This window comes from Hippopotamus amphibius, chromosome X (genome assembly GCF_030028045.1).
Source record: "Hippopotamus amphibius kiboko isolate mHipAmp2 chromosome X, mHipAmp2.hap2, whole genome shotgun sequence".
Lineage (NCBI taxonomy): Eukaryota > Metazoa > Chordata > Mammalia > Artiodactyla > Hippopotamidae > Hippopotamus > Hippopotamus amphibius.
The window spans coordinates 129,856,417-130,105,575 of NC_080203.1; the positions used below are offsets into that span (position 1 = coordinate 129,856,417).

Here is a 249,159-nt window from a genome sequence, read left to right on the forward strand (position 1 = left end):
CTGTTTTCTCTCTTGCTCTAAGTGAAAAATGTTGCAGTGAACATCCTATATGTAATCTTGGTGAAATCACGTAAATATTTCTACAATGTAGTTTCAACCAGGGTCTTGCTCCGTGGCTCCATGCGTGTGTTTACTTTTGAATTTCAGTTATGTATGTATGTAAGTATGTATGTATGTATGTATTTAAATTCATGGGCTACGTTGGGCCTTCATTGCTTCTCAGGGGCTTTCTGTAGTTGCGGAGAGCAGGGGCTATTGCTTATTGCAACGCGCAGGCTTCTTATTGCGGTGGCGTCTGTTGTGGCAGAGTCCTGTCTCTAGGCACATGGGATTCCGTAGCTGTGGCCCACGGGCTCAGTTGCCCTGTGGCATGTGGGATCGTCCTGAACCCGTGTCCCCTGCATTGGCAGGCGGATTCTTAACCACTGCGCCACCAGGGACGTCCCTCTCTGTATATGTTATACATGGGAAATGTTGTATACTTTAAAGGCCGTTAATACCACATTAATGACCAATTGAAATCAGGGAAGCAAGAAACAACGAGTCCACAGGTTGGAACACCACTCAGCCTTTAAAAACCACCCTGTCAGAGAACTTAGGGAAACTGGTAAGGCTCAAGAGACATTTGAGGTGAAATGTAGATTAGGAGACAGTTGTATGGGGAGGGGTGGCACACGTCTCAAACATCTGTAGCTTCCTTTTTCTGTTTGTGTTGCTTTGATAGGTAAGGAGTGTATTTATGTAGAGAGACACACACACTCCACAGATCGAGTGTGGGACATCTCAGGAGCTGAGAAAGGCCTGTAGCTTCCTCTTTTCATCACACAGAGAACCATGAAGGTAAAGGCCAGATAGTCCCTGACGATAGGTGACTTGCCTTTCCTCCTAGATCTCAGTTTCTGCTGATCAGAAAAATAAACAATCTCATGATTAATGTGTACAAGCAGCCTGTCCAATAAACAACTGAGCAGCAGCATTCCATCTCAGACCAAACACCTTGAAATTGTTTTCGCTGTTTCCTGTGCTTATGCTGCCCTCCCGTGGAGAAATAGAAGAATGCTGATGAATATAGAGTCATCGGTAAAATCCACACGTGTTCTTTACACGTTGCTGAAGATACTCTATAACTCTATTAAAAATTAATACACGCTCATTATAGAGCAGTTAAAATGCCCGGGATACTACAAGACAGAAAATATCCCTTGTGATCTCACTTTACCATTAGCTCAGGATTCTGAGTTCTGGGGAAGGGAGATCAAAAGATGAGGCTGTAGGACTTCTCTCAGTATAAAGTCAACTTTTCTGCTATTGGAGTGCTAAGCTAGAACTCGGTTTTGATACTTGATTCCTGCTTTGTTTCCCTATCTTCAAGCCTCTACTTTTACAAATACCTAGTAATTGGACCCCTATTCAGGGAGGTTTGCGTCAAGTTCTTTCTTTCCTTTTCTGTTTTCTCTCTTGCTCTAAGTGAAAAATGTTGCAGTGAACATCCTATATGTAATCTTGGTGAAATCACGTAAATATTTCTACAATGTAGTTTCAACCAGGGTCTTGCTCCGTGGCTCCATGCGTGTGTTTACTTTTGAATTTCAGTTATGTATGTATGTAAGTATGTATGTATGTATGTATTTAAATTCATGGGCTACGTTGGGCCTTCATTGCTTCTCAGGGGCTTTCTGTAGTTGCGGAGAGCAGGGGCTATTGCTTATTGCAACGCGCAGGCTTCTTATTGCGGTGGCGTCTGTTGTGGCAGAGTCCTGTCTCTAGGCACATGGGATTCCGTAGCTGTGGCCCACGGGCTCAGTTGCCCTGTGGCATGTGGGATCGTCCTGAACCCGTGTCCCCTGCATTGGCAGGCGGATTCTTAACCACTGCGCCACCAGGGACGTCCCTCTCTGTATATGTTATACATGGGAAATGTTGTATACTTTAAAGGCCGTTAATACCACATTAATGACCAATTTAAATCAGGGAAGCAAGAAACAACGAGTCCACAGGTTGGAACACCACTCAGCCTTTAAAAACCACCCTGTCAGAGAACTTAGGGAAACTGGTAAGGCTCAAGAGACATTTGAGGTGAAATGTAGATTAGGAGACAGTTGTATGGGGAGGGGTGGCACACGTCTCAAACATCTGTAGCTTCCTTTTTCTGTTTGTGTTGCTTTGATAGGTAAGGAGTGTATTTATGTAGAGAGACACACACACTCCACAGATCGAGTGTGGGACATCTCAGGAGCTGAGAAAGGCCTGTAGCTTCCTCTTTTCATCACACAGAGAACCATGAAGGTAAAGGCCAGATAGTCCCTGACGATAGGTGACTTGCCTTTCCTCCTAGATCTCAGTTTCTGCTGATCAGAAAAATAAACAATCTCATGATTAATGTGTACAAGCAGCGTGTCCAATAAACAACTGAGCAGCAGCATTCCATCTCAGACCAAACACCTTGAAATTGTTTTCGCTGTTTCCTGTGCTTATGCTGCCCTCCCGTGGAGAAATAGAAGAATGCTGATGAATATAGAGTCATCGGTAAAATCCACACGTGTTCTTTACACGTTGCTGAAGATACTGTATAACTCTATTAAAAATTAATACACGCTCATTATAGAGCAGTTAAAATGCCCGGAATACTACAAGACAGAAAATATCCCTTGTGATCTCACTTTACCATTAGCTCAGGATTCTGAGTTCTGGGGAAGGGAGATCAAAAGATGAGGCTGTAGGACTTCTCTCAGTATAAAGTCAACTTTTCTGCTATTGGAGGGCTACGCTAGAACTCGGTTTTGATACTTGATTCCTGCTTTGTTTCCCTATCTTCAAGCCTCTACTTTTACAAATACCTAGTAATTGGACCCCTATTCAGAGAGGTTTGCGTCAAGTTCTTTCTTTCCTTTTCTGTTTTCTCTCTTGCTCTAAGTGAAAAATGTTGCAGTGAACATCATATATGTAATCTTGGTGAAATCACGTAAATATTTCTACAATATAGTTTCAACCAGGGTCTTGCTCCGTGGCTCCATGCGTGTGTTTACTTTTGAATTTCAGTTATGTATGTATGTAAGTATGTATGTATGTATGTATTTAAATTCATGGGCTACGTTGGGCCTTCATTGCTTCTCAGGGGCTTTCTGTAGTTGCGGAGAGCAGGGGCTATTGCTTATTGCAACGCGCAGGCTTCTTATTGCGGTGGCGTCTGTTGTGGCAGAGTCCTGTCTCTAGGCACATGGGATTCCGTAGCTGTGGCCCACGGGCTCAGTTGCCCTGTGGCATGTGGGATCGTCCTGAACCCGTGTCCCCTGCATTGGCAGGCGGATTCTTAACCACTGCGCCACCAGGGACGTCCCTCTCTGTATATGTTATACATGGGAAATGTTGTATACTTTAAAGGCCGTTAATACCACATTAATGACCAATTGAAATCAGGGAAGCAAGAAACAACGAGTCCACAGGTTGGAACACCACTCAGCCTTTAAAAACCACCCTGTCAGAGAACTTAGGGAAACTGGTAAGGCTCAAGAGACATTTGAGGTGAAATGTAGATTAGGAGACAGTTGTATGGGGAGGGGTGGCACACGTCTCAAACATCTGTAGCTTCCTTTTTCTGTTTGTGTTGCTTTGATAGGTAAGGAGTGTATTTATGTAGAGAGACACACACACTCCACAGATCGAGTGTGGGACATCTCAGGAGCTGAGAAAGGCCTGTAGCTTCCTCTTTTCATCACACAGAGAACCATGAAGGTAAAGGCCAGATAGTCCCTGACGATAGGTGACTTGCCTTTCCTCCTAGATCTCAGTTTCTGCTGATCAGAAAAATAAACAATCTCATGATTAATGTGTACAAGCAGCCTGTCCAATAAACAACTGAGCAGCAGCATTCCATCTCAGACCAAACACCTTGAAATTGTTTTCACTGTTTCCTGTGCTTATGCTGCCCTCCCGTGGAGAAATAGAAGAATGCTGATGAATATAGAGTCATCGGTAAAATCCACACGTGTTCTTTACACGTTGCTGAAGATACTCTATAACTCTATTAAAAATTAATACACGCTCATTATAGAGCAGTTAAAATGCCCGGAATACTACAAGACAGAAAATATCCCTTGTGATCTCACTTTACCATTAGCTCAGGATTCTGAGTTCTGGGGAAGGGAGATCAAAAGATGAGGCTGTAGGACTTCTCTCAGTATAAAGTCAACTTTTCTGCTATTGGAGTGCTAAGCTAGAACTCGGTTTTGATACTTGATTCCTGCTTTGTTTCCCTATCTTCAAGCCTCTACTTTTACAAATACCTAGTAATTGGACCCCTATTCAGGGAGGTTTGCGTCAAGTTCTTTCTTTCCTTTTCTGTTTTCTCTCTTGCTCTAAGTGAAAAATGTTGCAGTGAACATCCTATATGTAATCTTGGTGAAATCACGTAAATATTTCTACAATGTAGTTTCAACCAGGGTCTTGCTCCGTGGCTCCATGCGTGTGTTTACTTTTGAATTTCAGTTATGTATGTATGTAAGTATGTATGTATGTATGTATTTAAATTCATGGGCTACGTTGGGCCTTCATTGCTTCTCAGGGGCTTTCTGTAGTTGCGGAGAGCAGGGGCTATTGCTTATTGCAACGCGCAGGCTTCTTATTGCGGTGGCGTCTGTTGTGGCAGAGTCCTGTCTCTAGGCACATGGGATTCCGTAGCTGTGGCCCACGGGCTCAGTTGCCCTGTGGCATGTGGGATCGTCCTGAACCCGTGTCCCCTGCATTGGCAGGCGGATTCTTAACCACTGCGCCACCAGGGACGTCCCTCTCTGTATATGTTATACATGGGAAATGTTGTATACTTTAAAGGCCGTTAATACCACATTAATGACCAATTGAAATCAGGGAAGCAAGAAACAACGAGTCCACAGGTTGGAACACCACTCAGCCTTTAAAAACCACCCTGTCAGAGAACTTAGGGAAACTGGTAAGGCTCAAGAGACATTTGAGGTGAAATGTAGATTAGGAGACAGTTGTATGGGGAGGGGTGGCACACGTCTCAAACATCTGTAGCTTCCTTTTTCTGTTTGTGTTGCTTTGATAGGTAAGGAGTGTATTTATGTAGAGAGACACACACACTCCACAGATCGAGTGTGGGACATCTCAGGAGCTGAGAAAGGCCTGTAGCTTCCTCTTTTCATCACACAGAGAACCATGAAGGTAAAGGCCAGATAGTCCCTGACGATAGGTGACTTGCCTTTCCTCCTAGATCTCAGTTTCTGCTGATCAGAAAAATAAACAATCTCATGATTAATGTGTACAAGCAGCCTGTCCAATAAACAACTGAGCAGCAGCATTCCATCTCAGACCAAACACCTTGAAATTGTTTTCGCTGTTTCCTGTGCCTATGCTGCCCTCCCGTGGAGAAATAGAAGAATGCTGATGAATATAGAGTCATCGGTAAAATCCACACGTGTTCTTTACACGTTGCTGAAGATACTCTATAACTCTATTAAAAATTAATACACGCTCATTATAGAGCACTTAAAATGCCCGGAATACTACAAGACAGAAAATATCCCTTGTGATCTCACTTTACCATTAGCTCAGGATTCTGAGTTCTGGGGAAGGGAGATCAAAAGATGAGGCTGTAGGACTTCTCTCAGTATAAAGTCAACTTTTCTGCTATTGGAGTGCTAAGCTAGAACTCGGTTTTGATACTTGATTCCTGCTTTGTTTCCCTATCTTCAAGCCTCTACTTTTACAAATACCTAGTAATTGGACCCCTATTCAGGGAGGTTTGCGTCAAGTTCTTTCTTTCCTTTTCTGTTTTCTCTCTTGCTCTAAGTGAAAAATGTTGCAGTGAACATCCTATATGTAATCTTGGTGAAATCACGTAAATATTTCTACAATGTAGTTTCAACCAGGGTCTTGCTCCGTGGCTCCATGCGTGTGTTTACTTTTGAATTTCAGTTATGTATGTATGTAAGTATGTATGTATGTATGTATTTAAATTCATGGGCTACGTTGGGCCTTCATTGCTTCTCAGGGGCTTTCTGTAGTTGCGGAGAGCAGGGGCTATTGCTTATTGCAACGCGCAGGCTTCTTATTGCGGTGGCGTCTGTTGTGGCAGAGTCCTGTCTCTAGGCACATGGGATTCCGTAGCTGTGGCCCACGGGCTCAGTTGCCCTGTGGCATGTGGGATCGTCCTGAACCCGTGTCCCCTGCATTGGCAGGCGGATTCTTAACCACTGCGCCACCAGGGACGTCCCTCTCTGTATATGTTATACATGGGAAATGTTGTATACTTTAAAGGCCGTTAATACCACATTAATGACCAATTGAAATCAGGGAAGCAAGAAACAACGAGTCCACAGGTTGGAACACCACTCAGCCTTTAAAAACCACCCTGTCAGAGAACTTAGGGAAACTGGTAAGGCTCAAGAGACATTTGAGGTGAAATGTAGATTAGGAGACAGTTGTATGGGGAGGGGTGGCACACGTCTCAAACATCTGTAGCTTCCTTTTTCTGTTTGTGTTGCTTTGATAGGTAAGGAGTGTATTTATGTAGAGAGACACACACACTCCACAGATCGAGTGTGGGACATCTCAGGAGCTGAGAAAGGCCTGTAGCTTCCTCTTTTCATCACACAGAGAACCATGAAGGTAAAGGCCAGATAGTCCCTGACGATAGGTGACTTGCCTTTCCTCCTAGATCTCAGTTTCTGCTGATCAGAAAAATAAACAATCTCATGATTAATGTGTACAAGCAGCCTGTCCAATAAACAACTGAGCAGCAGCATTCCATCTCAGACCAAACACCTTGAAATTGTTTTCGCTGTTTCCTGTGCTTATGCTGCCCTCCCGTGGAGAAATAGAAGAATGCTGATGAATATAGAGTCATCGGTAAAATCCACACGTGTTCTTTACACGTTGCTGAAGATACTGTATAACTCTATTAAAAATTAATACACGCTCATTATAGAGCAGTTAAAATGCCCGGAATACTACAAGACAGAAAATATCCCTTGTGATCTCACTTTACCATTAGCTCAGGATTCTGAGTTCTGGGGAAGGGAGATCAAAAGATGAGGCTGTAGGACTTCTCTCAGTATAAAGTCAACTTTTCTGCTATTGGAGTGCTAAGCTAGAACTCGGTTTTGATACTTGATTCCTGCTTTGTTTCCCTATCTTCAAGCCTCTACTTTTACAAATACCTAGTAATTGGACCCCTATTCAGGGAGGTTTGCGTCAAGTTCTTTCTTTCCTTTTCTGTTTTCTCTCTTGCTCTAAGTGAAAAATGTTGCAGTGAACATCCTATATGTAATCTTGGTGAAATCACGTAAATATTTCTACAATGTAGTTTCAACCAGGGTCTTGCTCCGTGGCTCCATGCGTGTGTTTACTTTTGAATTTCAGTTATGTATGTATGTAAGTATGTATGTATGTATGTATTTAAATTCATGGGCTACGTTGGGCCTTCATTGCTTCTCAGGGGCTTTCTGTAGTTGCGGAGAGCAGGGGCTATTGCTTATTGCAACGCGCAGGCTTCTTATTGCGGTGGCGTCTGTTGTGGCAGAGTCCTGTCTCTAGGCACATGGGATTCCGTAGCTGTGGCCCACGGGCTCAGTTGCCCTGTGGCATGTGGGATCGTCCTGAACCCGTGTCCCCTGCATTGGCAGGCGGATTCTTAACCACTGCGCCACCAGGGACGTCCCTCTCTGTATATGTTATACATGGGAAATGTTGTATACTTTAAAGGCCGTTAATACCACATTAATGACCAATTGAAATCAGGGAAGCAAGAAACAACGAGTCCACAGGTTGGAACACCACTCAGCCTTTAAAAACCACCCTGTCAGAGAACTTAGGGAAACTGGTAAGGCTCAAGAGACATTTGAGGTGAAATGTAGATTAGGAGACAGTTGTATGGGGAGGGGTGGCACACGTCTCAAACATCTGTAGCTTCCTTTTTCTGTTTGTGTTGCTTTGATAGGTAAGGAGTGTATTTATGTAGAGAGACACACACACTCCACAGATCGAGTGTGGGACATCTCAGGAGCTGAGAAAGGCCTGTAGCTTCCTCTTTTCATCACACAGAGAACCATGAAGGTAAAGACCAGATAGTCCCTGACGATAGGTGACTTGCCTTTCCTCCTAGATCTCAGTTTCTGCTGATCAGAAAAATAAACAATCTCATGATTAATGTGTACAAGCAGCCTGTCCAATAAACAACTGAGCAGCAGCATTCCATCTCAGACCAAACACCTTGAAATTGTTTTCACTGTTTCCTGTGCTTATGCTGCCCTCCCGTGGAGAAATAGAAGAATGCTGATGAATATAGAGTCATCGGTAAAATCCACACGTGTTCTTTACACGTTGCTGAAGATACTGTATAACTCTATTAAAAATTAATACACGCTCATTATAGAGCAGTTAAAATGCCCGGGATACTACAAGACAGAAAATATCCCTTGTGATCTCACTTTACCATTAGCTCAGGATTCTGAGTTCTGGGGAAGGGAGATCAAAAGATGAGGCTGTAGGACTTCTCTCAGTATAAAGTCAACTTTTCTGCTATTGGAGGGCTACGCTAGAACTCGGTTTTGATACTTGATTCCTGCTTTGTTTCCCTATCTTCAAGCCTCTACTTTTACAAATACCTAGTAATTGGACCCCTATTCAGAGAGGTTTGCGTCAAGTTCTTTCTTTCCTTTTCTGTTTTCTCTCTTGCTCTAAGTGAAAAATGTTGCAGTGAACATCATATATGTAATCTTGGTGAAATCACGTAAATATTTCTACAATATAGTTTCAACCAGGGTCTTGCTCCGTGGCTCCATGCGTGTGTTTACTTTTGAATTTCAGTTATGTATGTATGTAAGTATGTATGTATGTATGTATTTAAATTCATGGGCTACGTTGGGCCTTCATTGCTTCTCAGGGGCTTTCTGTAGTTGCGGAGAGCAGGGGCTATTGCTTATTGCAACGCGCAGGCTTCTTATTGCGGTGGCGTCTGTTGTGGCAGAGTCCTGTCTCTAGGCACATGGGATTCCGTAGCTGTGGCCCACGGGCTCAGTTGCCCTGTGGCATGTGGGATCGTCCTGAACCCGTGTCCCCTGCATTGGCAGGCGGATTCTTAACCACTGCGCCACCAGGGACGTCCCTCTCTGTATATGTTATACATGGGAAATGTTGTATACTTTAAAGGCCGTTAATACCACATTAATGACCAATTGAAATCAGGGAAGCAAGAAACAACGAGTCCACAGGTTGGAACACCACTCAGCCTTTAAAAACCACCCTGTCAGAGAACTTAGGGAAACTGGTAAGGCTCAAGAGACATTTGAGGTGAAATGTAGATTAGGAGACAGTTGTATGGGGAGGGGTGGCACACGTCTCAAACATCTGTAGCTTCCTTTTTCTGTTTGTGTTGCTTTGATAGGTAAGGAGTGTATTTATGTAGAGAGACACACACACTCCACAGATCGAGTGTGGGACATCTCAGGAGCTGAGAAAGGCCTGTAGCTTCCTCTTTTCATCACACAGAGAACCATGAAGGTAAAGGCCAGATAGTCCCTGACGATAGGTGACTTGCCTTTCCTCCTAGATCTCAGTTTCTGCTGATCAGAAAAATAAACAATCTCATGATTAATGTGTACAAGCAGCCTGTCCAATAAACAACTGAGCAGCAGCATTCCATCTCAGACCAAACACCTTGAAATTGTTTTCACTGTTTCCTGTGCTTATGCTGCCCTCCCGTGGAGAAATAGAAGAATGCTGATGAATATAGAGTCATCGGTAAAATCCACACGTGTTCTTTACACGTTGCTGAAGATACTGTATAACTCTATTAAAAATTAATACACGCTCATTATAGAGCAGTTAAAATGCCCGGGATACTACAAGACAGAAAATATCCCTTGTGATCTCACTTTACCATTAGCTCAGGATTCTGAGTTCTGGGGAAGGGAGATCAAAAGATGAGGCTGTAGGACTTCTCTCAGTATAAAGTCAACTTTTCTGCTATTGGAGGGCTACGCTAGAACTCGGTTTTGATACTTGATTCCTGCTTTGTTTCCCTATCTTCAAGCCTCTACTTTTACAAATACCTAGTAATTGGACCCCTATTCAGAGAGGTTTGCGTCAAGTTCTTTCTTTCCTTTTCTGTTTTCTCTCTTGCTCTAAGTGAAAAATGTTGCAGTGAACATCATATATGTAATCTTGGTGAAATCACGTAAATATTTCTACAATATAGTTTCAACCAGGGTCTTGCTCAGTGGCTCCATGCGTGTGTTTACTTTTGAATTTCAGTTATGTATGTATGTAAGTATGTATGTATGTATGTATTTAAATTCATGGGCTACGTTGGGCCTTCATTGCTTCTCAGGGGCTTTCTGTAGTTGCGGAGAGCAGGGGCTATTGCTTATTGCAACGCGCAGGCTTCTTATTGCGGTGGCGTCTGTTGTGGCAGAGTCCTGTCTCTAGGCACATGGGATTCCGTAGCTGTGGCCCACGGGCTCAGTTGCCCTGTGGCATGTGGGATCGTCCTGAACCCGTGTCCCCTGCATTGGCAGGCAGATTCTTAACCACTGCGCCACCAGGGACGTCCCTCTCTGTATATGTTATACATGGGAAATGTTGTATACTTTAAAGGCCGTTAATACCACATTAATGACCAATTGAAATCAGGGAAGCAAGAAACAACGAGTCCACAGGTTGGAACACCACTCAGCCTTTAAAAACCACCCTGTCAGAGAACTTAGGGAAACTGGTAAGGCTCAAGAGACATTTGAGGTGAAATGTAGATTAGGAGACAGTTGTATGGGGAGGGGTGGCACACGTCTCAAACATCTGTAGCTTCCTTTTTCTGTTTGTGTTGCTTTGATAGGTAAGGAGTGTATTTATGTAGAGAGACACACACACTCCACAGATCGAGTGTGGGACATCTCAGGAGCTGAGAAAGGCCTGTAGCTTCCTCTTTTCATCACACAGAGAACCATGAAGGTAAAGGCCAGATAGTCCCTGACGATAGGTGACTTGCCTTTCCTCCTAGATCTCAGTTTCTGCTGATCAGAAAAATAAACAATCTCATGATTAATGTGTACAAGCAGCCTGTCCAATAAACAACTGAGCAGCAGCATTCCATCTCAGACCAAACACCTTGAAATTGTTTTCACTGTTTCCTGTGCTTATGCTGCCCTCCCGTGGAGAAATAGAAGAATGCTGATGAATATAGAGTCATCGGTAAAATCCACACGTGTTCTTTACACGTTGCTGAAGATACTCTATAACTCTATTAAAAATTAATACACGCTCATTATAGAGCAGTTAAAATGCCCGGAATACTACAAGACAGAAAATATCCCTTGTGATCTCACTTTACCATTAGCTCAGGATTCTGAGTTCTGGGGAAGGGAGATCAAAAGATGAGGCTGTAGGACTTCTCTCAGTATAAAGTCAACTTTTCTGCTATTGGAGTGCTAAGCTAGAACTCGGTTTTGATACTTGATTCCTGCTTTGTTTCCCTATCTTCAAGCCTCTACTTTTACAAATACCTAGTAATTGGACCCCTATTCAGGGAGGTTTGCGTCAAGTTCTTTCTTTCCTTTTCTGTTTTCTCTCTTGCTCTAAGTGAAAAATGTTGCAGTGAACATCCTATATGTAATCTTGGTGAAATCACGTAAATATTTCTACAATGTAGTTTCAACCAGGGTCTTGCTCCGTGGCTCCATGCGTGTGTTTACTTTTGAATTTCAGTTATGTATGTATGTAAGTATGTATGTATGTATGTATTTAAATTCATGGGCTACGTTGGGCCTTCATTGCTTCTCAGGGGCTTTCTGTAGTTGCGGAGAGCAGGGGCTATTGCTTATTGCAACGCGCAGGCTTCTTATTGCGGTGGCGTCTGTTGTGGCAGAGTCCTGTCTCTAGGCACATGGGATTCCGTAGCTGTGGCCCACGGGCTCAGTTGCCCTGTGGCATGTGGGATCGTCCTGAACCCGTGTCCCCTGCATTGGCAGGCGGATTCTTAACCACTGCGCCACCAGGGACGTCCCTCTCTGTATATGTTATACATGGGAAATGTTGTATACTTTAAAGGCCGTTAATACCACATTAATGACCAATTGAAATCAGGGAAGCAAGAAACAACGAGTCCACAGGTTCGAACACCACTCAGCCTTTAAAAACCACCCTGTCAGAGAACTTAGGGAAACTGGTAAGGCTCAAGAGACATTTGAGGTGAAATGTAGATTAGGAGACAGTTGTATGGGGAGGGGTGGCACACGTCTCAAACATCTGTAGCTTCCTTTTTCTGTTTGTGTTGCTTTGATAGGTAAGGAGTGTATTTATGTAGAGAGACACACACACTCCACAGATCGAGTGTGGGACATCTCAGGAGCTGAGAAAGGCCTGTAGCTTCCTCTTTTCATCACACAGAGAACCATGAAGGTAAAGGCCAGATAGTCCCTGACGATAGGTGACTTGCCTTTCCTCCTAGATCTCAGTTTCTGCTGATCAGAAAAATAAACAATCTCATGATTAATGTGTACAAGCAGCGTGTCCAATAAACAACTGAGCAGCAGCATTCCATCTCAGACCAAACACCTTGAAATTGTTTTCGCTGTTTCCTGTGCTTATGCTGCCCTCCCGTGGAGAAATAGAAGAATGCTGATGAATATAGAGTCATCGGTAAAATCCACACGTGTTCTTTACACGTTGCTGAAGATACTCTATAACTCTATTAAAAATTAATACACGCTCATTATAGAGCACTTAAAATGCCCGGAATACTACAAGACAGAAAATATCCCTTGTGATCTCACTTTACCATTAGCTCAGGATTCTGAGTTCTGGGGAAGGGAGATCAAAAGATGAGGCTGTAGGACTTCTCTCAGTATAAAGTCAACTTTTCTGCTATTGGAGTGCTAAGCTAGAACTCGGTTTTGATACTTGATTCCTGCTTTGTTTCCCTATCTTCAAGCCTCTACTTTTACAAATACCTAGTAATTGGACCCCTATTCAGGGAGGTTTGCGTCAAGTTCTTTCTTTCCTTTTCTGTTTTCTCTCTTGCTCTAAGTGAAAAATGTTGCAGTGAACATCCTATATGTAATCTTGGTGAAATCACGTAAATATTTCTACAATGTAGTTTCAACCAGGGTCTTGCTCCGTGGCTCCATGCGTGTGTTTACTTTTGAATTTCAGTTATGTATGTATGTAAGTATGTATGTATGTATGTATTTAAATTCATGGGCTACGTTGGGCCTTCATTGCTTCTCAGGGGCTTTCTGTAGTTGCGGAGAGCAGGGGCTATTGCTTATTGCAACGCGCAGGCTTCTTATTGCGGTGGCGTCTGTTGTGGCAGAGTCCTGTCTCTAGGCACATGGGATTCCGTAGCTGTGGCCCACGGGCTCAGTTGCCCTGTGGCATGTGGGATCGTCCTGAACCCGTGTCCCCTGCATTGGCAGGCGGATTCTTAACCACTGCGCCACCAGGGACGTCCCTCTCTGTATATGTTATACATGGGAAATGTTGTATACTTTAAAGGCCGTTAATACCACATTAATGACCAATTGAAATCAGGGAAGCAAGAAACAACGAGTCCACAGGTTGGAACACCACTCAGCCTTTAAAAACCACCCTGTCAGAGAACTTAGGGAAACTGGTAAGGCTCAAGAGACATTTGAGGTGAAATGTAGATTAGGAGACAGTTGTATGGGGAGGGGTGGCACACGTCTCAAACATCTGTAGCTTCCTTTTTCTGTTTGTGTTGCTTTGATAGGTAAGGAGTGTATTTATGTAGAGAGACACACACACTCCACAGATCGAGTGTGGGACATCTCAGGAGCTGAGAAAGGCCTGTAGCTTCCTCTTTTCATCACACAGAGAACCATGAAGGTAAAGGCCAGATAGTCCCTGACGATAGGTGACTTGCCTTTCCTCCTAGATCTCAGTTTCTGCTGATCAGAAAAATAAACAATCTCATGATTAATGTGTACAAGCAGCCTGTCCAATAAACAACTGAGCAGCAGCATTCCATCTCAGACCAAACACCTTGAAATTGTTTTCGCTGTTTCCTGTGCTTATGCTGCCCTCCCGTGGAGAAATAGAAGAATGCTGATGAATATAGAGTCATCGGTAAAATCCACACGTGTTCTTTACACGTTGCTGAAGATACTCTATAACTCTATTAAAAATTAATACACGCTCATTATAGAGCAGTTAAAATGCCCGGGATACTACAAGACAGAAAATATCCCTTGTGATCTCACTTTACCATTAGCTCAGGATTCTGAGTTCTGGGGAAGGGAGATCAAAAGATGAGGCTGTAGGACTTCTCTCAGTATAAAGTCAACTTTTCTGCTATTGGAGGGCTACGCTAGAACTCGGTTTTGATACTTGATTCCTGCTTTGTTTCCCTATCTTCAAGCCTCTACTTTTACAAATACCTAGTAATTGGACCCCTATTCAGAGAGGTTTGCGTCAAGTTCTTTCTTTCCTTTTCTGTTTTCTCTCTTGCTCTAAGTGAAAAATGTTGCAGTGAACATCATATATGTAATCTTGGTGAAATCACGTAAATATTTCTACAATATAGTTTCAACCAGGGTCTTGCTCAGTGGCTCCATGCGTGTGTTTACTTTTGAATTTCAGTTATGTATGTATGTAAGTATGTATGTATGTATGTATTTAAATTCATGGGCTACGTTGGGCCTTCATTGCTTCTCAGGGGCTCTCTGTAGTTGCGGAGAGCAGGGGCTATTGCTTATTGCAACGCGCAGGCTTCTTATTGCGGTGGCGTCTGTTGTGGCAGAGTCCTGTCTCTAGGCACATGGGATTCCGTAGCTGTGGCCCACGGGCTCAGTTGCCCTGTGGCATGTGGGATCGTCCTGAACCCGTGTCCCCTGCATTGGCAGGCGGATTCTTAACCACTGCGCCACCAGGGACGTCCCTCTCTGTATATGTTATACATGGGAAATGTTGTATACTTTAAAGGCCGTTAATACCACATTAATGACCAATTTAAATCAGGGAAGCAAGAAACAACGAGTCCACAGGTTGGAACACCACTCAGCCTTTAAAAACCACCCTGTCAGAGAACTTAGGGAAACTGGTAAGGCTCAAGAGACATTTGAGGTGAAATGTAGATTAGGAGACAGTTGTATGGGGAGGGGTGGCACACGTCTCAAACATCTGTAGCTTCCTTTTTCTGTTTGTGTTGCTTTGATAGGTAAGGAGTGTATTTATGTAGAGAGACACACACACTCCACAGATCGAGTGTGGGACATCTCAGGAGCTGAGAAAGGCCTGTAGCTTCCTCTTTTCATCACACAGAGAACCATGAAGGTAAAGGCCAGATAGTCCCTGACGATAGGTGACTTGCCTTTCCTCCTAGATCTCAGTTTCTGCTGATCAGAAAAATAAACAATCTCATGATTAATGTGTACAAGCAGCCTGTCCAATAAACAACTGAGCAGCAGCATTCCATCTCAGACCAAACACCTTGAAATTGTTTTCACTGTTTCCTGTGCTTATGCTGCCCTCCCGTGGAGAAATAGAAGAATGCTGATGAATATAGAGTCATCGGTAAAATCCACACGTGTTCTTTACACGTTGCTGAAGATACTCTATAACTCTATTAAAAATTAATACACGCTCATTATAGAGCAGTTAAAATGCCCGGAATACTACAAGACAGAAAATATCCCTTGTGATCTCACTTTACCATTAGCTCAGGATTCTGAGTTCTGGGGAAGGGAGATCAAAAGATGAGGCTGTAGGACTTCTCTCAGTATAAAGTCAACTTTTCTGCTATTGGAGTGCTAAGCTAGAACTCGGTTTTGATACTTGATTCCTGCTTTGTTTCCCTATCTTCAAGCCTCTACTTTTACAAATACCTAGTAATTGGACCCCTATTCAGGGAGGTTTGCGTCAAGTTCTTTCTTTCCTTTTCTGTTTTCTCTCTTGCTCTAAGTGAAAAATGTTGCAGTGAACATCCTATATGTAATCTTGGTGAAATCACGTAAATATTTCTACAATGTAGTTTCAACCAGGGTCTTGCTCCGTGGCTCCATGCGTGTGTTTACTTTTGAATTTCAGTTATGTATGTATGTAAGTATGTATGTATGTATGTATTTAAATTCATGGGCTACGTTGGGCCTTCATTGCTTCTCAGGGGCTTTCTGTAGTTGCGGAGAGCAGGGGCTATTGCTTATTGCAACGCGCAGGCTTCTTATTGCGGTGGCGTCTGTTGTGGCAGAGTCCTGTCTCTAGGCACATGGGATTCCGTAGCTGTGGCCCACGGGCTCAGTTGCCCTGTGGCATGTGGGATCGTCCTGAACCCGTGTCCCCTGCATTGGCAGGCGGATTCTTAACCACTGCGCCACCAGGGACGTCCCTCTCTGTATATGTTATACATGGGAAATGTTGTATACTTTAAAGGCCGTTAATACCACATTAATGACCAATTGAAATCAGGGAAGCAAGAAACAACGAGTCCACAGGTTGGAACACCACTCAGCCTTTAAAAACCACCCTGTCAGAGAACTTAGGGAAACTGGTAAGGCTCAAGAGACATTTGAGGTGAAATGTAGATTAGGAGACAGTTGTATGGGGAGGGGTGGCACACGTCTCAAACATCTGTAGCTTCCTTTTTCTGTTTGTGTTGCTTTGATAGGTAAGGAGTGTATTTATGTAGAGAGACACACACACTCCACAGATCGAGTGTGGGACATCTCAGGAGCTGAGAAAGGCCTGTAGCTTCCTCTTTTCATCACACAGAGAACCATGAAGGTAAAGGCCAGATAGTCCCTGACGATAGGTGACTTGCCTTTCCTCCTAGATCTCAGTTTCTGCTGATCAGAAAAATAAACAATCTCATGATTAATGTGTACAAGCAGCCTGTCCAATAAACAACTGAGCAGCAGCATTCCATCTCAGACCAAACACCTTGAAATTGTTTTCGCTGTTTCCTGTGCTTATGCTGCCCTCCCGTGGAGAAATAGAAGAATGCTGATGAATATAGAGTCATCGGTAAAATCCACACGTGTTCTTTACACGTTGCTGAAGATACTCTATAACTCTATTAAAAATTAATACACGCTCATTATAGAGCACTTAAAATGCCCGGAATACTACAAGACAGAAAATATCCCTTGTGATCTCACTTTACCATTAGCTCAGGATTCTGAGTTCTGGGGAAGGGAGATCAAAAGATGAGGCTGTAGGACTTCTCTCAGTATAAAGTCAACTTTTCTGCTATTGGAGTGCTAAGCTAGAACTCGGTTTTGATACTTGATTCCTGCTTTGTTTCCCTATCTTCAAGCCTCTACTTTTACAAATACCTAGTAATTGGACCCCTATTCAGGGAGGTTTGCGTCAAGTTCTTTCTTTCCTTTTCTGTTTTCTCTCTTGCTCTAAGTGAAAAATGTTGCAGTGAACATCCTATATGTAATCTTGGTGAAATCACGTAAATATTTCTACAATGTAGTTTCAACCAGGGTCTTGCTCCGTGGCTCCATGCGTGTGTTTACTTTTGAATTTCAGTTATGTATGTATGTAAGTATGTATGTATGTATGTATTTAAATTCATGGGCTACGTTGGGCCTTCATTGCTTCTCAGGGGCTTTCTGTAGTTGCGGAGAGCAGGGGCTATTGCTTATTGCAACGCGCAGGCTTCTTATTGCGGTGGCGTCTGTTGTGGCAGAGTCCTGTCTCTAGGCACATGGGATTCCGTAGCTGTGGCCCACGGGCTCAGTTGCCCTGTGGCATGTGGGATCGTCCTGAACCCGTGTCCCCTGCATTGGCAGGCGGATTCTTAACCACTGCGCCACCAGGGACGTCCCTCTCTGTATATGTTATACATGGGAAATGTTGTATACTTTAAAGGCCGTTAATACCACATTAATGACCAATTGAAATCAGGGAAGCAAGAAACAACGAGTCCACAGGTTGGAACACCACTCAGCCTTTAAAAACCACCCTGTCAGAGAACTTAGGGAAACTGGTAAGGCTCAAGAGACATTTGAGGTGAAATGTAGATTAGGAGACAGTTGTATGGGGAGGGGTGGCACACGTCTCAAACATCTGTAGCTTCCTTTTTCTGTTTGTGTTGCTTTGATAGGTAAGGAGTGTATTTATGTAGAGAGACACACACACTCCACAGATCGAGTGTGGGACATCTCAGGAGCTGAGAAAGGCCTGTAGCTTCCTCTTTTCATCACACAGAGAACCATGAAGGTAAAGGCCAGATAGTCCCTGACGATAGGTGACTTGCCTTTCCTCCTAGATCTCAGTTTCTGCTGATCAGAAAAATAAACAATCTCATGATTAATGTGTACAAGCAGCCTGTCCAATAAACAACTGAGCAGCAGCATTCCATCTCAGACCAAACACCTTGAAATTGTTTTCGCTGTTTCCTGTGCTTATGCTGCCCTCCCGTGGAGAAATAGAAGAATGCTGATGAATATAGAGTCATCGGTAAAATCCACACGTGTTCTTTACACGTTGCTGAAGATACTCTATAACTCTATTAAAAATTAATACACGCTCATTATAGAGCACTTAAAATGCCCGGAATACTACAAGACAGAAAATATCCCTTGTGATCTCACTTTACCATTAGCTCAGGATTCTGAGTTCTGGGGAAGGGAGATCAAAAGATGAGGCTGTAGGACTTCTCTCAGTATAAAGTCAACTTTTCTGCTATTGGAGGGCTACGCTAGAACTCGGTTTTGATACTTGATTCCTGCTTTGTTTCCCTATCTTCAAGCCTCTACTTTTACAAATACCTAGTAATTGGACCCCTATTCAGGGAGGTTTGCGTCAAGTTCTTTCTTTCCTTTTCTGTTTTCTCTCTTGCTCTAAGTGAAAAATGTTGCAGTGAACATCCTATATGTAATCTTGGTGAAATCACGTAAATATTTCTACAATGTAGTTTCAACCAGGGTCTTGCTCAGTGGCTCCATGCGTGTGTTTACTTTTGAATTTCAGTTATGTATGTATGTAAGTATGTATGTATTTAAATTCATGGGCTACGTTGGGCCTTCATTGCTTCTCAGGGGCTTTCTGTAGTTGCGGAGAGCAGGGGCTATTGCTTATTGCAACGCGCAGGCTTCTTATTGCGGTGGCGTCTGTTGTGGCAGAGTCCTGTCTCTAGGCACATGGGATTCCGTAGCTGTGGCCCACGGGCTCAGTTGCCCTGTGGCATGTGGGATCGTCCTGAACCCGTGTCCCCTGCATTGGCAGGCGGATTCTTAACCACTGCGCCACCAGGGACGTCCCTCTCTGTATATGTTATACATGGGAAATGTTGTATACTTTAAAGGCCGTTAATACCACATTAATGACCAATTTAAATCAGGGAAGCAAGAAACAACGAGTCCACAGGTTGGAACACCACTCAGCCTTTAAAAACCACCCTGTCAGAGAACTTAGGGAAACTGGTAAGGCTCAAGAGACATTTGAGGTGAAATGTAGATTAGGAGACAGTTGTATGGGGAGGGGTGGCACACGTCTCAAACATCTGTAGCTTCCTTTTTCTGTTTGTGTTTCTTTAATAGGTAAGGAGTGTATTTATGAGAGAGACACACACACTCCACAGATCGAGTGTGGGACATCTCAGGAGCTGAGAAAGGCCTGTAGCTTCCTCTTTTCATCACACAGAGAACCATGAAGGTAAAGGCCAGATAGTCCCTGACGATAGGTGACTTGCCTTTCCTCCTAGATCTCAGTTTCTGCTGATCAGAAAAATAAACAATCTCATGATTAATGTGTACAAGCAGCCTGTCCAATAAACAACTGAGCAGCAGCATTCCATCTCAGACCAAACACCTTGAAATTGTTTTCACTGTTTCCTGTGCTTATGCTGCCCTCCCGTGGAGAAATAGAAGAATGCTGATGAATATAGAGTCATCGGTAAAATCCACACGTGTTCTTCACACGTTGCTGAAGATACTCTATAACTCTATTAAAAATTAATACACGCTCATTATAGAGCACTTAAAATGCCCGGGATACTACAAGACAGAAAATATCCCTTGTGATCTCACTTTACCATTAGCTCAGGATTCTGAGTTCTGGGGAAGGGAGATCAAAAGATGAGGCTGTAGGACTTCTCTCAGTATAAAGTCAACTTTTCTGCTATTGGAGGGCTACGCTAGAACTCGGTTTTGATACTTGATTCCTGCTTTGTTTCCCTATCTTCAAGCCTCTACTTTTACAAATACCTAGTAACTGGACCCCTTGTCAGAGAGGTTTGCGTCAAGTTCTTTCTTTCCTTTTCTGTTTTCTCTCTTGCTCTAAGTGAAAAATGTTGCAGTGCACATCCTATATGTAATCTTGGTGAAATCACATAAATATTTCTACAATATAGTTTCAACCAGGGTCTTGCTCAGTGGCTCCATGCGTGTGTTTACTTTTGAATTTCAGTTATGTATGTATGTAAGTATGTATGTATGTATGTATTTAAATCCATGGGCTACGTTGGGCCTTCATTGCTTCTCAGGGGCTTTCTGTAGTTGCGGAGAGCAGGGGCTATTGCTTATTGCAACGCGCAGGCTTCTTATTGCGGTGGCGTCTGTTGTGGCAGAGTCCTGTCTCTAGGCACATGGGATTCCGTAGCTGTGGCCCACGGGCTCAGTTGCCCTGTGGCATGTGGGATCGTCCTGAACCCGTGTCCCCTGCATTGGCAGGCGGATTCTTAACCACTGCGCCACCAGGGACGTCCCTCTCTGTATATGTTATACATGGGAAATGTTGTATACGTTAAAGGCCGTTAGTACCACATTAATGACCAATTGAAATCAGGGAAGCAAGAAACAACGAGTCCACAGGTTGGAACACCACTCAGCCTTTAAAAACCACCCTGTCAGAGAACTTAGGGAAACTGGTAAGGCTCAAGAGACATTTGAGGTGAAATGTAGATTAGGAGACAGTTGTATGGGGAGGGGTGGCACACGTCTCAAACATCTGTAGCTTCCTTTTTCTGTTTGTGTTGCTTTGATAGGTAAGGAGTGTATTTATGTAGAGAGACACACACTCCACAGATCGAGTGTGGGACATCTCAGGAGCTGAGAAAGGCCTGTAGCTTCCTCTTTTCATCACACAGAGAACCATGAAGGTAAAGGCCAGATAGTCCCTGACGATAGGTGACTTGCCTTTCCTCCTAGATCTCAGTTTCTGCTGATCAGAAAAATAAACAATCTCATGATTAATGTGTCCAAGCAGCCTGTCCAATAAACAACTGAGCAGCAGCATTCCATCTCAGACCAAACACCTTGAAATTGTTTTCACTGTTTCCTGTGCTTATGCTGCCCTCCCGTGGAGAAATAGAAGAATGCTGATGAATATAGAGTCATCGGTAAAATCCACACGTGTTCTTTACACGTTGCTGAAGATACTCTATAACTCTATTAAAAATTAATACACGCTCATTATAGAGCACTTAAAATGCCCGGGATACTACAAGACAGAAAATATCCCTTGTGATCTCACTTTACCATTAGCTCAGGATTCTGAGTTCTGGGGAAGGGAGATCAAAAGATGAGGCTGTAGGACTTCTCTCAGTATAAAGTCAACTTTTCTGCTATTGGAGGGCTACGCTAGAACTCGGTTTTGATACTTGATTCCTGCTTTGTTTCCCTATCTTCAAGCCTCTACTTTTACAAATACCTAGTAATTGGACCCCTATTCAGGGAGGTTTGCGTCAAGTTCTTTCTTTCCTTTTCTGTTTTCTCTCTTGCTCTAAGTGAAAAATGTTGCAGTGAACATCATATATGTAATCTTGGTGAAATCACGTAAATATTTCTACAATATAGTTTCAACCAGGGTCTTGCTCAGTGGCTCCATGCGTGTGTTTACTTTTGAATTTCAGTTATGTATGTATGTAAGTATGTATGTATTTAAATTCATGGGCTACGTTGGGCCTTCATTGCTTCTCAGGGGCTTTCTGTAGTTGCGGAGAGCAGGGGCTATTGCTTATTGCAACGCGCAGGCTTCTTATTGCGGTGGCGTCTGTTGTGGCAGAGTCCTGTCTCTAGGCACATGGGATTCCGTAGCTGTGGCCCACGGGCTCAGTTGCCCTGTGGCATGTGGGATCGTCCTGAACCCGTGTCCCCTGCATTGGCAGGCGGATTCTTAACCACTGCGCCACCAGGGACGTCCCTCTCTGTATATGTTATACATGGGAAATGTTGTATACTTTAAAGGCCGTTAATACCACATTAATGACCAATTGAAATCAGGGAAGCAAGAAACAACGAGTCCACAGGTTGGAACACCACTCAGCCTTTAAAAACCACCCTGTCAGAGAACTTAGGGAAACTGGTAAGGCTCAAGAGACATTTGAGGTGAAATGTAGATTAGGAGACAGTTGTATGGGGAGGGGTGGCACACGTCTCAAACATCTGTAGCTTCCTTTTTCTGTTTGTGTTGCTTTGATAGGTAAGGAGTGTATTTATGAGAGAGACACACACACTCCACAGATCGAGTGTGGGACATCTCAGGAGCTGAGAAAGGCCTGTAGCTTCCTCTTTTCATCACACAGAGAACCATGAAGGTAAAGGCCAGATAGTCCCTGACGATAGGTGACTTGCCTTTCCTCCTAGATCTCAGTTTCTGCTGATCAGAAAAATAAACAATCTCATGATTAATGTGTACAAGCAGCCTGTCCAATAAACAACTGAGCAGCAGCATTCCATCTCAGACCAAACACCTTGAAATTGTTTTCACTGTTTCCTGTGCTTATGCTGCCCTCCCGTGGAGAAATAGAAGAATGCTGATGAATATAGAGTCATCGGTAAAATCCACACGTGTTCTTTACACGTTGCTGAAGATACTCTATAACTCTATTAAAAATTAATACACGCTCATTATAGAGCACTTAAAATGCCCGGGATACTACAAGACAGAAAATATCCCTTGTGATCTCACTTTACCATTAGCTCAGGATTCTGAGTTCTGGGGAAGGGAGATCAAAAGATGAGGCTGTAGGACTTCTCTCAGTATAAAGTCAACTTTTCTGCTATTGGAGGGCTACGCTAGAACTCGGTTTTGATACTTGATTCCTGCTTTGTTTCCCTATCTTCAAGCCTCTACTTTTACAAATACCTAGTAATTGGACCCCTATTCAGGGAGGTTTGCGTCAAGTTCTTTCTTTCCTTTTCTGTTTTCTCTCTTGCTCTAAGTGAAAAATGTTGCAGTGTACATCCTATATGTAATCTTGGTGAAATCACGTAAATATTTCTACAATATAGTTTCAACCAGGGTCTTGCTCAGTGGCTCCATGCGTGTGTTTACTTTTGAATTTCAGTTATGTATGTATGTAAGTATGTATGTATTTAAATTCATGGGCTACGTTGGGCCTTCATTGCTTCTCAGGGGCTTTCTGTAGTTGCGGAGAGCAGGGGCTATTGCTTATTGCAACGCGCAGGCTTCTTATTGCGGTGGCGTCTGTTGTGGCAGAGTCCTGTCTCTAGGCACATGGGATTCCGTAGCTGTGGCCCACGGGCTCAGTTGCCCTGTGGCATGTGGGATCGTCCTGAACCCGTGTCCCCTGCATTGGCAGGCGGATTCTTAACCACTGCGCCACCAGGGACGTCCCTCTCTGTATATGTTATACATGGGAAATGTTGTATACTTTAAAGGCCGTTAATACCACATTAATGACCAATTGAAATCAGGGAAGCAAGAAACAACGAGTCCACAGGTTGGAACACCACTCAGCCTTTAAAAACCACCCTGTCAGAGAACTTAGGGAAACTGGTAAGGCTCAAGAGACATTTGAGGTGAAATGTAGATTAGGAGACAGTTGTATGGGGAGGGGTGGCACACGTCTCAAACATCTGTAGCTTCCTTTTTCTGTTTGTGTTGCTTTGATAGGTAAGGAGTGTATTTATGAGAGAGACACACACACTCCACAGATCGAGTGTGGGACATCTCAGGAGCTGAGAAAGGCCTGTAGCTTCCTCTTTTCATCACACAGAGAACCATGAAGGTAAAGGCCAGATAGTCCCTGACGATAGGTGACTTGCCTTTCCTCCTAGATCTCAGTTTCTGCTGATCAGAAAAATAAACAATCTCATGATTAATGTGTACAAGCAGCCTGTCCAATAAACAACTGAGCAGCAGCATTCCATCTCAGACCAAACACCTTGAAATTGTTTTCACTGTTTCCTGTGCTTATGCTGCCCTCCCGTGGAGAAATAGAAGAATGCTGATGAATATAGAGTCATCGGTAAAATCCACACGTGTTCTTTACACGTTGCTGAAGATACTCTATAACTCTATTAAAAATTAATACACGCTCATTATAGAGCACTTAAAATGCCCGGGATACTACAAGACAGAAAATATCCCTTGTGATCTCACTTTACCATTAGCTCAGGATTCTGAGTTCTGGGGAAGGGAGATCAAAAGATGAGGCTGTAGGACTTCTCTCAGTATAAAGTCAACTTTTCTGCTATTGGAGGGCTACGCTAGAACTCGGTTTTGATACTTGATTCCTGCTTTGTTTCCCTATCTTCAAGCCTCTACTTTTACAAATACCTAGTAATTGGACCCCTATTCAGGGAGGTTTGCGTCAAGTTCTTTCTTTCCTTTTCTGTTTTCTCTCTTGCTCTAAGTGAAAAATGTTGCAGTGTACATCCTATATGTAATCTTGGTGAAATCACGTAAATATTTCTACAATATAGTTTCAACCAGGGTCTTGCTCAGTGGCTCCATGCGTGTGTTTACTTTTGAATTTCAGTTATGTATGTATGTAAGTATGTATGTATTTAAATTCATGGGCTACGTTGGGCCTTCATTGCTTCTCAGGGGCTTTCTGTAGTTGCGGAGAGCAGGGGCTATTGCTTATTGCAACGCGCAGGCTTCTTATTGCGGTGGCGTCTGTTGTGGCAGAGTCCTGTCTCTAGGCACATGGGATTCCGTAGCTGTGGCCCACGGGCTCAGTTGCCCTGTGGCATGTGGGATCGTCCTGAACCCGTGTCCCCTGCATTGGCAGGCGGATTCTTAACCACTGCGCCACCAGGGACGTCCCTCTCTGTATATGTTATACATGGGAAATGTTGTATACTTTAAAGGCCGTTAATACCACATTAATGACCAATTGAAATCAGGGAAGCAAGAAACAACGAGTCCACAGGTTGGAACACCACTCAGCCTTTAAAAACCACCCTGTCAGAGAACTTAGGGAAACTGGTAAGGCTCAAGAGACATTTGAGGTGAAATGTAGATTAGGAGACAGTTGTATGGGGAGGGGTGGCACACGTCTCAAACATCTGTAGCTTCCTTTTTCTGTTTGTGTTGCTTTGATAGGTAAGGAGTGTATTTATGAGAGAGACACACACACTCCACAGATCGAGTGTGGGACATCTCAGGAGCTGAGAAAGGCCTGTAGCTTCCTCTTTTCATCACACAGAGAACCATGAAGGTAAAGGCCAGATAGTCCCTGACGATAGGTGACTTGCCTTTCCTCCTAGATCTCAGTTTCTGCTGATCAGAAAAATAAACAATCTCATGATTAATGTGTACAAGCAGCCTGTCCAATAAACAACTGAGCAGCAGCATTCCATCTCAGACCAAACACCTTGAAATTGTTTTCACTGTTTCCTGTGCTTATGCTGCCCTCCCGTGGAGAAATAGAAGAATGCTGATGAATATAGAGTCATCGGTAAAATCCACACGTGTTCTTTACACGTTGCTGAAGATACTCTATAACTCTATTAAAAATTAATACACGCTCATTATAGAGCACTTAAAATGCCCGGGATACTACAAGACAGAAAATATCCCTTGTGATCTCACTTTACCATTAGCTCAGGATTCTGAGTTCTGGGGAAGGGAGATCAAAAGATGAGGCTGTAGGACTTCTCTCAGTATAAAGTCAACTTTTCTGCTATTGGAGGGCTACGCTAGAACTCGGTTTTGATACTTGATTCCTGCTTTGTTTCCCTATCTTCAAGCCTCTACTTTTACAAATACCTAGTAATTGGACCCCTATTCAGGGAGGTTTGCGTCAAGTTCTTTCTTTCCTTTTCTGTTTTCTCTCTTGCTCTAAGTGAAAAATGTTGCAGTGAACATCATATATGTAATCTTGGTGAAATCACGTAAATATTTCTACAATATAGTTTCAACCAGGGTCTTGCTCAGTGGCTCCATGCGTGTGTTTACTTTTGAATTTCAGTTATGTATGTATGTAAGTATGTATGTATTTAAATTCATGGGCTACGTTGGGCCTTCATTGCTTCTCAGGGGCTTTCTGTAGTTGCGGAGAGCAGGGGCTATTGCTTATTGCAACGCGCAGGCTTCTTATTGCGGTGGCGTCTGTTGTGGCAGAGTCCTGTCTCTAGGCACATGGGATTCCGTAGCTGTGGCCCACGGGCTCAGTTGCCCTGTGGCATGTGGGATCGTCCTGAACCCGTGTCCCCTGCATTGGCAGGCGGATTCTTAACCACTGCGCCACCAGGGACGTCCCTCTCTGTATATGTTATACATGGGAAATGTTGTATACTTTAAAGGCCGTTAATACCACATTAATGACCAATTGAAATCAGGGAAGCAAGAAACAACGAGTCCACAGGTTGGAACACCACTCAGCCTTTAAAAACCACCCTGTCAGAGAACTTAGGGAAACTGGTAAGGCTCAAGAGACATTTGAGGTGAAATGTAGATTAGGAGACAGTTGTATGGGGAGGGGTGGCACACGTCTCAAACATCTGTAGCTTCCTTTTTCTGTTTGTGTTGCTTTGATAGGTAAGGAGTGTATTTATGAGAGAGACACACACACTCCACAGATCGAGTGTGGGACATCTCAGGAGCTGAGAAAGGCCTGTAGCTTCCTCTTTTCATCACACAGAGAACCATGAAGGTAAAGGCCAGATAGTCCCTGACGATAGGTGACTTGCCTTTCCTCCTAGATCTCAGTTTCTGCTGATCAGAAAAATAAACAATCTCATGATTAATGTGTACAAGCAGCCTGTCCAATAAACAACTGAGCAGCAGCATTCCATCTCAGACCAAACACCTTGAAATTGTTTTCACTGTTTCCTGTGCTTATGCTGCCCTCCCGTGGAGAAATAGAAGAATGCTGATGAATATAGAGTCATCGGTAAAATCCACACGTGTTCTTCACACGTTGCTGAAGATACTCTATAACTCTATTAAAAATTAATACACGCTCATTATAGAGCACTTAAAATGCCCGGGATACTACAAGACAGAAAATATCCCTTGTGATCTCACTTTACCATTAGCTCAGGATTCTGAGTTCTGGGGAAGGGAGATCAAAAGATGAGGCTGTAGGACTTCTCTCAGTATAAAGTCAACTTTTCTGCTATTGGAGGGCTACGCTAGAACTCGGTTTTGATACTTGATTCCTGCTTTGTTTCCCTATCTTCAAGCCTCTACTTTTACAAATACCTAGTAACTGGACCCCTTGTCAGAGAGGTTTGCGTCAAGTTCTTTCTTTCCTTTTCTGTTTTCTCTCTTGCTCTAAGTGAAAAATGTTGCAGTGCACATCCTATATGTAATCTTGGTGAAATCACGTAAATATTTCTACAATATAGTTTCAACCAGGGTCTTGCTCAGTGGCTCCATGCGTGTGTTTACTTTTGAATTTCAGTTATGTATGTATGTAAGTATGTATGTATGTATGTATTTAAATCCATGGGCTACGTTGGGCCTTCATTGCTTCTCAGGGGCTTTCTGTAGTTGCGGAGAGCAGGGGCTATTGCTTATTGCAACGCGCAGGCTTCTTATTGCGGTGGCGTCTGTTGTGGCAGAGTCCTGTCTCTAGGCACATGGGATTCCGTAGCTGTGGCCCACGGGCTCAGTTGCCCTGTGGCATGTGGGATCGTCCTGAACCCGTGTCCCCTGCATTGGCAGGCGGATTCTTAACCACTGCGCCACCAGGGACGTCCCTCTCTGTATATGTTATACATGGGAAATGTTGTATACTTTAAAGGCCGTTAATACCACATTAATGACCAATTGAAATCAGGGAAGCAAGAAACAACGAGTCCACAGGTTGGAACACCACTCAGCCTTTAAAAACCACCCTGTCAGAGAACTTAGGGAAACTGGTAAGGCTCAAGAGACATTTGAGGTGAAATGTAGATTAGGAGACAGTTGTATGGGGAGGGGTGGCACACGTCTCAAACATCTGTAGCTTCCTTTTTCTGTTTGTGTTGCTTTGATAGGTAAGGAGTGTATTTATGAGAGAGACACACACACTCCACAGATCGAGTGTGGGACATCTCAGGAGCTGAGAAAGGCCTGTAGCTTCCTCTTTTCATCACACAGAGAACCATGAAGGTAAAGGCCAGATAGTCCCTGACGATAGGTGACTTGCCTTTCCTCCTAGATCTCAGTTTCTGCTGATCAGAAAAATAAACAATCTCATGATTAATGTGTACAAGCAGCCTGTCCAATAAACAACTGAGCAGCAGCATTCCATCTCAGACCAAACACCTTGAAATTGTTTTCACTGTTTCCTGTGCTTATGCTGCCCTCCCGTGGAGAAATAGAAGAATGCTGATGAATATAGAGTCATCGGTAAAATCCACACGTGTTCTTTACACGTTGCTGAAGATACTCTATAACTCTATTAAAAATTAATACACGCTCATTATAGAGCACTTAAAATGCCCGGGATACTACAAGACAGAAAATATCCCTTGTGATCTCACTTTACCATTAGCTCAGGATTCTGAGTTCTGGGGAAGGGAGATCAAAAGATGAGGCTGTAGGACTTCTCTCAGTATAAAGTCAACTTTTCTGCTATTGGAGGGCTACGCTAGAACTCGGTTTTGATACTTGATTCCTGCTTTGTTTCCCTATCTTCAAGCCTCTACTTTTACAAATACCTAGTAATTGGACCCCTATTCAGGGAGGTTTGCGTCAAGTTCTTTCTTTCCTTTTCTGTTTTCTCTCTTGCTCTAAGTGAAAAATGTTGCAGTGTACATCCTATATGTAATCTTGGTGAAATCACGTAAATATTTCTACAATATAGTTTCAACCAGGGTCTTGCTCAGTGGCTCCATGCGTGTGTTTACTTTTGAATTTCAGTTATGTATGTATGTAAGTATGTATGTATTTAAATTCATGGGCTACGTTGGGCCTTCATTGCTTCTCAGGGGCTTTCTGTAGTTGCGGAGAGCAGGGGCTATTGCTTATTGCAACGCGCAGGCTTCTTATTGCGGTGGCGTCTGTTGTGGCAGAGTCCTGTCTCTAGGCACATGGGATTCCGTAGCTGTGGCCCACGGGCTCAGTTGCCCTGTGGCATGTGGGATCGTCCTGAACCCGTGTCCCCTGCATTGGCAGGCGGATTCTTAACCACTGCGCCACCAGGGACGTCCCTCTCTGTATATGTTATACATGGGAAATGTTGTATACTTTAAAGGCCGTTAATACCACATTAATGACCAATTGAAATCAGGGAAGCAAGAAACAACGAGTCCACAGGTTGGAACACCACTCAGCCTTTAAAAACCACCCTGTCAGAGAACTTAGGGAAACTGGTAAGGCTCAAGAGACATTTGAGGTGAAATGTAGATTAGGAGACAGTTGTATGGGGAGGGGTGGCACACGTCTCAAACATCTGTAGCTTCCTTTTTCTGTTTGTGTTGCTTTGATAGGTAAGGAGTGTATTTATGAGAGAGACACACACACTCCACAGATCGAGTGTGGGACATCTCAGGAGCTGAGAAAGGCCTGTAGCTTCCTCTTTTCATCACACAGAGAACCATGAAGGTAAAGGCCAGATAGTCCCTGACGATAGGTGACTTGCCTTTCCTCCTAGATCTCAGTTTCTGCTGATCAGAAAAATAAACAATCTCATGATTAATGTGTACAAGCAGCCTGTCCAATAAACAACTGAGCAGCAGCATTCCATCTCAGACCAAACACCTTGAAATTGTTTTCACTGTTTCCTGTGCTTATGCTGCCCTCCCGTGGAGAAATAGAAGAATGCTGATGAATATAGAGTCATCGGTAAAATCCACACGTGTTCTTTACACGTTGCTGAAGATACTCTATAACTCTATTAAAAATTAATACACGCTCATTATAGAGCACTTAAAATGCCCGGGATACTACAAGACAGAAAATATCCCTTGTGATCTCACTTTACCATTAGCTCAGGATTCTGAGTTCTGGGGAAGGGAGATCAAAAGATGAGGCTGTAGGACTTCTCTCAGTATAAAGTCAACTTTTCTGCTATTGGAGGGCTACGCTAGAACTCGGTTTTGATACTTGATTCCTGCTTTGTTTCCCTATCTTCAAGCCTCTACTTTTACAAATACCTAGTAATTGGACCCCTATTCAGGGAGGTTTGCGTCAAGTTCTTTCTTTCCTTTTCTGTTTTCTCTCTTGCTCTAAGTGAAAAATGTTGCAGTGAACATCCTATATGTAATCTTGGTGAAATCACGTAAATATTTCTACAATATAGTTTCAACCAGGGTCTTGCTCAGTGGCTCCATGCGTGTGTTTACTTTTGAATTTCAGTTATGTATGTATGTAAGTATGTATGTATTTAAATTCATGGGCTACGTTGGGCCTTCATTGCTTCTCAGGGGCTTTCTGTAGTTGCGGAGAGCAGGGGCTATTGCTTATTGCAACGCGCAGGCTTCTTATTGCGGTGGCGTCTGTTGTGGCAGAGTCCTGTCTCTAGGCACATGGGATTCCGTAGCTGTGGCCCACGGGCTCAGTTGCCCTGTGGCATGTGGGATCGTCCTGAACCCGTGTCCCCTGCATTGGCAGGCGGATTCTTAACCACTGCGCCACCAGGGACGTCCCTCTCTGTATATGTTATACATGGGAAATGTTGTATACTTTAAAGGCCGTTAATACCACATTAATGACCAATTGAAATCAGGGAAGCAAGAAACAACGAGTCCACAGGTTGGAACACCACTCAGCCTTTAAAAACCACCCTGTCAGAGAACTTAGGGAAACTGGTAAGGCTCAAGAGACATTTGAGGTGAAATGTAGATTAGGAGACAGTTGTATGGGGAGGGGTGGCACACGTCTCAAACATCTGTAGCTTCCTTTTTCTGTTTGTGTTGCTTTGATAGGTAAGGAGTGTATTTATGAGAGAGACACACACACTCCACAGATCGAGTGTGGGACATCTCAGGAGCTGAGAAAGGCCTGTAGCTTCCTCTTTTCATCACACAGAGAACCATGAAGGTAAAGGCCAGATAGTCCCTGACGATAGGTGACTTGCCTTTCCTCCTAGATCTCAGTTTCTGCTGATCAGAAAAATAAACAATCTCATGATTAATGTGTACAAGCAGCCTGTCCAATAAACAACTGAGCAGCAGCATTCCATCTCAGACCAAACACCTTGAAATTGTTTTCACTGTTTCCTGTGCTTATGCTGCCCTCCCGTGGAGAAATAGAAGAATGCTGATGAATATAGAGTCATCGGTAAAATCCACACGTGTTCTTTACACGTTGCTGAAGATACTCTATAACTCTATTAAAAATTAATACACGCTCATTATAGAGCACTTAAAATGCCCGGGATACTACAAGACAGAAAATATCCCTTGTGATCTCACTTTACCATTAGCTCAGGATTCTGAGTTCTGGGGAAGGGAGATCAAAAGATGAGGCTGTAGGACTTCTCTCAGTATAAAGTCAACTTTTCTGCTATTGGAGGGCTACGCTAGAACTCGGTTTTGATACTTGATTCCTGCTTTGTTTCCCTATCTTCAAGCCTCTACTTTTACAAATACCTAGTAATTGGACCCCTATTCAGGGAGGTTTGCGTCAAGTTCTTTCTTTCCTTTTCTGTTTTCTCTCTTGCTCTAAGTGAAAAATGTTGCAGTGAACATCATATATGTAATCTTGGTGAAATCACGTAAATATTTCTACAATATAGTTTCAACCAGGGTCTTGCTCAGTGGCTCCATGCGTGTGTTTACTTTTGAATTTCAGTTATGTATGTATGTAAGTATGTAAGTATGTATGTATTTAAATTCATGGGCTACGTTGGGCCTTCATTGCTTCTCAGGGGCTTTCTGTAGTTGCGGAGAGCAGGGGCTATTGCTTATTGCAACGCGCAGGCTTCTTATTGCGGTGGCGTCTGTTGTGGCAGAGTCCTGTCTCTAGGCACATGGGATTCCGTAGCTGTGGCCCACGGGCTCAGTTGCCCTGTGGCATGTGGGATCGTCCTGAACCCGTGTCCCCTGCATTGGCAGGCGGATTCTTAACCACTGCGCCACCAGGGACGTCCCTCTCTGTATATGTTATACGTGGGAAATGTTGTATACGTTAAAGGCCGTTAGTACCACATTAATGACCAATTTAAATCAGGGAAGCAAGAAACAACGAGTCCACAGGTTGGAACACCACTCAGCCTTTAAAAACCACCCTGTCAGAGAACTTAGGGAAACTGGTAAGGCTCAAGAGACATTTGAGGTGAAATGTAGATTAGGAGGCCGTTGTATGGGGAGGGGTGGCACACGTCTCAAACATCTGTAGCTTCCTTTTTCTGTTTGTGTTGCTTTGATAGGTAAGGAGTGTATTTATGTAGAGAGACACACACACTCCACAGATCGAGTGTGGGACATCTCAGAAGCTGAGAAAGGCCTGTAGCTTCCTCTTTTCATCACACAGGGAAACATGAAGGTAAAGGCCAGATAGACCCTGACGATAGGTGACTTGCCTTTCCTCCTAGATCTCAGTTTCTGCTGATCAGAAAAATAAACAATCTCATGATTAGTGTGTCCAAGCAGCCTGTCCAATAAACAACTGAGCAGCAGCATTCCATCTCAGACCAAACACCTTGGAATTGTTTTCGCTGTTTCCTGTGCTTATGCTGCCCTCCCGTGGAGAAATAGAAGAATGCTGATGAATATAGAGTCATCGGTAAAATCCACACGTGTTCTTTACACGTTGCTGAAGATACTCTATAACTCTATTAAAAATTAATACACGCTCATTATAGAGCACTTAAAATGCCCGGGATACTACAAGACAGAAAATATCCCTTGTGATCTCACTTTACCATTAGCTCAGGATTCTGAGTTCTGGGGAAGGGAGATCAAAAGATGAGGCTGTAGGACTTCTCTCAGTATAAAGTCAACTTTTCTGCTATTGGAGGGCTACGCTAGAACGCGGTTTTGATACTTGATTCCTGCTTTGTTTCCCTATCTTCAAGCCTCTACTTTTACAAATACCTAGTAACTGGACCCCTAGTCACAGAGGTTTGCGTCAAGTTCTTTCTTTCCTTTTCTGTTTTCTCTCTTGCTCTAAGTGAAAAATGTTGCAGTGCACATCCTATATGTAATCTTGGTGAAATCACATAAATGTTTCTACAATATAGTTTCAACCAGGGTCTTGCTCAGTGGCTCCATGCGTGTGTTTACTTTTGAATTTCAGTTATGTATGTATGTAAGTACGTATGTATGTATGTATTTAAATACATGGGCTACGTTGGGCCTTCATTGCTTCTCAGGGGCTTTCTGTAGTTGCGGAGAGCAGGGGCTATTGTTTATTGCAACGCGCAGGCTTCTTATTGCGGTGGCGTCTGTTGTGGCAGAGTCCTGTCTCTAGGCACATGGGATTCCGTAGCTGTGGCCCACGGGCTCAGTTGCCCTGTGGCATGTGGGATCGTCCTGAACCCGTGTCCCCTGCATTGGCAGGCGGATTCTTAACCACTGCGCCACCAGGGACGTCCCTCTCTGTAGATGTTATACGTGGGAAATGTTGTATACGTTAAAGGCCGTTAGTACCACATTAATGAGCAATTTAAATCAGGGGAGCAAGAAACAACGAGTCGACAGGTTGGAACAGCACTCAGCCTTTAAAAACCACCCTGTGAGAGAACTTGGGGAAACTGGTAAGGCTCAAGAGACATTTGAGGTGAAATGTAGATTAGGAGGCCGTTGTATGGGGAGGGGTGGCACACGTCTCAAACATCTGTAGCTTCCTTTTTCTGTTTGTGTTTCTTTGATAGGTAAGGAGTGTATTTATGTAGAGAGACACACACTCCACAGATCGAGTGTGGGACATCTCAGAAGCTGAGAAAGGCCTGTAGCTTCCTCGTTTCATCACACAGGGAAACATGAAGGTAAAGGCCAGATAGACCCTGACGATAGGAGACTTGCCTTTCCTCCTAGATCTCAGTTTCTGCTGATCAGAAAAATAAACAATCTCATGATTAATGTGTCCAAGCAGCCTGTCCAATAAACAACTGAGCAGCAGCATTCCATCTCAGACCAAACACCTTGAAATTGTTTTCGCTGTTTCCTGTGCTTATGCTGCCCTCCCGTGGAGAAATAGAAGAATGCTGATGAATATAGAGTCATCGGTAAAATCCACACGTGTTCTTTACACGTTGCTGAAGATACTGTATAACTCTATTAAAAATTAATACACGCTCATTATAGAGCACTTAAAATGCCCGGGATACTACAAGACAGAAAATATCCCTTGTGATCTCACTTTACCATTAGCTCAGGATTCTGAGTTCTGGGGAAGGGAGATCAAAAGATGAGGCTGTAGGACTTCTCTCAGTATAAAGTCAACTTTTCTGCTATTGGAGGGCTACGCTAGAACTCGGTTTTGATACTTGATTCCTGCTTTGTTTCCCTATCTTCAAGCCTCTACTTTTACAAATACCTAGTAACTGGACCCCTAGTCAGAGAGGTTTGCGTCAAGTTCTTTCTTTCCTTTTCTGTTTTCTCTCTTGCTCTAAGTGAAAAATGTTGCAGTGCACATCCTATATGTAATCTTGGTGAAATCACATAAATATTTCTACAATATAGTTTCAACCAGGGTCTTGCTCAGTGGCTCCATGCGTGTGTTTACTTTTGAATTTCAGTTATGTATGTATGTTAGTACGTATGTATGTATGTATTTAAATCCATGGGCTACGTTGGGCCTTCATTGCTTCTCAGGGGCTTTCTGTAGTTGCGGAGAGCAGGGGCTATTGTTTATTGCAACGCGCAGGCTTCTTATTGCTGTGGCGTCTGTTGTGGCAGAGTCCTGTCTCTAGGCACATGGGATTCCGTAGCTGTGGCCCACGGGCTCAGTTGCCCTGTGGCATGTGGGATCGTCCTGAACCCGTGTCCCCTGCATTGGCAGGCGGATTCTTAACCACTGCGCCACCAGGGACGTCCCTCTCTGTAGATGTTATACGTGGGAAATGTTGTATACGTTAAAGGCCGTTAGTACCACATTAATGACCAATTGAAATCAGGGAAGCAAGAAACAACGAGTCCACAGGTTGGAACACCACTCAGCCTTTAAAAACCACCCTGTCAGAGAACTTAGGGAAACTGGTAAGGCTCAAGAGACATTTGAGGTGAAATGTAGATTAGGAGACTGTTGTATGGGGAGGGGTGGCACACGTCTCAAACATCTGTAGCTTCCTTTTTCTGTTTGTGTTGCTTTGATAGGTAAGGAGTGTATTTATGTAGAGAGACACACACTCCACAGATCGAGTGTGGGACATCTCAGAAGCTGAGAAAGGCCTGTAGCTTCCTCTTTTCATCACACAGGGAAACATGAAGGTAAAGGCCAGATAGACCCTGACGATAGGTGACTTGCCTTTCCTCCTAGATCTCAGTTTTGCTTATCAGATTGAAATTAGAATACTCCCTAACACCATACAGAAAAATAAACTCTAAATGGATTAAAGATCTAAGTATAAGATTGGACACTGAAACTCTTGGACAAAAACATAGGAAGAACATTCTTTGACATAAATCACATCAAGATTACCTCCTAGAGTAATGGAAATAAAAACAAAAATAAATAAATGGGACCTAAGGAAATTTAAAACCTTTTGCACACGAAAGGAAATTATATATAGGACAAAAGACCACCATCAGAATGGGAGGAAATATTTGCAAATGAATCAACAGACAAAGGACTAATCTCCAAAATACATAAACAGCTGAAGCACCTCAATATAATAAACAAAAAACAAACAAACAAACAAAAAACAAAACCAAACAACCCCATTCAAAAATGGGTGGAAGAACTTAATAGACATTTCTTCAAAGAAGACATACCGATGGCCAACAAACATATGAAAAGATGTTCAACATCCCTAATCATTAGAGAAATGCAAATCAAAACTACAATGAGGTATCACCTCATACCTGTTAGAATGGGCATTATCAGAAAATCGACAAACAATAAATGCTGGAAAGGGTGTAGAGAAAAGGGAGGCCTCTTGCACTGCTGGTGGGAATGTAAATTGATACAGCCACTACAGAGAACAGTATAGAGGTTTCTTAAAAACTAAAAATATAAATACCATATGATCCAGCAACTCCACTACTGGGCATATACCCTGAGAAAACTATAATTCAAAAAGACACATGCAGTCCAGTGTTAACTGCAGCAGTATTTACAACAGCCAAGACATGGAAGCAACCTAAATGTCCATTGACAGATAAATGGATGAAGTAGATGTGATGCATGTATAAAATGGAATATTACTCAGCCAGAAAAAGGAATGAAATAGGTCATTTGTAGAGACATGCATGGAGCTATAGGCTGTAATACAGAGTGAAGTAACTCAGAAAAACAAATATTGTATATTAATTCATATATGTGGAATTGAGAAAAATGGCACAGATAAACTTCTTTGCAAGGCAGAAACAGAGATACAGATGTAGAGAACAAACATATGGACACCATGTAGGGAAGGCAGGGGTGGGGGGAGGATGAGTTGGGAGACTGGGGTTGACATATATATGCTAATATGTATAAAATAGACAATAAATAAAATTTTTACTTAAAAAAAGATAAACCAATTGTGTTTATCCAGTCTGAGAAGAAAAAATTGAAAAAAAAAATGAAGATAGCCTACAAAACTTTTGAGATATGACCAAGCTGACCAGTATATCATTATGGGAGTCACAGAGTCACAGAAGGCATAAAGGAGAGAAAAAGGCAGAAAGAATATTTGGAGAAATAACACTTGAACATTTCCCAAATTTGATAAAAGACATGAAGCTACATATTTAAGATTAATTTGCTGCAAATAGAATATATCCAGAAAGATTCACACAGATACATGATAACTAAATTGTTGAAACCCAAAGACAAAGGGAAAATATTGAAAGTAGCAGAAGAGAAGCAAATAGTCACCAAGTATTCCTCAATAATATTAACAGTTAGTTGCTCATCACACTCCAGGAGTGCTAAAAGGCCATGGAATGATAAATCCAAAGTGCAGGAAAACAAACAACAAAACCTCTCAACTACAATTTCTAATTAGCAAAACATGAAAGAAAGAAAGAACGAAAGAGAGAAAGAAAGAGAGAAAGAAAGAAAGAAAGAAAGAAAGAAAGAGGAAGGGAGGCAGGAAGGAAGGAAGGAAGGAAGAGGGAGAGAAAGAAGGAAAGAAAGAAAGAAAAAAAGAGAAAGAGAGAAAGGGAGGAAGGGAGGGAGGATGGGAGGGTAGGAGGGAGGAAGGAAGAGAGAAAGAGAGAAAAAAGAAAAAAGAAAACAAAGGAGAGAGAAAGAAAGAGAGAGGAAGACATTTCCAGATAAACAAATTGATTAATTTTATTACTGATAGAGTTGCACTACAAGAAAGGCTAAAAAAAAAATGAAATAAAAGGACATAACATAGACAACTTGAAACTATATGAATAAAGAACACTGGTAAAGGTTCCAGAGAAGTAAATATAAAAGCTAGTATTAGTAGAGTTTTGGTTTGTAGCTTCTTTTTTTTTTTTTATATGATTTCAAAGAAAAACATATGAAACAACCATAAATTTGTCTTGATGGACATATAATTTATAAAGATATAATCTGTGATAACACACTATAAAGGGGAAGAAGTGAGTTATGGGAGCAGTTTTTGTACAGTAATGAATCTAAGTTTTGATATGTTTAAAATAATTGTAATCTCCAAGGTAACCATTAAAAATATAGAGAAAAGAAATAAGTGGTTCAAAATAATACATTAAAGTTAATTAAAGAAGAGAGAGGGCAGCAGTGGACAAATTAAGGAACAAAAAAGATATGACATAGAAGCAAAGAGCAAAATGACAGAAATCTTCCTGAACAGAGCGATAAATAGTGAGCAATAAGTAGTTTCAGGAAACTGAAGCATTAAACAAAAATCTTCCAATAAAGAAAAGACCAGGACCATATAGTTTTACACCAAAACCAAAGCCACTGCGAGAAAACTGTAGACCAATTTTTCTGATGAATACAGATGTAAACTCCTCAGAAAACTAAATTCAACAGCACATTAAAAGGTTTATACAGCAAGATAAATTAGTTATTTCCTGGAATGCAAAAATGCTCAACAAATGAAAATCAAGTTGTTACATATTAGCAGAAAGAATGACAGAAACATATGACCATCTCAACTGATAAAAAGCATTTGAACTCCACACCCTTTCATGATAAAAACACTCCAAGAAGGAATGGAAGGAAAGGGCCTCAACATAATTAAAAGCCATATGTGAAAAGTGCACTCCTAGCATAATATTCAATTACTGCTGCTATCAAAAGAGCAGAAAATGAGTGTTCACAAATCTAGCTCAAACTTTCACAAGTGAAATTCAAATCCTAGGGTACTGTTGGTGGCAATATAAAATAGTGCAACTGATAAGCAAACAGAATGGACCTTCCTCAAAAAAGTAAAAAATAGAACTACCATGTAATCCAGTAATCCCATTTCTGTGTATAAATATGAAAGAGTTGAAAGGCTGGTCTCAAAGAGACATTTGCATATTCATATTTATAGAAGCACTATTCTCCATAGCCAGAGGTGGAAGCATTCCAAATGTCCATCATTGGATGAATGAATAAACAAATTCATTCACTAAAAAATTAGTAGACAAAATATTACATATACATAGAATGGAATATCACTCAGCATTAAAAAGAAAAGAAATACCACCATTTGTGATAATGTGGATGAATCTTGAAGATTTTATGCCAAATAAAATAAGCCAGTCACACTAAGGAAAATAATATATGGTTTCACTTAATTGAGTATCATAGTCATCAAATTCATAGAAACAGAAAGTAGAGTGGTTGTTAACCAGGGTCTGGGGATGGGGTAATGGGAAGCAGGTTTTAAGGGGTAAACAGTTTCAGTTTTGCAAGATGAAACATTTCTTCAGATCTGTTTCACAACAATGCGAATATACTTAACACTACTATACACTTACAAATGATTAAAATGGTAATATTATATTTTGCACTTTAACACAATTTTGTTTTAAGGGCATGGTTTGTCAAGATAGACAAAAATGTTTGATCTAATCATGCCTGATCCAACTATATCTTACTGTCTGTAAGAGAATGATTCAAGACACAAACCAAATTTAAAGAGAAAGGATAGAAAACATTATCCCATGCAAACAGTAACAAAGACAGCTGAGGTGGGGAGACTAACATCTACAGAATATACATAAAAGGAAATGAGTGGGAGTCAAAACAGTACACTATAAAAACGCATTAAATACAGAATGTGGCAGTGGTGAAGAAACCGAAGAACAAAAAAGTAATTATAGAAGATAAGTAGCAAACAACACATGTCCATTCTTATCAGTGATTCCTGTATGTGAAAATAAGTCAAAGTCTAAAATTTAAAAGCAGAGATTGGAAGAACTGGTTTTAAACTGTGATCCAACCACATGCTGATTTCAAGTGACTCACCTGAGATCCAAAGACAAATGTTGAAAGTAAATGAATAGAAAAAGACATTCCATGCAAACAGCAAAAAAAATAAAAATAAAAAAAATAAAAGAAGCTGGGAAGGCTGTACTGAAATCAGACAAGATAGAATTTAAAGTTGGCACTACATATTGATTGCTTTCAAAATAATCTCGGGTAGGACTGATTGGACTATAGATAAAAAAACTGCTCGTAAATGAATAATTTCAGTACATGAGTAAAGAGTATTAAGGAATCAACACATACTCTGTACAGAGATACATTTGTGTACATCCAATTTTTCATATATTAAAAAACCTAGCAAATTTGAATGTAAAATGCATTTGATTTTTGAAAATTAGGTTTTGTATAATAGGTTTCTGTGATTTCTATGTAAAATTTAGGAAGGTTTATTACAGACCTAGTAAATATTGGCAGGGCCCTCTGTAATTATTTGCCTTTGAAAAATTACCTATCTGTGACATATGATAACAAAACAAAATTTCTTAGCTTTTGGTAAAGAAGTTATTGAAATAAAAAAAAATTAGCTCATAAAATATTCTAGCTTGCATGTAAATTCTACTTATACACACTAACAATCTTAAAATTAAAGTACACTTAATACTCACCCAGACTCTAACATTGTTAGATGTTCTAATATCATAAAAGTTGGCAAACTTTCTAACTGGAGCTAGATAAACATTTTAGGCATTGTAGGGCATATGATGTTTATTATATCCTCTTTTTTTCATCACTTTAAAAACATAAAAAATAATTTTAGCTCATGGATTGTCCAAAAACAAGTATTTGGCATGTGGGCCACATTTTGTTGTCTCTGTTCTAACACAGAAACAGAAATGAAATGGAACATTAGGTTTGTGAGACAGCAAATTTCAGTCCCAAAATACATAAATGTTGGATTATTTTTATATTTTGAACTATTTCTAACCACAAAGAAAAGATGCAGAAATCATATTTTCTTATAATTTATTAATGCATTGAGAATTCTTGACTCCAAATATGTATTGTCTGGAAGAACAATGCATACACAGCTTTTAAAAATGCCTTTATACAGTTTTACCTCAAAATAATTTGTTTCATGGCATACACAGAAGTCTGAGATATATGGTATTTACAAGATCTTGTAAATTTTCCCATTTTAATGAGGAAACTGATCAGTTCTTTAACAGTAGGAAAATGGGGCATTAGGTGTTGCTATAAATAAACATTTAGAATTGTTCAATCTCCAAGTAACTTTTTGAACATGGCTTTAGATATCATTTTTTCTTTTTTTTGGACATCATTGCATTACCATTCTATTTACCTCTGAATGTCTAAGCCATACAGAAGTTTGTGGTGTATAAATATTTGGAGATGTAAGTGACATATTAAAGGATATGTGGCTGGTGAATGTGGAAACATTATCAGAATTAAAATTTATAATAGGAAAATCAGAACAGATTGTGCTCTGGTATAACACAGGACCCATTTATTTAATTTTTGAAAGGAACATTTCACATGCAATTTTTTCTTATACAGTTATACAGATACATACTGTTGCAGACTACATCACTGTCTGAACACTGGTAAAATATTTAGATAAATCAGTTTGATTATAATAATAATATAATTATATAGAATATTCAGGATACTCATATTCCAGGATATGTAACATATTTTTAATGGCCAAGTTTTTAATATCTATCACTTAGGTTTTTCACTTATGATTACAACAAAATTCTAAAACTTACATAAAATTGAGTCACAACAGAAGTTGGATATGAACCAACAAAGCAATGACAAAGCAATAAGGAAAAACTGATTTATTTTAATAAGAAGTACTAATTGAGACCAGTTTCTTAAATGTGATCAAACTACACATCTGCTTTCCACTTCCTTTATAGAAATAAACAAATTAGTAATGTTTTTGCCACCATTTGTAATCTGTTCCAACACAACAGTTTGCCAAAGTCTTCCATTTGTTTCTGTCAAACTTCCTGCCTCTAATTCCTAATTTAGGTCCAATCCATATCAATTCAAAACACTTTACAACTTGTAGAGAGATTCTTGTTCCTTTCTTTGCTGTGGAAAGCCTTTAGGAGCTTCTGAAGGCACAATATACAATAACATAAAGATGAAACTATCTTCTAAAAACACAGTGTACAAAAATAGTGAAACAATGTAAGTGGTAAAATCAAGTCAGTATCTTACCAGATGCATCAAACTAATTGTGTTTCAAAATAAAACTCTTACTAGAAAGAAGAGATAAGAAAAACAGGCTAGCACTTGATATCATCTTATCACTTGTATGCCAAATGTCTGTACACACCAATTCTGACTGCCTACATTTTTGAAAGACACCCAGAAGGTGAATTCTTAAACTGTTCAAAGGCAAGAAGTGGTTTATTTATTGGATAGTGGTAAAGATACCAAATTCTCAATGTCAAATAATTTGACATATTAAAAAAAAAAAAACTGAGTACAATCTATATAGATATTTGAAACTGTATATAATCAGAAATTAACACATACAAAACTTCCTTAGAATTAATCTCTGATGTCTCATATTCTCATATGCCAGATACCAAATATACTGGCAGGTGAAAGCAGCAATTGATTTGATAAATTGCCAGACAAACAATGCATCTGCTGTATGATGACAGCTTATTAATTCTGATGTATTTCCATGTATTACCTTTTTTTTCAGTTTTTTATTTTTTATTTTTTACAATAAACTGCATATATTTAGAGTGTACAATGGTATCCCAACCTCCCAATTCATTCTCCCCCCAACCCTCCCCACTTTCCCCACTTGGTGTCCATATGTTTGTTCTCTACATCTGTGTCTCTATTTCTGCCTTGCAAACCAGTTGATTGGTACCATTTTTCTGTACTCCACATGTATGTGTTAATATATGATATTTGTTTTTCTCTTTCTGACTCACTTCACTCTGTATAACAGTCTCTAGGTCCATCTGTGTCTCTAAAAATGTCCCAGTTTCACTGCTTTTTACAGCTGAGTAATATTCTGTTGTATATATGTATCACATCTTCTTTATCCATTCATCTGTTGATGGACATTTAGGTTGCTTCCATGTCCTGGCTATTGTAAATAGTGCTGCAATGAACATTGGAGTGCATGTGTCTTTTTGAATGATGGTGTTCTCTGGGTATATGCCCAGTAGTGAGATTGCTGGGTCATATGGTAGTTCTATTTTTAGTTTTGCAAGGAACCTCCATACTGTTCTCCATAATGGCTGTATCAATTTACATTCCCACCAACAGTGCAAGAGTGTTCCCTTTTCTCCACACCCTCTCCAGCATTTACTGTTTGTCGATTTTCTGATGATGCCCATTCTAACCGGTGTGAGGTGATACCTCATTGTCGTTTTGATTTGCATTTCTCTAATAATTAGTGATGTTGAGCAGCTTTTCCTGTGCCTCTTGGCCATCCGTATGTCTTCTTTGAAGAAATGCCTATTTAGGTCTTCTGCCCATTTTTTGATTGGGTTGTTTGGTTTTTTGATATTGAGCTGGATAAACTGTTTATATATTTTGGAGATTAATCCTTTGTTGATTCATTTGCAAATATTTTCTCCCATTCTGAGGATTGTTTTTTGTCTTGCTTATAGTTTCCTTTGCTGTGCAGAAGCTTTGAAGTTTCATTAGGTCCCACTTATTTATTTTTGTTTATATTTCCATTACTCTAGGAGGTGGGTCAAAAAAGATCTTTCTGTTATTTATATCAGAGAGTGTTCTTCCTATGTTTTCCTCTAGGAGTTTTATAGCATCTGGCCTTATATTTAGGTCTTTAATCCATTTTGAGTTTATTTTTGTGTATGGTGTTAGGAGGTGTTCTAATTTCATTTTCTTCCATGTAGCTGTCCAGTTTTCCCAGCACCACTTATTGAAGAGGCTGTCTTTTCTCCATTGTATATCCTTGGCTCCTTTGTCATAGATTAGTTGACCATAGTTTATCTCTGGGCTTTCTATTCTGTTCCCTTGATGTATATTTCTGTTTTTGTGCCAGTACCATACTGTCTTGATCACTGTAGCCTTGTAGTATAGCCTGAAGTCAGGAAGCCTGATTCCACCAACTCCGTCTTTCTTTCTCAAGATTGCTTTGGCTATTCGGGGTCTTTTGCATTTCCATACAAATCATAAAATTTCTTATTCCAGTTCTGTGAAAAATGCCATTGGTAATTTGATCAGGATTGCATTGAATCTGTAAATTGCTTTCAGTAATATAGTCAACATTGCTTTCGGTAATATAGTCATTTTCACAACGTTGATTCTTCCAATCGAAGAACATGATATGTCCCTCCATCTGTTTGTGTCATCTTTGATTTCTTTCATTAGTGTCTTATAGTTTTCTGAGTACAGGTCTTTTACCTCCTTGGTTAGGTTTATTCCTAGGTAGTTTATTCTTTTTCCTGCAATGGTGAATGGGATTGTTTCCTTAATTTCTCTTTCTGATCTTTCATTATTAGGGTATAGAAATGCAAGAGGGGACTTCCTAGGTGGCGCAGTCGTAAAGAATCCGCCTGCCAATGCAGGGGACACGGGTTCGAGCCCTGCCCTGGGAAGATTCCACATGCCACGGAGCAACTAAGCCCGTGCGCCACAAAAAAAAAAAAAAAAAGAAAAGAAATGCAAGAGATTTCTGTGTGTTAATTTTGTACCCTGCAACTTTACCAAATTCATTGATTAGCTCAAGTAGTTTTCTGCGGGCATTTTTAGGATTTTTTATGTACAGTATCATGTCATATGCAAACAGTGACAGCTTTACTTCTTCTTTTCCAATTTGGATTCCTTTCATTTCTTTTTCTTCTCTGATTGTTGCGGCAAGGACTTCCAAAACTATATTGAATAGTAGTGGCGAGAGTGGAGAGCCTTGTCTTGTTCCTGATCTTAGAGAGAATGCTTTCAGTTTTTCACCATTGAGAATGATGTTTGCTGTGGGTTTGTCATATATGGCCTTGATTATGTTGAGGTAGGTTCCCTCTATGCCCACCTTCTGGAGAGATTTTATCATAAATGGGTGTTGAATTTTGTGAAAAGCTTTTTCTGCATCTATTGAGATGATCATGTGGTTTTTATCCTTCAATTTCTTAATATGATGTGTCACATCGATTGATTTGTATATATTGAAGAATCCTTGCATTCCAGGGATAAACTCCACTTGATCAGGGTGCATGATCCTTTGAATGTGTTGTTGGATTCTGTTCGCTAGTATTTTGTTGAGGATTTTTGCATCTAAATTCATCAGTGATATTGGTCTATAATTTTCTTTTTTTGTAGTATCTTTGTCTGATTTTGGTATCAGGGTGATGGTGGCCTCATAAAATGAGTTTGGGAGTGTTCCTTCCTCTGCAATTCTTTGGAAGAGTTTGAGAAGGGTGGGTGTTAGCTCTTCTCTAAATGTTTGATAAAATTCACCTGTGAATCCATCTGGCCCTGGACTTTTGTTTGTTGGGAGATTTTAAATCACAGTTTCAATTTCATTACATGTGATTGGTCTGTTCATATTTTCTATGTCTTCCTGATTCAGTCTTGGAAGGTATACCTTTCTAAGAATCTGTCCATTTCATCCAGATTGTCCATTTTTTTTGGCATATAGCTGCTTGTGGTAATCTCTTATGGTGCTTTTTATTTCTGTGGTGTCCATTGTAACTTCTCCTTTTCACTTCTAATTTTATTGATTTGAGTTCTCTCCCTCTTTTTCTTGATGAGTCTTGCTAGAGGTTTATCAATTTTATTTATCTTGTCAAATAACCAGTTTTTAGTTTTATTGATTTTTGCTATTGTTTTCTTTGTTTCTATTTCATGTATTTCTGCTCTGATCTTTATGATTTCTCTGCGTCTGCTAACTTTGGGTTTTGTTTGCTCTTCTTTCTCTAGTTTCTTGAGGTGTAAGGTTAGATTGTTTATTTGGGATTTTTCTTGTTTCTTGAGGTAGGATTGTATTGCTATAAACTTCCCTCTTATAACTGCCTTTGCTGCATCCCATAGGTTTTGGATTATTGTGTTTTCATTGTCATTTGTCTCTAGGCATTTTTTGATTTCCTCTTTGATTTCTTCAGTCATCCATTGGTTATTTAGTAGCATACTGTTTAGCCTCCATGTGTTTGCATTTTTAATCTTTTTTTCCTGTAATTGATTTCTAATCTCATAGCACTGTGGTCAGAAAAGATGCTTGATATGATTTCAGTTTTCTTGAATTTACCAAGGCTTAATTTGTGACCCAAAATGTGTTCTATCCTGGAGAATGTTCCATGTGCACTTGAGAAGAACGTGTAATCTGCTGTTTTTGGATGTAATGTCCTATAGATATCTATTAAATCAAACTGATTTATTGTGTCATTTAAAGCTTGTGTTTCCTTATTAATTTTCTGTGTGGATGATCTGTCCATTGGTGTAAGTGGGGTGTTAAAATCCCCCACTATAATTGTGTTACTGTCAATTTCCTCTTTCAGAGTTGTTAGCATTTGCCTTATGTTTTGAGGTGCTTCTATATTTGGTGCATACATATTTATAATTGTTATCTCCTTTTCTTGGATTGATCCCTTGATCTTTATGTAGTGTCCTTTCTTGTCCCTTGTAACATATTGTATTTTAAAATCTATTTTATCTGATATAAGTATCACTACTCCAGCTTTCTTTTGATTTCCATTTGCATGGAATATCTTTTCCCATCCCCTCACTTTCCATCTGTATGTGTCCCTAGGTCTGAAGTGGGTGTCTTCTAGACAGCATGTATATGGGTCTTGTTTTTGTATCCATTCAGCAAGTCTATGTCTTTTGGTTGGTGCATTTAGTCTATTTACATTCAAGGTAATAATCGATATGTATGTTCCTATTACCATTTCCCTAGTTGTCTTGTTTTTGTTTCTGTAGGTCCTTTTCTTTTCTTCTGTTTCCTGCTTAGAGAAGTTCCTTTATCATTTATTGTAGGGCTGGTTTGGTAGTGCTGAATTCTCTTAGCTGTTGCTTGTCTGTAAAGCTTTTGATTTCTCCATTGAATCTGAATGAGATCCTTCCTGGGTAGAGTATTCTTGGTTGTAGGTTCTTCCCTGTCATCACTTTAAGTATATCATGCCACTCCCTTCTGGCTTGCAGAGTTTCTGCTGAGAAATCAGCTGTTTACCTGATGGGAGTTCCCTTGTATGTTATTTGTCATTTTTCCCTTGTTGCTTTAATAACTTTTCTGTCTTTAATTCTTGTCAATTTGACTACTATATGTCTTGGCATGTTTCTCCTTGGGTTTATCCTGCCTGGGAGTCTCTGTGCTTTCTGGACTTGGGTAGCTATTTCCTTTCCCATGTTAGGGAAGTTTTCCACTGTAATCTCTTCCAGTATTTTCTCGGGTCCTTGCTCTCTCTCTTGTCCTTCTGGGACCCTTATAATGTGAATATTGGTGCATTTAACATTGTCCCAGAGATCTCTTAGGCTGTCTGCAGTTCTTTTCATTCTTCTTTCTTTATTCTTTTCTGCATCAGTGATTATCACCATTCTGTCTTGCAGGTCACTTATTCTCCCTTCTGCCTCAGTTAATCTGCTATTGGTTCCTTCTAGTATATTTTTCATTTCACTTATTGTGTTGCATATCTCTGTTTGTTTGCTCTTTAATTCTTCTAGTTCTTTGTTAAACTTTTCTTGCAGCTTTTTGATCTTTGCATCCAATCTTTTTTCAAAGTCCTGGATCATATTCACCATCATTATTCTGAATTCTTTTTCTGGAAGAGTGCCTTTCTCCTCTTCATTTAGTTGTCTTTCTGGTGTTTTATCTTGTCCCTTCATCTGGTACAAAGTCTTTTGCCTTTTCATTTTCTCTGTCTTTCTGTGGCTGTGATTTTCAGTTCCACAGGATGAAATACTGCTGATACTGCTTGATTCTGCTGTCTGCCGTCTTGTGGAGGAAGCTGTCTAGGAGGCTTATGGGTGCTTCCTGATGGGAGGGACTGATGGTGGGCTGGGCTGGGTGGGTGGAGCTCAGTAAAACTTTAACCTGATTTGGTGGGTGGAGCTCAGTGACACTTTAATCTGCTTGTCTGCCAATGGGTGTGGCTGTGTTCTCACCCTGGTGGTCATTTGGCCTGAGGTGACCCAGCACTGGAGCCTACAGGCTCTTTAGTGGGGCTAATGGTGGACTGTGGGAGGGCTCATACCAATCAGCACTTCTTAGAACCCCTGCTGCCAGTGCCCCTGTGTCCTCAGTGAGCCACAGCTGCCCCCCACCTCTGCAGGCAACCCTCCAAAACCAGCAGGTAGGTCTGGTTCAGTCTCCTATGGGGTCACTGCTCCTTCCCCCTGGGTCCTGGTGATCACACTTTTTTGTGTGCCCTCCAAGAGTGGAGTCTCAGTTTCCCCCAGTCCTATGGAGATCCTGCAATCAAATCCCACTGGCTTTCAAAGTCTGATTCTCTGGGGATTCCTCCTCCCATTGCTGGTGCGCCAGGTTAGGAAGCCTGACATGGGGCTCAGAACCCTCAGGACTTTTGAGGTATAACTGCTCTCCAGCTTGTGAGTCACCCACCCAGCATTTATGGGATTTGATTTTAACGCGATTGTGCCCCTCCTACCGTCTCAATATGGCTTCTTCTTTGTCTCTGGATGTGGGGTGGTTTTTTTGGGTGAGTTCCAGTGTCTTTCTGTCAGATGGTTGTTCAGCAGTTAGTGGTAATTCTGGTGCTCTTGCAAGAGGGAGTGAGTGCACATCCTCCTACTCCACCAACTTGATTCTGTCTCTCCTGCTGGAAGATTTTAAATCACAGTTTCAATTTCATTACTTGTGATTGGTCTGTTCATATTTTCTATTTTTCCTGCTTCAGTTTGGAAGGTTATACTTTTCTAAAAATTTGTCCACATCTTCCATGTTGTCCATTTTATTGGCATAAAGTTGCTTGTAATAGTCTCTTATGATGCTTTTTATTTCTGTGGTGTCCATTTTAACTTCTCTTGTTTCATTTCTAATTTTGTTGATTTGATCCGCTCCCTTTTTTCTTGATAAGTCTTGCTAAAGGTTTATCAATATTATCTTCTCAAAGAAGCAGCTTTTAGTTTTACTGATCTTTGCTTTTGTTTTCTTTGTTTCTATTACATTTTTTTCTGCTCTGATCTTTGTGATTTCTTTCCTTCTACTAACTTTGAGTTTTGTTTATTTTTCTTTCTCTAGTTTCTTGAGGTGTGAGGTTAGATTGTTTATTTGGGATTTTTCTTGTTTCTTGAGGTAGAATTTTATTGCTATAAACTTCCCTCTTAGAACTGTTTTTGTGGCGCCCCCATAGGATTTGGATCATGATGGTTTCATTGTCATTTGTTTCTAGGTATTTTTTTATTTCCTCTTTGATTTTCCCAGTGATCTCTTGGTTATTTAGTAGCATATTGTTTAGCTTCCATGTGTTTGTGTTTATGGGTTTTTTTCTGTAATTTATTTCTAATCTCATAGTGTTGTTTTCAGGAAAGATGCTTGATATGATTACAATTTTCTTAAATATACCGAGGCCGATTTGTGACCCAAGATGTGATCTACCCTGGAGAATGTTCCATGTGCACATGAAAAGAAAGTGCATTTTGTTGTTTTTGGATGGAATGTCCTATAAATATCAATTAAGTCCACCTGGTCTTATGCATCATTTAAAGCTTGCGTTTCCTTATTTATTTTCTGTTTAGATCATTTGTCCATTGGTGTAAGTGGGGAATTAAACAGCCCTGCTATTGTTGTGTTACTGTTGATTTCCCCTTTTATGGCTGTTAACATTTGCCTTATATATTGAGCTGCTCCTATATTGGGTGCATAAATATTTACAATTGTTATATCTTCTTGGATTGATCCTTTGATCATTATGTAGTGTCCCTTCCTTGTCTCTTGTAATAGTCTATACTTTAAAGTCTATTTTATCTAATATGAATATTTCTACTCCAGATTTCTTTGGATTTCCATTTCTGTAGAGTACCTTTTTCCATCCCCTTACTTTTAGCATCTATGTGTCCCTAGGTCTGAAGTGTGTCTCTTTAGGCACCATATATATGGCCTTGTTTTTGTATCCATTCATCCAGTCTGCATCTTTTGGTTGGAGCATCTAGTCCATTCACATTTAAGGTAATTATTGATATGTATGTTCCTCTTACCATTTTCTTAATTGTTTTGGATTTGTTTTTGTGGGTCCTTTTTTTCTCTTGTGTTTCCCACTTAGAGAAGTTCCTTTAGCATCTGTTGGTTTTGGTTGTCTGAATTCTCTTAGCTTCTGCTTATCTGTAAAGCTTTTCTTTCGGTCAAATTTCTTCATGAATCTGAATGAGACCCTTGCTGGGTAGAGTATTCTTGGTTGTAGTTTCTTCCCTTTAATCACTTTAAATATATCATGCCACTCCCTCTTGGCTTGCAGGGTTTCTGCTGAGAGATTAGCTGTTAATCTTTTGGGAGTTCCATTATATATTATTTGTCATTTTTCTCTTGTTGCTTTTAATAATCTTTCTTTCTCTTTAATTTTTGTCAATTTGATTACTATGTGTTTCAGCATTTTTCTCCTTGGGTTTACCCTGCCTGCGACTCTGTGCACTTCCAGGTCTTGGGTGGCTATTTCCCTTCCCAGGTGAGGGAAGTTTTTGACTACAATCTCTTCAGATATTTTCTCAGGTCCTTTCACCCTCCTTCTGGGACCCATATAATGTGAATGTGGTGTTTTAAAATTGTCCCAGAGGTTTCTTAGACTGTCTTCATTTCTCTTCAATATTTTTTCTTTATTCTGTTCCACAACAGTGATTTCTACCATTTTGTCTTCCAGGTAACTTATCTGTTCTTCTGCCTCAGTTATTCTGCTATTGATTCCTTTTAGTGTATTTTTCTATTTTTAGTTTCTTAAGGAACCTCTGTATTGCTCTCCAGTGGCTGCACCAATTTACATTCCTGTCAACAGTGTAGGAATGTTCCCTTTTCTCAACACCCTCTCCAGTATTTATTGTTTGTAGATTTTTGATGATGGCCATTCTGATGGATGTGAGGTTATCCCTCGTTGTAGTTTTGATTTGCATTTCTCTAATAATTAGTGATGTTGAGCATATTTTCATGTGTCTATCTGTATGTCATCTTTGGAGAAATGTCTATTTAGGTCTTCTGCTCATTTTCTTATTGGATTTTTTTTAATTGAGTTGTATGTGCTGTTTGTATATTTTGGAAATTATTCCCTGTTGGTCACATCATTTGCAAATATTTTCTCCCATTCCATAGGCAGTCTTTTTGTTTTGTTTATGACCTCCTATTGGTTTTGAGATCACATGTGTACTATACCCCAATAGAGTTCCAAGGTTGGAGAGATAAAGGAAAGCCCTTTGTGGCAGTCCATTGGAGAGACACCCACCAGATCAAAACAGAAGAATACATTCCCTTGGAACTAAGTTTACTCCACTCCCTCTGGAACCAGGTATCTACACCAGGAATGTGGGTAGCCGTGCCATGTTATGGATAGAAGTGGTGTTAAGTTAAGGCACCATACTAATTTCCTGCAAGGTTGTAGTGGCTTTTCTCTTTGCTCAGCTTTTGTTTTTCTTTCTCTAAAACTTTTATTGTTTTCCAGAGTTGCGATAGTAATTCTAATAGTTTTCCCAAGTTTTTCAGTATTTCTGGGGAGGGACAGACCATGCAGAGTATGTTACTCTGGCTTTTTAGCTTTATATTTAACAGACCTTTACTTCAAATTTGTTTTGGTGTTACCATGATGGTGTTGTGTTTATTTTCATAGGCAGGTTAGAACAAAATTTCTAATTATTCTAAATGTAAAGTGATTTCTCTTTAAGTATTGATCAACTCATTTTCCACACATAAGTCTTATTTTCCATACTCTGGTATCTGGAAATATCAGTGTTTCTTTCCTACTTCCATTATTCCATACAGTTCCTGATTTGCATTTTATCTTGGTTTTATTCCAGGAAAAGTTTTGCAAACTACAGCCTGGAGGTGAAATCTACCCCATGACTGTTTTTGTATGGGCCATGAGTGAATAATTGTTTTGTTTGAAAATAATAAGAATAATTAGGAAAAATTTCTGATAATAATGATTTATGTGATAATTGAAAATTAAGTGAAATTTAGATTTATTGTTTATAAATAAAGCTGTATTGAAAATCAGAAAAACTCATTTGCATATTACTGTCTAAAGCTGCTTTTCCTTCATTATAGTAGTGACAACAGACTCTGTGGTCTGCAAATTGTAAAATTCTTTTTTAAATGTTTGCCAAACTGCTATTATATGACATTGATTAGGTAATGTTTCATAATGAGGGTGTCAAAGGTTTTTATTTTTTAATTTTTTTCAGATCTTTATTGGAGTATAATTGCTTTATACTCTTTTGCCAATTTCGCTGTAAAACAAAGTGAATCAGCTGTATTTACACACATAACCCCCATGCCCTCCTTCTTGAGCCTCCCTCCCACACTTCCTATCCCACCCCTCTAGGTCATCACCCATCATCGAGTTGATCTCCCTATGTTATGCAGCAGTTTCCCACTAGCTATCTGTTTTACATTTGGTAGTGTATGTATGTCAATGCTCCTCTCTCACTTCATCCCAGCTTCCCCCAACCCCCTTCCCTGTGTCCTCAAGTATGTTCTCTACATCTGCATCTTTATTCTTGCCCTGCCACTGGGTTCACCAGTACTTTTTTAGATTCCATATATATGCGTTAGCATATGGTGTTTGTTTTTCTCTTTCTGGCTTACTTTACTTTGTATGACAGTCTCTAGGTCCATCCACCTCACTAAAAATAATTCATTTTCCTTCCTTTTTATGGCTAAGTAATATTCCATTGTATATGTGTGCCACATCCTCTTTTTCCATTCAAATGTCCATCTGTTAATGGACATTTAGGTTGCTTACATGTCTTGGCTATTGTAAACAGCACTGCAGTAAACACCGTGGTTCATGTATCTTTTTTTTTTTTTTTTTTTTTTTTTTCACTTTTATAGCTTTTTTTATTTTGTACCTTGATCATTGAGTGGTAAAATTGTCTAAAATAGTTTTTAAAAATCTCTTTTTTCCATCCGGGAACTGAACAGAGTCTATAAGACAGAATTCAAAAAGACCCTGGAGGTCTCTCAGGGAAACCGGGATGAAAGCACAAATGTGGACATGACGCTCGTCCAGAGAGATGTGCAGGAGCTCTACGCAGCTGGAGAGAACCGCCTAGAAACAGATGAGTCCAAGTTCAATGCAGTTCTGTGCTCCGGGAGCCGGGCCCACCTGGTGGCAGTTTTCAGTGAGTATCAGCGAATGACAAGCCGTGACATTGAGAAGAGCATCTGCCGGGAGATGTCCGGGGACCTGGAGCAGGGCATGCTGGCCGTGGTGAAATGTCTTAAGAATACACCAGCTTTCTTTGCTGAAAGGTTCAACAAGGCCATGAGGGGAGCAGGAACCAAGGACCGGACCCTGATCCGCATCATGGTGTCTCGCAGCGAGGTCGACCTCCTGGACATCAGAGCGGAGTATAAGCGGCTGTATGGCAAGTCGCTGTACCACGACATCACGGGAGACACTTCAGGGGACTACCGGAAGATTCTGCTGAAGATCTGTGGTGGCAACCACTGAGCGGTGACTGGTGGGTCACTTCCGTTCACCTGCTGGCAACAGCGATGCCAGGAAAAGGCCAAAAGAATGTTTGTCTGTTTCTAACAAATCCACAAAATAACCCCCCGGTGTCCCAGTGAGGACCATCCATAGAACCTTGGCCTCGTCCCCCACCCACCCTCCTGATCCGTGTATTGTGCTTGTGCTGAAGGACCTGGGTTGGTCTTGAACTCTGTCAGGATGCCTCCTCCCCTCCCCCACTCCTCACAGCCTCTTGCAGCTAAAGTAGATGTTTTGTTTCCTGACTCATGCATTCAGTCCCTTTTGCTTGTGGCTGAAACTCTTAGTTTCGTTTTAGTCGTATAATTTTGTGTGTTTATTTGGAGGTTTTTTTTTTTTTAATATATAGTCATTGCAGACAGATGCACACACGTCTTTGCTGCGTACACAGTTTGGGTGAGACAGGTGGGGGTTGGGGGTGCCATGTCCTCAATGAGGAGTAAAAGGGAAAACCTTCAAGGGTACTCTTTGCATCTGGTGAGAATGTGTCATGAGCTTCGTTTTTGCCAAACTCACTCCTTTTTAGAAAAGAAAAAAAAAAAAAAAGGCCAGAAAGTCATCTATTCCTTCTTTCATGCAAAACCACAAGAATAAAGCCAGCTCCCTGCCAGTGACAGGGTTTCTTGTAATTGAGAATGTGCCTTAAACTTGAATGTCGATGGCCAAAAGCTGTTTCCAAATTAAAGTCAGCCAGCTAATTTTGGATGTCAGAAATTGAAAATCAGTAGCATGGGGATAAAGGGCATGCTGTCAGAAGATCTGGTTCCTTCTAGTCTCTAGGGGACAATCCATTTCCTTTCTTTCCTAGCTTCCAGAGGCTACCTTGGTTCCTTAAGACATCTCTCCTTCCTTCTCAAAGCCAGTAGTGCTGCACCTTGAAAGCTCTCTCTGCTTCCATAGTCACATTTACTTTTTTCATGTATCTTTTTGAATTATGGTTTTCTCAGGGTATATGCCCAGTACTTGGATTGCTGGGTCATATGGTAGTTCTAATTTTAGTTTTTTAAGGAAACGCCATACCATTTTTCCATAGTAGGTGTACCAATTTACATTCCCACCAACAGGGCAGGGGGGTTCCCTTTTCTCCACACCCTCTCCAGCATTTATTGTTTCTAGATTTTTTTGATGATGGCCATTCTGAATGGTATGAGGTGACACCTACATTTCTCTAATGATTAGTGATGTTGAGCACCTTTTCACATGTTAGGTTTAGTTTCCTTTTGTTGCCAGCTCAGGATCTCAGCAATCTAAACCATCATACTTGTTTTGCATTTTGAAAACTTGTCAATATGATTTCAAATCCTTTTCTTTAAAAACGACCTTAATGTTGAGAAATATGTCATGAGATAAGAGCCAAATGGTGCAGCTTAGCTTCCTAGAGCTCTGAATTATGGTTTGGGAACAAAATTTTAGTTATTACTGTTTTGATTGTTTTCTTTTGCTTTTTATTAAAGTGTGATTTTTTAACTCCTGGAAGTCTATAAGACACTTCAAAGAGGCATGAGGTCAAAGCTATTTCCCTAATAAACCTAAGATGTTGATTTGTTCACCATGTTCACATTTCACTGATGACAAAAAACATTTCTGGGTGAAATTTATACCTTTGCATCAATTAAAGAATTGCCACCAGGACTTCCATGGTGTTCCAGTGGTTAAGAATCTGCCTTCCACTATGGGGGACGTGGGTTTGATCTCTGGTTGGGGAAATAAAATCCCACATGCCACAGGGCAACCAAGCCTGTGCCACAACTAGAGTACCCACATGCAGAAACTATAGAGCCCAAGCATGCAGTCTGGAGCCCATGAACCACAACTAGAGAGAAGCCCTCACACTGCAACAAAGAGCCCTCATGCCACAATGAAAGATCCCTCATGCTGTTACTAAGACCCAATGCAGCCAAAAATAAATATATATTTAAGAAGAAGGAAAAGGAGAAGGAGAAGAAGGAGAAGGAGAAGAAGAATAATTGGCATCAAACTATTGTAATAGTCTTTGTTTCATGCCCCTACAGGTGCATGAGTGTCACCATTTCTTTTCAATATGTCTTTGTTAAAGCAGCGTATATTTATGATGTCTTTTAACCTCACCTTTGAACACAAATCTTTTAATATTCCATGCAAAATACTTAGACATATGCATAAAGCAGTTGTACTGCATAGAGAAGTAAATGATTCTCTCAAGAAAAAGTACTTGTAAGATTGTTTTAGTTTCTAAGTTGAATTTTCAGGGTTTTATTTAAAATTGGTTTATAATTTTATATCTGAAAGAGTAATAAACTAAGTTGTCATTTAGACCAGGATATTTGGCTGAATATTTCAGACAATATTCAGATATTAGTCTGAAAATGAACTAAGTACCCTATCATTTCAAGGCAAACAGCTGACAATATTTGTTGCCAATGATTAAAATTAGTTTGAGATTTCAAACTATAAATTAGAATTTTGAAACTGTACCTGAGCTTGATAGCTTTTCAATACATACTTTTTTTTAAGCTCTTTATTGGAATTGCTTTACACTCTTGTACCAGGTTTTGAGGTACACCAAAGTGAATCAGCTGTATTCATACATATATCCCCATATATCCCCTCCCTCCCATGACTCCCTCCCACCCTCCTTGTCCTGGCACCCTACAGCATCACTCATCGTTGACTTGATCTCCCTTTGTTGTACAGCAACTTCCCACTAGCTATCTATTATACATTTGGTAGTATATCTATGTCTATGCTACTCTCTCACTTTGTCTCAGCTTCCCCTTCACCCTCCCACCCCAGCCCTGTGTCCTCAAGTCCATTCTCTACATCTGCATCTCCACTCTTGCTCTGTCACTGGGTTCATCAGTACCATTTTTTCAGATTCCACGTATATGAGTTAGCATACTGTACTAGTTTTTCTCTTTCTGGCTTACTTTGCTCTGTATGACAGACTCTAGGTCCATCCACCTCATTACCTATAGTTCAGTTTCATTCCTTTTTATGGCTGAGTAATAGTCCATTGTATATATGTGCCACATCTTCTTTATCCATTCATCTGTCAATGGGCATTTAGATCGCTTCCATGTCCGGGCTGTTGTAAATAGTGCTGTAATGAATATTGTGGTACATGTGTATTTTTGAATTATGGTTTTCTCTGGGTATATGCCCAGTAGCAGGATTACCGGGTCATAAAAATGGTAGTTCCATTTTTTGGTTTTTAAGAAACCTCTAAACTGTTTTCCATAGTGGCTGTACTAGCTTACATTCTCACCAACAGTGCAGGAGAGTTCCCTTTTCTCCACACCCTCTCCAACATTTATTGTTTCTAGATTTTGTGATGATAACCATTCTGACCAGTGTGAGGTGATAACTCATTGTGGCTTTGACTTGCATTTCTCTAATGATTAGTGATATTGAGCATCTTTTCATGTGTTTCTTGGCCATCTGTACATCCTCTTTTGTTTTTTGTTTTTTGTTGTTGTTGTTTTCAGATTATTTATTTTTATTTTTTTGAGGTACACCAAGGTCAATCATCTGTATTTATACACATATCCCTGTATTGCCTCCCTCCCTCAACTCCCTCCCACCCTCCCTGTCCCAGTCCTCCAAGGTCTCATGCATCATCGAGCAGAATTTCCTTTGTTATACAGAAACTTCCCACTGGCTATCTAGTTTACAGTTGGTAGTATATATATGTCTATGCTACTCTCTCATTTTGTCTCAGCTTCTCCTTCACCCCCCACAACCCCAAACCTCGAATTCTTCAGTCCATTCTCTGCATCTGTGTACTTATTCTATCTTGTCACTGAGTTCATCAGTACCATTTTTTAGATCCCTTATGTATGAGATAGGATACAATATTTGTCTTTCTCTTTCTGACTTACTTCACTCCATATAACAGACTCTAGGTCTATCCACTTCATTACATATAGCTCTATCTCATTGTTTTTATGGCTGAGTAATATTCCATTGTGTATATATGCCACAACTTCTTTATCCATTCATTTGTTCATGGGCATATAGGTTGCTTCCATGTCGTGGCTATTGTAAACAGTGCTGCAATAAACATTATGGTACATGTTTCTTTTGGGATTATGGCTTTCTCTGGGTATATGCCCAGGAGTGGGATTACTGGGTCATATGGTAGTTCTATTTGTAGTTTTTTAAGGAACCTCCAAACTGTTTTCCATAGTGGCTGTACCAACTTACAGTCCCACCAACAGTGCAGGAGAGTTCCCTTTTCTCCACACCCTCTCCAACATTTGTTGTTTCCAGATTTTGTGATGATGGCCATTCTGCTTGGTGTGAGGTGATACCTCATTGTGGCTTTGACTTGCATTTCTCTGATAATTAGTGATGTTGAACATCTTTTCATGTGTTTGTTGGCCATCTGTATGTCTTCATTAGAGAAATGTCTATTTAGGTCCTCTGCCTATTTGTGGATTGGGTTATTTGCTTTTTTGGTATTAAGCTGCATGAGCTGCTTGTATATTTTGGAGGTTAAGCCTTTGTCTGTTGTTTCATTGGCAACTATTTTTTCCCATTCTGAGGATTGCCTTCTTGTCTTGTTTATGGTTTCTTTCTCTGTGCAAAAGCTTTTAAGTTTCATGAGGTCCCATTTACTTATGCTTGATTTTATTTCCATGATTCTAGGAGGTGGGTCAAAAAGGATCTTGCTTTGATGGATGTCATAGAGTGTTCTGCCTATGTTTTCCTCTAGGAGTTTTATAGTGTCTGGCCTTACATGTAGATCTTTAATCCATTTTGAGTTTCTTTTTGTGTATCATGTTAGGAAGTGTTCTATTTTCATTCTTTTACATATAGCTGTCCAATTTTCCCAGCATCATTTATTGAAGAGGCTGTCTTTTTTCCATTGTATATTCCTGCCTCCTTTGTCAAAGATAATGTGTTTGGGCTTACTTCTGAGTTCTCTATTCTATTCCATTGATTTTCCTTTCTATTTTTGTGCCAGTACCATACTGTCTTGATCACTATGGCCTTGTAGTATAGTTTGAAGTCAGGAAGTCTAATTCCACCAACTCCATTTTTCCTTCTCAAGGTTGCTTTGACTATTCGGGGTCTTTTCCATTTCCATACAAATTGTAGGATTTCTTGCTCTAGTTCTGTGAAAAATGCCATTGGTAATTTGATCGGGATTGCATTGAATCTGTAAATTGCTGTGGGAAGTACACCATTTTCACTAGGTTGATTTTTTCCAATCCAGGAACATGGTATGTCCCTCCATCTGTTTGTGTCATCTTTGATTTCTTTCATCAGTGCCTTATACTTTTCTGCATACAGATCTTTTGCCTCCTTAGGCAGGTTTATTCCTAGGTATTTTATTCTTTTTGTTGCAATGGTAAATGGGAGAGTTTCCTTAATTTCTGTTTCTGCTCTTCCATTGTTATGTATAGGAATGCAAAAGATTTCTGTGCATTAATTTTGTATCCTGCTACTTTACTAAATTCATCAAGTAGTGCTAGCAGTTTTCTGGTAGAGTCTTTCGGGTTTTCTATGTATAATATCATGTCATCTGCAAAGAGTGACAATTTTACTTCTTCTTTTCCAATTTGGACTCCTTTTATTTCTTTTCCTTCTCTGATTGCTATGGCTAAAACTTCCAAAACTATTTTGAATAATAATGGTGAGAGTGGACACCCTTGTCTTGTTCCTGTTCTAAGAGGGAATGCTTTCAGGTTTTCCTCATTTAGAACAATGTTGGCTTTTGGTTTCTTATACATGGCTTTTATTCTGTTGAGGTAATTTCCTTCTATGCCCATTTTCTGGAGAGCTTTAATCATAAATGGATGTTGAATTTTGTCTAAAGCTTCTTCCGCCTCTATTGAGATTATCACATGGTTTTTATCCTTCAATTTATTAATATAGTGTATCACATTGATTGATTTGCATATATTGAAGAATCCTTGCATCCCAGGGATAAACCCCACTTGATCATGGTGTATGATCTTTTTAATGTGTTGTTGGATTCTGTTAGCTAGTATTTTGTTGAGGATTTTTGCATCTATATTCATCAGGGATATTATATTGGTCTGTAATTTTCTTTTTTTGTGACATTTTTGCCTGGTTTTGGTATCAGGGTGATGGTGGCCTCATAGAATGAGTTTGGGAGGGTTCCTCCTTCTGCTATATTTTGGAAGAGTTTGAGAAGGGGGGTGTTAGCTCTTCTCTAAATGTTTGAAAGAATTTGCCCGTGAATCCATCTGGCCCTGGGCTTTTGTCTTTTGGGAGATTTTTAATCGCTGCCTCAATTTCCATACTTGTGATTGGTCTGTTCATAGTTTCTATTTCTTCCTGCTTCAGTCTTGGAAGATTGTATTTTTTCTAAGACTTTATCCATTTCTTCCAGGTTATGCAATTTATTGGCATGCAGTTGCTTGTAGTAGTCTCTCATGATATTTTGTATTTCTCTGGTGTCTGTTGTTACTTCTCCTTTTTCATTTCTCATTCTGTTGATTTGCATCTTCTCCTTTTTTTCTTGATGAGTCTAGCTAATGGTTTATCAAATTTGTTTATTTTCTCAAAGAACCAGCTTTTAGTTTTATTAATTTTTGCTATTGCTTCCTTCCTTTCTTTTTTATTTATTTCTGCTCTGATCTTTATGATTTATTTCCTTCTGCTCACTTTTGGGTTTCTTTGTTCTTTTTCTAATTGTTTCAGGTGTAAGACTAGGTTGTTTTTTCAACATTTTTCTTGTTTCTTAAGGTAGGACTGTATTGCTATAAACTTCCCTCTTAGAATTGCTCTTGCTGCATCCCATAGATTTTGGGTTGTTGTGTTTTCATTGTAATTTGTTTCTAGATTTTTTTTATTTCCTCTTTGATTTCTTTAGTGGTTTCTTGGTTGTTTAATAGCGTATTGTTTAGCCTCCATGTGTTTGTATTTTCTACAGTTTTTTTTTCCTGTAATATATATCTAGTCTCATGGCTTTGCAGTCAGAGAAGATGCTTGATATGATTTCAATTTTCTTGAATTTACCAAGGCTTAATTTGTGACCCAAAATGTGATCTATCCTGGAAAATGTTCTGTGTGCACTTGAGAAGAAATTGTATTCTGTAGTTTTTGGATGGAATGTCCTATAAATATCAACGAAAGTGAGATGGTCTAATGTGTCATTTAAAACTTGTGTGTCCTTATTTATTTTCTGTTTGGATGATCTGTCCATTGATGTAAGTGGGGTGTTCAAGTCTCCCACTATTATTGTGTTCCTGTCAATGTCCCCTTTTATGGCTGTTACCATTTGCCTTATGTATTGAGGTATTCCTATGTTGGGTGCATAGATATTTACCATTGTGATATGTTCTTCTTGGATGGATCCCTTGATCATTATGTAGTGTCCTTCCTTGTCTCTTGCAATACTCTTTACTTTAAAGTCTAATTTGTCTGATATGAGTATTGCTACTCCAGTTTTCTTTTGACTTCCATTTGCATGGAATATCTTTTTCCATTCCTTTACTTTCAATCTATATGTATTCTTTGGTCTGAAGTGGGTTTCTTGTAGGCAGCATATAGAAGGGTCTTGTTTTTGTATCCATTCAGCCCATCTGTGTCTTTTGGTTGGAGAATTTAATTCATTTACATTTAAGATGATTATTGACAATATGTTCCTATTACCATTTTCTTAATTGTTTTGGGTTCGTTTTTGTAGGTCCGTTCCTTCTCTTGTGTTTCCTGCTTAGAAAGTTCCTTTAGCAATTGTTGTAAGGCTGGTTTGGTGGTGCTGAATTCTCTTAACTTTTCCTTGTCTGTAAAGCTTTTGATTTCACCGTCAAAACTGAATGAGGGGCTCCCTAGGTGGTGCAGTGGTTGAGAATCTGCCTGCCAATGCAGGGGACACGGGTTCAATCCCTGCTCCAGGAAGATCCCACATGCCGCGGAGCAACTAAGCCCATGTACTACAACTACTGAGCCTGTGCTTTAGAGCCTGTGAGCCACAACTATTGAGCCCATGTGCTGCAACTATTGAAGCCCACGTGCCTAGAGCCCGCAACAGGAGAAGCCAAGGCAATGAGGAGCCTGCGCACCAAAATGAAGGGTAGCCCCCACTCACTGCAACTAAAAAGAAAGCCCGCGCACAGCAAAAAAGACCCAACACAGCCAATAAAATAAATAAATAAATAAATAAATTTATTAAAAAAAACTGAATGAGATTCTTGCTGGGTAGAGTATTCTTGGCTGTGGGTTTTTCTCTCTTAGGACTTTCAGTATATCCTGCCACTCCCTTCTGGCTTGCAGAGTTTCTGTAGAAAGATCAGCTGTTATTCTTATGGGTTTTCCCTTACATGTTATTTGTTGCTTTTCTCTTGCTGCTTTTCATATTTTTTTGTGTGTTTCATTGTCATTAGTTTGTTTAATATGTACCTCGGTGTATTTCTCCTTGGGTTTATTCTGTATAGGACTCTCTGCACTTCTTGGACTTGATTATTTCCTTTTCCATGTTGAGGAAATTTTCCAGTATAACCTCTTGAAATATTTTCTCAGACCTTTTCTTTTTTCTTCTTCTTCTGGGATGCCTATGATTCAAATGTTGCTGCACCTAATGTTGTCACCATGGTCTCTGAGACTTTCTTCCATTCTTTTTATTCTTTTTTCTTTTTCCTGCTCTGTGGCAATTATTTCCCCCATTCTATCTTCCAACTCACTTATTCTTTCTTCTGCCTCAGTTATTCTGCTGTTTATACCATCTAGAGTATTTTTAATTTCAGTTATTTTGTTGTCCATTGCTGTTTGTTTACTCTTTAGTTCTTCTGAGTCCTTATTAACTGTTTTTTGTATTTTCTCTATTTTTTTAATTGAGATTTGGAATCATCTTTACTATCATTACTCTGAATTCTTTTTCAGGCAATTTTCCTATTTCCTCTTCATTTATTTGGTCTTGTGTAATTTTACCTTGTTCCTTCATCTGTGACTTTTTTTGTTTCTCATTTTCTCCCCACTTTGGATGGGAGGGATTGTGTTCCTGTCCCACTGGGTGTTTGGCCTGAGCTTTCAAGCGCTGGAGTTTGTAGGCTGTTGAGTATAGTTGGGTCTTGGTGTTGAGGTGAGAGAAGTGAGAACCTCTGGGAGACCTCACTTGATGAATATTCACTGGAGACTGGATTTCCATGTTATTCCCATGTTTTGGACTAAGAGCTACCACCTCAGGAGCTCAGGCCTGACCCTGGGCTTGTGAATCAAGATCCCACAAGCCATGTGGAGCAGGAAAACGAAAAAAAAAAAAAAAAAAAACAAAAAAAAAAAAAAAAAAAAAAACACAGAACAGCAAAACAATAGCAAAATAAAAAATACTATGATAGGAAACTAACAAATGTGTTAGAAAAAAATTTTTTAAAAAGATGGAGCAACAACTAGAAGGTAAACAACTGCAATAGCCTAAGTGAGGAGGTGGGAAGGAAAAAAAAGAAAAAGAAAAAAAAAGCCAGAAAATGCCTTGGCTGTGGGGGGTGAGGCTTAGACAAGGGTGGGGGTGGAGGCTTGGTGGGGGAGGTTAGGCAATGGGCAGAGCCTATGCTTAAAAAAGGACCTGGGGGTTGTGGGGAATGGGGCTTAGGCCCAATAAGCCAGAGGGGCCCAGGATTGCCTCTGTTCCTGGGGGCAAAGGACCAGGTCAAGGTACCCAGCAGGCTCCCTGGGCCTGAGTTGGTGGGAGAAATGCTAGGCACTTCCCCTAGTCCTACAGTCTTGGAGGGTCCCTCCCCCTTTGGTTCTCTTCTTCCTCACCCCCTCTCTCCTATTCCCCTAGGACCCTCACAGCTGCAGGGGGTACTGGAAGGCAGGAGACCAGACTCTGACACCCAACAGGCTTCCCAGGGCCAAATGGGCTAGGGTAACGCCTGGGGCACTTCCCCAGATCTCCCAGTCTCTTAGGGTCTCTGTCTGCCTCTCTTCCTCTCCCCTGCGCCCACTCTCCTAGGTCCCAAGCAGCTGGAAGGGGCCCTGGAGTGTGAAAGACCAGGTCCATGAGCCTAGCAGGCTTCCCAGAGCTAGTAGGCAGGGGAAATAATTTCTCTGCCTCCCTTGATCCTCCAATCCCTGAAGGTCCCCTCCCCTGCCCACCTGTCCTCTTCTCCCCTGCTTTCCTTCTACAACCCTAGAAACAGTGAGACCTAGAGGGGTCCCTGGAGGACTGAAGACCAGTCCTGGGGGTGCAACAGGCTTCCCAGTGCCAAGTGGGTAGGAAGATTTCCTGCAGCATCTGCCCTGATCCTCCAGTCCTGCAAGGTCTTCCTCATGGCTGTCTGCCTCTCTTCCTCTTCTCTCCTCCCTCCCTCCCATGCCTGTATGACCCACTCAGCTGGAGAGACTTGAGGGACCAGATTCGGGAGACCAGCAGGCCCACTGGGCCTAAGTGGGCAGGGGAAAGGCCCTCTGCACCTCCCCTGGTCCTCTCCTCTGGAATGTCCCACCACCAGTCTGCCTCTCTTCCTCTTCCCCTGCCATGCTGCAATGTCCTTGGGACCAGCATGCCTGGGAGGGGACCCTGGAGAGTTGGAGACCAGGCCTGTGAAGCCTGGGCTCCTAGGCCAGTGAGCAGCAGAAATGCCTCCCACTCCTCCCCTCATCTGATCCCAAAGGGTGCCTCCCCCCCTTCCACCTCTCTTCTTTTCCCCCCACCGCTTCCCTCCTATACTTCTAGGACCAATGGCCAGGAGGAGCCTTGGACAGTGGAGGACCGCCCAGAAGAAATACCTGGTGGCACCTCCCCTATTCTTCTGACCTGGAGAGATCCCTTCCCATCCCCACTGTCTGCCTCTCTCCCTCCCCTCCAAGCTCCCAGGACCCTTGTGTTGGAGGGGGGCCTGGAGAGTGAAGGACCAGGCCTGGGAGCCCAGTCAGCCTCCCTGGCCAAGAGGACAGGCAAAATGCCCTCTTGCCTCCCCATTCCCCAATCTCAAGGCCCCCACGCCCACCTGTCTGCCTCTCCACCTCCTCACCCCTCCTTCTTCCTTCCCACACTCCCAGGGCCCAGGCAGCCCAGAGGGGGCCTTGGAGGGTGGAGCACTCTCCTGGGGAGCCCAGCAGGCCCCCAGACCAGGCAGCCCAGCAGGCCTCCTGGGTGGGACAAACCCAGTTGTGGTTTCCTGATCTCCCCAGCCCCCAGTGGTCCCTCCAGGTGGGAACCTCCGCTTTCACCCATCCATCCCCCAGGGGTGCCGGTCCCATCTGGCTTCCCCTTCCCCACCCCCTGACTTCCCCCAGGTCCTACCTGGTTGCTCCAGGGTTCCTGCAGTCTGCTTGGCCTCAGATCCCCTGCTGGCCTCCGGCAACTGATCTGTGGGGAGACACAGTCTCAGCATCTTCCCATGCCACCATCTTGACTCCGCCCTCCTCATAAATACTTTTTAGTAACAATTGTGATGGTTCAATTTTTGTTATTGAATGATGAAATTTGGAAGGTTTGCATTGAGCCATTATTTCCCAAATGACCAATGCCACATAAAGATCCATTCAAAATGCAAGATAGAGCAGATGGAGTTCAATTAACAGATTATGAAAAAAGTGATATTGACATAATTTTTTCTTTCTTTTTTAAAAAATATGGATAAGAGAAAATTTATTATAGGAATCGACTCACACAGTTATGGAGGCTGAGACGTACCACAGTCTGCCCTCCGCAAGCTGGAAACAGGAAAGCAGGTGGTGTCGGTCTAAGTTTAAAGGCCTAAGAATTACTGGCAAGTGGTTTAAGTCCCAGTGTGAATCTGAAAGCCCAAGAACCATAAGTGCCAGTACCCAAAGGCAAAAGATGATGTCTCAGCTCACGCAGAGAGAGAGCTAATTTCCCCTTCCTTCTTTTTCCTCTTTTAGACCTTCAATGGATTTGATGATGCCCACCCACAGAGGAGGGGGCAACCTGCCTTACACAGTCTATTGATTCAAATGTTTATCTCTTCCAGAAACAACGTACAAATATACCTAGAAAGAATGTGCAGAGTTTGTGTGTGTGTGTATGTGTGTGTGTGTGTGATTCAATGTCTTCATACTGCAATTAAAGTTATTATAAAATACTGGCTCTCTTCCCTGTGCTATACTATATATCCTTGTAGCTTATTTTATACATAGTAGTTTGTGTGTCTTACTTGCCTAATACTATCTTGCCATTCCCTTTCCCCACTGGTAACCACTAGTTTGTTCTCTATACCTGTGATTCTGTTTCTGATTTGTTATATTCATTTGTTTGTCTTATATTTTAGATCCTATGTATAAGTGATAATACAAAGTATTTGTCTTTGTCTGACTTATTTCACTCAGCATAATACCCTCTAGGTCCATCCATATTGTTGAAAGTGGCATTATTTCATTCTTTTTATAGCTGAGTAGTATTCCATTGTACATATATGTACCACATCTTCTTTATCCATTTATCTGTCGATGTACACTTAGGTTGCTTCCATATTTGGCAGTTCTCAATAATGCTGCTATGAACATTGGGGTGCATTTGTCTTTTTGAATTAGAGGTTTCATCTTTTCTGGACATGTGCCCAGGAGTGGGATTATGGGATCATGTATTTGTTCCATTTTTGAATTTTTTAGGAACTTCCATACTATATTCCTTAGTGGCTGCACCAATTTTCACACCCACTGACACTACACTACAGTTCCCTTTATACGACACTCTTGCCAGCATTTCTTATTTGTATTTTTTGATGATAGCTATTTTGACAGGTGTGAGGTGGTATCTCATTGTGGTTTTGATTCGCATTTCTCTCTTGATTAGTAATGTTGAACATCTTTTATGTGCCTATTGGCCATCTGTATATCTTCTTTGGGAAAATGTCAGTTCTTCTCCCCATTTTTTAATTGAGCTGTTTGGTTTTTGATGTTGAATTGTATGAGTTGTTTATGTATTTTATATATGAACTGCTTATCAGTGGTATCATTTGCAAATATTTTCTCTCATTCATTAGATTATCTTTTGTTTGTCAATGGTTTCCTTTGCTGTGCAAAAGCTTTTAAGTTTTAAGTCCTTTTAAGTTTTAGGACTTATTTGTTTATTTTGCTTTGTTTCCTTTGTCCATGTCTTCTTCTAAGAATTTTATGGTTTCTGGTCTTACATTTTGTCTTTAATCCACTTTGAGTTTATTTTTGTGTATGGTATTAGGAAGTGTTCTAATTTCATTATTTTACTTGTAGCTGTCCAATTTTCCCAACACCACTTATTCAAGAGGCTATCTTTTCTCCAGTGTATATTCTTGCCTCCTTTGTCATAGATTGGGTGACCATAAATGCATGGGCTTAATCTCTGGACTTTCTATCCCATTCCATTGTTTTATTTGTCTGGGTTTTTTTTTGTTTGTGTCAGTACTATGCTGTCTTGTTTGTTTATTTGGGAGGAGTTGAGAATTATGTTTTACTTGGCAGAAATTTTTAGGACTTAATTCCAGGAGCCATCACCTCAAGTAACTCTAAGAGGAGGCAAGAATTGGGCCTAGGATATTTAAGAGTTTTGCAACAATGGTTAGGTAGTCTGACTGTGAAAAGATTATTGTTAATGAAAGAAAATCAGATATCTTAAGTTAAGGAATTTAGCACTTTTCTATGTATGGGAAGATGCAACAGTCTGGGCTCACTGAAATCATTCAGTTGAAATGCACCTCTGCTACCTGGGGCCAGTATTCTGTGTTTTCACATCCTATGTTTCCTCAGGGCTCACTGTAGGGAGTGGCTGCAGTCTGATGGATGCTAGATGACAGGTATTCTTTTCTTCCTGAGTTCCTGCAGGGCTCACTGGCTCATATTGTAGGCCTGCAATGGCTGATGACTGTGACATCCTTTGTTTACTGATATGGTAGGAAACATTCCATTTCTCAGTTTCTCTTGGTCCAAAATTCAACCAATATTTGGGAGACATTTCACGACCAACTTTTGTCCCACAGATCTGTTGATATGCCACTCCAGGTGCTAACTTACAGATTAGGTCCTATTGCTTATTAAAGATTCTCTGGATCCTCTGTCTTACTAATCTATTATTATCCAGGAGATATTTTCCTTGCTACTTCTTCCCATAAACTATTTACAATTAGTGTAATAGAATCACACTATTTACAGAAGACGAAGAGAAAAAGAAAGGATCTGAGAAAATATTCTAAGAGATTATAGTGGAGACTCTCATAATATTAAAAACTGAACTGCCATATGACCTAGTCATCCCACAAGTAGGTATATATACAAAAGAATTCAAAGCAGGATCTTGAAGAGATATTTACACAATTATGTTCATGTCCTGGGTATTTTGATGGAATTATGTTAAAACTATAGATTGCTTTGGATATTATGGCCATTTTAATAATATTGATTCACTCCATCCAAGAGCACAGGATATTTTTCTATTTATTAAAATAGACTTTAACTTCCTCCATCATTGTTTTATAAATTTCAGTGTATAGGTCTTTTACCTCTTTGGTTAAGTTTATTCCTAGGTATTTTGTTTTGTCTTAGTTGATGCAATTTTAAATAGGATTCTTTTGTTTTTGTTTTACTTTCTCTTTCTGATATTTCATTATTATTGTATAGGAATGCAACAGGTTTCTGTATATTAATCTTGTATCCTGCAACTTTGCTGAATATTGCAAATAGTTCTAATAGTTTTTGCATGGATATTTTAGGGTTCTCTATATAGAGTATCATGTCATCTGCAAATAATGACAGTTTCATTTCTTCCATACCACCTGGACACTTTTTATTTCTTTTTCTTGTCTGACTTATGTGGCTAGGACTTCCAGTACTATGTTGAATAGAAGTGGTGAGAGTGGGCATCTTTGTCTTTTTACTGATTTTACTGGGATGACTTTCAGCTTTTAACTATAGAGTATTATGTTGACTGTTTTTATTATGTTGAGACATGTTCCCTCTATAGCCACTTTGATGACAGTTTTTGTTGTGAGGGGAATTTTGACAAATGCTTTTCCTGGGTTTGTTGAGATGGTCACATCATTTTTGTTTTTACTTTTATTACTGTGGTGTACCTAATTGATTGATTTCTGTATGTTGAACCATCTTTATGACCCTGGAATAAATCCCAGTTGATCATGATGTATGATCCTTTCTATGTACTGTTGGATTCAGTTTGCTAATACTTGGTTGAGGAACTTTACATCTATATTCATCAAAGATATTGACTGGGACTTTCTAGGTGGCACAGTGGTTAAGAATCCGACTGCCAATGCAGCAGACACAGCTTTGAGCCCTGCTATGGGAAGATTCCACGTGCCACGGAGCAACTATGCTACAGTAAAGATTAACAACAACAACAAAATATTATGGGTCATTGTAGAAGGACTCAAGAACTGCCAACTTCAGAATTTGGAAGAATGGCAGATACTATTTGTAGCAATAGGAAATGTTGAACAGGAGGAATGGGAAAGGGTCAGCCAAACTTACAAGAACCACAAAGAGATATGAACCACCTGCAGTAAAAGAGGTATGGCTAGGTAGATTTTAGGGCTCTGAACAAAGCCCAACAAATCCCTCCCACTCACCAATATGTATTACATACATATCTTGTGCTCATTGTAGGTCACGCCCTAATTTAAATACTTTATAAATATTAACACATTCAATCCTCATGATATCCCAATGATAAATGTACAATTATGATTCTCATTTTATAGATGAGAGAATTGAGCATGAATAGGTTAAGTAACTTATTCAAGGTCACATAGCTATAAATGGCAAAGCCAGGCTCCAGATCTCTTGCTGTTGATACAGTGGTCCCTGGCTGTCCTAAGATTGGATGGCATTTATACACATCAAAAGAGTATCAACAAATAGACAAATCTCAGGATGAATATAATAACCATGTGCTATTCTCCATGTCCCATAAAAAAAGAAAATGAATCTTGAAAGACAGCAGCATATAGGAAACTATAAATACTTGCCTCCTTGTCTCCTTTATTTCAGTGTGACTTTAAAAAGACCTTTTTTAAGGTTGATACTTATTTTTTTTAATGTTGTCAAGGATGTTGATAAAATAAAATTCAGATTTTAAAGCAAGACAAGAAAAACTTAAACATGAAATTCTCTCTGTGTGTCCATCTGGGCTTCCTTCCTCTCTCCCTAATGTGCAGCGTGCACCTCATTACACATTAACCAGACCTGCTCAAAGGTGTGAGTGCCTGCTAGACCATAAGGGTCATTTTCCTCCTTTTCTTCTAACACTGGCAATGTAAATTCTTTTTTTTTTTTAAGGATTTTTATTGAGATATAACACATACAGTAAACTGCATCTATTTAAAGTGTACAATTTGATAATTTTTTTTCTTATAGGAATGTAACTTCTCAAAAGAATAGTGTTCTTCTCCAGCTCTGTAAGGGGGTCATGGTGACTTTCCTGTTTGCTTTGTATGTGTTGTGCTTACCTGGACCATGTATCCTTTATGTAAAATGTCAGTATGATATTTTGATGTACAATCCTTTGTTGTGAAAATGTATATGACTGTGCCTTCAACTTCTAAGAGATGGAACAGTCCTCAGAGCTTTCTGAGAGTCTGTCTCCTGGGTTATAATCCTCAGTTTGGCTCAATAAAATTCCCCTTTTATTTCTCTTGATTTTTAATTAATTTCCATTGATGATGTGGAGAAATTGGAAACATTCTGCATTGCTTGTGATAAGATAAAATGCTGCTGCTGCTACTGCTGCTATGGAAAATGGTACACAACTCCTAAAAGAATTAAACACAGAATTACTATTTGGTGCAGCAATTCCAATTCTGGACATATATAGCAAAAAAAAGGGGGGGGGGAGGTGAAGCCCCAACTCAGATATTGCACATCTATATTCATAGCATTACTATTCACAATAGCCAAAGGTGGAACCATGCATGATTGGACAAACAAAATGTCCAAGCACGGGACAATGCTAGCCATATAATGGGGTATTTTTCATAATGAAAGGAAGTTCTGACACATGCTACAATATGGGTGAACCTTGAAGTTATGTCAAATGAAATAAGCTAGTCACAGAAAGATAAACCTCTGATTCTAGTCATATGAAGCACCTAGGAGGGCAAATTCATAGAGACAGAAAATAGAATGGTGGTTGCCAGGGCCTGGGAGAGGGAAGAATGGTGGTTAGTGTTCAGTAGGTAGAGAGTTCCAGTTTGAGAAGATTAAAAAGCTCTGGAGATGGATGGGGAATGGTTGTACAACAACGTGAATGTCCCTCATTCCATTGAACTGTACATGCAAAAATGGGAACTGTACATGCAAAAATGGTTAAAATGGTTAATTTTATGTTATGTACATTATACTACAGTAAAAAATGTATCACAAAGAAGCAGACACTTTGTAAAGAGCAAAGGTGTTTGATTTACTGATGGAACGACACCCTGTTGTTCGGCAACACCATCACTTCCATTTCTAAGTCACTAGTTAGCTATTTACCTTCCAACACTGACACTTAAGTCAGTCAGTCACTGTTTCATGTAGAAATAAATGTGACAGGGAAGATGTTACCCAAAGTGATACTCCAATGGCTTCAACTCTAAAAACCCAACAGTGGGGGGTGGAATCAAGATGGCAGCATGGGAGAACTCGGAGTATGCATCTCCCCACAACTAGGGCACCTGCCCAACAGTAGTGGGGGACCTCAACACCCATGAAGATGGGGTGAACCCCCAAGAAATAGGTTAGTACATGGTGGGGAGTGGTGGTGGGGAACAGAAGTGGAGGTCAGACAGAACTGGTAGCCCTGAAGGATGGTTGGGAGAGGGAAGGGGTTCCCATGCCTGGAGAGACCCTCAGGGGTGAGTTTGCCTGGTGTTTCTCCTGCTCAAGCACCCAGAAAGCCTGCTGGGCTCTGGGGCTGGCTCCTCCACCCTTCAAGGTCCCCTCTGGGCCACCTGGGTCCTAGGGGTGTGGGAGGGAGGGAGGGTGGGGGAAGAGGAAGAGAGACAACAGTGGGGAGGGGAACCCCCCAGGACTGGAAGATCAGCAGAGGCAGAGGGCATTTCCCCTTCTCAGTCAGCCCTTGGGAAGCCTGCTGGCCACCCAGGTGGGGCCTCTGCCCTCCAAGGCCCGCTCCAGGCTGTGTTGGTCCTGGGGGGTAAGAGGGAGGTGGGAGGAGAAGAGGAGAGGTGGATGGGGAGGAGCCATCCAGGATTGGAGGATCATGGGAGGTGCTGCCAGTGTTTACCTTGCCCACTCAGCCCTGGGAAGACTGCTGGGCTCCTGGGCCTGGTCCTCTGCCCTCTGAGGCCCCCTCCAGCAATGGAGTCCTAGGGTCTTGGGGGGGTGGAGAGGAGGAGAGGTTGACAGTGGACCATCCAGGAGATCAGAAGATCAGAGGAAGTGCCACAGGTATTTCCCTCACCCACTTAGCCCCAGGAAGCCTGTTGGGCTTCTGGGGCTGGTCCCTTGCCTTCTGGGACTGCTCCAGCCACACGGGTCCTCAGGGCATGAGGGTGGGGGCAGAAGAAGAGAGGCCAACAGGGAAGGATGCTCCAGGATTGGAGGGAATGTGACTTGTGTTTCCCCTGCCAATTTGGGCCCAGAGAGCCTGCTGGGGTCCAGATTTTGCCCTCCACCCTCAAAGATAGAGGCACTCCTGGGTCCCTCCTGCCTCACCGAGCCTAAGGCCCTCTCCCCACCCCACCCCCAGGACCTTTTTTGGGGCTGTGAGTCCTAAGCATAGGTGCTGCCCACCACTTAAACCCCACCTGTACCTAAGCCCTGCCCCTCACAGCCAAGACGTTTTCCAGGATTCTTTTTTTTCCATCCTCTTTTTTGCTACTGTGGTTCTGTTTTACCTTCTGGTTGTTTCATCTATTTAAAAATTTTTTTTCTAACATATCTGTTAGTTTTCTAATCTTATTGTATTTTTTCTCTTTGTTATTGTTCTGCTCCTTTCTTTTCTTTTCCTTTCTTTCTTTCCTTCCTTCTTTCTTTCCCTTCCCTTCCCTTCCTTCCTTCCTTCCTTCCTTCCTTCCTTCCTTCCTCCCTCCCTCCCTCCCTCCCTCCCTGCATAGCTTGCAGGATATTGATTCATGTGCTGGGAGTCAGGCCAGAGATCTTGCAGTGGGAGCTCTGAGCCCAAACCACTGGACTAACAGAGAACTTCAGTAATATTCATCCAAGTGAGGTCTCCAGGAGGTACTCACCTTGGCACCAAGACCCAGCTCTACCTAACAGCCTACAAACTCCAGTGCTAGAAGCTTCAAGCCAAACAATCAGTGAGACAGGAACACAATCCCACCCATCAAAAAAAAAAAAAAAAGAGAGAGAGAGAAAGAGAAGACAAAAAAATACATTACAGATGAAGGAACAAGGTAAAAACCTACAAGAACAAATAAATGAAGAGAAAATAGGCAACATACCTGAAAAGAGAATCAGAGTAATGATAGTAAAGATGATCCAGAATCTTGGAAATAGAATGGAGGCATAGATCAAGAAAATACAGACATGTTAAACAGAGATCTAGAAGAACTAAAGAACAAACAGGGGTGAACAGCACAATGACTGAAATGAACAAATTAATAACAGAATAATTGAGGCAGAAGAACAAATAAGTGAAATGGAAGATAGAATGGTAGAAGTAACTGCTAAGGAGCAGAATGAGGAAAAAAGAATGATAAGAATGAAGACAATCTCAGCGACCTCTGGGACAACACTAAACACACTAACATCTGAATGACGGGGTCCCAGAAAAAGAAGAGAAAAAGAAAGGGTCCCAGAAAATATTCAAAGAGATTATAGAGGAAAACTTCCTTAACAAGGGAAAGGAAATTGTCACCCAAGTCCAAGAAGTGCAGAGTCCCATACAGAATAAACCCTAGGAGAAACACACCAAGACACATATTAATCAAACTAACAAAAACTAAATTCAAAGAAAAAATATTAAAAGCAGCAAGGAAAAAGCAAAAAATAATATACAAAGGAATCCCCATAAGGTTATCAGCTGTTTTTTTTCAGCAGAAACTCTGCAGACCAGAAGGGAGTGGCAGGATATACCTAAAGTAATGAAAGAGAAAAACCTACAATCAAGATTACTCTACACAGTAAGGAACTCATTCAGATTTGATAGAGAAATCAAAAGCTTTACAGACAAGCAAAAGCTAAGAGAATTCAGCAACACCAAAGAAGCTTTACAACAAATGCTAAAGGAAATTCTCTAGGAGGGAAACACAAGAGAAGAAAATGACCCACAAAAACAAACCCAACACAATTAAGAAAATGGTAATAGGAACATACATATCTATAATAACATTGACTGTAAATGGATTAAATATTCCAACCAAAAGACACAGATGGGCTGAATGGATACAAAAACAAGACCCACACATATGTTGTCTACAAGAGACCCATTTCAGACGTAGGGACACATACATGAAGGGATGGAGTAAGATATACCATGCAAATGGAAATTAAAAGAAAGCTGGAGTAACATATCAGATAAAATAGACTTTAAATAAAGACTGTTACAAGAAATAAGGAAGTACACTACATAATGATCAAGGGATCAACCCAAGAAGAAGAGATAACAATTATAAATATTTATGCATCAAACATAGGAGCACCTCAAGGCACTCACATAAGGCAAATGCTAACAGCCATAAAAGCAGAAATTGACAGTAACACAATAATAGTAGGGGAGTTTAACACCCCAGTTACACCAATGGAGAGATCATCCAAACAGGAAATAAATAAGGAAACACAAGCTTTAAATGACACAACAGACCAGATAGATTTAATTGTTATTTACAGGACATTCCACTTGAAAGTGGCAGAATACAAACTCTTCTCAAATGCACACAGAACATTCTCCAGGATAGGTCATATCTTGAGTCACAAATAAAGCCTCAGAAAATTTAAGAAAATTGAAATCATATCAAGCATCTTCTCTGACCACAATGCTATGAGATGAGAAATCAATTACAGGGAAAACAAAAACAAAACTAAACTAAAACCCACAAATACATGGAGGCTAAACAGTGAGTTACTAAATAACCAGGAGATCACTGAAGAAATCAAAGAGGAAATTTAAAAGCACATTGAAACAAATAACAATGAAAACACGACGACCCAAAACCTACGGGATACAGCAAAAAAAGTTCTAGGAGGAAAGTTACAGCAACTCAGTTTCACCTCAACAAACAAGAAAAATCTCAAGGAAACAATCTAACCTTACACCTAAAGCAACTAGAGAAAGAAGAATAAAGAAAACCCAAAGTCAGTAGAAGGAAAGAAATCATAAAAATCAGAGCAGAAATAAATAAAATAGAAATAAAAAAACAATAGCAAAGATCAATAAAACTAAAAGTTGGCTCTTCGAGAAGAAAAACGAAATTGATAAACATTTACCCAGACTCATCAAGAAAAAGGGGAAGAGGACACAAACTGATAAAATTAGAAATGAAAAAGGAGAAATCACAACAGACACTGCATAAATACAAAAAATTATGAGACTACTACAAACAAGTATATGCCAATAAAATGGACAACCTCGAAGAAATGGACAAATTCTTGGAAAGCTACAATTTTCCAAGACTGAACCATGAAGAAATGGAAAATATACACAGACCTATCACAAGTAATGACATTGAAACTGTAATTAAAAATCTTCTAACAAAAAAAAAAAGTCCAGGACCACATGGCTTCACAGGCAAATTCTATCGAACGTTTAGAGAAGAGCTGACACCTATCCTTCTCAAACTCTTGCAGAAAATTGCAGAGGCAGAAATACTCCCAAACTTGTCCTATGAGGCCACCATCACCTTGATACCAAAATCAGAAAAAGATATCATACACTGATGAACATAGATGCAAAAATTCTCAACAAAATACTAGCAAACAGAATCCAACAACACATCAAAAGGATCATTCACAGTGATCAAGTGAGATTTATCCCAGGGATGCAAGGATTCTGCAATATATGAAAATCAATCAATGTGATACACCATATTAACAAATTGAAAAATAAAACTATATGATCATCTCAATAGATGCAGAAAAAGTTTTCAATAAAGTTCAACACCAACTTATAATAAAAACTCCCCAGAGAATGGGCATAGAAGGAATCAACTTCAAAATAATAAAGGCTATATATGACAAACGCACAGCAAACATTACTCCCAATGGCGAAAAATTGAAAGCATTTAACTAAGATCAGGAACAAGACAAAGATGTCCACACTTGCTAGTCTTATTTAATATAGTTTTTGAAGTCGTAGCCACAGCAGTCAGAGAAGAAAAAGAAATAAAAGGAAATATGAATTACAAAAGAAGATGTAAAACTCTCACTGTTTGCAAATGACATGATACTATACACAGAAAATTGTAAAGATGCCACCAGAAAGTTACTAGAACTAATCAATGAACTTGGAAAGGTTGCAGGATACAAAATTAACACACAGAATCTCTTGCATTCCTATTCACTAACAACAAAAAAATCAGAAAGAGAAAATAAGGAAAGAATCTCATTTACCATCACAACAAAAAGAATAAAATACCTAGGAATAAACTTACCTAAGGAGACAAAAGACTTGTACTCAGAAAACTATAAGACACTGATGAAAGAAATCAACGATGACATAAACAGATGGAGAAATTTACCATGTTCTTGGATCGGAAGAATCAATATTGTGAAAATGACTATACTACCCAAAGCAATCTACAGATTCAAAGCAATCCCTATCAAATTACCAATGACATTCTTCACCAAATTAGAACAAAAAAACATGACAATTTGTGTGGAAACCCAAAAGGCCCCGAATAGCCAAAGCAATCATGAGAAAGAAAAACAAAGCCAGAGGAATCAGGCTCCCTGACCTCAGACTACACTACAGAGCTACAGTACTTAAAATAGTATGGTATTGGCACAAAAACAGAAATATAGATCAATGGGACAGTGTAGAAAGCCCAGAGATAAACCCAAACACATATGGTCACCTAAGTTATGACAAAGGAGGCAAGACCATGCAATGGAGAAAAGACATCCTCTTCAATAAGTGGTGTTGGGAAAACAGGACAGCTACATGTAAAAGAATGAAATTAGAACACTACTTAACACCATATACAAACAAAAAAACAAATAAACCTCAAAATGGATTAAAGACCTAAATGCATGGCCAGATACTATAAAATTCTTAGAGGAAAACACAGGCAGAACACTCTGTAACATAAACCACAGCAAGATCCTTTTTGACCCACCTCCCAGAGTAATGGAAATAAAAACAAAAATAAACAAATGGGACCTAATGAAACTTAAAAGCTTTTGCATTGTAAAGGAAACCATAACCAAGACAAAAAAACAATCCTCAGAATGGGAGAAAATATTTGCAAACAAGGCAACCAACAAAGGATTAACCTCCAAAATATACAAACAGCTCATACAGCTCAATATCAAAAACAAACAAACAATCCAATCCAAAAAAAGGCAGAAGACCTAAACAGACATTCCTCCAAAGAAGAAACACAGATGGCCAACAAACACATGAAAACATGCTCAACATCACTAATCATCAGAGAAATGCAAATCAAAACCACAACCAGGTATCACCTCACACAGGTCAGAATGGCCATCATCAAAAAATGTGGAAAAAATAAATGCTGGAGAGGTTCTGGAGAAAAGGGAACCCTCCTGCACTGTTGGTGGGAATGTAAATTGATACAGCCACCCTGGAGAACTATATGGAGATTCCTTAAAAAACTAAAAATAGAACTACCATATGACCCAGCAATCACTTTACTGGGCATATACCCAGAGAAAACCATAATTCAAAAATATACATGTACCACAATGTTCATTGCAGCACTATTTACAATAGCCAGGTCATGGAAGTAACCTAAATGTTCATTGACAGATGAATGGATAAAGAAGTGACACATATATACAATGAACTATTAGTCATGAAAAGGAATGAAATTGAGTTATGTAGTGAGTGGGTGGACCTAGAGTCTGTCGTACTGAGTGAAGTCAGAAAGAGAAAAACAAATACCATATGGTAATGCATATATATGGAATCTAGAAAAAAATAGTACTGATGAACCTAGTGGCATGACAAGAATAGAGACACAGACATAGAGAATGGACTTGAGGACATAGTGGGGGAAGGGGAAGCTGGGATGAAGTAAGAGAGTAGCACTGACATATACACACTACCAAATGTAAAATAGATGGCTAGTGGGAAGCTGCTGTAGAGCACAGGGAGATCAGCTCAGTGCTTCATGATGATCTAGCTGACTCACTTTTTTGTACAGCAAAAAGTAACATAACATTGTAAAGTAACGGTACTCCAATAAAGAGGAAAAACAACAACAGTAAACCCAACAAACAAACAGAATTACCAAATGATCCAGCAATCCCATTCCTGGGCATATATCTGGACAAAACCATAATTCAAAAAGATACATGCACCCTACATTCATTACAGCACTATTTAAAATAGCCGAGACATGGAAGTAACCTAATTGTCCATCAACAGAGGAGTGGATAAAGATGAGTCCACATATATAGATATTTTGCTCAGCATAGTGTTTTTGGTATTCAACTGTGTTGTTGAATATATCATCAACTCATTTTTATGGCTGTATAGCCTTTCATTGTATGGACATACCCAAATTTGTATTCATTCTTCTGTGGTGAACTTTAGGGTTGTCTTTAGTTTGGGGCTATTATGAGGAGAAATTTATTGATATTAAAAAATACGGCATATGTTTTCTCTTTAAATTGATGTTTATGCTCAAGTAGCAGTAGGACGTTTGTGCTTTGTATAATTAGATTTTGAACAGAATCTAGATGGACTTTTGACATTTGACAGAGAAACCACATACAGTATTGGTACACCTGAGATTTTCTCTATTGGAGGAGGCTTCCTCTTGGAAGACAAAAGAGCTCTAGGAAAGGCATATGGATGAAATGTTCTAGGCTCCAGAAGTCCTACTCTCTTTTCCTAGAGGAAGAGCACATGTGCTAAGGAGAATATGCAGAGGACATTGAGGTGGTGTGTGAAGTCTCCAATGAGACACCTCAGTTATGTGAACAATGAGCTCTGGGAGAAAAAAAAAAAACTTTCCAGGAGATATTATTACTTGTTTTGACTATTATGACAGAGGCAGTATCAGAATATCAAGGCTTTTGCCCCAGCTCCTCCTTTTCCCAGGGACAAAATATAAAATATAGAATATCTATATTTTGACTCCTCATATGGAAGATTGGTGCCACCTACCTCTCTGCCACAGGAACACCATGTTTCTCAGTGCTCAGTCGACTCAGGTCTGAATTGAGCGCATTCCCCAGGGCTGCCTAGGGGCTGCCACAAAGAGAAATTCATGCATCAAAGAAATTCATGCTTTAAGGAATTCATGACCCATGAAACACTCAATTCCTGGGTATTATAACAGTCACCACTTTGTGCTTTCTCCAGGTTTGAGCTGGGAAGCATGAAGGAGCAGCCGGCACCGACCTGTGCTGCTCTCCCTCCCTTGCTCCAGGAGTGCTGTCACCAGTGACTCCTTCCTTGCCACTCTCCATAACAAGTGTTCTGGCATTTTTTAATTTTCACCTCCAAGCTAAATGCTATATGAGAGCTCTCCAGCTCCTGGTTACCTTGCAAGTATCTGTATGGAGGAGAAAGAATAAAAGAAATGCAACCAGCTTTCAATGTGTATTGTACCAATAGCAAACACAAAAACACATTGTCTTTATTTGTATAAAAAAGAGTCAATTAAAGAGTCTTCCCACAAGGTCCTTTAGAAGGTCTTAAAACTTCTATTTTTCCTTTTCTCCTTTCACCCTGCTCCGCCAAAACAGACCCTGCCATGGTGATCCCCTTATCTTTTGTGTCTAGTCCTTATGACCCATAATCTTCCTCCCTGTTGAGACGGAAGGCAGAAAAGTTTCATGGGACTACTTCACAAAGCCCAAGCTGATCCCCTGTGACCATCAGGTGGCAGATCTGCCACCTCCATGGTTCCCCATCTCACCTCTGTGAGAGAGCACATTGGAGTAAGCCTCCTTCATAAGCATGCCTTCCAAAAGCTTCCACTTTCCAAGTAGCCTGTGGTTTTGTTCTACTTAAATTACACCAATCTTCTTTCAAAGCCCCTCATAAAAGCTTGGGCTTAATTGGACTTACTATAGAAAAACACTTCTTTGGGGGAAAACATGTTTACCTATGAACCATTTTACAAAATGTTCTTGTAGTTGCATGGAGAATACACAGGACTGAGTCCAAGGCCACATGTGAAGTCTGAATAGGATTCATATGCCATCTACCTCCTTTCAAAGACATGAGAAGGCAGCCACAAATGTTTAACCAAATGCAAAATTGCGTGATTTCCTCCCGGTTCCCAATGCTTGATAGCTGAAGGCAGTTATGCAAATAACTGTCAACAGGGAAAGGCTATTTACCAAACAATGCTATCAAAATTTCACAAATTCCCCTTCAGAGATAACGAGTCTGTTACTCACATTTCAGACTAAAAAGCCTAAAGGAAAATGGTCTGTTTAGCACTCTATCAGAGCACTCCTGTCCACTTGAGTCCATAGGCAATGTTTTTGGAACCTATATTTAAACAGCTGATAGACTTACATCACAGTGGTGAAGTTTTGAACACTATGTTCACAAAAATTTAAATATTCTTAGAGAATGTTAGCCCTTTGATTTCTCTCCTGTGAATCTGACTGAAAAAAAATACACAACCTAACAGATAGATTTATGTTTTATTTGAAGCCATTACTGAGGACTCTGCAGTCTGGATGCAGCTTTTCAGATTGCTCTGACGGACTTCTCCAAAGAAGTAAGGGAGGAACCAGAACACATAGGAGTTTTTGATGGGGAAAAAAATGTAGTCAAAATAAAAAATTACTGCTAATCACAAAAAAACAGACATCTCAAGTTAACAATTTTAGTGCTTTTCTATGTATGGGAAGATGTAAGAGTCTGGGTTCATTGAAATCATTCTTTGATATGCGCCTCAGCTGTGTGGGGCCAGCATCCTATTTTTCTTCATCCTGAATCCCCTCAGGGTACACCATTGAGGGAAGAGGGTCTTCTGCAGTGACTGATGAATTGATGGCAGCAATATTCATTGTTTGGTGAAGTTGCCAGTGGCATTTTTGTCCACAAACTAATATTACCATAAGTGTGTGGCTCTGAGATCAAAGTGAGTATGTGTAATTTTTAACCTATCCATGCCTTATTTTTTCCTGTCATTTATTTAATTTTGATTGAGACATTTTAAACTTCTGAATAGCTGTGGGCAATAATGCTGCACAGGTAGAAAAAGTGTCTTGTAAACACTATATACCCAATAGCTCTTGGTTGAATGTTTTGGTGGTACCTCTGACATAAGACATCCAGTTAATGTTTGGTGGAAAAAATTCATTAGGAAGAAAACCAGCTGAAGTTGTTATTCTCCTGAGTTGGCCTTAAGCATGATTTTGGAATGTAATCAAACAAGTGTGCTAGTGGGCTTAGAATTTACCCTGGGAGCTAGCTGGACCACCCATGAAGTCTAGAAGAAAAAGGCATTCCACAGTCCATCAAGGGCATATCTGTTGGATGGGGTTCTGGGAGCAGTTTCCTAAATTTGTATGAACATGACTTATGCTCCTAGCACATTTAAAAAAAATTATCTTAGCCATTGTATTAATAACGACCAGAAGAGAAGAAATATTGGTAATTCCCTGGCAGTCCAGTGGTTAGGACTTGGTGCTTTCATTGCTGCAGCTGGGTTCAACCCCTGGTTGGGGAAGTAAGATCCTGCAAGCTGTGCAGCATGGGGTGGGGGGCGTGGGGAGAAAGGGAGAGAGACAGAGAGAGAGAGGGAGAGAGGGAGAGAGTGGGAAGGAGGGAGAAGGAGGGAGGAAGGGAGGGAGAGGGAGGGAGGGAGAAAGGGAGAGAGGAGGGAGAGAGAGAGAGAAGGAAGGAAGGGAGAAAGAAAGGAAGAAAGAAAGAAAGCAAGGGAGAGAGAGAGAAAGAGGGGGGAGGGAGGAAGGGAGGGAGGGAGAGAGAGGGAAGGAAGGAAGGAAGGAAGGAAGGAAGGGAGGGAGGGAGGAAGGGAGGAAGGAAGGAAGGAGGGGAAGGGAGGGAGGGGGGTAAGGAAGGAATATTTACCACCACCATGTTACATACACAACAATAAATGAAACAGTATGAGTTGAAGGCCTAAGAATGAGTTAGAGGTACCACATGCCTCTGCAGTCCTGCTCTAATATATCTAACCAAGAAAAATGAAAATTTGTATTCATGCATAAATGCAATTGTGTATAGCAATTTTTTCATAATTGCCCCATTCTGGAAACAACCAATAAAAAATACTACCTTAAAAATATTCATCAAAAAACAAAAGTAGACCTGAACAAAGGGAAAGACCATGTTCCTGAACAAGGAAAATCAATATTATAAATATATAAGTTATCTATAAGTTAAAACATAAACTTAGCATGAGCTTAATAAAAATACTAAAAGATTTTTTTTCCAGTCTGGATTAAGACAACTTGATTATAAAATCTGCATAAAAAACAAGCAGAAAGAACTGAGTCCTAAGAGTGGGGAGAAAATAAGCATTCCACATAGCATAACACATTATTTTAAAATAAGACTCTAAAATTTAAAACAGTACAGTACCGGTACATCAAAACACAAAATGTACTAAAGGAGTCAAATACATTGTCCAAAAATGGACCCAATATCTATGGAAATTTACTATATGAAAAAAGATAGGAGAGAAAAATTTTTTTAAAGAGTGGTGTTCATACAAAAGAAGAGTCATTTGGAAAAGAAAAATTTGTCCCAATATCTCCCTCTGTACATTGGTATAAATTTTAAATGAATACAGTAAAAATGAAACCATTCAGGGGACTTCATGGGTTCCATCCCTGGTCGAGAATGATCCCATATGCCACAGAGCAACTAAGCCAGTGCACCACAACTATTAAGCCTGCGCTCTAAAGCACAAGAGCCACAACAACTAAGCCCTCATGCCTTAACTACTAAAGGACATGTGCCTAAAGCCCATACTCTGCAACAAAGCCATCTCAATGAGAAGCCCATGCACCAAGATGAAGACTAGCCCCCACTCACCACAATTAGAGAAAAAGCTCATGCTCAGCAATGAAGACCCAATGCAGCCAAAAATAAAAAAATAAATAAAGTTTTTCAAAAATTAAACTATTCAAGTACTAGAGAAAAAGTGAAAAAATTACTTTGTAATATGTGAGTAAATGTGAACAAATTCCCTCATAATATGTAATATATAATATAAATTACAGTTCAAATACCATAAGCAATAAAAGACAGATTAATAAATTTGACAATATGTAAACTTTACACCCCAAAATTTGCATAACAAAAATGCCATAAGCAAAATTTTAAAGGACAAATGATGAAAGGGATTTATAACTAAAAGCACGAAGGGTGAAGGACAAATGTCCTTTCTGTATTAAGAGCCTGTAAAAATCAAAAATACCAACAACACAGTAGAAAAAGGGCCAGAAATATGAGTAGATTTACAATAGGCATGTTGTGACATGTCCCTCAAAGATCCTAACCTTCCAAATATTCTTGCCTTTGATCTCCTCCTTTTGGTTATGGACTACACCTAGTGGCTTGCTTCTAATAAATAGAAAAAGGCAAAAATAATGGGCTATGTGCTCCTGCAATTTGGTTATATTAAAAAATTATGACTTCCATCTTGCTGGTGTGATCTCTTGCTTTCTTAAACTTGGTGTGATGAAGTCAGCTGCCATGTTGTGTGAAGAAGACATATAGATGTTCAAGATGCATGTGAAAAGATGCTCAAGATCACTAATTATTAGAGAAATGCAAATCAAAACCACAATGAGGGATCACCTCACACCAGTCAGAATGGCCATTATCAAAAAGTGTATAAACAATAAATGATGGAGAGGGTGCAGAGAAAAGGGAACACCCTTGCACTGTTGGGTGGGAATGTAAATTGGTGCAGCCAATATGGAGAACAGTATGGAGGTTCCTTAAAAACTAAAAGCAGAATTACCATATCACCCAGCAATCCCACTCCTTACTTATCTGGAGAAAAACTATAATTCAAAAACATACATGCACCCCAATGCTCATAAGTAGCACTATTTACAATAGCCAGGACATGGAAATAACCTAAATGTCCATCGACAGATGAATGGATAAAGAAGATGTGATACATATATACAATGGAATAGTACTCAGCCATGAGTAAGAATGAAATAATGCCATTTGCATAAACATGTACTGACCCTATCATCCTAACTAAAGTAAGCCAGACAAAGAAGTAACATATGATATCACTTATATATGGAAACTTTAAAAATGATACAAATAAGCTTATTTACAAAACAGAAACAGACTCAGAGATTTTGAAAAGAAAACTTACATTTACCAAAGGGGATAGGTTGGTAGGGAGAGGGATACATTGGGAGATTGGGATTGACAAATACACACAACTATATATAAAATAGATAACTAATAAGGACCAACTGTATAGAACAGGGAACCCTACTCAATATTCTGTTATGACCTATATGGGAAAAGAATCTGAAAAAGAATGGATATATGTGTATGTATATGAATTGCTTTGCTGTACACCTGAAACTAACACAATATTGTAAATCAACTACCCTCCAATATAAAATAAAAATTAAACTTAAAAAAGGATCCAATGCTTTTCAAATGGTATTCCATATATCATCCAAACAGGCATAAGCCATAAAATAACTACATAGTCTGGGAAAGGCTTAGAAGTAAACATAGTTAAGAAAATATAGTAAAGAAAATACTGAAGATAAACTAGAACTGAGCTGAAAACAGTATCATGTTCTTTTTGGACCATTCATGAACTTCAGCAAAACTATGCTGAAGTGGAAGAAGCTCAAGAAATGTCCGTGCAAACAGATTGCAGGCCACTGACAGGCTTCATGTCTGACTATTCTAAAGACATGTCTTAATGAGTTTAAATATGCTTCAGTACCCAAGATAGTGTTTCTGCAGCAAAATCCCTCCCTTTAAAATATTAACATGCTTTGAAACCATACAATTCACAGGAAACTTGAATCCATGCACTGGAACTCAAAACCAGCCAAAACCCAGACTGGGACTTGAACCCACAAGTTGGAACTCAAAACCGGCCTGTATTGGGACTTGAACTCATGGGTCAGGACTTGAACCCAGCCAAAATCCAGAACCCACTGTTTTCTAAATGAGATCACACATCTTCTCAGGACTTAATGAAGCTCAGGTTCTTGCTATCTCTCCAAACAGTTCAGTGAGAGACAAAATGATAGGTAAGAAGTGGATTTATTTAAAAAGAAACACACTCCACAGACAGAGTGTGGGCCATATCAGAAGGTGAGAGGCACCAAAATATGGGGTTGTTAGTTTTCACAAGGGTGGGAAATTTCATAGGCTGAGTGGAAGTATTCCAGCTATTTTGGGGGGAGCGATAGGTATTTCCAGGAATAGAGCCACTGTCCACATTTTGGCCTTATGTGGTTAGACTTAGAACTGTCATGGCACCTGTAGATGCGTCATTTAGCTAAAGTATTATAATGGGCATGTAATGATGCTCAAGGTCCACTGGAAATCAAATCTTCCCACATCTTGGAACTAATTGGTTCTAACCAGCTTAGGTCATGTCCTATGGCCATGTCATTCTTTTAAACGTTGTGCCCTGCCCCCTCCCTTCCCTCCTGTTTCACTTTTTAGTCATGGTTTTTGAAAGGAAGAAAAATGACTTCAGTGATTTCATTTTAACAAAATTGCTTCCTTTCTTCAACTTTAAATGCAGAAACCATCAGTCATTTAACTGTTTAATAAAATCATTTTAAGCAGGATATACCTGTGAAAATGCTGGGTGACATTTCAGGGAGCTCCGAGGAAAAAGGAGAAAGAGTGGTTTCAGAGCAGAAAGAATTCAGAGAGGCAAAGTGATAGATAAGTGATTTATCAGAATAGGATGCTTGTGAGGCTCACAAGCAGGCAGGCAAGAGGGTGCTGCATGCCCCTTAGAATGTAGTGAGGTGCAGTTTTATACTCAAAGGAAAAGTGGGGAGGGGGAGAAGACCATCTTCTTCCTCAGTCTTGGATAGATGTCAAGCTTCAGTCATCAGCTCCTCCTCGTTGCATAGGGGAGTTTTCTTGTCCCTATATGCTCAAGTCAGGACTGTTGTGGAGCAATGGAAAAATTATTTCAGGTCTCAGTACAATGAGGGTCTTTCACTTTCAAACATCACCATTCCATAAACTACTGTTTTTAGTGTGTGCAGAGAGCATGTCCCAAGGGTCATTAATTTACTGAACTCATTGGGCAGGAAGTGTGTCTCATGCCACAATTATTTTTTTGTTTTGGGTGACAATGACAGTATAGTTAAATTTACCAAGGAAATGTCTTTTTTGTTAGGATGTGCTTCTGCTGCTAAGCAAGCCTGTGTGGCTTTGTGGTTAAGCAAACCTGCTCTCTTGAGTGACCATAACTTACAATACTTTTCTCTCTACTTAAAATCTCCTAGTGGGATTAACTATTTAATCACTTACTTTGCCCCTTTACTGTCCCTATCATCTGTACTTACTAATATTCTAGGTAGATTTTTAACTAGCAAAGTTAATTTGTTTTTAAAATAAGCTGAAAATTATGAGAAAGGAAGTTTCCAGCATGTCATGAGACCACAAATCAATTTTGGAAACTGTCACTTATTTTGAAAATGATATCCATGAAAAGATTTCAAGAGACTTGTGAATCTGGACAAAACTTTGGCAGGTGGGCAGGGATTGTTCTGAGAGTTTCCATGAGGTTAAAAACCACTGTTAAGTATAGTTGTTAAATACATTGTTATGTCCTCTCCACTGTTTTGCTGTTTAGGAAAATCATTTTCATAGGATAAATTTGACTGATGAACAGTTATTTGAGATAAATATAAGTAGCATGTTGTGATCATCTTGAATAATGAGTTTTATTTTAATCTTAAAATTATCAAGAGGTATGTTGAGGGCCATGTGTCTCTGGGCTTCATTGCCAAGGATGGGACAATTTATTCATAAAAGAAATAATGAATGCAGTTGCGTGGAACACTGTGAATATATGGAAACCCACAAGTTGCTGTCTAAAACATTTATGAGACAATTAAGGAAATTTGAACATTGACAAGGCATTTGATTACATCAGAAAATTGTTAACTTTTTTTGTGTGTGACAATGACAGTATAGTCACATTTACCACACACACAAAAAAAGTTGGGAGGGAGTCCTTATCTTTTAGAAATGCGTATTTAAGTATTTATGGGTTAAAAAAAACTAACTGCCAGGGATTTATTAGAAAATAATCCAAGGCTGGGGTTGGTGAGAGTCAGTGAGGATAGAGATGAAAGATGACTGGCCACATGTTGACAATTCTCCAAGCTGAGAATCATCAACTTTTAAATGCACTGAAAATTTCCATGGTAAAAACATGGACAATCTCATGAGTTCACACTGAAAAGCTGAGTTGATATTCAAAATCAAAAAAGACAAAAAAAGAAAAGGAAAAACAGGATAGCAAAAACAATTTAAAAAAAATACATTAAAAAAAATGTTGGTCAACATTAAAGACACAATGCTTAGGGTATTCACCCTCCTTACTCTGGAAATTTAGCAAATTGAGGGGGAGAAAAAGAAGCATTTACCTTAACTTTTTTGTATGAGCTGAATTTTACAGAGTAACAAAGGCACACTTGTTGAGGGAAAGTTCTTTAGAAAAGCATCCCAATTAATACATCTGACAAAAAGTGTTCACATTAAAGTCACCACTTGTAATTCTTAGAGCAATAACTTGCGGGGAGCTGCCCTGAACAGGGGTCCTGGTTTCCGTAGTTGCCCCCAACAAGGGCCTTGGTCTCCAGGACATAGCCCTGGGAGCTGCCTTACTGTAAGGGCTTGCCTAGGCAAGCATAGCTCTCTGTCCCGCCACCCCTGACCTTTGAGTAAGTGCTTAAACAAAGAGCACGTGATCCCCTGGGCTGCACTATGTGCACCCACAGGTCTGTGATCTCGCTAGTACACCTAGAAACAATCAACAGGAGGTCTTGTGCTCGCTACGGTAGATGGTTATGGGAAAAACACATTGTTACCTAAAGAAAGAATCATTTTTCTTTTAGCCTTGCTGTCAATGACTCCTCTGCTTTAATCTGTATAAAAAGCCACTGAAAAATAAAGAAGTTTGTCAGTTGCCTGTGAGCTTCTGACCCTCTCGACCCCATCTTTTGTGTGTCTGTCTGTCTTTCTTTCTTAGCCGCGTCGTGTTTGCCTAAGGACCTGATCGATTTTGCCGGCAGGCTCCGGCAATAACTGACTTAAACAAGGCCAATCAATAAATGAAATTTAGGTGGAAGTCTCATGAAATTTACAGGAGCGTATGAGCTTTCCCCCCATGATCCACCCATCAACCTTAGCATCACTAAAAAGGAAACTTCCTGTGTGCCGCCTGGTATAATGTACTCAATATGAAGTACAGGGCACCACCTCTGAAATACTCTTCCTCAAAGACCTGATCTAGAATCCAATTAAGCCTCAAAAAAGTAACAGATTTAATGACAGGACAATTGACCCACTTTATTTAGCAAATCTAATTTTTTTTTGAAAGGGCAGAAGGGATGTGGTGGTAGAGATGCTTTAGTTTTAGACTTAGTCAGTGTGAACACGTTATTCACAAAAAACAAATATGAAGAATTTATTTTGAATCATTTAAAAACTAAATATTTGATAACAAGGAATAACTGTTAATGTTCTTTCAGCAAGGAAATGGTTAATGGTTAGGCAAGGAAATGGCTTATTTGTTAGGATGAGGGGACATGATGTCACTTTACAATCTTCTGGAAAAAGAAAAGCTTAAAGAAGGCAAGATAGGATAAAGCTAATATCAAAGAATTTTGATAACTGTTGAGTCTAGTAATGGCTATGGGAGAAATCCTTGAAGTATTTTCTCTACTTTTGCACATTTTGGAAAATATTCTACGATAAATAATGTAATTACCATGCTATAGGAAATGTCTGTTGTTTTTAGTAAAAATGTAAGAGGAAGATGTGAGAATTTCAGAAACTCTATTTCCATACCCTAGGTTTATAGTATTATTTATTACACAATAATTGAATCAATGAACCAAATTCAGACTTTCTACCCAAAACTCATTTGCCATGGTCCTGAGCGCTCTGAAATGTTTGACAGAGCATCCTGGTAGTACGTCCTACAAAACTGGTAATCTTGGATTTACAAAGTCAATGAACCAAGAATTTTACATTTCTGAAACTTCAGGATGCACTTGGCTATCCAGGGGAAATTTGTAAGAGAGGAAAAATAACCCACTTAACAACATCATGAAGCCAGCCAGACACGCCACTAGAACAGCACTGCCAATTCTCTGAGTGTCTGGCTTGAAGGGTATATTGAAAGATGGTGGGAAGACAATACCCTCTTCATTCATCACAGAGTGGTAATTCCAGAAGACAGCAATTGAGATACAGATACCAGCAGCTATGTTGAGAATGCCTGAAGTGACAAATGGATTGCAGGTGGCATTCTTCTGAAGAATTCCCATGTACACATTTCTAAGCACAAAGATAATGGAGGCTTTGCCCCAGAGCCCTAGAATACTGGCAAGCAGCAGGAGGTTTTGCAAAACATGGATATCCAGAGGTAGGTAAGTTTCATGGTATCTGTAATGGTGACATGTGCTGGCTCTGCTGTTGTTGCTGGTGTGATGGAAAACGCAAAGTCTCCACATTCCCACACAGGCTACATCAAATGAGGAGAGTGAGGTGTTGTCCATATACCAAACTCGCCACTCTACCAGGCCCATAGCAGTGGTATCAAGAATCCATCCGATGGTGGCTACTGCAAAACCTACTACTTGGCGATTGGCACTACCGATGAGCAACGGCATGATGGCCCTGCACCCTAGGGGACTGTAAAAAGAAAATACAGGCAATCGTGAGAGTGGAAATTTAGGCCTGGAACAACACAGTCAACCCACAAGCTTCATCTCACTCCCCCCCTCCTCAACCTTTACACCCTGCGGATGAGCAGTGCTGTATCTGAGAGGCAAGTGCTATTATTTCAGAGCAGAGATACTTGATATTCATGCTTTGCTGGTTGGAGCACAGACCCGACAAACTTTCCCAGCGGCCATTTGGCAATATTTACCAAAAGCCTTAAAATGCACAAACCTTCACATAGGCAGCTCCCCTGCTGGGCACGTGTCCAAAGACAGAACTAAGACTGACCATAAACATTGAGTCTCAAACATGGTCCGCAGAGACCTTTTTGTAATATTGAAAAATGGGAAACAGCTTCAAGTGCAACAAGAGGGCTTGGTTAAGTAATGGATGCTAGTCCCATACGAGGGAGCTGTGTGCCAGCATGTGAAATATAACTGGACCCGTACGAGGTGCGCTACTTGGTGTTGGACTCTTTTCAAGGCTCACCCATATCCCAGCATGTCTGAGTGCTTGGTAGCCAGGACTGCGGAGTGGCATTCACGCATGTGGATGCACCACGGTTCCTGTATTCAGGCATCAGCATCTGCACATTTGGACTGGTTCCAAGTGTTGGCTGTTGTGGATACTGCTGCTATACACATTTCTATAGAAAACTTGGTATGGGTATATCTTCTCATTTCTCTCATGTACATACCCAGGACTGGGAGTAGTGGGTCATACAGCAAGTGGATGTTCAGCTTTTGAGAAGGTTCTAAACTGTTTCCCTGAGTGTCTGCACCATTTAGCATTCCCACCAGCAATGTATGAAGGTTCCAGTCTCTCTCTATCCTCCCTGACATTTTGGTATGTTTAGTCTTTTTGATTACGGCCCTTCTGGTTGCCATTAAAACAAAATGTGACCAGAGGAAAAAGATGGTCACAATCTATCAAGTACTAATAGCATGTTCCAAAATAGTACATAGAATATAATCAGGGTTGTGACTAGAAGTGGAAGTCTATATGCTCAGTTAGTGAGAGACATTTTTAACTGGGTTGGAAGGGTTATGAGTTTTGAAAGCTGTTTGTATGTGAAGAATCAGATCCACCTAGGAAGGGGTACATAAGCTAAGTGTAGAGCTCAGTGAATTATCCAGGGGCCCATACCCACACCGCCACTGCTCAGGTGAAGATACACACCATCACCACTTCCTTCTCTGTCTTTATAGTTTTCCACCTCAGAGTGCACCGCCCAAACATTAGTTCAATTCTGTCTGGTTTTCAAGATAGGAATCGTGCAGTAGGCATTCCTGTGTGACTGGCTTCTTTCACTTACTGTGCTTATGACCGCAGATGCCTTCTTTTAATGATGTCCAGCTGTTCAACAGATATGAGCCTGATTTTTTGAAAGAAAAAAAAAAAAAGACTTCGTTAAAGTGAAGCAATGGAGAATTAATTCTGATAAATACTTGAGGGCATTAAAAAGATTCATTCACCATAATACTCAGCAGATGTGAAGGTACAAGAGTATTTAGTAACACGGAAAAAAGTTCCACCCCCAGAAAAGTTTAGAGGACCCTTGTTCTTCTAGAAGCAGGTGCTCAAAGGATGCAGACAGAGAGGAAATGCCCTGAGAGCCCAAACCTGTCCTAGAGAGGCTGCTCAATGAGTATTTGTAGAATGAAAAGTCAAATATGAGGGAGCAAAGGACTTTTTTACAAGTTTAGTTCTAGTAGAACTTATGTAATAATGAATTACTGCATATGTCTTTTTATCTTCAGTAGCTGTGTGAAGAGTCTTCTGTTTTCTTTTCACTTGACCTGGCTAAAAATACTATTTCACACTCGATAGGCTGCCTATTATCAGCAAAACACAGAAAATAGCAAGTGCTGGCCAGAATGTGGAGAAACTGGAACACTTGTGCTTTGCTGGTGGGCATATGCACTGGTATAGCCACTATGAAAAACAGTACAGTGCTTCTTCAAAGCCTACCAACACACACAGACTTCCTGTGTGATCCAGGAATTTCTCTTCTGGATATATACCCCAAAGTAAAAGCAGGGACTCCAACAGATACTGGTACGCCCATGTTTGTAACAGTATTCTTCCTGATAGCTAAGACGTGGAAAGGATGAATGGATAGACAAAATGTGATCTAGTCACATAATTGGGTACTTCTCAGTCTTAGAGTGGAAGGCATTCTGTCACGTGCTGCACTATAGATGAACCTTGAAGACAGACTATGCTGAGTGACATACGCCAGTTACAGAGAGACAAATACTGTATTATTTCACTTATATGTAGTACCCAGACTAGTCAGATTCAGAGACACAGAAAGTAAAAGAGTGGTTACCAGGGGCTGGGGAGGGAGGAATGGGTCGTTAAGTGTTCAACGGGGACAAAAGTTTGAGGTTGGGGAAGTGGATGGTGGTGGTGGCTGCCTAGCATTGTCAATGTCCTTAATGACACTGAACCGTATGCTTACACTTGGCGAAATCAGAAACCTTGTCTACTTGACTGGAACAAAACATACACAACAGAGAAGGCTGAGCCTCTGCTAACCACTCTCCAACGGGATATTCGAATGTCTGGGGTCAAGGACAGCAAGGTCCGTGGGTGAGACTTGCCGACGGAGAGACGGCTCTTCTGGGCTACCTTCCGCTCTCCAGGGCTGACTCCTCACTACGAGCAGACGTGAACTCTCAGCCACACTGTGAGTCTGGCCTGCGAGTCAACGGTCACCTCCTCAGCCTTCCACTCACACCACGCTCCACCCCCCACTGTCCGCACCTGCAGCGTTCTCAAGTTGCTAGGTCACGGCCGCCATGACAGCGTCTCTTCTGTTGATGGTGGCACAGCTTCTCTTCATCTTTCTTCCTCTTCTTCCACCACCTCCCGCCCCCCTGCCCAGGAGAGTATGTTTACTAATGGACCCTAAGAGTCCACTTTCAAGATCTATGCGACTGTTTCAGACATGTCCCATAATCACTTTCTTTTGTCCCCCCAGAAATGGTATCTAACCCATCTCACCTGGAGTTAAATTAATGACATTTTTAAAGCGATGGCAACATATACATTCAGGTGTTAGCAGAAGTGGTGCCCCCATGGGTGAGATTTAATTGTGAAAGACCCCTGGCAAGTAACACAATAGGAAACATACCCTGAATTCATGGAAAATGACCCCCCTCCAGTGGAGTCTTGGGTCACACACGGTACACACAAGTAAGGTAGTACGTATGACTAGATAACGGCTGACTTGTGACAAACTGGCCTGCTAAGATGGGGGAGACCTTCAAGTGGGGCTTGTGTAAGAAATGAGACATGATGTGAGCTAGCCAGCAGCGAGGACTACGTTCTACACAGAAGCCAAAGCTCCACTGCAATCCTCTCTTGACAGCGTCGTTGTAACAAATTTATCCCAAGCAAATGAGCAGAGAAATTACAAACATGTCAGTGAAACACATACGCAATGAGTTGTATAACTGAAGCTACAATGGGGACCAATAGGGAAAAAAAAAACCCTCGTAGAGGATAGGTGCAAGAAACCATTTTATATCCTTATCATGGGACATTACACAGCAATTTCACATTATGAAGAATAAATAAGGAAAACTTCCTAATGTTGCTAAATAAAAAGCTGATTTCAAAAATATGGAGTTAAAAATGCTGGGGAGGGTGTGGAGAAAAGGGAACCCTCCTACCCTGTTGGTGGGAATGTAAATTGGTGCAGCCACGATGGAACATGGTATGGCGGTTTCTCAAAAAACTAAAACAGAGTTGCCATATGATCCAGCAATCCCACTGCTGGGCATATATCCTGACAAAACTGAAATTCAAAAAGATACATGCACCCTTATGTTCACAGCAGCACTATTTACAATAGCCAGGGTAGGGAAGCACCCTAAATGTCCATCAACTGATGAATGGATATAGAAGATGCGGTACATACTGCAATGGAATATTACTCAGCCATAAACAAGAATGAAACAGTGCCACTTCCAGCAACATGGAGCTACGTAGAGATGATCACACTAAGTGCAACTAGTCCGAAAGAGAAAGGCAAAGACCATATGATATCACTCACATGTGGAATCTAAAATACGGCACAAAGGAACCTATCTACAAAACAGAAAGAGACTCACAGACATAGAGAACGGACTTGTGGTTGCCAAGACGGGAGGGGGAGAGAGAGGCATGGAGTGGGATTTGGGGGTTGGTAGATACAAACTATTATACATAGGATGGATAAACAACAAGGTCCTACTGTAGAGCACAGGGGACTATATTCAATGTCCTGTGATAAACCAATGGAAAAGAATATAAAAAAAGAATGTCTATATGTGTATAGCTGAGTTAGTTTGCTGCACAGCAGAGATTGGCACCACACTGCAAATTAACTATACTTCAATTTTAAAAAAGAGAGAGAAAAATATGTTGTTAAGAATCCTGTTTCTAAATAAAAAAAAAAAAGAAAAAGGAAGAGGAGAGCAGGAGGGGGAGGACAACTGGGAACCTGCTCCCTGCACGGCGACGCACCTCGCAGGAGCCTAGGCTGCCTGACCTGTAAAGGAAGGAAAAGGCGCTTCTAGGGATGAAGTGGGAGAGTGAGTACACATGAAGGGCCTGAAGAACCGCACTTCACTTCAGTAAATCCTGGTGACACGGCTGGGGCACCTGGCATGCCAAAGGGAGAGCCATCGGGAGGCGGTGAGCGATGTGGGGAGAGTAGGGCAGTGCCAGGAAAACTGTGGTTTAAAGCTGGCCAGGTTAGGATGGGTAGATGGTTCTTCATCAAGGTAAGAGGGCAGCAAAAAGAACAAAAGAAAAAGTTAGAGGGCAGCAAGCATCTACCTGGGGACTTCCCTGGCAGTCCAGTGGCAGTCTCCACACTTCCAGTGCAGGGGGCACACATTCAATCCCTGGTGGGGGAACCAAGATCCCCACATGCTGTATGGCCAAAAGTAAAATTCAAAAAAACAAGTACCTGGAACACAAGTATTAGTTTAATATAAATTGTTAGGTATGGATACACACACACACACACACACACACGGTATGTATACGTGTGTGTTTGCCTATTTTCTATCATACCGAAAGCTTATCTGGATAACAGTGTATACAGAAATCACATTTAAAGAACATGGTCTCATATGGAGATGACACAGGACCCTTCCACTTCAGGGAACTGGGGGCCCTTGATATCCAACACCTAGAGTCCCGCGCTGCTGCCCAGAGTTGCCATCCTTGCAACTGTGCCTCTCAAGACATGTTGGTATTTAGACTGGCATTAAATGTTGAAACACGGGGTAGAGGCAATCCAAGCACAAATATATTCGGCAAACCCAGAGTGGAAAGTGAAATGGGGTTCTTGGGTGCAGGCTTTCTGGGAAGCGTTACGCTCTGAGGGGCCCTAGGAGAGGACCGCGTGGCAGGGTGGCCCGCACGCACCAGCCCGCGCATCCACGAGGGGGCGTCCAGCCCTCCTCCCCATGTGGAGAGCTCCGGCACGTCGCTGCTTGGAACCCTGAAAACCCGGCATCCTTCCCTGGCGCCCACTGTGCTGTCTCTGAGATCTACCTCGTTTCTGGCCTCAAGGTCTAGAGTAGAGACATTAGGACTGCAAGTGGCCTCTCCCAGTGACCCCCACCCCTCCACCTCCAGCCCCCAGCACATGAAAGGCCAAAGGGAGGAACCCAGAGGGTGAAGGTACCGAAGCCAAGCCGGCAAGGTGCAAGCAACACTGTGCTCCTTTTCCCCAGCAGTGGATTCCGGCTTCTGAGCTCTGAGTGCCCAGTGTCAGCGGCCTGGCCCGCGGGACCCGGCGCAGCACCTGGGAAGGGAGGCCAGGCCGCCAAGAGCAGGCTCAGTGCCCGGCCGTGCGCCTCCCACCCCTGGGACCTCGCTGCCTATGCTCACTCATCACGTCCACATCAACCACCCACTTGAACCAGTACCGAGGGGACCAGCACAGATAAGCAACCACCCCAGCCACCCACAAGGGCTTAAAGCAAGAATCTTCTACAAACCCAGGAACTCCACGTGCCCCACTGCTGTCCCACGTTACACCTGGCGAGCCAGCACAACAGAGACTTCCATGAGGAAGAGCTACGACAAGTGCACTTTAAAGCTCCCCTCCAGACACTGGAGAGGGAGGAGACGTGGAAGGAAATCCTCCTTTAAAACTATGTAAAAAAATTTGAGCAGCTGTTTGTTCTGGGAAAATTTCCAACGTCCAAAAGGAAAGGTTGCAAATAGCACCTCTCCACATATTCTTCATCCAAGACTTCCCAAGTAGAAACGACGCCTGTCAGCAGAGCACAACGCTCGGAATCAAGAATTTCAGGTTAACCATCGCTAATTATCAGAGAAATGCACATCAAAACTACAGTGAGGTACCACCTCACCCAGGGCAGAATGGCCACCGTTAAGAAGTCTACAAATAGCATGTAGTGAGGTGGATGGACCTAGAGTCTGTCATACAGAGTGTAAGTCAGAAAAACAAATACCATATGCTAACTCATACATATGGAATCTAGAAAAATGGTACTGATGAACCTAGTGGCAGCGCCAGGAATACAGACGCAGATGTAGAGAACGGACTCGAGGACACGGGGGGAAGGGGAGGATGCGACGTAGTGAGAAAGTAGTATTGACATATATACACTACCAAATGCAAAACAGATAGCAAGTGGGAAGGTGTTGCATAACACAGGGAGATCAGCCTGGTGCTTTGTCATGACCTAGATGGGTTGGACAGGGAGGGTGGGAGGGAGGGTCAAGAGGAGGGGATATGGGGATAAGTGTATACATATAGCTGATGCACTTTGTTATACAGCAGAAACTAACAACAATGTAAAGAGACTATACTCCAATAAAGATGTATATCAAAAAAATAAAAGCCTACGAGTAACAAATGCTGGAGAGGATGTGGAGAAAGGGGAACCCTCCTACACTGTTGGTGGGAATGTAAGTTGGTGCAGCCACTATGGAAAACAGTATGCAGCTTCCTCCAAAAACTAAAAATAGAACTACCATATGATCCAGCAATCCCACTCCTGGGCATATATCCTGACAAAACCATGATGCAAAAAGATACATGCACCCCTGTGTTCATAGCAGCACTATTTACAATAGCCAAGACTTGGAAACAACCTAAATGTCTATCGACACATGAATGGAAAAGATGTAGTACACACATATAATGGAATGTTACTCAGCCATTAAAAGGAATGAAATAACGCCATTTGCACCAACATGGATGGACCTAGAGATGATCACACTAAGTGAAGTGAGTCCGACAGAGAAAGACAAATACCACATGGTATCACTTATATGTGGAATCTAAAATACAACACAAATCAACAACTCTATGAAAGAAAAACAGACTCACAGACATAGAGGGGGATGGGGAAGGAAAGATTGGGAGGTTGGGGTTAGCAGATACAAACTATTATATACAGGATGGATAAACAAAAGGTCCTACTGTAGAGCACAGGGAACTATATTCAATATCCTGTGGCAAAGCATAGTGGAAAAGAACACAAAAAAATATACAGCTGAGTCACTTTGCTGTCCAGAAGAAATTAACACAACATTGTAAATCAACCATGCTTCAATAAAATTAAACCGAAATTCACGTTGACGACACGGTGATCTACGGACCTTATCCAGACCTCACCTGTTGCTGGGCTGCTGTCCTCTTCCTGCCGAAGGACCAGACTTGGTCACTCAGGGCATCCCTGTGGGCAGGTGCCTTCATTCCCTCCAGTTTTGAGCTGCCCCTCTGGTAGTCTTTCATTGCCTTGGTGCCTTTTAAGAGAACTGGTCACTTTTATTTTTTTAAAAGCATTTCCCCCACCTTGGGTTTGTCCGATGTATTTTCGGCGAGGACACCTCAGTAAGGTGGCTCTGTGTACAGCGTCCATCTGCCCCACTCCCGGCGCTATCAACCATGCAGATAACCCCTCTCCACAGGGTCCTGGCCTGGTTGGATGACACCGTCTGGTACGCCTCATGCTTGAATTTCATAAGCGGGTGTAAACTAGATACAGGCTTCCCTGGAGCTCTTAGAGCTTAAGCTGCAGGGCCTTCCCCGGCTCAGCCTTTCTGAGGTCAGGGGTGGGGCCTCCAGTCACGTGCTCGGCTGGCCCTAGGCTTTGCTGAAATTAAAAACAAGTGTTGAATTAAAAGGATCATACACCATGATCAAGTGGGGTTTATCCCTGGAATGCAAGGATTCTTCAATATACGCAAATCAATCAATGTGATACACCATATTAACAAACTGAAGGATAAAAACCATATCATCATCTCAATAAATGCAGAAAAAGCTTTTGACAAAATTCAACGCCCGTTTATGATAAAAACTCTCCAGAAGGTGGGCACAGAGGGAACCTACCTCAACATAATAAAAGCCATATATGACAAACCCACACCAAACATCATTCTCAATGGTGAAAAACTGCAAGCATTCCCTGTAAGATCAGGAATAAGACAAGGATGTCCACTCTCGCCACTACTATTCAACATAGTTTTGGAAGTCCTTGCCACAGAAATTAGAGAAGAAAAAGAAATCCAAATTGGAAAAGAAGAAGTCAAACTGTCACTGTTCGCAGATGACATGAAATACACAGAAAATCCTAAAGATGCCACCAGAAAACTACTTGAGCTAATCAATGAATTTGTAAATTTGCAGGATACAAAATTAACACACAGAAATCTCTTGCATTTCTATATACTAACAATCAAAGATCAGAAAGAGAAATTAAGGAAACTCTCCCATTCACCATTGCAACAAAAAGAATAAAATACCTAGGAATAAACCTAACCAAGGAGGTAAAAGACCTGTACTCAGAAAACTATAAGACACTAATGAAAGAAATCAAAGACGACACAAACAGATGGAGGGACATACCATGTTCTTGGATTGGGAGAATCAACATTGTGAAAATGACTATATCACCGAAAGCACTTTACAGATTCAATGCAATCCCGATCAAATTACCAATGGCATTTTTCACAAAACTAGAACAAGGAATTTTACAATTTGTATGGAAACACAAAAGACCCCGAATAGCCAAAGGAATCTTGAGAAGGAAAGACAGAGTTGGTGGAATCAGGCTTCCTGACTTGAGGCTATACTACAAGGCTACAATGATCAAGACAGTGTGGTACTGGCACAAAAACAGAAATATAGATCAGTGGAACAGGATAGAAAGCCCAGAGATAGACTATCTTATCTTTGGCAAAGCAGGCAAGAATATACAATGGAAAAAAGACAGGCTCTTCAATGAGTAGTGCTGGGAAAATTGGACAGCTACATGTAAAAGAATGACATTAGAACACTCCCTAACACCATACACAAAAATAAACTCCAAATGGATTAAAGACCTAAATGTAAGGCCTGACGCTATAAAACTCCTAGAGGAAAACATAGGAAGAACACTCTTCGACGTAAATAACAGCAAGATCTTTTTTGATCCACCCCCTAGAGTAATGGAAATAAAAACAAAAATAAATAAGTGGGACCTAATAAAACTTCAAAGCTTCTGCACAGCAAAGGAAACTATAAGCAAGACAAAAAGACAACCCTCAGAATGGGAGAAAATATTTGCAAACAAATCAACAAAGGATTAATTTCCAAAATATATAAACAGTTTATCCAGCTCAATATCAAAAACACAACCAACCCAATTAAAAAATAGGCAGAAGACCTAAATAGGCATTTCTCCAAAAAACATACAGATGGCCAAGAGGCACATGAAAAGCTGCTCAACATCACTAATTATTAGAGAAATGCAAATCAAAACGACAATGAGGTATCACCTCACACCGGTTAGAATGGGCATCATCAGAAAATCGACAAACAGTAAATGCTGGAGAGGGTGTGGAGAAAAGGGAATGCTCTTGCACTGCCAGTGGGAATGTCAATTGATGCAGCCACTATGGAGAACAGTATGGAGGCTCCTTGCAAAACTAAAAATAGAACTACCATATGACCCAGCAATCCCACTCCTGGGCATATACCCAGAGAACACTATAATTCAAAAAGACACATGCACTCCAATGTTCATTGCAGCACTATTTACAACAGCCAGGACATGGAAGCAACCTAAATGTCCATCAACAGATGAATGGATAAAGAAGATTGGTACATATATACAACAGAATATTACTCAGCTGTAAAAAGCAATGAAACTGGGACGTTTTTAGAGACATGGATGCACCTAAAGACTGTCATACAAAGGGAGAAGCACCTATAGACCCTCATACAGAGTGAAGTGAGTCAGAAAGAGAAAAACAAATATCGTATATTAACACATATATGTGGACTATAGAAAAATGGTACAGATCAACCGGTTTGCAAGGCAGAAATAGAGACACAGATGTAGACAACAAACATATGGACACCAAGTGGGGAAAGCGGGGAGGGTTGAGGGGGGAATGAATTGGGAGATCGGGATACCAAATTGTACACTCTAAATATATGCAGTTTATTGTAAAAAATAAAATTAAAAAAAGGGTTCATTGCAACCACTTAAGTGTCCTTCCTCTCTGCCTTCCTCTCCACCTCACTTCCTGTGTCTCAGGTGGTACTGGAGCCGACACAGGCATTTTGGGATGTGGTGGAGAGCTGATGGAGGGGCTAACACAGGTTGGGTTTCCCTGGATGCTTCCCTGGCTCAGTGTGACTCAATGCACAGCCTATTCCAGTGAGCACACGCGCGCGCGCGCGCGCGCACACACACACACACACACACACACACACAGTGCCATGTGAGGTACTCTTAATGGGAAATGCAGAAAACACGCTCAGGATGCCTGGGCTTGCAGGCTACGGCCCCAGGGCGGTACAGCCAACAGGTATGACAATGGAGCCGACGTCTCCTGTGTCCCCATGCCCGAGACTGATTTGGTGTGCCCAGTGCCGCTCGCCCGGAGGAAACAGAAGCCTGAGCATCTTCCTCTGTGGGTCACGGAGTGCGGCATAAGGACCACCGGCTCCCACACCCAGCAGCCCACGGCAGCATACAACCGCATTTCCATCAGCCTCCTGTATGAGGAACTCCTTGATCATTCAGCACTTAAATAAGACACACAGGAGTAGCCTGGTGGAAGCCAGAAACAAAGTGTATATGGCATTCGTGCACTTTTTAAAAATCTGTAATTTGTGTCAACTCTTTTCCTATTCTAAATAAGCATTCACTCTCCTAATTTTGAATAATTCTTACTAAGAAGACTCCCTCCCTCTCAACTGGCTAACCTTTGGGTCCCACCAACCTGCTCGACAACAGAAGCGTTTCTAATCTGCCAACCAGAAACAAATGCCATCTGCCAGGTGGTTCTGACAGACGCGTTTGGATGCAGGCAAGGCATTTCATCCAGCTCCAGACTACAGTGATGGCAGCAGAGGTGTGAACGCTTCCATGACACTCTTCTGACCCAGGCACGGGCTCTAAGGACATGAATGTTATCCGTTCACTTGCTCTCACAACAGCTCTCCTCCAGCTACAAAGGAGAAAGTGAGGCTTGGAGAGGCTGGCACTTGCTCACAGACATATGACTTGAAGTGACAGAGGTGGCTTTGCTCCAGGAACTTGGCTTCGGGTCCTGGATGATCTAGTGCTACCCCATCAGACTGCGGTGCGGGAGGTGGGGTCCACCAACGGCCCCAATTCTTCACACCTCCCTGTGGCCACACTCTGCCATGTGACATACAGTTCCTTGCACTAAAGGGCTGGAGCACATCCCACACCCTTTGACTTTGGGTTTGGCTGTAGGACTTGCTTTGGCAATGGACGGTTAGCAGGTGCAATATAAGCAGAGACAGGAAAAGCACCGCTGTGACTGGGCTTGTTCTCGTGTGCATCTGCCACTGACCTGCCCAGACCAAACTCTCGGTCCCGGAAGGAAGATGACAGGCACGTGGAGCAGAGCCTCATCTATGAATTCTTGAGCTAAAGGAATAGTTGTCACTGGACCCTGCTGGGACTGTATAGTGGTGGTTCCACAGCACTGCTGTGGCAGGTGCTGACTGATACAACCTGTGTCCCCGAAGTTTTCCTGACTACAAAGTGAGTGGCCTTCCCTAGACTGGCAGAAATAGCCACACACATACATGCCTAGAATCAATCCCACCATTTATCAGTGGTTGAAGACTTTGACATATGCTAAGGATGTTCCAATTCTTTAAAAAAAAAAAAAAAAAAGATGTAAATCAAAGACATGCTCCGTTCACTGAAAGACACCATTTATTTCATTAACGTCAAGCAGGATGATCTATTGAGAGGGAAGTGTAAGTGTTGAGCATGAAATCAGTACACATTTTCCACGGTGGGCTGCAGGATAGAAGCCACAGGCAATGCCCCGACTGAAATCTCGTGCTACAGAGCATTCCACAGCTGAGCTATGACCGAGGGTCACAGCCAGCACCCAAGACTGCCAAGGGCAGAACATTAGCACCAGATTGTTTTTTTATGTAATAATATAACTAAATACAAAGTTATGTACATGGATTCACTGCAATCTTCCAGTCCCCATTAACCAGACACTGAAGAAGCAAACGGGGGAATGGACAGGACCGCTGGGATTCTATGTGCTTCGTTCAAAGGACAGTCGAGCACTATATATTGCTATGCAGAAGAGAACGTTCTCAAAAGACACCAAAGGGCTGGCTACAGACACGAGTTCTATTTTCACATTTTACAGACATATCAGCAAAATGATCACAATACTGTATTTGAAGGGAAGGAATCACAGATAAAAGCTTTGTGAAAATTAAAAACAAAACACACTGAAATCACCGCGGATGTCTCCCTGAGGGAGGAAGGGGGTGTTCATGGAAAGCCAGCTTTACCTTTTCTGACGTGACCAGTTTTCGCAGCAAGTGACCACACCACGTGGGAAGGAGGAGGACACATCATCGACAGAAGACGGGTTTTTCAAGTCAGGAAGAGCTTAATTGAATAAGAATAAAAACTGTTGAAAAGGCATTTCTCTTTGGCGTGGGTGGGCTGCCAAAGGAGGGTTTCTTGGCACCATCACTGAAAACCGCCAGGTCGGCCCCCTCTGCAGGTACACAGACATCACCGCGGCAGCCCAGCAATCCAGCTTGCCCCTCTGGCTGGCAAAGCGTGGACGAGTGTCCTTTAAGACATTTGTGTGTTTCTGCGCTAAGGCGGCACGCCCTGCTGACAAAGGGACACCTCCCCACCTGCTGGAAAGCTTCTTTTTATGGGAGGAAGTGAGGAGTAAAGTGATTCCGCAGATCCAACCAACATCACCTCCACGTGAAGTTATCCCAAGGCTTCTCCCGCATTAACCATGCATCTCATAAGATGAGCATTGTGACAAAATACACCTGCTCCACAGTGATCACACTAAAAATAAGTACATGAGAACCAAGCCACTGGTGGCTGAACATTTATTCATGTGCTTACTTGTCATGCATATATCCTCTTGCTGAAGTGTCTAGTTAAGTCTTTTGCCCATATTTTAAAAAATATTTATTTGTAACGTATGTATTTTTGGCTGTGTCAGGTCTTAGTTGCGGCATGGGATCTTCGTTGAGGCATGCAGGATCGTTCCTTGTGGCACGAGGGCTTCTCTCTAGTTGTGGCGTGCAGGTCTTCTCTTCTCTAGTTGTGGCATGCAGGCTCCAGGGTGTGCGGGCTCTGTAGTTTGGGGCATGTGGGCTCTCTAGTTGAGGTGCGCCAGCTCAGCAGTTGTGGCTCGCAGGCTTAGCTGTCCCTCGGCATGTGGGATCTTAGTTCCCCAACCCGGGATTGAACCCACGTCCCCTGCATTGGAAGGCAGATCCTTTACCACTGGACCACCAGGGAAGTCCCTTTTGCCCATGTTTTCATTGCGCTGTTTGTTTTCTTACTGTTAAGGATGAGAGTTCTTTATACATTCTGGACATATATTGTTTGTCACATATGTGATTTGCAAGTATTTTCTCCTGGTCTATGACTTGTCACTGGAAAATGACAGCTCGACAGTGTTTTCTTTAGTGTATAGACGCGCTTTACAATCTCACAATTTCAACCAATAAAAAGGGTACAGAACCTGTATGCTCTGTCAGAAAAAGATCGGATCAAGGAGTTATGTGGTCCAGCAGGACCTCTGAGAAACCAGAACAACGGTTCTTAGAGTAAACGGAATGTGGCTCTTATACCATGGTAGCAAATTGAGAGAGGCAACAAAGAGACAAGCTGCCAAGTATACTTAAGGATCATACACACGCAGAATAAATGTCTTGGGGGAAAAAGTAAGTTAAGAAATATCTGGTTGGCCTTTAAAAAAAAATACGTAGCAAGCACATTACTACCAGACACACTTTTAGCCAAGTAATTTCACTCTGCGGGAAAACCCCATTTGAACCGTAATGTCAGCGGAGAAGTACTAAAGCCATTTGTCTGGTCTGTGTGCGTTTTAAAGCATGCCCACTCTTTAAGTGGAGACTTTAGAATGAGTGAACCCAACATGTAAGCTCTTCATTTCACAGTTGCTTTTTCACCACGTGGAGAGCTGTTTGCCTTTCTAAAACACTAATAAATTATCACCATCAACATCATGATTCTTGCTGGGTCAGAGATCATCCTTATAAGAGAGACACAATGAAGGCTCAACGCTCCTGGATGAACAGGAGAACACGGTGACCCACCGCAGAGCTCGCGTGCCAGGCTTTCCCCCTCACGCAGCTTCATAGAGACTGGCTTGTGCCTTCCTGCACAGAGGCGGGCTTCAGTGTGTGAAGACAGAAGGGCAGACCTGAGCCGGCAAGGACCACGTGCGTGCACGTCAGCACCAGAGCCCAGTCCCTACGTGGGAACTCACCATTCACCGGATCCGGCGCTACGTGGGGTTTCTTCCAGGCAACAGCTAACAGGGAGCCGCTCTGCTCAGCATTCAGGAGGGAAACTAAGGAATTAAATAAATCATCCCAAACGCACACATGGGACTTATTGCTTTTCTAACGGCCGTTTGGCTCTGGGAGGATTCTCCCTACAGGACATAAATACAGGCTGGGCTTTTCCTTTGCATCCTCAAGCCTGGCTTCCATCCTCCGCCAGGGAGGGTGCGGGGAGGGGGCCCCTCATTTGCCTCTGTCGGGCTGAAGGCTGTCCAGCAAGCACTTCAGCTGCTCCTCCCCCAGGTGGATCTTGTCTTCCAGCTCGCGCTGCTCGATGATGAGGGCCGACTTCATCTTCACGAAGTGCTCGTAGTCCGCCAGGCTGTCCTGGCTGAGGTAGCCGGCCAGGATGTCAAACACGATGCCCTCCCGGCGGTCCAGGTTCTCCTTCAGCTCCTTGGCGTCCTCGTGCTGCTGGATCAGGACCCGCTGCTTCTCGAGCAGGGATTGCTGGACAGAGAGAGACAAGGCTGCTGGGGGCCAGGCTACCTTGGCAGCTCTGGCCTCCTCCAAAAGCCCCGGCAGCTCTGGGCGCTGATCCGATGGAGACCCTGATGCCACCCAACTCAGAGACCCGAGGTCGGATGGGACCTGCACAGAAGCACCCGGGACGTGGGCAGAAGGCACCTCGCAGAGCGGAGGCCCCTGCACCAGCACCCCCACCCCTGTTATCGCTCCCGGGCCGCTTCCACCTCCACTTCTTCCCGCTGCCGTGAATGGCTCACGGAAACAGCCATGAGGAGCAGGAGAGCCACCAGGGGAAGGAAAAGCTCCAGAACTGTGAGATGCTCAGAAGGTGCAAAGGACGTAAGGAGCCTGTGCATGTCCAAGGCCTTCCCCTGACAATACTGTGGCAAAGTGGGCAAAGGGAGTAGATTCTAAAGAGTTGCCAGGGCAGGATTTCTAAACCCTTCAGGGCGAAGGAGAAGCTGCCTGTCAGCAAAGCGGTAGAAGAGGCCACGTGAGGGGGTGGGGTGGGAGAAGAGACGGGGGCCGGGGGGCGGAGGGGGTGACCTCGCTCCTTACAAGGGTCCTGTTCTGGGGCACACAGACGCCCCCAGTTTCAGAATGAGGCACGCACAATCGCTGTCTGCCCACAGGGCACGCACCAACCTTCCCTGCCCTCTCCAGCTTTAATGAAAATCCGGCAGGAGAGATGAACACATCAAGCATCGGCTGGTGGATGTCAGGGACGCCTGTGCTCGGCGGGAGTTTCTGACACCAGCAGAGCCCCGCTATTCCACCACTTTGCAACTGGGATGCCTACCCACGGCCATGTGTGAGCACCCAGGATGCGGGAGCGCTTTGCAGAGTGCTGACACGCAGGAAGAGCTCAGAAAAGATGAGCTGCTGTGTAACAGCAGCTGAAAACAGAAACTGCTCTTGGGGTGCGGCTTCCGGAAAGTGCCCCTGACTGCACCTTTCAGGGTCACCTGCCCACCTCTTGGGGGACACCTTGACCTTCAGGTAACTGTGAAACAAGGAGTGTATTTTCATGGAAAGAGGCAAGGAAAAGCCAGTTAATTCCAACCAAAAGGGAAACACACCACAACTGATTCTAGAAATGCGGTTCGAGCTATTCGGATCTCTTGGGCTCCCCAGCGACTAGAAGCTGCTGATGGGAGGGAGGAATTCATGTGTCTGCATCTGCCTACATGTTCCTTTTCTATCTGGAAAGACAGGAGAAGCCTCCTCAAGGCTGATGCCCCATCTTTTCCCTCGTTAGCATGCCTGTCTCTGCAAACCCCAGCTTCCCCAAGCCCTGGCTGCCCAACATGGAGATTTTCATCCAACACTGGCCACAGTGGAGGCCGGGTCCCTGCACTGCACCTGGACGTGCCGACCGAACACTGCCTTTGGGTTCAGGAAGGTTAAACTGCATCAGCCACACACAGCCATGGGGATGAGAGCCTGTCTGCTCCTCCTTCCTAATACGGAGCCCTAGGGATGCAGTAAGGGCGATGCAGACAGGTCCCCAGGAGGACCATGGGCATAGACCCCAATGCTAACTTGGACCCCAAATCTAAATAAGCCTTTGTCAGTTCAAAGCAAAGGGAGATAAGGGTGAGCTGAGTTGCAAAGACCATACAGGGGCTCTTTCCATTTGAATCGATGCTTGAGAATTTAATATTTGAATTATGTACAAATAAGTCTTTCCCACTGATGCTATTTTCCTAAGTTCTTTCAGATAAATTAGGAAGAGATAGCAAAAACAGCAAATGGGATACGAACAAAAGCCAGGGGGGTCGAGGTCCAAAGCCCCAGGGACTCTTTCAACCCTTATGACGTAGGTTGCAGGACAGTCACTAAGCACAGCAGATGACAGTCGCAAAGCCATGCTCTCTGTAAGATCTTTCTGTGTAACCTGAAACCACTCTCTCACCTGGAGTCCTGGGGGCGGGGTGCCTTTTCTGCTCCCCTTTTAGAGAAGTGAAGGTGCCCATTTAGTCATGAAGGTGATCATTATGAAGGCTTATTATGTGCAAAGAAGCAAACCCGCTTTATCACTGTTATCTGACCTGTGAAGTAACAAGCCAGTCGAAGTAATAAGCCAGTCAGGTCTATGGTATCTTCCATGTGCAAAAATCTGAAGCGCAGACCCACTAAGAAATGTCCTAAGTCGCGCAGCTGGGACGGGAGGAGGAACACAGAGCAGCCCTAAGACTCCTTCTAGACGCTGCCTGCCCTCCTGTCAAGTCACAGCAACAACACGCACCACCCCACAGCCCTGTCGCTGGGTGCTGATGAAGCGTCACCCAGGGGCTGAGCTCCACCTCCCCAATGAGCTGTGGCGAAGGAAGGTTAAAAACAGACACTATTTTCTAGGAAGAGACCAACAGTAGTGATGACGGTGGGAATAGGTGGGAATAAATGAGAAGAGGTCCAATCTCCCAGAGGCTCGCAGCGGCCCCCCCACCCCGCTACAAGGCGGGAGCGAGAGCGCCCTGGACATTGCGCAGCATCTTGCAGTAGGAGGTGCACAGGCGGCCGCAGCGGACAAGCGAGACCTCGGGGCGTTCGCTGCACACCCCCCGGGGGAAACGCGCCCCGCCCCCGCTGTCTGGGTCCCCCGGGCCGTGGTTACCCGATCACCAGGAGGAGTGCTGTCGTCCAGATTGTTGAGGGCGTTTTCCACGCGGGCCAGGCGGCCAGACAGCGACAGCAGCAGGTTCACCACCTTGTCCAGGTCCCCGATGAACATCCGGAACTTGTCGAACTCGTTGGGCTTGCAGACGGCCTTGGCCAGGGCCTCCACCTCGTCGCCCAGCGTGCTGTTGGCCTGCATGTCCTCCAGCAGGCTCTGCCGCGCCTCCCGCAGCACCTGCAGCTTGCGGCCGATGCTCTCGATGAGCTCCTGCTGTGGGCACAGGGCGGGGGACGCGGTCAGGGCCGCCACGCAGCACCGGATCACTCACGCAGCCCGGATCTGCGGGCCACGCATAAGGCCTCCCTGTTAAATCATTGGCATCTGCTTTAGAATTAAAACACAACAAACCTATTCTCATCCTGTGACTGTCCCATCAGACTGCACAGGAGTGGGCCTTTCTGGGCTACTCACAGTAAACCTTCTTTTAACCTCTAGCTTTGCAAGGATTCTTGGGGCCTCTGTGATACCCACTCTGTACTTCCTTCTTTGTGCTTTTTGTTTTATTGGCCGTCCTACATGGCTTGCGGGATCTTAGTTCCCCGACCAGGGATTGAACCCGGGCCTTTGGCAGTGAAAGCGCAAAGTCCCAACCACTGGACCGCCAGGCAAGTCCCTGTGCCTCCTTCTTTGGAAGTTCCCAACTTCAAGACTTATATGCACAGAAGCTATTGAGTCTTACGTCTGGTACTGCACTCCACGATTAAAATGTGTCTTCCGCAGAGAATTAGCAATTAAAATTTAAGACAAATGAAGGATGTTCATGAACTTAGGACACTCTTTTAGAATAATAACCTACTCATCTCAGCCTGACCAAAATGTAAATAAATGACTTATTTAAATGTGGTGAAATATACATACTGGGACATTTACCGTGCCACCGATTTTTAGTGCACTAAGTACATTCACGTTGCTGTGCAGCCAGGAACCACCAGCCACATCTCTTTCATCCTCGGAAGCGGAAACTCATTCAACACCACCTCCCCATTCTGCCCTCCTGCCCGCCCTTTAAATGATGAATTTTTAGGGAGCACAAATGACACATACAAGACACCTTTAAGTCAGCCCCCATCCTGATGTGAAGTGGCAGCATACGGCCTGAGGTGACGGGCAGACAAAGCAGATTATCTGTCTCCTCAGCCATCATAGTTGAGAAAAATTAGAGAGACAGCTCCAAAGGAGTCCAAGGGGTAAGCCTTCCCCCAGAGAACCCTTTTCTCATGATTACCGATGCCTTTCTGCTGTTAAATCCACCCACAGCAGATGCAGCAGGTGGCCTGCCCGGACACAGTGACCGATGAAGGACCAACAGTTAGAAGTCAAGTCACACGCTGTCCTTTCGGAAGCCCGCTGCCACCCACCCTGCATGACTCCGCCAGCCTCGCCTCCGCGGGAGGAGTGATGAAAACGGAAGCTGTGCTCAGCTGCATGCACCCAAAATGAGGGTTAAACAATTAGTTGGAATGTTCAAGTCTGATTAGGATTTTCAAGCTCACTCCGTGACAACAAGCAGCACTCTTTTACATATTGTGGAGCCACGGAAATGGCCCATGCCGTCCACCCTTCCTCCTGGGGCAGTTTCCAAACTCTGACCCCAGACAGAGTCCACAGGGCTCAGTGGAGAGCAGAGTCCACAGGGCTCAGCGGAGAGAAGGCGCAGTCTCGTGAAACCCTCCAGGACGGTGTCCACAGCTGAGGAGGGCACAGTGCCCCCACCTCCAGGGCTGACGTGAGGCTGATGAAATCCCTGGATGCTGAGCCCGCTGCTTGGCCTGCAGTAAGCGCCCGTCCACAGCCGCTACCAGCAAGACCGCACGTGTGGAGGAGAAGCTGCTTCAGGGTCACCACTACCATTCGGTAGAAACCGCCCATCGCAGGGGCTATTTTGGCAGGGGGAAAAACAAAAAAATCAAACCACCTCGGGAGACCTGCTGAAGCACTCCTGTGGCACCTCAGACTTTGGACTGCCTGATCACAGACGATGGTCTCAGGATGATGCTTTGAAAGAGGGTCTCCATCCAGCATTTATGTACCCAAAGAAGTCCGCAAATTAGGAAGGCATGAGATTCCTCAGGGCACTGCCTCTGCTCGGTTCAACCCGCCCTGGGCTTAGCATTGTGTCTGGAGATGCGGGAGATTTAAATGGTAAGCAGTTTTAAAGGACAGTGGCCCTCCCGCTTAATCATGGTTTTTCTCCTAAGAAAGACCACATGGAATTTACAAATTGCTTTTGGCTTTTCCAGCTCAGGATGTCAAGACATCTTCTTCCCTTGGCAATTGAAAACCTTGTCTAGATTTCTTTGATGTTTTGTCTCAGGGAGCGAGTCTGTGTGTATTCACACTTGTGTATCTGTGTGTCTCTTTACCTACCCATCTGAGAGATGGGATCAAACCCGTGCCCCCGGCAGCGGAAGCTCAGAATCCCAACCCCTGGACCGCCAGGGAAGTCCCAAGGTGGCCCTATGTTAGATATTCACTACTTGAGGGAAAAGCAGAGAATAGATTACAGGGATGGAGAATTTTCCCAGTCCTTGCCTGGCGCCACTCCTAACCCGAATGAACGGTTCAAGCCATTTTGATGAGTGTGGATGGATGGGGAGCTCCAGCCAGTGGGACTGGTAACTTCCCAGGTTCATTAGCCTTTGACAATGATCGTAACGGAGATTTCATGCTGACGCCTGAAGACATGCCTTCAACACCCACACTACCAGCGGGGCTAAGCTGAAACTGCGCACTCTGGAAGGAGTCCACATTCCTTTCCTGATTCCTTTCTGTGTCTTGCATGGATGTTTATTAGAAACACTTTCCCTTCTTCCTGGAAGGGTCATTCTACGAGAGACGTTGCAATGAGACCTGGCCCAGGGTAGCAGACACATCAGTGGCCATCAGCACCACCCAGCGCACCGATCCCAAGCCTGTCTGCCTTTGGACAGCACGGGGAGTTCCGGGAGGTTTTGGCTTAGAGTGTGTGGCGGCCGAAACCGGCCCCCCGGTCTCAGCAGGGGCACTGCTGCCTCTCCCCTCTGTTAGGATGGGCCCCGTCTCAGCCCCAGATGCCCCGTCTTTGTCCCATTCCACAGGGGAAACGGGCTCTCTTCTCTCTGGGCCTTGCACCCACCTCTTGGTTCCAGGGAAAAGCCCTAACCCTCAGAGGTTCCAGACTCAACCCATCAGCCGTCTCTGGTTCCCCTGAAGCATCTCCACCACTCAACAGGGGCAGTTTCTGAGCTCAGGCTGCCTGAGCTGCCCCAGGGATGAGTACGTATCTGACCCTCCTAGGTTAATGCTTCCACTGGCCCTCAGACTCCCTCACCGCATCCCTGCACAGGGGCTTCTCTTCTCTTGCCTCTGCCCTCAGTCTTCTCCTTAAATAGAGGGTCATGTGCTATGGCACTTGGCTCCACGACCACCAGTGCCAGTGATCATGAAAGCCCGGGTCCCCCTGGAAATGTCTGGTGCACAGGGCTTCAGGGGTCTTGCTCTCTTCCCATCAAGTCCTCCCAGGCACATCGGCACGGCCCTCCCTGCTCCTCATGCCCTGCACACTCTGTAACCACATGACGCCAGAGATATGAGGGCACTGGAAAGGGAGTAAAGCCAGTGCAGCGCCTGTAGGTCAAATCAAGCAGAAGAGCAGGAGCACGGGGTCACTAACACCACACAGAACTACCATTTAAAGCATTTCCTGCTTGGGGTGAAACTGCTCAACATATGCTTATTGAACTAAAAATGTCGGTCGGCTTACGAATTTAATTCTGGTGGGGGTGGTGGGCAGGGGGCTAGCTCACAGTGACTCATCACAGCCCCAAAGCCGCTCTCTACAAGGAGGCGGTGCCCAGTATCTCGTGCCCCCAAAGAAATCAGAAAAGGCACCAGACAGATGAGGGGGGAAGTACCAAGGCTGCTGCTTCCCAAATTCAGGACATCACGAGAAATAAAGGCATATTATAGTTCTTTGCATCTAGGGTGTCCAAGTGACATTTTTTTCTAGTTCTATGACGATAACTGAAAACATTTTTTTTTGGTTAAGAACATGGAAGGAGCTTCCCTGGTGGTGCAGTGGTTAAGACTCCGAGCTCCCAATGCAGGGGGCCCAGGTTCGATCCCTGGTCAGGGAACTAGACCCCACATGCATGTCGCAAATAAGGAGCCCAGGTGCAGCAATTAAGATCTGGAGCAACCAGATAAATAAAGATTTTTTAATTTATTTATTTATTTATTTATTTATTGGCTGTATTGGGTCTTCGTTGCTGCATATGGGCTTTCTCTAGTTGCAGCGAGCAGAGGCTACTCTTCTTTGCTTCTCATTGCCGTGGCTTCTCTTGTTGCAGAGCACAGGCTCTAGGCCCAAGGTCTTCAGTAGCTGCTGCACATGGGCTCAACAGTTGTGGCTCACGGGCTCTAAAGCACAGGCTCAACAGTTGTGGTGCATGGGCTTAGTTGCTCCTCGGCACGTGGGATCTTCCTGGAGCAGCAGATCAAACCTGTGTCCCCTGCGTTGGCAGGTGGATTCTTAACCACTGTGCCACCTAGGAAGCCCTAAAATTTTACAAACAAAACAAAAACAAAATAACAACCAAAAAAACCTACAAAAAATTAAATAAATAAAATTGATAAATAGATCAATCAGTATTTTTTATGAAAGCCCTTTCCAAGATGCAAAATGCATAGAAATATTCACCAAATGCTGGTTCCCTCCTTTTCTTCTCCTGGTGCTGACAAGGCATGCTCAAAGCCCCTGGCATAAACAAACAGCACATGCTATCCTCTGTAACTGACTGCCTTGAGCAATTCATCTCTCCCTTTATGCTAAGCCCTTCCTATAAAAAACAGGTAATCACACCTAGATGTCACACGTCTGCCCCATTGACATGCCATGTAGATCTGAAGCTGCTACAATAGTAAAGACATTGGTGCTGAGAGCAATACTTCTGTCCCTACCATGACCTCATGGTTACACACTATTTCATCTCTGATCTCATCTCTAATCCTCCCTCTTCCTTGTCCACATAGCTCCAGCCATTGGTCTCTGCTGCTTCCCCAACATGTCACAAAACTCCCACCCCAGGGCCTTTGTACTTGCTGCCTCCCGCCCCCCACCCCCGGCAAACAACAAGACATCCCCTCACATCACTCCAGGTCTCTGTTCGTACAATCATATTCCTTTATCTCTCCCTATTCCTCCACCCTGTTTTAGTTTTCTGACCACCCAATCTATTACATTAAGGGTTGGCAAACTTTTTCTGTGAAGGGTCAGACAGTATTTTAGACTTTAGAGGCCACACAGCCACTGCTGCAACGACTCAATACTGCCCGTGCAGTGTGAAAGCCACCAGAGACCATATGTAAATGAACGAATGTGGCTGTGTTTCAATAAAACTATTTACAGAAGCAGGTGGGGGGCCAGGTTTGGTCCATGGGCCCTGTATTGTATATCTGTCTTTATGCTGGCTGTCCATCTCTTCTGTGAGCACACAAGTGCCTTTAGGGAAGAAAGGACTCTATTCTGTTTTGTCTCCTGCTGTATCCCCGAGTGCCTGGATGAGTTTTAGGAGTTGAACAAATGATGGTTTTGAGTTAACAACGCACTTTACAATACAGGGTTGAATTTAACATCATCGGATTACAGATATTTGAAACGGATACTCCAAGAGGACAAGTGCCTTGAGGAAGCTCATACAATGAAGTCCCCTGGATTTAACTGGGGTAGAAGAGACATATCAGTTGACCTTAAAATGAGAGAGACTGGTGGCCACCTAGCTAATTTGACATTGGATCTCATTACAAAGAGATGACAAAGACCCTGGTGGACAGGCCCAATTTTAGAACAGAAGACGCGCACACAAACGGCTTATTTAGAACACAGGCCCAAACGTCAGCATCCCGCAGAGAAGCCCAACACAAATGGCCCAACACAACCCCAGGGTCGGGGTGGAGCTGGGCGCTGCCCCCCTGCCCGCCAGCGTATTCTCATTTGGGATTCCGGCTTCCCTACCTTCTTCACCGACAGGTCGTGGTCCGGGTCACTCCCGGAATCCTCCTCCGGCTCCTGCTGCTCCTGCAGGTCCTTCATCTTAATCAGCAGCTCCGCCTTGGGGGCTGATGTGCTGTAGTAGGTGGAGTTGGTGGCTAGGGACACGGACGCTGGCACACTCGGCTCCTCCTTCCTGGGTACAAAAAGCGTTAGAAGGCCCATTAGCTATGATCGTACACACAGATGTGCCCGTGAGTCCCACAACCTGGGTTGCAACCAGCAAATGGTGGCGCTCATGAAAGGCCACCAGCTAGAGAGAGGCGACAGCAAAAGTGGAGAAAGAGTAGGTTATGAGGTCAGAACGAAATACCCTGCCAAACAGGACTCAAAGCCCCGCCTGGGAGGGAAAACAATGCAGGTGGTTTCCGCCGGGAGCGTGAAGTCTGTGGGGAGATGTCTGCTGCTATCTGTGAGCGCAGCCAGAGCCCTGAAGTCACTGGGCACCTGGCGACCAGCAGCCACATTTGCTGCCTCTTGCTGTGGCCTGACTCCTTGTCTGCTGCACGACACTGGTACTCCCGCCTGCTGTCAACCAATGATGCTTATGGGGACCGTGTACAGAAACAGGAGAGACGTCAGCAGATACACCTGTGTGGGCAGGCAACGGAATGACAGAGGCTGGAAAGTGCTCTTTACAAAACCAATTACAGTAAATGCACTATTCAGCTACATAAGCAACAACAAAAGCCTCTTTCATAAACACACATACTCAGTAGTCTCAACGTTCACTCTTGTGACAGATTTCTCCACCTCAGCACTAGTGACATGTGGACTGGACCATTCTTTGCTGGGGGGCCTCCTGTGTATTGCAGGACAGCAAGCAGCATCTCTGGTCTCCACCCACCAGATGCCAGGAGTACCTCTCCCAGGCGTGACAACCACAAGCGTATCCTGACATCGCCAACGGCCTCGTGGTGGGAGACAAGAGCCTCCAGCTGAGAACCACAGCCTTGTGAGAAAAAGCCCTGTGGGCGTCACTGGAAAGGTATATTTTCACATCTTTGCCAGGACTTGATGTCATCATCCTCAGAATGGGCCTTTAACTTTAGGAGGGGTGACAAAGTCCAAAAGTGCTAAGCACCTATGGAAATCTGTCCCCCCAGAGCAATCATGAAAACGGATAAACAAATACGCCCCCTCACCCTCATAAGCCTAAGAGGCGCTGGGGAGAACCACGAACAGCCAGAGGGCATCTACTCACTTCTCCTCCGTGGTTCTGGGAGAAGGGACTTTGGGGAGCAGCTTCCTCCGCTGCTGAGCTTCTTCCAAGAGGTGCTCGTCTTTGGGGAAGATGCCCTCCATCAGGTCCATGGTGGTTTTGACCTTCACGCTGGGGTCCAGGATATCCGCCAGGGACTTATCCTTGCCCGCGATCTCGCGGGCCAGCTCCTCCGACTTGAGGTCTTCGGCGGTCCTCTCTTTGGCCTTCATGTAGCTGAGCGCGGGCGGGGAGGCCCGGCTGTCCTTGGCTGTGGGCGCCGGGGTGCTGGGGGGTTGGGGCTCGGCGCCCTGGCGGCTGTACAGGCAGAAGCGCGAGTAGGACTGCTCGGCCGTGCTGAGCGTCTTGATCTGGTCCCGCTCGAGTCCGCTGGGCAGCACGGGCGGCTCCGGAACACTGACCAGACCCTGGCGGCTCTCCTTCTCGGGCTGGCTCTCTGAGTGCACGATCTTGATGGGCACCATCTTCACCGTGGTGTTGTTGTCCATCACCCGCTCAATTCTGCAAAGAGAAGAGCCGTCTGCTGAAGACACACTGTGCACCCAGGCGCAGACCAGAATTAGAAACAGGACGAGAAATCGGCTGGTTTCCGTGTCCCCTTACAGCCGGGGAAGCCTGGCTGAAAGACCTGTGGCAGCCCCGGGGGAGAAGCCTCCACAGCCACACGGCCCAATAGGGGAGACCAGGTCGAGGAGGGCCTGCCAACCCTACCTTGATCTCCTAACCCTCCTCCACGTCTAGCTGTCTTTCCATCTTCCAGTACTCAGCTGCACCCGTGTGGGCGCATCCGTGGGCTCACTGACAGACAGAAGGGCAGTTTAACGTTCATTTGTTATTAGGTCAATGGCAGAGCAAAGGGTAACAAGCCTGCTCACTGAGATTTTCCTTTGTATGGGAGTCCTGCAGCACACAGGCGTATTTCACAGAATTAGTATCCGTGCCTCAGCCAGTCTCTCAAAGCCGGGTGCCTGCGTGGTCCTCGGGGTGGCAGGAAGACTCCTTTAGAAAGTAGCCATGTTCTGAGTGGATGCTGAGCACTGCCCGGTCCCGGCCACAATGGGAAGCATCCTCGGATGCTCACGTGCCCTGGGTCTCATACCCACCCCCCACCACCCCACACTTCAAGCCGCCCTCCACACGGCACTTCATACCAGAGAGGTAAGAATCCAGCAGCAAACATGGGACACGCTGCTTCTGTGTCGCCTTAAATGACTCATGCAGATTTCCCTTTTTAAAAAAAGTTTCTCAGTGAAAGGAGCGGGAGAGGCACTTGGAGTGCCCACAGGGAAGAGAAAGTGGAAAGAAACAGCCCGGTTGAGGCATGTGGCTTCATCCATGACCACCTGAATGCTGCCTGGTGCCAGGGGACCTTGTGCACCAGGGCCACTGGGACTCAAAACCAGTTCACATCTTTGAAGGATGTATTGGGGAGAGGGTGCCATCTGCTGGTAGTCAGGAGGGAAGGGAGAAAACAAGCCAGAATCACACAACCAAAAGCCCCACTTGTTCCTAACTCAGCCTAAAACCACTTCTATGACCCGAACAGACATAATTTTATGCAGCACAAGGGACAAAGGTGACACAGTAGGTTCTTCCCTTTTCCTAAGGGTGTGGCATGCACGCTACAAATAAATAATTTTGTGTTTTCTTCTCTCCTCCAAAAGAAACCACTGAGAGCAAATGTGTTTAATCTGGGTGGTCATATACAGACCTTTCATGCTTTCTTAGCAAGTTTCAAAAGGTTGTAACTCTGTGGATAATACCGTTCGGATATGCTAAACTTCAGAAGGAAAATCCTGGCATCTTATCGAAGCAAGAACATACAAACAAGAACCCCTCTTCATTCCATTCCTTTCATTGCACAGTTAGAAACCCTGAATGCCTATTAGTGACTTAAAGTCAGCCTGTATTTGCATCTTTCCTCCCCCACATTCGTGGAGAAATTTATTTCCAGCGAAGGAAGACACTGGGAAAAAAACAAAAACAAATCCTCCTCAGGTTGCCCTATACTTTCCAACAAAACATCTCTTCCTGGTCATTTCTAAGCAGGTTTCAGGAGGTCTCTGCTCTTGAAAACCTTGTGCAGACTTTCACATTTAGGAAGTCTGATGACCTTCTACCTCAAAATGAGGACAAAACACAGTGCGCAGCCAGACCACATCCATTCCTCATGGGAAGCGGGACCAGGAAGGACAGAAGACGCAGGGTGTGCCGCGCCTGGCCCCTCTCTGTGCGGCAGCTCCTGCCAGAGTGTGGGCTCCATCCAGGTGAGCTGCCCGCTGCCCACAGGCCCCAGCCCCCAACGGCAAACAGTCCAACTCGCTCTGCTCACACCCAGTTCCGAGGGAGTCCTTAGCCCATGTGCCACCTGGGTCTGATAAACCACAATACCCACTGGGAGGGTCTCAGACCACAAGATGCCCGAGGTGATGGCAATACTGTCCAGATGACCCCAAAGCAGCCCTCCTGGCTACCTACTCTCACACGCTCCCAAAGCCAGAAAGAGGCTCCAGGAAAACTCTCGCAAACACTTCTGGGAACAATCCAATCTCTAACTTGCATTGGCACACAGTGCTGGGCACTGTCTCCATTTTGCAATAAACAAACAAAAACCTCAGATTTTAAAAGATTTAAAAGTAAGCTTCCTTGGGACTTCCTAGATAGTTTAGTGGTTAAGAATCCTCCTGCCAATGCAGGGGACACGGGTTTGAGCCCTGCTCTGGGAAGACCAGACATGCCGCGGAGCCACGAAGCCCATGCGCCACAACTACTGAGCCTGCGCTCTGGTGCCTGAGAGACACAACTGTTGAGCCCATGTGCCGCAACTACTGAAGCCCACGTGCTTAGAGCTCTTGCTCAGGAATAAGAGAAGCCACCGCAATGAAGAGCCTGCGCACCACAACAAAGAGTAGCCCCCGCTCACCACAACTAGAGAAAGCCCACGTGCAGTAACGAAGACCCAACGCAGCCAATAAACAAATTAAATAAATAAATAAATTTATTAGAAAAAAAAAGATTCCTGGTTTTAGAACAGGAGTTGATGCATCTTTATTCAGAGTGAATGACTACTCTGAAATTCCCCGCAAGGTGGGAGGCCTGCACTTTCCTCCTCTCTGCATCCCTACCGTGCCTGGCACACAAGAGGGTGTGCAGCTGCCTGCTGAATTCGGGAAGGCATGTCTCAGGGACACAGGAGCTGCTATGCACCCTGGCGGGCTCTCCAGCGGAGGTAACTGGAAGCGGCGAGAGACGGATGCAGAGGGACATGAGGTGGGCGGTAGTGCTTGAGAAATCAGTCAGCAGATGTGCGGACAAGAAGAGCATCTCTGAGCTGTGCCCAAACACCGGGCAGCTCGGGAGGCCCTGCCCAGTGTGTTTCACTCGCCGCCACCCTTTGGTGGCTGACGGTGGGTATGGAGCAGGCCAGCCCTTGTGGGCAGCACCGGCTTAAGGTTCGCAGTGTCCATCAGTGGGATCCCACTCTCTCAGGCCCGCACTAACCGGTAACACCTGCCCTGGGGACAGGGACACTGAACTCAGTACATTACGAGACCTCCTTGCTGGGAACTTCGTGGGTGGCATGGCTACGGTCTGCCTCACTGCACTCCCGGAATTCGCTCTGCACACTGACTGGAATCAGGCCCTTACACAGCGAGGGACAAGCCCCTGTAGAGGTTCAAGACAAGCTGTTGTCCCAAATGACACACTGGATGGGACCAGAGCGGAGCCTGAAGACGCCCCCGCTGAGTACTGTCAGCAAGTACTGCCACTGCTTGTTGAAATCCCTCTCAGACTCACCGAAAAGACAGAGTGAGAAAAGCCACACTCGCTCAGGGCAAGAAAAAGTGAAAAACACTACCCACCTCCTAAAGTCAACAGAGGTCATGAGTACTGAGCAAGCACACAGCCCTGTTTCTCTGCGGAGCCGTGGAGCCCACCGTGCCCAAACCAGCTCCCGAGAACTGAGGGGCCCAGTGGATTCACCTCCAACAGCACCACACACACCACCAAGCACACAAACCACTTCGTGGCCTCTCCTCCCTTCAGAGTGTAGCAGTGTTGCAGCGGAAAGGGTCTCTAAGGGACATCTGCATGCTCAATAAGGCAGAGCGGTGCCAGCCTGTGTGTGAAGCTGCACTCGCCGTGCCACACCTGGAGACCCGGTCCCGTTTCCTCTCTGCCACATTATCTCAAGAGTAAAAAACTTTAAAAAGTAAAAAAAAAAAAAACAAAAAAGTCCAGGATTCTACAGTGGGGAGATCCCACAGAACTTTCCACGATGATGAAAGCAGCCACAGTCGGGGCTGTCCAGGGTTGGTAGCCACTAGCCCTACAGGCTGCAACTGAGCAACGGGTTTCCTTTCATTTTCATTAACTTACATCCCCATGGCCATATGTGACTGGCAGCTGCTGTATTAGACAGGACTGACACGCAGGGCCAGCTAATTCCTCGCTGGGGGGCCGTCCTGGGCACTGCAGGATACTGGGCGGCATCCCCGGCCTCTACCCGCTAGATGCCAGGCGCAAAGGAGCAACCCCCAGCCCCAGCAGCTGTGACGCCCCAAACATCTGCAGACACTGCCGAGTGTGCCCTGGGGGCGAGATGCCCCCCCAGCCCCGGCTGAGCACCAGTGCTCGAGAGAATGAGAAGAAAACTCTCCCCTTCTGTTTCTCAGCTCTTGACTGGACCCTGCCTGGCCACATTCACCAGCGCCTCCATGGGCTCGACAGACAGTTCCATGCCGATAAGTCTGAGGACAGCACCATGGAATGTGAGGGAGTTTCCCTCTGCTTTAATGAAAGGTATACACCACCTCAGCCTTTTCACAGAAAAAGAACTGTAAAAAGAGGAATGTGGACGTATTGGACATAACGAGAAACACCGATTTTGCTTGAAGGTCTCATGCTCAGGTTAAACTTCTTTCTAATTACAGAATTAAGCTGGGGGAACCCAGCCCCAGTGTGCAGAAGCCTGTAGGTAACGCAGGTATCAATCTGTTGGACTTGGAAGGCCGGCTGGAGGGAGGAGAGGGCCTACCGCCTCCTTCACCTCCCGCCCTCCCTGTGGGGCAGGAAAGCCCCCAACAAGTTAAAAATCGAACTGACCACTGGAGCGGTGGGTTCTCCCCCGCGTTAGTCCCCGAGACCAACTAAAAATCCACGCCGGGGGGCAGCAGTTCGGCCCCCAGGAAAGATGCACTGAAAGCCTCCCACAGCAGAAGGGAGGAAGGAAGCCGCGCGAGGGGAAGAAGGCCTCAGGCCGCCGGCCCGAGACCGTACCTGGTGGAACCGTCGTCCTGGATGAGCAGCGGGGGTTTGTCCGTCAGCTTCTGGGGCGCGAACTGAGGCGAGGGGGAGCGCGAGGTCTCCATGGCGGAGGCGTGCAGGGGCCGGAACCTGGAAGGGGGCGGCGCCTCCCGCAGGGGCCAGGCTGCGCGCTCGTCTACATGCTGCCCGGCCGGCTGCCCCGCGGCCCGGGGGCCGTCTGCGGGCCGGCCGGCGCTCAGCTTCCCCACCGAGGCGCCGGGGCTGCGGGCCAGGGCCGGGTGGCCCGCGCACACCTCCGGGGCTGCGGGCCAGGGCCCGCCCGGGGCGCCCACGTGAGCGGAGGCCGGGGCGCCCGTGGCAGGGTCGCCCGCAGCGCTCCCCGGGGGCCTGGGCTCGCGCCGGGGCGGTGGCAGCCTCTGCGGGGCGGGCCTGCGGGCGAGCGCCGCGGCGCTCAGGGGCCGGGCGGGCGGGTCCGCGGGCGCGCGCTCCTCCGGGTATCTGTAATCGCGAGGGAGGGTCCCCGCCCGGCCGCGGCCCTCCGGGGGCACCTCGGGAGCTTCCGGGGCGCCAGGTGGCTCAGAGACCTGGGACGGCTGCCGGGGGTCCCGCTGAGCTCCTGCACCGTCTTCCGCACACGGGGCATCTGCTTGTCTAGGGGAAGAACCAAGAAACATGAGCCAACGATTCCAGTTAACATCTTCTTCCCAAACGGGACAACACCCCGATCTCGATAACCTCCTTCAATCATTTTAAGGAATTAAATCTGCATATGTTTGCCCGCGCCTCTGCCCACTGCAATTCCTAACACAAGGCATCCTATCCAAACACACACTGCACATCAGGTGGTACACTGGCATGTCATTCCACAGGGCAGGAGGTACCACACATTGCAGACACACATACGTGTACACACGAACTGCCATCTGGGGGCAAACTACACCTCACACAAACATTTAAAAAACAGTGTGTGTGAAAACCCTCATACTGTGATATTCAGAAGTATTTACTTCATGTTGCAACCATATTTTTATGTGGCTTATTTCGGGAAATTGCCATAAACAAAGGGAAAGAACTTTGTAAGACAGGCAGCAGATACATTAATAAAATCTTTAAAATCAGTAGTCTATTATTAAATATGAGAAAAACAAAGACTTCTTCTGGAAGCTGCAGTGAGGCACTGATCTTCCCATACTCATCCAATTCCGTATCTGTATCCATCTCTCTCTCTCCCTGATACGTACTTATATGCACAGGCACAGGCACACACCCCTGCGAAGCACGTGCAGGCATGCTTCCCATGCACATACAGAGACAGCCAAAGCTAAAGCCTGTGGGCTTTAAAATAACCGTCAAACTCACAACAAATCAGCAGGCCGTGCCTTTGCTGCTTTCGCTGACAGGCTTTCTTCTGACCCGACTGAGTAATAAAATGAGCCTCTGATTAACCTCTGCACTCAGGGGAAGAGCTATTCTCTGTTAAGACGATCTCAGAACTATTAAAGGAGACCCTACGGAGGGCAGCAACTGGAGAGGCAGTAGGTAGAGCGCAAGTGCCAATAAGGGATGTATCCTACTGCCTAACAAGTGGGATAGAAGACCTTCCCCCACACACCTGGGGCCCAGGAGGCATGTTTGCCTCCCGGGACATACCAGGCGTGGGCATTACAGATGCCCCCAACCCCATCCAGGTGGCTGCACTCAGAGTCACGCGCTCTTTGCATGTCTCTCTTGTTATGTCCTCGGGAGAAAGGTCCCTTCCAGGTTCAATGGCTGGTCTAGAGTAGACCATGGACCACCTCCAACTCCCCTCCCTTCTGCCATCAGCCAGTTGGGACCACACTCCCCATGGGCACTACCTCAAGCCCAGAGACAGCAGCTGGAAGGGCTGAGCATCTGTAAGAGGACAGATGAGCACCAGTCCTGCTGGGACGCTGAAAGGGGTCAGGTTTGTTCTCTGCTTCCAAAGTAAAACCATATTAACCTGGCTTGGGTACGTTAGGTTTTTTGTGGTTTGGTTTTGTTTTTAATATGCATTAGGCACACATTGATAAAAGAAGTGTTTGCTGACTGAGGTCTGGGGACGTCATTCTGGCTTATACATGAGTTGTTGAATTTTATGCTAAGTGAAACAGCCTGTTTGTGGCCTATCAAACCTACATGTACATCTGCACTCATTACTGAAGAAAAGGGCACACTGACCATAAGTAAAGAATATCCAAGTTAAAAATAAAGATTAAATGCCTCCCCTCCTGGGACACCAATGCTGGTGCTCCTTGCATGATAAGACCCCCTTTCCCAGGTGCCAAGGCCATACTGACTGGAGGTGTAGGTGCTGGTCTCTTTTGAAACACTGAAGCAATGTAGTCCTGACTTGTTTAATGTTCTTTGATCTGACAAGATGTAAAACCCTGCTGAGCGACATGCTTTCCTGAGCAGCTCTTCAGAGTCACCTGGGAAACAGGATCCTGGGCTGTAGGGCTCAGTCTGGCTCAAATAAAACTCGTTTTTCCTATTCCTCTTACAGACTGTTTATTGATTACTTTCGTTGACTACATTAAAACTAAAGGTTTTCAAAATAAGCCGAACAATGCAATGGATGGTTCAGACAACAATACACAGCAGCTGTCTGGTTACAAAACAAGAATGGCATTTAGACGCCGTCAAATGGACAACAGTCGGAGAAGTGTGTCCTGTCACAGCTCAGATGTGCTGTCACACACTACTTCATCTGGCCGGCCATGGAAAAGCAAAGCTCCTGTCCTCTTCCATGGAGGCCACGGTGCCTCTTAAGGCAGTAAAACCTAATTCATGGCAGTTCATGAACGCCTTCCCAATATCTCATTTCAAAGAGTTGCTGAACACGAACTTTTTTTTTCTTGCTAAAACTCTTGAAATCTAGCATCCACAGACCCACACGAAAGCACCCGGTACCTATTATTTAATAAATAGCCACCACTTCATTAAAACGGAGAATTAAATCAGCTAAATTTATTGCTGAAATCCAAGTGCCTTTGGCCATCTGGATTCATATTTAATATATTAATTTAAAAGGAGCTCTATGTGCAAAGTGCCTTAGACAGGACATGCTAGGACCTACCCAGAGAAGGCAGAGGTCGTACCTGTGGGAGCAAAGCCCCACTGAGAAGTAGACAGTGACTCACAGCAGAAGACCGCCTGTCATCAGCAGGTGCCCCGGGCTCCTTCCTGTCTTCCTAGCTGAGCAGCCTGTGCAGGACCCGAGGGCACTCTCTCCTCTGCGTGCTGCCTGGTCACTTCTCACTCTAAAAGCACAGTTCTCTGTGGTCCATCCCACATTTAACCTCAGAGTTACATTTAACACGGCACTTTCTGGACCAAGTTTGTCCAGCCCTTATTTTTTCTTGACGTCCTCCCAAACGTGCAAAGTGAAAGCCATAAGAGCACTAAGTGGTTCTTACTATCCTAGCTGATAAGAATTCAGGAAATCCAGCTCACAAAGGAAAAAGGACTAAAGATGGGAATGTGGGGTTCTACTGGGGTCATGTTCCAATCTGTGTTTCCAGTAGGTCCCCGGTGACTACTGTGACCACACCATGGATAATGTGTGCTTACGTATCACACATGTTGCACGTGTGTCTGTGTTGTACACGTGTCTGTGTGTGTGTGTGTGTGTGTGTGTGTGTGTGTGTATCCCCCTTTTTTGTATTTTCAAGGATAGTCAATGGTGATAACAAGATCCAGAGATAAACAGCAAGAAAATGCAATGACTTAAGGACTTCACCAGCGAATACGCAACTACGTGTCTCCCTGCACACACTCCTGGGCAGACCCAGGAGCAAGGGAGTCAGCGGCACAAAGGAGATCTGCAAAGGCAGCCGCGCTCCAGACTGCCGGCAATGGATACGCGGGTTAGGTTGTTCACTGCCATGCAGAACACGCTCAGGACCTGTTACCAAGGCGAGAGCAGCTCCCGGGGCAGGCAGGACAGGCGGGCAGGCGCTCAGAGACCTGCAGTGCCCTCCGGGGCTGCAGCCCAGGTCCACACGATGCTCGGCCGACTGGCCGCTGCAGAGGACAGGGGGAGGTGAAAGGTCAATGACAGGACTGCACAGCAGGACAAAACTAATCTGAAGGGGGAAAAGCGGAGCAAAGGCCACGTTCAGTGCTGCTCGGTAGTGCAACCACCCTGCGAGAGGACACAAGCCACTGTTAACAGTCCCCCAAAATTTAATTTAAAAACATTTAAGTTACGTATCAAATGCTCTTGAAATCCCATCAACACTCCTCTGATTCAAATCTCCATTTCTGATCGTGGTGTGGAGACCGCCCGCCCTGTGTCCAAGCGCAGGCTGCATCCCTGAGAGGCAGCAGCTCTATTTCCAGATGCCCATCTGTTGGTGGCGAGCGCGTGATGTCACGGGACTCCTTCCTCGGGTCCCAGTGTTCTCCTCCCCGCCGCCTCATCTTCTGCACAGCTGCCTCCTTGTCCCACAGCCCTGCAGTCTCCCCGCCTCCAGGTCGCCCCGAGCACAAGGCTGGTTGCTGTCTGATGACTGCGCTGCTCGCAGGTCTGCCCTCTCAGCCCCGGGGCTGTGGGCACCTAGACGGTGGGCAGGGAGCCAGGCTTTCTTCTTCAGGGCCTCGGGGGCCATCGTTAGTCACAGGCACTAGGGCACGCCACGACCTGGATGTCCGTTAGACACACACATGCACGTGTAGCTGTCGGTCGCTGTGCAGAAAGGTAAGGAGGGAAACTGTATTTTTTCCGGAGATGCAGGCAGTTAGGTTCGCATGAGTCTGCATGTGAACATTCACAACATAAGCAGATGTCTGCACACTGCTCTGCAATCACTAATTCAGCACTCCTCTGTAAGCACGGTGAGCAAGTATCTCCACCAAAAACGCGAGAACAATTCCGACTCTCTGGACGACTTAACTCACACTGGCTCCTCCTTTGCTAAGTACTTGTGGAATCCAGGATCAGCAAGGGACGTACGGCCAAGTGTGACTCGTGCCCTCAGCGGCGGCTGGAGGCTGTTGTTCCTAACTCGCTCTGGGGCCTGAGGCGGCTGGAGAGAACCAGGCCACGTGTGACTGGGGTCCCACTGGGCACCCACTGCCAGGCACAGCACCACTTCCCAGCTCTGTGTCGTTGGGCACATGGCTGTGCCCCGCCACGCTTCATTCCCTCACCTCCCTGGGCGAATCACAGGCCACACGGGGTCACCGTGGGAGGCAGAGGCAGACAAAGCCCCCGGTGTGCGAGGATCTTTCAAGGGGTTCCTAGCAGCCGATGCTGCACCCGGCGCCTACCAGGAAGGGCCGGCGTGTGGGGGGGCCAGCCCCAAAGCAGGTCCCCGTGACACCAACACTTCGAGTACCTTCTCCCCACAACACGGGCCCCTGAGTGGGGAAGGACATCCCAGCGGTAGCCCCCGCCCCCCACCCATCCCAGAGCGTCTGTGGGTACACACAGCACCACCAGAGCTCCGTGCAATGGAACTGCCTCATTGTAACACCTGAGAGGGGCGAGACAGAGCGCGCTTCCTGCGGACACCACCCCTCAGACCGTACACAGCACCAGCACACCGCGGAGGGTAGCCACGGGCTGGGCGCCTGCTGCGGCGGAGGTGGTCCGAGAACCGGATTTGAGAACGTGCTGCAGAGCCAGGCTCTGGCGCCTGCACTGTCTGCAGAGTGAAACTACCTCATGACACCTGGTGGGACCCCAGGGGCTGCCTTCCAACAGAGATACGCTTCCACCACAACTCGAGTCACAGTCAGGAGGTTTCTAGAAACCACACATCCGTTGGCTGCAGGTGTGAATCACGGTGAGGTGTGGAACTGTTTATTTTTTCAGTTCTTTATTGGAGCATAATTGCGTTACACTGCTGTGCCAGTTTCTGCTGCACAACACAGTGAGTCAGCTGTATGTATACATACAGGAATTGTTTATTAACAATGAGGGACAGCAGTGTGTTGGGATGTCACCACTCAGGTTGTCTGAAGCTGGATGACCACCAGGCCTCAGTGCAGGGCCGGGGGCTGGCCAGACACAGGACACCCACCCCATTCCGAGTGCAGGTCTCCGGAAGGAGCCGCTGGTGTCGTCAGGGATCTTCCCATCCCCCAGGGAATCCCCAGCAGACACCCATCCTCTGGGGGAAATGCAGGCTCTTCTGTCTACAGCACCCTATACAAGCCAAATGAGGTGGGCAAACGAGACCAGGGTTGCAGGGGAGAGGGGGACAGATGTGGGAGCCCAAGAGCAGCCACCAACCAATCGACCGACCAGTCCATTCATCGATGGACAGAAACACAACAGAGTCACTTCAAACAGCAGGGACGCCCCGGAACAACGGCATCACCACTGTCTCCCAGGAAACACCAGTTCTCCTTGGCATTTCCCAGATGGGGAGCCCCCACAAGGCACAGGCTGTCTGACTGTCCTCCTCTCTCAGCTTCCAGGCATGCAAACGATGCTTATCAAATGAATGCGCAGATATGCCAGTGAGCATGAAGGAGGGGCCGGGCCCACCAGTTCAGCTCCCAATGTTTATCTTGTAGGACCACCTTCTGGGAGGACAGGAGCCTGAATCATCCTTCACTTACTCATTTCTTTCTTTCTTTCTTTCTTTCTTTTTTTGGCCCCAACGTGCAGGTTGTGGGAATCTTCGTTCCCTGACCAGGGATCGAACCCGGGCCCTCGGCAGTGAGAGCGTGGAGTCCTGACCACTGGACAGCCAGGGATCTTCCCAGTCATTTCTTTACTGCTACCTCTTCAGGGAAGCTTCCTCTGCACCAGCCCCCAAATAGGCTCTCCCTTCCATGATTCTAATGCCATGTGGGGAAAGCAATTACTTTACAAAATCAAATGAAATGTTATTCCTTCCAGGTCTTAGCAGATGGATGAAAAGGTTTGCTGCTTCCTCTGGGTTTTATTTTTGCTCACAGGAACTGGGATGGTAAGAGGAATGAAGTCGAATTAGAGAGACTGGATGTCATTTGTGGTTAAGTGGGGAAGAACAGATGACAAGACACCACTCACAGATGATGCAAAACCAAACATGTGAAAGCACTGATTTCTTGAGGGGCTGGTCTCCGACAGAGAGTTCGGAGATTATAATCTGGGACACTCCCCCTCAAGTACCCAACTCTGTGATTTCAGAGCACGTTTCAAGAATCTATCCAGAAAAAAAAAAAAAAAAGAAAAAGAAAAAAAGAAAAAAAAAAGAAAAGAAAAGAATCTAGCCAGGCCTGTCTGACTTCTATGGCTGAAGACTTTCACTCTTGGTCCCAAGATGTGACACTTAGAAGTTCTGTTTCTGTTTTTGACAGAAATCAGGCAAATCACCTCTGCCAACCAAAGCTCCAGACCAGTTTCTGTTGCAAAGTTATTTTTCAGAAGAACAGAATCAAGGTAGCACAGACAAATGGAATAAAAATGCTATTTTCATGCCATCTGTTAGCCAAGTTTTCTTCTGGCATTCGCTTATACTTGCTTTCCTAAAAGCATACATCACACATAGTCTTTTGGGCAAGCCTGATACTGATCTGAAATTTTCTTACAACCGATCAAATTGATTGGATCAAGATTTCTGGAGAAGCGGGGGGGGGGGGGGGGGGGGGGGGGGGGCGGCCATCAGCATTCCTGGGCCACCTGTCATCGATGACAATTTCAGTGTCCCCTGCAAGCTGACTGGGTGACTGGGCAGGATGCGACCTCTGCTGTGAAGCTGAGGACAGAAGAGGGTCCTCCTCGGTCCCCAGTGAGCCCACAGTCCCAGTGCAGATCTGCCGCCTCTTCAGATGGGCACTCAGATCCCTCGGCTCAGCTGAACAGAAAGGCAGCCAGGCCCACACACTCAGCATGGGTCAGCCAACACCTGACCGGAAGATACCTGAAGCACGGAACAGAACGCAAACCGCAGACAGGAGAGACGGTCAAAAGAAGCTCCCTCTGCCTTTGGCCCCACAGCCCCTGCGGGGTCCATCGGAAACTACTGTCTCCTGTTTGACAGTAGACGGGGCTGTCTAGATGGCTAAGTATTCCAAACCCACAGAGAAAACTGTAACAAACATCAGAGGCTTTTCTACCCTCCCAGGCATAAAGTTACGCTTTGTTTCTGATGATTGACTGATTGATAAACAAACAAGCAAATAAATAAATAATAGAATGTTGCTGATCCACAACCCCCTGCCCTCTCCTCCCCCCCAGAAGCACCCTGCCCTGACTGCAGAGAGGAGGGCAACATTTTTATTTTTAGGTTTTAAAGCTTTTCCAAGAAAGAGAATTTTCAGTGAATATATGAGAGAGAATATACGGTCGATCCCCAAATATCTGACAATCATTTTGTATTCATGGCCAATCTTGTCTCCTCAACCCCACCTCTCCAATTCTCCTTGAGAGTATTCCGAAGGAACATCGGCAACGATTTTAGATAAGAATCTAAGCTCTCCTCAAACTCACTCCTTCAGAAAGCCAGGCCTGGGAGGTTGGAGGCAGGGACCGGGAGGAAACGCTTGCCTGCACATCTGTGTCTGAGAAAACAACCCCCCAGGCAATCTGGATGTCACAACAGTGGTGGGAAGCTCTGCTTTATGGAACCTCCCTTTCCAAATTTCTTCTCTCTCACTTTTCTACCCACTTTGAGTAGTAAAAGCTCCTGAAGTTTTCATCCTTAGCATGGCAGTCTCTCCCCAACTAGCTCATCACTACCTGAAAAAAACGGGAGATACCTCTTGGTACCAAGCCTGTAGGGACCAACCCACAGTCCTCCACTGGGAGAGGCTTCCCAGACCCTGGCCCAGGGGATTGGGCACTTGGGCTGTAGTTTGCCGAGCCCTGGTCTAGAAATCAAGGAAGATGTTAATTTTTTTCTAAATGCAAACATATGTAACTACTCATTTTGATAAGCACTCTGCAGGCTATGACAAGATTGCTAGGGGAGGGATTTCATTTACATGGGGAAGGGTCTGGGGAGGTTTTTTAAAGCCACGATTTTAATTACTTTTCTGCCCCCGCCCGCCGAGCTGCTAGTGGGAGCAATGGGCCCTTGTGAAGGTCCACTGGTGAATCAAGTGCACCTCCACAAACTGTCATTCAAAGTCAAGACAGTCCAAAACAGGGAGGGTGGGAATTCCCTGGTGGTCTACTGGTTACGACTCTGCGCTTTCACGGCCGAGGCCCTGGGGTTCAATTTCTAGTCGGGGAACTAAAATCCTGCAAGCTGGGAGGCACAGCCAAAGGGAAAACACCCCAAACAAAAAAAACAAAGTCATGACAGCTGAAAAATCTGGTCTCGACAGCCACTGTGATAAATATTATCTTATTACAGAAGATGTTTACCTTAGTGATAGTTTTAGGAAGATCTATGTTGTGTTATTTTTCTTTAGGTTGTGTCATTTTTATTAGGTGTGACCTATGGTTGACGAAAATATAAAAGCTACAAATGTTAGGGCACAGGAAACAAGCACGTATGAATCTGGGTTCACCTGAATTCTTGTCCCTTACAGGTACACGCTCTTCTGAGTCACTTCACTTTTTTTTTTAATTGATTAATTTATTTATTTACTTATTTGTTTTTGGCTGCGCTGGGTCTTCATGCGGCACACAGGCTTTCTCTAGTTGTGGCGAGTAGCGGTTACTCTTTGTTGTGGTGCGCAGGCTTCTCATTGTGGTGGCTTCTCTTGTTGTGGAGCTCAGGCTCTAGGCACGATGGCCTCAGCAGTTGTGGCACACGGGCTCAGTAGTTGTGGCTCACGGGCTTAGTTGCTCTGTGGCATGTGGGATCTTCCAGGACCAGGGATCGAACCTGTGTCTCTTGCATTGGCAGGTGGATTCTTAACCACTGAGCCACCAGGGAAGTCCCACCACTTCACTTTCTTAAAAATGCGTGTTTGAATTCCTAGACTTCTAGCTATGGATCCAGCAGGTTTTCACATTACATAACTTTTCAACTTCTATTTTTCTCCACAGCCCACCCCATTATTACCAAGATACCAATTACATACCATAAAATTCACTGATTCAAGGTGTACTATTTGATGAGCTTGGGTAAGTGTGCAGAGCTGTGCATTCACTACCACCACAACCAAGCCTGAATACAATTCCACTGCCTGAGAAAGTTTCCTCCTGCTCTATGGCAGTCACTGCCTGAAACCCCTGTACATTACTCAGCACTCTTGTCTGGAAAGACGGCCAACTGCACGCAGCAGATGTGAAGGATTAACACTACACGTCAAACCGTACTGCAATTATAATGGGAAAACATCCTGTTTCAACACATTAGAGTCTCCCTCTAATTACAACATTCACAAGCTACATTTTCTGAAAGCAGAGCCATCTCATGGTAACGCTTCCGGAGCGTTCAAGTGTCCTGCGTGACAGATGACCCGTGACGGGCATTTCCAATCCTCCTCTCTCTGCTACTTATTCAATTTTAGAGACAGGCACACATTTTATCTATAGTTGGCATGGAAGGCAGACATGCTTAATTCTCTCCCCCTAAAATTTCCCGCCCTCCCACCAACAAATCAAGGCTTTGATCTGCCAGGTTCCCTCTCAGCCACCCCAAACCACCTGCCACGCCTCAGTCACCCCTGTTGCTGCACACACACCTTGGCTGAAGGCCCTTCCCTGCCCCACACAGCCGGGGTTCCCTTATCTCCACGTCGATTTGCACAGCCCGCCCCATGGACACCATTCCTGTTCTTGAAGATCCAAATGAAGGGTGACCTTCTTCCATGAAGCATTTCCCTGACCTGTTGACAAAGACAAGCCTTTCTTCTTCTTCTTAAAATAAATTTATTTTATTTTTATTTATTGGCTGCGTTGGGTCTTCGTTACTGCGTATGGGCTTTCTCTAGTTGCAGCGAGCAGGGGCTACTGTTTGTTGCGGTGCAAGGGCTTCTTATTGTGGTGGCTTCTCTTGTTGCGGAGCATGGGCTCCAGTAGTTGTGGCACGTGGGCTCATTAGTTGTGGCTCACGGGCTCTAGAGTGCAGGCTCAGTAGTTGTGGTGCACGTGCTTAGTAGCTCCGTAGCATGTGGGATCTTCCCGAACCAGGGATCAAACCCACGTCCCCTGCATTGGCAGGCGGATTCTTAACCACTGTGCTACTAGGGAAGCTCCTTCTTCTCTTTTTAAAATATTTATTTATTGGGACTTCCCTGGTGGTCTGCCTTCTAATGTAGGGTACGTGGGTTCGATCCCTGGTCAGGGAACTAAGATCCAACAAGCCTCGGAGCAACTAAGCTCTCGCACCACAACTACTGAGCCTGTGTGCCTCAACTAGAGAGCCCGCATGCTGCAAACTACAGAGCCCATGCGCTATAGAGCCTGCATGCCACAACTAGAGAGAGAAAACCCACATGCCACAACCAGAGAGAAACCCATGTAATACAATGAAGAGCCCGTGTGGCACGTCAAAAGATCCCGCATGCCTCAACAAAGATCCTGCATGCTGCAACTAAGCCCTGACACAACAAAAAGTTTAAAAAAAAATTTTTTTTTAATTTTTAAAAATTTATTTATTATCTACTTATTTTGGCTGCACTGGGTCTTAGTTGCGTCACATGGTATCTTCGTTGTGGCATGCAGGATCTTTAGTTGGGGCATGTATATGGGATCTAGTTCCCCAACCAGGGATCAAACCCGCACCCCCTGCACTGGGAACGTGGAGTCTTACCCACTGGACCACCAGGGAAGTCCCAAGCCTTTCTTCTTGTGAACCCCTGTAAGGATTTAATCTCTACGGGTTTGCCCCAAACTATACTTAACGCATCTGTATTATTTTCATTTAATATCACTCCTCCTGGCTAGACTGACAGCACCCACTTCTGTCTTATCTATCCTGTGTCCTGAGGTTAACAGGTAGGAGGGGAGGAAGGGAGGCAGGGAGGGAGGAGAGGAGGGAAGAAAGGAAGGAAAGGGGTCTAAGAAGAGACACAAGAGAGCTTGCTCCCGCCACACCCCTGCTCTCCACCACGTGAGGACACAGCAAGGCAGCTGTCTGCCCGCCAGGAAACGGCTCTCACAAGGAACCAAACTGGCCAGCACCCTGACCTTGGACTGTGAGACATAAATGACCACTGTTTAAGTCACCTGGTCTGTGGTAATTTGTTATATATTATTTTCCATGACACTAGAGCTTCTCTGTGTACCTGATACGACTTTGCAGGTTCCAGGGCACCTAAGCACACAAATATGATCGGTAATCAGGAAGACAGTGTATGATGTCACCCGAAGACCTGTCCACTGAGAATGTGGCTCTTCTGATCCTCAGGAAACAACACACACCCTTAGGAGTCCAGTGTGCTGGAGCTGACAGGCCCGGGGGAGGACTCACGCTGCCCCCTCGTCTTACCTGAGAGGTGGGCGGCCCCAGCCCCATCTCCACTCCCGACTCCCTTCCTCCACTCGACCATCACGCTGCCCCAACTGCTACAGAAACAGGTCCAATGGGCAGATTCAACTGCAGTGACTTGCCCACTAAGGGCAATCTGAACTAACTCAATTCTTCCATAAAACAATGACCATTATAAAAATATTAACAGATTATTGAGAAGTGCTTGGCTTTTTTAAGTATGTTTAATTTATACTTATACGACATCTATTTATTTTATTTCAACATACTTATACCCTCAATGATCAAATGTTTTAAGATGGCTTACCAGATGAAAAACACCACAGGAGCATTAAAATGAACGTAGAAACATACCAACAAGAGAAAATCTTTTAAAAAACTGGAAAGACACCAGGGTGGAAAAGCATCACAAAGAGGCATGTCATTAGGGTAGATGTGCCTCAAATATGACCTTGGGGTTCCTGTTGACCACAGCAAAAAGGCAGAGAGGGTGAGTGGGGGTTATTGGGAAAGAGGGCACACCTCTATTCTCTGCGGAGGCAAATCTGGTACCAATCTCCACCAAGAGAGCTCCGCACGCCCGAGAAAGCACAGCACGGGGTTTCCATGGTGATGCAGAGATTAAGAATCCACCTGCCAATGCAGGGGGCACAATTCGATCCCTGGTACGGGAAGATCCCACATGCCACAGAGCAACTAAGCCCGTGCACCACAACTACCAACCCTCTGCTCTAGAGCCTATGAGCCACAACTTCTGAGCCTGCATGCCACAACTACTGGAGCCCATGCTCCACAACAAGAGAAGTCACTACAATGAGAGGCCCGCGCATCGCAATGAAGAGCAGCCCCTGCCTCACTGCAACTAGAGAAAGCCCATGCCCAGCAGTCAAGACCCAACACAGCCATTTATTTATTTACTTATTTATTTGCTTATTTATTTATTTAAAAAAAGAAAAAGAAAAAAAAACAGAAAAGAAAGCACAGCATATCCACCTCACTGATGCCAGGAGCCTAAGTGACCTGCCCGGCCCCTTGAGCCAGGATTTAGACAGGGGTCTTCTGACTCCCGCTCCCTCTCTGCACCACCACATTAGACGTTCATCTCAAATCCCTGGTTTTTTTTTCCCTCCTGAGCAGTTTTATCTTCCCCGCAAAGTGCTGCAGAATATTTCAGGTGGCGGTCTATACCTCACAGAGAATTCAGCAGACAGAGCCCCAGGTGGACACCCTTTCTGCAAATACTGAGCAGAGTGCACAGCCACCAGCGGCCATCAGGATATAGACTGCACAAAGCCACCTGGCAAGGGTGACAATGGGACAGTTAAAAACACTTCCACGCTTAAAAAAATATCTAACCACACCGGTCAGAAAGACCATCGTCAAGAAGTCTACAAATAATAATGCTGGAGAGGGCGTGGAGAAAAGGCAACCCTCCTACACTGTTGGTGGGGATGTAAACTGGTGCAGCCACTAAGGAGAACAGTGTGGAGATTCCCTAAAAAAGTAAAAATACAGCTATCAGGAATTCCCTGGTGGTCCAATGGTTAGGACTCCACGCTTTTCCACTGCAGGGAGCCGGGTCCCATCCCCGGTCAGGTAGCTAAGATCCTGCACGCCATACAGCACGCTCCTCCCACCCCCCGCCCCCGCAAAGAGCTCCCACATGATCCAGCAATCCTTCTCCTGGGCATACACCCGGAAAAGATGAAAATCCTAAATCAAAAAGATACACGCACCCTAGTGTTCACAGCCACACTATTTACAACAGCCAAGACATGGAATCAACCTAAATGTCCACTGACAGATGAATGGATAAAGAAGACGTGACACATATATACAATGGAATATTAGCCATAAATAAGAATTAAATATTGCCATCTACGGCAACATGGGCGTACCTAGAGATTATCATACTAAGTGAAATAAGTTACACAGAGAAAGACAAATAACATGATATCTCTTATATGCAGAATCTAAAAAATGATATAAATGAACTTACTTACAAAACAGAAACAGACTCACAGACACAGAAAACAAATTCATGGTTCACAAAGGGGAAATGTGGGGAGGGATAAATTAGGAGTTTGGGATTAACAGATACACACCACTATATATAAAACAGATAAACAAGGACCTACTATATAGCACAAGGAACTATATTCAATATCTTATAATAACCTATTGATAGAAAAGAATCTGAAAAAGAATACACGTATATGTATAACTGAATCACTTTGCTGTACACCTAAAACAGTGTAAATTGAATATACTTCAATAAAAAAGAAATCGAACTCTAACCATCAGTGTTTGAAAAGCACACAACACACCTCGGGCACCTATCAGCACTATAAAGAATAATGATCAAGAATGGCCCCACTGTCAGCAGGAAGACACACAAGATGCGAACAGTAATGCACACAAGAAAACAACAGCAATGCACACTAGATAATAACACACAAAGAACTTCAACTCTGCTAGTCACCGAGGAAATGCAGGTTAAAAATAAAACAGTTTGGGGGACTTCCCTGCTGGTCCAGTGGTAAAGAATCCACCTTCCAATGCAGGCGATGTGGGTTTGATCCCTGGTCGGGGAACTAAGACCTCCACATGCCTCGGGGCAGCTAAGCTCTTGCACCACAACTACTGAGCCTGTGCGCCTCAACTAGAGAGCTCGCATACCACAAACTACAGAGCATACATGCCCTGGAGCCCACATGCCACAACTAGAGAAAAGTCTGAGCGCTACAACATAAGATCCTGCATGCTGCAACTAAGACCCAACACAGCCAAATAAATAAAGTAAAAAAAAATTACCAATGGCATAAAAAAAGATGAAATAGTTTTGCCTATCAAGTCACAGAATTTTAAAAATGTCTACCATGGACAAGATTTCAGGAGAAGCAGGACTGGCTTAGGCTGCTGGTGGTGGGCAATAAAAGGGACCCACCTTATGGAGGACAACTTGGGGGTATTTTCCAAAGGACTGCCTGGCAATTCCATGTCTAGAATGTCCTCCAAAGGAAACGAGTGTGTAAGAGCACAGATATTTCACCATTTATGTTCGCTGTGGTATCACTTCCCACTGTGAAAACTGGGAACATCCCTGCAAGCCCACGGTGTTCCTACTGAGCCACCGTATCTTAGAAGGCCAGGCATCATAGACATACAAGGGGGAAAAGCTGTCCACATACAGTATGTATAGTGTGAACACATGTGTATCAATGCACATTTGTGGTGAAAAAGCTCACAAAGTGGATACACTGGTCTCTCTGCATGGTGAGGCTGAGGGCAATTTTTAATGTCTTCATTCTGCTTCCCAGAATTTCCAGATGTTTTTAGTAACATTGTTCTAATTAGTAAAACAGACTTTTTAAAGAAGGAAATGTTATTAAAACTATACCACAGCCTAGGAAACTGTAACCCCAGATAAGTATAAATCCTGGCTCTCAAAAATACACATCAAGCTTAGGCAACAGGGAACCATTTTCGAATTCTGGGAAACTCTGCGGTAAAAGATTAAAATATAGTTAGAATAGCATAGCATCTCCATAAGTTAAGAATAACCATCTGCTTTAAGCATCTCCCTTTTAGCACAATGCACGTGACCCATAATTGTAAAAATACCATATCTCATAATATTGTCTGATTGGTGTTCGGCTGGACCATATTTAGAAATGGATTATTGTACTCAACAGGCTTGAGATATTTATTGTACATGAACGTTTACTTTATTCCTATATAAAATGCCTATGATACACATCTATGCATGCATGTGTACATATACACGCATGCTCGTGTGTCTACACATATATGCACGCATTGTATATACATATACATGCAGATGTGTATATGTATATGCAGGCGTGTGTATGTATACATGTTAAATACCTTCCTAGAATTTCTAGTTATTCTACTTTTAATGGCCTCTGAATATACCTAAGGACCCACTCATGGCTGGACTTTTTAACAAAGTCATTAAATAACCCATGGCATGTAAGCTGTGCCCGAGAGAACTTCATTTGTTAAGAGCTGACGTCACCACAGAACACCTAAGTAGACGTACTGTCAAGGACACCGCCATTGCATCTAGCAACCCCTGCAGGCAGAAAAATCAAGTCTGCTGACAAGTGCTCATTTTCTTTTTTATTTATATATGGATCTCAAAGATACTATGCATGTGTGTGTGTCTCATATGTCTTCAAACATGCATGTTGGTAGCAAATGAGGAGAACAATGCAACCCAGGGGCCCGGGTATGTGATTTAAGTGGAATCTGAGTCCCTAGCTTCTCTCCCCAAGAATCAAAAATGATGATGGCTAAGAGGGTCCTTCGAAATCATTTCATCCAAACTCCCTACTTCATGGACGAAGAAACAGAAAGTCACGTCCACGCAGGCTTGGGGACCTGTGTCTGCAGCTTCTCAGCCTGGTTAATAAGTCTTTGTGTTACACCACCTCCCAGGAAACCCACGCTGGAATTCCTTCTCACTGCACTGTTGCTGCACTGGCCCTGGGACGTGACAGCTAATAAGAGAACAGGTTTGGCATCTTCTACAGGTCTACACGCAGGCTGTGCTGGTCTGTAGGACCTTTCAACATCCGCGGTGGTAGGAGTTAGCATGAACCCAGCAGATTAAAGACCAGCCGTTCTGCACGCTCCATTAAGCAGCTGTGTGAATCCAGTCACTTAAGCCCCAGTTTGCTTACTGTAAAACGAATATGGTATCCATGTTTTGAGGTCCAGGATACATACTTGAGAAGCCCTTGTCAACCTCAAGGAATGAACACAAAGGATTCTGCAAGTCTTTTTTCAAATGTGAAAAACAAAAGAACTCTAGGATCTCTTCAGACCTAGAAATGCCTTATCTAAGCTGCTGGAGGGCAAGCCAGCTAGAAAGCATGAGTGTCCGCTGACTGGGGAGAGATGGGCTGATCTGGTGGACACAAAACACCAGCTCGTGTTTCCACTGCTTCCCTACCTAGACTGTCTGAAATTTTAATGCACACAAGAGGTAAAGAATTCAAGGTGGTGAGAATAAAGCAAAGGCATTGTAAAGGCCACATGAAGTATTAGCTTCCCCAACCTCCAAAACCCGGAGGCGGCTGTTCATGCCAAATACGCAGCTGCCAGAGTACATTTACAGGGTCGTCTGTACCCCAGCTGGACAGGAGGAGCCTTACCCGACCTGCACACTCAACACCCATATGCATGGTGATTTCCAATACTCCTTTCATAAATGGCTTTTCTGTGTTTTGTTTGTTCATGCATTCATGAATGAAAACACCCCTGCAAATATTTTTCTCTAAGGGGTACGTGTGTGTGTGTGTGAGAGTGAGAGAGAGAAAGTGTGAAATGTTTTTTCCACTACGCTTCACAAAAACCTGCATACAGATGTCCAGTTTCCTACCATCCATCAAATCCTTTTCTGCAACATAATCATAAGAAATGCTTAGAATATATGCCCTCAAAGATTCTGCTTCGCAAGGAAAAGAAATACATCAAACCATGCATCAAACCTGTACTCGATCTTCAGTTATTTCACAACGTGTTAAAACATTATTTTCCCTTCATTCATTGTGTAAGTCTTCAGACAGTGTATCCGGCAGCCGGTTGTTTCATTATAAATGCTACCAGGTAGATTTCTGAACACCTTTCTACAAACTCCTTTTCCTCTTTACATGTCACCTAAGCATGACCACTATGCGTCCATTTCAAGATGACTCCTACCCGTGTGAGTCAGTCAATGCAGACTAAACTGTGTGTGCGTGTCTGTGTACAACATACATGCAGCAGTTTCCTGTGAAAATGGCATCCTCCTGCCACACACACAAGAGTGCTTTAGCAAAGCAGAAGCAGTTTAATGATTTAGAAATACGGCCAAAATTAATAACTTGTTTCATTTATTACAATATTAGAGGCAAAAACAAACAAACAAACAAACAAAAAACCCCACAGCACATATACAATAAAACCCGTAAAGAATGCATGCCTCTAAATTGTCACAAGTGCACCAAAGAGAGCAAAATCCAAGAAGTGCAAAATGCTCAGAACCGCCCTGATGCCATCTTCTCCAGTTACATTTTTTCACTGCAATTAGCAGGCTATTAGCGCATTTACCCACCAAGCATTTTTTTCATGACTCAACATGCACACCTGATTTCCCTGCTTTTTTCATTTCGATGTGGCTGACTCACCATTTCCTTTCTACATCCACATTCAAAGCCCCCGTCATGAAAACGCTTATTTCTTACTGCTATGGAAAAAGAAAAGGCACAGCCAGGATGGGTCTTCACGCAATGCTGGCATCCTCCCGCCAGCCTCCTCGGGGACCCTCGGGTAGGGAAGGCAGGTCTGCAGACCTCACGCGGTGCACACCCCACATACCACGGGCTCCCAGTCACACCAGCTCGCCACCCAGAGCACAGTCCCAAGAGGCACTGCTTTCTAGTTCCAATGCGCTTTTAGCCAGCGGCAGAAACCCAAGCAACCAAAACCCTCACGTGTCTACGGGCACACACACAGCAAAGGCTCATGTGCCCCCCCACACACACACATGCACGTGGGCAGAGCTCGCGTGGACCCTGCACCCCAATCTGCATCATGGTTCACTTTCAGGCAGAACAATACACAAGGAGCCTGTCTGCAGATCTCCCCCGATCCCCGCCACTGCCCTGGGAGCTGACAACCTGATCTTTTCAGACAGGAGAACAAAAGGGACACGAGGCGCTGCAAAGCCCAGCCAACGGCCCAGGGGGTAGGAAAGCAGCCCCATCCCGCAGGAGATGCCCTGAGAGGGGGCCCGGGCTCCCTTACCAGCTCTCCGCCTGCTGTGAGCACAGCGCCCACAGCCCTGCTCTGCCGCAGCCCCCGCGTCTGCCTGCCTGTCTGTGCCCGCTGCCTCGTGACGGACAAGTTCACGCAGGTTCCGTTGACTCCAACTCCAGGACTCAAGACCCCCTTGTTCCTTCACTGACGACTCCTGACCTCAGGGGGAACGCTCCCAAGGCTTCTCTGCCTAAACTCCCAACGCCTTGCCCTTTTAAACCCCTAAAGCCTCGGGTGTCTTCCTCTTTGTAATTTAAAAAAAGGAAAAACACAAAAGCCTACCGCATGAATTTTACACAGCTCTGCCTATTTAACTGTGCTAGGTCATCATATAACGCATGCAATCCAAGGCTCAATCCCCACAACTGTAAATTCAGATGAAACAACGAAGTTAAAAAAAAAAAATTCTATAGCCTATTTTACGTCTATCTGTATTTGGGGATTTATTACACACTCAGTAGGAATGTAATCCAAACAACTAACAAAGTGTTTCCGGAAGTTCTACTGTGTACAAGGCATTCAGTGCAGACCACAAAGGGGTCACAAACTGACTCCGACTTACCCAATCCATCACTTCACAATGATCTGTATTTAAAGTCCCCGCGACCCACCGCCCCTCCTAAGGCAGCCTGAGACCTCCGCGGCTCGCCCCTCCCCCAGACAGGAAGTGTCCCTCCCACCAGGGTCCCTACTAACCTCTTCCCACACGGAGAGACCTGACCCTCCCCAGTCCTGAGCTTACCCTTCAGGACGAATTTTCTCTTATTACCACCTGCTTCAATCAACCTCTTCAAAATTCACCGCAATTACTTCCGACTCTTGCTCATTTAAACGAATAGCACATGCTGCTTTGCAGTATCTCCCGTATTACTGCTATTTCACTAAGAGTCACTTTTCCATTTTTTTCACACCTGCTTGATTTTAAGCACTGTGCTGCTGCATTAGTGCTACAGCCACTAACCATTTAAATAAGTCTGCAAGGACATGCACTCCAGTGTTCATTGCAGCACTATTTACAATAGCCAGGGCATGGAAGCAACCTAAATGTCCATCAACAGAGGAATGGATAAAGAAGATGTGGTACATACATACAATGGACTATTACTCAGCTGTAAAAAGCAATGAAGCTGGGACGTTTTTAGAGACATGGATGCACCTAGAGACTGTCATACAGAGTGAAGTGAGTCAGAAAGAGAAAAATAAATATTGTATATTAACACATATATGTGGACTATAGAAAAATGGTACAGATCAACCAGTTTGCAAGGCAGAAATAGAGACACAGATGTAGAGAACAAACATATGGACACCAAGTGGGGAAAGCGCGGAGGGTTTGGGGAGGGGGGGGGGAATGAATTGGGAGATTGGGATACCAAACTGTACACTCTAAATATATGCAGTTTATTGTAAAAAATAAAAAGTTAAAAAATATATAAAGAAAGAAAGAAAAGTGCAAGGTTTATTGTATGTCAATTGTATCTCAATCAAAGTTCTTAAAGTTAAAGAAAGAAAGAAAGAAATAAGTCTGCAAGGAAGGCTGGGAAGGCTATCCTATCACCCAAGGAAGGGAAGTTATTGGGAGGTTATTAGCAAGCTTAGGTGGCCTGATGCAACCACCGGAGGAGGCGAGTGAGGGTTCGAACCTGTGTCTCCACCCCTGTCCCGCAAAGCCCACATTCTTTGTGCTAGTTTTCATCTACACGTATTATTTTATCACGCACAGGATCCCATCGTTAAGAGAGGGCGCCCTCCACCGCAGGCCAGCTGCATACCCATCTATAGCTCAGAGCACAATGTAAGGACGTTCACGTAACAGGCATCCCAGAGCCTGGGGGCTGATTAGCGATTTCACCCACTTACTGCTCAAAAAGTTATGTTCCAGATATTCACAAACTGAGTAACTCAAAACATCTTGTAAGACTAAAACTTACAAGGGACTTCCCTAGTGGTGCGGTGGTTGAGAATCCACCTGCCAATACAGGGGACATGGGTTCGAGCCTTGGTCTGGGAAGATCCCACATGCCAAGGAGCAACTAAGCCCATGCGCCACAAATGCTAAGCCTGCACTCTAGAGCCTGCAAGTTGCAACTACTGAGCCCACATGCTGCAACTACTGAAGCCCGTGCACCTAGAGCCCCTGCTCCACAAGAGAAGCCACCACAAGCAGTCAACGAAGACCCAACACAGCCAATAGAGAAATAAATTTATTAAAAAATAAAAAGACTACAACTTTGACACTTCATTTTAGAATGGCTTTTGACTTGAAAAAGTGCAACCAGAAGAACGTTCCCAGGTACCCCACATCCCAGTTTACCCTACGGTCAACACGTTACATTAGCTCATGTGCCATAATGAGGGACCCCAATCTTGGTACATTAATATTAACTGCTGTCTACACTTTATTCAGACTTTCTTCACGCTCATCTAGTAGTCCTTTTATGTCCCAAGATCCCAGCCAGGACACCACACTGCATTTAGTCGGCACATCTCCTTAGGCTCCCCCCACCTGAGCGACAGCTTCTCAGACTGTCCTCGTTTTCGATGCCCTTGACAGTTATGAGCAGCAGCCTGCAGGCATTTTGCAGAATGTCTCTCCATTGGGATGTGTCTGATGTTTCTGTCATGATTACCCTGGAGTTATGGATTTGAGGGGCGACCACGGAGGTGCAATGCCCTTATCATGTAACACCAAGCATCATGCCATCAACACTGCAGTCTCTACTGAGCAGCTGGTAGGGTCAGGTTCAGCGTCCCCCGGGTCACGTGACTTTCACCCCACTTTTCCACCCTGCCCTCTGTGGAAGGAGGTAACCATATGGAGCCCATACATATATATATTTTAATATTTATTTATTTCGCTGTGCCAGGTCTTAGTTGCGGCATGCAGGATCTTCTAGTTGCGGCAGGCAAACTCTTAGCTGCAGCATGTGGGATCCAGTTCCCTGCCCAGGGATCGAACCCAGGCTGCCTGTGTTGGGAACACAGAGTCTTAGCCACTGGACCACCGGGGAAGTCCCTGGAGCCCATATTAAAGGAATGAAGGGCTCTGCTCCACCCCCTTGAGGGCAGTGGACCGACAGAGATCTGGAATTTTTCTGTACAGATTTGTCTCTTGTCCCCCACTTATGAATATACTTAATCATTTATGTCTATCAGTATGGACTCGGGGATATTTTATACACTGGGTTATAACCCTATACTAGTTTACTTCATTGAAGCTTTGGCCATACGTAACCATAAGTTGACTCCTGGGTCCCTTCGGCATACCCCACTGTTACAGGGTTTTTTGCTTACCAGGTTTGTTTGAGAACTTCCTTACTTTCAGGGCACAAGACACTCCATACTCATTCTGCACACTCCCTGCCCCAGCCCTACACTCAGCTGTTCCTCCATGGAGCCCTGGGTCCTTTCAATGGAGAAGCGTATTAGCAACCAGATCTGGGTACTGCTTTTGCTCTAGGAATCCATTTTGAAAGGAGACCCTCTATGGACAATTTGTAAAGAGGAAGCACTTTTATAATATTAAGGTTTATCATTGGGTTTTTTCATATACCCACGTTTCCTAAATCAAGGCATAAAATGCTCAAGCCTATGCTGTGTTAATACCATTAAGACTCTACACTGTAAATACCTGTAAAAAATTGAATACAAATCTGCCTTTACTTGAAACAGTACTTTATGCCCTTAAAAAAGCCCACAAATAAGAAGGGAACAGAACATGATAAGCACCCCGGCACACCGACATTCCAAAAGAACTCCTCCTCCCAGCCTCTCTGGCAAGCCTGGTAAAGCCTCAACCCTTCTCCAAGTCACTTCACCTGAACTGAGCTCTTCCGGTACAAGGATGTCACCACCCCAAGTCAGAACACTGCAAAGGAGGGGACGTCCCTGGTGGCGCAGTTGTTAAGAACCCATCTGCCAATGCAGGGAACACGGGTTTGATCCCCGGTCCAGGAAGTTCCCACATGCCACGGAGCAACAAAGCCCTTGCACCACAACTACTAAGCCTGTGCTCCACAGCCCGAGAGCCACAACTACTGGAGCCCACATGCTGCAACTACTGAAGCCCACGTGCCTAGAGCCTATGCTCCACAAGAGAAGCCACTGCAGGCTGTGCACCGCAACAAAGAGTAGCCCCCACTCACAACTAGAGAAAGCCTGCGCACAGCAACGAAGACCCAACACAGCCAAAAATAATAAAATAAAAAAATAAATAAAATTGTTAAAAAAAAAAAAAAAGAACATCACAAAGGAGCCCGTGCTCACAGCATCCTTTGCTCCCCCACACGCTCATGCTGTGAACGGGCTGCAGCCAAGTTAACAAAGCCAGAGACCCGAGAAATGAAGATGACGAGACAAATGGGTGCCATGCTGCAGAGAATCATGCAAGAAGCCTCTCTGGAAACATCCAGACAGACGACCACGCGGGCCCCACCTCCCCGTCCAGGAAGCACACTCACTGAAGACCATCCCTTACGTCCTTTGGCCAAATCCCAGGGCTGGCAAACCTCCCTCCCACCCAGCTTCATGGGAGCACAGCCGCACCCACCTCTTTATGGACTGTGCACAGCTGCTCCCAAGCTCCGACGGCTGAGTTGTCAGCACAGCACGAACACAGAGTTCCTTAAAGCCCCAAGTACTCACCATCTGATCCTTTGCACAGTCTGTCGACCTCTGAGCTAGAACCACAATTCTCAGACTTGAGTAACTCACGGCCTCATTTTAAATTTTAAAAACTTTTTTTTTCTTGTGCATTCCCAGCACTGACCAGATTTTAAAAATTGAGATGAAGTTCATATACCCTAAAATTCACCCTTCGGAAGCGTATGATTTAGTAGCTTTTAGTATATTCAGAGTTGTGCAACCATCACCACCATCTAATTCCAAAACGTATCCCTCACCCACAAAGGCAGTCCATACCCACTGGCAGTGAGGCCCATTCACTTGGGCCTTCATCCTGACAACCACGCATCTCCCTTCTGTCTACAGAGCTACCTGTTCCGGGCAGCACATACGTGCAGAACCATACAATGTGTGGCTTTTTATTATACTGTTCAATACGTCTAAATATATTTTCCCAATTTTTATAACTCAAACTATGAAACACATTAACAGATTTGCAAGTGACATGGGAACAGAACTATAAAGCCAACGTTTGTTTAGCGGCTTTGCTGGGAATGGACTGTTCCTCTCGTGGCCCCAGACACCCTACTTCTTGTGGATTCAGCTACCTTGAGTTCCCAGATGCCACGGAAGGACTCATCACCCGTCTCCGGATGGACAGGACTTGGAGCTCTGCTGGCATGACACCCTGATGACTCGCCCCTCATCTGGGGGGAGAGATGGGTTCCCGCGTGAGCCTGGACTGACTCTTTCCTCCCAGCCAGGGACAATGACCTCATTACCTCTAACAATGGGACTCCCCGCACACCCAAAGCACGACTGTGCACACCATCCAGAACATCCTGGTAAGAATTTTAAGATTCGTGTAGAAATGAAGAGACAAAGGATTAAACTCACAAGGAGAACAATGCATGTTTCCAAGGAACCCGTGTGCTCCAAGTGCTACATCTGAGAAAACGAAGTCCATACATTTTCCTGCTAGCACCCTGTCATTGCCCGCACCTCTGCCTTCCTTCTTCACCTTCCTGTCCTCTGACTCCAGCTGCTGGTGGCGGTGGTGTGACCTCTGCAGTGCCAGGGGAGGGCAGGCGGCTGCCTGAGGGCCAGGGGCAATCTAGACACCAAGCATGCTCCTGGCCCTCATGTGCCCTCCACGGATTCCTGACTTTTGCGCATGTTTTAGTGCCACTCGGAGATATTTTAATGCATCTTATCCTGCTTAAAAGAAAGAGGCAAATCACATAACCACTCTTTTTTATTTTCAAAGTGTGGATCTTCAGAAAGTTTATGAGGGCTTCCCTGGTAGGGCAGTGGTTAAGAATCTGCTTGCCAATTGCATGAGCCCATGCGCCACAACTACTGAAGCCCGCGCACCTACAGCCTGTGCTCTACAACAGGAGAAGCCACCGCACTGAGAAGCCTACGCACCACAACGAAGAGTAGCCCTGCTCTCCGCAACTAGAGAAAGCCCGTGCGCAGCAACAAAGACCCAATGCAGCCAATAAATTAAAGAAATAAACTTATTTTTAAAAAAAAGCAAAAAGAAAGTTTATGAGAAAACATTTCTGGGACTAGCTGCAGGCATCTCACCACCACTTAACACACTGAGTACAAGGAAATCAACTGTGACAGCCAAGGGTCCATCTCACCTCCGACAGCTGTGTGTGAGCAAGACGAAGTCTAACTCTAGACAGTGCATCCCTTCAAGCTGACTGTTAAAAATAAATCCTTTTCACGAGTGACCACTCAAGGGGTACGAGGTTTCCTTTCAGGGTGATGAGGATCTTCTGGAACTAGACGGGGGTAACAGGTGTTTATAAGTGTTATTGAATCATACACGCTCAAATGGTTAATTTTTACACCATGTGGATCCCGCCACAATTTTTTCTTTAAGCTCTTTATTGGAATATAACCGCTTTACACCACCACGATTTTAAAATAAAATCTGAACCCATTTTTAAAAAGCGTAAGTTATTTATTTATTGTATTTAAAAAAACATTTTCTTTTAGGGACATCCCTGGTGACGCAGTGGTTAAGAATCCACCTGCCAATGCAGGGGACACAGGTTCAAGCCCTGGTCTGGGAAGATCCCACATGCTGTGGAGCAACTAAGCCCATGTGCCACAACTACTGAGCCTGTGCTCTAGAGCCCATGACTCACAACTACTGAGCCAGCGGGCCACAACCACTAAAGCCCATGTGCCTAGAGCCTGTGCTGCACAACAAGAGAAGCCACCACAATGAGAAGCCCCCGCACCACAACGAAGAGTAGACCCCATTCGCCGCAACTAGAGAAAGCCCGTGCACAGCAACGAAGACCCAACACAGCCAATAAATAAATAAATCTTTAAAAAAAACTTTTATTTGATATTGGAGTATAGTTGATTAACAATGTTGCATTAGTTTCAGGTGTACAGGAAAGTGATTCAATTATACATACACGTGTATCTATTCTTTTTCAAATTCTTTCCCCATTTAGGTTGTTACATAACATTAAGGAGAGTTCCCTGCGCTACACAGTAGGTCCTTGTTGGTTATCCACTGTAAATATAGCAGCATAAGTTATTTAGAATAACTTAAAAATTAAAGCAAGTCATTTACAGGAACCTCAGAAACAACAGCCAACGTGACCCAATGGACAGACACCTACAAAGTCTGAGAGTCCCAAGGGGCGGAGGTCACACTGAGGACCAGACGGGAGGCCCAGTGCTCGACTTCGGTGGGCCGGAGACTCACTGCCGCTGGTCTTCTCCGGACAATGATTTCAGAGCTCCAACATGTGCCAACACGGACAGCAAGGAACACAGGAAAGACCTGCTGCGGTGAGCCACCTTGTCCTTGCCTAAGAGAGAAAAGCCTGCATCTGGTACCTGGTCTCCAAAGTCCCCAAACATTGCTCAAGGAAGCCTGCGGGGACATGGGTATCACAAGGACGCATGGACTCAGCCAGGACTCCCCCAGGCACCAGGGGTGCCCTTGCTCATCTCTGTGAAGCAAGTTTTCTTTTTTTTGGTTTTTTTTTGTTTTTGTTTTTGTTTTTCTAATACATCTTTATTGGAGTATAATAGCTTTACAATGTTGTGTTCGTTTCTGCTGTACAACAAAGTGAATCAGCTGTATGTATACAGATATCCCCTAATTAGGGGATATCCCCTAATTCTATTTTCTAAAACCACTAATAAGGGCATGCTGTACATACTTGCTTTTTTCACTTAATTTGCTTTGGTCCTATTTTCATATCAGGACCCATACATCTACCTCATTCTTTCATTCTTTAGCAGTTTCATGGGATTCCATTGAAAGGATGTATCATAACATTTAATCAATCCATTTTTAGACATATTTCAGATGTTTCTAGATTTTTTGATATTATAAATTATAAATACACTATGTTTAGGTCCTTATACATTGCACACACACATTTAATTGCATATGACCAATAACTACCTAGCAGTGGAATTACTGGGTAAAAGGGCATGTACATGTACAATTTTGATAGATATTGCTAAATGTCCTCACCTTCACTTACTGTGGGTTAACTTTTTTTCAAACTGTGCCAACTTGATATATGTTTTTTTAATTTTTATTTTTTTATTTTATTTTTTTATTTATTGGCTGCTTTGGATCTTCATTGCTATGCACAGGTGTGAAGCAAGTTTTCATCCTAACGTGGCTTTGCAATGCTCACGTCTGCAACGAAGCTTGATCTCGTTACCACCCTCACAGGCCTCTCACAGGCTGTACCTTCCTCAGGGGAGGAACCACAAGCCGGTGTCACGTTCATAGATGAGATATGCTTATGTTCCTAACACACATTCATCACACAGCCTGGATCGAGATGTCTGACTTCACCCATTAACAGTGTGAAAGTCGACTACATGGGAATTAAGTAGGGTGCCACACTCGGTCCCGTTAGAAGAAAAGGATCAGAGACCTGCTCCTTGACAATTTGCTATGTATGTATGTACGTATGTATGTATGTATTTAGCTGCATCAGGTCTTAGTTGTGGCACGCAGATCTTCGCTGTGGTGCACGGGCTCTTCATTCGGTACACGGGCTCCACAGTGTGCAGGCTCAGCGGCTGTGGTGCTTGGGCTTTCTAGTTGTGGTGCACGGGCTCCAGTGCGCATGGGCTTAGTTGCCCTGTGGCATGTGGGATCTTCGTTCCCCGACCAGGGATCAAACCTGCATCCCCTGCATTGGAAGGTGGATTCTTAACCACTGGTCCACCAGGGAAGTCCCAACAATTTGGTTCTTGAGTCAAGCAGAAAGCACTTTAATGAGACTATGAACCAGAAGAGTCTACAAGAATTGAAAAACAGCAAAGATCATCTCAAAGCAATCAAAGGAAACTTTGCCGACACCTCTGCCAATGTGAAGCGCATTATCCTAAGGAGTATTTAAACCCATATGGTGGGACTTCCCTGGTGGCGCAGTGGTTAAGAATCTGCCTGCCAATGCAGGGGATACGGGTTCCATCCCTGGTCCGGGAAGATCCCACATGCCACGGAGCAACTAAGCCTGTGCACCACAACTACTGAGCCTGTGCTCTGGAGCCCAGGAGCCACAACTATTGAGCCCACGTGCCATAACAACTGAAGCTCACATGCCTAGAGCCTGTGCTCCACAACAAGAGAAGCCACCACAATGAGAAGCCCGCAACGTGCACCGCAACGAAGAGTAGCCCCTGCTCGCCACAACTAGAGATAGCCTGCGTGCAGCAACAAAGACCCAACGCAGCCATAAATAAATACGTAGATAGATAGATAGACAGAAAGACAGACAGACAGACAGACAGATTGATTTATAAACCCTTATGGTGCCTCCAAGGCCATTCCAGCCCTAAACCCTGGTATGCTGAACGTGGCATCAAGCAAGGAAGCATGGCTGGAAGGATCAAAAGGAGATGATAAGTGTCGGTGTGTTCTTGTGGATTTCTGCAGAAAGGCAAAAACATCAAAGAGTACCTGTACGTGCAAGTTCAACCCAGGGCAACGACAAGGGTTTGGGCTTTGAAGACAAGAGTCGACTGAGAAGAAAAGAGACCAGAGGTTAAAAGAGCAGAGGATCCTATCACACAGCTGTGGAAGTCTGTCCACCCAAGAGGAGGGGCATGGACTACTGGCTTTTCCGCGCCACCGCTAACAAAGGGCTCTCATGCATCCACCAGGGCAATCAGCCTACATGTGTCAGAGCCTGCCTTCACGCGTGGGGTCTGTCGAGAACCGCTTCCCCACCACGTCGGGAACACGGATGCCTGGGTCCAATCTCCCTCCCTACGTCAGCCTCAGCGCTGCAGTAGTTAACACTGCGGCCTGCTCTCTGCCTCCACCTCCCTACTCTGTGGCCCTGGCTCCTTGGCCTCACTTTCTGCTCCCAGGCCCCCAGCCCTGGAACCTTCCAACCACTGCCTTAAAACGCTTCCTTCCGAATAACATGAAGTCACAAGACCAAACCAGCAAGTAAACAAATCTGTTGTACCTTGTCCTGACTCTGCTTTTCCTGAAGCCACATGGGTATAAACACAAGAGAACATGTAGTTACAAAGATATAAAAACACACCACCAGAGCCCAGTCCCATGGTCTTCTGACGGCAGCTGCTTCTCACCTCTGGGAGGACAGAGGTTTGTCTGCAAAGGCTCTGTGCACGGGAGACAGTGCACTGCCCATGTGCTGATACGGGGGGCTCCGCCCTGGAAAACTTCCAAGCTTGAGTTTCACCTTGTGATCATGCCCGGGCGGGCTTCCTAATTACTCAGCTCAGAAGTTCACAATGGAAAGCTTCAACTGTCCCTTAGCTAACGTACGGCCAGGAAAAGTAAACGTCTTCCCTAAAGCAAAAAAAGAGGGGTGGAGCTCGGATGGCAATGCTCTCTTACTCTGAAACCTACTTGCAAGCAGTGTGCAGAGTAAATGAAAAGTCAGTCTTAGCATCAAGGTCTGTACACCAAGTCACCTCTCAGGGCACACGTACAGGAAGGTGGCCCTCACGGGGGCTGGGCTTGTTAATGAATTTATTATGAAATTAAAGAGTGTGACGTCATACAGCTTCCACCCTCCGGCTGTGCGTGGGATTTCGGATCTATTCTTCTCCCCCTGCCCTCCTTCTCCCGTCAGTCCCAACAAAATACAAACCTGTGAGGAACAAGAACCTGACACGGTAAAACTTAGCTTTCTTACAAGGTTTAAAACACGATACTGGCCAACAAATCCGTGGTACCAAATTTCAGACGTTGGTGTCTTCACTCTAGCAGGCCAGGAAAGCCCGCTTCCGGTACTGTCGTGTACACTAAAATCATCAATACAATTTCAGCAGGCGGCTCGTACCAACATGGAATCATTATTCCCCAGGATCCAGAAGGAGCACAGGGTCCCACCTCCACTCTGCCCAGGAGCACGACCAGCCACCCAGGTGGGGAGAGAGCAGCCATGAGAACCGGCAGAGGGTGCACCTGGTCCCCTGGTCCCCACACGGTGTTTATAGCACAGCAGGTGGACGTCTGCTCAGAAGATCACTCTTAGAAAGGGACTTACCCACCAAAGGTGTGGGCAACTCCACGCCAGCAGGAGCCCTCCAAAGAGGCTTCTCCATTTCCCCTCTCTGCCAGCTGCTCACTAGCATGGCCGCTCCTTTATTTATTTAGTTTTTAAACAAATAGCACTAATTTATTTGATATCATCGTGTACGTTCTCACCCTAGTGTATTTTAATTACTTATTTATTTTTGGTTGCATTGGGTCTTTGTTGCTGCAGGTGGGTTTTCCCTAGTTGTGGCGAGTGGGGGGCTACTCTTCTTTGCTTCTCATTGCAGTGGCTTCTCTTGTTGTGGAGCATGGGCTCAGTAGTTGTGGTGCACAGGTTTAGCTGCTCCGACGCATGTGGGATTTTCCCGGACCAGGGATCAAACCCGTGTCCCCTGCATTAGCAGGCGGATCCTTAACCACTGTGCCACCAGGGAAGTCCTGGCATCTCCTTTATTTTAAATGCTAGGACATCAGGTGTGACCTTGTCAGATCAACGACGAAAGGGCACTTCCTGAGAGCATGGATGCAGCAGACAGAACTGGTTGAAGGCACTGGGAGAAGCAGAGACATTCCTCCTGGTCTTCTGAGCTAACTCTGCTCCCCCCTCCATACCCCGAAGCCCTAACCCCCCAGGACCTCAGAAGGTGATGGAATGAGGCTCTTTAAAGAGGTGATTAAGGCAAAATGAGGTCATGGGTGTGGACCCTAATCCAATCTGGCTGGTGTCCTCCTAAGAAGAGATTAGGACAGGGACACGCACAGAGGGAAGACCAGGTAAGGACACTGGGAGCAGGTGGCCACCTGCAAGTCCCCGAGAGAGGCTCTGGGAGAAACCAACCCTGCCAACACCTGGAGCTCAGGCTCGGCCCTCCGGAGCTGTGAGAAATAAACGTCTGTTGCTGATGCCTCCCCGTCTCTGGCAGTTTGTTACGGCAGCCCGAGCAAACTGCTACACCCAGCTCTCCAGGCCCCATGTCACCGGAGCAGGCAGCGGACCACGCAGGGGGCAGACTGTTGTTAATCATGACCACTGAGCTTGGAGATCCAGCGCAAAAACTCCAAAATACAGGGGGCGCTGGCTCTGAGAGCGTGGTGGGTAAGGGAGCTGCTCACAGGAGAACAGGGCTGGAGGTAAGCAAACACGGCTGGATCTTCTCCCGCCGGCCTGGTTCATCTCAGCTCAAGCGCCACCTGTCCTCCCCGTAACCCCAGCCCGAAGTCCCCTCACCCTCTTCCCTGCGAGATTCTGAACCACCACGTAACTTTTCACAAAGATGACAATTAAGCGTCATCACTTCAATGCTAAGTACCGGTGTCTCTCCTTCCCTCCTACGCCGGGAGGTCCTTTGGGGGCAGAACCTTTGCCCTGCTTTATCTAGAACGCAGAATCTTGAGCCTCACAAAAATGTTCTCAATTCGATCTGCACAAATAATTGTTATCCTGATGCTCTTCTGGCATCCCAACTAACACAACAAAAGCCAGTTTCCATTACCGTGTTCCAGTTAACACAGCAGCAATTATTTTTTTTGGCAGGGGTGGGGGGGCTACATTGGGTCTTCGTTGCCACGCGTGTGCTTTTTCTAGTTGTGGCGAGCAGGGGCTCCTCTTGGTTGCAAGGCTTCTCAGTGTGGTGGCCTCTCCTGTTGCAGAGCACAGGCTCTAGGCGCGTTGGCTTCAGCAGTCACAGAACACAGGCTTGGTAGTTGTGGTAAGTGTGCCCTAGAAGCTCGCGGGCTTCAGTAGCTGCAGCACACGGGCTCAGTAGTTGTAGTGCAGAGGTCCAGTTGCTCCGCAGCACGTGGGATCCTCCCGGCCCGGGGATCGAACCCATGTCCTCTGCATTAGCAGGCAGATTCTTAACCACTGTGCCACCAGGAAGTCCCAAAAGAGCAGCAATGTAATTTCTTTATACAGACATGTTTACATTAATTTATGCAAAACACCAGGCATCTTTAAATCTCTGCATTATAGATTTTGGTTTTGGGGAGCAAAGGACAGTCCCTTGCCTGCATTTTCATTTGTTTTATTCTCCAGTTTAATGTTTCAAGGGCACTCGCCAATACGTCAGAAAATAAACACTCTCTGAGCACAGTTGACAACGCCTTTTCGACATTCCTATTCTTGAATTTCACTGAGTCTCACCACTCTTTAAAAGCACACACAGTGATTCTGAAAATTGCTGGGTTTGTAGCTCCAAACCAGAAAGCTTCTGGAACTCCTTCCTTCGGTGGTTACACAGCCTGCCAGAAGACTCGGCCGTGATATAGGCAGCATGTGGTCCCTCCCCTGTTCCTCTCGACCCTTTCACTGCTGATAGTACCACCACAACACACACGCACAGCATGTACACTACAGCCGTGTGTTATGACTCTTCGTTCACAGCAGAAGAGCTGAACTCCAACCAGCACATGCATGCTGCTCTGCAGTTTAAATGCCCGAGGCCTCCGTGCAGAGCGAAGCCCGAGCCCGTGGGTGCAGGGAGCATCCTCGATGCAAGACACCAGAGCACAGCACAGCGCACACCCTCACAACTGCAGCGGGCCCGGAAGTGGCTTTGATAAAGATGACAGCTGGCACTCGGCACGTGCTCTGCTCGCGATCCAGGGTCATAAAGCTCTGACTGTGCCACTCAGACACAGCTCAGCCCTGTAGGTGTATTACTCACGGGCCTTTCCCTCTCACCCAGGCGTTTCTGGTCCTGGCCGTGCAGACGGGTAAGTAACTGCAGCCACGTCCTACACAAGCTCACACAGACCACCATGCAGCTCCCTCTCAGCCACCGATACTCTTGTTCAAGGCTAGCACCACTCAGGTTAAAGCCAAATGAAATAAATCCCCGTTCCACAAGGCTCTCAAAAACACACACTTAAATTGGTTATTTATGCGACAGAACGTTCAATTTTGAGGTTGGGGTTTAATTTGAGCAGCGTACCAACCCCCAGAGATCCTCAAGGAGCAGAAAAATCGGCACTCAGAGACCCCATTGTGTACAAATTTGCTTCCATTCTTCCATTAGCGCTTTTAAAATAAAGTTATACCCCAGCTCCTGCAGCGAACTACACGTCCCTCTCCCACCATCCTCACAGGTGAGGGTCCACACGACAGTATGCGTTTCACCTAAATGCCACTACAGTGATACAGCTACACTGGACACACTGCGGCATCAGGGGACATGACACCGTAATACTGCTGCCATTCCCTTCTTCACATGCTCTGATCCCCTCTTGGGAGCCAACTGACTTGATTTCTATTTTAAAGCTCAAAATTAAGAAGTCATTAAATAAGGCCAATTGAGAAAGGCTTGCCCCAGTCCTTTGACTACCAATCCTTCCAGACAACTTGGGTTTGCAGACCCAGCCACCCAGCTGCGCCCTGCATGTTAAAGCCTCCCTTCAGTCGCCTGTCCTGGATAAAGCATTTCATTCAAGCCCACTCCACTGGGCTTCTCATCCTGTCGACATAAAGAACTTTACTGTACGGAAAATACAGCAGCTGTTTTAAGAACCAAAAATGCCACAAGGGCGTTTGGAGTGTCCCCGCCCTGGGATGCTTCTCCCACCGGCAGTGGTGTGGGGCCACGAGCCTGGTCCTGGGGCCGCTGAAATCGAGCCTGGTTAGCAGCCAGATGAGGTCTCGCAGAAACCAGACGCCCAGCCACGTTAACCAAGCACTCACCCGTTAATGCAGCCCACCCCAAGAGGCCGCCTTAGTAACCCCAAGTCCAAGACTCTCCTACCTTGGGATGGGGCATCCCTCCTCAGCCCGGACTGCAGAAGAAAGCTCTCGGTGCTCACCGGGATCCTCTGTTTGCCATCTCGGTTCCACAGAAGCTTCCTGCCAAGGGCGGCACAGGGAGACACCCAGTCATCAAGCTGCCTCCTCCAAGACCTCAGTGATCACGAACCCCTCATTGTGGGTTTGCCCTGTGAGCCTGCACCACGAAGGCAGTGACGCCGCCTGCCGTCCGCTGGCCACAGGACCCACGAACCCAGCTCTCCAAAGCATCTCATCGAAGTGACTCAACAAGACTGTGTGTCCCCTTCGGCTCTGGGCAGGAAGCAGAACTCCTCCATGGGGGTTGTAAAGCTGTGTGACACGGTGACCCCCAAACCCTAATGAAATCAAACCCAGCTGGTCACGAGTCACTGCAGCAAAGCCTCAAACCCCGGGACTCGGAGTTTGGGAGCCTCGTCTCTCGACTGAGCAGGCATGGCATTCTCCGAGGTCACACTGCACAGCACACGGGCCAGGGCACCGCCAGGACAGACACACACTCACGGTGTCTGCAGGCCTTTCTGCACCAGGGGATCACACAGAAACCTGCACTTCTCTTCACACACACACATTCATTATTGCATAACAAACCGATGACTGCTTTTTAAAAGAACCTCCAACTGATGCTGCTGGAAATCTTTTCTTTGAAATACACAAATGCAGATGTAAGGAGCAGAAAAAGCAGAGAGAGGGAGAGGAGACTGATTATAGACTCTGAGGTATAAATACAAATGTAGCTTTTTAGAAAGCTTAACAGTCAACTTTCACCCTCAAAACTACTACTTTAAAAAAAACTGCAATAGTTTAATGGATTGCATTTTCAACTACATTTGCCCCAGAGCAATCATTAAAAATATCTGACCAAAAAAAAAAAAAAAAAAGCCAAGAAGAATACTAAAATTATTAAGCGACATCAATATTTGGAAAGTGTCTATCATGTGTTGTCTTACGCCTTGACATAAAGCATCCCTTTTCATTTCAGAGGAGAACTTACCATTTTCTTTTCTTTTTTAAGTATAATACTTTTATTGCACTCAGCTTTAATATAAGCTAAATAAGACCTTATATCTGTTGCTAATTTGTCAGCAAGGAAAGTAACTCGACGTAGAGAAACTTTTAAGGAAAGAAAACGCAAATGAGGTCAGAGCTTTGGGTGAACTTTTAGGAATAATTATGTTTTAGGAATGTCTACTTGAGGATGATCTCTCCAGATATTTGGTAACATGAAATTTTAGAGTTGTGGTAAATTAAGTTAAATGATGGAAGTTTACTGAATAGCTGATTATTTCCTAAATAATATAAGATATTGAGACATCAATTACTAAACAGAGAAACTAAAGGTATTTAGGGCTATTAATGAATATGTTTGGTGTCACCCTGAGATGTTCTCTGTAAGAAAGCAAACGTTTTTAGATCTACAGAATGCTAATGTAAAAGACAGTTCATAATTGCTTAGTTCTTAGTTTTGACTAGAAGTTAAGGTTTTAAGAGTTGAGGACTCTAATTTAAACATGTAATTAGAGCTCCTAAAAATAGTAAAGGAAGCATTTCAGTAAAGAGTAGAGAAGTAGAATATGTGTTTTCAGTGAAGAAAGTATGAGGAATGGAATTACATTTTTTTTTTATTTGGAGTATAGTTGTTTTACAATGTTGTATTAGTTTCTGCTGTACAGCAAAGTGGAATTCCCTGTGCTTTACAGCAGGTTCTCATGTTATCTATTTTATACATCTTAGTGTATATATGTCAATCCCATCTCCCAATTCATCCCACCACCCGCCTTCTTCCTTGGTGTCCACACATTGTTCTCTACATCTGTGTCTCTATTTCTGCCTTGCAAACCAGAGAACTTACATTTTCTATCGTTTCCCCCAATTTCTTCCCTTTGCATTAAGGATAAGCTAATCAAAGGGAAAGACAGCTTCAGCGAAGCGCTGACAACGAGGCTGGGAACTCAAGATGTGGGTGAAAACAGAGCACCTGCAACTGTCACGAATGTGTCGACTTTGTCCCCAGGTACCTTTTACACGAGCTGATACTAGAAGAGCTGGTGCACAGAAATGCTCAGACAGCTGGATGCAAGTCACAATGACATTGGGCCATGATATCTTGAGGGTGTCCCCCACATGCCTTAAGATGGGATCCGGGCAGCTTTATCCTGGCTCCCTGCAGGATGCTTACCTGCTTGTAGAGGTCCGTGGAGGGCGACGACCGGGACCTTTCATGGATGTACTGTGGTCTCTCGTGTTGGTCCAGACCCACGTCCAGGATGTTGTCTGCCGAGTGGTACCTCCCAGAACTCCTGGCTTCTGGGGCTTTCCTCTGTTCCCTCCACGAGGCTTGATACTCTGCAAAGGTTCCAAGCCTCTGAGGCGGGTCTGATCTCCCCACCTTCCCCTCTTTTCCAGGGCCCACTGTCCACAGCCTGTCCGGCTTCTCCTTGGGGAACTCACAGGGCGCTGGCCTCGGCCCCGGCCGCTGGCCTACGGGCTTGCTGGTTTCCTCGAAGAACTTCCACCTGTCGGCAAAGGTGCGCACAGTCTCGTTGGAGAGTGCGGGGCGTTGGCGCCGGCGGTCGTCCCCCGCGAGCCCCACCTCGTTCATCTTCTCGGGCTCGGAATAGGACTTCAGTTTCTGCTCGGCTGTGAAGCGCCTCCGGCCTGCGATGCGCGAGGCGGGCAGCGCGCCACCGGCCCTTGAGGGCGGCCTGGATGGGGCCGCCTCCCAGACGCGGGGGGTGGTGTCGGGGTCCTCCGGGCTGGGCTCCAGGTCGCGGCGCCGAAACGACGTGGCCCTCAACACGCGAGCCTGCGCCTCCTTCAGGTGGTCCTTATAGGAGCCGGGGAAGCCGGCTTCCGGGGCGGCCCCCGAGCCCCTCGCCGGCTGCGGCCCCCAGGGGCGCGCCCCAGCCCCGGCCTCCTCCGCCTCCTCCTCCTCTGCGGCGCCGGCCAGGGCCGCCGAGCTCCGGCTCTTCTGCAGCCTGGCTCGCCGCTGCTGAATCTCGTTCCTTAGGGTGGTGGCGAAGCGGTCGCTCCTCCGCAGGGGTTTGCCCGCCGGGGCCTCGGACGGCAGCCTCTCCGCGGTGCCGTCGCGGCCGGTGTCGGGCCGGCGCGCCCCATCCCAGGTCAGCGACTGCAGCATGGGCGTCTGCAGGGGGCAGACCTCGCCGCCCCTGCCGGCCCGCGCGAAGCCGCCTGCGACCCTCTTCACGCCGGCTTTTTCCACGAGGCCGGCCCCGGGCGGTTCCTCGGCTCCCAGGCAGTGGCCCTCGGCCGCCCTGGCCGCCGGCGCCGCCCTCGCTCTCTGCCGGACGCCCGGGGCCGCGTCGAGCCGGGGCGGGTAGCAGCCGGGCTGCGCGGCCGGCGCACTCCCCTGCGGGCCGCGTCTGGAGGTCACGCAGTAGCAGCGGCTCTGCGCGCCACAGTCCCCCTTCTGGTCGCCAGCGCTGGGCCACCCGACCGGAGTGGCGTTCTCATCCAGGAAGCGGTCGGCCCTGACCCCCTCGTGAAAGAAGGGGCTCTCGTCGCTGGAGTGGCGCGGGTGCTGGCACGCGGGCGAGGACTGCGGGCAGCGCACGTCCGTGCTGGACAGGGAGGCCTGGAGCCGGCTGGGGGCCCCCGGGAGCGCCCTGGCCCTGCTGTCGCAGGGCGGCCACCCGCAGTCCAGGTGCACACCCTGCGCGCAGCCCGAGCTCCCAGCTCTCCTCCTGTCCGCGGGGCGCACGGGTCTCTGCGGCTGATCGGCCGCGTCCGGTCTCCAGTCGCTGTGAGACGGAGCGCGGGTCAGGCCCGGAAAGTGCTGCGTGGTGGCTGCCTCTGAGAACGGAGAGCCCTGGGTCTTCTCGTGGCTCTTGGTGGCAGCGAAGCTGTCACTGCGGAGAGGCGGAGGAGGTGGAGGAGGGGAGGGAGGAGCTTTTTTCTTATCGGGAACATACCAGACTGGCCCAAAACTGGACCTCCCGGAAGCAGCTAGCTTGGGCTCAGGACTGTCCCCGGGCCTAGGGCTTCTGCTGCTGTCACAGGGGAACCTGGGTGGTAAGCACCCGAGCCTCTCATCCACACCCGGAGGGTCACTGGCAGCCAGGCCCTGCCGGCTGCTACCTAAGGTGGAGGCCTCCCAAAGGCCCACTTTGTAGAGAATGTTCTCAGCAGAGGAGGCATCCGCCCTGGGCAGGGTGTGGTCAGGCGTGCTGGAGCTGGTGGAGAAGGAGCTGTAAGCCGAGTCCCGCTTGCTCGGGCCGCCCAGGTGATCGATGCTGCTGTTGGACCTGGCGGCAGAGAGGCACCCGGAGGGGAAGGACTGGGCGTGCTGGTCCAGGCTGTCCACGCTCCCCAGGGAGCTGAAGTGGTCAGAGGTGCGCTGCAGATTCGTCTGCTCCCATGCGCCACTGGACAGGTCCTGGGAGGAGGAGCTAGGAAAGAAAAACCACAGGCAACAGTGTGCTTTAGAGTCAAGTTGCAGCAAAGGGCAAGATGAGACAGTGCATGTGGGCCCAGCTGGTCCTGTGCCCACAGGAACGTGCGCGCTAACCACTCTTCCCCGATAGAGAACCCTGCACGGGAATGTGACCGCAGCGCGTCTAAGTTTTCCATTTCAAAGAGCAGCTTTCTGAGGACAGGCTGAAAGGACCGAGTCATACCCACATGATGCCTTTTCCTAAACAGAAAACCTTCAATGCTGCAGTACATTTCACACCTCAATACCCACAGGCTAGGCCTCGTCCACAGAGGACAGCAGCAGGCAGTGCCCCTGCGAACAGCTTTAGAGTCAAGTATCACAGATAGCAAACTGCAGCCCACAAGCTAAGAACAGCTTTTAAATTTTTTAATGGGGGGAGAGGGGGAAGAATCAAAAGCATACTTCATGATCTGTGAAAATGATATGAAATTCAAATTTCAGTGCTTGTAAATAGTTTGCTGGGAGCAGGGTCATGGCTGTGTGCCTGCTCCAAGGGCAGAGCTGAGCAGCTGCCACAGACACTGGCCCACCAGCCTGAAAGCTCAAGCCTATCTGGCCCCTTGAAGAACGAGTTTGTGGACCCCTGGTTTAGTGCGTGAAATGATTCATACGATGGACTGCTAACCCAAAGAAGAGAGAATGCCAACCAAGAGAGAATGATCTTCAACTTAAAAAGGCAAGTTCAAAGATAACATGACTTTTCCAAACCCAGATGTTAAATTACAGGCATACCTCATTTTACTGCGCTTTGCAGATATTGAATTTTTTTTTCCAACAATTTGAAGGTTTGTGACAACCCTGCACTGAGCAAGACTATAGGCACCGTTTTCCCCAACATGATTTGCTCACTTTGTGTCTCTGCATCACATTTTTAAAAAATCACATCTCAGTTTTCTTCATTATTATTTCTTACGGTGATCTATAATCAGTGATCTTTAGTGTCACATTTGCAGAAAGAGTACAACTAAATGAAAGCTCAGATGATGATTAGCATTTTTTTGGGGGGGGGGCCCCATGGCACACAGGATCTTACTTCCCCTGACCAGGGATGGAAGCCATACATGCCCCCTGCAGTGGAAGCAGGGAGTCCTATCCAGTGGACCACCAGGAAAGTCTCAAGATGATGATTAGCATTTTTTAGCAATAAAGTATTTTTAAAGTAAGGTATGGACATTTTTTTAAGGCATATAGCTCTCAATGGTGAAACTATCCAGGCATGTTAAGTGCTTTCATTAAAGCTCAACGAAACTGGAACATTCATGCTTCAATCAATCAATCAATCATTCAATCAATTTTTAAAAAACTGTGGCTACTTGAGGTGTGAGAAGAACCAGGATAAGAGAGAAAAATGTGAGACCTGGGTAAGCACACAAGAGCGTGAGCTGGAGGGAGGCGATGACCATCTGGGTCCCACACCATGTCCTCAGAGGACAGACCAACTCCCCTTCCAGAAATGTAGCATGTTCCACTCCATCCTCCCACCAATATTCCTGAGAGCACTTTTCCAGGAGATTCTAAATCCAAGCAGCTACGAATAAAGCCAACCACTGCTTCCACAGGGCATACGTGTTTCTTTAATCAGAAAACCACCGAACAGGCTTAATGGAGATCCTATTACATTAAAGTAACTTCAATAATGAAATATAAGGCACTTGGATGAGAACCTGGTTTTCCAAAAATACCCTGGACTCCAAAAACTATAATCTCTTATGGCTTTAAATAGGTAATATTGCATTTAAGAGCTATTTCCTCCACAGCAGACCAGTCTTTTAAGAGCCAAAAATTGATTTTGAGATAGTTTTGTTAGCTCCAAACACACATGCAGACACACACAGCCATGCATATCACAGATACGTGCGCACGCACACACACATTCACTCGTGCACTGTGCACACACCCCACAGCCACACTGCTGCTGTGACCAGCATCCTTCTCATAACCAGTGAGGACACTGGCCACTAACCCGAGGTGACCAGTCAGCTCCGCGCGACCAGCAGGAGCATCGCCAAGCCAAGACCCCCGTGGTGCTGTCACGTGTTTGCCTGGCGTTAGCCCTTCTGGCCCCGACACGTGGGCTCCGGGTAAGTCAGGATGAGTCGCACTCCCCCCTTCCACCAGCTCACAATTCTCACATCCTCTATCTCACAGTCACCAAGAAACCACCAGGCCCCCACGGCTGGTCCCAAGCTTGGCACATGGGCTGTGAAGCCCACTGGTTTCCCCTGTAACCTGGGGCTTGGGGAGAGGGTGCTGGTGTGTAACAGAATTTCCTGGGGGGCTTTGGCAAAATATACCTGCCCAGCAATAAGTAACTCCTCCCTTCTAACCTGCACATACAAATCTCAAAAGAAGGGTAGTGGCTGTGGGCACGGGGGTGACGTGGCCAGCCATCCCACTCGGCTGGCCCACAGGGATGCAGCCAAAAGGGGGACTCAGTCCCCAGGCTCCCGATTTATCAATTAGACGACATAAATGAGAAAGCACACTCGCTCGTCCTTCCTCTTGGTGTTTTATTTTTTGTTTTCAAGTATTATACACCTGCCTACTCGGTGAAAACATTTAGAGTCCTATCAGTAATAGTGTGTCCACAGCCTTTTCCCATCAGGAAAAGAACATCATTCTGAGGTCAAGAAAGACACGATTTAAAACACAACAATCCAAAATCTATGGGTCACAGCAAAAGCAGTTCTAAGAGGGAAGTTTAGAGCAATACAAGCTTACCTCAGGAAACAAACAAACAAACCTCAAACACTCTAACCTTACACCTAAAGGGACTAGAGGAAGAGCAAACAACCCAGAAGTTGGTAGAAGGAAAGAAATCATGAAGATCAGAGCAGAAATAAATGAAATACAGACTAAAAACCATGAACAAAGATCAATAAAACTAAAAGCTGATTCTTTGAAAAGATAAACAGAATTGATAAACCTTCAGCCAGACTCACCAAGAAAAAAAAGAGGGCCCCAAATCAATAAAATCAGAAATGAAAACGGTTATAACTGATACCACCGAAACACAACCTAGAAGAAATGGATAAATTTCTAGAAAAGCACAATCTCCCAAGACCAAACCAGAAAGCATAAAACATGAACAAACCAATTACTTACTGGTAACGAAACAATCTAAAAAACAAAAACAAAAAAACTCCAGGACTAAACGGCTTCATCTGGTGAACTCTACCAAACATTTAGAGAAGAAGTAATAACATCTTTCCTTCTCAAACTACTCCTCAAATTGCAAAGGAAGGAATGCTTCTGAACTCATTCTACAAGGTCAGCATCACCCTGATACCAAAACCAGACAGACATATCAGAAAATAAAATTACACGTCAGTATCACTGATGAATGTAGATGAAAAATCCTCAACAAAATATTAGCAAGCTGAATCCAAAAAATATATTAAAAGGGTCATACACCATGATCAAGTGGCACTTATCCCAGGGATGCACGGATGGTTCCGTATCTATAAATCCACCAGTGTGATGCACCACATTAACAAGCTGAAGGATAAAAACCATATGATCATCTCAATAGATGCAGAAAGAAATCTGACAAAATTCAGCATCCATTATGATAAAAACTCTCAACAAAGCAGGTATAGAGGGAACCTACCTCCACATGATAAAAGCCATACACAACAAACCCACAACATCAGACTCAACAGTGAAACGCTGAAAGCATTTCCTCTAAGATCAGGAACAAGACAAGGATTTCCACTCTCACCACTTTTATTCAACATACTTTTGGAAGCCCTGGCCACACAATCAAAGAAAAAGCAATAAAAGGAATCCAAGCTGGAAAGAAAGAAGTCAAACTGTCACCGTTTGCAGATGACGTGACACTGTACAATAAGTCCCCTACATACGAACCTTCAAGCTGCACACTTTCAACGATGCGGACGTGCGTTCGCATGTCCAATCATGTAAGTTAGTTCACGGGTCTGCCGTACATTGTCATGTGTGTCCATCCTCTACAAGTGGTTGTGCTTTTGTATACTTCACTGTACAGTAGTGTATAGAGTACAGCAGTACAGTATCTTTACTTCCAGCCCAGGATGTCCGGAAGCAAGTGTAAAAGCAGCGGTGATGTAGCTGGTACTGCTAAGAAGTGCCAGGCGATAAGGATGGAACTTGCTGTGCAGCACAAGGAGCTTACTAATGAAGACCTGATGGAACTGGAGGCCCACAGAGAAGACCAACAGAGACGAGAGGAAGAAGTAACTGAGGAACCAAAGAGATTCACGAAGCAGGAAATGGCAAGGGGATGTTCTTTACTTGAGGAGGCACAGGACCTGAACACATAACGGTACACAAAGGTTGCAGCAGCCATTCAGAATGCAGTCCAGTGCTACCATGTCATCTACGACAAGAAAAAAAGAGCTATACACAGACATCAGTGGATCATTTTTTCAAGAGGGTAGAGAGAATTGAGTCCAGCAAGGAACCAGCAGCTGTGCCATCCACGTCAGGCATGTGTGAAACTGCAGCTCGCCCTCCGTCTCCTGTGGCTGACGATCCTTCAGCTCTACCACCCCCCACCTCCTCTCCCTCCTCCATTCAGTAACTCTTCTTGCCTGGTCACTTGATGCCAGCCCCTGTATGCCAGCTGTTGTACTGGACTACTTTACTTTTCAGGTACTGTACTGTAAGAATAAAAACGTTTTATTTTGGGGGTTTTTTGGGGGGTTTTTTTTCGTATTATTTATGTGAAAAGTATTATCAACCTATTACAGCACAGTACTATATAGCCAACTGTATTAGTTGGGTACCTAGGCTACCAACTTTGCTGGACTTAACGAACAAATTGGACTTACAAACATGCTCTCAGATTGGAACTCGTTTGTATGTAGGGGTCTTCCTGTACATAGAAAATCCTAAAGATGCCACCAAAAATCTACTACAGCTCATCAGCAAATTTGGTCAAGTTGCAGGATACAACATTAATATAAAGAAATGAGTGGCATACTAACAATGAACTATCTGACAGAGAAACTAAGGCAACAATCCCATTGACCAATGCATCAAAAAGAATTAAATACCCAGGAATAAATGTAACCGAGGACGTAAAAGACCAGTACTCAGAAAACTATAAGACACTGATGAAGGAAACTGAAGATGACATACACGGATGGAAATATATACTGTGTTCGTGGACTGGAAGAATATTGTTAAAATGACCATACTACACCAAGTCAATCTACATACTCAGTGCAATCCCTATCAAAATACAAAGGGCATTTTTCACAGAACAAGAATAAATAATTTTAAAATGTTCATGGAAACATTAAAGACCCTGAATAGCCAAAACAATCTTAAGAAAGAAGAACAGAGCTGGAGGTATCATGCCCCCTGACTTCAGACTATACTACAAAGCTACCGTCATCAAAACAATATGGTACTGGCACAAAAATAGACACACAGATCAATGAAACAGAACAGAGAGCCCAGAAGTAAACCCACACACTTATAATCAATTAATCTACAAGAAAGGAGGCAAGGATATACAGTGGAGAAAAGACAGTCTCTTCAATAAGTGGTACTGGGAAAACTGGACAGCTACACGTGAAAGAATGAAATTAGAACATTCTCTAACACCATATTTAAAATTAACTCAAAATGGGTTAAAGACCTCAGTTTAAGACCGATAACCATAAAATTCCCAGAGGAAAAAACAGGCAGAACACTCTTTGACATAAATTGTAGCAATATTTTTTTGGATCTGTCTCCTAAAGCAAAGGAAAGAAAAGCAAAAATACACAAATGGCACCTATTTAAAATTAAAGGCTTTGAGGGGTTGGGGGGGGATGAATTGGGAGATTGGGATTGCCATATATACATTACTAATAAGAAAAAAAATCAAATTGTACACTTTAAATATATGCAGTTTATTGTATGTCAATTGTATCTCAATAAAGTTCTTAAAATAAAATGTATTAAAGTCAAAAAAAAAATTAAAGGCTTTTTCAGAGGAAAGGAAACCATCAATAAAATGAAAAGACAACCTATGGAATGGGAGAAAATATTTGCAAATGATATAACCAATGAGGAGTTAATATGCAAAATATATGAACAACCCACCCATCCAACTCAATATCTAAAAAACAAATGTGATTTAAAAATGGGCAGAAAACCTGAACAGACATTTTCCCAAAGGAGACATATAGATGGCACATGAAAAGATGCTCAACATCGCTAATCAGAGAAATGCAAATCAAAACTGCAATGAGGTATCACTTTATACCTGTCAGAATGGCCATCATCAAAAAGACAACAAATGCTGGTGAGGACTACCATATGACCTAGCAATTCCACTCCTTGGGGTATATACCCAAAGAAAATGAGAACACTGATTTGAAAAGATACATGCACCCCAATATTCATAGTAACATTATTTACAAGTAGTCAAGATATGAAAGTAATCTAAATGTCTGTCAACAGATGAACAAATTAAGAAGATGTGGTATAGATTATATATATACACACACACACACACACACACACAATGGAATACTGCTCAGCCACAAAAAAGAATGAAATTTTGCCATCTGCATCAACATGGATGGGCCTGGAGGATATGATGCTTAATGAACTAAGACAGAGAAAGACAAATACTGTATGATCTCAGTTATATGTGGAATCTAAAAAATGAAACAAATGAATGTAACAGAACAGAAGCCGACTGACAGACGTAGAGAACAAACTAGTGGTTATCAGTGGGGCGAGGGAAGGGGAGAGTGGCAGGAGAGGGGTAGGGGAGGAAGAGGTACAAACTATAAAATCAATTAGCTACAAGGATATACTGTATAGCACAGGGAACATGGCCAATATTTTATAATAACTTTAAATGGAGTATAATCTATCAAAACTTTGAACACTATGTTGTACGCGTGAAATGAATAATATCGTAAATTAACTACACCTCAACAAAAATTACAATAAAGTAAGAAACACACTATTGGGACTTCCCTGGTGGTGCAGTGGTTAGGAACCTGCCTGCTAATGCAGGGGACGTGGGTTTGAGTCCTGGTCCGGGAAGACCCACATGCCGCAGAGCTGCTAAGCCCGTGCACCACACCTACTGAGCCTGCACTCTACAGCCTACAAGCCACAACTACTGAGCCCATGCACCACAACTACTGAAGCCCAAGTGCCTAGAGCCCGTGCTCTGCAACAAGAGAAGCCACCACAATGAGAAGCCCACGCACCACAACCAGGAGTAGCCCTGGATCGCCACAACTAGAGAAAGCCCGCACACAACAACGAAGACCCAACATAGCCAATAAATAAATAAAAATTAAAATTTTTTTTTAAGTTATTTAAAAAAAAGAAAAGAAGCACACTACTACAACAGGGTAGGGAAGTCAAGAGTGTGGTAGAAAGTGAAACCAGCTTCCCATCCCAGCAGACAAGGTGCGCCTACCTGGCGTGGTGCCGGCCAGGTCGAGAGGGGCAGGTGCTGGTAGAAGGGACTGGAGAGGCCGTGTCAGGGTGGCTGTCGGGGAACTTGGTGGCGTGCCAGGAGTGCGGCCTCCAGCTCAGCTCATTCCTCCTGAAAAAGGATGCAGATGATCAGGGACTTCACACAGGACAACTTCGTGCTAAGAAAGGAGCGAAAGGCAGAAATAATTCCTGCATGATTTACGACATTGCTGTCAGGTACTTCCCACTGCATCTGGGTACCAACGCTCTGTACAGGTTCGTTACTGGAGAACTAACCTGGGTGAGAGTCACAGGCTCCAAGATGTGAACCAGCCCTTAGGCTTCCAAATTTATTCTAAGTAAGCACATGAATCTGGACCCTGCCTCCCCCACCACCAAGACCACAGCAGCATCTTCTCGCTGTCCGCTGTCAGTACAACTTTGCACAGGCCCTTAGCCCCTCTGAGGAGAAGGCATTGGGCCGCATAAAAGCTTGAGCTGGGTCCCGCAGAGTTTTGACAGCGTTTGTTTATTCACCCACTAACTAAGTGAACACGGCTATCCTGTAGTTAACGGGGACCGGTGGGCACATATTCTTCTGAGCCTTCCAGAGTGTGTGAAGTCATCTAAGGGTCCCCATTATGGGAATTACCTCGCCCTACACCAAAAGGCTCCAGTCCATTTCCGCCAGGGCTTCTGAACATGGCAGGAGCCATCCTTGCCCCACCCCACCCACCTCACCATCTGGGGGTGGCTTACTAGGTTTTTGGCCACACCTGCCCAGGTGTGATAAAGCATGTCCAGTTGCAAATCCCTGCAGCTGCCATATGAACATCACAGAGCCTCCGAGGGAAAGCTGTTGCGTGAGCAGACCGCCCACGCTCGCCTCTCCTCCTGCAATTTAGGACAGATCTAGCCTCACCATGGACACTTTACAGCCCAATCAAGAGTGGAGAAAGAGCTCCATTGAGCCTCTAAGTACTTGATGGAGATCAAATATTCTGCCAACAGGCAAAAACATTAAAGGTTATTATGCAATAACAAATATTAAAGAAAACTCAGAAAGCATTTATAACATAAACCTTCTGACAAGGAAAAATACATGGGTGGCAAAATGTGGAATGTATTGACTTTACTATGACAGAGTCCCACGAGCTAACATATAAAATAGATGAATTTATCACAACACATAAGTAAAGGGATTGTAAAACCAAGACTGTACCTCATAGAGTTTCTCAAAATCCTTGTAAGAAACGTTCTGGCCACATGAATTTCATTTTCAGATGACTTTTTCTGTGCTACAATATCCATAAGTTCTTTCATCTTCCTTTATAGGTAATTAATGAAGGAAATAAACTAGACAAGCTGCAGTCAAAGGAAAAAGAGGCTTGGAAGAGAAAATGCCTTACACTTTGTGGCAACATATTTCAACTCTAATTGGAATGAGTGGGGAACAAGCTGGTTTACTGGGGCAGTTTTGCTCCATGAGAAGAATAAATATTTCTCCTCTTATTTTAAAAGATAATACAGGCAGACCTTGGAGATACTTTGGGTTGGGTTCCAGACCACCACAATAAAGTGAATATTGTAAGAAAGCTAGTCACATGAACTTTTTGGTTTCCCAGTGCATATGAAAGTTATATTTACAGTATACTATAGGCTACCAAGTGTATAATCGCATTATGTCTAAAAAAACAATGTACATACCTTAATTTTAAAATACTTTATTGCTAAAAAACGCTATTATCTGAGTCCTAGTAAATATTATTAACACCAAAGGTCACTGATCACAGATCACCATAACAAATACAACAGTGGAAAAGTTTGAAATACTGTGAGAATTACCAAAATGGGACACACAGAGTGAGCAAGTGCTGTTGGAAAACACGGTGCCAACAGACTTGCTTGACACAGGGTTGCCACAACCTTCAAATTGTGTAAAAAAAAAAAAAAAAAAAAAAAGGCAATATCTGTGAAACAATTAAGTGAAGCACAATACAGCAAGGTATGTCTGTACACAGGTATATGTCTCTACTTTGACAAGACACAGCCAACAGTTATGGTACTAATTAGAGCTTTAAAAAAAAAACAATGACCTAGATGGGTGGGATGGGGTGGGAGGGAGGTCCAAGAGGGAGGGGATATATGTACACATAGAGCCGATTCACTTCACTGTACAGCAGAAACTAACGCAACATTGTAAAGCAATTATACTACAATAAAACTAAATAAATAAATAAATTTAAAAAACAAATGAAAACACAGTGAAAAGGGTTGTACCTAGAATCTCTAATTGAGGAATCTTGTCTACTGGGGACAGTGAACTTTTCCTACGTGTGTGATCTTGTCAGGTCCTCAGACTTTCCTAGAGTGTAATGAACATACTTGGGAACTGGGGAAGGTTCAGGCGGTTTCTGTTTGCCAGCCCCTCTCATGGCTAAAACGGCTGGTGTTGTGCTGATGAGAGAGAGGTGGACATTTGGTGAGAGCTGGTCACTGCACCACAATCCCATGACCACGCCTGGCAGGAAAGCTCTAGGGACCGAGCACTCTGGTGCCACCTAGTGGTCCAAGACGGAGCAGAAACGGCAAGGGCAGATTTAACATGCGCATTTCAACAAACCATGGTGATTCTTCCCACACAAGATACGCACTCGGGGTGGCTTTAAACCAGCCAGTCCCCGGAAGTGTGGGGCATAAGGGGTGGACAGGCTACAGGATGTGCCAAAACAGATGAGCAAGACACCCTGATCTGAGGGCCCTGGAGAACGTGGACCACACGGTACCTGCTGGTACCTGGTTCAGGGTTAACTACTCTGCCTCCTCACTAGGGCCCTGCGTGTCAGCAGGGAACACACACACTGCAGGTATGCAGGGAAGCACACCTGAGCCATCCCTTCCTGGCGGGCAGGATGTCTGCTATAGTTGGACAGGGCCCCAGCACTGCCAGGACACACAGCCCCCGTTAGACATCAAACAGAAACGGACCGGAGAGCTGTGAAAGGAACGTCCCCTCCGAGGGCCACAGTCAGCTCAGCTGGTGAGACCAGCAAGGAAGCCCCTTCCAGGAGGGAGGGAGAAGGACTGCACAGCTCAGTCCAGAGACCCCCAGAGCTGTGCTTCTGTGCAGGGCTGTGTGCAGCACTACCCAGGAGGAAACAGCTGTGACCTGGACAGAGTGGCGGTGCTGACCCCTCCCGTGCGTGGAGCTGCACAATCCCGGCCGCTCTGGAAACACGAAGGGACTGAGTCCAAGTCACGCCCACTGGAGACTAATAGTCACTACCGTGGTCACCCCAGTGTATAGGGAAGCAATTCTTTTTATTCAAATGGCTACTGCTGCTTGGAAATTTTTTTTTAAATATGCATGTTGTAGAAAACATGGGACATTTAAAAATTAAGATGCCAGTGAGACAACGGAGGAGAATAACCCACAACCTGAAGCCGAGCCTGGGTGACACCTCATCGACACGCGTCTCTTTCCCCCTCTTCCACACAGTTGAGAGCATCATGCAGACCTGGTGGGGCCCTTTCTGTCTGCAGCCCTCCTGATTAGGTGAGCACTCCTCCAGGCCACTGTCACTCCTCTAAAAGGTCATTTACAATAGAGCATGGGCTTCCTAAGTGGCACAGTGGTTAAGAATCCGCCTGCCAATGCAGAGGTCACTGGTTCGATCCCAGCTTCAGGAAGATCCCACATGCCGCGGAGCAACTAAGCCCGTGTGCCCAAAAAAAAAAAAAAAAAACCTCACATGCTTACAATACAGCATAATATTCCTTCCACATAAACACTGAAAAGCAACACTGCTGATGATTAATACTGCGCTTTCTGGTTTCCAAATCAAATTATTCATCCTAGTGAGGGTTCCCTGAAATCTTTCCCACAAGTTGCACACCAAAATTAATCTAAGTTTACTTCAATTTTTAAAAATAATTTGATATGCGAGGTACTCTTTGTTTGAATGGAAGGGGTTTGGATCACAAACATTAAAAAATGCTAAGATAGGGCTTCCCAGGTGGCCCAGTGGTTAAGAATCTGCCTGCCAATGCAGGGGACATGGGTTCGATCCCTGCTCCAGGAAGATCCCACATGCTGCGGAGCAACTAAGCCCGTGCGCCACAACTATTGAGCCTGTGCTCCGCAACAAGAGAAGCCACAGCAATGAGGAGCCTGCGCACCACAATGAAGAGTAGCCCCCACTCGCCGCAACTAAAGAAAGTCCGCGCACAGCAAAAAAGATCCAACACAACCAATTAACAAAACAAACAAATAAATTATTTATTTTAAAAAATGCTAGGATATGACTGAAAATTAAGAACAGATCTAGATACCAGAAATTCATTTTAAAAAAGGAATTATTAAAATAAGGGCTTCAATGAAATGTTTATCCTTCAGAGAAGGAGCAGAATTCTCTACTTCCCTCCAAAAAAAAAAAAAAAATCACATGAATGCCAGGTTATTTTCCTAACCTTTCCAAGTACAGCAAACAGGGGCTGCCTCACAAAATAAACGCAATCTGCATGTAGTTCCCACGAGCGAGGTGGGCCTGACAGTACCAGGCCTGCAGGCTGGGAGGCCGACAGGAAGGGAAGGGCCTGGCTGGACACTGTGATGGGGGCACCAAAGGGTGTGTGGGCTGCAGGCGACACTGGTGATGGGAAGCCTCCCCAGGAAAATAAAACCTACCGTGATGCTGCGGGCATGTGAGAAGCAAGCGTTAGTGGGGTGGCAGCGGGGAGGGTCTTCCAGATAAAAGGCAGGCTGGGAAGTTCTGCAAATGCTCCCCAGTGAGTCCCGGGGGTGACGGGGTGGGGGCAGGCGACAGACCTGATGCAACTAAGACCTGATGCAACCAAATAAAAAAATGTTTAATACATTATTAAAAAAAAAAACCAAAACAAACAAACAAAAAAGCCCCCACCCCCGTCACAAAATGGAGCCTTGCCCTGAGCTGCTGCTTCCTTTCTGTTTCGGTCAAGCCTCTGGAAGACTAGATGCTGACCAGCCTCTTGCTCTCCAGAGCTGTCTCTACCTTCTACCACACCAGTCTCCCTGCAACTCAGCTCTGCCCTCACTCCACCACCTTCAGCTGCTCCCAGCTGCCATGGAGGGAAGCCCACCACCCTGCGGTGCCGTGATGTGCTCCCCGGGCTGGGGGCGCTGGCATCGCCAGGTCACAGGCTGGGGCAGGCCAGCTGTGCTTGCACAAGCCGTCCTGATCATTCAGAGGCCAGCTCAGATCTGAGACGTGCCACTCTAGCCCCGAGCTACCTTTCTTCCCACCCGCTCCCCCCCCTCCGTCTGCTCTGCCAGCCCCTTTAGGAGGCCCTCGTATCGCTGACATAGGTCCACATTTGTGTCTCAAACCTGGCTCAGCGTCAAAGGCCAGCCTGACTGCGGAGGTCTGTTCCAGCCCTCCTTCCTCCTGTCAGATCCAGCACTCGTGAGAGCTTGTCCGGTCCACGCCCGTCCGCCCCCTCAGCTGCCAGGTCCCCAAGGGCAGGGCCTAAGGGTATGACGTTAGCCGCCTGGCCGGAGTGCTTCCACATATGTTACGTGAACAAGCGAAAACAGAGGTCAGGGCACTCTGTGAACGGCGTTCTTTTCCCCGGCAGTGATCTGACAACACGATGCTGTGGATGGTGACATCACGCTTGATAGAATGGGATAAGAGTCCAGTAGTTCCTGCCTTTATACACAAGGAGAAAGAGGTAAAGATAAAAATTCCCAAGTGACCTAAATAGCTGAAACTGATACAAGACATCAAAGCTGCATTTTAAACAAATGCCGGGGCCGAGGAGCAGCATTCACATGGGATGACAGCATCCGGCTTCTTCCCCACGAGGCTGGGGCACTCACGTCGTGTCTGCCCCCAGCAAGAGCAGGCGCACTCTCTCGTCTCGGCCACGGGTGTTCCCTGGGTGCAGGAGCAGGAAAGACAGCGCACCGGTGTCACACAATGAACGCAGGCAGAACTGGAGCCGGCCCAAGTGACTCTGATACTCTTCCGTTAACGTTTGGAAAGGAGGGTGGGGGCACTGCGCCCCCAGTACTGCCAGTACTAAAAAGGCTTTGAGTCCTCGGTGAATGTCCCCAACTGCTGAGTACACGGTGTAGTGCAACGCGGTGTTTTCAGAAAGGCACCGACCCGACTTCTCGGCTACATGTCAGCGGGTGGGTTTTTTGGTAAAGACACCCCAGACACTCAAATGTGCAACCATCAACGTAACTAAATACAAGGAGCCCTAAGCATGCGCCACAGAGCTGGTGAGTCTTGCACATGAGAGCACAGAACAAAACTCCGGGAAACATTCTCTGCGTGCCTTACTATATGAGAAACCATCCGTGTTTCCAAACTAAATTTTATCCACATCACCTGCATGCCTTGTCATGGAAAACAGTCTTAACTGCTTACCACTCTCTACTTGGCTTAGAACATGAAATGTCTCACATAATTAGAGATTCACCCGATTAAGCTGGTTAAGCCGTACACTGAATCTAATAGAAGCAACCTTCCCCTGCTTCCCCCTCCCCCCACACCCCGAGTAAAACAATTCTGTTCTGTATGGTTTTGTGTCCCTCCTGATTTTACTTAATAAAGACAAGAATGGACAACAGCCCAAACGAGCATAAACCTCTGGGTCTACTCTAGCAAGAAAATGAGCACAGTAGCAAACAGCTATAATCCCACAAATGCTCAAAGTACAAAGTTTCCCCTGAAATTTGATCAATGAATCTCAGACCACCCTCCAAAAGCAACACCCACCAGCATCCCCAGTAAGATGGACACCCTCCATAGGAACACACAGTTTCCGCCCCAGGAAGAGCTCTCAGAAGAGGAGGGGGGAGGAGGGGAGGGGAGGGACACAACCTGCCGACGTCCTAACCATCCCTCTCCCCTCGCTGCTGCAGGAACACGTGCGCTCACCCACGCTGGGGCCGCGCACAGAGCCACCTGCTCTAGGACAGCGCCAAGGGGCCAGCAGCAGAGGGGAGCCCGGCACGACACCGGCTCGCTGCAGAGCTCACTGCAACTTAGTGACGTCCAGAAACCCATGCACGTGGCAAGAAACGTGCTCCTAGCAGGCACGCGTGCCATCACCAGACCGGTCACCTCCCTTCTTCAGATGTGTCGCCACGCCATCCCGTCTGGCTAACCCTTACGCCTCCCGCAGCGAACCTCCATCCCTCGGTGTTAATCTGCTCCCGAATGCAAGCGTAGCGGACGCAATCAGAGTCACGGGAGGGTTTAAGGAGGCCAGCAAAGACTCAGGAAATAACACGAATCAACCCTACGGATAACGTGGCCCTGGCAGAAAACTGCTCGCGGCAGCCGACGGCTCAAGAGTCAGGTGCACGATGAAGTGTCAGGCGTAGTTCACTGCAAACAAGACTAACATTACCATACAAACTTGGAAGAGAGACTGAAAGAGACATTACAAGCTTTATAACTTATGGCATGATATTTAACAGAAATTTTTCCTATGGTGTTTGAAATTCCACGTGCTTTTTAGGAGCTGGATGTATGGTGATTTGCCTCTGAACTGAGGACAATGGCTGGTGCCCCGGTGCTGTGCACATAGAGCTTTTAGTGCACGTTTTACAGCATCAGACAGTGACAGCCTTCACCCAGCACCGGGTGAGAAGCTTCCCCTACTTCAGCACGTCTCCCACAGCGAGGGGCTTACCTACTCCTATGTTAATCAGGAAGAGCCCGCAAGTGACCCAGTTTCAGGTCTTAACCTTTTCCAAGCACATTTGCTTAAGCCAGTGGCATGACCACTGTGGCCACCCAGCAAATTAAATTAGTCTGTGGCCCTCAGGGAAACAGCAGTGCCCAGATCCATCCCACACCTGCCCATCAGGATCTCCGGGGTGGGGCCGGACACCAGGGAAGAAAGTGCAGATGACAAGTGCACAGAGAGACAGACAGGGAAGAAGAGGTTACCACATCCGCCAGAACTTTCCTGAGAGCAAGCACTTCCTTGGCCCGCAAAGAGGGACTGGTCCCCAGTTCCTCCGACCCCTGGGCAGACGCCAGGATACCACCTGGGGGTCTCGAAGGAGAACATATGTGTACTCTGTGAGGGTTCCTGTTACCCTTGTTTCCAGCCAACAGAGCTCTGGCAGGAAGGCAGTGCTGGCTCTCATCTGCCTGGGGAAGAGACCTGGCCGGGGAGAGACAGAGATCTGGGTTCCTGTCTCCTAAGGCATGCTCTCCCAGCCCCAGCTTCTGAACGATGACAAGATATGCGGTGCCCGTGCCCCGTGAAACCAGATGCCACTCCTTTGTGAAGCCCGCCTGCCGCCATCCTCACCTGGCCACTGGGTGCCTTGCTCACCACACAGGCTGAAGTAAGACAAGCATACCCAGCAGCTGTCACAGGTGGAAGGGAGTCAGTATGTGACCCACGATGGCCACTTGGTTCAAAAAACCAAGGTGCATACACACCTTTTCCCAGAAGGTCCCAGAATAACCAAGCCTGCACTGGCCATTCTCGCCCTCAGGACCCTAAGTTGTTTTCTTTTCTTTTCTTTTAATATTTATTTTTTATTTATTTATTTATTTTGGCTGCACCGGGTCTTAGTTGCGGCATGTGGACTTCTCAGCTGCAGCACGTGGGACCTAGTTCCCCGACCAGGGATCCGAACCCGGGAGCTTGGAGTCTCACCCACGGGACCACCAGGGAAGTCCCCTAAGCTGTTTTCAATCTTCGCAGAAAAGCCACCCTTTCTTAAGGTGTCTGGGGTGGGCAGGTAGTTGAGGGTGAAGGCAACTCATTACCATCTAGCGATCCTCGGGCAGGGCAACATTTGAGATTTACGTGTTGGTGGCTCAGTCTATGCATTAACTAGAGTGCCTTTACAAACTAATCCCTTTTTTCAAAAACAAAAAAAGGCTAGATGATCCATTCTGGAGTTCTACATAGAACACCAGAAAACACTAACTAATCTCTGAGATACAAGTCAGATTAGTGATTGCCTAGGGATGAAGAAAGACAAGAATAGTGAGATTTAAATTTAGATACAGAAGAAAACATGTTACTGTTTTAAGAGAAATCATGTTAAAAGCACTTACTGGTGCCTTCATAATAAGAAAAATAGTTTTCAGTTAGTATGGAGTTTTTAAAGTCCTTATTGGGACTTCCCTGGTGGCACAGTGGTTAAGAATCCGCCTGCCAATGCAAGGGACACGGGTTCAATCCCTGGTCCACCCTGGCCCAGGAAGATCCCACATGCCGCGGAGCAACAAAGCCTGTGCACCACAACTATTGAGCCCACACGCTGCAACTACTGAAGCCCATAAGCCTGGAGCCCATGCTCTGCAACAAGAGAAGCCACTGCAATGAGAAGCCCGCACACCACAACAAAGAGTAGCCCCCACTAGCTGCAACTAGAGAAAGCCTGCGTGCAGCAACAAAGACCCAACACAGCCAAAAATGGATAAATAAATAAACAAATAAACTCCTGACTATGTGCATCTTTAGTACTTACAGCAATAATTCACCATGTGCCAGATGACAGCAACAGATCCTAGTATTAACTAATTAACCATTTTGTAGACTTTTATTCATATTTCTAAACAAAATCACCATTTCAGACTTCTCTAATAGGCAAAAATAACACCTACACACGGTATTAAAATTTAATCCAAAATTATTTTTTACAAAATAGATGGCTAGTGGGAAGCTGCTACAGAGCACAGGGAGATCAGCTTGAAGCTTTGTGAAGACCTAAAGGAGTGGGATAGGGAGGGTGGGAGGGAGGCTCATGAGGGAGGGAATATGGGGATATATGTATACATATAGCTGATCCACTTTGTTGTACAGCAGAAACTAACACAATACTGTATAGCAATTATACTCCAATAAAGATAAGGAAGACATACAGATGGCCAACAAACACATGAAAAGATGCTCAACATCACTAATCATTAGAGAAATGCAAATCAAAACAGGGAAGGGACGGGAGGGAGGGAGGGAGGGAAAAGAAAAGAAAAAAAGAAAAGAAAAGAAAAAAGAAAAGAAAAGAAAAAAGAAAGGGGAGGGGAAGGGAGGAAATAATCCCAAAGATTGGGGAAGGAAACAATAAATTCAAAGATATTCATTGCAAAAAAAAAAAAAAAAAAATTTTTTTAGAAACTCCTAAGTTTGTTTTTAAAAGTGTGCTTGAAAAAAGAACATCTGAACAAACTGCTTGGTTTGATTTTATATTGTGTTATACGTGTCAGAATACTAAGTTCTGTCTAAACTAGATAATCATTCTGCACCGGGTATGCGGAATACAAAAGTGGGATTCTACACCAGGGCTCCCATCAACCCTTCAGAGCCAGAGTTCGATCCGTCTCCCCACAAGTCTCTTAGACACCCGGTCAGCTCCACCAGCAAGCAGGCCCCCAGGCCTTCTCTCCCTCCTCCCGACACCAGTTCTCATGTCGTGTGCTGCGAACAGAGCTCACATCGCCTGTTTTTAGATCCTTAAATATGTTCCTCAAATTCAAAAAAAGCTTTTGAACATATGGAGTGATGTCCAACCTCACTCATAATGACAGAAACGCCCATTTAAACAATAAAAGCATCTGTCACCTATCACATACACAAAGCCAACAAAAACTTCACAGCACACGTGCTTTCTGACTCAAAACCGCCCACACTAGGGATGGATCAGGACGACCTATACGCACACATCTGCGGACTCGGGTACAAAAGCATCACACGCAACACTGTCTGCTGTAGGAATACACCTGGGGCACCATAAGTGTCCATGCACAGAGGATCTGCTAGACACACAGCAGAGCACCCAGACCGTGCAGCATCACGGGGTCGTTAAGAGAAATCTCGAGTCAGACCTCAGAGCCCTCGACCTGGAACAACCCCCGTTTTCACGTGTAAACACACAAGCACATATCTGTTCCTAAAAGGAAACCTAGGAGATCAGTACTGACACTGCCGCTCTCTGGAGAGGTAAAACGGGCGGACGGGATGGGTTGGGAGAAAGGTTAATGTATTCCACCCAATTCCCTCTTCAAAGTGGATGTTTTCCCACGCCCCTGTGATGCTCTAAGTACAATACTAATAAATGCAGAATAAAAAGCTACTCTTGGAGTAAACTGTAGCCAGCATTCTAACACGCACCCCCTTAGGGTGATCCTGTCTGTCTTGATCACAGGGCAATAAACAAGCCCTTTCAGGCGCCCAGAACAGAAGGCAGCTGACCGCTTACTGGGAACCAAACCTCCTGCTGACTCCTATGAACACACGACACTGAACCCCAAAGACTTCTTCTCTTTAAAAGTGCAACAAGGGGGACTTCCCTGGTGGTGCGGTGGTTAAGACTCCGTGCTATCAATGCAGGCAGCCCGGGTTTGATCCCTGGTCAGGGAACTAGATCCCACATGCATGCCACAACTAAGAGTTCACATGCCACAACTAAGGAGCCTGCCTGCTGCAACTACTGCAACTAAGGAGCTCTTGAGCTGCAACTAAGACCTGGTGCAACCAAATAAAAGTGCAACAAGGGACTTCCCTGGTGGTCCAGTGGCTAAAGCTCTGCCACTCCCAATGCAGGGGGCCTGGGTTTGATCCCTGGTGAGAGAACTAGATCCCACATGCCACAACTAAGAGTTCATATGCCACAACTAAAGACCCTGCATGCCACAATGAAGATCCTGAGTGCTGCAACTAAGACCCAGCGCAGCCAAATAAATAAATATTTAAATAAATAAATAAATAAATAATAAAAAGCAGAAGTTTAAAAAAAAGTGCAATGGGCTCAATAGTCTATTATCACAGAAGTAATACACTACTGGACTGTACACACAACAGTTAAGATGGTAAATCTTCTGTTATGTGTATTTTACAATTAAAAATTAAAATTTCTTTTTTTAAATGGGGCCTATACAGTTATATAACTGCTTTTATGTGTTCCACTCAGCTGGACTTTGTGGGGCATCTCTCCCATGTCAGTAAATGCTGACACCATTTTTTTTCTTTGCAATAGCATTTGTATTCTCTTGTTTATTATATTTTATTGAAGTATAGTTGGATTTACAATGTTGTGTTAATTTCTGCCAGACAACAAAGTGACTCAGTTTTATACATATATATATATATACACACACACACACATTCTTTTTCATCTTCCTTTCCATTCTGCTTTATCACAGGATATTGGGTATAGTCCCCTGTGCTCTACAGTAGGACCTTTCTGTTCATCCATCCTATATATAATAGGTTGCATCTGCTAACCCCAATGCCCAGTCCACCCCTCCCCCTCCAGCAACCACCAGTCTCTGCTCTGTGTCGGTTACTCTATATTTCTGTTTCCTAGATGGGTTCACCTGGCTGACACCATTTATAACGGCAGCACTCTACCGTATGGACAGTCCCGAATTCACTTCACACTTATTTCCTCATGCTGAATATCTAGCATCCCAGAAATGAAATTCTGGGTCTAAGAGAGACCTTTTGAAACATGTTGCCAAACTGCTCACCACAAAGTCTAATCAGCATTATATCAAATAAGCACTTGCTTCCCCACATCTCACCACCAACGGGCAGTGCTATTCCATTAGATGTCTGCCAACCTGAGAGTCAAAATCTAATGTCTCGGGACTTCCCTGGTGACGCCGTGGTTAAGAATCTGCCTGTCCATGCAGGGGACACGGGTTTAAGCCTTGGTCCTGGAAGATCCCACATGCCGCAGAGCAACGACGCCCATGCGCCACAGCTACTAAGGCTATGCTCTAGAGCCCGAGAGCCACAACTACAGAGCCCACGTGCCGCAACTACTGAAGCCCAAGCACCTAGAGCCCGTACTCCGCAGCAAGAGAAGCCACCACAATGAGAAGCCCACGTACTGCAACAGAGTAGCCCCCGCTCTCCACAACTAGAGAAAGCCCATGTGCAGCAACAAAGACCCAACACAGCCAAAAATAAATTAAAAAAAAAACAACCCTAATGTCTCATTTTTAAGTAAACTTGTAGATCCCTAGTTAAACATCTTTTGATACACTTCTCATATTCGCTACTGCCTATTAGTGTCTTTCATCCAACAACCTACTGGGGTGCACATTCCCTTCTTTGTATCTCGTTACTAAACCATCTCGATGACACACCTGCTGTTTTTTTGGACCCCGGAATAAGACCTGACATGGACCAAGATTTCGTTTTACCCTGTGAGATGCAACCAGTGAAAATATTCTTGCATCCTGATTCTGTCCCCCAGCATGTCAATGGCTCGGTTTTATTTGCTGCTGCCTCCCCTGGGCTGGCTAGTGTCACGCCGACAGGTTTCACTGAGCGAGCACCTCCGTGTCAGCATCCCCATCAGGTCCTCCAATGATGCCCGGCCAGGTGCAGTTCAAGTCAATTCGAGTCAATAAACCCAGGTCTTTTATTTGCCCTTGGGCACCGGGCACTGGGCTGAGCAGCCCTGGTGAGACAGTGTGCCCACAGCATCACCTAAGCCAGTGCTTTCCCCACAGGGCAGACAGACAAGAAGCCAACGAGCTGGGGGGCTAGGTGATAATTCCCAGAGGTGGCTTATAACAGCTGTCTCAGCTGTGTGGGTCAAGCCTCCCTTACCATCACCGGCACTCCACTAAGTGTAACAGAAGCCTGCAAAAATTGCACACGTCCTGCCATCGGTGGCTTAATAAGGCAACCTCAAAGAAATGACACACCATGACAGCACCTCTCATGTCCCATCCTCCCCAAAGGGCTCTGAAATGGCCACGCTCAGACTTCAGTTTTCTGATTTACAAGGAGGATAGCCTATTCCACTGAGAAATACGGCTGCTATATTAATGTAGCAAAGAACAAAATTTTTTCCTTCTTCGTCTCTGAACCTCCTCCTTGGATGTTATTTTGGTCCTTTCCCCCCAAAAAAGTCCTCTGGATATGTCCTCAAGTCTGTACTAGAAACAAGTGCTTGAGTCAACTTACTTTTTAAAATTTACAGCCCACCTTGGAAAGACTGCACTAACTGCTAAAAAGGGCACGTCAACACTTTACTATAAATTAGCCACCTGTAAAATACAAGGTTCAGAATTATTTCTGTATAAAACCAGTCACGGGAATTCCCTGGCGGTCCAGTGTTTAGGACTCATTGTTTACACTGCTGGGGGCATGGGTTCGATCCCTGGTGGGGGAACTACGATCCCAAAAGCTTTGAAGTGTGGCAAAAAAAAAAAAAAAAAAAAACCCAACTCACAAACACCTCCATGCTGCCAGTCGTACAGTTCTAGTGCCTGTGTGCAAAAGCATCACATGCCCAATTTCGCTTTCTGATCTTTCAAATCATCTCAGCTCCTATCCACAACCTCCTTTCTAGGACTATGCACTTGCCCCCCTCAGACCTCAGCACAGCACTTGAAACACCTGTTAGCTGACTTGTAAGTCTATGTGCATCACACTATTTTAGCATAAAACCCCAAAACCTGGTAGCCTGCCACCTTGTGTAAAACACAGGCAATGACATTTCACTTCATTCGGAGCATAAGCAGTTTCTTTACTGCCAGAAAATCACCTACCTATTGCCAAGGATAAGATTTAAATATTCAAAATCACTTAAATCAAAATTAACAGTCAGCAGTAATAAAAGAAAGAATCTTTTAAGATCCTACTATATAGCACAGGGAACTCCACTCAATATTTTGCAGGGACTTCCCTGGTAGTCCACTGGGTAAGACTCCACACTCCCAATGCAGGGGGCCCAGGTTTGATCCCTGGTTGGGGAACTAGACCCTGCATGCATGCTGCAACTAAGAGCCCGAATGCCACAACTAAGAGTCCAAATGCCACAATGAAGACCCCGTGTGCTGCAACTAAGACCCGGTGCAGCCAAAAAAAGTAAATGAATGAACATTTAAAAAAATGAACAAACAAAAAACAACTTTGTAATGACTTATATGGGAATAGCATCTATAAAAGAGTGGAGAGATATATATATATGATTCACTTTGCTACACAGCAGAAACTAACACAACATTGTAAATCAATATATTCCAATAAAAATTAATTTTAAAAAAAGAAGGAATACTGAAAATTTTTGATGTTGGATTTATCCTTGGCCAAGAGATAGATTCCCAAATGTACGTGCATGTACATGTACACACACACACACACACACGCACACGTGCATGTGACTTAAGTCTGAATCAGGGCTGCCACAGTGACACGGCGCAGCCAATAGACTCCAGGCTTCACTGTCCTGTTCATCTGTGTTTGTAAACAAGGCACAAGGCCCAGGTCTTACCTTTTTACCACCAGCTTCAGGGTCTTATGCGACCCCTTCACCAGGCAAATCGCTTCCTGTCTAAAGCCCGACAGACCGATGTCATTGATGCCCACGATCTCATCTCCAGCCAGCAACTGGTCCACTGCCGCAGCTTTGCTTCCTTCTTCGATCTGCAACACAGAAGCGTGTCCCGTGAGCCTCCCGAACGAGCAAACACCCCAGGACTCGGCCAGGAATACAACACGCCCACAGCACATGCCACCCACAGGTTTTCTCAGACTGGCTTCAGGATGACCCTGGAGTGAAGGGACCCACCTGGGCCCGGCTTCCTGGCGAGAGACTAGGGATGCATCCCTCACCCGGTCTGGCTCTGCAAGGTCCCCACTCACGGAGGCGCGGGAAAGCGCAGGAGCACTCAGAGACACACCAGAAACAGCAGATCCGGGGACACCGACTCGCTTTCTGGATCTCCTTCCTCTGAATAATAATGACGGACCCTTTTTATTATTCACTAGTTATTTCTCATATATTAACCCTGCACCTAGTTATTTCTGTAACGGCTTTATTTAGACAAAACTCAAACACCGCACAATTCACCTACGTAAACATAAATGAATGGCTTGTTTGTATACTCACAGAGCTGTCCAACCATCACCACCACCCACGTTAGAACAGCTTCCTAACCCCAGAAGAAACCTCGTTTCTGTTAGCGGTCACGTCCCGATCCTCCCAGGCCCTGGCAACCACGCATCTGCTCTCTGTGTCTAGGATTTGCCTGCTCTGCACATTTCACATAAACAGAATCATACAATAAGTAGCCTTTCGTGTCTGGCGTCTTTCACGCATGATGTTTTTTCAAGGTGCATCCACGCTGTAGCCTGTGTCAGAGCTTCATTCCTTTTTATGGCTGAATGATATTCCATTGTATGGACTGAACACACTTGATTTATCCGTTCATCACTGACGGATATTTAAAGGCTTTCCCCTTTCGGCTATTAGTGCTGCTATGAACGCTGGCGTGCAGGTCTGTGCATGAGCACGTGCCTCTCTTTCCCTTGGGTGCACACCCAGGATTAGAATGGCAGGGTCACGCATTAACTGCGGTGAACACCAAGGACCTGCCAGGCTGCTTTTCGCACAGCATTTTACATCTGCATCTGAGGTTCCCATCTCTCCACATCCTCGCTAACGCTTACTATCTGCTTTCTTTCATTATAGTCCTAAGTTATCATACCACGCAAAACACTCCCTACTCAGTGATGAACACGTACGTATAACAGTGTATTGATCGACGCTTTAAAAGCATTTTATGATTTTTATCCTGAGAAATTTTAATCTTTAAATCCTTAACCCTAGTTTTTCCTACACAGCATAATCCAACTCAGCATCAAGCAACCATCAATTAACCCGCCTGTTTCCTGTACTAGCGCTTGGCAAGCTACGGCCCAGGAGTCAAATCCAGCCAGCTGCTTTTTTTTTTTTTTTGGTAAATAAAATTTCACTGCAATACAACCACACCCATTTGTTTATACCCTGCTACAGGAGAGAATGGAATAGTTTGGCCCACAAAGCCAAAAATATTTACTACTTGCCTTGTTACTAAAAGAAAGTTGCCAACCCCTGTTTTACACCAAAAAGCCATTATTTTTACAAACTGGTAGGAAAACTAGTGAAAAAGATGAATGTTCCAGTGTGCGGCTTTGGAAGCTCGCTGCTCCAACTGTATGCCAGGGCTGACCTAAAAATCAGTTCCAAACCTCACAAAGCACTAAAGCCGTAGATGTTTCTCCTCTGGTCATTACAAAGCGGGAAACAAGCAACTTACAGGCTCAGTTCTGAAACCACACCGAACTTTACTGCACTCGTAAAGTCTCCACCTGGACCCCAGGACAGCTGAACTTTTCTGAGGCTAATAAAGCAATTATTCATCGCAAGTCAACACCATAAACAAAAAGACCACTCCTAACAAAAATATGAAGCAAATTGTTCAGTTAACAACCAGTTTCAAAGTCTAGACAATTTTTATCCCAAGGTAATAACAGATCGTAAATAAGTTTCCACCCAACCAAGATTACACACTCAGCCGCACATAGCCAAGGTGAAGGTTACGTGATGGAGGGTTTAGGTTTTGACACGCCCTGGGTCAAAAGGGGCCATCCAGGCAGAGGGTCGGTGGGTAGCTGGCTGGGGCGGGGGACGGGTACCCGGGGAAAAGTGGCCTGCTTGTGGAGCCACCAGCAGCGGAAGAAATTTAAAGACTGGAGAGGGTGGGGATGGAGACCTCCTACACAGAAAACAGACCCATGAACGGCTGAGGACAGAACCCCAGGGCCCCAACAAGGAGAGATCCGGAAGAAGCGGGGCAGGGGAAGCAGCAGGAGCTGGAGGAGAGAGAGGGGCTGAGTGTCACAAAAGCCGTAACAAGCAAACACGCAGAGAGCGGGTGCGGAGCGAGTTTAAGAGTGAGTACAGGACTTCCTAGATGGCGCAGTGGGTAAGAGTCCGCCTGCCAATGCAGGGGACACAGGTTCGAGCCCTGGGGCGGGAAGATCCCACAGGCCTCGCAACAGCCTAGCCCGTGTGTCACAACTACTAAGCCCACACGCCACAACTACTGAAGCCTGTGCACCTAGAGCCCGTGCTTCACAAGAGAAGCCACCACAATGAGAAGCCTGCGCACTGCAACGAAGGATAGCCCCCGTTTGCCACTAGAGAAAGCCATCGTGCAGCAACAAAGACCTAACGCAGCCAAAAAACCAAAGAAATCAACAAAGCACTGTGACTAAGGAACTTGCAGGGCCTTAGGTTTTTTTTTTTTTTTTTTTTGGGCACACGGGCTTAGTCGCTCCGCGGCATGTGGGATCTTCCGGGAGCTGGGATCGAACCCGTGACCTCTGCGTTGGCAGGCGGATTCTTAACCACTGCACCACCTAGGAAGCCCCTAAATCTTGTATTTTTATTTTATTTATTTATTTGGCACACGGGCTTAGTTGCTCCATGGCATGTGGGATCTTCCTGGAGCTGGGATCGAACCCGTGACCTGTGCATTGGCAGGCGGATTCTTAACCACTGTGCCACCTAGGAAGCCCGGGCCTTAGGTTTTGAAGGCAGCACGTCCTAGAGGCAACCCATCACCTGTGTGACTCAGCCATGAGCTGTTGAGTTTTTCAGTCTCATTCCCACAAACCCTTGGATGCACAAGTTCTGCAAGACTCCCTCCAAGCACTGTCAATGAAGTCTGATGACATCCTGTTGCTCCCCCTCATCTGCAAAGACTTCCCAAGCTCCTCCTCTATCAACAAGGACCGCATTCCGAAGCATCCACCTACCTCGCCCTAACCACACTCCACCAAAATGGCTCATGGTTTGGGAGGTAAAGAGCCGGGGAATTTTCCCCCTTGGCTTCCTCGCCAAGACAAAGTATTTGTTTGACATTTACTGTGCTCATGGCAAAAACAGTTGTAAGAGAAGTAGTTTTGAAAACCTCCAGACTGTACGCTTGATCCCATCAAACTTCTCCCATTAGGAAGACTTAATTAGGCTTGAACTTGGGGAAGAGGAAAACCTGAAGCTGGCTCCAGTCTCAGAGGGTACTGACTGTGCCTGCCAGCACTGTACAGCGTACCACACATTACAGACACTCATGCTCGTTTTGTCACTGCCCCCTGCGTTACATTCCAGAGAGCACTTGGCATTGCCCCTGGCAGAAGGAACTGCCTGATGTCTGCAGGACTCAGGAGCCACACAGCACAGTCCTGTCCTGCAGCCACCAGGCAAAATTCTCAGCGGCACTTGCTGGAGCTCCGACAAAAGGCCCTTTACCAAAAGGCAGGCAGGCAGGCAGGCAAGGACAAATGACTCCACGCCCACAACGCCTGTCCTGTGTGCAACTGCCAGAAGGAAAACCCCAACTTCACGTGCCAGACCAAATATTCCGGTCTGAGTTATTCACTGGCATTGGAAACCTCCTGTTTAGGGCCCCAATTAAGATGTAAGTGTCCCCAAATGTGCAGATTTCCTTGCCATTCTTATGGAAACGTTTTCTCTGGAAACAGCAGAGGGGGAAAAAACAGTCAATGGAAGTCTTTTTGGAACGGTTTTCGTATTTCATCCAACGGATGTTACAGGTGATCAAGGATGACACCGACGAAGGCCAGAGAACCTTGATTCTTGTGGGAGACTCCTGCGGGAAGGGACCGAGTCAGGGCAGCGGGGGTGCGAGGGGCCAGGCTCACTCAACGGCCTCAGGGCTGGAAATGAAAGACTTCACGGAGAGAGAGGCCCACCAACAGTAACTTGAAAAGGCCGGCGTGGGTGGGGGCGGACGTTCCACAGGGGGGTCTGGACGTGAAGACAGGGCAGAGGCAGGAAGCTGGGCCCGTCTGAGGAATGTTGGCCTGGCTGAGTGCAGAACTCTGGCAGGCAAGCGTTTGAAGATAAGGGCAGAAAGAGGAAGATGAGGAACTTGACCTTGAGTCAGAATCTGGAATGATATCCTGGAAGCAGTGGGGGCCCCAGAAGGCCAGGACGGAAGCAGGCGAGCGACCTTCTTATTCCAGCAAGTGCATCCAGCAGCTTCATCCCGGAGATAGACACGGGAAGATTTCTTCTGCCCGAGAACACAAAAGCAAGGCAACATGCTCTGTCTTTGTACTGGACAGACACAAGGGCTCAAACCAATACAGGGCAGAGAACACTAACATCAGCAAGGACTCTAGACACTGGGAAGGAAGGTCTAAGGACATCATCGATGCTGGACATCAAGGGCCAAAGGAAAGGGGGTGGCCACTGGAGCTCAGATGTTGAGCTGGACTGATGTGGAAAATCGTGATTCCCCAGAGATCAAAACCAAAGGAGGAAGAACGTCTAAGTCCAGTATCGTATTTCAAAGGCCATGAATCACACCCGTGATTTATCAGTGATGACCATCTCCAAGAAAGCTTTGCTGTCCCGAGAATAAAGCATGAGAAAGCACTGCCTTTTGTGAGCTAGGACGATCACTGATGTCACCTCCTCAGTCTGCTTCATTGAACTATTTTAGTCATTCTCCTTGAGCTCCCTTGTTTCAGAAAAGAGAGCTGACTCATCCAGGAAATGTATCAAATTATGAAATAATCGGAAGGTGCATCTCTGATAACAGGGAAGCCCATCGAAAAAAATCAAAAAGCTCCATCCGCATGTGTTGAGACTTGAACATATCATCCTCACTGGTCCCTGTCTCCCTTCTTGTACACCTCGAGGAGTATTTTTATCAACTGTTTGGGGAATTAAAGTTTCTCAGCAGCTCTAGAAACGTGTTTAAGGAGGAAATTCCACCTCACTCCATTTTTGAAATATTAAACGAGTTTTTTTTTTAAACAGGTGAAACTGTTTGCTGGTTATTTTTTGGTACAACCAGGAAAGAGTGGGATGATGAATTTGAGGAGGCTCTGGCTATCCTAAGTGTTAGCTTAACATTCCATGGGGAGTAGATTTTTTTAACCTGACAACACAAAACATACTCAAGGGCAATCTGGAGTCACAGCCATGCACATAATACATCTTGAACAGGACAGCTGGAGAAAAACATGGTCCCCAAAGGATGCATGCACCCCAATGTTCACTGCAGCACTGTTTACAACAGCCAAGACAAGGAAGCAGCCTAAACATTCAACGGCAGAGGGATGCATAAAGAAGATGTGCTACGTATACACAATGGAATATTACTCAGCCATTTAAAAAAATGAAATAATGCCATCTGCAACAACAGGGATGAACCTAGAGATTGTCATACTGAGTGAAGTTAGACAGAGAAACAGAAGTATTGTATCATATCAGTTACATGTGGAATCTAAAAAAAAAAAAAGATACAAATGAACTTATTTACAAAGCAGAAACAGACTCACAGACTTAGAGAACCAACTTATGGTTACCAGGGAGGAGGGGGGGGGGGGGGAGGATAGTTAGGGAGTTTGGTATTGACAAGTACACATTGCTATATTTTAAATGGATAACCGGGCTTCCCTGGTGGTGCAGTGGTTGGGAATCTGCCTGCCAATGCCAGGACACGAGTTGGAGCCCTAGGCCCGGGAAGATCCCACATGCCGCATAACTACTAAGCCCCAGTGCCGCAACTACTGAGCCTGTGCTCTACAGCCCGAGAGCCACAACTGTTGAGCCCACGTGCCACAACTATGGAAGCCCAAGCACCTAGAGCCCATGCTCTGCAACAAGAGAAGCCACCGCACTGAGAAGCCCGCGCACCACAACAAAGAGTAGCCCACGCTCGCCACAACTAGAGAAAAGCCCGCACGCAGCAACGAAGACCCAACACAGTCAATAAATAAATAAATGAATAAATAAATTAAAATGGATAACCAACAAGGAGCTACTGTATAGCACAGAGAACTCTGCTCAATAATCTGTAACAACCTAATTGGGAAAAGAATTTAAAAAAGAATACATACATGTATATGTATAAATGAACCACTCTGTTGTACACCTGAAACCATCACAGCATTGTTAATTAACTATACTCCAATATAAAATACAAAGTTAAAAAAATAAAATAAAATTACCTCTACTCCTGTGTTTTTCAGTAGAATTACTTCCTAAAGAAAACCAATCCTTGATCTTGGCTCTCTCCTCCTGTCCCTGCTCATGATGCTCCAGTTTCCCTAACAGCCATGAATGTGCCACGAAAAGCTGGAAGTTTGAGTATGCGGTGCTTATGATATTACACGGTGAAGCAGTGGGACCTATGATGTCACAGCCTATCAACATTTGAAGGTATTCATACTTGATATCCTCTTAAGGAAAAGGTGCTTCCACATTTTAAGGTAGAAAGTCACTGGAACACCTATTTAGAAAAGAATCAAAACTACATGATTTTTTTTTAGCTCTTCAGTACACACGTTAAGAAGGATGCACAGGGACTTCCCTGGTGGCGCAGTGGTTAAGAAGCTGCCTGCCAATGCAGGGGACACGGGTTCGAGCCCTGGGCCGGGAAGATCCCACATGCCACGGAGCAACTAAGCCTGTGCACTACAACTACTGAGCCCACGTGCCGCAACTACTGAAGCCCGAGTGCCTAGAGTCTGTGCTCCGCAACAAGAGAAGCCACGGCAACAAGAAGCCTGCCCGCCGCAATGAGAAGCCTGCCCACCGCAATAAGAAGCCTGTGCACTGCAACGAAGAGTAGCCCCTGCTCTCCGCAACTAGAGAAAGCCCACATGCAGCAATGAAGACCCAACGCAGCCAATAACTAAATAAATAAATAGTTTTAAAAAATAAACAAATAAAAATAAAGAAGTATGTACAGGGACTTCCCTGGTGGCACAGTGGTTAAGAATCTGCCTGCCAACGCAGGGGACATGGATTTGAGCCCTGGTCTGGGACGATCCCACATGCCGGGAAGCAACTAAGCCTGTATGCCACAGCTACTGAAACTGTGTGCCACAACTACTGAAGCCCATGCACCTAGAGCCTGTGCTCCACAACAGAAGCCACCGCACCGAGAAGCCCACGCACCACGAGGAAAAATGGTCCCTGCTTGCCGCAACTAGTGAAAGCCCATGCGCAGCAATAAAGACCCAATGCAGTCAATAAATACATAAATTTATTTTAGAAAAAAAAGGACCAGAGAGGGAAGGGGATTTGCATCAGGGGGCCAGCAGTGGCAGCTCAGAACCCAGGCTGGCTGCAACAGACAACCCCGGGAGGAGCATTCATTCTGAGCCAAGGCCCCTCGGCCTCCCAGGGAGGGGTCAAAGCCCAAGGTCCGTGCGTCCTCTCCAGTGGGGGCGAAGGTCTAGGGCCTCGGGATCCTGCAGAACCCTCATCCTCAGGGCAGCACGACACTCCTGAGTACACAGGCCAACCCGTGTGAGGGACAGTTTCTGGAAAGCAACATTCAGAAAGCATTTTGTGAGCACCCCTGCCCGGAGAGGGAAGTTACAACCCAGAAGGAGAAAGGTGTGCAAACCACCCATCCCAACACCACGCCAGTCAGCAAAGTACTGCCTCTTAACTGCAAACCACCCATCACTGCCCGAGCAGTGATACTGGGGCAGGACCTGTGGACGTTTCGCCTTCGCAGGCGGGCACCTCGGGGAGTGTCGTCAGTAGAGGGCACTGCAGGGACACTGGAGGAGGAAGGGCTTCCCTTCTGAATTCAGCCTGCTGTCCTCTGTGCCTGCTCCTGGGGACAAGGCAGTGGCTGACCCCACAGCAGCTCCCCAGCAGCTTGCCCGGGCACTCCAGGGGGCAGCTTCCCGGCCGGCTTTAGAAGCATGCCCTCGGATGGCTCCCCGGGGGTTCCAGTGGCATGCCAGCCAGCGTCCGGGCCAGCTGCCAGGTTCTGCAGGAGGGGCAGCTTCCTGCCTGCCAGCTAGCCCGCTGCTCAGTGACTGTGCTGCCACACCCATGCCATGCAGATCTGAATCTCAGCCTCCGGGGCGGGAGGGGAGAGGGAGAGGGGTAGCCCCACACCTCCTCCTCCCTTCCTTAGGCAATCCACCTCAACCCTGGAGGTGGCAGCTGCTCCTTCCAGCCGCTCTTCCTGTTTACAGCCCTCTCCACCCCAAAGGAGCTCCTAGTTCATCAGGACTCAACAAGCTGATAGTAAGTAACAATCTGCTCACAGTGATTCTTTACCCCCAGCCGCAACTCTTTCCATCAAGAGCCATATGGCAAACATTTTAGGCTTTGCTGGGCCTTCCGGTCTCTATGGCAACTGCTCAACCTCAACAAGGTAAGGGGTGTGTTGGAATGTGGCCAGTTTGTGGAATCCTGTTTCCTACTAAGCAGGCCCTGTTCCAATCACGGTGTGCTTTCTGCCTCCCCAACTGGACCCTGACCGATACAAATTCCATGTGACAAGCACAGGAACAGAGGCACCATGGGCCCTGGAGGCGGCAGACAGGAGGGCGCAGTCAAATCGCAGGGTATGCCGGGAGGGGCTGAGTATCAGGGACCACTACACAAAGATGAGGGGCGATGGATCGAGGACTGAAGACTCGCCTCTATCGCTTCACTACACAATTTGGAGAAAGTCACTTAATTTTTCTTCGTCTCGATTCTGTCACCCAAAAAATGGTGATAAAGAACTGGTTGTCCTACAACCCAGGACCATCAGGAGAATGAAAATGAGACAACTTTGAAAATATTTTGTAAATTCAGAAGTATTATACAAGTACCTTTACAAATCATTTTACTTGCAATTTGCTGGTGTTGCAATCAGAACTACAACCCAGACTAGGCTCCGGGACTCTCAAGTTCAGTGACAAAAGATCCCCATTTTTGATGCTAATACAAGGAAACTAGACACTGAAGTGGTAAAGGGAGCCGGCTTCACTGACCACACTCCAAGCTATCTGGGTAGAGTGCTTTCTAAGTCCTTTCATACAACACTGTTTGGGGAAAAGTAAATCCCGAAGCTCAGTTATCCTAGATGTTCTTATTGTTTATTCTCAACCTAATTTAAAGTTCCCTCTTTCCCTTGCTTGGCTACTACAGCCTTACAGAAAACTTACAAATACAGCAAGTTGCCATTTACAAATGGGGTGTTTTACAAAAGTTTCGCCCAAGGTGATTATGTGGAAACCCAGACATTTCTCCCACTAAAAACAAAACAAACAAACAAAAAAGAAACACATGATTTTAAGTGTTAGTTCTCAGGCTAAGACACAAATACCTCTTTAAAAGATGTCATGGTTTACACACTGTGGCTTTGCAATCAAGCAAAGGGAAAAAAGGCCCTTTGAAATGTATGCTGCATGCACAGGTCGGGTGTTTATAACTTAGGCACAGCTCTGGGTCCTCTTGGTTAAAACGGTAACTACGTTTTCCAGAATCTCTATCCCTGTATGGTTCGTCAGACTGGTCCCAAGGAGAATCTCTCCAAGGACAGAAGGCGGAAGCGATGCAGCTTGTCTTACACCCCATCAGTCCGCATCCCTATCTTCCTACCAAGAGATGCCTGGCTCAGGCGCACGCACAGGTGGCTGCACGGAGACGACCTCCCAGCCAGCTCCCCAGGCTGCCTAGGCCTGGCCTCTTAGAGGCACTCCTTCCGCTCAGGACCCCCCAAATCTCCCTTGTGGACCCTCTCCCACAATTACACAGCTCTAGCTCCTGCAGTATCTCCTTATCCCATAACAGCTACTGCGCCTCTGTTCCCCACAATGCACTGTGTGAGGAAGAGGCAGGGTGGGGCCCGCGAGCCGCAAAGGAGCGCAGTGCCTGCCATGAAGACACCAGGACGCCCGAAGGAGAACAGCTCAGTGAGGACCAGAGCACCTGCAGCTCTTTGGTTTTTAGAACTGTGGTTTAAACCCCCCCGGCCACACACACATCATACGTACCATCAACCGTTTTTAAGTGTACAGTTCAGCAGCGTTCTCCATAATTACATCGTGCGTAACCGATCCCTAGAACGTCATCTCGCAAAACGGACACCGTGTCCATCAAACACCTGCCCGGCCCCTGGCAACAACCATTCCGCTTTCTGTTTCCATGAAACTGACTCCCATGGATACCTGGTGTATGTGGAATCACACAGGATGGTCCTGTGTCTGGTTACAGCCCTTGAGGCTCATGCACGTGATCACATGTGCTGTGCAGCACCCTTCCTTTTCTAACGCTCATAGTCCACTGTCTGTATATGCCACGTTTTCTTTACCCTTTCATCTGTCCGTGGACATGTGGGCTGTTTCTAACACCTGCAAGTCATAAACCTACCCAAATCCCAATACGACCACTTGGGAAAACAGGCAGAATAACCTTCGAGTCTACCCTGTGTGTGTGTTCACCAAAACGTCTGTAAAAGAATGATCACACTGGCATCATCCACACCACCCATATATGCAGCAAACAAAATACGGGATGGCAGAACGATGGGATCCCACACCACGTCTCTCCATCTCAGTGGCACACCTGACACCCAGGGCTGCAGAGTCCTCTGTGGTGGGGGCCGGGCTACGCACGGATGTTTCCAGGCAGCGCCCCTAGCCTCCCCCCCACTAGCTGTCCGCAGCATCCCCACGCTGTAACAACCCGAATGTCTCCAGGCATTACTCACGGTGCCCTGGGGGAAAAACGCTCTCATCCCCAGGTGAGAACCACTGTTCTAGAGAAAGACGAAGTAGCTGCAACAGTCACGACAACTCTTGGGAAACACAAAAAGGAAAGACAGCTCTAAAATCCCCTGCCCTGTAAACCCCTCCACCACAGCAGGAAGCAGGCGGCCCCCTGCCTCACACAAGACATCTTCCACCAGCAACGCAAGAGGCCAGCTGATCAGGCCAGGTGGAGCCGCTGTGCTTTATCAAGTCCCACCTTCATTAGCAGGCCTTGCTGTTCTGGACACCTTGAGGCTTACCCAAACATCACAGGCCCTCGGCTTCTTAGTTAGCCTTTGTCCTTTCTCCCCAGAGAAAGGGTCCTTCTTACCTCCAGGCTTTGTTGCCTGGGTCCCCTCTGCTCACACCCCCACCCCTGACATGCACACACTCACTCCGCCTAGCTCGCCCCACTCATCCTTGTGGATCCCACACCAGGACTCCCCAATACCACCTCCACTGTGGGACTCGATGGCCGCCTCCTGGACTCCCGAATACCCTGGCGTATCACCACTCAGGGCTCCAAACCCCCTGTTTTTGTTTCTGGGTTTTCTGTTTGTGTAATTTTTTTTTTTTTAATTTATTTATTTATTGGCTGTGTTGGGTCTTCGTTGCTGTGCATGGGCTTTCTCTAGTTGCGGCGAGCAGGGACTACTCTTCGTTGTGGAGCTGTGACTCTCAGGCTGTACAGCACAGGCTCAGTAGTTGCGGTGCACAGGCTTTGTTGCTCTGAAGCATGTGGGATCTTCCTGGACCAAGAATCGAAGCCATGTCCCCTGCATTGGCAGGCGGATTCTCAACCACTGCGCCGCCAGGGAAGCCCCTGTTTTTGTTTTTGTCTTAATTTATTTATTTGTTTATTTTTGGCTGCGCCAGGAGGCATGCAGGATCTTAGTTCCCCGACCAGGGATGGAACCCATGCCCCCTGCAGTGGAAGCTTGGAGTCCCAACCACTGGACTGCCAGGAAGTCCCCAGAACCCTCTGTTTATGGTTCCCTGCTTCTGCTAGCAGCCCCACAGAAAGACTAGCATCTCTTGGAGGATAAAACCCCCATCGCATCTTCATTCTTTCCCCTCTAATACCAATGTCTGTCACAACGCAACAGGCAGTGTTTCTGGCAAGGGCGAACAGAGAGGGAAAAACATCAGCTAGGATAGGGCAGTTCTTGTCTACAGCCCGCTTTCCTCTTACACTGTGGGAGGAACACAGCACAGCCCTGCTCTTCCAAGGTGGTTTTACAAGTCTCTAGCACTGACGGGGCAAAAGCAAACAGGCTTCACAGCAGTGTGGAAACACAGACCTGGCCCAATTCTAACCTTTTCCTCAAACATCTTTTGCAAATGAGTAGGGGGAACATTTAGGCACCAGCTAAACAGGGATGACTGGAATGACTTAATTCTGCAGTTTTCAAAGTGGAAAAGCCATCTGCAGGAGCTGATAGGCAACCAAGAAACAGGAAGAGGAACTGCTGGACACGAGAACAAAGCGTCCCCACTTGTCAGACACACGGCTGTTTATTTGTAATGGCCGTTCCCAGCCTTCTGCTGTTTCAAAGAAACGTTGTTTGTTCCTTTAGATAAGGCTGCCGCTGGGCAACGCAGCAGAGGGGCTGGTCCAGCCAAGGCCACCTCACCTTCCCTTTGGGTGAGTCAGAACTCCCCCACAGGCCTTCGTCTTTTTATCGGGTAAAACGGGGGTGATCTCACCCATCACAAGGGCTGTCTTTTTGAAAGACTCTTTTCAGCGATGCTGCCACAGACAAAATGCTTGTGTTCCGCACCCCCCCGCCGCACTGCAAATTCACGTTGACACCCAACCCCCAATGTGATGGTACAAGCAGGGGCTTCTTTGGGAGGTGACCAGGTCACGAGGGTGGAACCTTCAGGAATGAGGTTAGTGCTTTATACACGAGGCCCCCAGAGAGCTCCCTCACCCCTTCCACCACGTGAAGTTACAAGAAGATGCCGGACCAGGAAGCAGGTCCTCACCGGACACTGAAGCTGCCAGCACCTGGATGGATCTAGGACTTCCAGCCTCCAGGCTGGAAAATAGATGTTTCTTGTTTATAGGACAAAGACAGATGGACAAAGCAGCCCAAATGGACAAAGACAGACGTCAAAGGCCCGCTCGGAGCGCCCAACTAAGCACTGTGGGGAACGCAGGAACCTTGGGGTTGCACACACTAGTACTCAGAGGGGAGGGGAGGGGACCCGAGTGCAAAGACACAGCCCTCGAGAGGGACCCTGGGGCCGTGGCAGGGGCCTCCCCTCGGAAGGTGCAGCTACTGCCCAGGCTTGGCTTCAAGTAGCCCTGGGGAAAGTAACATCCAGTGTGAGTCGATCTTCCAGTTGTTGTTTTTTTAGGAAGGTGGAAATCTGGATTTTCATGGGTACTATCCCTATGTCCTTGAATTGTTGACACTCTTTGGAGCTTTTAAAACTTGGTGAGACCCTCCCCCCCACAAAAAAGGAAAATTGCATGGGAAAGTCACATCCGTGTAACTCCCAACGGACAGCCTGTGATCTGGGTCACCCCGTTCTGCTCTGTCGTACACGCCTTCTCGCTGCAGTCAGAATCCACGGCTACCTTCGAGAACTCTTTTCGCCTCCGCACACGAGCCCATCTCTCAGGGCTTCGCTCCGGCCCAATTCTCCATCTATGAGAGGTGCTGCCCTTCACGTTACTAGGATCAGACCATCCCCGGTGGCCGCTGGCTCTGCTCCGCCCTGCCCAGAGTTGGAGTCGTGCAGACACGGAGGAGCTGCTACATTCCCCCCGCAGGGAGCGTGGCCGGGACGGTCCTGACAGGAGCCGGGAGCGGACGTCAGCGGCAGGCTTCTGAGGAAAGCCTTTGTCTCTGCCATCAAAGGGGCAGAAACATCTGGCGCCACCCTTTCCCCCTGCTTCTGGCTGTGAACAAAGACATGGGCTGTGGATGCGGCAGCTGCCCTGCAGCCGTGAGGCAGAGACCCACCCGGAGGGGCCCGGGGTGTGCAGACGTGCAGGGGGGCCGGGGATGGCGGCAGCAACCCCCCAGGCCCTGGGGCGAGGGCCTTAGAAAACCGGACCAATTCATCCAGAAGACGTCCATACTTTAGAATGAGTCCTAATTCTTTCTACACAAATCGTTTCTCCTTTCAATGTTTATAATGTTAAAAATAAAAATCAACACCAAACAAAAATAGTTTTAAACACTGAAACTTTGTTAGCTTTTCTTTTTTTTTTTTAATGTTTTCTTTTTAATTAATTAATTTCTTTTTGGCTGCATTGGGTCTTTGTTGCTGCATGCGGCCTATCTCTTGTTGCGGAGCACGGGCTCTAGGCACATGGGCTCAGTAGTTGTGTCACACGGGCTTAGCTGCTCCGTGGCATGTGGGATCTTCCCGGACTAGGCATCGAACCCGTGACCCCGGCATTGGCAGGTGGATTCTTAACCACTGCAGCACCAGGGAAGTCCCAGCTTTTCTAATTAAAAAATTATTCAGGGAATTCCCTGGCAGTCCAGCGGTTAGGACTCTGTGGTTTTACTGCCAAGGGCGCAGGTTCAATCCCTGTTTGGGGAACTAAGATTCTGCAGGCCACGCACAGTGGCCAAAACGGAAAAACTAAACCAAAAGCTACTGAGGGGGTATCATTTACTATCATGTCTGAGAAACAGGCTGCGAAAACCTATAATGTCTTGCTGTACTCATGCTTTTATTTAAGACCAAGACATACTGCATGTGCCCGAGAAATCTATCAGCTCTGAGTCACTACATTTCTCCTCATCCAACGCCTTACTGCTGGCTGGCCAGAGGAGTATAATGCATTTACAAAATATACCATGGAGGAGGGGAGTGAGGGTTGGATACTTATAAAATCTAGAGAGTTTAAATCAGTGGGCTCCATGAACGCAGGTTTCTCTCTGAACACATTCCTCCTCTCCACACTAACATTATTTCTCCAAAGCGAAGTTTAGAATCAAATCAAAATTGCCAAATTATGTTTCTAACTTGTAACCTTCCTCTGTCATCTAAAAACAGAAAGAAAAAATAAATAAATAACACTTAAGATTTACACTGCTCCATGCACTCCTATGTTCACAGCAGCACTATTTAAAATAGCCAAGAAATGGAAGCAACCTAAATGTCCACTGACAGATGAATGGATACAGAAGATGTGGTACATGTACACAAAGGAATATTACTCAGCCATAAAAAACTAAATAATGTCATTCGCAGCAACACAGATGGACCTAGAGATGATCATATGAAGTGAAGTAAAAGAAAGACAAATATCATATGATGTCACCTATACGTGGAATCTTAAATATGACACAAATGAACTTATCTACAAAAGCGAAACAGACTCACAGGCATAGAGACAGAGAACCTCCTCCTTGTGGCTGCCAGGAAGGAGGGATGGACTGGCAGTCTGGGGTTAGCAGACGCAAACTATTACATATAGAATGGATACGCAACAAGGTCCTACCGTAGAGCACAGGGAACTATATTCAATATCCTGTGATAAACCAGAATGGAAAAAAATAGGAAAAAGAATGTAAATATGTATAACTGAACCCCTGTGCTGTACAGCAGAAATTACAACACTATAAATCAACTATACTCCAATTAAAAGAAAAAAAGATTTAAGCTACTCCAATCATGACGAGACTGCACCAAAAAAAAACAGAAACCTTTTGCTGACTTTTCAGCTGCCAACTTCCACAGGCGAAATCGTCATTCCTTAAGGTTAGGTTTACTTCTCCCGAGTTCATTCACAGCTTCGGGGAAAAACATGGAAACATTCTTAAGTCTTAAAAAAAAAAGAAAAAAAGAAAAAAAAAAGACTCGTATTAAAATGACTTCACTCTTCTGACACAGTGGTGCCCCGTCCTCAGCCGAGGCAGAGCACATCAAGAGCTTTTGGGTTCCCTATTTTTCAAAGATTCTCTTTAGGCCATTTCACTTTCATAAAAGACCTACATTAATACCTGTTTTCACTAACTGAAAGAAACACAAGGAGGATTTTGGCTTTCACGAGGAAAAAAAAAAAAAGTGAAAAGTGAAAATAGCGGTCAGTGTTTGTTTTGCCGCGAGCTGATCGAAGCAGTGAGAGTGGCTCCCCTTTCTATGTTCCTTCTGCGGGAACAACCCCCAGCATCTCAGCATCAAGCCACCATAGACTTCAACAGTGTCTGTGAGGCTCTGTGCTTTAGCTCAATTAACTTCCTGCACACCTTCAGCAAGATGGGTCTTAAGGTAATTGCTTCTTTACACCATTTCGTCTCACAGAAGGATTCAAATCAACTGTCTTCTTTTGGATAGTGGAGAAACTTGTATTTATTTATGCTTTAGGTAAATAACTTAATATTTTTATTGTGGTGTGACAACAAACTACAGGATGTTTCCTGCTTCTGAAGCACTGGCATCTGAAGCATTTATTTGAAGCAAATTCCCTTCAGTGCCATATCACAAAGTTTAATACTGTACATTTTGGAAAATATTTTAAAATATGATCAAAACAAATGAAAACAGCAGTCCTGAAATCTGGTAAGTGCTGTAACTTTTTCATTATTTGTTCCTTCAATATATCTGCTTTTATTTTTTATTTATATACAATGTGTATAAATTGCATTTATAATGTGTGCTTCTGGTATGCATTAAGTAAGTCCAACTTTAAAAAAAAAAAAAAAAAAGAGCTTTTGGGTTGCGCTTCGTGGGAAGGGAGGTGTGCAACCTTTCATCAGGATGTCAGAATTTGCTGAGTAGCCCACGTCTACTTTTTCCCCAGGTTGCAGACGGCATTATTCACAGTCAAGCAAAAACAGTTAATCACGTACAAGTTTACAGTGGGCAGAAGTGTGCAGAGGCAGGCACGGACGATGAGAGCCCGACTGGCGTACCTGGAGGAGGGAAGGAGCCATCATCTCCTCCAGGATTGGGGGGGGCGGTTAACACTCAGGGCAAAGCTGCAGCACCAACGCCTTTTTTTTTTTTCCCACTGGAGTATAGCTGCTTTACACTGCTGTGCAAGGCCATTTTTGAAGTTGCCCACAGCCTGCCTTCATTCCATTTCCTGTGCTTTATTCCATCCTTTTGGGGACAAATTAATGCAAAATATACATTCATCTGCTGGGACTGATCCCTATTTGGGATTTTTATCACTGTGTTCAAAAAAGGAGGGAGGCAGCTATCTCCCATGACAGGCTATTAAAAAGTACTTCTGTCGAAAATACCATAAGATATCACTTAGATGTGGAATCTCAAATATGACACAAATGAACTTATCCACGAAACAGAAACAGACTCACAGACAGACAGAACAGACTGATGGTTGCCAAGGGGAGTGGGGGTGGGAGAGGGATGGATTTGGAGGATGGGGTTAGCAGATGAAAAATACTATACATAAAACGGATAAACAGCAAGGACCTACTGTAGAGCACAGGGAACTCTACTCAATATTCTGTAATAACCTATATGGAAAAAGAATCTGAAAAAGAATGAATATATGTATTATATATGTACAACTGTATCACTTTGCTGTACACCTGAAACTAACAACATTGTAAATCATCTATAATCCAATAAAATTTTTAAAAATTACACTTCTTGTGTTCTAATATATATATATACACACCAGTAGAAAATACCATTCTCCCCCAAGGCACTTATGATTACTGCATGATTTTTTTCTATATCCTAGGAAATCAGTATCTAATTTTAAAAATATAACTTTATCTACAAGTATTCTTACAAAATTTTCTAACTTGCGATGTGTTTTAGAGAATTTTCCATTTCCTGACTAAAGTCACTAGAACAACATATATCTACAAGTAATTTTAGCCTCGATTATTAGCATATTTAAAATTCTTTTGCAGGACTTCGCTGGTGGTGTAGTGGTTAAGAGTCCACCTACCAATGCAAGGAGCACAGGTTCAATCCCTGGTCTGGGAAGATCCCACATGCCACGGAGCAACCAAGCCCATGCGCCACAAGTACTGAGCCTGTACTCTAGAGCCCACGAGCCACAACGACTGAGCCCGTGTGCTGCAACTACTAAAGCCTGTGCCTAGAGCCTGTGTTCTGCAACGAGAAGCCACTGCAATGAGAAGCCCGTGCACCGCAATGAAGAGCAGCCCCCACTCGCCACAGCTAGAGAAAGCCCACTCGCAGCAAAGAAGACTCAACGCAGCCAAAATAAAATAATTGTCTTGCAAGTGCAATTCTACAATCGTTTTTTATTGTGGCTCTAATTCAACACTCCTGAAAATTACAATTCATGCAGATCTGTGCACTAGTAAGGTATGACGTGTCCCAGGGGAGACTGGGTATAACAGAAAGTCTTCAGCAGATCAAGTTCAAATGGAAATTCAAGATGGTGGCATTAAGAATTAAGCCTCAGATGCTACACACACACACACACACAAAACCCAAAGCAAACACACACACACCAAAAAAAACAAACCCCAGCTAGAAGCTAGACAGGTCTTGGCAGGACAACTCCTACAGAGCGTTTAGGCATCAGGAGGTCGTACGTTTGGTGCTCCCCACCATGGCAGAGAGGAGCCTGGAAGATCCTTAAGAGCAGAGTGTAGAAAATCAATCTAGTTAACTGAATGTTCCGTAATCAAAGCTTTAGCTGAATATGTTGCTGGAAGCTACTGTCAGGTTTTTTACAGACTACCACACAGCCTTTTCATGGGCACTCACCACCCCCAAAGGATGTGGATGGCTCAGCTAGCTGGTAGTCTGCCCTGCCCTGCACTCCTGTACATCTCCATCAACTTCACGAGATACCCGCCTTTCACGAGCAGGCCCTTTCTGCTGGACTCTAACTCGAAAGAAACAGAATGAGGCAGAGACAGGCCTCTTGTCTGACAAAGTGAACTCCTGTTAATTCAAAATTAGAAACTGAACAGGCAAAACACATGCTCCTCACCTAGAGAACATCCCTGGCTCTAAGTAAAATTCCAGGCTAAACAGTCAACAACCGATTAACAGAGTTTTACTACAGAACAGGGTTCTGAACTTATCCTTATAAAAGCAGTACAGAGGAGGCAACCCAAAGGAGAAGCTAAAGGAGCACAGTGTCACCAGAAAGGGGAAGCAGCAGTTTCCACAGAGTAGAAGCAAAACAATTCTGTACCTTGCCACATCTCTATTCATGTGCCTGCGATGACAGCACTGTCTGCACACACAAACTTCAGAGGAAAGTACTACACGAACCAGCGAGGAACTCACACATCTGAGCGGCAGCGCTGCACTCTTTTCTCTGAACTGCAGCCTCCTGGACGGCCAGTTAGCGCGAGATGGGGCGTAAATGACCAAGTAATCACCAGGTTCGGGATCATTTAAGGCTCCAACCGAGAGACAGGCAAAGTGGAATTTTCTACAGAGAGGTGGGGAATCATGGGAACCACAGGACTGGGAACTGCCTGAGCAGGTTCCAGAGAGCAAAGAGTACAAGGAAAGTCACCAATGGCCCCAGGGCAGAAACCGGCTGGTTGGGATGCCAAGGACCTGGAGGTGGCTGCGTGAATGTGCTCCAACCCCCCTCCTTCTTTCCTTCCTTCCCCATCTAAGGATAAAAGTCCTAGGAGTCTGAGACAAGACTGGCCCAAGGTCGTTCAGTGAGTGAACACTATAGAACACGACTCAGCAATAAAATTAACTATTGATATACACACACATGTGGACAAATCTCTAGAGAATTATGCTCTGTGAAAAGACAGTCCCCAAAGGTGACATACTGTCTGATTCCATTTATGTCTTATTCTTGAAATGAAACAATTACAGAAACAGTAGCCAGGGCTTAGTTAAGGTGGAGATGAGGGCAGGAGGGGAGCGGGTATGGCTATAGGGGGGCCACGTGGGGGATTCCTGGGATGGAAAGGGTCTGTATCTCAACTGTATCCACATCAACATCCTGGTTGGGATACTGTTGCTAGAGCTTTGCAAGGTGTCACCATTGGGAGAAGCCTGGTAAAGGGTATGCAGCATCTCTCTATGTTCTTACAACTGCAAGTCAATCTAAATTATCTCAAAACACAAGCTTAGTTAAAAAGGAATGAAACTGGGACATTTGTAGAGACATGGATGGACCTAGAGACTGCCATACAGAGTGAAGTGAATCAGAAAGAGAAAAACAAATACCGTATATTAACACATATATGCGGACTATAGAAAAACGGTACAGATCAACCCGTTTGCAAGGCAGAAATAGAGACAAGGATGTAGAGAACAAACATAGGGACACCAAGTGGGGAAAGTGGGGAGGGTTGGGGGGGGGATGAACTGGGAGACTGGGATACCAAATTGTACACCCTAAATATATGCAGTTTGTCGTCTGTTAAATGTATCTCAATAAAAGTTATTAAAAAAAAAAAAAAAAAAAAAAAAGACTGGCAAAGGGGGGATCACATGGCCACCCAGGTTGTTCCGGGACCAGGAAGCGAAGGGATTTGGCTGGCTGACCCTTGGAACGCCATGGGGACAGGTAGGGCCCCCACCCAAGCCAAGACTTAACAATAGGGAAGCGATTTTCATAAAGAAATTGGGGTACTCCAGGGAGCCAGACAGCCAAACACCCACCAACGTCCACTACTCATTTCTGAGGACGTGAACTCTCACCCAGCAGCCAGTCAGCAGGCCACTCACTCACTTTATAATCTGAAGCCGCTTTAAAAAGTCTTAGAAGATTGTATAAAAACAGATGATTGAACCTGGTGTACCCCCCCCAAAAAAATAAAAAAAATAAAAAAAATTAAAAAAAAAAAGTCTTAGAAGAATGCCTACCCAAGTTCTACTGATGCAGTCTGTTTGCTGCCAGAGACGCTCAGCAGACTGTCAGCACCTCAGCCCGTGGGGTAAAAATCAAGTTACAGTGGTCCAAAGAAACACAGAGGGGGAGCTGAAGCACATGGAATGCAGTGCCCTTCTCTCTGCCGCCATTCGAGGCAGACACAGAGCTAGGCTTTAAATCCACACCATGAAAGGCACTCAGCTTTCATAATAAGCAAGTATATCTTCCATCCCGATTGACAACCAGACAGTAACATCAACAATGCTTCACCAATGTGAATGTATCTCCTTCACTCCCACAAAACCCTCGGAATTAGATGTGCTGTCCCTCTGCACTTATCGGAATTATCAGATGTCTCTATGGTATGAGATTTTTAACCATATGCTCATCTGAGTATATAATTTAATGGGCAATTTTAAAATGAACAATCCCTTGAGGTCAATAAAACTAAAGTCTGCTTTGGGTTGACTCCTAAAACAAACTTACTGATTGTCAACTGTGGAATACTAGGCTATCGCTGAGTTCAGGACACAACTTGTGAACTAAGGTGGCTTTGTGAAGATAAATCCACTTCATAAGCAAGTCCTCTTCCTGGAAGTCTCCCCAAAACTCCCAGCACAGAACCTGGCTTGTGGGAAGGAAGGGCTCAACTATCTTCTTTCTTTTTTTTTTTTAAAGGTTGTTATTATTTATTTATTTATTTTTGGCTGCGTTGGGTCTCCGTTGCTGTGCGCGGGCTTTCTCTAGTTGTGGAGGGGGGACTACTCTTCATTGTGGTGCGTGGGCTTCTTATTACGGTGGCTTCTCTTGTGGCAGAGCACGGCTATAGGCGTGCAGGCTTCAGTAGTTGCGGCACGTGGGCTCAGTAATTGTGGCTCGTGGGCTCTAGAGTGCAGGCTCAATAGTTGTGGCACACGGGCTTAGGTGCTCCGTGGCATGTGGGATCTTCCTGGACCAGGGCTGGAACCCATGTCCCCTGCATGGGCAGGCGGATTCTTAACCACTGCACCACCAGGGAAGTCTGTCAACTATTTTCTGAACATATACACCAAGCCACATATGACTGAGCAAGTACCCTGTCATCTGACTCCCAGTGTACTCAGAACCAACGAGCAAGCCTTGTTCCAAGCATTTTGACAAGCATCTTGAAAATCCTTTTAAATTCAAGAACTATAACAAACATATTTCAAAAGTCAGGGTCAAAGACAAAGGCAGGCAGGATCACCCAAAGCGATCTTGAATTCAGCTCACAAAATGTGGATTCGTACATCTATAACCCTCACAACATACGCTCCAAGGCCTGGGTGGTATTAACCTCTTTAGAACAAAAGCCTTTCAAATCCGTAACATACTCCTCCTTCCACCCCTTTTCTGCACTGTGGGCAAGGAGAAATGCAGCTACAGATACCGAAGATGAAAGAGAAAAACTATTTTTAAAATGACAAAGTCACTGGAGATATGAGTAAGTCGAAAGGAAGAAACCTTTAGAAAGCACAAGGCAACACTGGAAACGTGGAAAAGTCGACCGTGTTACAGCAGTTTACACACTAAAGTTAGCACAAGCAGGTTCCCCAATCACTGGTGAGGGTGAGCACACCGATTAGAATAAATCCCAGCTAGCACTCATTTCAGGACTGGCCACGCCTCGCCCTGTGGACTTCCTAGGAACAACACCTTTAATACAACTGCACATTGGATCAGTTTTCCTCTAGCCAACCCGTTCTCCTTTTCACAGGATTTCTACTCATGTGGATGCCCCCAGGACGTGTGTCTCCTATGTTCATCTGTGCTGAAAACCTCCGCAGTATGTTGCTATGTTCCGGCCACGTCTGGGCTCACACAGCTATTGTGACCCCTTCCTCAGCAGAAATCCTACCGTCCTGCGGTGCAGCCAGCATTTCACCACGCCATGCTCCCTCGCTGCAGAAGACAGCTTATGAAACAGCATTCTCACCCTGCAGACCAGGATGCACCCCCGAAAGCCCCCAACACGACCCTCACTCCCCGCGCACCATCTCTTGGTCAAACCGTAGCCCTGACCAAAGACAGGCCCGGAGATGGATGTATGATGTCAAGGTCCCATCCCTTGCCCTTGGGTTCGAACGCTACCACTCTGGCTCGCCAGGCTTACTCTATGAGGAGATTCCTCTGGCTTCACGGATACTGAGCCGGAAGCTGAGACAAGCATAGACACATAAACACGGTTCACAGCCTCAAGAAACCCAAATGAGGAAAACAGATCCAAGGTGAGCTTCTGGCAGCTGGACAACCCTTTATTAACTGTGCGAAGTCGACCTGCCCTGGAGTGCAGATTCCGACTCTAAGAGCCCACCACCTCCAAACCTTTACAACCTTCAGGTGTGCCGAACAGGAAGTGAAACCCAGAAGCCGCTCGCGCAATCCCCAAGGCTCTACTGAACAGTTACCCAGTGGCTGTGGGAAAACAATGAAATTTCTGGAAGGCAGATCCCAACCGCAGAGCAGCCAGGCACAGGCTCGGAGGCAGCACAGATGCCCAATCTGTGTTCAAGATGGCTCGTCTCTGGAAGGATGAGAAGGGACCAGAACTAGCTCAAAACCACTAGGAATTTCCAAAAGTGCCCTTAGAAAAAGCAACACTGAGGTTCAGCAAAGAAAATGGGCTACGGCTGCCACCAACAATAACAGGAGTGACTGTCACATTCGTAAGATGGAGTGAAAAAACGCTAGACATGAATCAGTACATTAATCCATTTACATAAAAGTCAAATGGGGCTAATCTGTGGTGTGAAAGTTCAAGATAACAGTATCTTGGTGCAGAGACTCAAGGGCACCTCTGAGAGACCAGAACACTCCTAGAACAGACACAGGAATGTTCTGTTTCTTGATCTGCAGTAGGTTACACAGCTGTATTCATACCATGAAAATTCATCCCAGTGTTCATCATTTTGGGGTCACTTTTCTGAATGCAAGTTATACTACCAAAAATATGTAAGTTAAAAAAAAATAGAGGGTGCCAACTATTTCAAAGACATAAGAGACGGACGTCCCTGGTGCCGCAGTGGTTAAGAATCCACTTGCCAATGCAGGGGACACGGGTTCCATCCCTGCTCCAGGAAGATCCCACATGCCACAGAGCAACGAAGCCCGCACGCCACAAGGACTGAGACTGCCTGCGACAGGGTCTGCAGACCTCCTGGACCACCCAACTGGATTCCGAGCCCCTGCGCGGTGACCGGCACATGGGCCATCTGATGGGCGGGACAGTGTCAGAGAAGGGCACGCTGGAAGCACCTGGGACAAACCCCAGCTTTCTTTACATCCCACCCAAGACAGACCCCACCACACCTCCAGGAAAGGCGGGAGGGACGGAAAATGTGAGGGAGTGACAGACCAGGCCTCCCGCCCTCCGCCACCGCCTCCCCCCCACCCTCCCCACCCCCAGGTGGCGCTGGCATGGAATGTGAGACAGCATCTCTGAGGAAACCAAAGGACCAGGCTGAATCCTGCCCGGCTCCCCCAGCCTTCCACATAACTGTGTGAGAGCAGCGAGAGCCCCTGGAAAGCTCTGAGGGAACCAAAGGCCTGGGTGCTATCAGATTACGTGCTGCCTTCACACTCAGGGACAGGAGGGGGCCTCCACTGCCCCCAAAGGGCCACCATACTTACAAATTAGGAGTAAGAGTCACCCAGGGACTTCCTAGGTGGCGCAGTGGTTAAGAATCCGCCTGCCAATGCAGGAGACGCAGGTTTCATCCCTGCTCCAGGAAGATCCCACATGCCATGGAGCAACTAAGCCCGTGCATTACAGCTACTGAGCCTGTGCTCTAGTGCCCATAAGCCACAACTATTGACCCTGTGTGCCGCAACTACTGAAGCCCACGTGCCTAGAGCCCTGCTCCACAATAAGAGAAGCCACTGCAATGAGAAGCCCACACACCACAACAAAGAGTAGCCCCCACTTGCCGCAACTAGAGAAAGCCCATGTGCAGCAACGAAGACTCAACACAGCCAATAAAGTAATTAAATTTTAAATAAATAAATAAAAGTCATCCAGCCACTGCATGCCCAGCAGCTGAATTCCCTCCCGAGGGCCCTAGGACAGGCTGCCACAGTTCAACAGAAAAGTATGAATGTATTTCAGAAATTGCTTGGAATCCCACATGGACCTTCAAGAATTCCTTTAAATAAAAGACATATCAATCATTAAGTAGAACACTAGGTTAAGAGGAAAAAGGTCCAAATTCCCTAAATTTATGTTGCTTTAACAAGAACTGAAAGAATCTCAGGAAGTCATAAATAAGAGAAATTTACAACACAGAATGATTGTTAAAGAAGTTGCCGGGACTTCCCCGGAGGTCCAGCAGTTAAGACCCCGCAGTTCCAATGCAAGGGACTCGGTTCGATCGCTGGCTGGGGAAATAAGATCCCACGTGCCACAGAGCACAGCCAGAAAAAAAAAAAAAGTTGCCAAGTTACAATACCAGGCAGACACATACACAGCGCACGGCATCAGGACATAGGATTCAATTCTGTAGCTCATTTTTGCCCGTAGCTCATGGTGAGTAACTGCTGGGGAGTACCCTGCAACGCCTCTAAGAGAGACTGGAACAATGCAGACTCAACCATCAGCGCCCTTGCTGAGCTGCGTGACCTCGGGCAAGGAGAGGGAATACTAACTGTCAGGCAAGGGAGGATGCAGTGAGCATCCTGCGTGTGGCACACAGCAGACCAGAGGAAGAAAAAGCTACTGTTACTCCACTATCTCTCCCAGCTTCTTCTCTCCTGTCAGCTCCTCTTTCCCTTCCTAGGGATTCACAGCGGCCCCAGCTGGAACCTCTACAGGGTTTTCATCATTTATTACATAAGCTCAAGGGAGAAGGCAGCAAACACATCAAAGGCAGGCACGATAATTTATACGGTAATATTTTCTGCATTATAAAAACCTTTGCATACATAGTTTACCATAATCACTTTTAAAGAGAGCGCATCTTTCAGTCTGCAGTAACCCTAGTTGGGAAAGCCCAGGTTTGCAATGCAGGTTGTATACAACACTCACCTGCCTTCTTAAAAATAAATATTCACATAAAAACAGATGATTGAACCTGGTGTACCCCCAAAAAAATAATAAAATTTAAAAAATAAATAAATAAATATTCACTAAAGAAAAGTTTTAAATTACATAAAAGTATAAGGAAATGGAGGGAGGGAACTCACTGATATTCTACAACCAAAAGACAAACACATAACATCTTGCTGTACTCTCAATTCTCTTTTGCTCTTTCTACATTGCATATTCAACTTTATATTAAGTTACAAGCATCTGCCCTCCTATAAATTCCTCATAAATAGCAGCTTGAATTGCTGCAGAATATTCCATGGGCTGAATACCTGCATAGAATTCTGAATCTGTTTTCACTTAGCAACCATGAGAACAGCAGATTTTAACCCTGAGGTTCAAATTTTTGTTTTCTAACATAGGACAGTCACAAGAATTTAAGATAGGCGTCAACTACATACAGGAGTTCAATTTGCAGTATTTTCTTTATGAAAGACTGCCTTTAAGTATATCTACAGACATTCTTTTAATTTTTTAAAAAAGATACTCGTATAGCAGGGCTTGGAATGACGCACTAAAGCAGGTGTGCGAGGCCTTGTGAAGAACTGCTTTCTCCTCCCAAACTGACATCACACCCCTTAGGAATTACCTAAAAACCTTCCAATGTTCTCTTGCTGAAGATTTCTATCTAATGACCTCCAACATGTAGAAAACAGATCTTGTCTAAACTTGGAAGGTTGAGTCAAGGCTGAAGTTAGAGCTCATGGCACTGGGAATAAACTCAGGAATGGGAAGAGACAGACGCACGTGTCTCTCCATTCAGCCAGGATGGCAGCCTTCACAGACAAGGGAAGTTAGCTCTGTTCTCCTCGTTAGCTCTCCTTTGAACTGTTTCTGAAAAGTAGGCTTGAATATTAAAAGATACTATTTCCACCCGCGTGTAACTCACAATATGCCAGTGCAGTACCACTCAGCCAAGAAGAGGAATGAACTATTGGTATGTTCATCAACCTGCGTGAATCTCAAAACGATTACTGAGACCAGTCAGACAGGAATGAGTACCGACCACAAAGTCCACGTATATGAAACTGGAGAACATGCACACGGACCCACAGTGGCAGAAAGCAGAGTGGTGCCAGGGCTGGGCGACGAGGCTGGAAGGAGAGATTCCAAAGGTGCAGCACGAGGACACTTTCGGGGCGATGGCTGCTGCTTACTCTTCAATGGTGCTGGTCTCAGAAATGTTTATGTGTGTATCTTACACATATATATACACGTATAGTGCACACATATATACACGTGTGTATATAAATATATATATATGTCAAAGCAAAACAAAAAGTCTGAACCTCACTGAATCATTCAACTGAATTCTATTCTTTAAAGCATTTTATTTTTATTTTTTATTTTTTATTTTTGGCCGCACTCTGCAGCTTGCAGGATCTCAGTTCCCCCACCGGGGGCTGAACCTGGGCCATGGCAGTGGAAGCCGTGGAATCCTAACCACCAGGCCCCTGGGGAAGTCCACTTAAAACCTTTTAAAAGAATTCCTCTCAAAGGGCGTTTGCAAGGCCTGGCGGTTGAGTTGTAAACGCAGTTAGGAAGCACAAGGCCCTAGGAGTACCAGCCGTGGTTTTCAAAGACTCACCCTCAGTCACTTGTTTTCCGGAGGGTCGGGGCGGGGCAGGGGGGTGGGGAGATCTTGAGCTTTGGATGAACACACAAGGTTTCCTTTCTGGCCAGTTTCCAGACCGCAGCAAGGAAACGTGAGTGACAAGAGCAGGAGACCCACCACTTGAATACACTGCACCCAAACCACAGGAGGTGAGCAGCAGAAACCCTCCCCCGTGCCCCCTCATTGTTATGGAAACCCAATACCCACTGGTCCACAGGACAGGCAATGGCTGTTGGCCTCAAGCACACTAAGGGAAGTGACAGAAATCATTAATATTAGGTGTAACCTAATACTGCCCAATGTCATCTATCTCAACACAGAGAGCCACCTGGTGAAATTTCAGTCAAGAAAATGACGCTGCCAATTCCAAGCATCCTGCCCTCGGTTCGGTCTCCCGTTTCTCTCCACGGAAGACTTGTGTTGCATCTCAGCAGATAACTGCTCTCCCGCACAGGTCACGGAGCTGAGGCTTGTGGAGAAAGTGCCGGCCCTCTCCCTCTCTGACCATCACTGGCAGGTGTTTTCCAAACTACACTGAGGCAGGATGGGGAGGTCGTGTTATCATTCTCTAAGACTTTATTTCCTTTTGGCTTGTTTGTTTTAACTCTAGAGGGCTTAGGTTTGCACTACACTTGCTATAAAAGTTTTGAGAAGAAACAAAGGATGCTCTATGGTGAGTTGCTTGCTCTTCCAGACACTTGGAAACAGGCAAATTGCTCCAACCCCTTCCTCAGTGGTCAAGACCAGATCCATGCTGCAGGACTCGGACACCCCCAGGCTTGTCTGAGTCATGCAGACCATGACGACACACACTAAGAGCAGCTAGCAGCCACTGTGGAGGTGAGTATGAGGCCAGCTCCAGACAACCCCACACTCCAACCCCGACCCCTCAGCACCCCCACTCCCCAAGCAAGTGCACAGCACCACCCAGTTTCCGCGCTTCTACTGACAAACTGTGCCCCCCATAGCCCAGATCCACAACACAGGGCAAGTGCGACCCACTGTCCTGAGCTGGGCACTGACTGCAGAGCCAGACCCACGGGGGGACTTGCTGACCCCATGAAGGAGGACCTGGACACAGGACACTGCGTCAGTGACTACCTGGCGCCCACTCTACTCCACAGAGAGGGCAGAACAACACAGCATGAGTCATTTGGTCTCGGGGTGCAGCCCACCGCCCCCAGACACCCTAATACTCGCCTCTACAGACGTACGCATTCCACACTTGCAGGAGGCAAGACCGGACATGTGCACGCTACACACTTTATCTTAAGAAAAATGACGTGCTAAAGATGCCTCCCGAAGCTTTTCTCCATTTAGCTGTCAGTTTGATGAAGCTGGGGATTTTTCTCCACATTACAGGAATTCAGAGGTACTTCCTGAGGTCAGACAGAGAAGACATGAAACACATTTTTCAAATATTTGGCTTATTAGATTTTCCTAACAAGCCTATGACATTTTTTAAAAGCCCTGCTTACAAGTGATGGAATTGATAGTCTGAGAACTGAAGCGACCTGCCTCCTCCTGGCCACAGAGCCTGGCCACCTCCCCCGGGTGCCCACAGGAGGCGGGGACGCGCCCACATGGACAGACAGGGCACGCACGGGAACGCGCAAAAATACCCCCCAGCTGATGAAAACGAATGAACAAATGCAGTCTGTCCGCACAAGGGACTAGTGTTCAGCAAGAAACAGGAATGAATTACTGCCACAGGAGGAACCTTTACAAAGTTATCCTGAGGGAATGAAGCCAGACACCAAAGGCCACAGAGGGCATGAATCCATTTACAGGAAATGTCCGCAATAGGCAAATCCAGAGTGACACAGAGGAGATTCGTCATTGCCTGGGGCTGGGGTGGGACCAGGGAGTGACGACTGAATGGTTACAAAGGATCTTTTTCGGGTGACGGAAAGGTTCTGAAACACTGGATGGTGGGAATGGATGCCCAGCTCTGACTTCACTGAAAGTCACGGGACTGGACACTTGAAATGGGTGAATTGGAGAGTATGGAAATGACATACCTACACAAAGCTACAGAAGAAAGAAAAGGGAGGGGGAGGAGGGGGGAAGAGGGGGGAGGAGGGGGGAAGAGAGGAAGACGAGGAGGGAGACAAGCCCGCAAGGGAGGAGATGGCCTGGCAAAGGCCAGCACAGAGGGAAGACAGACATTCCAGACTCACAAACGAGGGTCACAGGCGTTCCTCATAATTCCGGGCTCCGACCTGCTGAGCACTGCCTAAAGGTCAGGCAACACATCAGGCCCTGCAGGTTCTGGAAACAAGGCCACAGGGAGGGTTTCCCACCCATTTTACAGATGAGGAAATGGAGGCCAGTGGTGAGACACTTTACCTGAGCTCACCTGTGGGAAGGGAAGGGAGGGGAGGGGAGGGGAGGGGAGGGGAGGGGAGGGGAGGGGAGGGGAGGGGAGGGGAGGGGAGGGGAGGGGAGGGGAGGGGAGGGGAGGGGAGGGATGAAGGAACTGGGACCCAGGAGGAGGAGAGGAGGAGAGGGGCAGAAGTGCAGAGAGAGACAGATGGATGCCCAGAAGTTATGCGCCACCTACACATCCCACCCCTCCTCCCTAAGGGCTTCTGGTCTTCTGAGCAACCACGAAGTATAAATCAGATGTTTTACGTGAGGTCACCTGCCGGGGGAAAAAACAGAGGAGCCACGCTTTAAGTTTCCCGACTCCAAGTTTTGAAATGAAAGTATTAGGTCACCGTATTTACAGTAAATATTGGTACTGCCGTTGTTTCCATCAGCGAGCCATTACTAGGGTTAACAGGATAAAACCTGCTTTCCGTAAGGACAAAAACCTCTCTGCAAGATTATGTGTGGGCATCCGTCAGGATGAACAGGGACGACGACCTCGAGTGGCTGAGGAGGACACACCAGCCTGCACCTTCTAAGGGAGCCTCCTGGCGCGACAGATGCTCCTGAAGTTTCAGGGCAACTCTGGGGTGAAGGTGACGTTCCCCATGAGCTGCAGGCCAGTGAGCAGGCAGGCAGTGTGCTCACCCCTCCCCCACCGGCCGGGCACCAGGGATGGCTCAGCACAGGAACCTGGGGACGGGCTCTGCGGCCACGGGCAGCATGTTCCTGTGTGTGCCTGGGGGGAGGGTGTATGTGTGGGGCCGTTTCTGCTCGGCTCTGATGTGGCGGTCATGCCCACCACACTCACCCCTCTGTCCTGGGGCTCCCTTTCCTTCCCAGACGATGCTGGTCCTGACTCCTTCCCAAGAGGCTCCAAGGCCTCCTTTCGGGGAAACCGCCCACATCACTTGGGAATTTGCAGGGTGAATGAGAAGGCAGGCAGCTAGGAAGTGTCCCACCAGCGCAGAGACGAGGTTCCTTGGGGGCGCCTTCATACGCCAAGGCTGGACCGCTGTCATCCCATCGTTTCTAGCTTCTCCTCTCCGTTGGTGCTCACACCCGATCCTCTCCATCCACCTGTCCCTTTCTTCCCTCACCTCCTCCCTTACCCCCCTCCACTGTCCCGGGGGATCTTCTCTAATCCGGCCCCTTCCAGCACCAACTTGCCCACACATGATGCAAAGCTCAAGCCATCTCTACGTCTATTAGCCCCTGGGACGGCATTGAGGGTAGAGAGCGCGACAAACTGTGGGGAGCGGGGCGGAGGGGCAGGAGGGCCCAGCGGGCATCCAGAACCCAGGCTCACCACGCAGGAAAGGAAGGTTCCCAAGGGACTGGACATACAGACGGATAAGAGACAACCACTAGCTAGTAGGGACAAGAGAGGACAGAGCCACAGAGAAGGTGCAGGAAGAGGTGCCCAAGAAAGTCCTCAGTTGTCCTTTTTTAAGACAAGAGCTAATTTCACCTAGCAACACTCAAACAAAACAAGACATGATTTAAAGGACAGGAACAAACTTCCTATCTCAGCTAGAAATATAAACTTCTTACAGCAGAGTTTCAGCAAATAGAAGAGTATTTTCTGCCCTGACTCTTGTTCAATACCAACAGCAACTCTCAACAATGTTTCAAAGACAGTCAAGAATACCAAGTGGTGTCCTCCGGGACTCCTCAGCTGGCAGCCCTACCCTGCTGGAGACCGCACACATGACAACATTCAAACACATACTCTGGGATCAGAGACCATGTGGGTGCAAAGCACATAGGACCTGGAATGCAAGAGCCTAGATCTGCATCCACTAATTACTGGCTCATAGTTGTGGACTACTTAAGGTCTTCACATTCCAGCCTCCTCATTTAGCAGTAGGAGTAACAGTATCTAGCTAAGCTCTGTGGAGGAATCAAACAGATAATTCACATCCTATACTTAGCAAAGAATTTGCTACATAATAAACACTCACCAAGTGATATCGTTTCCAAAGGCATTGTACAGGACCTACCGAACACAGGACAGAAGCTGCTCAGCAATCCAGGAAGGAAGCAGGAGGACAAATGGGGCGGGGGGGATGGGATCAAAATTTCATTCTGTAAGAAACAATTTTCTACTCCACAGCACCAAACGAAAATGAGCTATGAAGAGATGAAAAGACATGGAGAAACCTTCATGCATGTTACTATGTAAAAGAAGCCAATCTGAAAATGCTACATTCTGTATGATTCCAGCTATAGGACATTCTGGGGACTTAGCTGGCGGTCCAGTGTTTAGGACTCTGTGCTTCCACTGCAGGGGACACGGGTTCCATCCCTGGTTGGGGAACTAAGACCCCACATGCCGCAAGGTGGTAATAAATAAACCAACTATAGGACATTCTGGAAAAGGCTCAACTGCGCATACAGTCAAAGATGAGTGAGGAGATGAAGGGGTGGAGCACAGAGGATTTTTAGGGCAGTGAAAACACTCTGTATATTATAATGATGGATATGTCATTATATAGTCGTCCAAACCTGTAGAATGTACCACACCAAGAGTAAACGCCCATGTAAACTACAGACTTGGTAACAATGATGCGTAAGTGTAGCTTCATCCTTGGTAACAAGTGTGGAAGAAGTTGATAATGGGGGGAAGGCTGGGGGGGGGGGGATCTCTGTACCTTTCTCTCCATGGCATTGTCAATTTAAAACATCTAAAAAGTAAAGTCTTAGAACTTCCCTGGCGGTCCAGTGGTTAAGACTCTGAGCTCCCAATGCAGGGGACACAGGTTCAATCCCTGGTTGAGGAACTAAGCTCACGCATACTGCATGGTGCAGCCAAACAAAATTAAAACTTTTGAAATAAAGTCTTTAAAAAAACCCAAATATCACCCTATAATATCACATTGCCAGCTCACAAATCTATAACTGGGAAAAGTGCCATTAATAAAGATACTCAAAGGAGATAAGTCTCCATCTATTTTGCACAAATCTGAAATATTGGGCTGGAATAATTTTTTTTTTAATCAATATCCACTGCCATTGTTTTTAGGACTCTTTGAAGTAACTATATGATTCTGTGTCATTTGCATTATTTTTTTTTTAAAAGAAACAGCCCCAAGTCCCTCCCATCAGGAAGCATAGCTTCCTCCACAAGAGAGCAGACAGCAGTATCAAGCAGTATCTGCAGTATTTCATCTTGTGGAACTGAACACCACAGCCACAGAAAGATAGAGAAAATGAAAAAGCAGAGGACTTTGTACCAGATGAAGGGACAGGATAAAGCCCCAGAAAAACAACGAAATGAAGAGGAGATAGGCACCCCTGCAGAAAAAGAATTCAGAATAACGATGGTGAAGATGATCCAGGACTTTGAAAAAAGACTGGATGCAAAGATCGAAAAGTTTACCAAAGACCTAGAAGAATTAAAGAACAAACAAACAGAGATATGCCACACAATAACTGACATGAAAAATACACTAGAAGGAACCAACAGCAAATTAACTGAGGCAGAAGGGCGAATAAGTGACCTGGAAGACAGAATGGTGATAATCACTGATGTGGAAAAGAATAAAGAAAAAAGAATGAAAAGAACTGAAGACAGCCTAAGAGGCCTCTGGGACAATGTTAAACACACCAACATTCGCATTCTAGGGGTCCCAGAAGGAGACGAGAGAGAGAAAGGACCCGAGAAAATACTGGAAGAGACTACAGTTGAAAACTTCCCTAACATGGGAAAGGAAATAACTATTCAAGTCCAGGAAGTGCAGAGAGTCCCAGACAGGATAAACCCAAGGTGAAACACGCCAAGACATAGAGTAGTCAAATTGACAAAAATTAAAGACAGAGAAAAGTTACTAAAAGCAACAAGGGAAAAACGACAAATAACATACAAGGGACCTCCCATGAGGGTAAAAGCTGATCTCTCAGCAGAAACTCTGCAAGCCAGAAGGGAGTGGCACGATATATTTAAAGTGATGAAAGGGAAGAACCTATAACCAAGAATACTCTACCCAGCAAGGATCTCTTTCAGATTCGACGGAGAAATTAAAAGCTTTACAGACAAGCAACAACTAAGAGAATTCAGCACCACCAAACCAGCCCTACAACAAATGCTAAGGGAACTGCTCTAAGTGGGAAACTTAAGAGAAAAAAAGGACTTACAAAAACAAAAACAAAACAATTAAGAAAATGGTAATAGGAACATATATATCAATAATTACCTTGAATGTAAATGGACTAAATGCACCAACCAAAAGTCACAGACTGGCTGAATGGATACAAAAACAAGACCCATATGTACGCTGTCTACAAGAGACCCACTTCAGACCTAGGGACACATACGGACTGAAAGTGAGGGGATGGAAAAAGATATTCCATGCAAATGGAAATCAAAAGAAAGCTGGAGTAGCAATAGTCGTATCAGATAAAATAGACTTTAAAATTAAAAATGTTACAAGAGACAAGAAAGGACATTACATAAAGATCAAGGGATCCATCCAAGAAGAGGAGATAACAATTATAAATATATATGCACCCAATATAGGAGCACCTCAATACATAAGGCAAATGCTCACAACTATGAAAGAGGAAATGCAAGGCAGAAATAGAGACACAGATGTAGAGAACAAATATATGGACACCAAGTGGGGAAAGCAGGGAGGGTTGGGGGGGCGATGAATTGGGAGATTGGGATACCAAATTGTACACTCTAAATATATGCTGTTTACTGTCTGTTAAATGTATCTCAATAAAAGTTCTTTTAAAAAAAAGAAAAGAAAAGAAACCTCCTTTTAGGCATCTTTATGTTCACTTAGATATTACCCTGCCATACACCAGTTGTGTGACCTTGGGGGAGTGTCCTTGACCTCCCCGGACTTCAGTGTTTCCTCCATCACACGAGGCTGTGTAACACCAAGTCCCTTCTTGCCCTGAGACATCACCAGGGTCTGCAGATGACACGTGAAGAAAGGGAGGGTCCAGCTCTCGCGTGCTGTTCCCATCACCAGCCACAAGTATAAATGTGCTTGTGGGTCTCCATTTGGTGCTCAATGTCTTGATAACTAAGTGCTTAGAGTTATGAGGCCCCTGGAGGCAAGGTGAGGCTAAAAATGCACAGAGACTGATTATAAGCAAAAACGGTTTACAGCTCAAACGTCACACCCAAAAGTCTGAACTATTTTCAGAATCAGGACCTAGAAGAGGGGAATTTCAGAAATACTGGAAAAGCTCAAAATGGAACTCTCACTCTTGGAAAGGAGAGACTAGTCCCTATCTTAACAGGAAAGCCAGAGAGAAAACTTGGCAAGCATTCATTTCCCCAAACAGGCAATGAGAAACAGCTGGTAAGAGAACGCCCACTCGCCACGGAGGTCCATCCATTCCCAATGAGAACCACCCTGCTGGCCCACGCAGACAGTTCAGGGTGCTTAGTGAGCGCTGCAAGAGGTTGCAGTTTTCAGGTGTGTCATTTCCTAGTACACAGAGTCTAGGATTGTCTGCAGTTATCCTTTGCCAGAGCAATACCAGAAGACACTTTGGTAGAAGCTGAAGGAAAACACTCCCAGCGGTGCTGGTGACTCCCTCCTCTCCTCTGCAAGTGCACGGCTGGTCACAGCACACCCCTCACATCTGCCCACCTCCTGCTGCAGAAACCAGGACACGTAAGTCCTCACCCTCCCTTTGATCCATTCACTAGGGGTTTCTTGCACAGCCTAGACAACAGCAAGAGACATCAAATGTCTGACGTCTTAACCTCGGCCAGGGGAACACCTGGTGAATCAGCTGGACTGGCAGCCTCAGGACGACGCCAGATGGGAGCTGGTGACAGGGCCCCAGAGCACGGTGCACACTTCAACGCTGGACCAGCAGGGGCACCGGGTGAGTCACGGCCCCACCACATACCTCACCTGCAGCTCGGGTCACAGCTACACATCTGCTCCACACTCCAGGTCAGCTGGCTCTCCAGCTTGTGGCGACTTTCCAAACACTCTGTGTCCAAGCCCTGCCCCGTCCGCCTGCTTCTGAACAAACAGCTTCCTAACTACCGAGCCTGCCGACATCACCAGCTGTCCAGGCGACCTGCACATGCACTCTAGTTACAGGAAACCAGCGCCGAGCCCCACAAGACTCATCAGAGAGGAGCCCTGGCCCACACGCGCCCGGCCCCGTATTTGAGTTTTCCTTTCCAACTCCTACCAACCCGATCACGCTTGCTGACAGAGTGCAAAAAGTGAGTTCCCTGCCCCTTCCAGGTCCAAACTCTCAGAAGCACCTGGACATGCCAGCGGGAATCTGAAATAACCTGGTTATTTTCTTTTTCTTTTTTGTCCCCCCATAGGTAATTTTTATTTATTTATTTATTTTATTGGGTCTGCATTGCTGCATGCAAGGTTTCTCTAGTTGTGGAGAGCAGGGGCTACCCTTCATTGCAGTGCACAGGCTTCTTATTGTGGTGGCTTTTCTTGTTGTAGAGCATAGGCTCTAAGCTTTCGAGCTTCAGTAGCTGTGGCTCGCGGGCTCTAGAGCGCAGGCTCAGTAGTTGTGGTGCCTGGGCTTGGTTGCTCCGCAGCATGTGGGATCTTCCCTGACCAGGGCTCAAACCCATGTCCCCTGCATTGGTAGGTGGATTCTTAACCACTGAGCCACCAGGGAAGCCCTCACCTGGTTATTTTCTGAAGCCATTAGCTCACGATGCAAGAACACTGGCTGGAAATGCTCTCCCAATGGAACCTGAAGCCTGAATCATACTGCAGGAGGTCCCAGTCCTGGGTTCCTCTCCCTGAAAACATGCAGCATAACTAAGCTTGGTACCTACCCCCACTAGGACATCCTAATAAGCACATTCAGGCAACTCTGCCCCAACAAGCAAGTGTATGCTCGTTTTCCAACCAGAATCATACTCTCTGACTCAGATGCTAACCTCAGAAAATACCCTCATTTGTGATTCATCTTCAGCCAAAAGCAATTTCTCAACCCTGAAGTGCTCTGTTCCACTTTTCATATTTAAAAAAAAAAAAAACTCCCCTGTATTAGGACAGGCTCCCAACCTGTGAGCCCTAGAACCCTCGGTGGGCTCTTGTCACCCTAAGGACTGAAAGGAAAGAAAGTGTGTAGCCACGTGCTGTTTGCACAGACGGCGGCCCTGCTGCCACCTCTCCCAGCATGGTGACGGGCATCCCCGGGACGCCACGGCCAAAGGACAGCTCTGGCCACTGCCACCGCTGACCAGGCGTCCGCTTGGCCCAACACAGCAATCACACCTACTGCAAGGACGCTGAAAAGAGGGGAATCTGACTGGCGTTGCTATAACATTTCTAACACACTCTGGCCCACTGCTCAGACCAGCCTGTGCACCCCAGGTTTAGAGGTAGAAGAACCATGCTGAGAGCTTTTCAGTGCCTGTTCAAGCTCAACCCACAAGGAGGGGTTAGAGGCCTGTTTCCTAACTAATACACAATTCTACCGTCTGTACACTACACCTGCTGAGGCCTCCTGTTTGCCTGTCCAAGTGGAAATAACCATTGCTTTACTGTCTGTACATGGACTTGTATAAATGTATACACAGGCCACGGTTTTGTTTAAAAACAAAACAAAACAAAATAAAACCCAAGCACTACAGTCAGGCATAAAGTAGAAAGAGAAAGTAACCCCCCACAAGGTCTGCATAAGTGTTTGTTAAAAACTAACCATCTATTAACACCAACTGCTGGCCCCAGGCTTTCATACCTCACTGTTCATTTAAACCCGTCAGCCCAGGGCGATGTCGTAAAGGTGATGGACTTGGGGTTCACAGGCTTTCCAATGAGCGGCCCCAAGCCATGGACCCATGTGCAGAGCCTCGGGGCACCCAGCCGGCCGCGGCTCACAGCTCCGCCGCCTACCAATGTCGCCACGCTGGGCTGAGGTGTCCTCCAGCCGTGATCACTGCCCAGCAGCTGGGACATGTAAAAGAATGATTTCCTCAGCTGTAACAGGTTAAAAAGTAACAAGCTCTTCCACAGCGCAGGTGTGAGGAATCAATGAGAGAAAGAATACACAGCTGAGCTTCCCGAACTTGGGCCTGAACACAGGAGCCCCTGGAGGGGCCTTAGACACACCTGACTGAGTCCCTGCCCGAGTTTCTGCTGCAGTTTCTGATGCAGCGGGTCTGGAGCGGGGCCTGATAACTGCATTTCTGATTAACTCCCCAAGAACCCCACCTAGAGAACGCCCGCTGTAAAGCATTTAGCCCAGGACCTGGCAGGTCTACAACTGGTAGCCAGTACCCCATAACCGCAGCTCACCCCCCAACTCTTTCTGTTTTAAAATCCCTTGGCTCCGGCCTCCGCATGCAGACTGCCCCCTTCTCCTTTCCCGTGACCCCCTGGCCACCAGAGCCCAGCCAAAGCTTGACGCTGCTTCCCTGCCCTGGCTGAAAACGTGCCTCCTTGGGCTCAGCAAACACACCTGTAAGGGAACCCGGGGGCCTCTGGCCAGATGGACTGAATGTGCTTTCAGTGTTTCGCAGAGAGTTCTTGGGTGCCTGTCTGTAAACCTACCAACAAGAGTAAAAGCTAACATGTAAGACCATGAGTCTCCACCTGGTTGCACATTCAAATCTCCTGGCCAGCTTCAGAGTCAGTGACACCGGGCCACCCCTGGGACCCTGACGTAACTGGTCTAGGGTGTGGCCAGGCATCAATAGCTCTCAAAGCTCCCCCCCCTCCTCCAGGTGATTCCAACACGCAGCCAGGGTTTCCATGCGCTGCCCCCGCACCCCGACCCCACCCCAGAAGAAACGTACAGTCACGCCCCTTCTTGTACATACCCAAAACCTACAGTGACACTTATGGGAGTCTGTGTCACTCGGGTTTTAATGCTGACCAGAGGCTTTAAGGCTCAGCATTCTGTCCCTCTTTCAAATGCATTTGTGCCTTTGGGAAAGCCTTCCCAAATCCTGCTCTTCCTGTGAAAAGTGAGAATCTATGTAGTGATGTTGTTGTTGTTAACTGTGGTTAGTGATCAATGAGAGCTGAAAATAAAGTTATTTTTAGAAACAGAGACATAAAACATGTAAAATGATAGCTATCAAAGAAAAGTCATTTGGAATAAACTTCAGATGTTACGATTACCTTATAAGGTTCATCAAGCTACTGTGTCCGAGTCACCCAAGCCCAGCGGTGATGCATATGGCTAGGTTATCCATAAAAATCTTAGTTTAAATCACTGCAAACCTACTTGCAAGACCCAACATGCAAAAGGAGGTAAGAGGAAGAAAGGTGCCCTTGACCTTGAGAAAGGGCATTGCATAACATTCACTGAGTAGCTAAAACGTGTCAGGCGCTGGGCAGTGAGGTGGGGGTGCTGATCCCACACTGGCCCACGCGGCCAGGCCCTGCAGCTGCTACCAGGGGAAGCTCGCCCTGAAGTGGCCATGCAGCTGCAGGAGGCCACAGGTCAAGATGGAGCCACCTGCAGAGCTTCAAACACACCCATGGCTGCTGCTTCTCCAAGGGAAGCAGCTCCTTCCTTGCTGTCACCGTAACACACACAGTACCGTGAGCACCCAGTGTTGAAAAAAACGTTAGGGAACGCCCATCCCCCCAGGGCTGCGCAGACTGTCCTTAACACCCAATTCCTGAACAATGAGCTGGCCAGGGGGCATCTTCATCAGTGTGGATATAAACACTGGAGGAGAGCTGCCAGAATAGTAATTTTCTTACTGCCGCTGGATGATGGGAATAGAACACCAGAATTCTCCCCTTTAGGTGAGACCCCAAAAAGCTTTAAAACCTAAAATTTCATGCTCTCAGGAGAATATCTGTACAAATACTGTTTTCTTGAAGCGAAAACTAATCACACAATGCATGTGGTCTCTACTCAGGAGAAACAGTCATGGGGTAATTACCCCAGTGAACAAAGTGGACTTAAAATACATTCCTTGCAATTCCTTTCATTTTGTTCAAGAGCAGTCTGGCTTTTTTTTTTCTTTAATACTGAGCTGCAGAGAGAATTTTTTAAAACTTGAAGTTTCTAGATTGAGCCCTTTAAAGCTATTCCAAGCACATATTATTCCACAACCTTTGTATTTTGATATTGAGGAGTTATTTTTCCCAAAGCTCCTCTCATCCAGGAGAAATCTTTCCTGCTTTTACTGCATCACATCTGAAAACGAGCTAGTCCCTTGCAAGAAGTGAAACTGATTCATTCCTTTCAGCAGAGCATCCCGAGCACAGGAGATGCTGGCGGTCCCCGTGGGCGATGCTCCCTTGCATCCCACCCGGGATTTCTGGGAATGTTTGGATTGGAGCGGCTCTCCAACCCTCCCCAGGTTCTGAACCCTAATGCAGCGTCCAAATGGGGGAAAATGGCTACATTAACTGGCCCAGCCCAACCGAGACCCTGCACGGTTCAAAGGGGCACAATTCTTGTGTGCTGGGAACACGGAGGCCCAGCGGGGCTACTGATCCGCTCGCCAGCATTCCAATCCCCAGAATGCTTCTCCCGCCTCCCATCACTGTTCCCTGGACTCGGAATTCTAGAACTAAGAAAGGTTTCATGCAGTTACTTTTGTCCAAACGCATCATTCCTGGGAGGCGGGGAGAATCAGTGGAAGACTTCTAGGTCTTATGTATCTGAACTTAACATACTTCCCTTCTCTCACTAGAAATCAGTGACTTTTAAAATATTTAAACAGTTAAACTAGAAAGATTTGTGGGAAAACCCAGAATGTACTAAAGAACCTCCTCCACCTATAACCTAAACGTTGTTTCTTTAATTAAATCTGAAACATGATTTCCTGATTACTCCCAAGAACAGAACAAAGCCAAAAGTTTTCAAGGCACACTGTATAATTTTACATGAATTGAAGGCATAACTATAAAAATACAATCTAGTGACAATTTAAATACAACCTAGGGACCTTCCTGATGGCGCAGTGGTTAAGAATCCACCTGCCAATGCAAGGGACCTGGGTTTGATTCCCAGTCCGGGAAGATCCCACATGCCGCGGAGCAACTAAGCCCATGCGCCACAACTACTGAAGCCCACGCCTAGAGCCCACGTTCTGCAACAAGAGAAGCCACCGTGATGAGAAGCCTGAGCACTGCAACAAAGAGTAACCCCCGCTCACTGCAACTAGAGAAAGCCCACATGCAGCCAACAAAGACCCAATGCAGCCAATTAAATAAATAAATAAATAAATAAACTTTATAAAAATAAATTCTATCTACAATTAAGAATAACAAGAAAGGTAAGAGAACAAAGCATGGAAACGATTTACTTGATGACATAGCCATCGATTTTTGTTCTAGAGTGCAATCGATTTGGCAGAAGTCACATAACCAGAATGGTTATTAATCTGTGCAGAATCAGGCAATTCATTAGATGAGTTACAGTTTTGTGGGGATGAATAGTACTTATATTGGGCTACAGCGTGCAGCTAAATTACAAGGGAAGTCTGGCCTTCAATGCTACTACTGGAACTGGGTCCCCAAAGCGCAGGCCACTAAGCCCAGGGCTGTTTGATATTTACTGTGCTTTTAAATTACTTTCTTCTCTAATACTACGCACAGAGGTCATGTCTACCCATGGTCTGTCAGCCCTTCAACAGTGAACACACGTCCATGAGGAGACACTCTTTCTAAGTCTTTTCAATGAAAGGGACGTCTGACCCCTCAGCGATGTCGTCACTTCTAGAGCTACTGAAATCAGCATCATGACACTTAACCCTCACCAGGAACTGCTGGCTGCACGTCATTTATAACAAGAAAAGGAAAACAACTCTCATCTTCCCTTCCAGAGAAGCCCAAGCAACACCCATCCTTTGTTTTGTTTGTGACATCCTTACTGATGTTTCGTAAAAAGGAGAAAAGTTGAGTCAAAGTGACTCAAATGGTTGAACTAGACAACTACTTTTCAATAATCCTTACTCTCAAAGGGAGGTGTTTTCCACAACTTATCCCTTTCCTTTACAAACAGCTAGGACCAAGCAAGGAAAACACAGCAGCAAAACAAGCCAAGTATTTGTTGGGAACCCTCCGGAAGGGACAGAGGCCCAGGGGAGGTGCCCCTAGAGCACACCTGCTGCACGTGGCCCAGGGGAGTATGTTGAGACCACACCTGCCCATCACCCCAATCACACCTGGGCAAAGAGGAGGCGCCTGGGCCGCCCTGGACACAGCTGCTCCCTCCCCGGGACTTTGTGGAGATGTCACCCGCACGTAGGAGCTGGGACTCCCATCCCTGTCCAGCCAAGTGGGATGGGAGAGGCGACCGGCACCTGCAGCCACACAGCGCGTTCAGGGCCATCTCCAGCATCCTCCGGCCAAGCATCAGGTGGGTCCTGCTGTGCCTCGGGGTACCGCTCAGATCCCTTGCCTTCGCTCTATAGGCACCAGCAGCCCAGAGCATCCCAATTCCTCCCCACACCTCCACACCCATCTGTCTTCTGCTGCCACCACCTCCTGCTTAAAAAGTTTCCCTGGCTCGCAGCACCCACCTCACCCACCGCGGCCCCTACCACTAACCTGCAGGAACAGCATGGGCCCTCTCCCCCAGCCCAGGGGCGACTCTCCCTGGAGAGCCAACACTGACTCTCTCCCCAGGCTGTCTGCCCCTGGGTCCACCCAGCACCAGCAGAGGAATCCCTGTGACGTGCACATGCGGGGTGTGGAGGATCTGCCCGCAGGACAAGACCTAGGAGGGGCCTTCCGGTCAGCCTCCTCTCAGCCCCCTCTCAGCCTCCTCTCAGCAAGGTCTGGGCAACTCAAGGTGAAGGCTGAACACTTGGACCCATTTCCTTCTGTGAAATAACTTTATTGAGCTATAAGTCACATACTGTAATATTCACCCCTTTAAACAGTAAATCCGGGATTTCCCTGGTGGCGCAGTGGTTAAGAATCCACCTGCCAATGCAGGGGACACAGGTTCCATCCCTGGTCCGGGAAGATCCCACACGCCACAGAGCAACTAAGCCCGTGCGCCACAACTACTGAGCCTGCATGCTGCAACTACTGAAGTCCACATGTCTAGAGCCCATGCTCCTCAATAAGAGAAGCCACCGTAATGAGAAGCCCGCACACCACAATGAAGAGTAGCCCCCAGTCACTCACCACAACTAGAGAAAGCCTGCGCGCAGCAACAAAGACCCAGTGCAGCCAATAAATAAATAAATAAATTCATTTAAAAAAAAGAGTAAATCCACATATAAAATAGATAACTAACAAGGACCTACTGTGTAGCACAGGGAACTCTACTCAATACTCTGTAATGGCCTATATGGGAAAAGAATCTAAAAATGAGTGGATGTTTGTATATGTGTAACTGAGTCACCATGCTGTACACCTGAAACTAACACCACATTGTAAATCAACTTTACTCCAATAAACATTTAAGAAAGAAAGCATAAATGCAGGGGGGCTTGGTATGCACGGAGCTGTGCAGCCAGCGCCACTCTAACCCCAGCACACTGTCATCACCCCAGTCCTCGCCCTGACGCCTGCCAGTCAGCTCTGCCTCTATGTGTCTGCCTGCACCGAACATCTATATTGAAGGAAACATACAGTGTGCTCTTGACCTGTTTTCATGTCAAACACTAAACACACGCATTAGGAAAGGTGGTGTGCGATAGCTATTAGCAGAGGGCTGAATTTCAGAAACTCTCAGCCTCAGGATACGCAGGAGGACTTAGGAGAAAGAAATCCACCTTCTGGGACCAGGGACTCCAGGCACGGTTCCTAATAAGGTGACACAAAGCCACCCCTGCCCCCATCTTCCACATCACCCTCTTCTCACTACCCACCCCCAACACAAGGCGCGCCTGAGGTTTCAAAAGTGCCCTGACAGCTCCCCCATCTCCTCTACTGGCCTGGATTAGTGCTGCTTGAGAAACTGGTTCTTATCTCATGCGCATAAGATCATCTTGAGACTGTTGTTCAGATTCCTGGGCACCACCGACCCTGATTCAGTAGGCTTGCACTTGTGAATTCTGACGCAGACAGCAGGTGGGCCACACCTCTCTAGAGCAGCAGTTCTCATGCTGCAGCCAGCGTCAGAATCCCCAGGATTCCCAACTGAGCCCCAGTCTGGGGTTCAGGAGGTCGGGAGTGGGCCCAGAACTCTACATTTCTAACATGGATCCATGTGACATTGATGCTGCTGGTCTGGGGACCACACTGTGAAAACCGCTGCTTGCTGGGGTGGCAACGCCCCGCCTTTCTGTTTTGTCTATGGCTGTTTTCATGCCACAACAGCAGAAAGCGGTAGTTCAGTCCACAGGGCCAAAAACATTTACCCTGGCTGTTTGCAGAAAAAAGTCTGCGGCCCTCTAGTTTACAGAGGATCATCCAAATATTAGAAATGTCATGAGTATGTCTATTGCCAAGCTGAGACTCCGGTACTTCATATGGATTTCGGGGGGGGTATGTAATTGTATAAAATCCTCAGGATTTTTATACTTCAAACATTTTATTTACTTATTTATTTACTGGCTGTGTTGGGTCTTTGTTGCTGCACGCTCAGGCTTTCTCTAATGTGGAGAGCAGGGGCTACTCTTCATTGCAGTTCACAGGCTTCTCATCGTGATGGCTTCTCTTGTTGCAGAACACGGGCTCTAGCTGCACAGGCTTCAGTAGTTGTGGGACATGGACTCAACAGTTGTGGCTCGTGGGCTCTAGAGCACAGGCTCTGTGTGGTGGCACACGGGCTTAGTTGCCGCGGCATGTGGGATCTTCCCAGACCAGGGATTGAACCTGTGTCCCCTACACTGTCAGGCAGATTCTTAATCACTGCGCCACCAGGGAAGTCCCTAAACATTTCTCTTAAGAAAGTTATTCTGGGGAATTCCCTGGTGGTCAGGACTCCACGCTTCCACTAAAGGGGGCCCAGGTTCGATCCCTGGTCAGGGAACTAAGATTAAGATCCCCAAGCTGTGTAGCATGGGGGGGGGGGGGGGGGCGGGGAGGGTGTAAAAATATTTATTTATCTATCTATCTATCTATTTGATTGCACCGGGTCTTAGTTGCAGCAGGCTGCCCTACTAAGCAAGTATACTAAAGCCCACCAAACTGCACATTTTTCCAAAAGGATGAATCTTACAGTATGTAAGATATTAAATTAAATTGAGTTATGAGCTTCCCTGGTGGTGTAATGGTTAAGGATCTGCCAGCCAATGCACAGGAAACTGGTTCAATCCCTGGTCCAGGAAGATCCCCCATGCCGCAGAGCAGCTAAGCCCATGCACCACAACTACTGAGCCTGTGCTCTAGAGCCTTCGAGCCACAACTACTGAGCCCACGTGCCACAACTACTGAAGCTCTCGCGCATAGAGCCCGTGTTCCGCAACAAGAGAAGTCACAGCACTGAGAAGCCCTAGAACCGCAACAAAGAGGAGCCCCCGCTCACCGCAACTAGAGAAAGCCTATGTGCAGCAAAGACCCAATGCAGCCAATATTAATTAATTAATTAAAAGTAAATTAAATTGAGTTATATCTCAATTTAAAAAATAATTTTAAACTCAAGGGAAAAAAATTCAGGCAGGCCTGCCCTGCACCCTCTCCAGCCACCCCAGGGAATGGAACAGGCTTCCTCAAACACGGTGCGTGCACCTTTAATCCAAGAGGTGCAGAACTGGGAGAAATGTGCAACGACCCAGAGATCAGAATGCTCTCCATCCTTCTCGACCAAGAAAGGTCCTTCTGGACCAGCTAAGGTGCAACAAGAGCAGTTACCAGGGCCTTTCCAGCAAGGCCCTGAGAAACCCAGCCGGCTTCTGGCACATCCACTGCTGGGCGTCTAGGAGCCTGGCACTTGGAGAGTCCAGACGCTGTGCAAGTAAAAGACTGGTCCTGTGACTGTCCCGGGAGGCAGTAATGGAGGCCGTGTCACCAGGGGTGACAGAGAAGCTACAAACACAAGACACTGAGGCTCCGGGACTGGGTGACGTTGGCCACGGAAGGTCAAGGAGAGACAGGCATCAAGCATGACTCCTAGATTCGGGGATAAACCTGTCAATAGGCCCAGAAGTGTAGGAGAATAAAGGTCAAGGAAGAGGCAAGATCTCCACCTGCATCACACGGAGTTTGAAGGGCATCCGCAGTACCCACGGGGCTGTTCTGGAAGCTGGGACTGCACGTGGAGACCTGAGAGCTGTCTGCCTGCCTCAGGGAAGCGCAGGAGACCCCCTAGACCAGAGAGGAGAGAGAAAGGAGGGGCCTCCAGCAGAAATCAACACTGCAGCAGACAGCCAAGGGGAAGAGCCAGTATGGCCACTTTCGCAAGGGTCAGAAAGAAGGAGAAAGCGTTTCTGCATGAATGGGACATCTTTTTCAGATCGGCAATAACAGCATAGGTAATTTGAGCATTATGTTCTGTAAAAGCAAACCTAGTCCCTGCCCAGGAGCCTAAGAAGGAGTGTTCTCAGTGGCCAGCAGAGAATGTAAATTTCCCTTTGGGGTACAGTTTCACAACTACAGGCAGCTGTATGAGGTTCTAATTACTTTTCTCCAAAATGCCAGCCCCTGAAAATGGGGAGGGAGGGGGAAACAGCACCCCCACCCAAGCCGCAGAGGCATCCACTCCCTACCATCTCTGTGGTGAAATCAACACAAAATAAACATGACTCAAGCAGCAGCAGGCCTATCTTTTCAAGCCCAGATGTTTCCTTTCCAAACTTTCATTCAAGATTCAGGACATCTAAACACTCACGAAAATTAAAAGAAAAGCTGCACATACCAAAAAAGCACACAGTTGTTTTAAAAGACTGACATATTTGGTCAATAAGAGGTACTCAGTTTTCCAGAAGTTAGGGTTTTATTTTCTATATGCCTGTCTAGAAAAAGGTAAATGATAAAACTCAATATATGCCATAGTAACAAAACAAATCATTTTTAGAATTCCAAGTGGCATACACAAAACTAAGCTTCCTTTAAGCTAGCATCTGATTCCAAAGACTGTGGACCACATAATTAAGAGAGTTACCTTCAAGCAACTCATAATTAGATCTACATGGTACAAAGCAAAGAATTCCACAGGGGGGAAAAAATTCAATATAGCTCTACTACCAAAATTAAGATTATTATATGTTTTGGCCTGCTGATAATCTTTTCCTTTCTTTTCAATTTTTTCAAGATGGTTTTAATGTTTCTGCAACAAGAAAAGACAAACAGTATTGCTATGCTTACAAACTGACAAGCACACGTACAATTAGCACAGATAAATGCCACTGTGTTTACAAATTTACAAACATGTCACAATTCACACAGACAGAAGCAGAATTTTGTCAGCAGCCGTATTTCATCAGCTTCAGCATTTCCAAGCCACAAGCAAAGGATCCCTTCACCTCCTTTGGAAGTCAGGGAGGGGACTTCCTAGGTGGCTCAGTGGTTAAGAATCTACCTGCCAATGCAGGGGACATGGGTTCCATCCCTGCTCCAGGAAGATCCCACATGCGAGGAGCAACTAAGCCCCTGCACCACTGAAGAGGAAAGTTAGAAACTTACACTCAGCTAAAAACAACTCCATGCTTGTTTTGCTTTTGTGAAATATACTTGCTACAGGGAGAAAAACAGAAAAACAGGATGACAACAATTCAATGTAACTTTAAGATGTTTTGCTAAAAAAATGAAATATTCTGCACCTGCTCTTGTAAGTTTCTGTTTGGAAACGTCCTTGCTCTGTAAACATGTGCACTATAAAAGTAAAGCTCACCCTGAGTTCAGGGCCCAGAACTCAACCCTCCCAGTGTGGTGCTTGGTTTCTTGACAGACCGATTTCTGCAACACCACAACTATTGAGCCTATGTTCTACTGCCCGTGCGCCACAACTACTGTGCCTGTGTGCCACAACTACTGACGCCTGCGTGCCTAGAGCCCATGCTTCGCAATAAGAGAAGTCACCACAATGAGAAGCTCACGCACCACAACAATGAGTAGCCCCTGCTCACTGCAAATAGAGAAAGCCCATGTGCAGCAACGAAGAGCCAATGCAGCCAATAAATAAATTAATTAACTAAAAAAAGAAAGAAAGAAAAGAAAGTCAGGGAGGGCCACCGGCCCTGGGGCTCCAGGCCCCTGGGGGTCCTCCCTACACCTTCCCGGGCTTTCTGTAAGCGTCCCAACCCCTGAACAGAAGAGTCTGTCCTTGCCCACCCCTCGGAGCACCCCTTGCCCCCAACCCTCCGTTCCCCAAACCAATGCCACCTTCCCCCAGGGACCAGCGTTACTAAGCATCTCCCTTTCCTTGATGGTCTACCTCATGTGCCTATGTTCTACTCTCTAGGGAAAAGAAGAGCCTGCCATACAAGATCATAATTAATTAATCTGATAGAGGCAGCCCGGTTAATGAGGATTTAATGCGTAACCCTCCCAGGCAACACCTTCTGCACCTGAACCAAAGCGGTAAGTAATGCAGAACTCGGCCAGGAGAAGGGGAGAAAGGTGCACTCCCGACATCATAGGAGCAGCCAGGCAGCCACCCGCCGCGCCTCCCGTCAGCCCTCCCTGAGGGCTACGTGGCTGCTGGACTGGGGATTTTCCCTGCCTCTGCCCCACCTCCCCAGAGCTCCAGGCAATCGTCTGCAGAACACAGGGTGAAAATCAAATTACCAGCTGAGAGAAAGGGTGGAAAGAAGCTGAACCTCTGAGCGTGCAGGGCTCGTTTTAGGGAGTAAGTGTGCACGGAATAAGCTCAGGTGCTAATCAGACACCCACAGTGATTCCTTACAAAGTAAGTAATCATTCCCTCTGTGTGGGTATAATTAAGCATTACAATATTTAAGGAAAACTTTTGAAAACAAACTTATGGTTACCAAGGGGGAACAGGGGGAGGGATAAATTGGGAGATTGGGACTGACATATACACAGTACTGTATCTAAAGCAGATAACTAATAAGGACCTACTGTACAGCACAGGGAACTGTACTCAATACTCTGTAATGACCTATACGGGTAAAGAATCTAAAAGAGGGGATGTATGTATATGTATAACGGATTCATTTTGCTGTACAGCAGAAACTAACACAACTTTGTAAATCAACTACACTCCAATAAAAATTTAAAACAAACAAACGAAACAAACAAGAAAACAACAACAAAAAGGAAAACTTCTGATTTCTCTCCAGACTGCATTTGTTAGAATGGCCTCTTACAGCAAGTAATCAAAGAAACATGTGATGGCCCAAGCACAACAGAGGCAAATTTCTTGCTCATGTACTGGTACTACTGGGAGGGTAACCAGGCTATAGGCAGCTAGCTTCCTCCTCAGGCATTCAGGAGGAGGAGGAGGCTATGCCCTAGGACCATCTTCATTCCAGATAGGCCATCATCACTTCTACTTGCATCTGACTGCACAGAGCTGCCACATGGCCTCACAACTGCAAGGGAAGCTGGGAAGTGTAGGCCAGCAGTATGCCCAGAAGTACGAGGAGACTCGGACTCCAGTGAGCAGACAATATCTCTACCAAGCCTGTGGTCCAACTCCACGCCCTCAAACATTTTCTACTGCCAAAAAGTAAAGCAGTGAAGAAATGCAGTTTGTTGTCATGGGATAGTCAACCTTCCTCTTTCCTACTATTTTCACTTCCCAAACCACTTTTTAAAATCTTATTCTTCTGAATATCACATAGATCTGAAAGAGCTACCTTTCATTCATATTATAAAAAGAAAAATCAGTATTATTCAAAAATAGTTTAGGGACTTCTCTGGTAGTCCAGGCTAAGACCCCACACTCCCAATGCAGGGGGCCTGGGTTTGATCCCTGGTCAGGGAACTAGATCCCACGTGCCACAACTAAGAAGCCTTCATGCCACAACGAAGGTCCCAAGTGCTGCAACTAAGACCCAGTGCAGCCAAAATAAGTAAATAAATATTTAAAAAAAAAAAACAGTTTTGGGGGACTTCCCTGGTGGTGCAGTGGTTAAGAATCCACCTGCTAATGCAGGGAACATGGGTTCAAGCCCTGGTCTGGGAAGATCCCACAGGCCATGGAGCAAGTAAGCCCGTGCACCACAACTACTGAGCCTGCGCTCTACAGCCAGCAAGTGGCAACTACTGAGCCCACGTGCCACAGCTATTGAAGCCCGTGCGCCTAGAGTCCATGCTCCACAATAAGAGAAGCCACCGCACTGAGAAGCCCGCGCACCACAACTGAAGAGTAGCCCCCGCTCTCCAGAACTAGAGAAAGCCTGAACACAGCAACAAAGAACCAACATAGCCCAAAATCCAGCTTAAAGTCTTTCCATAATAAATTGGCAGTTTAATACATTAACATTACTTTTTAAACAAATTTTTTCACATTACTTTTTATAGTTTTCCAAATTCTTAGCGAAGCAGGATGAAGTAGGGAAAAGGGAGGAAGGGGGAGGAGGGGTGGAATTTAAATCCACTAGAGCTAGCTTTCTGTATTGCCTTACTTCATCTCTGTGTCAACATACTAAAGTGGGAATGATTCTAGTTTGACAGCCTGAAGGATTAAGGATCAGAGAAGGTTAAGGACACAGTGCAAGACCCAGCTACATATGCAAGACATTCTCTCCGAAACTGGAACCACTGTGGCCAGAGTAGGAGACAAAGATGATCACCCCCCCAAGCAAAGCAGGGTTCCTCTAAACTGGCAAACCTCACACCAGCTTTCAAATCTGCCCTACACCAGAAACTTATTTTCAGTAGAGGGAAAAATTACTATCTGAAGGGATGTGACCAGCCCAAAAGAAACTATGAAAGCTATGGCCTTAAAGGAGTCTCCAGGGAAGCAGCCTGGCCAGATCACTCACCTACGTGCACCAGCCTCCAAACAGCACTGTGGTAACCCACTCTCACATATCTGCAGACGGCATGGACCAATAGACATTCGAACTGAACCTCCAACAGTGGAGACCGAAGCCAAACAAACACAGAAAAAGCAGCAGAGCTCAGAAACGGAATCTATACAGAAATAAGACATTTTAAAAAATCAGTTTAATATCCTCAAAGATATGACTGAACCACCATGAAACAAGATCAGTATGGTATCCAAAAGGAACATTCAAGAACAACACTAGCAGGGACTTCCCTGGTGGTGCAGTAGTTAAGAATCCGCCTGCCAATGCAGGGGACGCAGGTTCAATTCCTGCTCCAGGAAGATCCCACATGCCACAGAGCAACTAAGCCCATGCGCCACAATTGAGCCTGTGTAACGCAACTACTGAAGCCTGCGCACCACAATGAAGAGTATCTCCTACTCACCAAAACTAGAGAAAGCCTGTGTGCACCAACAAAGACCCAACACAGCCAATAAATAATTTTTTTTTTTAAAAAGGGCTTCCCAGGGCTTCCTAGGTGGCGCAGTGGTTAAGAATCCACCTGCCAATGCAGGGGACACGGGTTCGATCCCTGCTCCAGGAAGATCCCACATGCTGCAGAGCAACTAAGCCCACACGCCACAACTATTGAGCCTGCGCTTTAAAGGCCGTGAGCCACAACTATTGAGCCCACATGCTGCAACTACTGAAGCCCACGCGCCTAGAGTCCATGCTCCTCAACAAGAGAAGCCACGGCAATGAGGAGCCCATGCACCACAACGAAGAGTAGCCTGCGCACCTCGCAGCAACGAAGACCCAACGCAGCAAATAAATAAAATTAATTTTTAAAAAAAATTAAAAAAAAAAAAAAGAATCCACCTGCCAATGCAGGGGACACGGGTTTGATCCCTGGTCTGGGAAGATCCCACATGCCATGGAGCAACTAAGCCTATGTGCCACAACTACTGAGCCCACGAGCCTGAAGCCTGTGCTCTAAGAGAAGCCACCACAATCAGAAGCTCATGCACTGCAATGAAGAGTAGCCCCCACTCACAACTAGAGAAAGCCTGCGGAGCAATGAAGACCCAACACAGCCAAAACAAACAACAGTTACCCCGAAACGGAAAAATAAAAGTACCAGCAATAGAGAATATAAACAAATGCCCAAAGAAATCAGCTTAGAAGTTTCAATAGCTTCTCTAGGGAAGAGGAAATGACAGCGTGGAGCTGCTGGTATGATAACAAGCCCTGAAGAACTATCTGATTACTTAAACTGTGCAAGAGCCACTTTGATAAAAATAAAAACAAAACTCAAAAAGATACACTAACATTTTGTCCCTTTCCTCCCTTGAATAAGTAAAAATGTTGCCTTTAGAGCACCCAGAACCTACTCTGCCTGGGTTCTTGTTGACCTTCACAATTTGCCTTTGATCTGAAAGCCTTAGTTACCTTTGGCCAAAAGAAAGACAATCTCAACCCTCCCCAGGCCAAGTAGAGCACTGTTCTTCCCCATCCATCCAGCCGAAGTGGCGGATATTGCCTCCAACTTCATACCCACGAGATTTTTAAAAAACAGCCCAGATTTTTTTTAAAAAAGTTACTTTTGCTCTGCAATTCAGAACATCCTGGCTTTTCAGAACAACCCTACTTGTTCAAACCTAAAATAAAGTCAGTCCAATTATTTTTTCAACAATATCCTACTGTCCTTCTACTAAGATATGTTCCCCCAAAGAGAGTCCTTAACATTCACACTGGTCAACGAAACAGGCTCCACCTACCACAGGGCCATGCAAATACCTGATCCAGCTAGGTAACAGGAAAACAATTCTTCCAGAATACACCCTCCCTCTGTTGGACACTGGCAAGGTTTTTAAAAAGACCAAAAGAGCAACATGCAACCCTGTGCGCTTTCAAAATCCCTCATGTGGGTGGAAGTTTCAGCTTGGAAGAGGGCGGCTTGCAGAATTTCTCGTCAAAGGATGGCCCCACGCCTGACTACAGTGTATAAAAAGTAAAAGAGGTAAGAGTGAATAAAAAGTCTGTTCAGCATTTAAATCCTTAAATTATCTCAACTGTCCACACTGCACCCAGTGTACAAGAAGAAAAGCTCCCTAGAGCCCAGAAGAAATCCGCAAATCCAGGTTTATTTGCATGCTGACACAAAACAACTTTGGCAAAAGGACAGCTCCAAAATGCTTTCCAAATAGAAAACCCAGCCCTTTCCAAGCTGGGAGCCCAGTTCCTCTGGCCGAGAAATAGAAAGGTGAATTAAGAAATCCAAGCTCATTAGGATAAGCTGAAAACGACTATTTTTATGAGCCTTTCATTCTCATTCTCTTCTACATTTAGCTCTTGGGCAAACTTTTCTTTTTTTTCAAAAGATGAATGTTAGGACATGTTACAAAGCACTCATAACTGAACCAGGAAGGGCAAGATCCATCACGATGCAGAGGTGTGATGCACAGCTCAAGTTTAGAGCTCTTCACACCGTGGAAGGCTCTGGATTTACAGACGCGAGTCATGCTGAATTAATTTCTAGGAGAGGAAGAACCTCCCCCCCCATACCCGCTGCACCTCAAAACTCCAGCACCAGAGCTTGGAATGGGACTTGGGGCTCTTTGCCTGACTTCCTACCCCCACCCCCAAAACACATCCGGAGGACCAGGGGTGAGAACTCACAGGACCAACCAGGCACGGGCTGGGACACGGGAATAAAGATATATCTGAATGCCAGTTGGCAAGGCAGGTCTACCAACTGGAAAGGTGTTTCAGCGTGGCAAAGAAAACTCACCCTTTTGTTTTGTAACCACACTATTAATTTTTAAATACAAATGCGTCCTCGGAATGACCCTCCTCCGAACAATCAGCAAACGGCAGCTGGCCTCAAAGCGGCTGGGACCTCACAGTGCCCAGGAGTTGCCAGGACCACAGCAGTAGCCACAGCACCTGGGTTTGCTGGGGCAGGGGCGCCCAGTCCTCACCCACCCACCGTTTATTTCTACAGAGCTCTGGGAAAGCGGCAGTGGTCCTGATGTGGGCTTGTGCTTCAACACAGACATCGAGCAAAACCCAGACAGTCTGAGATCCATCGGTTCCCAACCCACAACTGAATTCAACGGAGCCCCCTTTTCTTTCTTTTTTTTTTTTTTTTGACTCCCCTTTTCCACAGCCTTCAGTGGTAACTGAAAAAGACTTTGGCTCTTGGCAGCAAATATACGGACATCAGGACAACAAGTCCAGACCAGGGCTGCTGGGTCACCGATGACCATGACTCAGCACAGCCCATAAAACGGAGCCCCTCTCAGACCACTACAGAAGGTGCCTCCCCACCCCGCAGCAACGGCCCTGAACCTTCGCCATCGGGAGCTCTAACGGTTGACGGTTGATGTAGGACATCTGCCACCTGGGTGTGTGGGCCAAGCCCCCCAAAACTGTGCCCTGATTCCCCTCCACCCCACCTTCAGCATGCAAACCAGGAAGGACACGGAAGGACACAGCCTCGCATCCAGTGAAATGTTTAACGGTCCGAAGGCCCCTGAGAGGGCACGTCAGGCTGGGCATCCTGAGCCCCAGCTCTCCCACCCTCCACCCCCCAGGACAGTTCTAGTCCCGAAGGCAACCTGGAAATCAACGGGTTCCCAAAGGAGCAGCATGGGACCAGGCCAGGCCCAAACTGCTGTCTTCTTTGGAGCTCCTGGCTAAGACTCTGGCATTCTTGGCGGGGGCGGGGGCGGGGGGTACCCTAAGAAATGATGAAAAGGAGGGGGCTTCATTCCTTCCCTGGTTAACAAACATTCCTGAGGCCGCAGGGGGCCTGCTGACACCCAGCCGAGCACTTCAGGCTTCCTAAGGAACCCCCAACCGCCCTTCTGGAATTCTAGCCCCTCCAGGGACATGCTAGAAATCAGGCCCTCCCCACCCCTGCTGAAGTTTTACACGTGCTGAGCTGATGGGGAAAGGAACTTGCACAGAGAGCAGGACCCTGCACAATATCGTACCTACTTATACAGCTCCTGAGAGGTCCCGCATTAAAGCAGAGTCTCAGAAACACTAACAAGTCAACGTCTTGGGAATTTCTTAGGGCAGAGACATTATTTCTGCTCCCTCCCGGACAGCAGTATGAAAAAATGGGGTTTTACGTATTTCCTAGCCCTGGTAAAACGTCAAGCTAGAAGTCAGTGTCAATGGAATGAACAGTTGCAAAGCTGGCTGCCGCCTTTCTGGGGGACTTCACATGGGCACTTCAAATTCCAAGGATGCCACTCCCAGGAAGTCAGTATCCCTTTAACTTCAAACCCGACTGAGAGAAAAGGCAGTCGTTACCCAGCAGCCCTGCTGAATGCCCATAAAACACAGCACTGGGGAGTTCCTGCTTCCATTTCCTTTTTCCAGCTACAAAAATGCAGATGAAGCAAGTATTTGTTTGAGTTTTACTATGTAAATAAAGCCTATTATCAGGGCAAGCGGCTAAGGAAGAAAACAGCCTTCCCCACCAAAGCTGGCTATGCCAGGGGCCTCAGAGTAGCTTCAAAAAGAAAAATTAAACACAAGCTTTCAAAGCTCAAATCCTTTCAAAGCAAAAGTGATATACACCTCATCTAGGGAGGGTGATTTTGTGCCCGGGGACATCTGGCAGTATCTGTAGACTTTTTCCATTGGCACACCTTTGGGGGGAGAGGGGGGTGGCGCCAGTGGGTAGAGGTGAGGGCTGCTGCTAGACACCCTACAATACATAGGACAGCGCCCCACCCCCCAGCAAAAAGTGATTCCAGACAAGAGCAGATGGCACCAACTGGAGGGAAAGTAGAGACATGCAGGGTCAAGATCTGGCCCTCAGGGCCCTTCTCAAGACTTGCCAGCCTTGTGACCTAAGGGCACACCATTTAACCCTCCTTGGTCTTAGCTGTTTCATCTATAAAATGGGCTAATAAAACCCCATCAGATCTGGGACTGAACCAGCGTTGTTCTTGGCATCACTTCCAGTTCTAAGACATACACTCCTAGGAGGCTTTCAACTGAGACAATGATCATGTAAAAACAGTGTGTCCTTCTACACTGGATCAAGCGTCTTCCAAGTCAGATTCTGTTAGAAATGAGCTGTATAATATCCCATGGCTCTACTATATAACCATTTAATTACAAGGTTTTTTTAAATGCAAAAAAAAAAAAAAACCTATTAGAAGGCCTCTTATTTAATGAGCCCCAGAGATTTTTCAGTAGCTGCTGGGAAAGGAAGATTCAAAGCTTGAATTAATTTAAATTCTGGTGGTGGAACAAATTTCCCCAGTCACCATCACAGCAGTCTATTTCCATTTTTTAAGTGATTATAATGGACAGGCTTTCCTTCATCCTTCTTTAATAATGTAACAGCTGTCGCACACATCAGTGATGACTTAATCCAGGAAAAAAGACAAGCAGGTGAAATACTGCCAATACCATGCAATGCAACATGTGGTTAAGAAATACAGATATGCATGTGTGAGCACGCATGTATGCATGTATACACAGGTCTGCACGGAAATTTAGCACAGATGTCCCAAACCGTCCTGAATCCTCTCCACCCTAAGCAAAGAAACCACAAATCTCCAGCCACATTAAAGCACCTACAGAAACCAAGGAGCAGTTTAAAAAGAGCATCTCAGTTAAGAATCATAAGCAGTTTATTTTCTGCAAAATCCTGAAGCACGATCTGGAAAGGCAGGGCTTGTACACTGCTACCAGCCTTGCCCCCCCACCGGCCCCCCCACACACAATCTTAGAAACTTCCATGCCAGTCAACCCAGGGGCCAAATCAGGAACAAACTGCCTGCCTCCTGTGCCCTGAATAGGCCCTGGTGTGTGTCCATGGGCTTTACCGCCCACCTCCTTCAGTTTCTAGAACAGAGCCCTCTTGCACAGGGAGAAGAGAAACCACAAAGAATGCACCGGGTTTCTTAGAACTTGAGGTATGGAGAAAGGAGGGGGTACTCCCGGGTCCCTTTCTCCAGCTTCTGGTAAAACAACTGAATTTTAGAGTTTAAGTCCAGCTTTCCTACACTGCGTAAGCCCAAAAAGCAAGACATCACCTTAAATAATGTTTTACAACTTAGTGCATCTGCTATAAAGACAAGTCCGAGAACAATAGGTCATGTGGTGTGTGTATTCTTTTTTAAAAGAAATACAAGAAAAGCTAAAGGTCTGAGTAAGTTACCTGACACCTTTTTAACATTTGCCATCAGTAATGCCTGAGAGAACTTTTATTGTTTAAAAGGCACAGGCTACTATGCCTTGATGCATGCATATGCAGGAAATGCCCGTCCTGCACAGAGTGTACACACTATGGCCGCAGCCCGCCCCCCCCACCCCCCGCCCCTTTTCAAAGAATCCTATTCAGTAATGGGTTGCACATTGGTGAAATTTATAACAGCGAGAGCCTCCTTCCCCAGTTCCACACAAATTCAGTGTACGTCTCCCCTCAAAGTCTCTAGTTTTATAAACATAAGAATGAGAGAATATAAAGATTAGAGAAGTTGGCTGTCTCATTTACTATCTAGACAACAAAGCCACACCACCTCCCAAATTCAATCCGGTGGGGAGGATTAGGAGTCACTGCTGTGGTGAAGCAGGAAAGCAGAGACAACCTGTAAGTCACCTTCAAACGCTTCTAGGAGCCAAGAATTTTTGCATTTTAAAGGGAACTTTGTCCCCAGCAATGGCACGGCCAAGACCTTCCCAGAGAAACTGACCAATAGACAGTTTTAACCAGAAAAAAACAAGACAACTGGTTTGTTGTTTGTGTGTTTTTACAGGCTTATCCAGGTTCGGCTGATAAGTTTCAAGATATGTTTTCTGTTTCGGGACAAGAGAATTCAAAGTTCTAAAGTAACACACACACGCGGAACTTCTTTTGGGGGCTCAAATCCCACTTTTACAATCTGAAAAGTTTCAGTATGTTTTTGCGGGTATGCAGAGCGCCATGGATCTAGGGCTGGAAGCGAAAGTCAATAAATATTGATGGGCTTTTGGGAATCCAGCTAGGTTGGCAGCAGCTGCTAGTCTGGGCTTCCTAGCGATAAGGGGTGCAGGTCCAAGCGGCGCAGAAACAAGGACCCAGACAGGCAAACACAGGTGGGGACGGCTCTGTCCACCCCCGGCACGTGGGACTGTTCCTCCCGGACCTCTGGGCAGGTCCACAGGTGCAGGCCGCCGCAGGCGAGGCCGGCAGTGACAGGGGACCCTGCCAGGTCCCTTCCTGGAGGGGGAGGGGAGGGGACCCGGAACAGGAGCCACTGAAACTCTGCGCGGCGCTGGGAGCCAGCAGGAATGGGAAACAATCCGGAGCGGCCCAGGTGGCGCCCGGGCCACACACGTATGCGCGTCCTACTGCCCACGTCCTCACAGGTGACCCAGCACACGCGCGCCCCTCCAGCGCTCCCACCCCCGACGAGTCCCTCGCCCGCACGCCACCTCCCGGCTGTCACCGTGCGGGTCCCGCGCCCTCCTTACCTTCGTGATGACCAGAGGTTCGCCGTGCTCGCGGCCGCCCTTCAGGGTAAAGCCCCAGGGGGCGCCGCCGCTCAGCTGCACCTCCACCAGGCGCCCGCCATCGGCCGCCCGCGCCTCGGCCTCTGCCAGGCGCCCTAGCCGCGCGCGGGGCTCGGCGTCCTCCATGGCGCGGGGCGCGCAGGCGGCGCAGCCGCTCAGGCCCCCAGGGCCGCCGGACCCGCGCCCATGCACTCCGGGGAGTCCCTGCCGGCCCAGGGCGAGGGAGGCTCCCGGCGCCCCCGCCGCCGCCGCCGCCGCCGGCCACTGGCAAACTTGCGCTGCAACTTGGGGCGAAAGTGCCGGCCCGCAGCAGGGAGGCAGCCGGGAGGACGCGCGGCCAGCGGAGCCGCGCGGGGAAGGGCGGGCCCCGGAGGGGGCGGGCCCACGGGGAGGGGGCGGGGAGCGGCGGGGCTCGGCGCGCGCTCGGGGACTCGCGCCGCTCGGGGAGCGGGGGGCGGGGCGCGCGCTCGGCCTCCCGAGAGTTGCCCGGAGGGTGGGCGGGGCGGGGCCCGGCGCGCGCTCGGGGACTCGCGCCGCTCGGGGAGCGGGGGGTGGGGCGCGCGCTCGGCCTCCCGAGAGTTGCCCGGAGGGTGGGCGGGGCGGGGAGAGGCGCGCGGGCCGGGGCCGCGCGCCGGGGGGCTCCCGCAGTCGCCCCGAGGCTGGGAGCGTGCGCGAGACGTCGCGGCGCGGGCCAAGTGCGGGGTGCGGGGTGGGGGTCTGGGCCGGAGCTCGCCCTCGGGGCCCGCGCTGGCCTGAGGGCCCGGGGTCGCGCGCTCGGCGTGAGGGGTGCGACCCGCGGGCCCAAGGGGTGGGCGGGGGCGGCAGCTCGAGGTCCGGCCCTTCCTCCCGGTCGGGCCCCGGGCAGCCCTCGGAGGCTCGGGGCGCGTCCCCCCGCTGCCCGGGTGCCCGAGGCGCGGCAGCTCAGGCGGCGGAAGCGCCCGTGCGGGGCGGGCCGGGGCGAGGCGGGCCCGGCGGCGGCCAGAGCCCCCGGCGCCCTCCATCTTGCAGCGCGCGGCCAGCCGGCGCCCCCGCCTTTGTTCGCGCGAACCGCGGGTGGCGGGCGGCCGCGCCAGGTGAGGCCGGGAGCGCCGCCGGAGCCCCCGCCGCGGTCCCGCGCCCGCCCGCCCGCGTGCCGCCGGCCTGTCCCCGCGCCGACCCACTGTGCCCCCAAAGCCGGACGGCGGGTCCCCGGAGCCCCCTGCGCGCGCCCACACTGTCTGGCGGTGCAGCCCGAGAGACGGGAAGGGGCGTCCCCGCAGCTTGGCCAAAGCGCTGGCCCTCAGGAGGGTGCTCCGAAGTCCGGGCGGGAGGAGGAGGGGTCTTGATCCGCGCACGGGGACTGCCCATCCTCCCACAAATTGCTCCGTGCAGCGCGCAGCCCAGCTACGGGATGACCTCTGTTGGCTCTTCCCGTGGTTACAGCTCAGAAGGTCTTTGCGTTGAAACCCTGCTCTCGCTTTGGTACAACTGTGTCACGAGGACTTGGCATAATATGTATGTTACCGTTCTGTAGCTGGACGCCGGTGAACACCTGATTCCTCGACGAAGCCTCATCCAGGCGATGATGCAGGAAGTAGACGGCAAGGACTAGCCGGGAGGGCACAGAACAGAGAGAGTCAGAGGTCCCTGAGTCTTTGTCTGGGATCTGCCGCTGTAGAGCCAGGACGAGGAATCTCCAGTAGTCCCAGTGTCTTGAGCGGTCAAGAGAGGGATTTGCATTCTCTGGTTCTGTGGCTGATCTGTTAGATCTCATCCAGGCAATTGAAGAAAAGAGGGCAAGCTCCCCTGGGCACCGGTCATGCGCTGGGCAGGGGTTACTGCCTCATAAATAGCTCCAAGCTGCATCGTCCAGAATGCCTCTAGTTAGAAGAATGCGGTGACTTTTCCTTTGTAAATGGAGACTTAAAAGGAAGGTGCCTGTAGTAATCGATCTCAAGTATACCTTTGCTGTGGTGGTCGCATTAAATTGCACAGGACTAAATACACACAGCCTATATAAGCTTGGTGGGTTGTATCAATGTTGATATCCTGATTGTGACACTGCTATAATTTTCCTGGATGTTCCCATTGGGAGAGGCGGAGTGCAAGATACAAAGGAAGTCCCTATATTATTTCTTACAACTACATGTGAATCTATAATTATCTCCAAATAAAAAGTGTAAGGGACTTCCTTGGTGGTCCTGTGGGTAAGGCTCCGTGCTCCCAATGCAGGGGGCCGGGGTTCCATCCCCGCTCAGCGAACTAGATCCCACATGCATGCCTCAACTAAGAGTTCAGATGTCGTAACTAAAGAACCCGCATGCTGCAACGAAGATGGAAGATCCCACGTGCCACAGCTAAGACCTGGCAAAGCCAAATAAATAAATTTTTAAAAAGACTCTCTATGTATAAAAACAGATGATTGAACCTGGTGTACCCCCAAAAAAAATTTAAAAAAGAAGAAAAAAAAAAAAAGACTCTCTAACATCACTAATCATCAGAGAAATGCAAGTCAAAGCCACAATGAGGTATCACCTCACACCAATCAGAACGGCCATCATCACAAAATCTAGAAACAACAAATGTTGGAGAGGGTGTGGAGAAAAGGGAACTCTCCTGCACTGTTGGTGGGAATGTAAGCTGGTACAGCCACTATGAAAAACAGTTTGGAGGTTCCTTAAAAAACTAAAAATAGAACTACCATAGGATCCAGTAATCCCACTCCTGGGCATATACCCAGAGAAAACCATAATCCCAAAAGAAACATGTACCATAATGTTTATTGCAGCACTATTTACAATAGCCAGGACATGGAAGCCACCTAAATGCCCATCAGCAAGTGAATGGATAAGAAGATGTGGCATATATATACAATGGAATATTACTCAGCTATAAAAAGGAATGAGATGGAGCTATATATAATGAGGTGGATAGACCAAGAGTCTGTCATACAGAGTGAAGTAAGAAAGAGAAAGACAAATATTGTATGCTAACATATATACGGAATCTAAAAATGATACTGGTGAACTCTGACAAGAATAAGGACGCAGATGCAGAGAATGGACTGGAGAACTCGAGGTGTGGGGGGGCGGGGGGTGAAGGGGAAGCTGAGACGTAGTGAGAGAGTAGCATAGACATATATATACTACCAACTGTAAAATAGCCAGTGGGAAGCTGCTGTATAACAAAGGGAGTGCAACTCAAGGATGGATGATGCCTTAGAGGACTGGGACGGGGAGGGTGGGGGGGAGTCGGGGGAGGGGGAGGGGGAGTCGAGGGAGGGAGGGAATACGGGGATATGTGTATAAATACAGATGATTGAACTTGGTGTACTCAAAAAAATAAATAAATGAAATGAAAAAAAAGACTCTGGATTAAAAAAAAATGTTTAATTTAAAAAGTGGATGGGGGGGACTTCCCTGGTGGTCCAGGGGTTAAGTCTCCATGCTTCCACTGCAGAGGGCACGGGTTTGATTCCTGGTCAGGGAACTAGGATCCCACATGCCCCCGTGACTCGGCCAAAAATATATAAGTAAAATTTTTTTGAAGTGGATGGAGGGACCTCCCTGACAATCCAGTGGTTAGCACTCCTTGCTTTCACTGCCAAGGGCAAGGGTTCAATCCCTGGTCTGGGAACTAAGACCCTGCAAGCCTCGTGGCATGGCCTAAATAAATAAATTTAAATGGATGGGAAAAAAAATAAAAAGTGGGTGGATACAATCAACTAAAAGTTAAAGGACTATATAAATGCACCTAGAGTTTATGGACGTCCCCTATTCCAAAACACTGCCGCCCCCCCCAAAGCTGGTATTGACTAAAGTCTCAGTTTAAATCTCAGATCCTACCTGGGACTGAAATTCAGACCACTAAATTTACTAAAGCGTGAAATCATTGTCTCCATAAATCATAGCCAAAGTCATCTTTAACTTTTCTTTTTTTTTGGCTGCCTTGGGTCTTTATTGCTGCACAGGAGCTTTCTGTAGTTGCAGCGAGCAGAGGCTACTCTTCGTTGCCGTGCTCCAGCTTCTCATTGCGATGGTTTCTCTTTGTTGCAGAGCACAGGCTCTAGGCGCACGGGCTCAGTAGTTATGACACACGGGCTTAGTTGCCCTGTGGCATGTGGGATCTTCCTGGGCCAGGGATCGAGCCCACGTCCCGTGCGTTGGCAGGCAGATCCTTAACCACTGAGCCACCAGGGAAGTCCGTCTTTAACATTTTAAGTAAACTGTATAATCATTGTCAGATCACCCATCTGCCACTTGAAAGGGTTACACCATCATTCCTTGAACTTAGGTGTAAATTTACCTTCATCCATACTAAACATCATTCTGCTGAGTTGTTTTGTTTAATCTTCACCTTAGGCATTCCTTCCAACTTAGCATCATTTGAATATTTATAAAGCTGCTGTCTATATTGACATGAATAAAGATGCCGAAAGGGACAGCACCAAGCCTTGTGTGGCCTGCTGTGAAGTAGATGCCCTCCTCTCAGCCCCTCATAAATCTTTCATCAACGTTCTTGGGATTATACAGTTGAGCACATCTGCCTGTGGTCCCGTCACACCTAGACTTCTGTATCATGCCTGACATATCATGACAAGACTGTCAATCAATCATCTCGTGAAATTATCACTATCTTATGACTGAAAGGCATAGCCCCAATTTATCAACCTTGTACCCCTTTTGGAAGAATTCAGTATGACATTGAATCAGTGTGGACTTCTAGTGGTGACAGCTTTCTTTTCTAAGAACTCACAACTCAGCCAGAATTTCCGAGAATAGAGTATGTCAGCATGTAGCTTTTGTTCTTCCGGAAAGCCAGGGGCACACCTCTTCTGCATAGTTTCTCATTTCTTGGACACTCATCTTCCTTGCTCAGAACACGAGCCTGAGCATATCCCCTTCTGGACCTGCGGAGCATAACCTGAGTGTCCACACCTAGGCATTCAATAGCCTCAGGTGTGTGTGTGCCACCTTTTCAAGTCTAAGGCTTATTTCCTTTGATAGAGAGGAAATAGGTGAAATGAAAGTGGTTCTGCTTTCACTTGATCAACAGCCAATGAACTGATCAAAAACAGACAAATTGAACCAACGTTCAGAGATTTCATCAATAGCTAATCCTCTCCATGAAATAGAGCTCAAATTATTTTAGTTTTTTGTTCTAACAGGAGATTTATAACTATAAAGTGTAATGGAGGGATTTTCCTGGTGGCACAGTGGTTAAGAATCCACCGGCCAATGCAGGGGACACGAGGAGTTCAATCCCTGGTCAGGGAAGATCCCATGTGCTGCGCAGCAACTAAGCCCGTGTGCCACAACTACTGAGCCTGTGCTCTAGAGCCCATGCTCCACAAGAGAAGCCACCACAATGAGAAGCCAGTGCACCACAACAGAGAGTACCCCATGCTCATGGTAACTAGAGAAAGGACATGCACAGCAACAAAGACCCAACGCAGCCAATAAAAATTAATTATTTTAAAAAATGTAATGGAGGATGGAGTTCCAAAATTTTGCTTTTACCTTCAAATTGTAGGGTCAAGTACCTTTCGGTTAGTAAGGTCAAGGTTTCTGAAACACCTCTTTTTTTTTAATTAATTTATTTTATTTACTTATTGGCTGCATTGGGTCTTCATTGCTGCACATGGGCTTTCTCTAGTTGCAGTGAGCGGGGGCTACTCTTCATTGTGGTGTGCAGTCTCCTCATTGTGGTGGCTTCTCCTGTTGCGAACACAGGCTCTATGTGCATGGGCTTCAGTAGTTGTGGCACAGGGGCTCAATAGTTGTGATGCATGGGCTTAGTTACTCCACAGCATGTGAGATCTTCCTGGGGCAGGGATCAAACCCATGTCTCCTGCATTGGCGGGTGGATTCCTAGACACTGTGCCACCTAGAAAGTCCCCGAAACACCTCTTAATGGGGTATTTTTAAAGACAATTTTAGCCATTTCCTACCTGACTCACTGTGTACCTGATTTGGGATCCCTGTGATTCAGACTGGTAGAGGGTCAGTCAAATCAGGGAGCATAGGTATGGTGGCATTTAGAGGAAAAGTTTGACACAGTGACTTTGCCCTTAGTCACCAACATTTGTCATCTTATTCTTGATTCCTACAAGCTATTATTATAAACACTGGAATTTAGCTGCAGATCTTAGAGCTGAGTCTATATAACCCAGCAACCCCCTCCCCTCTCTCGCTTCACAAGGACTTTACCCTGGATCTTGTGTATTACTTGGAACATTTATAGATCTCTAGGGGAGAGACTTCCTGCTTCTGTGCAGGAGAGCGGGGAAGAGACCACTTGGTCTGGCACCATGACAGTATTTTTGGACCCCATCTTTGGAGTTTGCATCCTAGGGCCCAGCACTTTTAGCTGCAAACAAAGCAGCCATGGCAGCTAAGAAACAGTGACTATCATTCCCAGGGAGCCTACTGTGTGCCAAGCACGTCATTCAGATGGACTCCAGTTCTCTTGATAGAGTTGCTCAGGGCATGCATCAGCCCACTTTACAGAGGAAGAAACTGAGACGCATGGGGTTAAGTAATGTGCCTGAGGTCACTGAACTCGGATCCCCAAAGGACTCATGCTCTTCCACTGCCAGCTCTGCGAGCAGAGGGCAGTTCTCACTGAGCAAGTGAGCTGACTTCCTTCTGTAAGACACTGATATTTAGGCACTTGATGACCTTTTGAGATTCCCTTGATCTGCAAACGCCAATCGCCAAACAGTCTGAAACCTTCTATGGGGAAGCTTTGCCTATAAAACTGAATTCTCGCTTAGGTCTATGTGAGACCCAATTCCTTTATTTTTAGGACACGTTCTTTAAAATGTTATATATGTGAAGGGCCAGGTTTCCTACTGGCAAATAAAAGGGACTAAATAAATGGTGGTTAAAAAAATACACACACATATGTATAACAATATCTAACTATGCAAATCAGAGTACTTAGAGAGTACTTAACCGAAGCTACTATTGTAAAAGTTTTTATTTATTTATATTTTTGGCTGCACCACGTGGCTTGCAGGATCTTAGTTCCCTGATCACGGATCAAACCCAGGCCCTGGCTGCAGAAGCGCCAAGTCCCAACCACTGGGCAGCCAGGAAAGTCCTAAACATTTTTATATTTTAAAGTACATTCTTAGAAAGCCATTGGCTATTTGTCAGATTTTTGTTTTTTTTTAAGAAGGTAGCCAATGAGCATCTATTTCTTGAGCCCTTTTTACTGGTCCAACACCAGGGAGGGCTTGTGGAGGAATGTAAAGGATGCCAGAAATATGAAACATGAATTCTGGCTGTGAAGAAAAAATCATGAACCGCCATGGAACAGAGCACGATTATTTGCAAAATGGCTTTTAGCTGCAAAAGTTTCAGCAGGAGAGAAGTCCAAGAGGAGCAGAGAAGGGAAAAAAGGATGGGCAAAACCATAAGTGGATTTTTTAAGTGAAGTATAACCTTTATCCAGTCTTTACTATTATTAGTTTTCTTTAGATCTTTACTGGAGTGTAATTGCTTTATACTGCTGTGCCAGTTTCTGCTGCACAACAAAGTGAGTCAGCTGTATGTACACATATATCCCCATATCATAGATGAAATTTCTAAAAAAGCATTTCATCTTTTATCTTGGAAATTTCAAGCAGACACAAAAATAGACCTCTTTTGTTTCATCCCTGCCACTTTTTCTCTGAAGCCTTTCAAAGCACATTCAGGAGGGAGTGACTGAGAGGAAGTAGGGTCAACGGTTCATGAGGTGGGGACCTCATGAGCGAAGGAATGTTCTCTATGGGGAAGTTGAAAGCGTCAGGACTAAGCGGTAGTCTTGTAAATGAGCACAGAAGCTCCCCAGTCCTGTTCATTCTGAATCTATCTGAGCCTCCACGGCCCACTCCTAGGGCAGGTGTGTATATTGGGGGTTGGGTGTTGTCAAAAGCAACTCCTGGGTTTCTGGCTGAAGTTACTTGAGTTGAGTGGCTGATACATGGAATTTGGAGCAGAAGAACAAATGAAGGGAGGCGATAAGGAGTTTCATCTGGGCGGGTTGAATCTGAAATGCCTTCGGGATATTGTGTTAGTTTCCTAGGGCTGTTGTAACGAAGTACCATAAACTAGTTAAAACAAGAGAAATGTTTTCCCTTTGGGAGGCCTGATGTCTGGAATCAAGGTGTCAGCAGGGCCATATCCCGTCTGGAGGCTCTAGGGGAGAATGTGTGCCTCACCCCTTCCAGCTTCTGGTGGTGCCGGCGTTCCTTGTGATTGCCCTAAAGTCCACCTAGAGAATCAAGGAACATCTCTTTATCTCAGAAGTCCTGATTTTAACTACCTCTGCAAAGACCCTTTTTCCAAATAAGGTGACATTTACGGGTTCCAGGGACTAGGACCTGTCATCTTTGGGGAACATTAGTCGGCTTACTGAAGACATGGAAACCACTCTAAGGTGTTCTAGACAATGAATGGGCTTTTCTGATTAGTCTGGAAGAAGCCTGCCTAAAGCCCTGCAGCTCAGTGGTGGTTCCAAGTGCCCTCTCAGGGACCAGCTGAACAGGCTAGTTACTTGCTGACCTCAGGTGATGCTTGGGGAAGCCTGGTCCCACCCTCAAGCCAGTGAGGACTGCTCTGAGGGCAGCCTTCATAAAGATTTGGCATACTTGGGACTTCTCTGGTGGTCCAGTGGCTGAGACTTTGTACTCCCAATGCAGGGGGCCTGGGTTCGATCCCTGGTCAGGGAGCTGGATCTCACATACTGCAATAAGACCCCGCATGCCACAGCTAAAGATCCCGTATGCCGCAACTAAGACCCAGAGCAGCCAAATAAAGGAATTTTTTTTTCTTAAAAAGGACTTACCTGGTGGCGCAGTGGTTAAGAATCCGTCTGCCAATGAAGGGGACACGGGTTCGAGCCCTGCTCCGGGAAGATCCCACATGCCACGGAGCAGCTAAGCCCGTGCGCCACAACTACTGAGCCTGCGCTCTAGAGCCTGGGAGCCTCAACTATTGTGCCTGCATGCCACAACTACTGACGCCTGCGAGTCTAGAGCCCATACTCTGCCACAAGAGAAGCCACCACACTAAGAAGGCTCGCACGAGAGTAGCCCCCACTCGCCACAACTATAGAAAGCCTGTGCACAGCAATTAAGGCCCAATGCAGCCAATAAATAAATAGATAAATAAATAAATAAAGGAAAACCTTGTTAAATTAAAAAAAAAGATTACAAAAAAGAAGAGGAAGAAGAAGTTGGGATACCTACAGGCAGAAGACCTAAATAGACATTTCTCCAAAGAAGACATACAGATGGTCAACAGGCACACAAAAAGATGCTCAACATCGCTAATTATTAGGGAAATACAATTCAAAACCACAATGAGGTGTCACCTCACAGCAGGCAGAATGGCCAGCATAAAAAAGTCTACAAATAAGAAATGCTGGAGAGGGTGTGGAGAAAATGGAACCTTTGTACACTGTTGGTGGGAATGTAAATTGGTGCAGTCACTGTGGAAACAGTGTGGAGGTTCCTTAACAAACTAAAAATAAAACTACCATATGATCCTGCAATCCCACTCCTGGGTATATATCTAAAATACCCAACAACACTAATTTGAAAAGATACATGCATCCCAATGTTCATAACAGCACTGTTTACAATACTAAGACATGCAATCAACCTAACTGTCCATCAGCAGAGGAATGGGACTTCCCTGGTGGAGCAGTGGTTAAGAATCTGCCTGCCAGTGCAGGGGACACGGGGTTGATCCCTAGTCCAGGAAGATTCCATATGCCACAAAGCAACTAAGCCCATGTGCCACAACTACTGAAGCCTGCACACCTAGAGCCCATGCTCTGCAACAAGAGAAGCCACCGCTCTGAGAAGCCTACACACTGCAACAAAGAGTAGCCCCCGCTCTCTGTAACTAGAGAAAGCCTGTGCACAACAATGAAGACGCAATGCAGTCAATAAATAAATAAATAAATAATTTAAACAGAGAGGACAAGAGAAATTACATATTAAAAAAAAAAACAGATGAATGGATAAAGAAGATGTGGTACATATATACAATGGAATACAACTCAGCCATAAA

At 45.5% G+C, this 249,159-nt stretch overlaps 3 protein-coding genes across 10 annotated transcripts; 1 reads left to right on the forward strand and 2 right to left on the reverse strand.

The window, feature by feature from the left end:
• Positions 1-51,845: 51,845 nt before the first annotated feature.
• On the forward strand, positions 51,846-53,911 carry LOC130841587 (annexin A11-like). The gene is made up of 2 exons (XM_057717693.1): positions 51,846-51,859; positions 52,652-53,911. The coding sequence occupies exons 1-2, from the start codon at positions 51,846-51,848 to the stop codon at positions 53,181-53,183; spliced, it is 546 nt and encodes a 181-aa protein (XP_057573676.1). The 3' UTR covers positions 53,184-53,911.
• Positions 53,912-87,866: 33,955 nt separating this feature from the next.
• On the reverse strand, positions 87,867-96,978 carry CLDN34 (claudin 34). Of its 3 annotated transcripts, none has more exons than XM_057718032.1 (3): positions 96,965-96,978; positions 90,443-90,502; positions 87,867-89,097 (listed from the first exon to the last, which is right to left on the reverse strand). In XM_057718032.1, the coding sequence occupies exon 3, from the start codon at positions 89,073-89,075 to the stop codon at positions 88,428-88,430; it is 648 nt and encodes a 215-aa protein (XP_057574015.1). In that variant the 5' UTR covers positions 89,076-89,097; positions 90,443-90,502; positions 96,965-96,978; the 3' UTR covers positions 87,867-88,427. The 3 variants fall into 3 exon arrangements, with proteins under 3 accessions (XP_057574015.1, XP_057574014.1, XP_057574013.1); XM_057718031.1 differs by lacking the exon at positions 96,965-96,978 and adding an exon at positions 96,785-96,858; XM_057718030.1 differs by lacking the exons at positions 90,443-90,502; positions 96,965-96,978 and adding an exon at positions 90,307-90,415.
• A 7,212-nt stretch (positions 96,979-104,190) lies between these two features.
• Positions 104,191-239,466, reverse strand: SHROOM2 (shroom family member 2). 6 transcript variants are annotated; one of them, XM_057718024.1, is made up of 11 exons: positions 239,075-239,117; positions 196,671-196,789; positions 180,914-181,065; positions 165,656-165,784; positions 155,962-158,191; positions 153,745-153,842; positions 119,699-120,337; positions 114,401-114,919; positions 113,161-113,332; positions 107,106-107,378; positions 104,191-104,470 (listed from the first exon to the last, which is right to left on the reverse strand). In XM_057718024.1, exons 2-11 carry the CDS (start codon positions 196,749-196,751, stop codon positions 104,204-104,206), a joined length of 4,560 nt encoding a protein of 1,519 aa, XP_057574007.1. In that variant the 5' UTR covers positions 196,752-196,789; positions 239,075-239,117; the 3' UTR covers positions 104,191-104,203. The 6 variants fall into 6 exon arrangements, with proteins under 6 accessions (XP_057574007.1, XP_057574006.1, XP_057574008.1 ...); XM_057718023.1 differs by lacking the exon at positions 196,671-196,789 and having other exon boundaries at positions 239,075-239,466; XM_057718025.1 differs by lacking the exons at positions 165,656-165,784; positions 196,671-196,789 and having other exon boundaries at positions 239,075-239,466.
• Between the last annotated feature and the right edge of the window lie 9,693 nt (positions 239,467-249,159).

Bases quoted from the DNA above. Each gene is read 5' to 3' on its own strand.
- CLDN34 (XM_057718032.1), bottom strand. From the start codon at position 89,075: ATGCCGTTGCTCATCGGTAGTGCCAATCGCCAAGTAGTAGGTTTTGCA.
- SHROOM2 (XM_057718023.1), bottom strand. From the start codon at position 239,239: ATGGAGGACGCCGAGCCCCGCGCGCGGCTAGGGCGCCTGGCAGAGGCC. The intron at 107,379-113,160 runs GTAGGGAAGCCG...CTGTGCCCACAG, and splicing joins ACGACCTGTCGGTGAAGAAG to CAGGAGCTCATCGAGAGCAT. The intron at 104,471-107,105 runs GTAACCACGGCC...CTCTCTGTCCAG, and splicing joins GCACTCCTCCTGGTGATCGG to CAATCCCTGCTCGAGAAGCA.